Source organism: Urtica dioica, chromosome 6, assembly GCF_054948205.1.
Source record: "Urtica dioica subsp. dioica isolate 48M chromosome 6, U.dioica_male_clone48M_v1_H2, whole genome shotgun sequence".
NCBI classification, from domain to species: Eukaryota; Viridiplantae; Streptophyta; class Magnoliopsida; order Rosales; family Urticaceae; genus Urtica; species Urtica dioica.
The window spans coordinates 2,071,393-2,355,039 of NC_142761.1; the positions used below are offsets into that span (position 1 = coordinate 2,071,393).

Sequence of the window (283,647 nt, forward strand, 5' to 3'; positions counted from 1 at the left end):
AGAGAGAGAAATAGAGCGGTGGAGAGAGAGTAAAAGAAACGAAGAACAAAATCTCGATGGATGGACATGAAGAATACAAAAAGAAGAAGATGGCGAAAGAGAAAAAAAAAGGCCAAAAATAATAAGCAGCGTTTGTATAGGTAAAGTTTAAAAATGATTATTATTTTTCTTCAATTTTATAGAACAATTTATCCCGTTTTAGGATTTGGTAGTGATTCATTTTTGTTGAATGTTTTTCGATTTAAACTCCTGAAGAACTTTGGTTGTGTGTTTGATTTTTTCTCTCTGATTTGTATATATTACTTTCTTCGGATTTTTACGTTTACAAATTGGGGGTTTTGATGTGTTTAGAGTACGATTTTGCATAACTATAAAATCAGGGTTTCTTTTGTTTACCTTAGTTTAAAATCTATTTTTTTTTATTGTTAGAATTTTTCACTTCGGATATATGGTTAAAAATGAGCTTGTCTCCAATTTGAGAATGGATGGTAATTTTTTCATTCGATTTATTTCTATTACGTTCGTTAAGTATTTATGTCGGTGCGGTTAGGGAATTTTCTATATCCTTCGGTTTCCTATCCTTTTTTCAGATTACAATTCTGATTCCGAATGAATTTCTTCACTCTGAGCTTGTCTTTTTTTCGGTATCTTTTTTCAGGTTACAATATTGACTTAGAATGAATTTTTATCGGAAAAAAAAGAACAAAGCCAAAGAGGCTGAAAAATGAACAAAGGTAATTACACTTACCTTGATGTATAGAAGATGACTAAGTTCAATTTCTCTGGTTTTTGTATTTTCTGGTACACTTCGGTTGATCTTAAAAGCTATGATTCGACAAAAAACAAAGAACCTGTGAAAATAAATGTGAAAAGAGAGTCATAACTTTTTGTTTTTGTTTCTTTTGTCTGCCAACAGGGATGAAGCAAAAAAATAGGAACACAACTGAACATTCGAAAAAGAAAAAAAAAAGACAACTGGGGTTTAATAAACTTACCCAAATGAAGAGATTACTGGCGAAGTTATGAGTGTGTGTTGAAGGAAGGAAATTGATGAAAAGTGGGAGATAAACTGTGCAGATTTGTTGAACAATACTCATATTTATAGTTGTATTTTCCAGACATTCTATATGGCAATTATCCGGAATAGTCTAGATTAGAAGTTAGACCTGGAATAATCTAGGGAATAGTTTAGATTAGAAGATAGACCCGGAATAATCTAGATTAGAAGTTAGATCCGTTCAGTGATATTTTCGTAATTTCAGATAATTATAAGGGCATTTTCGTAATTTCATAAAACTGTGTAACAGTGTTTATACACTGAATGAACAGTAAAAGATGATTCCTCTTTATATATATATAATAATAATAATATGATATAAAACTATTAGAAAATATTAATTAAGTTCAAAAGAAGGAATCGCAAATAGATGCTAGAAGAAGAAGAATTTTGTTTTCAACTTTATTCTCGCAACCAAACTTCTCGTTACAGAAAAGCATGTCAACATATGGTAATTAGCCCTTAATTCAAACAAACACAACACTTTGGATAATTTACTTTGCAAAAAAAAAAAATGGTAAATTTGGAAGAAATAACACACAACTAAATAAACAAAGTACTTAATTAAGTTCAAACAACCTCGGCAACAACAACAATCCAACATGTATTTAATATTACTCCCACGCTTCTTCAGAAACCGACGACAGAGTTTGATCGTCTTGTTTAGGCAAACATGCACGACCATCCCTCCATTCCAATTCAGAAGCTTTCTTTAGGCAATACTTCATGTACTCCGATTTCTCAGACGACCCTTTGTATTCCTCGCACTTCTCCAACTTCCGCTCCAATTCTTCCTTTTTTCTTTGCAGCTCCGTCGGGATTTCGTTCTCCAGTCTGTGCACTTGAAAACCCAAGAAAACCTCCACAAGCCTCTCGAACTGCCTACGAGCAAACACTACCTTAGGACCACGATTCTTCAAGAACCTCATGTGATAATACCATTCTTGAAGAAGTTCTTTGGTTATGTCCTTCACCATAGTCTCGTTCATTCTTTTCAAGACTTGACATTGAATGAAAAGCACAATGGATTTGAACTCCTTAGACCGGTCCCCAGGAATTATATCGTCTCCGTAATGCTGCAACAACGTTTTGAGTACATCGGCCAGGGAGCGAGGTATGAAGTAGCCTTTCACTTTCACCAACTTTAACCCTAAATCTCTAGGTTTCAGTTCCAATTTTTCTGAAAAGAAATATTTCTTTAGCTTGCCAATGAAATGGGCGAATTCCTCACGTGTGAAGCGAGAGAGCCGTAGAGTGTCATTGATCTCTTCGTCACTCAAGAGCCTAGACGATTTGCCTTTGTCGTTAGATGATGTAGTGTTTTCCCATTTGTAATATAGTTGGAGGATCGATTTCTCCCGCCCTCCTAGTTTGTGTATTAGATCCTTCAATGTCAGCGTTGTCGATTCTTCATCCTCGCAAGTTTCTTTCCCGAGGGACTTAAGCTTAACACCTTCAAGCTCTCCCCACAATGCACTCAAAATCTAATAACATTAAAACACAATGGGTTTGGTAACGCTTTTCAAAATATAAACATTGTCATATCTAGGTAAATATATGAACTTAAAAATATATATTTTTCATTTCCTTCTACCCACTCAATTATAAATATACCTTATCTATAGAAAATTATATTTTATTTTCCTATCAAAGGTCTTTATTTAAATATTTTTAATAATGAATATTTATTTTATTTATTAAATAGAAAAAATTACATTTGAAATATAAACAATAATACCTAGAGGTTTGGTTAGTGGTCAGGTCCTTTGATTATCTTGATGGGTTCAAGTCCACTCTAAGAGACGTAGCAATTGCTAGTGTTTCTAATTCCCCAAATAATGTTATTATACCAAAAACAATTCACCAAACAGCTATCTAGCTTTGACATTCATGGAGGAAAGTGAATCACCTTGGGAATTAGGCAGTGAACATGAGCAAAATATTTGCACTCCTCGCAATAGTATACGCGAATCCTGGGATCTCTTTCAGTCTCGCAAACATCACAGTAAAATTCTCCAGAATCGTCTTCAATGAGCGAGTCATGAAGAGTGAGAGAGTGGATATGACACTCGTCCTTAACTGTGGACGGCAAGGGACCACAAAGCAAGTGGAATTTGAAACCGCAATCCATGCATTTCAGTTTCGACGATAAAATACCGCGTTTGAACTCCTTCAAAATATCAGCGTCCCCGATGAGATCAGGTCGATTACAATAAGCATCATAGCAGTCGCAGCGATCGATATCATCCTCTCCGCCTAGAGTTCTCTCGACGAAACAAAGCTTGTTGTGCTCATGCTCTTCACACGTAATGATATCCTTCACAGTGAGGTGGCATTTCCAGCACAACTCAAAATCACAGTGATTGCACTTCAGCTTGAAGTTGCACAAGCTTTTCTTTTTCATGTCGCAGATTCTGCAGCTGAAGCTCCTTCCGGTGACAATGAATGAAAGAGTGTGGTTGTCGCGAGGGTGAAGAAGATGCTGCGACGTTTCCAGCGGAGCCTCGGCGCAGTGTTTATGCAAGAAGTAGTCACAGTGAGCGCATCCATAAGCCTCGCCCGAAATCATGGACTCACAAGCCCGGCATTTCACTGCCTTACTTTCTGAGACAACAATAATTTGCTGAGACAGAGGATGTGGATGGCTCAAGTGTTGGAGGCCTTGTTCAGACCCTACCGATGATGTCATCATCATCATTGCGCATTCCACGTCCATTATGAGATCGCAAACATTGCAATCGTAAAACACGGAACGTTCTTTGAAGTCTTTGAGACAAATTGCACACGACCAATTGTACATGAGTATGAGCAAGTGGAGGGTGTGAGAAGGATGAAAAGAGTGGTTGATCGGAGTCGGCAAATCGCCGCATGATTTATGGATGAAACATTCGCATGATTCATTGCAGACGTAGAAAGGAGCCACCACAGGTTTTGAGCATAATTTGCATTCTCTATTTTCATTCAGCTTTTCATCTCTCAGGCACAGAGGATTCTTGTGCCGTGAGGATACTCTTGAAGCTGGAATATCAAACAACCAAAATCAGATTCATTCATTCATTTTGAACAAAAAGTGGACGTCCGGATTCAGGGCGAACCCAGAAATCTAAGTTAAGGGTGGCCGATGATAATATTATAAATGTATTTTGGTGTAATAGTTCCCAAAAATTTATGATTGTGACATTTATGTCCCTAATTTTTATAGCATTTTGATATCTGATCTATTGATTTTTTTTTATAGCATTATGATCCTTATGTAAAAAAAAGATATCATTTTTTTTTTATGATTTTCAATATCTTAACAGCTTAAAAGATACTTACAAGCTAAAATAACTTGTGTTTAAAATATATCATTTAAATAACATAATATTGTTAAACTCAAAAAAATTAGTTGAAATTTACGGTCAAAATTGAAATTAATTGGTTATTTTAGAATTAACAGTTTGTATATCTAGAAGTTGAATTTCATTAAATAAAAAAAAACCTAAAATGTAACAAATCTTATGATTCCAAAAAATATATCAACATAGAGGATGTCTTGTAAATTTTAAAGTTAAATGACAAAAATATCAGAACAGACAAAACAAATAGGTGAAACAATATATGGGAGTTTAAATATTATATGGAAAAAGGCACTATAACGTTTAAATATTCCACAGGTTTATAGCATAATTTGCATTCTCTATTTTCATTCAGCTTTTCATCTCTCAGGCACAAATGATCCTTGTGCCGTGATAAGGAGGATATCAATGAAACTGGAATATTGAACAACCAAAAGTGGATGTCCGATTTACAATAATGAGCACAAAATAATAAAGTAAAAAATAAAAAAATATTGAAGGGTCAAATATAGTTCTGCAATATTTCTTTTAATATTTGCATGACGAAACCTAGAAGACCTTCGTGAAAAGACCTATTTTTATTTGTAGTCTCTAATTCCGTTCTTCTTGAATTTGTAAAGAAAAACATTATCTAATTTTGCGACGTATAAGAGGACGTTATATTGATTATCTAGGGCAGTATAATAAGTCTACAATTAAGAGATAATATATGTGTTACCAAATGAATGCAATGAAACTAAACACTTACCATAGGTTTCCATAGCAGCACAACAACATATCAAACAAGAGAGAGCCAGATAAAGAGAGAACAAACGAAGCAAATAAAGAAAAAGAAGAGCTGAATGAAGTTGAAAAGAATTCTCGAATATATATGAAAATAAAGAATTATTCTCTGTTTTAAACTTTAGAATCACAGCCAGACTTCCCATTGGAGAAAACCATTCGTGCTAGATGTATCACTTTGTGTGATGTCTAAAACAATTAATCTTGAACAAGAATCCTAAGCTATAAGCTGTTGGAATACTTTAAAGTTTAAATCCAAGTAACAGATCAACCTGTTTCAATCAACAAAGCGATAGAACTTGTATCATAAATATGATTTATTATATTGAGCGTCATGAATTGATAAAGTTAATAACACGCATAGCTCACATTTTATTTAATAAAAATAATTTGATAAAAGATCAAGGTGATGAGGTTGAACCATGTTAGACTAAACTTAGTAGTGTGAATTGGTGACAATGAGAATTAAAAAAGAGAAAGAAGTGAAGATCAATTTGTAGGCCAAATTCGTACTAGATGCAATAGCGAAATATATTGAGCTGGAAATCAATCGAAAGAGTGATCTGAAAGCTATTCTCTCCAGCTCAATCTATTTTATGGTATTAGAGCGCAAGACGAGTGAACTCAAAAATCAACAATCTTGAAGTAGCATATTAAAAAATAATGGGCTCTATAGCTAATTAGCCATTAGCAAATTTGAATTTTGGTAAATAGCCAAAGTTTTATTAATTTTGCAAAATAGCCATTAACGATGATCAAATATCCAAAATAATCTTCATTAAATATTTTCACAACTAAAATAAAAAATTAGTTATTAAATGAGTTGACCATAACCACGCAACGAATATCCTTCACAAATCTTTGACGCGAAAAGCACCATTGATGAACCAGACCATAAATTTAGTAGTACTATTAATATATGTAACTTTTAGTAAATAATGGTTAATTTCAGTAAAACAAAATATTATGTGTCAAATTAACCAAAATAAACAAATGACAAGTTACGAAAAAAGGAGATCTGAATATAACAAAATTATGTGTCAAAATAACCAAAATAAATAAATGACAAATTTTGAAAAAAAATAAAGATCTCAACCACAACGAATCATCAATTCAAATTCTAAACTCAATAACGCATATTCAAACACCAATTTTAAGAAATTCAACAATCATCAAATCAATACACGGATCTAAACACCTATTTAAATAAAGTAATATTGTTAAACTCTAAAAAAAATTAGTTGAAATTTACGGTCAAAATTGAATTTAATTGGTTATTTTAGAATTAACAGTTTGTAGTTGAATTTCATTAAAAAAAAAAAAAAAAAAAAAAAAAAAACAGATCTCATGATTCCAAAATATATATATCAACATAGAGGATGTCTTGTAAATTTTAGAGTTAAATGACAAAAATATCATAACAGACAAAACAAATAGGAGAAACAAAATACGGGTTTAAATATTATATGGATAAAGGCACTATAACGTAGAAAGAAGCCACCACATGTTTATAGCATAATTTGCATTCTCTTATTTTCATTTAGCTTTACATCTCTCAGGCACAGAAGACCCTTGTGTTGTGAGATTGAGGATATCAATGAAACTGGAATATTAAACAGCCAAAATCAGATTCATTCATTCATTTCAAACAACCAAAAGTGGATGTTCGGATTATAATGAGCACATAAAATATTGAAGGGTCAAACAGTAACCACACCACAAGTTTAAAGACCACCGGTTCGTCCCTATGTACTGTAGCCGATACGAAAAAAATACTTCTGCAATATTTCTTTTAAAATTTGCACGACGAAATTTAGAAGACCTTCATGCAAAGACCTGTTTGTATTTGTAGTCACCAATTCCGTTCTTCTTGAATTTGTGAAGAAAAACATTATATAATTTTATGATGTATAAGAGGACGTTATATTGATTATCTACGGCAATATAATAAGTCTATAATTAAGAGATATGTACTCCATAAATAATATACATTACCAAATGAATGCAATGAAACTAAACACTTACCATAGGTGGCCATAGCAGCACAGCAAGATATCAAACCAGAGAGAGCCACACAAAGAGAGAACAAACGAAGCAACTAAAGAAAAGAAGAGTTGAATGAAGTTGAAAAGAGTTCTCGGATATATATGTTAATAAAGAATTATTCTCTGTTTTAAACTTTAGTATCGCAACCAGACTTCTCATGAGAGAGAGAGAGAGAGAGAGAGAGAGAGAGGAAAACAAACTAAGCACATAAATGAAATGAAGAGATGAGTTAAGTTGAATAGAAGCTTTGGTTCGACGTCTTGGAAAGAAGAAGTGTTCTCTCTTTTCAACTTTAGTATCGCTACCAGACGTCTCATGGGAGATAAGCACCGTGCCAGCTGTATCACTTTTCAAATCAACAAGAAACCATAAAGAAATAGAAGTTGTATTATAGCTGTATCACTTTGTTTGATGTGTAAAACAAGAAAATCATGAAGAATCCTAAGCCATAAAGCTATTGGTATACACTTTCTACCCAAGAAACATATAAACTTGTTTCAAATAAACAAGAAAACCATAAAGAAATAGAAGTTGTATTATAAAATGGTATTGTGTTAGTTTAGAAGTGCTTTTGATTTTTACCGTGTGAAAAGTTGTTACTACTGATAAACTGTTCTAAAATAATTTTACATGTGAATCTTATTCAATCATCTTGTTCTATATAGTTGGTCAAGCGTTTTGCTATTAATTTTTTAGGCATCCAAGTTATTACTTTCTATTCAAACTTCTCTTCTTTTCAAGCATGTAGGACATCTCATTGCTTTGTTCACCAAATCTTCATCTTGCTTGGAACCGAAGCAAAGTTGTTGATTTTCCTCTCTTGGTGACAAGTGCAGAAGGATTCTAAAAAACAAAATAATAAATTAAAAAAAAAATCACTTATCAGTATTATAAGTTATTCCATTCAAGCATCTATAAAGCTCCAATTTCTTCGATTTTGTTCACGAAGAAACCGAAATTTACTGCGATATGGTCATCGTGGACCAAAGTGAAAACATTACCAACTCAAACATATTAAAACATTAGAACTTCATGAACTTAAAAGGCTGAATATCTATATCCGCTTGTTTGCTGTATACAAAATGCACATTTGTTATATGCGTCGTGGTAAATCATATATCTCGTATTAAGCATCATGAATCATATATAGTTAATAACGAGTATAGTGCACATTTTATTTACTAAAAAAATTTTGGTAAAAGAAGACGGTGATGAGGTTAACCCATGTCAGACCAAACTGGTGGCAATGAAAATTAAAAAGAGAAAGATTTGGATGGTAGGCAATAGCTAAATATAGAAGTTGTATTATAGCTGTATCACTTTGTTTGACGTGTAAAACAAGAAAATCATGAAGAATCCTAAGCCATAAAGCTATTGGTATACACTTTCTACCCAAGAAACAATATAAACTTGTTTCAAATAAACAAGAAAACCATAAAGAAATAGAAGTTGTATTATAAAATGGTATTGTGTTAGTTTAGAAGTGCTTTTGATTTTTACCGTGTGAAAAGTTGTTACTACTGATAAACTGTTCTATAATGATTATATATGTGAATCTTATTCAATCATCTTGTTACTTCTATATAGTTGGTCAGGCATTTTGCTAATAATTTTTTAGGCATCTAAGTTGTTACTTTCTATTCAAACTTCTCTTCTTTTCAAGCATGTAGGACAACTCATAGCTTTTTATTTTATTTTATTTATCATTCTATGCTCATTCATATCATATAAAAAAATAAAATAAAAAAAGTTTATGTTCACCAAATCTTCATCTTGCTTGGAACCGAAGCAAACTTGTTGATTTTCCTCCCTTTGTGACAAGTGCAGAAGGATTCTCGAAAAAAAAAAAAAAATCACTTATCAGTACTATAAGTTATTTCATTCAAGCATCTCTGGAGCTCCAATTTCTCAGATTTTGTTCACGAAGAAACCGAAATTTGCTGCGATATGGTCATTGTGGCCAAAGTAAAAACATTAGAACTTCATGAACTTAAAAGGCTGAATATCTATATCCGCTTGTTTGCTTTATACAAAATGCACATTTGTTATATCCGTCGTGGTAAAGCATATATCTCATATTAAGCATCATGAATCATATATATAGTTAATAACGAGTATAGTGCACATTTTATTTACTAAAAAAAATTGGTAAAAGAAGACGGTGATGAGGTTAAACCATGTCAGACCAAACTGGTGGCCGAACCAACAGTCGTCGGGAAACAACAATCACAGGCCGTAGAAGTAGTGTGAATTAGTGACAATAAGAATTAAAAAAGAGAAAGAAGTGAAGACCAATTTGATGACAAAAAATTTGGACGGTAGGCAATAGCTAAATATATTGAGCTAGAAAGAAATCGAATGATTATTCTCTCTAGCTCAATCTCTTTCACTGTATTAGAGGCCGAAAAGAGTACATGAGATCGAGTCCTTGGTATTTGGTGAAAGACGAGTGAACTTAAACAGCCACAATCTTGAAGTAGCTCTGACTCAAAACTTAGTAAAAAAATGTTCACAAACTTCTTTTCCGAGTAAGAAGCCAATATCAACACGCAGACAATTTTTTTTAGCAAACCTTTCGACAAAAGAGAACGAAGATTAGACCACCTCAGCTTTAGCCAGCTGTTGGGGCTTTACACCCACTTCTGCCACGAAAAACTCCATACTCGCCGAGATCTTATCCAAAAACAAGAACATACAATGCGGGTCCGTTTTGAAGCCCGTCGAAAACTCTTCTTTGAACCAACTCCACTTCTCTGCATTGCGTCGGATGTCGAGTCTCTCCACACCCGTAATCCACGAGCTCTGCCTCTGAATTCAGATCCATCGAGAGAGAGAGAGAGAGAGAGAGAGAGAGAGAGAGAGAGAGAGAGATTTGAGCTTTACTAATATGATCAATCACCAACTTTGGTTGGAAAATATCATCTGTATTTGTGTCCATCTGATCTAAAAAAAGAAAGAAAAGAAAAAGCTTTAAGTTCTTTTTTTAGTTGATAATTCCGTTTCGGATTTTTTTTTTTCATTTTTTTAATACAATCCAGACCCAACTAAGGCTCTCGCGCAATTAATGCAAGCATAAAAATTTCTAAAGAAACAAAAATCTATAAAAATCCATCAACAAAGAAACACACTCATCATCAAGACAGTCTGTCTAAGGAATGGGAAAATCGCCTAACAGTTTTATGGCACAGTTTTGGCCTTACTCTTTCCTTCGTACAAATCCAACAGCTCCGGAGATTCCTTGACATAAGGCGTGACATACGTCTCAAGAAACTTGTTCTCCGAACACGAAACCAACTTCAATACCCAAAAATCATTTCTCTTCAGCAGACCTTTCGATAAAAGAGCACGATAAACAGACCACCTCAGCTTCGCTCTCTTCAAGGCGTAAGAGAATATTGTCGGACATTTCGCCAGCTGTCCAGGCTCCAAACCCATTTCGGCCACGAAAAAATCCATACTCGCCGAGATATTGTCCACAGACAAAAACATACAAGTCGGGTCCAATTTGAAGGCCGTCGAAAACTCTTCTTCGGACCAACCCCACTTCTTATACGCCTCGACTTTCCTCTCCCACCTCGACTCTCTCATCCCCAACAGTATCGCAACCGTGGCTTTCACGAACTTGGTCTTCGAAACGTCGAACCCCATTCCCACAACTTCCTCGACAGCCCTTCTGAACTCGACCGGGGATCGAGCGAGGACTCTCGGCCAATTCGCGACCATCGTGAATATGTGGGACCCAGAAACTCCATGTTCCCTCAGAGTCTCGACGTTGGGCGAGACTTGTTTCTCGAGGCTGTATCGGAGGATATCCGGGGATCGCTTCACGGCCGAGACAGCCTTCTCTTCGGACCCGAAAACTTTTCGCCAGAAATCGTACGATGGCACGATCCTGTTGGCTAAGCTGGCACCGATGAAAGTCGGGAACTTTGAGATCATCAACGCCGATTCAGGCCTCGATAAGCCCTTGGCTCTCAGAAACTCCAGTTTCGGGGAAATGGTTTGGTCTGTATCGGATAAAAGGATTCGAGGGTTGTTTCTAACGATGGCCGCGATTTGCGGGAGAGTGAAACCGTGTCCGTTGAAGAACTCTATGGTTTGGTCAGCTTTATCTCTTGACTCAAACTTCACGTACTTTGAAGCCAACAGAGCATTGTGTTTGGAAAATCCAAGCGAGTTGATCAAGTAAGAAACGGTGAAAGAGTGTTTCAGACTATCTTCTGAGCTTATTGAGAACCATCTCGTTCTCGTGAAACTAACATTGCTGATATGTCCTAAAGATCTAACACTCATATAACGATGGATGGTTTTGGGATGAAAACAAGACATAGGATATCGATGTATGTGGAAATAGAAGAACAATCAGACTGAGAACGAACTTACAAATCGATAAGAGCGAGTCAATGTTTTGCCTTCGAAGAGGGATTGCGAGTGAGAGAGACTCCCAAAACGCCCTAATTCTGATCTTAGTAAGGGTTTTAAGCTACAAGTTTCTTGCCCACAAGGCCACAATTTGTGGGCCACAAAGATAACTTCTGATTCTGAAAATGATTAGTTAATCAGATTAAAGTTTTTCATACTAAAACCACTACAGTATAAATTGGGTTTGCATTGTTATGACTCATTGACCAATATTTTTTTTTTAAAACGACTTCATATTAGTCTAATAAATGTAGCTTTAGACTGTTGCTGTGGAAGAGAAAACGACATATGCCAGAGGGTGTTGAAAAGAGTAAACGACGTGTAGCTTTATTCCCAAAACACTGTTTGAAATTGACTAGAAGCTTATAAAATAAAATAACTCAGAATTTATAAGGTTAAAGTTTTTTTTTTTATATAATTTACGATGATAAAACAATTACCTGAGTCCAGATGAGTTTTTTTTTTTTTTTTTTTTTTGCGGGAATTTAAATTTTTAGCAAAATAAATAAACAAATTTTAAGTACATAATAGTAACTAAAATTATATACATGAGCATATAATGAGTGTGTGTGTGTGTGTGTGTGTGTGTGTGTGTGTGTGTGTGTGTGTGTGTGTGTGTGTGTGTTCACCATCAGACACGGATATTCTTTATTTGTATTCAAGATGGGTTTTTTTTTTCGGAAGATAATATTGTTTTAGGCCGGAATTTAAATTTTAAACAAATATTAGTATATACTGTATTTACTCGTAACTAAAATTAAAAAATTTGAAATTAAGCAGATAGTAGTTGAAATACAAACTAATTCTTAGTTGCTAGAATTTTAGACACAATCTATACTCCGAAATTCGCAGTTTATTTTTGTAACTTCTGAAAGTGCATCTTCTACCATTTTATGTTTGCAATCAAATTATTACGAGTGTTTGTGTCACAAAGAGTCGTTAACCAAAATTCCGCTTCACAAAAACCTTCTCTTTATAGAGAAAACCTTGGAAGTTCTATCCTTCTTTCGACTAACGAGACGCCTTGGCTTTCAAGAAACTCAAGCTTGGGCGAATTCAGGCCCGCGATCTTGTTTTTGTACAAAACCCACAGCTTTCAAATTGGGTCATAGAAAAAGACTAGTGTTTCCTTTGTACACAAATCCATCGTCTTTTTTTCTTTTCTGAAACGAATTCCTCTGAATGAAAAAAAAAATCTATAAACGCCAAACTCTTCGCTTCAGAATTCGACCCACGAAATACCTTGGCTTTCAAGAAACCTCAAGCTTGGGTGACTTTGGGCCCACGATCTCCGTCGCTCATATCCAAAATCTCCGGAGCTTTCTCGGCGTAACGTGTGAGAATCATCCTCGCAAACTCCGCTTCGGTATAATTAGAAGCCAACCTCAGCACGGAAACATCATTTTTTAGGAGACCTTTCGACGAAAGGAAACCGAGGACCGAGTATCTCAGCTTGACTCTATTCAAGCTGTAACAAAGCGCTGACGGCGATTTGGCCAACTCTCCGAGCTTCAGACCCCACTTCTGTTACGCATCGGCTTTCGCGTCCCACGTCGATTTCTTCATCCCGAGCACGGCGAACAGAGCTTGGACGAACCTGATTTTCAGAGGGTCGAACCCCATCGCCGCGACTCTCTCGACGGCCTCTCGAAAACTCGTCCGGGCACCGAGCGATGAGCCACGGACAGCTCGAGACTATCGTGAGCACGTGGGGCCCGGCTCCGTTTCTCCGAAGACATTCGATGTTGCTCAGCATGTTGTTCTCGAGGCTGTTTCAGAGCCATAACGACTTTCGAGTCGGAGCCGAGAACGTTCCTCCAGAAATCGTATGACAGCACGATTTGTTTGGCTAAGCTGGATTTGATGCAGCGAGGGAATTTGGAGAGGATCGAAGCCCATTCGGGTCCCGATAAGCAAAAATACCTTCTCCGCATCGCATATGAGGACTCTAGGGAAGCCTCTAACGAGGTCTGCGATTTGCGGACCGGTGAGACCGTACGACTCGAAGAACTCTATGCATTTCTCGGGCTTTTCACTGCTCTCGAAACCCACACGCTCTTTGAAGCTAACAAAGCGTTGTTTTTGGAAAATCCAAGCGAGTTCATCAGGAAAGAGACCGAGAAGGAGTGTTTCCGAGACTCCTCTGAGTTTGAGCTGATTGATAACCATGTCGTTCTCGCGAAAACAACATTACTGGTTTGTCCTAAAGATCACACACACTGAGTGGTTTTGCGAAGAAAACAAGACATGGTGTTTCTACTGAGAAATCGAAGAGGTGTGAGACTGAAATGAACTTATGAGTGAAAGAGAGACAGAGATTCCTTTCGCGAGGGGGAAAAGGTTTTTCCTTTGAGAAGAGATTGAGTGTGAGAGAGACTCTGAAATAAAACCCCTCTTTATTTAAAGAGAAAATGGCGGCAAAACTACCTAAAGTTTTTCTCTGGATACACTTAAATACTCAATCTTTTTTTTTCGACGGGTAAAATACCTAATGTCAAAGTTTGGTATCGCCGTTACTACCTAATTAAAAAGAATGGCTAGATTTAACGACTGAAACAAAATGAATTATAATAAATACAAAAGTTCGAGCCCGCCGAGCCCTTACTGCTTCCGAAGAGCCTTCTCGGGGCCGACGAACTCCGAGGCGTCCAATCCGCCGCCCCAGGCGTCGCTGAAGCCCTCGAAAGTCTCGCCGAGAGTGGCTTTCTTGCCGCCGAATTCGATCCCGCCGTACTCTCCCTCGAACCTTCGATGGCGATTCGTGTCGACTGAGTCGCCTCGGCCGGCGGGAGAGTCGTGATCTCGAGCGTCGCGAGAGCCGTTGTCAAGTCCGTCGCAGAAGGGTCTCGGGTCTTCTTGAACCCCCCGACGAGCTCCGCAGGCTGGTTGAGCTTGTCGCTCGCGGAGAATGGGTCTTTCTCGGCCTCGATCTCCTCGATCTTCTCCTCCTTCTCCGCGGCGGAGGAAGAAGATTCTCCGTCCCCGGAAGAAGCCGGCGGAGCCACTGCGGCAGCGACCTCGTCGCCGGCGGCAATGGTCTCGGCAGGCAATTCGAACCCGGCGTTGGAGAAAACCTCGACGCACGCCAGGTGTTCGACGGAATTCCCCTCGGCGTTGGCGATCCAACTCTCAGAATTGAGAAGTCACAATATGAATTTACTCATTTGTATTTATTATAATTCATTTTGTTTCAGCCGTTAAATCTAGCCATTCTTTTTAATTAGGTAGTAACGGCGATACCAAACTTTGACATTGGGTATTTTACCCGTCGAAAAAAAAGATTGAGTATTTAAGTGTATCCAGAGAAAAACTTTAAGTAGTTTTGCCGCCATTTTCTCTTATTTAAAATTAGGGTTTACGTATATTCTGAATAAATAAATAAACGACACGTTAAAACGACGGCATAGTGTTTCCAAATTAATAAACGACACGTCGGTTGAAAATAGAGTTTTTTTTTTTTTTTTAATTTATCAAATTTACGTTTCATAAACAGTGAGAAACAAATCAAACCCAAAAATACGTCTCCATTTACTCTTCATCTTCTCAGATATATGCTATGAGCTCATGCGTGATACACAAGGAAGTAATTTATTTAAAAACCATTTATTGTAATTACCGGTTTGGTCTTGACTCTTATCAAATTTTTTATCTCTTCACCGTAGCTCTTATTTCTTGTTCTAGTTCATTGTATCTATTAGCAGTTGGGTTCAAGCTACTATACAGTGACTATGTGCTTGGTATTTTATGGCACACACTTAAAGTTGATAAACTTTACGATTAGAAGGTAAAAAATGTGTAAATTTAGGTTTTGTTTTTGGTTTTGTGCTCAAGCATGTTCTTTTATTTTTATTTTCGTTTTATTCTCTCTCTCTCTCTCTCTCTCTCTCTCTCTCTCTCTCTCTCTCTCTCTCTCTCTCTCTCTCTTAGGATTTCACTTTTTTCAGTGGTTTCATACTCAAGAACGATTCTTAGAATTCTAAAAAGTCTGTTAAAAAAATGTCTGAAAAATCTGAAAAATTGTTAAACATTTATCAACATTGTTGTCTTTTCATTGACATCGATGTCAATTAAAGGAAAAATGTCACTAAATCTTCAAAGAAGTCGCAGATTTTTCTTTTTCCCAATTTTTCCAGATTTAATTTTTTTTTTTTTTTTGCAATTTCGACAATGTCAATAAATCATATAGATTATTGACGATTATGTAAATAAACTAAACAATTTATTGACAACAATATTAATAAATCAATATCAATTTATCGTGGGTATAACTCATTCGAGAAAGTGAAACACAACAAATAAATTTGTGGTTTGACGGTCCATTTTAGCGACTGTTTTTTTATATATCATGCATTGATGACTATTCCTAACACCCATTGTTTTCTTCGTCGTCCTCATCGGCGAATCTCCGTCGCTGTCCATTTTTGCACCTCACTCGCATCGGAACCGTAGACGATGATTTCTTCTCCGGTGACGATGTTGATGACGTACGCTTTTCGGTAACAGCCATAGACTCGGCTCAATTTGACTGCGGTGTCGATCTCCGTCTCCGGATCGAAGCTCTCGGATTCTCTGATTTCGTCGTCAATAATTCATCGTCAAGGAACTAGAGCTCAGCCGAAAAGACGTGGCGATGTTGCTCTTTCTGGTGAGCTTTCTCTCTGCCGCATAGGGTTAGGTAATCCTAAGGTTTCTGATAACGTGAGTCAGTTTTTTTAAAAACAAAAATGAAAAAGAAAATGATAAAGGGTAAAAATATAATTACACAAAAAATGTAATAATATTTTTAGATTAAATTAGACATATTAGATTTTGGTCATGATTGGTGTGGATGTTATAGCTTAGAAATTATCTCATATAGCACAACTTTTAGAAATCGATAAAGTTATATACTAATGTCAAACCAGGGAAACATAATTTTGTGCAGTAGAATTTACAAGGCAAAGATAATGAGCCAGATTAGTGTTGTGTCGTTTTGTTTTTAAACAATGATGTAGTAACAAGTCGAGCAATATTAATAGTGTAGAGAGAGCAATATCATTTGAACGACATGTAGTTTGCTCAAAATGACTTTCATATCATGAACCCTGACATTTGGGGTTTTAGAGCTTGCGAGACCATTCTCAGGATTCGACCGCGAAAAACCTGCAAGTTCGTTACTTTTCGTTTCCGATGTAAAAAAAACCCACGTTTCAGCCCCTCCGCAAATCCCTTATTTTTCGTGCCAGCTCTCAGGTTTCTCTTCAAAACCCTAACTTTAGTTCTCCGAGGATTAGATGGTTTTCAGTTTGTCCAGAAGACGATAAAAGAAACTCCTTTGTCATTTATTACCTGAAAAACTCACTTGGGTTCTCTTCTGAAATGGCTTTATCAACTTCCAAGTATGGCCAGCATTCTTCTAAATTTTTGTTACCCTAACCGTTCGATTAGGGATCGAATTGTAGTGATCCAATGCTTTCAGCGTAAGTTGTTTCAATATTTTTAGATTTCGAAAACAATTTTGGTTTTCACTTTAGATCCCATTTTTACAGATTTTGTCCACTATTCACGAACATTCTGCCATCAAGGTTGCTTAATCCGTTTCGGTTTTTGATATTTTTAATTTTCTTTTCATTTCTTTATACGATTTATATGTATTAGTCTGTGATAACTATATAGTATATCTTAAAGAAGAAGAAAAAAAAATTAGATTTTGTAGAGTCAAATGACATCATTATGAATTTTCTCTTTTATTTTCAGATTTCGGTGACAAACGAGCTCAAGCACTGAAGCTGAAGCATTGTTCGTTCGTTCTTCAATTCCAAAGGAAAGACCATGTCTTTTTCTCTCCGAAAAGCCATTCTACTTGTTCGTCGTTCTAGTGTAAGAGATTTAGCAGAGACCGGCGATGTTTGTAGTCTCAGATGGTTCTCACTCTCAGTCGCTTCAGAGTCGAAGAACGATCAACAATCTCTTACGGTCTCTTATCTGATTAACTCGCTCGGGTTCACCGAAAAAGCTGCTTTATCAGCTTCCAGGCTGGTCAAATTCCGTGCTCCCGATAAACCAGACAAAGCCGTAAAGTTCTTAAGGAATTTCGGTTTCGAACTCGACCAGATCACCAGGCTCGTCAGGTCATTCCCTCGCGTACTCATCGCCGACCCCGAGAAAATAATTCTGCCCAAATTGGAGTTTTTCATGAGTAAGGGCATTTCGCGGCCCGATCTTATCGACCGATTATCTGTTTACCCGAACGTCTTGCAACGAAGCTTGTGTAACTCCATAATTCCTTCGTACGAGTACATAAAAACGTATCTCGGGTCCGACGAGAGGACCGCCGAGGCCGTCAAACAGCTTCCGGATATCCTCACGTACAGTGTCCATAAAAGCTTCGGTGCCAACATAGCGACTCTGCGAGAACACGGAGTTCCCGTGGCGAACATAATCTCGCTGATCAAGTGGGGCCCGCGAGTGCTCAAGAGATGCCCGGTCCAGTTCCGAGAGGGCGTGAAGGAAGCGATGCGGATGGGTTTCGATCCTTCGAACTCGAGGTTCTTCGTGGCGGTGAGTGCGATCTTGCTGGGCAATAGGGAGGTTAAGGTTGGTCTGTACAAGAAACTTGGCTGGTCCGACGGAGAAATCTCGGAAGCTTTTTTGAGGAATCCATGGTTTATGACGATATCGGAAGAGAAGATCACGGCGGTTATGGATTTCTTGACGGTGGAAATGGGATTCAAGCCCCGCGACGTTGCTAAATACCCCGGAGTCTTTTCGCACGACCTGAGGAAGAGAGTGATCCCGAGGCTTTCGTTTTATCGAGCTCTGTTGTCGACAGGTTTGGTGAAGAAACAACATTCTTTATGTTCGCTGTTGGTGATTACGGAGAAGAAATTCTTCGAGAAGTATGTGTCGCCTTATGTTGAAAAAGCTCCCGAGTTATTGAAGCTGTACGAGCAGAAAACTGGTCTTTCAGGGAGATCATCACTCAGTAACAAAGTTTCAGAGTAGCAACTTTTTTTTTTTATTTTTTTATTTTTTTATTTTTTTTAAGAGATAAGAATTGTTCTTATGGATTTGTTTCCTATTTCCTTATGGATTTGTTTCTTGTGAAGCTAAAAATAAGATGTGACTAGGGTATGAACACAAGAAAGTCAAAAAAGGCTTGTAAATATAATAAAACTAATAAATTAGTTGAGAAGCAGAAATACTTGAAGTTAGAGCATCTTCAGTAGAATGATGATAAGCCTTTTAAAAAAAAAAACAATAAGATGTAGAATTTTTAGCACTAATTGTCTAGTTTTTTAAGATTAAGCCAACATTAACTATTTAACAAATTGGCAAATTTCATTTGACAATTTAGAGATTTATAGTTATTTTGCCCAATTTGACAAACCTTTTGGCGAGTTAGTCGAGATTTGCCAAAACCCAAAATAAATTGTCATTATACAATTAATATTTCTTTTTTACCCTTAGCTTAAACTTCATGAACATTTTTATTAAGCTTGTATAACCAAATTGAGTTTTTTCTAATATAAAGTTTGACCGATTATTAATTCGAAGCTCGATTTTTTAAATCGAACAACGATAACCAAAAAGGATGCGACAACGACTCCACTGCGACTCCCGATTGGCCAATGAGCTTTTAATCGAGCATTTTTTAGATCTAAAAGTGGAGTGGTGCACTTTCAAATTTTAGGTCTAGAGCGTAACGAAATCCCGTTCGAAGAGTTTCTTCTTTTATATCATAAATTTTCACATTTTGATTGGCCGTTGAAATTGTCCATGTGTACAATAGATCCATAAAAGGTCTTTAATCGAGTTGGAATACTATCTGTTGAAATACGTTAGAGATTCCTAAAAACAAATGGTCATTAAGTATATAGTCATATTTACACTTTAAGATTGCAATTTAGCAAACTTTTAGTAAATATTTGGTAAATAGTCATGTCCACGTATTTACATCTATAAATTGACTAAAATACTCCATTTCAGTCCCCGCCTAGTATTATTATACATGGGGTATTTTAGTCAAATTTATAATACGTAAACGTGGTTATTTATCAAATATTTACTAAAAGTTGACTGAATAGCAATCTAAAAGTGTAAATATGACTAATTTGCTAATTATTTGAAGAAAAAATGCTCTAGAGATGATAATGAATATGGTGGCGGCAAACAGGAAGATCAAGAAAGAGAAAAAAAAAGGTCGTTGTGTTTAGATGTAGAAGGGTACCAGACACGATATATTATAATACTATGATAGGTAATTAATCGAGTAAATATGGAATCAGTGTTATATTTTGGTGACTAATTCGTTTTATATGATTAATTGGTTGGCTCAATTTGATTGCGGTGTCGATCTCCGCCTACGGATCGGAGCTCGGATTCTCTGATTTCGTCATCGATTATTCATCGTCAAGGAGCTAGAGGTCGTTCGAAAAGACAGGCGATGCTGTTCTTCTTGGTGAGCTTTCTCTCCGAAGCGTAGGGTTAGGTAATTCTAGAGTTTCTGATAACGTGGGTCAGTTTTTTTGAAGAGAAAAAAAAAAGAAAATGATAAAGGATAAAAACATAATTGTACAAAAAAATGTAAATCATAATTTTGGATTAAATTAAGAGATTAAATTAAACATAATAAATTTTGATCCTAAATTAGTGTGAATATTATAGTTTAGAACTAATCTCATATAGCACAACTTTTAGAAATCGATAAAGCTATATACTAATGTCAAACCAGGGAAACATAATTTTGTGCACTAGAATTTACAAGGCAAAGATAGTGAGCCAGATTAGTGTTGTGTCGTTTTTTTTTTTTTTTTTTTTGAGAGCAGCGTTGTGTCGTTTTGTTTTTAAACAATGATGTAATAATAAGTCGAGCAATATTAACAGTGTAGAGAGAGCAATATCATTTGAACGACATGTAGTTTGCTCAAAATGACTATAATATCTTGAACCCTGACATTTGGGGTTTTAGGGCTTGCGAGACCATTCTCAGGATTCGACCGCGAAAAACCTGCAAGTTCGTTACTTTTCGTTTCCGATGTAAAAAAAAACCCACGTTTCAGCTCCTCTGCAAATCCCTTATTTTTCGTGCCAGCTCTCAGGTTTCTCTTCAAAACCCTAACTTTAGTTCTCCGAGGATTAGATGGTTTTCAGTTTGTCCAGAAGACGATAAAAGAAACTCCTTTGTCGTTTATTACCTGAAAAACTCACTCGGGTTCTCTTCTGAAATGGCTTTATCAACTTCCAAGTATGTCAAATTTGATAATTCTGAAAAACCAGACAAAGCCGTAGAGTTTCTCAGGAGTTACGGTTTCAGCGAAACCCAAATATCGAAACTTGTTATAACATACCCACCAGTGCTCTTATCAGATGCCCAGATAACCATTTTGCCGAAACTGGAGTTTTTGATATCCAAAGGAGTCTCCGAGCCCGAAATGACCAAAATTCTGTCTCGGTTCCCGACTTTCTTGAAAAGCAGTTTAAGTGATAAGATTATACCCTCTTATGACTACTTTCGGAGTTTTTTAAAGTGCGATAAGAGAGCCATCAACGCCGTTAGACGGTACCCGGATATCCTCTGCTTTCACTTCAACTACGTCGTGTCTAACTGCGACATTTTGCGGGAACACGGAGTCTCCAATGCCAAAATAGCTTCGTGCCTCGAATACAACCCGAGAGCCATCGCTTCTCATCCGGATCGGTTTCGCGGGGCCGTCGAGAAAGTCGCGAAGATGGGGTTCAATTCTTCGAGAGGAAACTTTGCTGCTGCGGTGATCGTGTCTCTATCGTTGAGCGAGTCGACGTGGAAGAAAAAGGTTAAGGTGTTTCGGAGGTGTGGTTTCTCCGAAGATGAGGCTTCGAAGCTCTTTCGACGCTTTCCCTATTCCATGAAGTGTTCTGAGCAGAAGATCTCGACGACGATGAATTTTTTCGTGGGTGAGATGAATTGGAGGCCTTCCTTGGTTGCCAAGCAACCAGCGGTCCTTGGACTGAGCTTGAAGAAGCGGATAATCCCGAGGTGTATGGTTTATAATGCTCTTCTCGAGAAAGGTTTGGTGAGTGAGGACAGCGTCCAATTAACTACGTTGTTGATGGCCTCCGAAGAGAAATTCCTGGAGAAGTATGTCAATTCGTACGAGAACGACGAGTCGGAGCTGTTGGAACTGTACCAGGAAAAACTTAAAACTCTTTGATTAATTTTTTATTTTATTTCTTTCTAAATGTAGATCAGGATTTTTTTTATTTTTTTGTTCTTCCCTTTGCCATGTTGATCTGACTGAGAAATAGGTAAGTTAACAGAGAAGATTTCTTAGCAATAGTCATATTTATGTGGGAATTTTTTACATTCCTGCTGTTATTTATAGTTGGTCAACAAACTGTTCATACTATTTACACCGTCGAGTCGGGCTATGGATCGACTGAAGGTGACCGATTCGCGATTTCTTCTTTGCCGGAGGGTTATGAAGTTTTGGAGCCCCATTTCGAATCTCGATGCGCTACCAACATAAGTAATTTTTTTTTTTGGGCATCTCAGATCGATTTGTCTTAGACTCGACAGAGTAGCGAGAGAGTGTATTGCAGCGACTAGTTTTCTGATCCGTCTGTTCGAGTTCCGAAAGGCAAAGCAGCAACCTTTTCAGCGCAGAACGGACATTGATACGAACTGATATTCTAAAATTAAATGAAATACAAACAATACAAAATACAATGGTGATAACTTCTAGTTCCTCTACCATTTAGGTATTATTCTTCACACTCTAATTTCTCATACAATTTATATCCCTAATCTCTACCAATTATTCTTATTTATAGGCTAGTTAACTTCTAAGTATTCCATATCTAGATTTGAGGTATTCAGAATCCCATGACTTTGCTCTTGAATCGGTGGAAATCGATTGCCTTCTCGCATCAAGGCGGCTATAAGAAAGAATGTTGATAGTAGAGTTAACATTTGTTACGTTACTTCCTTCGAGGGTAATAGAGTAATAACCCATACGCTTCCTCGTGAGATCGTAGTACACATGCAGTATTTGAATTGAGAAATGGACCGGATTGCCCCCTTTTTTTTTTAGTGATATGCATCTATGCTCCATTTCAAATTTGTTTATAAATAAGTGCCTCTCTTTTGTGTAAAATTATATGCAAATGTGACGCATTTCTAAAAAGAAAACGTGAAAGGGGCATAAAAGCCGTAATCTCAAACTCTGGGCAAATAATGTTATTTTTTACATTTAAATTGTCTGTATAATAAAATAAAATAAAACTAATTGAGTTCTTCAATAATACCCAAATGAAATGATGGAAAAGTTAAAAGGCCATGAAATTGATATTTTTTACACGGAGTTGTTCACGTACAACATTTTTTTGCCCGTAAGTCCGATATTTTCCAGTAAACTGCACGTCAGCAACGGTAAGTTTATCAGCACATTTACCCTTACCTTCATTGGATGTCTCAGTAAACTAAGGGTATCTCCTGGTAACCAAGGAAAATCTGAGTCCCGGTACGGTACCGGTAGCGATATTTGAATCCTTGATATAGACCTCTCTCTCTCTCTCTCTCAATTTTGTCATTATGATTCTTCTTTTTTTTATGTACTTTTCTTCTATATACCGTTGGCATTACTTCTATTGTTTAATGGATGTTCCGGGATCTCCAACGCTTTAACTAGTTCATCATTCGTTCCTTTAGCTACAAACTCTTTCTTATCGGCTTGCTTAAGACATCCACATCTAATTCCTTAAAAATAAAATTTAAGCCAAAACATGGAGAACGTCTGGAAAAAAAAAACTGAATATGAACATTCAAAATTAAAATAGAATCGCAAACATTCGTCTATACTCGGACTTCAGTGAACCGAGAAGCAAAAAAAATACACAATTTAACAACTCGGACCTGAAATTAAAGAAAAGAGACCCAACAACTCTCTCGGCAAAAAAAAACGTTTCCTTTATATTCCGATTTCATTCATAAAGGAGCTGTCGTGGTAAGTTAAAAAAATTAGTTCTTTATTTGGATCCACATTCCATTAACACTGTAGGTGGTTCTCGAAAGCATGGGATAAAAATTCTATTATTGCAATAAGTTTGAAAAAAAACACATGCAGTTTCCACTAATATAAAAAGTCGGCTAATTTAGTAAGCAATTATTATCAAATGACCTATTAAGTTGAAAAAATGCAATAATAATCTATTATGTTATAATGAGATTTTTTATGTAGGTTTTTATGTTTCTCTCCTATTACACTAGGACAAAAATCGTCATCCGGTGCGACGATTATCGCACAAAATACGTCAAAAGTCGCACCTAATAGTTTATTAGGTGCGACATGTCGCACTTAATAGTCATACATTTAGGTGCGACACTTTCAGGTGCGACAATGTCGCACCTAATGCCCAAGCTATTTTCTTGCCAAATTTATTAAAATTGGCGGGAATATTCATATCAGATGCGACAATGTCGCACCGAATAAGTTATTTTAATTAAAAAAAATTTATATATATTTTTACTTTAAAAATAATTAGTCTTACGAAATTTTTTTTTTTTTATAAAATTAATTATTATATATTTGGCTATTTAATTAATTTTAGACAAATTTTTACTATTTTGAAAATATTTTACTTAAAACAGATATTTTGCAAAAAAGAGTGAATAAATTTTTTGAGATTTGTTAATATTTGGCCTTTTAATAGGGTAGCTACTAAACACAATGACCAAACTATGTATTTATTTAGTGAAATAACCAATTTTAGTCAAAGTGCCAAAAATACCCTCTTACTTGATACGTATCAGACCAAAATGAAAATGAGAGATCCAAGGAAATTGGATATGAAATCTAGCTTCGAGAATCAGAGACTTCTCTCTCAACCCCCGCCCTTCGGCCACACTCCAAGAGCTGCAACGGAGTCGTCGTTCTCCACCGGCCTGGACGGACGCGGATCGCACCACCACCAGAATCAGTCGGATTGCACCGTCGGTCCACCGGAGGCGATGAAGACGACGATTGCGACGCCGAAGATCTGATTTACAATTACTTCGAAAGCGAAAATTGCATAATCTGAACCCTAAGTCGAGAATTTCGTCGTTTTCATCTTCTTCTCTAGCGCCAAGAGGATCGTCGGCGGTCGGAGAACGGTAGTGTTTGAGCATCAGGCCGGTTCCTGCAATTCACTTTGTCATTCCGATGGCGGTCAAGCCGCCATCGCCGTCGGTGACCTCTGAGGTCCACGTAGGAAGAGACATACGATGATTAATATGATTAACTGTGATGAACCTCTTTCGAAAACAATTTCAGATATCGACGATGGAGATGAGAAAGCGCACGAGGGAAAATCTCAGAGGGGGAGAGAAACAGAGCGCGCGATAGTTAATTTGATTAACTGTGAAGGTTAATCTGATAAACTGTGAAGGTTAATCTGATTAACTGTGATGAAACTCTTCCGAAAATGATCTCAAACATCGGCGAGTCTAGCTGTTGCGCCGATCTGGTCGTTCGAATGTTGCAAGTCCAGTTTTGCGTATTAATTTGATAGTTAAACGGATTAACTGTGAAGGTTAATCCGATTGACGATCCTCTTCTAAAAACGATCTCGAACATCGGCGAGTCTCGCGGTTGCGTCAATCCGGCCGTTTGAATGTCGCAAGTCCAATTATGCGTATTAAATGTGATAGTTAATCCGATTAACTATGAATGCTAATCGGATTAGCTCTGCGTGTGTTAATCTGATCACTACTCCGTCCCGACGAAGATCACAAATTCGGGCTTCTCGACGGTGAAGGACTCGACTTCGCTCCGACGATGAAGCCTTTCGATGATCTATTAACGAGGAATGGTGGGGAATTGAAGTCTGTGGCAAAAAAATTGTTTGGAGGGATATAATAAAAATATGATATTGTTTGTTAATGAATTTGGCTAGTTAACCAATTAAACTCATTGTTGAGCTATAATTTTAAAAGAGGGGTTTAATTTTAGCTAGTTAACTAACCTGTTTTTTGTTTTTTTGTATTTTTTTTTTGTGTGATTTATTTTACTTATAGAAAGCACTATCAATTAAACGACATGTAGTTTATTCAAAATTACATGACGCTAAGGAAATTGAAAAGAAAAAAAAAAGAGAATAGTACACATTGTTTGTAATGTCTAAAACCCTAGTATTTGGGGCATTTGCGTTTGAAGCTTTTCGCGTCGCATCTGAATTTCGTCGTCATCAGAGTGGAATTCGACGGCGATAATCTGTACCTTTCGTCTCCAATGTCGAAACCTATGTCTCAGCTCCTCCGCAGAGCCATTCTCTTCCGTGCCGGCTCTCAGGTCTCTCATCAAAACCCTAACTTTAGTTCTCCGAGATCGAGATGGTTTTCTGTTTGTTTAGAGGATGAGAAAAGGAACTCCTTTGTCGTTTCTTACCTCAAAAACTCACTTGGGTTCTCTTCTGAAATGGCTTTATCAACTTCCAAGTATGTTAAATTTGATACTCCTGATAAACCAGACAAAGCCGTAGAGTTTCTCAGGAGTTACGGTTTCAGTAAAACCCAAATATCGAAACTTGTTAGAACATACCCAAGAGTGCTGTTATCAGATACCGAAAATACTCTTCTGCCCAAATTGGAGTTTTTGAAATCCAAAGAATTCTCGGAGCCCGATATCGCCAAAATGTTGCCGTTGTTCCCAAATTTCTTGAAAACCAGTTTAAGTGATAAGATCATACCATGTTATGACTACCTTCGGAGTATTTTAAAGTGCGATAAGAGAACCGTCAATGCCATTAGACAGTTCCCGGATATCCTCTGCTTTCACTTCAACTACGTCTTGTCTAACTGCGACATTTTGCGGGAACACGGAGTCTCCGATGCCAAAATAGCTTCGTGCCTCGAACGCGACCCGAGAACCCTTGCTTCTCATCCGGATCGGTTTCGCGGGGCCGTCGAGAAAGTCGCGAAGATGGGGTTCGATTCTTCGAGAGGAACCTTCGCTGCTGCGGTGATCGTGTCTCTGTCGTTGAGCGAGTCGACGTGGGAGAAAAAGGTTAAGGTGTTTCGGAATTGTGGTTTCTCCGAATACGAGGCTTCGAAGCTCTTTCGGCTCAACCCTAATTCTATGAAGCGTTCTGAGCAGAAGATCTCGACGACGATGAATTTTTTCGTGGGTGAGATGAATTGGAGGCCTTCCTTGGTTGCCAAGCAACCAGCGGTCTTTGGACTGAGCTTGAAGAAGAGGATAATCCCGAGGTGTATGGTTTATAACGCTCTTCTCGAGAAAGGTTTGGTGAGTGAGGACAGCGTCCAATTAACTACGTTGTTGATGGCCTCTGAAGAGAAATTCCTGGAGAAGTATGTCAATTCGTACGAGAACGACGAGTCGGAGCTGTTGGAACTGTATCAGGAAAAACTTAAAATTTGATTAATTTTTAATTTTATTTCTTTCTAAATGTAGATCAGGATTTTTTTTTATTTTTTTTGTTCTTCCCTTTGCCATGTTGATCTGACTGAGAAATAGGTAAGTTAACAGAGAAGATTTTCTTAGCAATAGTCATATTTATGTGGGAATTTTTTACATACCTGCTGTTATTTATACTTGGTCAACAAACTGTTCATACTATTTACACCCTGTCGAGTCGGGCTATGGATTGACTGACGGTGACCGATTCGCGATTTCTTCTTTGCCGGAGGGTTTCGGAGCCCTGTTTGGAATCTTGATGCGCTACCAAGATTTAAAGTAGTTTTTTTTTGGGCATCTCAGATCGATTTGTCTTAGACTCGACAGAGAAGCGAGAGAGTATATTGCAGCGACTAGTTTTCTGATCCGTCTGTTCGAGTTCCAAAAGGCAAAGCAGCAACCTTTTCAGCGCAGAACGGACACTGATACGAAATGGTATTCTAGGATTGAATGAAATATAAACAATACGAAATTTCAATGGTGGTAACTTCTAGTTTCTCTACCAATTAGGAATTATTCTTCACACTCTAATTTCTCATACAATTTATATCCCTAATCTCTACCAATAATTCTTATTTATAGGCTAGCTAACTTCTAAGTATTCCATATTTAACACTCTAGTTATCTAGATTTGAGGTATGCCAAATCCCATGACTTTGCTCATGAATCGGTGGAAATCGATTGCCTTCTCGCATCAAGGCGATTAAAAGGCGGCTATCAGAAAGAAAGTTGATAGTAGAGTCAACAGTTGTTACGTTACTTCCTTCGAGGGTAATAGAGTAATAACCCATACGCTTGCTCATGAGATCGTAGTACACATGCAGTATTTGAATTGAGAAATGGATTGGATTGCCCCATTTTTTTTAGTGATATGCATCTATGCTCCATTTCAAATTTGTTTATAAATAAGTGCCTCTTTTTTGTGTAAAATTATATGCAAATGCGACGCATTTCTAAAAAGAAAACGTGAAAGGGGCATAAAAGCCCCATTCTCAAACTCTGGGCAAATAATGTAATTTTTACATTTAAATTGTCTGTATAATAAAATAAAATAAATTAAAAACTAATTGAGTTCTTCAATAATACCCAAATGAAAAGATGGAAAAAGTTAAAAGGCCATGAAATTGATATTTTGATGTCCATAATATCTTTCATTTGATAAAAAAAATAATATTTAAAACGAAAGTAAAATCACTTGTAAATTATAGAGCTTTGAAATACCAAAAATTAAAATCCCCAGATTTGAAGGACCTCAATAGAAATATTTGAAAATCCATATACAGGCTTAATAAGCTCCGCCAAAAGGGTCCATTGAATACGGTACCGTTTTATATATATATATATACATATAATATTTGAATATTTTTCCTTTACGTTACAAATAAAACTATAATAAATAGGGTCTATTAGGTATATAACGATATTTCCAGTTTTATATTGCTATATAGTCAACGTTTTGTAAATTTTATGTAAATTGCCAAGTCCATGTATTTACACGTGTAAATTGACGTAAATACTCTACATTTCAATTTTAATGTAAGGGCAAAACAGGAATGTCACGTCATCTTTATGACTATTTACTTAAGATTTACGAAACATTGGTTATATAACAATTCCAAACGTTTTAATTGGCTAGTTACCTAATTTTTTGTAATAAATTACAACCGTGTTGTCTAGGGCTAGCTATTGAGATATTTTCTTCTATATACCATTGGCATTACTTCTATTGTTTAATGGATGTTCCGGGATCTCCAACGCTTTAGCTACAAACTCTTTCTTATCGGCTTGCTTAAATTTAACAAAAAATTAGAAAAATAGCCAACTTAAACGTTTGATATTGCTAAATAGCCAATGTTTGGTAAATATTAGGTAAATTAAACTCATTGTTGAGCTATAATTTTTAAAAAAGGGTCTAATTATAGCTAGATAGCTAGATAGCATCATACCGGTTCTTGCGATTCACTCTGTCATTCCGATGGCGGCTACCGTCATTCGACCGTTCGAATGTTGCAAGTCCAATTATGCGTATTAAATGTGATAGTTAATCCGATTAATCTGATCGGTACTCAGTCCCGACGAGGATCACGAATTTGGGCTTCTCGACGGCGAAGAGGGACTCGACTTCGCTCTGGTGATGAAGACCTTCGATGATCTGTCAGCGATGAGTGATGGGGAATTTAAGTCCGTGGCACAAAAATTGTTTGGAGAGGTATAATACAAATATGATATTGTTTGTTAGTGAATTGAGCTAATTAACCAATTAAACTCATTGTTGAGCTATAATTTTAAAAAATGGTCTAATTTTGGCTAGATAGCTAGCCCGTTTTTTTTTTTTTTTTTCACATGATTTATCTAACTAATAGAAAGCACTATCAATTAAACGACATGTAGTTTATTCAAAATTACATGACGCTAAGGAAATTGAAAATATTAAAAAAGAAGAGTATTTGGCGCATTTGCGTTTGAAGCTTTTCGTGTCGTATCTGCATTTCGTCGTCATCAGAGTGGAATTCGACGGCGATAATCTGTAACCTCGTTCCTTTCGTCTCCAATGTCGAAACCTTGGTCTCAGCTCCTCCGCAAAGCCATTCTCTTCCGTGCCGGGCTCTCAGGTCTCTCATCAAAACCCTAACTTTAGTTCTCCGAGATCGAGATGGTTTTCTGTTTGTTTAGAGGATGAGAAAAGGAACTCCTTTGTCGTCTCTTACCTCAAAAACTCACTTGGGTTCTCTTCTGAAACGGCTTTATCAACTTCCAAGTACGTTAAATTTGATACTCCTGATAAACCAGACAAAGCCAGAGAGTTTCTCAGGAGTTACGGTTTCAGTAAAACCCAAATAGCGAAACTTGTTAGAACACACCCAACAGTGCTGTTATCAGATACCGAAAAAACTCTTCTGCCCAAATTGGAGTTTTTGAAATCCAAAGGATTCTCAGAGCCCGAGATTGCCAAAATGTTGCCGGTGTTCCCAAATTTCTTGAAAAGCAGTTTAAGTGATAAGATTATACCCTCTTATGACTACCTACGGAGTATTTTAAAGTGCGATAAGAGAACCGTCAATGCCGTTAGACATTACCCGGGTATCCTCTGCTTTTACTTCAACTACGTTGTGTCTAATTGCGACATTTTGCGGGAACACGGAGTCTCCGATTCCAAAATAGCTTCGCGCCTTGAACACGACCCGAGAACCTTCGCTTGTCATCCAGATCGGTTTCGCAGGGGAGTCGAGAAAGTCACGAAGATTGGGTTCGATTCTTCGAGAGGAAGCTTCACTGCTGCGGTGCTCGTGTCTCTGTCGTTGAGCGAATCGACGTGGGAGAATAAGGTCTATACGCTTCGGAGGTGTGGTTTCTCCGAAGACGAGGCTTCGAAGCTCTTTCGGTTCAACCCTTATTCCATGCAGTGTTCCGAGCGGAAGATCTCGGCTGTCATGGAGTTTTTCGTGGGTGAGATGAGTGTAAAGAAGCGGATAATTCCGAGGTGTATGGTTTATAAGGCTCTTCTCGAGAAGGGTTTGGTGAGTGGGAAGAAAGTCAACTTAAATACATTGTTGATAGCCTCCGAAGAGAGATTCCTGAAGAAGTACGTCGAGCCGTACGAGAACGACGCTTCGGAGCTGTTGGAACTGTACCAGGAAAAACTTAAGGTTGTGTTTGGTAGTTAACTCAAAAAGTTTTTGTTTTCTATTTTCTAATTTTTGTAGTTGTATTGAAAAATTATTTTGCAGTTGTTTTCAAAAAGCTGTTTGGTACAGTTTTCATTTTTGTTTTTGAGAAAGTGAAAAAACTGAAAAAAGTGTTTGGTATAGTTTTCATTTTTGTTTTTGAAAGAATGAAAAGAGAAGATGAGGAGAAGGAGAAGAGAAGAGAAGAAATTTTTTTCCAAACTAATTAAGGAATTCCATTATTCAATTGTACTCAAATTTTATTTGTTTGTAATCTTTAGATTAAGATTTACACAAGAAAGGATTCAGGGTTCCAGAACTTCCGAGTATTCTTTACAGAGCTTGGTTTAATCTTTTTGTGCAGGACCAAGTAAATTATCAACTTACTTGGAGCTGAAGCAAACTTGTTTCCTTTCCTGCCTTGGTGACAAGTACGTAAGGACTCTTCGATTTAAAAAAAAAATAATCGCTTTGAAGGAAATGGCTTCACCGGAGTGTTCTTCCATTCTTTTTTGAAGTTAGACATGAATGACAATTTCAGGAACTTGAAAAGCCGAGAACTTTCCAACAATGATTCATCGTTGTCCTAGAACAATTGTTGGTTAAAACGTGATCATAAAGAAAACACCAAACTGATCTGCAAAAGAAAGTTGTACATAAATAGAGCAAAACCAAACATGTCATGTCAGTTTGAGCCCAATTTAGCTCCAGTTTCTCAAAGAATCCTTGCGGTTTCTTGTACCGGATTTTTGTGGCGTTTCGGACGTAAATCTGATTTGGTCTGAAACCAATCTTTTTTTAGAGGAATAGTGTGAGTTTGTTGGATTGGATAGCCAAACTCATAACTCTCTCACAGAAAGTGAATATCAGATGACTTGCATTTCCTAATCTCGTCACTATCCATGTTTTTTTATTTTTGCTCTTTGGCAAATGGCATGGTGAGCTTGAGAACAACATGTAGATATTAACTTTAATCTTAAACAAATTTAAGGAGAAAACAAAGCAGTGTTTCTTGATTGGTTTCCACGATATGAATATCTAAACAAGGGCCAATGCAAAGAAGACTAATTTAAGACAAGTTCTAATTTGGAAGCTCAAAACAACAAAATCCAAGCACAACAAAAATGGCCCAAAGACCTCAAGATATTACAACATGAACCGTTTTGTACACTATTATATATTATATTATATATATATAAAGTAGAGGAATCTATAAAGTAGCGTTAGTTGTTTTATTTTTGAGAAAAAAACGGAGTTAGTGGTTGGTTACCTTAAACTTATGTTCATATATAAAAAAAAGGCGGAGTTAGTGGTTTATTTCCCTCCTCATTAGCTTGCCTCTTCTTTATTTAATTTCCCTTTCAAATAGTCGTCGTAGCATTGGTAAATTGAAGATTTGGGAGATCACACGAGAAGATGCATAGAGATTGGTCAGATTACATTTATTTATTTGTTTACGTTTTTGCTTCATGTCTAACCAACACTTTCGTTTGGTTTCTAAGAGCACTGATTTGGTGGAAATGGCGGTCTGGGACATCTCTCTCCTCTCTCTCTCTCTCTCTCTCTCTCTCTCTCTCTACAGATCGAGCAGGTGACATCTATGAAGTTCATATATTGAAAATGCACAAAGGATTGTACTCTAGAGCGAAATAGCTTCGGTGTAAACATTTAATCCCTTACCACCTTGAACGATAGCAGTTCTCTACGGAAAGCAAGACCACATAGAGCGAAACTAAAATGAAAAAAAAAGCCGTCGGAAGTGCAGTACGAGGACGAAAAGGACAAATTAAATGATATTATTAAATTAATTAATTTTGAACAAAAAATAGTAAAATACAAAATTGAATCAAACAAATATGAATTCAATATTTATTAAAATTTAAATATATATATATATATATAAATATATAGTGGCGGTCATTTACTTATAATAGCGCTTAAATATCAACCGCCATCTAAAATTTTGACCGCCACTAAAACTTTATAAGTTTTAGTAGCATTCAAATATGTAGCACTTTTTTTAGTGTCATCTTTTGTGTTTAGTGGCATAAAAAAACCGCCACCAAACGTGATTTTCCTAGTAGTGCTCCCAGTAATCGGTATCTCAATAACATTAGACTATCTGTATCTGATTGGTAACAATATTTGAATCCTTGGTACAAACACAACGATACTTTTTATGAAAAAAATAAAAATAAGATTGAATCCGCAGTCTCCACTTTGAAAATGGTATGACTATACTTGGTACCACAACACAATGAGATTTGAAAACCAAATGGACTCTCATTTTGTTTTCAACTTTAGCCTCACAAATGGACTGTTGATCGGAGAAAACGATCATGCATTATTCCTTGTTTGGTGTGAATATGGATAAATGTTGAACAATCGTATCCTATAATTAAGCAGGTTTTGAAATACATATGCATGTAGTTATAAGAATATTCTAGTTATAATCAGGGACGAGCTACAGTTTTTACTAATTTAAAAAAAAATATAACTTTTTATCTTGAAAATTTACACTTTTGACCCATTTTTTTTATTTTTAAAAATTACTTTATTTACCTTATAAATTTACAAATTAGCCCACCATTAAAACGTTTTTTTTTTTCAAATTAGCTTCCCCGGTTAGTTCTCTTTCTCCGTCCATGGTTACAATGATTATATGATATAAAACTATTAGAAAATATTAATTAAGTTCAAAAGAAGGAATCGCAAATATATGCTAGAAGAAGAAGAATTTTGTTTTCAACTTTATTTTCGCAACCAAACTTCTCGTTACAGAAAAGCATGTCAACATATAGTAATTAACCCTTAATTCAAACACACAACACTTTGGATAATTTACTTTGCAAAAAAAAAATGGTAAATTTGCAAAAAATAACACACAACTAAATAAACAAAGTACTTAATTAAGTTCAAACAACCTCGGCAACAACAACAATCCAACATGTATAAAATATTACTCCCACCGTTCTTCAGAATCCGACGACTCTTCAGAATCCGACGACAGAGTTTGATCGTCTTGTTTAGGCAAACATGAATGGCCATCCCTCCATTCCAATTCAGAAGCTTTCTTTAGGCAGTGCTTCATGTACTCCGATTTCTCAGACGGCCCTTTGTGTTCCTCGCACTTCTCCAACTTCCGCTCCAATTCTTCCTTTTTTCTTTGCAGCTCCGTCGGGATTTCGTTCTCCAGTCTGTGCACTTGAAAACCCAAGAAAGCCTCCACAAGCCTCTCGAACTGCCTACGAGCAAACACTGCCTTAGAACCACATTTCTTCAAGAACATCAAGTGATAATACCATTCTTGAAGAAGTTCTTTGGTTATGTCCTTCACCATAGTCTCGTTCATTCTTTTCACCACTTGACACAGAATGAAAAGCACGAAGCCTTTGAACTCCTTAGACTCATCCCAGGGAATTATATCGTCTCCGTAACGCTGCAACAACGTTTTGAGTACATCGGCCAGGGAGCGAGGTATGAAGTAGCCTTTCACTTTGACCAACTTTAACCCCAAATCGCTAGGTTTCAGTTCCAGAGGCATTATTGATTCGAAATGATTCTTTAGCTTGCCAAAGAAATAGGCGAATTCCTCACGTGTGAAGCGAGAGAGCCGTAGAGTGTCATCGATCTCTTCGTCGCTCAAGAGTCTCGATGATTTCCCTTTGTCGTTAGATGATCTAGTGTTTTCCCATTTGTAAACTGTTTGGAGAGATTCTTTCTCCCACCCTTCTAGTTTGTGTATTAGATCCTTCAATGTCAGCGTTGTCGATTCTTCTTCCTCGCAAGTTTCTTTCCTGAGGGACTCAAGCTTAACACCTTCAAGCTCTCCCCACAATGCACTTAAAATCTAACAACATTGAAACACAGTGGGTTTGTAATGCTTTTCAAAATATAAACATTGTCAGATCTAGGTAAATATATGAACTTAAAAATATATATTTTTCATTTCCTTCTACCCACTCAATTATAAATATACCTGATCTAATATAAGATAGGTCACATAAAAACATAGTTTTTGAACATATCATGTTTCAAATATCTACAGAGAATTCTATTTTATTTTCCTATAAAAGGTCTTTATTAATATATTTTTAATAATGAATATTTATTTTATTTATTAAATTGAAAAAATTACATTTAAAATATAAACAATAATACCTAGAGGTTTGGTTAGTGGTCAGGTCCTTTGATTATCTTGATGGGTTCAAGTTCACTCTAAGAGACGTAGCAATTGCTAGTGTTTCTAATTCCCCAAATAATGTTATTATACCAAAAACAATTCACCAAACTGCTATCTAGCTTTGACATTCATGGAGGAAAGTGAATCACCTTGGGAATTAGGCAGTGAACATGAGCAAAATATTTGCACTCCTCGCAATAGTATACGCGAATCCTGGGATCTCTTTCAGTCTCGCAAACATCACAGTAAAACTCTACAGAGCCGTCTTCAATGAGAGAGTCGTGAAGAGTGAGAGAGTGGATATGACACTCGTCCTTAACTATGGACGGCAAGGGACCACAAAGCAGGTGGAATTTGAAACTGCAATCCAAGCATTTAAGTATCGATGACATAACACCGCGTTTGAACTCCTTCAAAATATCAGCGTCCCCGATGCGATCAGGTCGATTACAATAAGCATCATAGCCGTCGCAGCGATCGATATCATCCTCTCCGCCTAGAGTTCTCTCGACGAACCAAAGCTTGTTGTGCTCATGCTCTTCACACCTAATGATATTCTTCACAGTGAGGTGGCATTTCCAGCACAACTCAAAATCACAGTGATTGCACTTCAGCTTGAAGTTGCACAAGCTCTTCTTTTCCTTCTCGCAGATTCTGCAATTGAAGCTCCTTCGGGTGACAACGAATGAAAGAGTGTGGTTGCCGCGAGGGTGAAGAAGATGCTGCGACGTTTCCAGCGGAGCCTCGGCGCACTGTTTATGCAAGAAGTAGTCACAGTGAGCGCATCCATAAGCCTCGCCCGAAATCATGGACTCACAAGCCTGGCATTTCAGTGCCTTACTTTCTGAGACAACAACAATCTGCTGAGACAGAGGATGTGGATGGCTCAAGTGTTGGAGGCCTTTTTCAGACCCTACCGATGACGTCATCATCATCATTGCGCATTCCAAGTCCATTGTGAGATCGCAGTCGTAGCACTTGTAAAATAGGGAACGTTCTTTGAAGTCTTTGAGACAAATTGTACATGACTTGGACATGGAACGTTCCAAGTAGAGGGTGTGAGTAGGATGAAAAGAGTGGTTGATCTGAGTCGGCAAATCGCCGCATGATTTATGGATGTAACATTCGCATGATTCATTGCAGACGTAGAAAGGAGCCACCACAGGTTTTGAGCATAATTCGCATTCTCTATTTTCATTCAGCTTTTCATCTTTCAGGCACAGAGGATGCTCATGTTTTGAGGATACTCTTGAAGCTGGAATATTGAACAACCAAAATCAGATTCATTCATTCATTTTGAACAACCAAAAGTGGATGTTCGGATTCAGGGCGAACCCAGAAATTTAAGTTAAGGGTGGCCGATGATAATATTATAAATATATTTTGGCGTAATGACAAAAATTGAATTTAATTGGTTATTTTAGAATTAACAGTTTGTATATATAGAATTTGAATTTCATTAAAAAAAAAAAAATCAAAATGTAACAAATCTTATGATTCCAAAATATATATCATCATAGAAGATGTCTTGTAAATTTTAAAATTAAATGACAAACATAGCAGAACAAACAAAACAAATAAGAGAAACAAAATATGGGAGTTTAAATATTATATGGATAAAGGCACTCTAACATAAAAAGAAGTCACCACAGGTTTATAGCATAATTTGCATTCTCTATTTTCATTCAGCTTTTCATCTCTCAGGCACATAAGACCCTTGTGCCGTGATAATGAGGATATCAATGGAACTGGAATATTGAATGCCCAAAATCAGATTCATTCATTTGTTTTGAACAACCAAAAGTGGATGTCCGGATTATAATAATGAGCACATAAAATATTGAAGGGTCAAACAGTAACCACACCACAAGTTTAAAGACCACCGGTTCATCCCTATGTACTGTAGCCGATACGAAAAAAATACTTCTGCAATATTTCTTTTAAAATTTGCACGACGAAATTTAGAAGACCTTCATGCAAAGACCTGTTTGTATTTGTAGTCACCAATTCCGTTCTTCTTGAATTTGTGAAGAAAAACATTATATAATTTTATGATGTATAAGAGGACGTTATATTGATTATCTAGGGCAATATAATAAGTCTATAATTAAGAGATATGTACTCCATAAATAATATATGTTACCAAATGAATGTTCATCTTGCTTGGAACCGAAGCAAAGTTGTTGATTTTCCTCCCTTGGTGACAAGTGCAGAAGGATTCTCAAAAAAAAAAAAAATAATCACTTCTCAGTATTATATGTTATTCCATTCAAGCTTCTCCAGAGCTCCTATTTCTTCGATTTTATTAACGAAGAAACCCAAATTCGTTGCGTTATGGTCATTGTGGACCAAAGTGAAAACATTGCCAACTCAAATATATTAAAACATTAGAACTTCATGAACTTAAAAGGCTGAATATCTATATCCGCTTGTTTGCTTTATACAAAATGCACATTTGTTATATGCGTCGTGGTAAATTATATATCTCATATTAAGCATCATGAATCATATATAGTTAATAACGAGTATAGTGCACATTTTATTTACCAAAAAAAATTTGGACGGTAGGCAATAGCTCAATATATTGAGCTAGAAAGAAATCGAATGATTATTCTCTCTAGCTCAATCTATTTCACTGTATTAGAGGCCGCAAAGCCGAAAAGAGTACATGAGATCGAGTCCTTGGTATTTGGTGAAAGACGAGTGAACTTAAACAGCCACAATCTTGAAGTAGCTCTGACTCAAAACTTAGTAAAAAAATGTTCACAAACTTCTTTTCCGAGTAAGAAGCCAATATCAACACGCAGACAAATTTTTTTTTAGCAGACCTTTCGATCAGAACACCTCAGCTTTAGCCAGCTGTTGGGGCTTTACACCCACTTCTGCCACGAAAAATTCCATAGTCGCCGAGATCTTATCCAAAAACAAGAACATACAATGCGGGTCCGTTTTGAACGCCATCGAAAACTCTTCTTCGAACCAACTCCACTTCTCTGCATTGCGTCGGATGTCGAGTCTCTCCACACCCTTAATCCACGAGCTCTGCCTCTGAATTCAGATCCATCGAGAGAGAGAGAGAGAGAGAGAGAGAGAGAGAGAGAGAGAGAGAGAGAGAGATTTGAGCTTTACTAATATGATCAATAACCAACTTTCGTTGGAAAATATCATCTGTATTTGTGTCCATCTGATCTATAAAAAGAAAGAAAAGAAAAAGCTTTAAGTTCTTTTTTTAGTTGATAATTCCATTTCGGATTTTTTTTCATTTTTTTAAACAATCCAGCCCCAACTATGGGTCTCGTGCAATCAATGCAAGCATATAAATTTCTAAAGAAACAAACTCATCATCAAGACAGTCTGTCAAGGAATGGGAAAATCGCCTATCAGTTTTATGGCACAGTTTTGGCCTTACTCTTTCCTTCGTACAAATCCAACAGCTCCGGAGATTCCTTGACATAAGGCGTGACATACGTCTCAAGAAACTTGTTCTCCAAACACGAAACCAACTTCAATACCCAAAAGTCATTTCTCTTCAGCAGACCTTTCGATAAAAGAGCACGATAAACAGACCACCTCAGCTTCGCTCTCTTCAAAGCATAAGAGAATATCATCGGAGATTTGGCCAGCTGTCCCGGCTCCAAACCCATTTCGGCCACGAAAAAATCCATACTTGCCGAGATATTATCCACAGACAAAAACATACAAGTCGGGTCCAATTTGAAGGCCGTCGAAAACTCTTCTTCGGACCAACCCCACTTCTTATACGCCTCGACTTTCCTCTCCCACCTCGACTCTCTCATCCCCAACAGTATCGCAACCGTGGCTTTCACGAACTTGGTCTTCGAAACGTCGAACCCCATTGCCACAACTTCCTCGACAGCCCTTCTGAACTCGACCGGGGATCGAGCGAGGACTCTCGGCCAATTCGCGACCATCGTGAATATGTGGGACCCAGAAACTCCATGTTCCCTCAGAGTCTCGACGTTGGGCGAGACTTGTTTCTCGAGGCTGTATCGGAGGATATCCGGGGATCGCTTCACGGCCGAGACAGCCTTCTCTTCGGACTCGAAAACTTTTCGCCAGAAATCGTACGATGGCGCGATCCTGTTGGCTAAGCTGGCACCGATGAAAGTTGGGAACTTTGAGATCATCAATGCCGATTCAGGCCTCGATAAGCCCTTGGCTCTCAGAAACTCCAGTTTCGGGGAAATGGTTTGGTCTGTATCAGAAAAAGGCATTGCTGAAAATTCATTGTAAGAAAAAGGCATTGAGTGAGATTCTCTGAAAAGCCAAATTCTTGAGTGATTGTGAGTTTTCTTCGAGGTTGCTCTTGGTGAAGAGTTGTAATCGGATTAGTTTGTTTGTTGCTTGAAGATTAGTGCAAATCGAACGTCCTTGATCTGAAGGTGTTCGCGGGGATGTAGGCTTGTTAACGCCGAACCTCGATAAAATCCGGTGTTCTTCATTTCTTTTATTTTTCTTTTGATTTCCTGTTATTTTCGTGTGTCTTGATTAGTTGCGTGTTATTCAAGTAATCTCGATTTGTATCTGAGTTGTGGTCGATCGTTATAACAGTGGTATCAGAGCTTGGTTCTTCTCAGACAACTCGTCTTCTTGGTGATCTTCGTGGACTCGAAGATCCTCTTGAATCGCAACACTGGAAGACACGCAGGGCTCGAATCAAGAACAGGTAGATCGAGGCGTACCACTATCGCCATCTGATTCGAGAATCGATCTCACGAATCCCTTGGGGTCAACTGACACATCAAGAACCTCTGAAAACCCTGTGCAGTGGAATCCACTCGCAGCGATGAGGGTTGACATCGACAAATTCGACGGCACCGGCGATTTCCGCATCTGGAGGCGCAATATCTCTGCGCTGCTCGCGCAACAAAGATTGCTCCGAGTGACTACAGATCTGGTGACGTGGCCTTCTGATTTCCCTGAAGATCAGAAGAATGAGATGCTAGAGACGGCAACATGAACCATCATCTTCCATCTCTCAGACTCAGTCATTAGACTGGTAGACAAAGAAGACACTCCTCTCAAGATATGGAAGAAGCTGGACGAGCTGTTCCAGACAAAGTCCCTCTCAAACAAAATCTACCTGAAGGAAAGGCTCTTTGGGTTCAAGATGGACTCCACCAAGTCTCTTGAGCAGAATCTTGATGAGTTCTTGAAGATGAACATTGAGCTGGCCAACTCCGGGGAAAAAGAAGAGCTAAGTGATGAGAATCAAGCCATCATCATCCTGAACTCGCTACCAGACACCTACAGGGAAGTCAAGCTTGCTATCAAGTATGGGAGATCTGCCATTACCCTGGAAGAAGTCATCTCTGCACTCAAGTCCAGAGCCTTGGAGATCAAGTCAGACAAACAAGGTGAAGGTGAGAATCACCTTGCCAGAGGAAGAAGCCAAACCAGGTCTTCTACCAAGGAGAAGGGCAAGAACAAGTCCAGATCAAAGTCAGCCAACCCCAGCAAAGCTCCAAATCCTAATGCTGACAGGAAGTGCTATCACTGCAACAAGATTGGTCATATAAAGAAGGAATGTTATTCCTGGATAAAGAAGAATCAGAACTCCTCCAAGCCCAGCACATCCACTCAAGAGACCACTGATTCAGCAAATCTTGGAGAAGGTTACAGGAGTGATGGAGAAGTGCTGTCAATCACCAATGGTGATAGAGAATCAGGATGGACCACTGATTCAGCAAATCTGGGTGTACTTTCCACATGACCAACAATAAGGCATGGCTGGGAGAGTTCAAGAGCCTTGAGGGTGGCAAGGTGGTAATGGGAAACAATGAAACATGCCAAGTCACTGGCATGGGTACTGTCAGTTTCAAAATGCATGATGGTGCTATAAGGATCCTCAGAGATGTGAGGCTTGTGCCTAAGCTATCAAGAAACTTGATTTCTCTGGGTGTCCTTGATGACTTAGGTTACACCAACAGTATCAAGAATGGTTCTATGAAGATCTGCAAAGGCTCACTGGTGGCTATTAGAGGTCAGAAAATTACTGGCCTCTATCACATGATAGGTGAAACTCTCACTGGCCAGGCTGCTATGGCCACAAGCCCTGAAGATCAGAATGCCAAGCTGTGGCACAACAGACTTGGACATATTAGTGCCAGAGGTCTTCAAATCATGTGTGACCAACACCTGCTGGGCAAGGACAAGATCAGCAAAGTGGATTTTTGTGAGCACTGCATCCTGGGAAAGCAACACAGGGTCAAGTTCAGCACTGGCAAGCATCAGTCAAAGCATCCTCTTGATTACATCCACTCAAATCTATGGGGCCCAGCAAAGGTATCAACACATGGAGGTAACTTCTACTTTCTGTCTATCATTGATGATTTTTCAAGAAAAGTTTGGATTTATCTGTTGAAACATAAGAGTCAAGCCTTTTCTAAGTTTAGGGAGTGGCATACTCTCTTAGAAAACCAGCTAGACAGGAAAGTAAAACCCTTAGAACTGATAATGGTCTAGAGTTTTGTAGTGAGGAGTTCAATAGTTTCTGTGCCAAGTTAGGTATCCAAAGACATAGGACTGTTAGATTGACTCCTCAACAGAATGGGGTAGCTGAGAGGATGAATAGAACTCTTCTAGACAAAGCTAGGTGCATGTTGTTCAACTTTGGTCTTTCTAAAGCCTTTTGGGGAGAAGCCATAGTCACTGCAGCTTATCTAGTGAATAGGTGTCCCTCTAGTGCCTTGGAGTTCAAAACCCCAGAAGAAGTCTGATCCAACAAACCCCCTGACCTTAGTAACCTTAAAACTTTTGGTTGTGCTGCTTATGCACACCAAAGCATAGGTAAGCTTGAACCTAGATCCCTCAAGTGTATCTTCTTAGGTTACCCTCAAGGTGTCAAGGGTTATAGATTGTGGGTGAGAGATGGCTCAGGGTTTAAGACCATTATCAGTAGGGATGTGGTATTTAATGAACTTGAGTTTCCATGTTTCAGACACAATATTGAGACAGGTTCAGCAGCTTCAGATAGCAACACCACAAGAACCAGGGAAATTGTCATTGAGCTTCAAACAGGAACTGATGTCCCTAGCCAGGTGGAGCACAGTGAAGATGATGTGGATCAGGTGGAGCAACATGACAACTCAAGCACCCCAACTACACCTCTCAGTCAAGACCATCAAGACAGAGAATCTGAAGATCATGAACAAAGAAGCCAAGACCTGGGTTGTCAAACAGATGATCATGACTCGCCACACTCCTATCAGCTTGTTAGAGACAGAAGCAAGCGTGTTCCCAAGCCCACTCAGAGATATGGATATCATGTCTACTCAGAGCTCCTTGCCTATGCCTTCACCTCAGCTCTTGAAATTGAGTTGAAGGAACCTCTGTACTACAAAGAAGCTGTGAGTGGTACTGAGTCAAAGCTTTGGATCAAAGCCATGAAAGAGGAAATGGAGTCTCTATACAGGAATCACACCTGGATAACTGTTGACAGACCAAAGCATCATAAACCAGTTTCCTGCAGATGGCTCTATAAAATCAAGGAAGGAACCAGTCCTAGTGAACCTGTGAGATACAAGGCCAGGCTGGTTGCAAAGGGTTTCACTCAGGTGGAGGGCATTGATTACACATAGATTTTCTCTCCTGTAGTCAAGTACAAGACTATCAGGATCATGCTTGTAGTTGTTGCTCAGTTCAACCTAGAACTTCACCAGATGGATGTGAAGAAAGCTTTCTTGCATGGAGACTTGGAAGAGGTTATCTACATAGAGCAGCCAGAGGGGTTTGAAGTTCATAAAGACAAGGATCAGGTGTGTTTGCTGAAGAAATCCTTACATGGGCTCAAGCAGTCACCTAGACAGTGGTACAAGCGTTTTGATACCTTCATGCTGAAGCAAGAGTTCAGTCGTAGCTCTTATGATCCTTGCTTATATTTCAAGGGTCATGATGTCCTCAATTGTGCGTTTCTGCTGCTATATGTGGATGACATGTTGATCATCAGCAAGTCCATGAGTAAAATCTTAGCCTTGAAGCAACTCTTGAGTGTTGAGTTTGATATGAAGGATCTCGGTGAAGCCAAGAAGATCCTTGGAATTAGCATCATCCGAGATAGAGGTAATCAGAGCCTAGTGATGTCTCAGTAAGGCTACTTGGAAAAAATCATTGACAGGTTCTCCATGAGAGGCTCAAAACCTGTCAGACAGCCTCTTGGTTCTCATTTCCTGCTGTCAAGTGCTCAGTGTCCCAGTACCTTGTCAGACAAGGAATACATGAGCAAAGCGCCCTACTCAAGTGCAGTGGGATCAGTGATGTACTCCATGATCTGCACAAGACCTGACCTTGCTCATGCAATCAGCACCCTGAGCAGGTTCATGTCTAATCCAGGCAAAGAACATTGGCTGGCTATGAAGTGGCTGTTGAGATACATTGCAACCACAACCAATGTTGGCCTGAGGTACTTGAAGACAGGCACACAGTTGGAGGTTGAAGGCTACGTGGATTCAGACTATGCTGGTGACAGAGACACAAGAAAGTCTACAACTGCCTATTTCTTCTTGCTATGTGGAAATTGTATCAGCTGGAAGTCACAGTTACAACCCGTGGTGACTTTATCCACTGCTGAAGCTGAGTATATAGCTGCTACCGAGGCTGTAAAAGAGGGAATCTGGCTGAAGGGAGTGCTCCGGGAATTGAAGCTTTATGAGGGCTCTGTGAATATCTATTCAGACAGTTAGAGTGCCTTGCATCTGTGCAAAAATCATGTGTTCCATGACAGGACAAAGCATGTAGATATCAAATATCACTTCATCAGGGAAAAGATATCTGATGGAGAGGTTGTCATGAACAAGGTAGGCACAGATGACAACCCTGCTGATGTTGGCACCAAGGTGGTGACCCTTGGCAAGTTTAAGCATTGTCTTAAACTGCTAAGAGTTCTTGCCATGTGAGTCAGGGGTTGTACTCGAACAATGATTTCAGAAATGAAAGGAAAGAGGTTTGCACTAAGTGTTTTGAGCAAGACTGATGTCTGAAGCTGAAGGTGGAGATTGTTGAAAGTTCAGCTCCAGAGTTAGCTTGCAGTACACGTCATCAAGATCGACGGCATCTACAGGGTCCAGGTGCATCTCCAGGCTGAAGACCAAGATCAAGTCGCGTGCTGACGTGGTCCTTCGAGTGGCTAGGATTAAGAGATCATCAACGGCTGAGATTCTCTCTAGTAGATCTAGGCAGTTATTTCTGTTTTTCTGTATCTACCCGGGTTTTTAGTACTTGTGCTGATGTAGAAAATAGAGATAGCTATAGAGTGAGAGGGTGATCGGAAAATTCATTGTAAGAAAAAGGCATTGAGTGAGATTCTCTGAAAAGCCAAATTCTTGAGTGATTGTGAGTTTTCTTCGAGGTTGCTCTTGGTGAAGAGTTGTAATCGGATTGGTTTGTTTGTTGCTTGACGATTAGTGCAAATCGAACGTCCTTGATCTAAAGGAGTTCGCGGGGATGTAGGCTTGTTAACGCCGAACCTCGATAAAATCCGGTGTTCTTCGTTTCTTTTATTTTTCTTTTGATTTCCTGTTATTTTCGTGTGTGTTGATTAGTTGCGTGTTATTCAAGTAATCTCGATTTGTATCTGAGTTGTGGTCGATCGTTATAACACAATAGAACTTGTATCATAAATATGATTTCTTATATTGAGCGTCATGAATTTATATAGTTAATAACACGCATAGTTCACATTTTATTTAATAAAAATAATTCGATAAAAGATCAAGGTGATGAGGTTGAACCATTTTAAACCAAACTGGTGGCCATAGTAGTAGTTTGAATTGGTGACAATGAGAATTAAAAAAGAGAAAGAAGTGAAGATCAATTTGTAGGCGAAATTCGGACTAGATGCAATAGCGAAATATATTGAGCTAGAAATCAATCGAAAGAGTGATATGAAAGCTATTCTCTCCAGCTCAATCTATTTTATGGTATTAGAGCGCAGGACGAGTGAACTCAAAAATCGACAATCTTGAAGTAGCATATTAAAAAATGGGCTCTATAGCTAATTAGCCAATAGCAAATTTGAATTTTGGTAAATAGCCAAAGTTTTATTAATTTTGCAAAATAGCCATTAACGATGATCAAATTTCCAAAATAATCTTCATTAAATATTTTCATAAACTAAAATAAAAAATTAGTCATTAAATGAGTTGACCATTACCGCATTTAATGACTTTTTATATCTCTCTTCATCTCTCCCTCTCATAAGACCACATTGATGCGACCACGCAACCAATACCCTTCACAAATCTTCGACGCGAAAAGCACCATTGATGAACCAGACCATAAATTTAGTAGTACTATTAATATATGTAACTTTTAGTAAATAATGGTTAATTTCAGTAAAACAAAATATTATATATATATATATATCTCATATTAAGCATCATGAATCATACATATAGTTAATAACGAGTATGGTGCACATTTTATTTACCAAAAAAAATTGATTGGTAAAAGAAGACGGTGATGAGGCATGTCAGACCAAATTGGTGGTAGGCAATAGCTAAATATATTGAGCTAGAAAGAAATTGAATTATTATTCTCTAGCTCAATCTCTTTCACTGTATAAGAGGCCGCAAAGCCGAAAAGAGTATGAGATCGAGTCCTTGGTGAAAGACGAGTGAACTTAAACAGCCACAATCTTGAAGTAGCTCATTTTGGACTCAAAACTTAGTCAAACATATCCAAGAGCTTCGGAGCTTCCTTGACGTTCTTTTCCGAGTAAGAAGCCATTGTCAAACCTTTCGATGAGCTCCACACGCTTCTTCTTTTCTCCACACCCGTAATCAACGAGCTCTGCCTCTGAATTCAGATTCATCGAGAGAGAGAGAGAGAGAGAGAGAGAGAGAGAGAGAGAGAGAGAGAGAGAGAGAGATAGAGAGATAGAGAGAGAGAGGGAGAGAGAGAGAGAGAGAGAGAGAGAGAGAGAGAGAGAGATTTGAGCTTTACTAACATGATCAATCACCAACTTTCGTTGGAAAATATCATCTGTATTTGTGTCCATCTGATCTAAAAAAAGAAAGAAAAGAAAAAGCTCCAAGTTCTTTTTTTAGTTGATAATTCCATTTCGGATTTTTTTTCATTTTTTTTAAACAATCCAGACCCAACTAAGGGTCTCGTGCAATTAATGCAAGCATATAAATTTCTAAAGAAACAAAAATCTATAAAAATCCATCAACAAAGAAACACGGTCATCATCAAGACAGTCTGTCTAAGGACGTTATTTATTGATTATCTAGGGCAATGAATATATATGTTACCAAATGAATGCAATGAAACTAAACACTTACCAAAGGTGTCCATAGCAGCACAGCAAGATATCAAACCAGAGAGACCACACAAAGAGAGAACAAACGAAGCAACTAAAGAAAAGAAGAGTTGAATGAAGTTGAAAATAATTCTCGGATATATGTTAATAAATAATTATTCTCTGTTTTAAACTTTAAACTTTAGAATCACAACCAGACTTCCCATTGGAGAGAGAGAGAGAGAGGGAGAGAGAGAGAGAGAGAGAGAGAGAGAGAGAGAGAGAGAGAGAGAGGAAAACAAACTAAGCACACAAATGAAATGAAGAGATAAATAAGTTAAAAAGAAGATTTGGTTCCACGTCTTGGAAAGAAGAAGTGTTCTCTCTTTTCAACTTTAGTATCGCTACCAGACTTCTCAAGGGAGATAAGCACCGTGCCAGTTGTATCACTTTGTTTGATGTGTAAAACAAGAAAATCCTGAAGAATCCTAAGCCATAAAGCTGTTGATATACTTTAAACCCAAGAAACACATAAATTGTTTCAAATAAACAAGAAAACCATAAAGAAATAGAAGTTGTATTATAAAATGGTCTTTTGCTAGTTTAGAACTACTTTTGATTTTTACCGTGTGAAAAGTTGTTACTACTGATAAACTGTTTTATAATGATTATATATGTGAATCTTATTCAATCATCTTGTTACTTCTATATAGTTTATCAGGCATTTTGCTAATAATTTTTTAGGCATCTAAGTTGTTACTTTCTATTCAAACTTCTCTTCTTTTCAAGCATGTAGGACAACTCATAGCTTTTTTTTTTTTTTTTTTTTTTTTATCTTTCTATGCTCATTCATATCATATAAAAAAATAAAATAAAAAAAGTTTATGTTCACCAAATCTTCATCTTGCTTGGAACCGAAGCAAAGTTGTTGATTCTCGAAAAAAAAATTAAAAAAAAAATCAATTATCAGTATTATAAGTTATTCCATTCAAGCATCTCTGGAGCTCCAATTTCTCCGATTTTGTTCACGAAGAAACTGAAATTTGCTGCGATATGGTCATTGTGGCCAAAGTAAGAACATTAGAACTTCATGAACTTAAAAGGCTGAATATCTATATCCGCTTGTTTGCTTTATACAAAATGCACATTTGTTATATGCGTCGTGGTAAATCATATATCTCATATTAAGCATCATGAATCATATATAGTTAATAACGAGTATAGTGCACATTTTATTTACTAAAAAAAATTTGGTAAAAGAAGACGGTGATGAGGTGAACCCATGTCAGACCAAACTGGTGGCAATGAAAATTAAAAAGAGAAAGAAGTGAAGATCAATTTGATGATGAAAAATTTGGATGGTAGGCAATAGCTAAATATATTGAGCTAGAAAGAAATCGAATGATTATTCTCTCTAGCTAAATATACTCGCCGAGATCTTATCCAACTCCACTTCTTGTAGGCCGACCCTTTCAGATTCGTCGCTCTCTGCATTGCGTCGGATGTCGAGTTTCCTCAAAGTCTCGACGTTGGGCGAGACGTTGGACAGAGCATTGTGTTTGGAAAATCCAAGCGAGTTGATCAAGTAAGAAACGGTGAAAGAGTGTTTCAGACTATCTTCTGAGCTTATTGAGAATCGTCTCGTTCTCGTGAAACTAACATTGCTGATATGTCCTAAAGATCTAACACTCATATAACGACCAACATAATGAATGCCTCTTTTTTGTGCAAAATTGTATGCAAATGTGACGCATTTCTAAAAAGAAAACGTGAAAGGGGCATAAAAGCCCCATTCTCAAACTCTGGGCAAATAATGCAATTTTTACATTTAAATTGTCCGTGTAATAAAATAAAATAAAATAAAACTAATCGAGCTATTCAATAATACCCAAATGAAAAGATGGAAAAAGTTAAAAGGCCATGAAATTGATATTTTGATGTCCATAATACCTTTCATTTGATAAAAAATAATATTTAAAACGAAATTAAAATCACTTGTAAATTATAGATTATGTAATGAAATCGGCTTACTGTTCACGATAGTATTATGAACGACATTATCATTTTTGCTCTCCAATTTTGCATACCCTTTTCGGGATAAACGGTGGTCGTGTTCGTACAACTTTCTTTACTTTTGTTGTCTAGTTGAGAACTTTCTTTACTTTTTCTGAATTTATCTCCAGCACTAACAATCAGCAAGTTCTTCTTGTTGCTATCAACATTGTGTGCCTATGCATGAGAACAAAGAAAGCAAATGTGAAATATAGAGCTACTAACAAGCACGAAAGGATTTCCTGTTTTACTTCAACATACAAATCACATATAATATACAAAAGCTAGGTTAGATATAATATACACTTACTTCAAATAATAAGTTTCGCAATTAGTAACGAAGTAGTTAATCCAGATTGTTTACTGACATTACATTGTATTGATTCATGAATTTCAAATGGAATTTTGAAACGCATTAACCTTGTATTACCGCAACAATAAATTCTTTGACCATTTAAATTTGATCATCAACGCAAACATAAATAAGAACACACTAATTAACTACAACACGTCACTACTAATGCTAAATAAAATTGTGCATTTACATATTCCAAGTGTGTCTCTCGCTGTATTCAGTGTTCATCTCTGCTTTCCATTGGCCTGGCTAAAGCTTTTGACATCAACCAAAAAACCCCCAAAAGATGTTAATATGTCACCTTTGCTCTGACTATCACCAAAAGGAACCAATAATGAAAATCCAATGTGAAATTCAAACCACTCAACCAATTCAATCTCAGAAATTTGATGACTATCACCTTCCATGCTCTATAATAAGAAACCTCCACATTAAATCGGGACCTCATTATTTCAGCAACACCAGATGGGGTTATTTGATTGGCCAAAGGACCCCTAAAGTCATCTTTCACACATTGGCTAATAAGAACGGACGAGGCATGTTTATTCTTGTGAATAATTGACTGTCCATAGCACGTGTGTTCCTTAACAAATGACCTTATAACCCACAATCCAGAATTCTTGCACACCGATGCATTCATCTTCCAAGGACAATGAACATTCGCACATCCAATGCAATATCGAGTTTTATTTGATCTGAACACCTTAAACTCGAAATTATTGCGAACAACAATCATTCCAATAGCCGTCTGTAGAACATCTTTGCGTCTAAAAACATTGTTAACATTCATTTCTAAATTCATTGGAAAATTCCTCAAGTCGGAATCATCATACATAATAATGTCTGCAGTCGTCATATCCTCATTAGGATTAACCGACAATTCAGACTTCGATTGCTGACATTGTTGCTCATATAATTCAACTGAAAAAAAAACAAAAGATCAGTAAATATATCAGATGAAGAATAAATGGGCACCTGGTGATGAGAATATTACCAGACTTCATGAGCGAAAAAGAAGAGCCCCCCTCCATGCTGTATAATCAAATGTCCAGAGAATAAAGATCGTTCGATTCAGTTCATATCCATCTTCGCATCCAAATTTTAGAAATATTTTGGCGGACAAATTACAATATATTCGAATATAATGTTATAAATTTAGATAATAACTGCTATATAATGCGAAATAACTGTTAATCTAATCTGCCATGCACGAGTAGATACAACTGCTCTTAAAAACCGCTATACATAATCTATGAAATCTGGAAAGCAATAACTGCTAACCAAAAAAGCTAAACCTAACAGTACTTTCCATTTGCGTACATTTCAAATTTCGAATTAAACTGTCTAAATTAACAATTTAAAAGCGCCATTAATAAGGGCATTTCAGTACAAATATTCGTTAAAATTTTTGCCACGTAGGCTGATTGGCCATTAACCAAAAATTAACTAAATGTTTGCTAAAACACAATAACCAACGTTTAAGAGGCTTATATGGCCAAATTTTTGTATAATTAAACCAAAGACCCACAAAGAAAAATCTCAATTCTTGAAGTACAATAATACCAAAAAGTCTAGAATAAAATCCTTTAAATAATGAGCTATCTCTATCCCCTAAACTATAAAGATTGCAAGGTCAGCAGCCCAGGGCCGATGGCAAGAGTAAGAAAAAAAAAACTTCTAAATTATTAAAGTAGCTATGAGAGAGAGAGAGAGAAGTGTCAAGACATCCACAATCTAATTCCTTAAAAATAAAATTTAAGCCAAAACATGGAGAACGTCTGGAAAAAAAAAAAAAAACTGAAAATGAACATTCAAAATTAAAATAGAATCGCAAACATACTTCTATACTCGGACTTCAGTGAACCGAGAGGCAAAAAAAATACACAATTTAACAACTCGGACCTGAAATTAAAGAAAAGAGACCCAACAACTCTCTCGGCAAAAAAAAAAAAACGTTTCCTTTATATTCCGATTTCATTGATAAAGGAGCTGGCGTGGTAAGTTAAAAAAATTAGTTCTTTATTTTGGATCCACATTCCATTAACACTGTAGGTGATAAAAATTCTATTATTGCGATAAATTTGAAAAAAAACACATGCAGTTTCCACTAATATAAAAAGTCGGCTACTTTAGTAAGCAATTATTATCAAATGACCTATTAAGTTAAAAAATGCATTAATAATCTATTATGTTGTAATGATAGACTTTTTATGTAGGTTTTTATGTTTCCGCAAAGCCATTCTCTTCCGTGCCGGCTCTCAGGTCTCTCATCAAAACCCTAACTTTAGTTCTCCGAGATCGAGATGGTTTTCTGTTTGTTTAGAGGATGAGAAAAGGAACTCCTTTGTCGTTTCTTACCTCAAAAACTCACTTGGGTTCTCTTCTGAAATGGCTTTATCAACTTCCAAGTATGTTAAATTTGATACCCCTGATAAACCAGACAAAGCCGTAGAGTTTCTCAGGAGTTACGGTTTCAGTAAAACCCAAATATCGAAACTTGTTAGAACATACCCAAGAGTGCTGTTATCAGATACCGAAAAAACTCTTCTGCCCAAATTGGAGTTTTTGAAATCCAAAGGATTCTCGGAGCCCGATATCGCCAAAATGTTGCCGTTGTTCCCAAATTTCTTGAAAACCAGTTTAAGTGATAAGATCATACCATGTTATGACTACCTTCGGAGTATTTTAAAGTGCGATAAGAGAACCGTCAATGCCATTACACAGTTCCCGGATATCCTCTGCTTTCACTTCAACTACGTCTTGTCTAACTGCGACATTTTGCGGGAACACGGAGTCTCCGATGCCAAAATAGCTTCGTGCCTCGAACGCGACCCGAGAACCCTTGCTTCTCATCCGGATCGGTTTCGCGGGTCCGTCGAGAAAGTCGCGAAGATAGGGTTCGTTTCTTCGAGAGGAACCTTCGCTGCTGCGGTGATCGTGTCTCTGTCGTTGAGCGAGTCGACGTGGGAGAAAAAGGTTAAGGTGTTTCGGAATTGTGGTTTCTCCGAATACGAGGCTTCGAAGCTTTTTCGGCTCAACCCTAATTCTATGAACCTTCATTGGTTGCCAAGCAACCAGCGGTCTTTGGACTGAGCTTGAAGAAGAGGATAATCCCGAGGTGTATGGTTTATAATGCTCTTCTCGAGAAAGGTTTGGTGAGTGAGGAGAGCGTCCAATTAACTACGTTGTTGATGGCCTCCGAAGAGAAATTCCTAGAGAAGTATGTCAATTCGTACGAGAACAACGAGTCGGAGCTGTTGGAACTGTACCAGGAAAAACTTAAAACTCTTTGATTAATTTTTTTCTTTTATTTCTTTCTAAATGGAGATCAGGATTTTTTTTTCCCTTTGCCATGTTGATCTGACTGAGAAATAGGTAAGTTAACAGAGAAGATTTTCTTAGCAATAGTCATATTTATGTGGGAATTTTATTACATACCTGCTGTTATTTATATTTGGTCAACAAACTGTTCATACTATTTACACCGTCGAGTCGGGCTATGGATTGATAGACGGTGAACAATTCGCGATTTTTTCTTTGCCGGAGGGTTATGAAGTTTTGGAGCCCCATTTCGAATCTCAATGCGCTACCAAGATAAGTAATTTTTTTTTTTGGCATCTCAGATCGATTTGTCTTAGACTCGACAGAGTAGCGAGAGAGTGTATTGCAGCGACTAGTTTTCTGATCCGTCTGTTCGAGTTCCAAAAGGCAAAGCAGCAACCTTTTCAGCGCAGAACGGACAGTGATACGAACTGATATTCTAGGATTAAATGAAATATAAACAATACGAAATTTCAATGGTGGTAACTTCTAGTTTCTCTACCAATTAGGAATTATTCTTCACACTCTAATTTCTCATACAATTTATATCCCTAATCTCTACCAATTATTCTTATTTATAGGCTAGCTAACTTCTAAGTATTCCATATTTAACCCCCTAGTTATCTAGATTTGAGGTATGCCAAATCCCATGGCTTTGCTCATGAATCGGTGGAAATCGATTGCCTTCTCGCATCAAGGCGACTAAAAGGCGGCTATCAGAAAGAATGTTGATAGTAGAGTTAATAGTTGTTACGTTGCTTCCTTCGAGGGTAATAGGGTAATAACCTGATAAGTGAGATTCATTCACACTTATCTATGACTCTTAGATAAGAATCGGAAGCTTGTTCTTAATGTTTTTGATATTATTTTGTAGTTTTTATTGCATTTTCAGGTTTGAGAGAGTATGAGAAGGTTGTGGTGCGAAAACGGGCTGAATCGGAGCTAAATCGAGCAAGTTATGGTCATTTGAAGTCAAGTCAACAAAAGTCAACGACGGTCAACAAGAAGTCAGCGTTTCAAGGTTGGCGCGCCGCGCTATTTAAGGGCGCGTCGCGCCCTGGTGACTAAATTTACACGCGAGAGCTCGAGCGGGCAACGCGCAAGAGAGGAGCGGCGCACATTCATAAATTCAGGGGTGGCGCGGCGCGCCGTTATGTGGTGCACCGCGCCTTCAGAAAATTCAAGAGTGGCGCGCCGCGCCGTTATGTGGCGCACCGCGCCAGATGCATTTTCAGCATTTTTTGGAGCTCGTCTTTTAGATCATTTTTGGCCCTTGGATCCCATCCAAGGGTCCATATTTGCTCCGAAAACCTTTCCTAAACCCTCATATACACTTATTCAAAGAGGAAAGGAGGAAGTTTAGCATAGAACACTTTACCTTTGTTTTGAAACCTTGAGAGAGAAAGTGAGAGAGAGAAAGCTAGGGTTGACACTCATTTTTGTTCTTGAGCTTGGGAGTGAAGAAGAAGAAGGAGAAGTGACAACATCCATCATCCTCATCACCTCCATTTGTTCACCCTTAACTCTATCTCTTTTATTTATTGTCCATTTATTGCTTTGAACATCATTTATTGCTTGCAATCTATTTCTATTGAGTTTTGGTGATTACTTTAGTCTCTTGAACATTGAATATTTGTGTTTTGAATTTATTATTTTGGTTGAGTGGATTTTTTGGAGTTGGTGGTAGTATATTAATGAGAGCTTAAGTGTTTGTTTATTTTAGCACTCAATGTCTACTTATTTTATTGCTTTAATTCTTTTGTTAATTTCTATTTTGCTTTGTTTATTCATAATCATGAGTAGCTAAGTAGATTTAGGGGTGCGATGTAGTTAAGTAATTGAGTTGGTTGGTCAAACCTTTAGATTAGATTTTGTGCTTCACGGTTGGGTTGAGAGTGAAATATTATGGGTATGGGTTGTGTGTTAACGCTAATTAGAGTAGCTAACTAATTAGTGAACCTTAGACGAGTTTAGAAACCGAGAGGTAATAAACGAGTGAGCTCTACCCGTCCCATCATTAACCTTCCTAGAGCTATAGAAAGACTAGGGGGTAGATGTAGTTGATTGAAATCCCGGGCTAAATGCGGTTTTGTGTTTTAGTAGGACCCAAACCGAGAGGTGTAAGTTCGACACGTAGCTAGATTCCTAAAGACTCGAGAGAGATTAGTGAATGTTTTAAGAGGTATTGAGACTAAATTTTACAACTCTAAACCCGAGCTTAGAATCGTACCAAGACCGACCGACTCGATGAAACAACGAAATCGTACCCCTTCCTTTTAACTTGTGTTTAAGTATTGTTTTCACTTTTGTTTACATTTCATCTTGTTCTCAAACCAATCAAAACCCCCATTTTTCATTTCCATAACTCGAAAACGAAAGCTAGTGAGTTTGCTTCGGAAATAGTCTAGAGTCCTTGTGGGATCGATATCCGTGCTTTTGCACTCTATTACTTGACGACACGTTCGCTTGCGTCGTGTAGAATTTTTCTTTAGTTAAGAAAATTCCCATCAAGTTTTTGGCGCCGTTGCCGGGGACTACGGTTCTATTTTTGATTGAATTATCTAGTTTAATTTTTGAGTTTGCTTGTTATTATTGTGCTTATTGTGTGCTTCTTATGTTTTAAAGGTGCATGCGACGACGTAACCCTCCGCTCATTCCTATCAATCACGAGATCGAACGGACTTGCCGACGGAACCGAGCGGAGGCAAGACGAGCCGCCATGGAAGGAGGCAATGAAGCACAACATCGTACTCATCGAAACGGAGAACAAGTGGAAGAACGAAGGACTATACTCGATTATGGTCAACCCACTTTTGATGAGCATCAATCGGCAATACGAATTCCGGAGATGGAAAGGAACCCAAACTTCGAAATTAAAACTTCGATCATCCACATGGTGCAAAACAACCAATTTGCCGGTTCCCCCTCTGAAGATCCGCAAGACCACATCAACAACTTCTTGCGGATTTGCAACACGTTCAATCTCCCTCACTTATCCAAGGAGGCCGTGTGTCTACGACTCTTCCCGTTCTCAATCCGCGACCGCGCACAAGGGTGGTTGTCTTCGCTCGCTCCGGGTTCGATCACCACATGGGATGACTTATGCTTGAAGTTCATCTCGCGATTCTTCACTTTCGAGAAGATGACCCGGAGGAGGAATGAGATCCACAACTTCGGCCAATTTGACGGAGAGTCTCTCTACGAGGCATGGACCCGCTTCAAGGACATGATTCGGAAGTGTCCGGGCCACGGTATAGCGGAGTGGGTGCAACTACAAATCTTCTATAGCGGGCTTACGGCCTCGACTCAAGACCGAGTCAACACCGCATCGGGAGGCTCACTTCTCGACAACACCACCACCGACGCATTTGCACTACTCGAGAAGATGGTCCAAGTGAACGATCAATGCCCGGTCGGGAGGAGAATTGCCGCGAGAGAGCCGATAACTCCGGAGATGGAGCTCCTCAAATCGTTGACAATTGAGGTAGCCAAACTCGCGAAGACCGTCCACGGAAAAGAAGCGGCGAAGGCGGTGGGGACATCTCACCACAAGTGTGGTTTGTGTGCGGGTCCTCACCCGACGGACGAATGTGGCGAGATAGAGGAGTCTAAGTTTGTGGGAAACCACACCAATCGTCCCACTTACCAAAACTCGGGGAATTATTACACGGGAGCGAGGAACAATCATCCAAACTTCTCGTGGAGAAATCCTCAAGACCAAGTGGCAATGCAACCGGCTCCACCTCAACACCAACAACCATACCTTCCACCGCATCATCAACAACATCAACATCATCAACACCCACCGCCTCAACAACACCATGGGAGCTCGCAATACCGGAATAATCCTCCTCCTCAAGACAAGAGACCGAATCTTGAAGAATTAATTGCCCAAATGGCAATTGAAAACACCAAGTTCATGACGAACACCACGGCCGCACTCGAACGCCAAGAAGCGGCCCTCAAAAGCAACTCGGCTCAAATAAGAACTCTTGAAGTTCAAATGGGTCACTTCGCTAAAGCCATGAGCGAGAGACAGCAAGGGTCCCTTCCAAGCACCTCCGAAGTGAATCCAAGGGCGCACTGCAATGCCATTTCTCATCAACACGTTGCAGCCACCGAGAGCCAGAAGAAAGAAGAAGAAGAGGCTGCCCCGGTCACCAAAGCCCCTAAGCCGCACTCGTCGGTCCGCATCTATGAGACGCCACTCCCGTTCCCGCAACGGCTCACGGTGGCGCTTTCCACCGAGTGTAGCGCACTTCTAAAACAAGAGCTCCCGCCAAAGTTAGAAGACCCGGGCAAGTTCACATTGCCGTGCACTATTGGAGACGTCTTTATCGAGAACGCCTTGTGCGATCTAGGTTCGGGCATCAACCTCATGCCATCGGCCGTCTTCAACAAACTCGGGGTGGGTGAACTAAAGCCCACGCGCACCACTCTCCAACTGGCAGATCGGACCGTAAGACACCCGCGCGGCTTCGTGGAAGACCTCCTCGTTAAAGTCGGAAAATTCACTTTTCCGGCCGATTTCTACGTCATCGACATGGACGAGGATCGCGATATCCCCATTCTCTTTGGAAGGGCTTTCTTAGCCACTTGCGGTGTTCGCATAGACGTGCAAAGAGGTGAGCTGATGATGCGCATGAAGAACGAGGAGGAGACTTTCGGGATCTGTAAAACCCGAAAGCGCAAGAAGGAAAAAGAAGATGTCTACGTCCTCGAGACGTACGAAGTCGCCACTCCACCACCCACACCTCCGTCACGGGCTCCTAAAGAAGAATCAACAAAAAAGGTGATCAAAGATGCAAAGCCGAAGTCTCCTTTCAAGCCACGGCGAGGACATTGGCCAAAACCGTTCAAAGAGGTATGAATGAAGAAAGAGCGCGTGGAAGAAGATCCGCCGCTGCCCGAGCGCGGAGGCGACGAGTAGGGGAGTTCTACCACCCCCGCGAGGTAAGTTCTCTGTCTCCCGTGTTTTTATGGATCTACATTGAGGACAATGTAGAGATTGAGTTTGGGGGGGTGAACTACTTTGTGGGGGATTTCTGTTAGATTAGGCTGTCTTTATTTAATTTTTATTTTCTTAATTTTGTTTGGTGATTGCTTATAAGTGATAGTATTAAAGTGTTTTCTCTCGTTACTTGCCAAGGATACCATGTATTTTCGAAGAAATCCGAGTTTGAGTCAATTTTAAAATTTTGTGTGCTTCATTGTGATTGACTAGTGGTTTGAGTAACACAATTTCGGTTGATTTTTCCCACTTATGCACACACGTCGTCCCGGGGTTTGAGTAGTCCTTAGAGGTTCGATCACATCTTTAAATGTCTTTTAGCTCACGAACACTAAGAACCGCTCTAGCCCTCATCGAGGTGAAATGACATGACACAAACCTAGGAAAAATGACATAGGCCTTCATTTGGACCGATCAGAGCCAAAAAGCCAACCCGTAATACTTCCTTGAGCACCCTTTCAGAAAAAGCCGAACGATTAATCCTTTCTTGATACTTAGTCAGAAAAAGCCGAGCCAATAATATTTCAAATCCCACAAAGAACCCCGTTAACTTAGCGACTCTTGAGTGAATTCTTTCGATTTTGTGACAAGTTTTTCGACTAGTCTCTACGTGTTTTATAGTTCATTAGAGACCACGCCGGTGATTGTTCGTGTTTATTTTTATTGTTTTGTTTAAAAAAAAAAGAAAAAAAGAAGAAAAAAAAGGGAAAAAAAAAGAAAAAAAAAGAAGAAAAAAAAGGAAAAAAAAACTACAAAAAAGAAAAGAAAAAGAGGGTGTTTAATTTATGCGTTTTATTATTTATTTGTATTAATTTTTGGCGTGGTATCCTGTGACATTAGTTTTAGAGACTAGACGTTGCATAGTCAAAGTTTGGGGGAAAAACATTGGGAAGTAAAGGCTTAGGAAAGAAAACGTTCGCGAAAGGTGAAATGTTATACCATGAACGTGAGAATGGGTGAGTAAGTAATAACATGTGAAAGTTGGTGAGTTGGTGAGATTGAGTCGCTAGGTTGACGTTTTAGCCACATTTTGACCATATCCTACCGTTGACCCTAGCCTAACATTACAAGCCGACAAAGCCCTATTGATTTCCTCGGTAAGTGTCTTGCATTAGTGGAGATTGAGCGGCGAAAAACATTATGGTGTTCGATTCACATTCATATCATTATTATTTGAGCATTTGACATTAGAAGACGTGAACGAACATATTGAGTTGACCTCTCTCTCTTTCGGGACATATTTCACACACGGGGGATTTTGATCGGGAATGTGTTGCAAAAGGCCATTTAGTCAATCTAATTATTTTTTTGGCTTCATATGATGATTGACTTGGATTCGAAAATTTTTGTAGGTTGAGGCATGTAACTAACACTTGACATTGTTGCTAAACTTTGTGATCACCATTCGTTTTTAGTGTAACTTCTTTAGTGTGTTTATTTTATTGTCTAGTCTTTTGTGTTGCTTGAGGACAAGCAACGGTTTAAGTTTGGGGGTTTGATAAGTGAGATTCATTCACACTTATCTATGACTCTTAGATAAGAATCGGAAGCTTGTTCTTAATGTTTTTGATATTATTTTGTAGTTTTTATTGCATTTTCAAGTTTGAGAGAGTATGAGAAGGTTGTGGTGCGAAAACGGGCTGAATCGGAGCTAAATCGAGCAAGTTATGGTCATTTGAAGTCAAGTCAACAAAAGTCAACGACGGTCAACGACGGTCAACAAGAAGTCAGCGTTTCAAGGTTGGCGCGCCGCGCTATTTAAGGGCGCGTCGCGCCCTGGTGACTAAATTTACACGCGAGAGCTCGAGCGGGCAACGCGCAAGAGAGGAGCGGCGCACATTCATAAATTCACGGGTGGCGCGGCGCGCCGTTATGTGGCGCACCGCGCCTTCAGAAAATTCAAGAGTGGCGCGCCGCGCCGTTATGTGGCGCACCGCGCCAGATGCATTTTCAGCATTTTTTGGAGCTCGTCTTTTAGATCATTTTTGGCCCTTGGATCCCATCCAAGGGTCCATATTTGCTCCGAAAACCTTTCCTAAACCCTCATATACACTTATTCAAAGAGGAAAGGAGGAAGTTTAGCATAGAACACTTTACCTTTGTTTTGAAACCTTGAGAGAGAAAGTGAGAGAGAGAAAGCTAGGGTTGACACTCATTTTTGTTCTTGAGCTTGGGAGTGAAGAAGAAGAAGGAGAAGTGACAACCTCCATCATCCTCATCACCTCCATTTGTTCACCCTTAACTCTATCTCTTTTATTTATTGTCCATTTATTGCTTTGAACATCATTTATTGCTTGCAATCTATTTCTATTGAGTTTTGGTGATTACTTTAGTCTCTTGAACATTGAATATTTGTGTTTTGAATTTATTATTTTGGTTGAGTGGATTTTTTGGAGTTGGTGGTAGTATATTAATGAGAGCTTAAGTGTTTGTTTATTTTAGCACTCAATGTCTACTTATTTTATTGCTTTAATTCTTTTGTTAATTTCTATTTTGCTTTGTTTATTCATAATCATGAGTAGCTAAGTAGATTTAGGGGTGCGATGTAGTTAAGTAATTGAGTTGGTTGGTCAAACCTTTAGATTAGATTTTGTGCTTCACGGTTGGGTTGAGAGTGAAATATTATGGGTATGGGTTGTGTGTTAACGCTAATTAGAGTAGCTAACTAATTAGTGAACCTTAGACGAGTTTAGAAACCGAGAGGTAATAAACGAGTGAGCTCTACCCGTCCCATCATTAACCTTCCTAGAGCTATAGAAAGACTAGGGGGTAGATGTAGTTGATTGAAATCCCGGGCTAAATGCGGTTTTGTGTTTTAGTAGGACCCAAACCGAGAGGTGTAAGTTCGACACGTAGCTAGATTCCTAAAGACTCGAGAGAGATTAGTGAATGTTTTAAGAGGTATTGAGACTAAATTTTACAACTCTAAACCCGAGCTTAGAATCGTACCAAGACCGACCGACTCGATGAAACAACGAAATCGTGCCCCTTCCTTTTAACTTGTGTTTAAGTATTGTTTTCACTTTTGTTTACATTTCATCTTGTTCTCAAACCAATCAAAACCCCCATTTTTCATTTCCATAACTCGAAAAAGAAAGCTAGTGAGTTTGCTTCGGAAATAGTCTAGAGTCCTTGTGGGATCGATATCCGTGCTTTTGCACTCTATTACTTGACGACACGTTCGCTTGCGTCGTGTAGAATTTTTCTTTAGTTAAGAAAATTCCCATCATAACCCATACGCTTGCTCGTGAGATCGTAGTACACATGAAGTATTTGAATTGAGAAATGGACCGGATTGCCCCTTTTTTTTAGTGATATGCATCTGTGCTCCATTTCAAATTTGTTTATAAATAAGTGCCTCTTTTTTGTGTAAAATTATACGCAAATGTGACGCATTTCTAAAAAGAAAACGTGAAAGGGGCATAAAAGCCGCAATCTCAAACTCTGGGCAAATAATGTAATTTTTACATTTAAATTGTCTGTATAATAAAATAAAATAAAATAAAAACTAATTGAGTTCTTCAATAATACCCAAATGAAAAGATGGAAAAAGTTAAAAGGCCGTGAAATTGATATTTTGATGTCCATAATACCTTTCATTTGATAAAAAATAATATTTAAAACGAAATTAAAATCACTTGTAAATTATAGAGCTTTGAAATACCAGAAATTAAAATCCCCAGATTCGAAGGACCTCAATAGAAATATTTGAAAATCTCTCATGCATTCACTATTCCGTTGATTTTTCTTATTCTTCTTCTACTTACCTTGATCTTTGGATTTATTTATGGTATGAAAAATGTCTTCTATTAAGTGTTTTTACTGTCGGGCTGTTTTCTATTCTAATATGGAACTTCGATGGATAGATCATTCTACAAGCAAGACTAATTAAAAAGACTAAAAATTTGTTTATAGTTTATTTTTTTTTATTTTTTTAAAATGTTTGTTTGGAATAACGAAAACAATTTTCATCATAATTTGAGATAGCAGTTGAGACTCACCCATGTGGATTTTAAATGGAGTTGTTATTTATTTTGTGGAGTACGTTCTCCATAGAGTGTGAGATATTTATACATTTATATAGGCTTCAACGTAGATTTTATTGATGAAAATATATATTCTGTTATAGATATCTGTTAGAGAAATGTTAGCAGATACGTTAGGATTGAGACTCGGTATGTAATTCTGTTTGGTGGTAGATGCGAGTCCTAAGCAATGAAAATACGTGCTTTTTTAATTATATATTTTTAAATATGAATATTGTTAAATTCATGAGGGTAAATTAGTAATTGTATTTTTTTTTAAGAAAAACGTTTCTCAAAAGCTAAGAATTGTAGTTTTTCAGACTTGCGTTATGATTTTCAAGTGATTTTTTTTAAAAGCTGTTTTTATCAAACATGAAAAAACGGTTAAGCTTTTATAAAAAGCCATATACAGGCTTAATAAGCTCCGCCAAAAGGGCCCATTTAATACGGTACCGTTTTATTTATATATATATATATATACATATAATATTTGAATATTTTACCTTTACGTTACAAATAAAACTATAATAAATAGGGTCTATTAGGTATATAGCGATACTTACAGTTTTACATTGCTATATAGTCAACGTTTTGTAAATTTTATGTAAATTGCCAAGTCTATGTATTTACACGTGTAAATTGACGTAAATGCCTTACCATTCCATTTTAATGAAATGACAAAGCAGGAATGTCACTTCATCTTTATGAGAGAGAGAGAGAGAGAGAGAGAGAGAGAGAGAGAGAGAGAGAGAGAGAGAGAGAGAAGTGTCAAGACATCCACAATCTAATTCCTTAAAAATAAAATTTAGAGATTTGTAACTAAATAGGCCACTTTAAACATGTGATTTTGGATCTACCTATGTTTGACGATTTTTAGGGATATAGCCAAATGGCTTATGTGACAATAATTAAGGTCTGATCTATTTTTTTTCAAATAATTTTTTTTGCATCAAAACTTCAAAAATTTGTATCTTTCTCATACGAACTCGAAATTGAGTGATTTCAGATCCTACAAATTCGTGGCGCCGAGATCTTCAAAAATAGACGCATTGTATTTGATGAAAAATTATGTTTAATGCATCATAGTTACGCTTCCATTTATTTTTTGATAATTTAAAAAATTTCCAGTTACTTTCATATTTAAGGTAGTAACGTGATTTTTCTACATCTATGGTATTAAACATGATTTTTCATCAAACACAATGGATCTATTTTTGAAGATCTCGGCGTCACGAATCCGTGGGATTTTGAATCACTCAATTTCGAGTTCATATGAGATAGATATGGTTTTTTGAAGCTTTTATGTAAAAAAAAAAAGTGTAGGAAAAAAGTAGGAGAGAGAAAATGACGAATTTGTTAATAAATAAGAGCAAATCAGACCTTAATTATTGCCACATAAAACTGTTGACTATTTCCCTAAAAATTGTGAAACATAGGCTAAAAACAAAATTAGTTTCATTTGGCTATTTTGCTACACTAATTTAAACCAAAACATGGAGAACATCTGGAAAAAAAAAACCGAAAATGAACATTCAAAATTAAATAGAATCGCAAACATTCGTCTATACTCGAACTTCAGTGAACTGAGAGGCAAAAAAAATACACAATTTAACAACTCGGACCAGAAATTATAGAAAAGAGACCCAGCAACTCTCTCGGCAAAAAAAAAAACGTTTCCTTTATATTCCGATTTCATTCATAAAGGAGCTGTCTTGGTAAGTTAAAAAAATTAGTTCTTTATTTGGATCCACATTCCATTAACACTGTAACTCTCTTTGTGTAGGTGGTTCTCGAAAGTATGGGGTAAAAATTCTATTATTGCGATAAGTTAAAAAAAAATCACATGCAGTTTCCACTAATATAAAAAGTCGGTTAATTTAGGAATAAATTATTATCAAATGACCAATTAAGTTGAAAAAAGATATTTGTAACTAATTAGGCCACTTTAAACATGTGATTTTGGATCTAGTCTATGTTTGACAATTTTTAGAGATATAGCCAAATGGCTTATGTGGCAATAATTAAGGTCTTATTTGTCCTTATTTATTAATAAATTCGTCACTTTCTCTCTCTTATTTTTTTTCAAATAATCTTTTTTGCATCAAAACTTCAAAAATTTGTATCTTTCTCATACGAACTCGAAATTGAGTGATTTCAAATCCTACAAATTCGTGGCGTCGAGATCTTCAAAAATAGACCCATTATTTTTAATGCATCATATTTACATTTTCATTTATTTTTTTTTATAATTTCAAAAAATTTCAATTATTTCCATATTTAAGGTAGATTTTTCTACATCTATGGTATTAAACATTATTTTTCATCAAACACAATGGATCTATTTTTGAAGATCTCGGCGTCACGAATCCGTAGGATTTGGAATCACTCAATTTCGAGTTCATATGAGATAGATATGGTTTTTGAAGTTTTTAATTAAAAAAAGTGTAGGAAAAAAATAGGAGAGATAAAATGACGAATTTATTAATAAATAAGGGTAAATAAGACCTTAATTATTGCCACATAATCATGTTGGCTATTTCCCTAAAAGTTGCGAAACATAGGCTAAAAACAAATTTTATAGTTTCATTTTTGTTATTTCGCTACAATGCCCTTGAAAAAATGCATTTTTAATCTATTATGTTATAATGATAGACTTTTAATGTCGGTTTTTATGTTTCTCCCCTATTAATTCATCGCATTTACATATATATATATATATATATATATATATATATATATATATTTCAACATTAAAAATGAATATTAATTTCGAATTATACGTCATTTTTCACTTTAAAAATAATTAGTCTTGCGATAAAGTTTTGTTTCATAAAATTAATTATTGTACATTTGACTATTTCACTAATTTCAGACAAATTTTTACTATTTTGAAAAGATTTTACTTTAAATGGCTATTTTGCAAAAAAGAGTGGAATTTTTTATTTAGATTTGTTATTATCCAACCTTTTAGTAGGGGAGCTACTAAAATAATAGCCAAACTATGTCTTTATTTAGTGAAATAGCCAATTTTAGTCAAAGTGCCAAAAATACCCCTTACTTGATACGTACCATACCAAAATGAAAATGAGAGATCCAAGGAAATTGGATCTAAACCCTAGCTCCGAGAATCACAGACTTCTTTCTCAGCCCTTGCCCTTCGGCCACACTCCAGGAGCCGTAATGGCGTCGTCGTTCTCCACCGGCCCGGACGGATGCGGATCGCACCACCACCAGAATTAGTCGGATCGCACCGCCGGTCCGCTAGAGGCGACAAAGACGACGATTGCGATGCCAAAGATCTACTTTACAATTACTTCAAAAGCGAAAAAATTGCAGAAACTGAACCCTAGGTCGAGAACGCCGTCGTCTTCATCTTCTTCTTCGGCACCGAGAGAATCGTCAGCGATCGGAGGACGGTAGTGTTTGAACATCTTACCGGTTCTTGCGATTCACTCGGTCATTCCATGTGATTCACTCCGTCATTCCGATGGCGGCTACCGTCATTCCGATGGCGATGATTAATATGATTAACTGTGATGAACATCTTTCGAAAACAATTTTGAACATGACGATGGAGATGAGAAAGCGCGCGAGGGAAAATCTTAGAGAGAGAGAGAAACAGAGCACGCGATAGTTAATTTGATTAACTGTGATAACTTAATTTGATTAAATGTGAAGGTTAATCTGATTAATTGTGACGAACCTATTCCGAAAATGATCTCAAACATCAGCGAGTACCGCGGTTGCGCCGATCCGGCCGTTCGAAGGTCGCAAGTCCAGTTCTGCGTATTAACTTTGATAGTTAATCAAATTAACTGTGAAAGTTAATCCTATTGACAATCCTCTTCCAGAAACGATCTCGAACATCGGCGAGTCTCGCGGTTGCGCCGATTTGACCGTTCGAATGTTGCAAGTCCAATTATGCGTATTAAATGTGGATAGTTAATCCGATTAATTGTGAATGCTAATCGGATTAGCTTTGAGTGGGTTGATATGATCGGTACTCAATCCCGACGAGGATCACGAATTTGGGCTTCTCGACGGCGAAGAGGGACTCAGCTTCGCTCTGGCGATGAAGACCTTCGATGATCTGTCAACGAGGAGTGATGGGAAATTGAAATCTGTGGCACAAAAAATTGTTTGTTAGTGAATTGAGCTAATTAACCAATCAAACTCATTGTTGAGCTATAATTTTTAAAAAAGGGTCTAATTATAGCTAGATAGCTAGCCCGTCCTTTTTTTTTCCTTTCCGCGATTTATCTAACTAATAGAAAGCACTATCAATTAAACGACATGTAGTTTATTCAAAATTACATGACGCTAAGGAAATTGAAAAAAATAAAAAAAGAAGAGAATAGTAGACATTGTTTGTAATGTCTAAAACCCGAGTATTTGGGGCATTTACGTTTGAAGCTTTTCGTGTCGTATCTGAATTTCGTCGTCATCAGAGTGGAATTCGACGGTGATAATCTGTAACCTCGTTCCTTTTCGTCTCCAATGTCGAAACCTATGTCTCAGCTCCTCCGCAAAGCCATTCTCTTCCGTGCCGGCTCTCAGGTCTCTCATCAAAACCCTAACTTTAGTTCTCCGAGATCGAGATGGTTTTCTGTTTGTTTAGAGGATGAGAAAAGGAACTCCTTTGTCGTTTCTTACCTCAAAAACTCACTTGGGTTCTCTTCTGAAATGGCTTTATCAACTTCCAAGTATGTCAAATTTGATACTTCTGAAAAACCAGACAAAGCCGTAGAGTTTCTCAGGAGTTACGGTTTCAGTAAAACCCAAATATCGAAACTTGTTAGAACACACCCAACAGTGCTGTTATCAGATACTGAAAAAACTCTTCTGCCCAAATTGGAGTTTTTGAAATCCAAAGGACTCTCGGAGCCCGAGATTGCCAAAATGTTGGCGTTGTACCCAAATTTCTTGAGAACCAGTTTACGTGATAAGATTATACCCTCTTATGACTACCTACGGAGTATTTTAAAGTGCGATAAGAGAACCGTCAATGCCGTTAGACATTACCCTCTGCTTTTACTTCAACTACGTTGTGTCTAATTGCGACATTTTGCGGGAACACGGAGTCTCCGATTCCAAAATAGCTTCGCGCCTCGAACACGACCCGAGAACCTTCGCTTGTCATCCCGATCGGTTTCGCAGGGGAGTCGAGAAAGTCGCGAAGATTGGGTTCGATTCTTCGAGAGGAAGCTTCACTGCTGCGGTGCTCGTGTCTCTGTCGTTGAGCGAATCGACGTGGGAGAATAAGGTCTATACGCTTCGGAGGTGTGGTTTCTCCGAAGACGAGGCTTCGAAGCTCTTTCGGCTCAACCCTTATTCCATGCAGTGTTCCGAGCGGAAGATCTCGGCTGCCATGGAGTTTTTCGTGGGCGAGATGAGTTGGAGGCCTTCGCTCTTCATCAAGTTCCCTTTGGTGTTCGGACTGAGTGTAAAGAAGCGGATAATTCCGAGGTGTATGGTTTATAAGGCTCTTCTCGAGAAGGGTTTGGTGAGTGGGAAGAAAGTCAACTTAAATACATTGTTGATAGCCTCCGAAGAGAGATTCCTGAAGAAGTACGTCGAGCCGTACGAGAACGACGCTTCGGAGCTGATGGAACTGTACCAGGAAAAACTTAAAAAAGTCTCTGAATTTTTTTTTTCTTCGGAATAGTGAATTTTGTGGTCAGAATATTTTCCTGGTGTAGTATATAGCTCTTATGTTTTAACGTTATAAACGATGAGACAACGCTACTGTTTATTGCGAAAGTAAACTAATTAAGGAATTCCATTCTTCAATTGGATTCAGGGTTCCAAAACTTGCGAGTATTCTTTACGGAGCTTGGTTTAATCTTTTTGTGCAGGACCAAGTAAATTATCAACTTGCTTGGAGCTGAAGCAAACTTTGTTTCCTTTCCTGTCTTGGTGACAAGTACGAAAGGACTCTCGATTTAAAAAAAAAATACTTCTTCGTATCAGCTAAAAGCTCTTGCATTGAAGGAAATGGCTTTGCCGGAGTGTTCTTCCATTCTGTTTAGAAGTTAGACATGAATGACAACTTCGGGAACTTGAAAAGCCGAGAACTTTCCAACAATGATTCATCGTTGTCCAAGAACAATTGTTGGTTAAAATGCGATCATAAAGATACTAACTAGAAAACACCAAACTGATCTGCAAAAGAAAGTTGTACATAAATAGAGCAAAACCAAACATGTCATGTCAGTTTGAGCCCAATTTAGCTCCAGTTTCTCAAAGAATCCTTGCGGTTTCTTGTACCGGATTTTTGTGGCGTTTCGGACATAAATCTGATTTGGTCTGAAACCAATCTTTTTTTAGAGGAATAGTGTGAGTTTGTTGGATTGGATACCCAAACTCATAACTCTCTCACAGAAAGTGAATATCCATGTTTTTTTTTCTCTTTGGCAAATGGCATGGTGAGCTTGAGAACAACATTTAGATATTAACTTTAATCTTAAACAAATTTAAGGAGAAAACAAAGCAGTGTTTCTTGATTGGTTCCACGATATGAATATCTAAACAAGGGCCAATGCAAAGAATACTAATTTAAGACAAGTTCTAATAACTTGGAAGCTCAAAACAACAAAATCCAAGCACAACAAAAATGGCCCAAAGACCTCGAGATATTACAACATGAACCAAGCAATTGTATGAAAAACTTGTTCGAAAAACTGAATTAAACTTGTACTTCTTCGCACTGTTAATTTGCAAAGTCGGGAAGATTTTGGGAGAGAACAAAGAGATACGATGAAAGAAGGCTAAAGATTAAACTACCCTCACATAATATAGACATAAAAGAATAGAATGTATCTCGTTGAAACGATTAAATGTTGAGCGGAAATTTATTTACCATAGTAAAATCAAATAGTCCCAACAAAAAAAAAAAAAACCGATTGAAAACAATTGACTAGAATAAGTCAATAATCAAGGAGCTGTACATGTCAACTAGCTAGTTAACTAATTCATATTAATCTGGATTTTACAAGATGACCATCACAGGCGGAGCTAGCTAAGGACCGTGGGTGTCCCCCCTGAATTTTTTAAAATTAAAATTTTGCACCCCACCCTTTTCTATTTTTAGGATAAACTTTTTTAATCAAATTTATGCCCTGATAACCGTCAATAATATAAAACACGCACACACACATACATATCTACCTTAAGAATTTGCTGTTTATGCTGTTCAATGCCATGGACATGCCGGGAGTCAAATTACATAAACTTACTATTTCGATTTCTTGTATTTATTTGTAAGTATCATATTTGTTATTGCAAATTATTATTCTTACTTTTTGCATTTGAAATCGCGTTATACATTTTTCTCCTTTACAATTGCTTTCTATGCTATGATTTATAATTTTATCATACTAGAAATCAAAATTTGTAAAATTGATTTCTCAATAAACACGTGTGAAGCACGTTTTATACACTAGTATATATTATATTATATTTATAAAGTAGAGGAATCTCCTCTACTCACAAAAACACAGCTCAGTGAACAATGTTTTTTTTTTTAATTTAAAAAAAAAAAGAGATTGGAACCTAAACATGTTCATTCGTACCGATTTTTTATTTTTATTTTTTATCAGAAAGATAAAAATATCTCAAAAAATAGTCCACCAGACCTAAGTTAATTAAATTAATTGTCTTCGGCGTGGTGGACTATTTTCCTAATAAAATGAAAGTTGAGTTAGATCTTTAAAACGAGGTAGAGGATTGACTAGCTAGTTGCAATAAATATTTGTTCTTTTTATTATATATTTTATAAAATATATGGGGATATCTCTGTCGGTATTCGATATCTCGGTAAACTTGTTATCGGTAAGTCAGTAGCGATATTTCAAATAACTATAAAATTTCCGTCGATATCTCTCGGTAATCGGTATCTCAATAGCATTAGACTATCAGGATCCGATTGGTAACAATATTTGAATCTTTGGTACAAACAAAATGATATTTAAAAAAAAAAAAAAGGATTGAACCCATAATCTCCGCTTTGAAAATGGTATGACTATATTTGGTACCACAACACAATGAGATTTGAAAACCAAAGATATAAATACATCATTTCATCGAGTTTTATATACGTGTCATTTTATCTAGTTATAAGTACTCTTATTTTGTTTTCAACTTTAGCCTCACAAATGGACTGTTGGTTGGAGAAAACAATCATGCATTATTGCTTGCTTGGTGTGAATAGGAGAAATGTTGAACAATCGTATCCTATAATTAAGATGGTTTTGAAATACGTATGCATGAAGTTATAATCAGGGACGAGCTACATTTTTACCCATTTAAAAACTATATTTTTTTTACCCCGAAAATTTACACTTTTGACCCATTTTTTTTTTAAATTACATTATTTACCTTATAAATTTACAAATTAGCCCACCCTTAAAACGTTTTTATTTTTCAAATTAGCTTCCCCGGTTAGTTCTCTTTCTCCGTCCATGGTTATAATGATTATATATGATATAAAACTATTAGAAAATATTAATTAAGTTCAAAAGAAGGAATCGCAAATATATGCTAGAAGAAGAAGAATTTTGTTTTCAACTTTATTTTCGCAACCAAACTTCTCGTTACAGAAAAGCATGTCAACATATAGTAATTAGCCCTTAATTCAAACACACAACACTTTGGATAATTTACTTTGCAAAAAAAAAAATTGGTAAATTTGCAAGAAATAACACACAACTAAATAAACAAAGTACTTAATTAAGTTCAAACAACCTCGGCAACAACAACAATCCAACATGTATAAAATATTACTCCCACCGTTCTTCAGAATCCGACGACTCTTCAGAATCCGACGACAGAGTTTGATCGTCTTGTTTAGGCAAACATGAATGGCCATCCCTCCATTCCAATTCAGAAGCTTTCTTTAGGCAGTGCTTCATGTACTCCGATTTCTCAGACGACCCTTTGTATTCCTCGCACTTCTCCAACTTCCGCTCCAATTCTTCCTTTTTTCTTTGCAGCTCCATCGGGATTTCGTTCTCCAGTCTGTGCACTTGAAAACCCAAGAAAGCCTCCACAAGCCTCTCGAACTGCCTACGAGCAAACACTGCCTTAGAACCACATTTCTTCAAGAACATCAAGTGATAATACCATTCTTGAAGAAGTTCTTTGGTTATGTCCTTCACCATAGTCTCGTTCATTCTTTTCACCACTTGACACAGAATGAAAAGCACGAAGCCTTTGAACTCCTTAGACTCATCCCAGGGAATTATATCGTCTCCGTAACGCTGCAACAACGTTTTTAGTACATCGGCCAGGGAGCGAGGTATGAAGTAGCCTTTCACTTTGACCAACTTTAACCCCAAATCGCTAGGTTTCAGTTCCAGAGGCATTATTGATTCGAAATGATTCTTTAGCTTGCCAAAGAAATAGGCGAATTCCTCACGTGTGAAGCGAGAGAGCCGTAGAGTGTCATCGATCTCTTCATCGCTCAAGAGTCTCGATGATTTCCCTTTGTCGTTAGATGATCTAGTGTTTTCCCATTTGTAAACAATTTGGAGAGATTCTTTCTCCTCCTCTCCTAGTTTGTGTATTAGATCCTTCAATGTCAGCGTTGTCGATTCTTCTTCCTCGCAAGTTTCTTTCCTGAGGGACTCAAGCTTAACACCTTCAAGCTCTCCCAACAATGCACTTAAAATCTACCAACATTGAAACACAGTGGGTTTGTAATGCTTTTCAAAATATAAACATTGTCAGATCTAGGTAAATATATGAACTTAAAAATATATATTTTTCATTTCCTTCTACCCACTCAATTATAAATATACCTGATCTAATATAAGATAGGTCACATAAAAACATAGTTTTTGAACATATCATGTTTCAAATATCTACAGAGAATTCTATTTTATTTTCCTATAAAAGGTCTTTATTAATATATTTTTAATAATGAATATTTATTTTATTTATTAAATTGAAAAAATTACATTTAAAATATAAACAATAATACCTAGAGGTTTGGTTAGTGGTCAGGTCCTTTGATTATCTTGATGGGTTCAAGTTCACTCTAAGAGACGTAGCAATTGCTAGTGTTTCTAATTCCCCAAATAATGTTATTATACCAAAAACAATTCACCAAACTGCTATCTAGATTTGACATTCATGGAGGAAAGTGAATCACCTTGGGAATTAGGCAGTGAGCATGAGCAAAATATTTGCACTCCTCGCAATAGTATACGCGAATCCTGGGATCTCTTTCAGTCTCGCAAACATCACAGTAAAACTCTACAGAGCCGTCTTCAATGAGAGAGTCGTGAAGAGTGAGAGAGTGGATATGACACTCGTCCTTAACTATGGACGGCAAGGGACCACAAAGCAGGTGGAATTTGAAACTGCAATCCAAGCATTTAAGTATCGATGACATAACACCGCGTTTGAACTCCTTCAAAATATCAGCGTCCCCGATGAGATCAGGTCGATTACAATAAGCATCATAGCCGTCGCAGCGATCGATATCATCCTCTCCGCCTAGAGTTCTCTCGACGAACCAAAGCTTGTTGTGCTCAAGCTCTTCACACCTAATGATATTCTTCACAGTGAGGTGGCATTTCCAGCACAACTCAAAATCACAGTGATTGCACTTCAGCTTGAAGTTGCACAAGCTCTTCTTTTCCTTCTCGCAGATTCTGCAATTGAAGCTCCTTCGGGTGACAACGAATGAAAGAGTGTGGTTGCCGCGAGGGTGAAGAAGATGCTGCGACGTTTCCAGCGGAGCCTCGGCGCACTGTTTATGCAAGAAGTAGTCACAGTGAGCGCATCCATAAGCCTCGCCCGAAATCATGGACTCACAAGCCTGGCATTTCAGTGCCTTACTTTCTGAGACAACAACAATCTGCTGAGACAGAGGATGTGGATGGCTCAAGTGTTGGAGGCCTTTTTCAGACCCTACCGATGACGTCATCATCATCATTGCACATTCCAAGTCCATTGTGAGATCGCAGTCGTAGCACTTGTAAAATAGCGAACATTCTTTGAAGTCTTTGAGACAAATTGTACATGACTTGGACATGGAACGTTCCAAGTAGAGGGTGTGAGAAGGATGAAAAGAGTGGTTGATCTGAGTCGGCAAATCGCCGCATGATTTATGGATGTAACATTCGCATGATTCATTGCAGACGTAGAAAGGAGCCACCACAGGTTTTGAGCATAATTCGCATTCTCTATTTTCATTCAGCTTTTCATCTTTCAGGCACAGAGGATGCTCATGTTTTGAGGATACTCTTGAAGCTGGAATATTGAACAACCAAAATCAGATTCATTCATTCATTTTGAACAACCAAAAGTGGATGTCCGGATTCAGGGCGAACCCAGAAATTTAAGTTAAGGGTGGCCGATGATAATATTATAAATATATTTTGGCGTAATGACAAAAATTGAATTTAATTGGTTATTTTAGAATTAACAGTTTGTATATCTAGAATTTGAATTTCATTAAAAAAAAATCATCAAAATGTAACAAATCTTATGATTCCGAAATATATATCATCATAGAAGATGTCTTGTAAATTTTAAAATTAAATGACAAAAATAGCAGAACAGACTAAACAAATAGGGTAAACTAGCAACGTAGCCATTTTGAAACATGGTTTTTGTAATCTAGCCAGCGTTTAGTAAATTTTGCAATTTAGCCATTTACTGAAATTTACGGATATAAAATACCTAATTTACCCTTTTTCTTATACTTACTTGATCAAAACACTAGCCCACGTTTGACCGGTTTGAATTGTATACAGCCAATTAATTTCAAATTTTTTCGCAATTTAATTGGATATTTAGCTAATTTAATAGGAAATTCGGTGATGTAATTAAAAGAGAAAATTTAATGCAATAAATGCACAAAAAAATTTACCATAATTAACAGAAATTAACAAATTAGCGGAGATTAACAAAAATTTACAAACATTTACACTGTATTTGCTTACACGGCTATAATTTCAGCAATTTAATTTCAGCTTTTTGAATTCATAATAGGAGATTCGGTGATATAATTAAAAGGGAAAGGGAATATTTATTTGATTGAATAAAGTCAAAAAAGATAATGAATACACGTAATTATGATAAAATCCCGTTCAAAATTAGAAAATAAATTTGGAAAACAAAAATACCGTATTAAATGCGTATTAAAGGAAGTAAAGAAATCGGCTCTACCTGCACATATGTAAATTTACCATAATTAACAGAAATTAACAAAACTACGGAGATTAACAAAAATTTACGAACATTTACAATGTACTATAATGTTCATTAAAGAAAAAAACTCTCAATAACCAACTTTGCCAAATATAGAATTTTTTTAAAAATTCGAAATATAAACCGAATATAACAAATTCGGCTACAAAACCAAGATTCAAAACGTTGGCTAGTATTTTTGAAACCAAACCAAGGCTAATATAGTAAATATCATCTTACATAAATATGACACGTCATCAAATTTGGCTAGATTCGAAAATTAAACGAAACGTTGGCTAGATTACAATTGCAACGTTTTATGTGGCTTAGATCGACTAATTTTTCAAACAAATAAGAGAAACAAAATATGGGAGTTTTAAATAGGGAAAATATCAAGAGTATCCCTTGTGTTTAATCGAAATGCGAGATTTATCTCCTCCATTTCTAGAAATATCAGACATATTCCTCCAGTTTAATATAAATGACAAATACATCCCCTAAAAAAATGTTATATTACAAATATCACTATTTTTCGATTATTTTTTACAAAAAAATAATTTGAAATCCCCTAAATACCCTTAATGAAATAATTTTTTATCTTCTATTCTATATAAAAAAAATTAAATTAAAAAATTTCTTTATAAAAAGTTAAGGTTTTTTTTTTTTTATAAAGAGAGATTTTTTTTAATAAAATAGTAAATAAATATTTATTCTATTAAGGGTATTTTGAGGAGTTCAAATTATTTTTTCGTAAAAAATAAACGAAAAGGGTGATATTTGTAATATAAATTTTTTTTAGAGGATGTATATGTCATTTATATTAAACTGAGAGGATATGTCTGATATTTCTATAAATAGAGGGGATAAATCTCGCATTTCGATTAAACACGAGGGGTACTCTAGATATTTTCCCTTTTAAATATTATATGGATAAAGGCACTCTAACGTAAAAAGAAGCCACCACAGGTTTATAGCATAATTTACATTCTCTATTTTCATTCAGCTTTTCATCTCTCAGGCACATAAGACCGTGATAATGAGGATATCAATGAAATTGGAATATTGAACACCCAAAATCAGATTCATTCATTCGTTTTGAACAACCAAAAGTGGATGTCTGGATTATAATAATGAGCACATAAAATATTGAAGGGTCAAACAGTAACCAAACCACAAGTTTAAAGACCACCAGTTCGTCCCTATGTACTGCGACTATGTCGCACCTAATGTGAAATTCCAGAACCAAAAATATTCGGGGGGAATTTCTGACCGTTTTAAATTTTTAAACTCATTAGGTGCGACAAATGTCGCATCTAATGGTATTAGGTGCGACAAATGTCGCACCCAATAGTATCAGGTGCGACAGTATCATATTGGGTGCGACAAAGTCGCATCGGATAGCACTAATGATCAGCGAAATTTTTTGTCGCTTGGAGGATTATCTGGTGCGACATGTCGCACCTAATATGTGCTTAGGTGCGACATTTAGGTGCGACATGTCGCACCTAATACCCTTCCGCACCTAATATGTTAATTTGTAGTAGTGTCAGTTCGTCCCTATGTACTGTAGCCGATACGAAAAAAAAAAAAAATACTTCTGCAATATTTCTTTTAAAATTTACATGACGAAACTTAGAAGACCTTCGTGCAAAGACCTGTTTGTATTTGTAGACACCAATTCCGTTCTTCTTGAATTTGTAAAGAAAAACATTATCTAATTTTACAACGTATAAGAGGACGTTATTTATTGATTATCTAGGGAAGTATAATAAGTCTACAATTAAGAGATAATATATATGTTACCAAATGAATGCAATGAAACTAAACACTTACCATAGGTTTCCATAGCAGCACAGCAAGATATCAAACCAGAGAGAGCCGCACAAAGAGAGAACAAACGAAGCAAAATAAAGAAAAGAAGAGTTGAATGAAGTTGAAAAGAATTCTCGGATATATATGTTAATAAAGAATTATTCTTTGTTTTAAACTTTAGTATCCCAACTAGACTTCTCATGAGAGAGAGAGAGAGAGAGAGAGAGAGAGAGAGAGGGAGAGGAAAACAAACTAAGCACATAAATGAAATGAAGAGATGAATTAAGTTGAAAAGAAGCTTTGGTTCCATGTCTTGGAAAGAAGAAGTGTTCTCTCTTTTCAACTTTAGTATCGCTACCAGACTTCTCATGGGAGATAAGCACCGTGCCAGCTGTATCACTTTTCAAATCAACAAGAAACCATAAAGAAATAGAAGTTGTATTATAGCTGTATCACTTTGTTTGATGTGTAAAACCAGAAAATACTGAAGAATCCTAAGCCATAAAGGTGTTGGTCTACTTTAAACCCAAGAAACATATAAACTTGTTTCAAATTAACAAGAAAACCATAAAGAAATAGAAGTTGTATTATAAAATAATATTGTGCTAGTTTAGAAGTGCTTTTGATTTTTGCCGTGTGAAAGATTAACTGTTTTAAAATAATTTTATACGTGAATCTTATTCAATCATCTTGTTCTATATAGTTGATCAGGCGTTTTGCTTATAATTCTTTAGGCATCTAAGTTGGTACTTTCTATTCAAACTTCTCTTCTTTTCAAGCACGTAGGACAACTCATTGCTTTTTTTTCTTTTTTTCTTTTTTCTTTTTTTTTTCTTTTTTTTTTTTATCATTCTATGCTCATTCATATCATATAAAAAAATAAAATAAAAAAGTTTATGTTCACCAAATCTTCATCTTGCTTGGAACCGAAGCAAAGTTGTTGATTTTCCTCCCTTGGTGACAAGTGCAGAAGGAATCTCGAAAAATAAATAAATAATCACTTCTCAGTATTATAAGTTATTCCATTCAAGCTTCTCCAGAGCTCCTATTTCTTCGATTTTATTAACAAAGAAACCCAAATTCGCTGCGATATGGTCATCGTGGACCAAAGTGAAAACATTGCTATCTCAAATATTTTAAAACATTAGAACTTCATGAACTTAAAAGGCTGAATATCTATATCCGCTTGTTTTTCTGTATACAAAATGCACATTTGTTATATGCGTCGTTGTAAATCATATATCTCATATTAAGCATCATGAATCATATATTGTTGATAACGAGTATAGTGCACATTTTATTTACCAAAAAAAATTTGGTAAAAGAAGACGGTGATGAGGTTAACCCATGTCAGACCAAAACTGGTGGCACTGAAAATTAAAAAAGAGAAAGAAGTGAAGATCAATTTGATGACGAAAAATTTGGATGGTAGGCAATAGCTGTTATGCCGTCGTTTTAATAATGTAAAAACGACACCCCGAGAGCAAAAACGACAAGAATTGACAAAGTTCAAGACCTAACTATCGACGTGTTGAAACCATCGTCATGCAAACCATCGGCGTCCTAAAGCCTTTGGCAAAGCAAGACTATCGGCAAAGAGAAGAATCGTTGAACTATCGGCGGCCATACTATCGGCGAAGATTAAGACCAAACTATCGGCGTCCTAAAATCTTCGGCAAAGTAAGACCATCGGCGAACTTATGACCGAGACCATTGGCACAAAACCATCGGCGTTAGACCATCGGCGAACTTCATGGCCGAGACTATCGGCGAGCTTCATGGCCTAGACTATCGGCGTGAAACTATCGGCGAGCTTTATGGCCGAGACTATCGGCGTGAAACTATCGGCATGAGACTATCGGCGTGGAACTATCGGCGAGCCTCTAAACTTTCGGCAGACACCGACCATCGGCCATCCAAGGCACACCATCGGCCGAAACCGACCTCCAAGGCCCAATTGCCTCCAAAACCTACTCAAACTCCCAAATGAAAAACTATAAATACCCCCTCTCCATCTACAATCGAGGTAAGTCTTTCTCGACTTAGAAAATCTTTGTTTCACTCCCGACTCACTATATTTTTCTCTCTCGACACTCGAGACGAGAGATAAGCCCCCTACATCGACTAATGTTGAGCGTCGGAGCGCGCGCCAGGGGAAACCCCTCCGCGTCCCTGTAGTTCACGTTTCTTGTCTTTTCAGGCGAAGAACACGACGAACACGAAAAACGCGAAGAACCCGAAGATCGTGAAGAACCTGAAGAACACGACGGACTAGAAGGACTCGCTGAACCCGAAGAACGCGAAGAACCCGAAGATCGTGAAGAACCCGAAGAACACGACGGACTCGAAGGACTCGTCGAACACGAAGAACGCGAAGAACTCGACGAATCCGAAGATCGCGAAGAACCTGACGAACCCGACGAACACGAAGGTGAACTAATCACGGAGTAACGGGAAACCGAAAACCTCTTTCCGGTGAGGCAAAGACTACGAGACGAGAAGATTTCACCACACCCAACCTACGTGCGGTCATAGGGTCCGGTCCTAGACCGAACCACAGACGGTTCTAAGTGTTGACCCAAAAACGGCGTTAACAATAGCTAAATATATTGAGCTAGAAAGAAATCGAATTATTATTCTCTAGCTCAATCTCTTTCACTGTATTAAAGGCCGCAAAGCCGAAAAGAGTACATGAGATCGAGTCCTTGGTGAAAGACGAGTGAACTTAAACAGCCACAATCTTGAAGTAGCTCATTTTGGAATCAAAACTTAGTCAAACATATCCAAGAGCTTCGGAGCTTCCTTGACGTTCTTTTCTGAGTAAGAAGCCATTGTCAACAAGAAGACATTCTTTGTAGCAAACCTTTCGACAGAAGAGAACGAAGAACAGAACACCCAAATTTTGTTTTTTTCTTTCTTATTTTGTATCAGAACAAATCAACATTCTTTGGCCAATGTGATGAATAGATCTGTAATAAATTATTCTTAATTTTTTTTTTTTTGTTGAAGGCTGTCGGTAAGGTCTTGCCGGCTTTGAACGGAAAGCTCACCGGAATGGCTTATTATAAATTTAGCCAACTGTCGGGGCTTCACACCCATTTCTACCACGAAAAACTCCATACTCGCCGAGATCTTATCCAAAGACAAGAACATACAACGAGGGTCTGTTTTGAAGGCCATCGAAAGCTCTTTTTCGGACCAACCCCACTTCTTGTAGGCCTTTCAGATTCGTCGCTCTCTGCATTGCGCCGGATGTCGAGTTTCTCCACGAGCTCTGAGAGAGAGAGAGAGAGAGAGATTTGAGCTTTACTGAAATGATCAGTCACCAACTTTCATTGGAAAATATCATCTGTATTTGTGTCCATCTGATCTAAAAAAAGAAAGAAAAGAATAAGCTCCAAGTTCTGTTTTTAGTTGATAATTCCATTTCGGATTTTTTTTCATTTTTTTTAAACAATCCAGCCCCAACTAAGGGTCTCGTGCAATGAATGCAAGCATATAAATTTCTAAAGAAACGAAAATCTATAAAAATCCATCAACAAAGAAACACGGTCATCATCAAGACAGTCTGTCTAAGGAATGGGAAAATCGCCTAACAGTTTTATGGCACAGTTTTGGCCTTACTCTTTCCTTCGTACAAATCCAACAGCTCCGGAGATTCCTTGACATAAGGCGTGACATACGTCTCAAGAAACTTGTTCTCCGAACACGAAACCAACTTCAATACCCAAAAATCATTTCTCTTCAGCAGACCTTTCGATAAAAGAGCACGATAAACAGACCACCTCAGCTTCGCTCTCTTCAAGGCGTAAGAGAATATTGTCGGACATTTCGCCAGCTGTCCAGGCTCCAAACCCATTTCGGCCACGAAAAAATCCATACTCGCCGAGATATTATCTACAGACAAAAACATACAAGTCGGGTCCAATTTGAAGGCCGTCGAAAACTCTTCTTCGGACCAACCCCACTTCTTATACGCCTCGACTTTCCTCTCCCACCTCGACTCTCTCATCCCCAACAGTATTGCAACCGTGGCTTTCACGAACTTGGTCTTCGAAACGTCGAACCCCATTCCCACAACTTCCTCGACAGCCCTTCTGAACTCGACCGGGGATCGAGCGAGGACTCTCGGCCAATTCGCGACCATCGTGAATATGTGGGACCCAGAAACTCCATGTTCCCTCAGAGTCTCGACGTTGGGCGAGACTTGTTTCTCGAGGCTGTATCGGAGGATATCCGGGGATCGCTTCACGGCCGAGACAGCCTTCTCTTCGGACCCGAAAACTTTTCGCCAGAAATCGTACGATGGCGCGATCCTGTTGGCTAAGCTGGCACCGATGAAAGTCGGGAACTTTGAGATCATCAACGCCGATTCAGGCCTCGATAAGCCCTTGGCTCTCAGAAACTCCAGTTTCGGGGAAATCGTTTGGTCTGTATCGGATAAAAGGATTCGAGGGTTGTTTCTAACGATGGCCGCGATTTGCGGGAGAGTGAAACCGTGTCCGTTGATGAACTCTATGGTTTGGTCAGCTTTATCTCTTGACTCAAACTTCACGTACTTTGAAGCCAACAGAGCATCGTGTTTGGAAAATCCAAGCTAGTCTCGTCCTCGTGAAACTAATATTGCTGATATGTCTTAAAGATCTCACACTTATATAACGACCAACATAGTGAGTGGTTTTGGGATGAAAACAAGACATAGGATATCGATGCATGTGGAAATAGAAGAACAATCAGACTGCGAACGAACTTACAAATCGATAAGAGCGAGTAAATGTTTTGCCTTCGAAGAGGGATTGCGAGTGAGCGAGTAAATTTAATATACTAGTTTTTTAATTAAATTAAATTTGGGCTATTTTTCAAAAAACGGTGGCTCTTAAACTAATGAGCTAATTCACCCTTTTGGCGGACATAAAACAAATAATCTCAATAATTAATTTTAAATATTTGTACACGACAACATGCAAGCCAATTAGTATAAAGACTTGTATTGTTGCGAAGTTTTTTAGAATTTTGTTTTCTAGACAGGATGAATTATTTTTATGATAAAACAAAAAAAAATGGAAAAACTCTATAAATTAAATTAGCCCAAAAAATCTTACAGGTTAAGTTCTTTCCGATGTAGTAATTAAAATGATAGTTACAGAAATATCTTGTTTCGAGCCGTTAATTTTTCAAATATTTAAAGAGTTTCAAATCTCCCAGTAATAGCTCTTTATTTTCAATTTTCAGATAATTTTGCTCTTAGATAAATATTAAAGAAAATTATAAATGATACTGTAAAATAACAAAATCAAACAAATAAAGAACATGGAAAATATTTTTAAAAAAAGTGTAAGATTATTGTAAATGAGGCATTTGAAGGATTAAATTTGAAAAAAAAAAAAAAAGGTGCTGTAGAAGTTCCCTCTCTCAAAATTGTCACAAAGATGCTACAAATTTATCCCAGTGTTTATTTCATTGAAGCTCGGAAAATGAAAATACAAGGGGAAAAGCAAATTTAATGAAAAATAATAATAGGGGAAAATCCAAATTCTATGTTATTGTGTTTAAAGGTTTGATTCGAACTGAATATTTTCTTGTAGTGATTGGAATATGAATGAAAGAAATACAAAAAGTATCGGAAATTCGAGTAATGCTTGTTCTCCAAAATGAAAATTACTTCCTAACAAAGACTTTCAGTTTCTTCCTAACAAATATTTAAAAATTAACAAGTCCAGTCTCGCATAACCGGGTACAGGATTACTATTCTGTTACTTTTACCCGAACCCGTTAAAATTTTAACGGGGATTACCCGTTTACTCAAAAAGAACGTTTATTACCCAATCCGATAAAATCGGGTAACGGGCCGCAACACGGGTAACGGGTCAAATTGTCATCCCTATTATTACCTACTAATTCTAGTTATTTATAAGCTAACTAACTTCTAGATATTCTATATAAACCCCTAACTTCTATACTTACTATTCTAATATCCCAAATAACCGAGGTCCTAACATTACTGCCTCTCTAAAGTGCTTGTATTAGATTAATTTTACAAAAAATTGGCTGCTTAAGCCACGGAATGTGTAGCGATTTAAAATTGGCCAACGTTTTGTTAATAATCCGTAAATAGCCTAGATGATTACGTGGCAGCTCATTTAAGAAGGATTTTTTTTTACTTATTTGCCCTTATTTGACCGATTTTGTTAATTCTTTTTTAGGCAATTTTTTCGTTTGAAATTTGAAAAAAATTTCGGCAACTTTTAATTATTCAATATTCAAGTTGGCGAGATTTTAGAAAGTTCTGATTCAAAATTTTAAATTTGAATTCGTGCATGTAGTTATTTATTAACGCATATTTTTAGGAATTTAGTTTCTAATTTTGTTATAAAATATATTCTGGATATCTGTTAATAATAATTCTATTTACTGAAAATATTAATAGTTGATATTTGTTGAACGCTTATTCAAATTTATTGGCCGCCAATAGTTGTTCAACTTTTTTATTTTCCAGGTTTCAACGTTTGAAAAAAAAATTATCCCCTGAAAATAAATCGTCCCAAAGCATGGATGAATGGTCGTCCTTTTCTCTAATTGATTCAGGTATGTGTTTTTTGATCTTTTTATGTAGTTTTTATAAAAATTTCCTCATGCAATTTTACCCTTTTTCAGTGAATTTATTTGAGCAACAATGCCATGAATCGTCCAAAGCTTTATTGCCTCTTTCTAGTCATGAAGAACCCCCGCCAAAAATTGTTTTGTACGATGAACCGGTTTTATGTGTTGAAAATGAGCCAGTTTTTTGGGATATACATGGCCTTTTATGTGTTGAAGATGAGCAAATGGCCCACGACTGAACAACTCCTGTTGGTATTCTGTTTCTAGGAGTGATGTGAGGTTTTCAATGACGTTGAATGAGGAATGAACAATGATTCGTTGTTTTAAATCCCAGTTCTTCCTTTCTACAATCATGTCCCCTATCTACACACAAACAGAGTACTCAAATCATCAAAAAAAATTTAAACCTGATCTCATTTCATATATTAGAGCTATACATCATTTACACAACGCTATTAATTACAACCTTCTTTACATCCCCATAATTTACACTTTTTAACACTAATTTTGTGTATATAACTGCTTTACATAATTTATTTACAAATTAACAGATCATTATATGTAGGTATTTCGAACAACCACAAATTCCTAACCATTTTCATTCAGCCCAATACAACTTCGTTGTATTTCTCAAATTATAATCAAGCGATCAGTACCCTAAAATACTTTTATTATGATTTAAATCAAATATTTTCAATTCTTCAAGTTTATTAACATTATCGAGAATGAAAATAAAATCTCGGCACAAAAAACATACCCTTGGCACATTTGTTTTTTTCCGACTTGATTTATTCCCCTTTTCCTGGCTTTCTTCGGGTTGTTTTTTTAGAGGAATAGTGTGAGTTTGTTGGATTGGATACCCAAACTCATAACTCTCTCACAGAAAGTGAATATCAGATGACTTGCATTTCCTAATCTCGTCACTATCCATGTTTTTTTTTTTCTCTTTGGCAAATGGCATGGTGAGCTTGAGAACAACATTTAGATATTAACTTTAATCTTAAACAAATTTAAGGAGAGAACAAAGCAGTGTTTCTTGATTGGTTCCACGATATGAATATCTAAACAAGGGCCAATGCAAAGAAGACTAATTTAAGACAAGTTCTAATAACTTGGAAGCTCAAAACAACAAAATCCAAGCACAACAAAAATGGCCCAAAGACCTCAAGATATTACAACATGAACCGTTTTGTACACTAGTATATATTATATTATATATATAAAGCAGAGACTCCTCTACTCACAAAAACACTGCTCAATAAACAATGTTTTTTTAAAGAAAAAAAAAAGAGATTGGAACCTAAACATGTTCATTCATATCGATTTTTTTTTATCAGAAAGATAAAAATATCTCCAAAAATAGCCCATCAGACCGAAGTTAATTAAATTAATTAGACAGTTAATTTAATTAATTTCGGCGTGGTGGACTATTTCCCTAATAAAATGAAACTAGGGCTAGATCCTTAAAAGGAGGTGGAGGATTGGCTAGTTGCAACACATACTTGTTCTTTTCTATTATATATTTTATAAAATATCTGGGGATTTCTCCGTCGATATTCAGTATCTCGGTAAATTTATTATCGGTAAGTCGGTAGCGGTATTTCAAATAACTATAAAATTTCCTTCGATATCTCTTAGTAATCGGTATCTCAATAACATTAGACTATCAGTATCTGATTGGTAACAATATTTGAATCCTTGGTACAAACACAAAGATACTTTTTTTGAAAAAAAATAAAAATAAGATTGAATCCACAGTCTCCACTTTGAAAATGGTATGACTATACTCGGTACCACAACACAACGAGATTTGAAAACCAAAGATATAAATACATCACTTCATCGAGTTTTATATACATGTCATTTTATCTAGATATAAGTACTCTTATTTTTGTTTTCAACTTTAGCCTCACAAATGGACTGTTGATTGGAGAAAACGATCATGCATTATTCCTTGTTTGGTGTGAATATGGAGAAATGTTGAACAATCGTATCCTATAATTAAGCAGGTTTTGAAATACGTATGCATGTAGTTATAAGAATATTCTAGTTATAATCAGGGACGAGCTACATTTTTTACTCATTTAAAAAAATATAACTTTTTATCCTGAAAATTTACACTTTTGACTTATTTTTTTTAAAACAATTACTTTATTTACCTTATAAATTTACAAATTAACCCACATTAAAACGTTTTTTTTTTTCAAATTAGCTTCCCCGGTTAGTTCTCTTTCTTCGTCCCTGGTTATAATGATTATATGATATAAAACTATTAGAAAATATTAATTAAGTTCAAAAGAAGGAATCGCAAATAGATGCTAGAAGAAGAAGAATTTTGTTTTCAACTTTATTATCGCAACCAAACTTCTCGTTACAGAAAAGCATGTCAACATATAGTAATTAGCCCTTAATTCAAACACACAACACTTTGGATAATTTACTTAGCAAAAAAAAAAATGGTAAATTTGGAAGAAATAACACACAACTAAATAAACAAAGTACTTAATTAAGTTCAAACAACCTCGGCAACAACAACAATCCAACATGTATATAATATTACTCCCACCCTTCTTCAGAATCTGACGACAGAGTTTGATCGTCTTGTTTAGGCAAACATGCACGACCATCCCTCCATTCCAATTCAGAAGCTTTCTTTAGGCAGTGCTTCATGTACTTCGATTTCTCAGACGACCCTTTGTATTCCTCGCACTTCTTCAACTTCCGCTCCAACTCCACGATCTCTCTTTTCTTCCCCGCAATCTTTCTTTCCAGCTCTGTCGGGATCTCGTTCTCTAGTTTGTGCACCTGAAAACCCATGAAAGCCTCCACAAGCCTCTCAAACTGCCTTCCCGCAAACCCTGCCTTCACACCTCTCCATTTCAGGAACTCCAAATGATAATACCAGTCTTGAAGAAGCTCTTTGGTTATGTCCTTCACCATAGTCTCGTTCATTCTTTTCACCACTTGACACAGAATGAAAAGCACGAAGCCTTTGAACTCCTTAGACTCATCCCCAGGAATTATATCGTCTCCGTAATGCTGCAACAACGTTTTGAGTACATCGGCAAGGGAGCGAGGTATGAAGTAGCCTTTCACTTTGACCAACTTTAACCCCAAATCGCTAGGTTTCAGTTCAAGTATTACTGACCCGTAATGATTATGTAGCTTTTCAATGAAATGGGTGAATTCTTGACGTGTGAAGCGAGAGAGCCGTAGAGTGTCATCGATCTCTTCGTCACTCAATAGCTTAGACGATTTCCCTTTGTCGTTAGATGATGTAGTGTTTTCCCATTTGTAAACCATTTGGAGACCTTCTTTATCCTCCTCTCCTAGTTTGTCTATTAGATCCTTCAATGTCAGCGTTGTCGATTCTTCATCCTCGCAAGTTTCTTTCCCGAGGGACTTAAGCTTAACACCTTCAAGCTCTCCCCACAATGCACTTAAAATCTAACAACATTGAAACACAGTGGGTTTGTAATGCTTTTCAAAATATAAACACCGTCAGATCTAGGTAAATATATGAACTTAAAAATATATATTTTTCCTTTCCTTCTACCCACTCAATTATAAATATACCTTATCTAATATAAGATAAGTCACATAAAAAACATAGTTTTTGAACATATCAGGTTTCAAATATCTACAGAGAATTATATTTTATTTTCCTATAAATGGTCTTTATTAATATATTTTTAATAATGAATATTTATTTTATTTATTAAATAGAAAAAATTACATTTAAAATATAAACAATAATACCTAGAGGTTTGGTTAGTGGTCAGGTCCTTTGATTATCTTGATGGGTTCAAGTCCACTCTAAGAGACGTTATTATACCAAAAATAATTCACCAAACTGCTATCTAGTTTTGACATTCATGGACGAAAGTGAATCACCTTGGGAATTAGGCAGTGAACATGAGCAAAATATTTGCACTCCTCGCAATAGTATACGCGAATCCTGGGGTCTCTTTCAGTCTCGCAAACATCACAGTAATACTCTCCAGAATCGTCTTCAATGAGCGAGTCATGAAGAGTGAGAGAGTGGATATGACACTCGTCCTTAACTGTGGACGGCAAGGGACCACAAAGCAAGTGGAGTTTGAAACTGCAATCCAAGCATTTCAGTTTCGACGACACAATACCGCGTTTGAACTCCTTCAAAATATCAGCGTCTCCGATAAGATCAGCGATTACAATAAGCATCATAGCCGTCGCAGCGATCGATATCATCGTCTCCGCCTAGAGTTCTCTCGACGAACCAAAGCTTGTTGTGCTCATGCTCTTCACACTCAATATTCTTCACAGTGAGGTGGCATTTCCAGCACAACTCAAAATCGCAGTGATTGCACTTCAGCTTGAAGTTGCACAAGCTTTTCTTTTCCTTCTCGCAGATTCTGCAGCTGAAGCTCTCTACGGTGACAACGAATGAAAGAGTGTGGTTGTCGCGAGGGTGAAGAAGATGCTGCGACGTTTCCAGCGGAGACTCGGCGCACTGTTTATGCAAGAAGTAGTCACAGTGATCGCATCCATAAGCCTCGCCCGAAATCAAGGACTCGCAACCCACGCATTTCAGTGCCTTACTTTCTGAGACAGCAATAATTTGCTGAGACAGAGGATGTGGATGGCTCAAGTGTTGGAGGCCTTTTTCAGACCCTACCGATGACGTCATCATCATCGTTGTGCATTCCAAGTCCATATTGAGATCGCAGTCGTAGCACTTGTAAAATAGCGAACGTTCTTTGAAGTCTTTGAGGCAAATTGTACATGACTTGGACATGGAACGTTCCAAGTAGAGGGTGTGAGAAGGATGAAAAGGGTGGTTGATCTCCATAGGCAAATCGCCGCAAGATTTATGGATGTAACATTCGCATGATTCATTGCAGACATAGAAAGGAGCCACCACAGGTTTTGAGCATACATAGCATTCTCTATTTTCATTCAGCTTTTCATCTCTCAGGCACAGAGGATCCTTGTGGTATTCTGAGGACATAAATGAAACTGGAATATTGAACAACCAAAATCAGATTCATTCATTCATTTTGAAAAACCAAAAGTTGATGTCCGGATTCAGGGCGAACCCAGAAATCTAAGTTAAGGGTGGCCGATGATAATATTATAAATGTATTTTGGTGTAATAGTTCCCAAAAATTTATGATTGTGACATTTATGTTCCTAATTTTTATAACCATTTATGTTCCAAAGATACTTACAAGCTAAAATAACTTGTGTTTAAAATATATCATTTAAATTATGTAATATTGTTAAAACTCAAAAAAATTAGTTGAAATTTACGGTCAAAATTGAATTTAATTGGTTATTTTAGAATTAACAGTTTGTATATCTAGAAGTTGAATTTCATTAAATAAAAAAAAAACTAAAATGTAACAAATCTTATGATTCTAAAATATATATATCAACATAGAGGATGTCTTGTAAATTTTATAGTTAAATGACAAAAATATCAGAACAGACAAAACAAATAGGTGAAACAATATATGGGAGTTTAAATATTATATGGAAACATAGAAAGAAGTCACCACAGGTTTATAGCATAATTTGCATTCTCTATTTTCATTCAGCTTTTCATCTCTCAGGCACAGATGATCATTGTGCCGTGATAACGAGGATATCAATGAAATTGGAATATTGAACAACCAAAACTGATGTCCGAATTACAATAATGAGCACAAAAATAAAATTATAAAAATAAAAAAATATTGAAGGGTCAAATATAGTTCTGCAATATTTCTTTTAATATTTGCATGACGAAACCTAGAAGACCTTCGTGCAAAGACCTATTTTTATTTGTAGTCTCTAATTCCGTTCTTCTTGAATTTGTAAAGAAAAACATTATCTAATTTTGCGACGTATAAGAGGACGTTATATTGATTATCTAGGGCAGTATAATAAGTCTACAATTAAGAGATAATATATATGTTACCAAATGAATGCAATGAAACTAAACACTTACCATAGGTTTCCATAGCAGCACAATAAGATATCAAACCAGAGAGAGCCAGATAAAGAGAGAACAAACGAAGCAAATAAAGAAAAAGAAGAGCTGAATGAAGTTGAAAAGAATTCTCGAATATATATGAAAATAAAGAATTATTCTCTGTTTTAAACTTTAGAATCACAGCCAAACTTTAGTATCACTTTGTTTGATGTCTAAAACAATTAATCTTGAAGAAGAATCCTAAGCTATAAGCTGTTGGAATACTTTAAAGTTTAAATCCAAGTAACAGATCAACCTGTTTCAAAGAGACAACAAAGCGATAAAGCAATAGAACTTGTATCATAAATATGATTTCTTATATTGAGCGTCATGAATTGATATAGTTAATAACACGCATAGTTCACATTTTATTTAATAAAAATAATTCGATAAAAGATCAAGGTGATGAGGTTGAACCATTTTAAACCAAACTTAGTAGTGTGAATTGGTGACAATGAGAATTAAAAAAAAGAAAGAAGTGAAGATCAATTTGTAGGCGAAATTCGTACTAGATGCAATAGCAAAATATATTAAGCTAGAAATCAATGGAAAGAGTGATATGGAAGCTATTCTCTCCAGCTCAATCTATTTTATGGTATTAGAGCGCAAGCAAGACGAGTGAACTAAAAAATCAACAATCTTGAAGTAGCATATTAAAAAAATGGGCTCTATAGCTAATTAGTCAATAGCAAATTTGAATTTTGGTAAATAGCCAAAATTTTATTAATTTTGCAAAATAGCCATTAACGATGATCAAATTTCCAAAATAATCTTCATTAAATATTTTCATAACTAAAATAAAAAATTAGTCATTAAATGAGTTGACCATAACCAAATTTAATGACTTTTTATATCTCTCTCCATCTCTCCCTCTCATAAGACCACATTGACGCGACCATGCTACGAACCCATTGATGAACTAGACCATAAATTTAGTAGTACTATTAATATATGTAACTTTTAGTAAATAATGGTTAATTTCAGTAAAACAAAATATTATGTGTCGAATTAACCAAAATAAACAAATGACAAGTTACGAAAAAAGGAGATCTGAAATTTAACAAAATTATGTGTCAAAATAACCAAAATAAATAAATGACAAATTTTGAAAAAAAATAAAGATCTCAACCACAACGAATCATCAATTCAAATTCTAAACTCAATAACGCATATTCAAACACCAATTTTAAGAAATTCAACAATCATCAAATCAATACACGGATCTAAACACCTATTTAAATAAAGTAATATTGTTAAACTCTAAAAAAAATTAGTTGAAATTTACAGTCAAAATTGAATTTAATTGGTTATTTTAGAATTAACAGTTTGTAGTTGAATTTCATTAAAAAAAAAAAAAAAAAAAAAAAACCAAAATGTAACAGATCTTATGATTCCAAAATATATATCAACATAGAGGATTATGTCTCGTAAATTTTAGAGTTAAATGACAAAAATATCATAACCGACAAAACAAATAGGAGAAACAAAATACAGGAGTTTAAATATTATATGGATAAAGGCACTATAACGTAGAAAGAAGCCACCACAGGTTGTTGCATTTCACGATCTTGAGATTGGACAAGAACGAGAAAGGAGAAAGAAGAGAATGTTTGAAAAGAAATAATTCTCTGATAAAATGAATATTGATGATTGATGTTTAATTCAAACACAAACAACTAATACTTATACAAGTCAGCGAGTAAAGCTCGCAAACAAAAAACGACTTGTTGTAAACAAACAAAACCAAACGACAAGTGAAGAAAATAAGAACTACATACTAGCCAAATAACTGACTAGATTGACCCAGACTTAATACTCTCAATACTCCCCCTCAAGATGGCGCGCAAATGTTCTTAAGAGCCATCTTGCTCAGCATGTGATGAAGAAGAGGAGAAGCTAGTGGCTTGGTAAAAATGTCTGCCAGTTGCATGGCTGTTCGAACAGGAAGTAACTTCAAATCTCCACGCCTCAGGTGATCACGGATGAAATGACAGTCGACTTCGATGTGTTTAGTCCTCTCGTGAAAGGTTGGATTTGAAGCTATGTGCATGGCAGCATTGTTATCACAGTACAACACTGTAGGAACTTGTTGCGTGACTCCTAAATCTCGAAGGATCTGTTGAAGCCAAAGCAATTCACTTGCGGCAGACCCCATAGCTCGATACTCTGATTCAGCAGAGGAGCGCGAGACAGTAGCTTGCTTCTTTGATTTCCACGCCACTAACGAATCACCAAGGAACACGCAGAAGCCTGTGATCGATCGACGGGTGTCCGGACATGTGCCCCAATCAGCATCTGAAAAGGCACGCAACTGCATAGTCGATGTCGCTGAATAGAATAAACCCAATGCTGGTTGACTCTTCAGGTATCGAAGAAGATGGTGCGCAGCTTGTAGATGTGGCTCTCGTGGCGCTGAGATAAACCGACTGAGCTGGTGTACATCAAAAGTAATATCCGGTCTGGTAATTGTGAGATAAAGCAGTCTCCCTACCAGCCGTCTGTATGTGGTAACATCTTCGATCAAATCACCCTCAGTATCATTGAGAGTCACTCTCGGGTCCATAGGTGTCTTCGCTGGCTTGGACTCTAAGAATCCCATATCACTGAGGATGTTCAGAGCAAAATGGCGTTGACTAACCAATATCCCTGATTTGGACCTGGCAATCTCCAATCCGAGGAAGTACTTCAGCACACCAAGATCTTTGACTTTGAACTTGGTCTTCAAGTAGCTTTTAACTTCTTCAATCAAGGATTGACTTGGGCCAGCGATGACAATATCGTCCACATATAACACAATGGCCACGAAACTAGAGTCATGTCCACGTGTGAAAAGAGAATAATCTGCTTTGGACTGTGAAAATCCAAAAGCCAAAAGCACCTCAGTGAATTTGAGGTTCCACTGTCTAGACGCCTGCTTAAGTCCATAGATGGACTTGTGTAACCGACACACTAAGTCCTTGTTCGCTGACTCCCCCTGAGTAAGAACTCCTAGTGGCACTGTCATGTAAACCTCCTCATCCAAATCGCCGTTGAGGAATGCGTTATTGACGTCCATCTGAGCCAAACTCCACCCTTTTGCAGCTGCTACTGCTAACAGCATTTTCATAGTGACCAATTTGGCCACTGGTGAAAAGGTTTCTGTGTAGTCCAATCCCTCTTGCTGCGTATATCCCTTCGCAACGAGCCTTGCCTTTCGTCTTGCCAAAGTCCCATCGGAGTGAAATTTGTTTTTGTACAGCCATCGACATCCAATGGCCTTTTTTCCAGCCGGGAGTGGGACAATGGACCATGTCCTGTTGGCTTTCATAGCATCCAACTCCTCATCCATAGCTGCCCTCCACTCCTCATGTTTCACTGCTTGATGGTAGAACTCTGGTTCAAAAACAGAAGAAATAGCAAGAGTAAAGGCCTTATATGCAGGTGATAGGCGATCATAAGACAACACATGGTTAAGGCTATGTGGAGAATTAAAAGCAGGTTGAGGTTGTGTCTCTGCTTGGGCAAGATCACAATGATAATCCTGTAAATAGGTGGGGGATTTAGAAGTCCTTGATGACTTCCTGATAGGGTGAGCAGCAGCCTAAGCATCGTGGCTAGATTGGTTAAACTCTTCATCTGGCGCACTGGATGGGGCAGGTTCGTTAGTGTGCATGTTAAGCAATAACTCATCTTCATTTGAGTCGATTGGAATGATGGCTTGGTCACTGAGAACAGCTGTCTGATTAGTCCTGTCAACGTCAGTTCTAGCAGGTATTTCACCTGCATCAACACTACTAAGAGATTTTGGAAGCACTATGTCACTGAAAAAATCACTGCAGTGTGAAGGAGACTTAGAACCATTAACAGCATATGGGAAGACATTCTCATGAAAAACGACATTTCTCGAGACAAAAACTTCTCGAGTATCGATGTCAAGGAGTTTATAACCTTTCACACCATAAGGATACCCTATGAAAACGCATTTTCTCGCACGGGGCTCAAACTTGGTCCTTTTGCTGTGTAGGGTAGAGGCAAAAACCAGGCTGCCAAAGACTCTTAGATTAGAGTAATCAACCTCTTTGTCAAAAAGAACCGCATAATGAGTTTTTTCATTCAGAACATATGAAGGGGTGCGATTAATCAAATAAGCACTAGTGAGAATACATTCAGACCAGAATTCTATAGGCAAATGAGATTGGAACAGAAGAGCTCTTCCAACATTCAAGAGATGTTGGTGCTTTCTCTCCACAACTGCATTTTGTTGTGGAGTTTCAACACACGAGAAATGATGCATGATCCCTTTTGAAGCAAAAAAATCAGTAAAAGCAAGTTCTTTTGCATTATCGGATCTAAAACATTTTACAGGTTTTCCAAGTTGCTTCTCAATGAAGGTAATGAAATTAGGAACAACTTTGAGCACATCTGACTTGTTTCTAAGCAGATAAACCCATGTAAAACGACTGAAATCATCTACCAAGGTAAGAAAGAACCTGTAACCACTGTGTGAAACAGTGTGGAAAGGTCCCCACACATCTGCATGAATGAGATCCAAAACATGTTCGCTAGTATGAACAGAGTTAGTAAAAGGAAGTCTGTGTTGTTTTGCCATAGGGCAGATGATACAAGGATCAGGGTCCTGAGTAGAGGAGGTGAACTGTAAAACATTTTTGAGTGAAAGAATTTTCTTGTAGGAGGGGTGTCCCAATCGGTTGTGCCAAAGTCGTGCCGAGACTGCATTGATCGGATTTGTGTTGTCTTCAGTCAGCACGTATAGGTCATCCACTTGGTCACCCTTCCCAATCATCTTCTTGCTGAGCGAATCCTGTATAATAAATCCTGTATCAGTGAAGGCTATTCCGACCTTGTTGTTCTTAGTGATGGCACTAACAGACAACAAGTTATATTTGAAAACAGGAACATATAAGACTTCACGCAGAATAAGTTTAGAGTTTACTTTAACATCTCCAAAGTAATGTACTGAAATGACACTGTTGTTAGGCAAGGTGACAGTCGACCCATATGTAGGACTCAAGGATATAAACATGGATTTCTGATTACAAATGTGCTTTGAGGCACCAGAATCAAGAATCCATGCTTTGCCAAACCTACTTGTCGAATGTAAAACCTTTACTGAGCAACAAAAACCTGTTTGGAAGGATGCAAGATTTGCGTCAGCTTTGGTCTTGGCAGAGGAAGATGAGGTTGAGGTGAGCTTGTTGGAGAGCATCTCGATCAATTGGTGACACTGATCATCTGTGAGGGCGTTGATAGAGGCACTTCGATGATTCTCTTGTTGTCCTTCTGAGTTGCCGCTTGAAGCCTTGGATCTTGGTGTATACCCTGGTGGATAGCCATGAATTTTGAAGCATTTGTCCACCGTGTGGCCAGGGATCTTGCAGTGAGTGCAGTAGGGGCGATCCTTCTTGTTGGTCTTCTTGGAGGTGGAATCATCTTTGACCGCCATGGCATTGGTGTTTGACTGCTCCTGGGTAGAAGATTCTAATCCGACTGCTCTATGTTTTTCTTCTTGAGCAACAAGAGAAAACACCTTGTTAATTGGCGGTATTGGATCCAAGAGCAGAATTTGACCTCTAGAGCTAGCGTACGAGTCATTCAATCCCATGAGGAATATCATGACGTAGATGTTGTCGTTGAACGTAGCCAATTCCTTCGTCGCTCCACATTTACAGCCTCCACACGAACAATTGGGCTTGAATGACTGGAAATCTTCCCACAGAGACTTGATTCTTGTGAAGTGTGTGGATACGGTCCTGGAATCTTGAGTTAGGTTGACAAGATCTCTCAAGACTTGGAAGATTCTAGGACCATTGCTTTGCTGAAATCTCTCTCGAAGATCTTTCCACACCGCCTCAGCTGAATCGCCGAATTGAATGCTCGCCGCGATTTCCTTCGACACGGCGTTGAGGAGCCACGAGACAACGATATTGTTGTTTCTCTTCCAGGCGTTGAATCTTGGATTATTCTGTTCTGGTTTGGAGATTGTTCCATCGACGAATCCCAACTTGTTCTTCACAGAAAGAGCGATTAGCATAGATCGACTCCAAGAAGCGTAGTTATCACCATTGAGCAGCTGAGAGACGAGAATTGCTCATGGATTGTCGCTGTGATGGAGATAATAGGGATTCTCCATCGGATCATCGATCGGAAGCTTCTCTGTCACAACGATCGATTGCGAATCAGCGGATTCCTGTGTGCTCGGATTCATGGTGGCTTGAAGGCAGCGATGAGAACTAGGTCAAGAAAGCTTGAGAAGAGTGCACGATTTTGCGGATTTGCGCTCTGATACCATGTTGCATTTCACGATCTTGAGATTGGACAAGAACGAGAAAGGAGAAAGAAGAGAATGTTTGAAAAGAAATAATTCTCTGATAAAATGAATATTGATGATTGATGTTTAATTCAAACACAAACAGCTAATACTTATACAAGTCAGCGAGTAAAGCTCGCAAACAAAAAACGACTTGTCGTAAACAAACAAAACCAAACGACAAGTGAAGAAAATAAGAACTACATACTAGCCAAATAACTGACTAGATTGACCCAGACTTAATACTCTCAATACAGGTTTATAGCATAATTTGCATTCTCTTATTTTCATTTAGCTTTTCATCTCTCAAGCACAGAAGACCCTTGTGTCGTGAGAATGTGGATATCAATGAAACTGGAATATTGAACAGCCAATATCAGATTCATTCATTCATTTCAAACAACCAAAAGTGGATGTTCGGATTATAATGAGCACATAAAATATTGAAGGGTCAAACAGTAACCACACCACAAGTTTAAAGACCACCGGTTCGTCCCTATGTACTGTAGTTGATACGAAAAAATTACTTCTGCAATATTTCTTTTAAAATTTGCACGACGAAATTTAGAAGACCTTCATGCAAAGACCTGTTTGTATTTGTAGTCACCAATTCCGTTCTTCTTGAATTTGTGAAGAAAAACATTATATAATTTTATGATGTATAAGAGGACGTTATACTGATTATCTAGGGCAATATAATAAGTCTATAATTAAGAGATATGTACTCCATAGATAATATATGTTACCAAATGAATGCAATGAAACTAAACACTTACCAACGGTGGCCATAGCAGCACAGCAAGATATCAAACCAGAGAGAGCCACGCAAAGAGAGAAGAAACGAAGCAAATAAAGAAAAGACTAGTTGAATGAAGTTGAAAAGAGTTCTCGGATATATATGTTAATAAAGAATTATTCTCTGTTTTAAACTTTAGTATCGCAATCAGACTTCTCATTGGAGAGAGAGAGAGAGAGAGAGAGAGAAAGGAAAACAAACTAAGCACATAAATGAAATGAAGAGATAAATTAAGTTGAAAAGAAGCTTTGGTTCCATGTCTTGGAAAGAAGAAGTGTTCTCTCTTTTCAACTTTAGTATCGCTACCAGACTTCTCATGGGAGATAAGCACCGTGCCAGCTGTATCACTTTGTTTGATGCGTAAAACAAGAAATCCTGAAGAAGAATCCTAAGCCATAAAGCTGTTGGTATACTTTAAACCTAAGAAACATATAAACTTGTTTCAAATTAACAAGAAAACCATAAGGTAATAGAAGTTGTATTATAAAATGATATTGTGCTAGTTTAGAAGTGCTTTCGATTTTTACCATGTGAAAGATTAACTGTTTTAAAATAATTTTATACGTGAATCTTATTCAATCATCTTGTTACTTCTATATAGTTGGTCAGGAATTTTGCTAATAATTTTTTAGGCATCTAAGTTGTTACTTTCTATTCAAACTTCTCTTCTTTTCAAGCATGTAGGACAACTCATTGCTTTTTTTATAAAAAAAATAAAATAAAAAAGTTTATGTTCACCAAATCTTCATCTTGCTTGGAACCGAAGCAAAGTTGTTGATTTTCCTCCCTTGGTGACAAGTGCTGAAGGATTCTCAAAAAAAAAAAAAAAAAAAAAAATCACTTCTCAGTATAATAACTTATTCCATTCAAGCATCTGAGCTCAAATTTCTTCGATTTTGTTCACGAAGAAACCCAAATTCGCTGTGATATGGTCATCGTCGACCAAAGTGAAAACATTACCAACTCAAACATATTAAAACATTAGAACTTCATGACGTTAAAAGGCTGAATATCTATATCCGCTTGTTTGCTGTATACAAAATGCACATTTGTTATATGCGTCGTGGTAAGTTACATATCTCATATTAAGCATCATGAGTCATATATAGTTAATAACGAGTATAGTGCACATTTTATTTACTAAAAAAAAATTGGTAAAAGAAGACGGTGATGAGGTTAACCCATGTGATCAGACCAAACTGGTGGCAATGAAAATTAAAAAAGAGAAAGAAGTGAAGATCAATTTGATGACGAAAAATTTGGATGGTAGGCAATAGCTAAATATATATTGAGCTAGAAAGAAATCGAATTATTATTCTCTAGCTCAATCTCTTTCACTGTATTAGAGGCTGCAAAGCCGAAAAGAGTACATGAGATCGAGTCCTTGGTGAAAGAAGAGTGAACTTAAAGAGCCACAATCTTGAAGTAGCTCATTTTGGACTCAAAACTTAGTCAAACATATCCAAGAGCTTCGGAGCTTCCTTGGCGTTCTTTTCTGAGTAAGAAGCCATTGTCAACAAGAAGACATTCTTTTTAGCAAACCTTTCGACAGAAGAGAACGAAGAACAGAACACCCAAATTTTGTTTTTTTCTTGCTTGGTCGACTCCATCAATGGCCGCCGGAGAAACCCAAAATCGAAATCAAAGTCAATTGATGAATGAGCCCAAAACCTCTCGTCGGCGGTGAAGGAGCTCAAGGAGAACAACCTCGACGCCGAGCCACGTCGAGGTCTCACTCCGAGACCATGGCCGCGAGTCCTCTAGGTCTCCGACAATGGATCTTCTCGCCGATTTCCCCGATCTCCGGTCGGTGACTAATTTCGGGTTCCAAGGCGAGGCTCAGAGCTCGCTCTCGGAGACTTGGCGGTGGAGATGAGAACAAAAGATGCACTACAAGAAATACTACATTTAGAGACGAAACTATTAGCGACGACTTAATCGTCGCTAATAAATCGTCGCTAATCACCCTTTTAGCGACGATAAAATCGTTGCTAATTCTTTGGTGCGAAAAATATTGAAGTTTGGCGGCAAAGATAATTAGCGACGATTAAGTCGTCGCTAATTATCTTTTGTCGTCGCTAAGTTCGCGGGAAAATAATTAGCGACGATAAATTCGTCGCTAATTATTTCTGAATTCATTTAGCGACGACAATTTCGTCGCTAAAAATGTTGAATTAATTTCGAATTTTAAAGAGGGAAAAATCCCTCCAATTTAATTAAGACGAAAACATTTAGCGACGATAAAGTCGTCGCTAAAGATTGTTTTATCGTCGCTATACAATTAGCGACGAAATAATCGTCGCTAAAGGTCATCCAATTTATGACGAATTTTAAAGAGGGAATAATCTCTCCCATTAAATTTAAACGAAATGATTTAGCGACGAAATAATCGTCGCTAAACGTATGAAATTTACTAATAGCGACGATTTAATCGTCGCTAAATGTCTGGTGAACGTAAGTTCATTTAGCGACGAACCTAAATCATTTAGCGACGAAAAAATCGTCGGTAAAGGTCTTTAAATACCAGAAACGCGACCCAGCTCCTCATTCGCTCAGAAACCCTAAATTCTACTTTCTCTCTCTACTTTCTCCCTCCTCCGCTGTGAGAAACGACCGCCGTGTGTCGCCGACGCTCCTCCGCCGTGTGCCTCGCCGGTAAGTCTCTCTCATCACTACTTCTCTCTCTCTCCTCACATCTCTCTCCTAAAGTCCCTCTCTCTCCCATTACAGCTCATCCTCCGCCGCTCCTCCGCCGCTCCGCCGCCGACGCCGACGCCGACGCCGACGCCGCTCCACCACCGACGCCGACGCCGCTCCGCTTCTCTGGCCGCGCGCGCTCTCCCTCTTGATCTTGATCGGTAAGTTTTTTTTTTTACAAACTATATATATATATATATTAGTTAGTTAGTTATAGGATTAATATATATTAGTTATAAATTTATGTATATATTAGTTATATAGTTGTATATGATTAATATATATAGGATTATAAACTTTAGTTATAAATTTATTTTAATTAGTTATAGGATTATAAACTTTAGTTATATATTTGTTATAAATTAGTTATAAATGAATTATATAATTTTAGTTATAAATGTTTGTTATATATTTTTTAGTTATAATTTTAGTTATAAATGAATTATATAAGTATAAATTAGTTATAAACTTTAGTTATATATTTGTTATAAATTAGTTATAAATGAATTATATAATTTTAGTTATAAATGTTTGTTATATATTTTTTAGTTATAATTTTAGTTATAAATGAATTATATAAGTATAAATTAGTTATAAATGAATTATATATTTTTAGTTTATAAATTTGTTATAATTTATATTTTTAGAATTATATATTTGTTATACCAAATATAAATTTTATAAATTATAAATGAATTATAAATATTTGTTATAAATTTTATAAATTATAAATGAATTATATATTTGTTATAAATTTTATATTTGGTAAAATTATGTAAAAATAATTAGTTAGTTTATGTAAATTAAATGGAATTGTATTTAATTGTTGTTAGAAATGATTAAAAATGTGATGGATTATGAATTTTAATAATCGAACCACTGAGGTTGGATTTATTGTTAGTTTTAGGACGTTTCTATGCAGGTTTTAAAGTTAAAGGCTTGATGCCGGGTTGTTAAGTTTATATGGGAGGTTCTGTCGAAATTTCGGTAGGATCGATCGTGAAATTATAAAATAAAATCCGAAAACTACTAAATTTTGAAATGTTCAATCTATAGGTAAAATGAGTTATCCAAATAGGAATTGGATAATCGAGGACCAACGTTTAAGCGTTGAGTTTGCGGCTGGCATGACAGAGTTCATGGCAATGGCCCGACAACACGTAAATGTCGAAGGACGAGTTAAGTGTCCATGCAAGAGGTGTAACAATCTTCTGGGTACCTTGCTGAACATCGAGGGGAAGACGAAAGACACAGATAAGGCGCGGTTGACTTTGGCGGACTGGAACATAAGGCACGAGCTTCATTTATACCAAGAAGGAGATAGATGGATGAAACCGCCTTCGTCATACACTCTGACACCTTCAGAACGGAAGCGGTTTACTGAGTTCTTGAGATCTGTCAGATTTCCCGATGGTTTTGCGGGGAATTTGAAGAAGAATGTTACCGCGGATGGGAGGTTGACGGGTTTGAAGTCTCACGATTGTCACGTGATTATGCAGCGCCTATTGGCTCCTGCTATTCGTCCTTTTCTGGAGCGAACAATTCGAGATGCCATAATAGAGCTCTGCAACTTCTTCAGACTTATTTGCTCTAGAACGCTGGTAATTTCAGACATTGAGAAGGCGCAAGAGGATGTGAAGCTTATATTGTGTAAGTTGGAACGAATTTTCCCGCCTGATTTCTTCACAATCATGGTTCATTTGGTAATGCATCTACCGGAGGAGGCAATTAACGGAGGTCCAGTTCATATGCGGTGGATGTACCCATTTGAGAGATACCTTGGAACGCTCAAGAACTTTGTGCGTAATCGAGCTAGACCAGAGGGTTCAATTGCCGAAGCCTATGTTGTAGATGAAGCATTGACATTCTGCTCAAGGTATCTAGAAGGCGTTGAGAATCGTTTCAACATGCCCCAACGAACAGACGTCGCGTCTAACTTCGAAGGTGTCGAACGGGAGTTATCGGTGTTTCAGTCATCAAGTTGTCGGCCTTACGGGAAGATGACCACGATACGCTTAGATGAGAATATACGATTGCTCGCTGAGTGGTACATTTTACGAAATTGTCCCGAAATTGACGATTTCATGAGGTAAATGAGTGAAATAAATGAACTTGAATTATATTTATACGAAGTGATGTATTAAATGAACATGAATTTTATTTCAGTGAACACATAGATCTCATGGAATTAGAAGGTCGGCCAGATGTTGAAGAAGCGCATCGACTTGAGTTCCCAAAGTGGTTTTGGGAAAAGGTATTTCACTACCAAACTCAAAAAATATGAGATAATTACTAACCGACTCGTTAATGGTTGTATGTAGGTATTTCGCATGAGCCAAGACGGATTATCCGTTACCTCCGAATTTAGATTTAGATTCACTGTCAACGCGTCATCAGTCTGCGATACCAGAGCCCGTGAGCAACGACGCAGTGAACTTGTTGGAGAATATTGAAGAAGAAGAGTTTATCGATGATGAAGAAACTGAGGACGAAGATTTGATGGAAGAAGATGATTTGTCAGACGACGATGATTGATAGTATATAACGTTTTTCATTTACTTACTAAATTAATTGATTTAAATCATTAAGAATGCATAACCAAATATTTTTTTTTTTGAATTTCAGATGGCTGCGGCTACAGGAGCTGGAGGCAGCGGAGGCGGGGATGACTTCTTAGCCCGTCTCCCGAATTATTGCCAGTCGGCGCCCGTACGTGATGGCGTCGAAGAAGAAGACGAGGATATCGAACCGGCCGTGCGTGGGCCGACGGTCGGGCTTCGATCTGAGCGTGCACGGCGCCCCGGGGTGAAGGAAGTCGTTGTTTATAACGAGGAGTTTCAGTCGTTCTTGCAGCCAGAGCGCGAGATGGATCCGGATCTCGCGACGTTCGCGAACACGCTCGGGTTGGTCGTCCGAGACAAGATCTCGCCTACGGTCCCAAGGTGGACGAATGCGAACGTGGGGCCGGCGAAGGAGGCCGAGATCCGAGCAGCGATTCGAGACAAGTACGACATTCGAGTCGATGGTGATGCAACCGGGAAGAAGAAGGCGATTGTCGATGCGGCAATCATTCGAGACGCGAAGACTCGTCTTCGCGATTGGAGGCATACATTGCGGTCGTGGTTCGACATCGACTGCAAGAGCAGCGTACAGGTGGCGCGGTCGCTGAAACCGAAGACCGTTAAGCTCGACACCGAATGGGAGACGCTGATACAACGATATACGAGCGATGAATTTAAGGTAATATCGAATCATTTACGTTACTCGAATGTTTATTAAACGATTTGTTATTTACGTGTACGTTTACTTATATTGCAACAGGCTATACAAGCGAAGAATAAGGCGAATCGCGCGAAGAAGAAGACGAAGACTCGACAGGGGACGATTGGGTTCTCGACCCACCGCATGAAAAACGTAAGTTTTATGTTTATATGATACATCAAATCGTTAAAATTATCTAACACTTGAAGTTTTGTTTACATGCAGAAGAGCGTCGAGACAGGCGCATTCGAGAGCTTGTTTGCGAACTACAAGCGCCAACATCAGTCCGACAAGTCTGAATGGCTGACTCCTGAAGCCTCCGCACGTTATGTAAGTTTACATTTATTTTTCTTATTTTTCGATTAATATATACTAACTAGTTAATTATATCAGGATCGACTGGTCGCTAGGTTCAACACGTTGCGAGCGGAGGCTGAGCACCAAGGAGCGGACGTTGATATTTCCGTTCTAGAGCAGCAGGCGATCCATGATATTATGGGTTCGCGGACTGATCACTTGACCGGCGTCGGACGTTTGGTGCCACAGGGAGCACGGATGGCGGCTGAAGTCGCCGAAGTCTACGGTTCGGAGGCTGGGACGTCGCAACCAGGATATGTCTCGCAGGAGGTGTTGGCATCGACCCTCGCCGCGTTCGCCGAGACAATACAGAGTCAGGTGCCCGGCCTCAACCTTAGCTCGTTCATGTCCCAATTTCCGCAGAGTTCGCAGCAGGCTCCGTCATCCCACAGCCAGCAGACTCCGACGGCCGACGTCCACACTCCGACGCCCGACGTCCGCACTCCGACGGGCGGCCAGCAAAGGACTCCCGACGCCAGCCAGCAGACGACGCCCGGCGGACCAAGTCAGTCTACTCCGACGCCGCAGCCTGCAGAACTTCAGCGCCAGCAGAAGAGCGTTTCTCGTCGAGGAGGGGGAAAACGAGTGGCGGGACGACAAAGCAAACGTCGCGACTAGTGGTTTATTAGTTCTTTTGTGTATTTATTATTTACATATTTCTCGATAACCGAAAACGTACGTAACCGGATTTTATATAGTTGTTGATTTGGATAATATAATTTAGTTTTTATATGATTTTTCATTTTAGAATTTCACAACAAAAAAACCGTAAAAAAAAATAATTAACGACGAAAAAAAAAATAATAATAATAATTAGCGACGATTTTATCGTCGCTAATTATCATTCACACAACGTTTTAGCGACGACTTTGTCGTCGCTAATTGGCGCGGGAAAAATTCCCGCGTGAATTAGCGACGACAAAATCGTCGCTAAAACTCTGTTTCACAACGACAAAAACTTCTCGTCACAACATTTAGCGACGACTTTTTCGTCGCTAATTGACGCGGGATTTTTTCCCGCGGTAATTCGCGACGACAAATTCGTCGCTAATTGTCTGTTTCAAAATGAAAAAAAACTTCTGGTTACAACATTTACGGACGATTTTATCGTCGCTAATATCGTCGCTAAATATTTACCGACGATTAAATCGTCGCTAAATATATTTAGGCACGGCGAATTAGCGACGACTTTTATCGTCGCTAATATCGTCGCTAAATACATTTAGCGACGATTTCAGGGTTATTACCGACGAATAAAATCGTCGGTAAATGTTGTAAATGTTGTAGTGATGAGCCGGTCGCCACTATGCTGAGTTACAACCGCTCTGGTGCGTTAATGGCGGAGAAGAAGACGACAAAGCAAATAGGCACCACTGTCGCAGTGAAGAGTCTTTTCTCGAAATTTTCCGGTTCGGAGAAAAGAGTTCAGTCAAAACATTAGGAAGGAGTATTGCAAGCTTATTACATAACTAAATGTGAGTTAACTGTTTTATAGTTCCTAGATTTTTTTTCTTGCCTTTTTTTCTTGAATTAAGAATTAATTCCAAAATCCAGTTTATTATCGTGTAGTGTTGTACTGCTATTAAATCTGAGTGAACCGAAGACATTACTTTGAAGTTTAGAATGGAATAAATATCACTGTAAGACCGGCCAAAACAATCAAAATCTTGTCATCGTGAATACCATATAGAGAGAGTTAAAATTCACAATGATAACACGTGTAATCACAGAGAGATGACAGAAATCTTGAGAGGGAGAGAGAGTAATTTTTTTTTTGTAAAATTCACCAGATGATGACACGTGTACTCTCATCCATTTTAACAGCTTAAACTCTAACGGTGAACTTGACTGTAACAAAATCTTGACTTTGGGTATTTTTCCCACCAATTTTAAACATTGGGTACTTAAGTGTAATAACCCGTAAACATTGAGTCTTTTTACCGCCATTTCCTCATTTTATTATTATTATTAAACCCACCCTGTGCAGGTATAACTCCTCTCTGGAGTTCTGTTTTCAGTCCCAAACTCCAACATTTGACGGCACATTATCCAAAAAAAATAAGATTACGGAAATTGAACAATCAATTCATTTAAAAAAATAATCATAATTAAACCATAAAACGTAGAGTTGAAACTACAACATTAAGACAATGAAAAAAGTTTCTTTACAAATGATGGTTGCGAACTTGTAAAATAAATATTAGAATTAATTCTTTTTTTACCCCCTGGACTCGTACCTCGATTTCATTTCACCCACTGGACTCGGGATTGTTGCAGAACTAATCTCAGAACTTAGACACGTGTTACAACTTGCCACTTCCGTCAGTATTTGGACGTTAAGTGGTCACGTGTTTAACACATGAACTCGTCTGAAAGGGTATAAGTGTACTTTTGCATATACCGAATAATTTTATTGTTTAAATATTATCAGATATATTAATTATTAGAATAATTATTAAATATTACAATTGTTTCAAAAATATAAATACTTTTTTAAAAAATGAAAGAACAAATCCCGCGTACACAAATCTAGGGTTTGTTCTTGTCTCGTGAAAAATGGTGAAACCTTCGACATCCAAATCTCCGGCGAAATCGAACCCTAGCAGCACTGGAGGAGATTTCAGAATGAAGTCTCCGGCACAGAAAAAGAAAAAAACCGTGCCAGCGAAGTCTCCGATGGCGTACTCGAAGAAGAAATCACAGGGTCGGAGAAAAAAACCCAAGTCTCCGACAAAAAGATGAGTTGGTCGAGAGACAAGTTCATCAGAGAGCGCGTCGGTCAATAATAGACCAGTATATGGTGAGAAACCCTTTTTATATCTGTTTTTAGGGTTTAAAAAGTGTAGGGACCACATTGTCTGGTTTTGGTTGGAGTTATGTTTCGATTTCGTAAAGAATCTGAGTAAGGACCACCATTGTTTTGTTGCTTCCTTAGTTTTGAGCGTTAAAATCTTTAAAACATAATAATGGGGGGACCAGTGGTGGGTGGGTTTCTGTTATTGGTTTTTTGTCCTTTTGAATTTGTTTAGTAGTTGTATTTTAATACTGCTTTGGTTGATTTTAATTAAAAATTGGTTGATTATTGTTTAAGTTAAAGGGTCTGGTATGTTCACGTTCAAAGTTCACCACGGGGGTAGAGTGGAAGTGGTGAATGAGCGTTTGACCTATGTTGGTGGTCGGATTGACTACGTAGACCACGTAGACGTGGACAGATTGTCGTTGTTGGAGCTAGACAAGATTGTAGAGAAAACTCTTGGATACTCAGCGATTCCCGTGTACTATCTGGAACCTTATGGGGAGTTATGTTTCCTGGACTGTGATCTGAGCCTGTTTATAGCAGTGTCAAAGCTGTATGAGGAGTCTGAAGAACTGAATTTGTATCTTGATCACCCCGTACAAGATGCATCTGTTGTACAAGAGCCTGGACTATCGCCCCCAGTGCCTGGAGTTGAAGAGTTTGAAGTTGAAGAAGAAGAAGAAGTTCAAGACTTTGAAGTGGAAGAGCCTGAAGAAGTTGAAGAGGGAGAGCCTGGACAGAGTCAAGTCGTGGATGAGGCACCGAGTCAAGTTGAAGACCCTGAGCATGATGGAGACGTTGAAGTTCTTATTGAAGACCTGACTTACCCTGAACCAGAATTGACTGAAGTGGATTTGGGCCAGCCTGAAGCATGGAGTGAACAACATGAGTTGGGCCAGAGTCAAGCTGATGACTTGGGCCAGACTGAAGTGGATTTGGGCCAGAGTCAAGCAGGCAGTGAACAACATGAGTTGGGCCAGAGTCAAGCTGATGACTTGGGCCGGACTGAAGTGGATTTGGGCCAGAGTCAAGCAAGTAGTGAACAACATGAGTTGGGCCAGAGTCAAGTTGATGACTTGGGCCAGAGTCAAGTAGATGACTTGGGCCAGAGTGAAGCAGAGGAGTTGGGCCAGAGTCAAGCACATGACTTGGGCCGTAATCAAGAGTTTGAGGAGTGTCAAGACCATCTTGATGACATTGAGCAAGACAATGGGTTTGAGAACAGTGAAGACGAAGTTGAAGTCAATGGCGTTGCCGTGGACCGTGGTCTAGGATTAAAGGGCAAATGAAAGGTAGCTCTTACTGATGATGAAGCCGGTTCTGACGAAGACAGTGACTATAACGAGGAGGAGAACATTGTGCTGGAAGAGGAGTCGTCTACTGAAGATGAGCCTGAGCCTAAGCCTACTAAATTGTCCAGGAAAATTCTACCAAAGTTTCAAGAATTCCGTGAAGACACTGACATGGCAGACCCCAAGTTTAAGTTGGGCATGGTATTTTCAAGTGGGGCAATCTTCAAAAATGCCATAAGGGAGTATTCTATCAAGGTAGACAAAGAGCTGAAGTTCAAAGTGAATGATCGAAACCGAGTTCGAGCAGTTTGCAAGGACGAGTCATGCAAGTGGGTGTGCTATGCGTCTGAAATGAAAGATACCACATCATTCCAAATTAGGACCTATGTACCAGAGCATACATGTGCTCGAACAAGGTCATGGCCGCAGCCAAGCAGTATTCTGTGGAGAAGTTTCACAAAGAGATGAACTTAATCAAGGATGAGGATGAGGAAGCCTACAACTGGTTGTGTCAGAAGAATCCAGTGCATTGGGCAAGAGCCAACTTCAGAACTACCCCAAGATGTGATATACTCCTTAACAACCTCTGTGAGTGTTTCAATGGTAACAAGGCTATTTTACTAGCTCGACAGAGACCCATATTGTCTATGCTAGAGAGGATTATGATGTACTTAATGAAGAGGATGACCAAACAACGCCTCGCTGTGGAGAAGTGGCATGGGGACATAGGACCTAGAATCTTCAAAATCATAGAGAAGAACAAGACCTTGAGTGCTGAAAACATTGCAGAATGGTGTGGGGATTCAATGTATCAAGTTACAAATCTGCATGGTCGCATGTATAGAATTGACTTGCCATTGAAGACATGCTCTTGTGGTCGCTTTCAGTTGTCAGGTAATTGTCACGACCTTGAACTATTCATTGCACTGCTATTATTCATGTTATTAATCCTTAAATTTGTCAGGTATTCCTTGTGCTCATGCAATTCAGTGCATTTGGCAAAGGGACGAGCAACTAGAGAACTACATTAGTGAATGCTACAAGAAGTCAACATACATGAATATCTACAAGCACAAAATCTGTGCAATTAATCTCGTGGAGAATTGGCCCGAGACAGGAAAGACACCTATGCGAATGCCTCCCAACAGAGTAGGACCAGGAAGGCCAAAAAAACTAAGACGACTCGAGCACGATGAGGTTGTGCCACCACGTGGGACTAGAATGACCAGGAAACATGTCACAGTCAAATGTTCTGGTTGTGGAAAGTATGGCCACAACCTCACTACATGTTTTAGAAGACAACAAGAAATTTTGGTAAGATTGTACACATGTTGGTAACTCTATTGGCAGATTATAAATGTCTATAAATGTGGTTACATTTCTTGATATTGCAGAGACAAGAACAACGTCAAGCTAGGGAAGCACACCTACAGGCTAGAAAAGCTCAAGATGAAGGACGTGGAATTGGACGTGGCCGTGGAAGGGGACGTGGACGTGGTGGTGGATCAAGCCAATCAACTCAACAACCCACACAACAAGCAGCTAGTACGAGCCAATCAACTCAACAACCGGCACAACAAGCACTGTTAAGGGTAAACTCAACAACTCTTTAACCCAATTATGTGCTTTGTATGTGGTCATTACTCATAACCTTTCGTATTGCAGCGGAGTCCTCGAATGAACCGGGCCCCAGCCAGGCGTTTCGGCCTTCTACCAAGAACTTTATTTGGAGACGGGATGTAAAGACAATTAAATCCTTTTTTTTTTGGATGATGTACTGGCTTGGGTGAAAAAACTGAAGCACTTTTTTGGGGTGACAAGTTCACAAAACTCAGTACTTTTTTTGGGTGACGGGTTCACAAAACTCAATGAAAAAACAATGAATTACGTGCATGAATTATGTGTATGAATTATGTGTATCAAACCTAGTTCTTTTTGTATTGACAATGTATCAAATTTATGTCTTTTTATTGGCAATGTATTAGACCGAGCTGGAAAATACCACATTCCATTACAAAATACCAATTACAAAGTTTAGACCAAACTTCAATTATCATAATCCCCAATACATTATCATAATTTGACAATTACATCAGTCTCACTTAACAGACTTAGAATATTCACAGACTTAATAAACAACCACAATTAATTCATAACATATACTTATTTGAAACAGATGACATAAACAAGAGCAAGCATGACGAGAACCATATAAAACTTGATCTTTTGCGCTTCTGTAGTTATCTTCTCCCTCAGTCTATTCAGCTCGTCTTCGTCTCCGCCATAAACGTCATTCTTTGACACTTCAACTTGTTCAAAGCAGCTTCAAAATTGTTAATCCTTTTAAGTAAACTTGGAATTATTTGAACTGACCTTTTACACATCTCAGGATCAACCCAAATCAATATACCACAACCTCTATCGTCGGGACTCTGCTAACAAAATAAGGACACGAAATCAGTAACCCAAAACAACAACGAAGACGAGAATAGGTATCTTGAACACCCATAAAAACGCCGACCAGGATGATCACCTTTCCACGCCGTCCGCAGAACACACGCCATCTTGCATCGACACCGCGGCCTCTAGTTGTCATCGGAATGACCATCGTCGACTACGTCAGAGAAATTACTCGTGGAAGACGACGCCATTGACGAACATCAGAGAAATAAGCTTGGATTAGGGTTTTGTTTCGGGAATAAGGTTTTTTTTCGCGATCTAGGGTTCAGCCCAAATCGTGATTGAGTTTTGATTTGGGATTTTCGATTTAAGTTCTTTCTTCTATTTATTATTCAAACTTATTTAATTTAGATTTTAGTTTTCAATTTCTTTTTCACTTCAAATAAACTAAGTCAGGGGTAAAATCATAATTCCACCAATAAAGCCTTTAAAATCATGCCACATCATCAAACCGTTTTAATTTAACGTCCAAATACTGACGGAAGTGGCAAGTTGTAACACATGTCTAAGTTCTGAGATTAGTTCTGCAACAATCCCGAGTCCAGGGGGTGAAATGAAATCGAGGTACGAGTCCATGGGGTAAAAAAGGAATTAATTCTAAATATTAATGATAACAGTATTTGCGCCAAATACTCGGGGTGTAACAAATAAAATAAAAGTCTCCCAAAAAAGGAAAAAGAAAAAGCTTAAATATGGATGGATTATCTTTGGGCTTTTTTTGTTTCTTCAACCACCTATGGGAAAAGAAGTAAGCCTAAGTTTCAGAATTTAGTTTTGCAATTACATTGTGGTATTATTGTGTATATTAATCAAGCCACGTACCTCACGTGTATTGCCTCCGACCATGATTGTATAATCATCTAGAGAGAATTCCGTTCGGCATAAACATGAAAAACATCAAACATTTTGAAATTCTGTTTAGGGGAAAGATGTCGCACACAATATAAAACAAATGTGTTCAACATCTTGATCTGACATAGACAATAGATAATAAATAATAGTGCAATAAAGAAATGACACAAGCAAATGATAACCCAATTTAGTGCAACGTCACTTATTATGGGGACTCTCATCCCAGTTGAAAGGAATTCACTAAAACAATAAGTGGTAAATAGTACAATCAAGGACTTACATGAACAACACCAGACTCAAAGCCAATTTACTATTACTACCTGTGAATACCTAAACAAGGCTCCCCTGAATATGAGACCCATCTCAATTTCACTCTTCAAACACACTCACAATGTTTGGTCGCATTCAATGTCAACGCTCGTGAGGACTTCAATCACGCAATCACATACCCAAACTCTCTCAAACACTCAGATCTCTGAAAGAATGTTTATAGATTTACACCACACGAATCAAACAATTAGCTTCTCAGTCCACCAATCTTGCACGTCTAAGAACCCTAAAAGTTTGATGTGTGCGTCAAGAGCTCCTATGGGAGAAGCGCATGACTTTTATAGTACTCAAACAAGGTAAGAGAACGATCTAGGATTTCTTTACCCATACGCACGTGAAGATTCATCGAGTAAAGACTCCCGCAAAATATTGTGGTAAATCAAGAAACTTTCCAGAAATAAAAACTGCGCTCAGTGCACAAAATGTCTCAACATATCCTGGAGCATGTTGACCGACATCTTTCCGAAACAACTTGCAAAAAAATAATGTCAACACAAACATAACAACACATTTGATCTGCCATCTGCCGTTAAAAAAAAAAAAGACTTGCAACAAATTAATAATTACAACCAAAAAAACATGTATCACGATGAGAAAACATATGATCTGCCATCTCTCTGTTTGCACCAAATCATTACCTCAACTGATTAGCATATAATACAATTCAACACGCACATAAATAAGAGTCGAGAGTTAGATTTGTAATGAGAAAATAACATATATATATCATGTGTTTTAGTTAAATGTCGAGTTTAACCTTTGGTTTGAAAAATGTCGAGTTCATACCATCTGTTTAACTAAAATGACGAAATTATACCCTGAAATGGATAACAGTGTCACAAATCTCCCTTTCACCGATACTCCTTATATAAGAATGTGAGTTTCAGAGAATGAAAAAATCTCATTGATCATAGCCTTGAAGGCCGAATTATATAGATACAAAATAGGAAACTAACTAACCCTAGACTAATTCTAATCTCCGAGTATTTACAGCATTAATTACAGAATATTACATAACTAATTTCCTATTTTCTACATTCCCCCTCAAGTTGGCGCATAAATATCAAACATGCCCAACTTGCTTACAAGAAATTCAGAAACAGGTCTAAACAACCCTTTAGTCAAGATATCCGTAGTTTTCTCCTTAGTAGTAACAAACGGAGTGCAAATTATTCCATTGTCAAGCTTCTCTTTGATGAAATGTCTGTCAATCTCGACGTGCTTTGTTCGTTCGTGTTGTACCGGATTCTGAGAAATGCTAATAGCTGCCTTGTTGTCGCAAAACAGCTTTAGAGGCAGATTTGCCTCCTTCTTTAGGTCTTCTAGAACTCTCTTAATCCATAACAACTCACATATTCCATTCGCCATCGATCTGAACTCTGCTTCCGCACTACTCCTTGACACGACGCTCTGCTTCTTGCTCCTCCATATCACTAGATTCCCCCACACATAGGTACAGTAACCTGAAGTAGACTTTCTGTCACCTGGACCGGCCCAATTAGCATCTGTGAAAGCCTCAACTGTCCTGATGTCTGATTTCTTGAAGAACAATCCTTGCCAGGGCAGCTCTTCAAGTATCTAAGGATTCGGTATGCAGCCTCGAGATGTTCTTCATATGGATGGTGCATAAACTGACCCACAAGACTCACGGCAAAGGCAATATCGGGCCTAGTGTGTGCCAAGTAAATCAGCCTACCAACCAATCGCTGGTATTGCTCCACATTGACTGGAGTTCCTTCTACGATCATCCCAAGCTTTTTATTCGGATCAATAGGAGTATCGGCCGGTTTGCAAGCACTCATCCCGGTATCTGTAAGCAAATCCAAGACATATTTTCGTTGTGAAACTACGATACCTTGCTTGGATCTTGCAATTTCCATGCCGAGGAAATAGCGCAATTCTCCTAGATCCTTAACTTCAAACTCCATCACCATCTTCTCCTTCAAGTCTTCCAACTCCTCATGATGATCTTCGGTGAGTATGATATCGTCTACGTAGACGATGAGAATGGCAATCTTTCCTTCCTTCGAGAATTTGGTGAAGAGAGTGTGATCGGACTGAGCTTGGCAGTAGTCTTGTCCCTTGACGAACTGAGTGAACCGCTCAAACCATGCTCGAGGTGATTGCTTGAGTCCGTATAGTGCCTTCTCTAGCTTGCATATTCTTGACTCGAATCTGTCCTCAAACTCGGGAGGAGGCTTCATATACACCTCTTCTTCTAGTTTCCCGTTAAGGAAAGCATTCTTCACATCGAATTGCCTGAGAGTCCAATCAAGGTTAACAGCAATAGAAATCAAGATTCTCACAGTATTGAGTTTAGCCACTGGGGCAAATGTTTCGGTGTAATCAATCCCGAAAGTCTGTGTGAATCCCTTTGATACGAGCCTTGCTTTGTATCGTTCAAGAGTGCCGTCAGATTTGAACTTCGGAGTGAAAACCCATTTGCAACCGACAATAGATTTTCCTTTAGGCAATTCTTGAATTGACCACGTCTGATTCTTCTCAAGAGCTTCCATCTCCTCGTGCACAGCCTTCTTCCACTCAGGTTTAGACAGAGCTTCCTGAATACTACTTGGAACAACCACAGATGACATATTTGTGATAAAGGCAGTGTATGAAGTGGATAGGTTAGAATATGAAATGTAGGCAGAGGTCGGGTATTTTGCACAAGTTCTTTTTTCTTTTCTGAGTGCGATAGGAAGATCAGAGTCAGGAGTTTCCTTACCATTTTCAGGATCTGACGCCGGTTCTGAATCTTGACAGGTAGGTATTGTGATCAGCTCTACATCTTGGTTTGGAAACTTCCTCTTATAGGTCTTGTCAAATAGAGAACTTGCCCGATTATTATACATTTCTATTTGAGATTCATCATTTACAATAGGCTGATTTTCGGATGTTTCATCACATAGCTCAATATTTTCGAGATTTTCATTGATTTGCTCATTTATTTCCTGAATTTCATTCGGTTCATTAGACTCAAGAATATTTTCCAGATTTTCGCTTTGTTTGGTTTCTGAAAAAATTTCATTCTGTCTATTTTCCGAAAAATTCTTATCAAAGCATGATTCATCTTTAAAGCATGATTCATCTTCTAAGTTATTCTCCCCCTGAAGATGAGACGCAAAACATGGTTTTGACTCAAAAAATTCAGTATCCATCGTGACAAACATTTTTCGAGAAATTGGATCAAAACATTTATAGCCTCGTTGAGTAGGTGCAATTCCTACAAAAATGCATTTTTTTCCTTTCGGATCTAACTTACTAGCAGTTCTATCCGGATTTCTTATGAAAACAGTACACCCGAAGATTTTTAATGGCATAGAGTTAAACACACGAGATTTTGGAAATTCATTTTGAAGAATATCAATAGGTGTTTGAAATTTCAAAACTTTTGAAGGCATTCTATTTATTAAATAAGTAGCATGAAGAACACTATCACCCCAAAGATAATTTGGTATTTTTGTTGAAAACATTATTGCTCGGGTGACTTCAAGAATATGCCTATTTTTTCTTTCAGCTTTGCCATTTTGAGGAGGTGTATCAATGCGTGAACTTTGATGAATTATCCCATTTTTTTTTTTTCGAAAAACTCATTTAGAGACCGAGTAAAATATTCTCTTCCGTTGTCACTTCTTATCATTTGAATTTGAGAATCAAACTGAGTTCTAACCATATTGTAAAAAATTTTAAAAACGTTCTCAACTTCAGATTTGTCTTTTAGCAAGAAAACCCAACTTACTCGTGAATGATCATCAATTAAAGTGACGAACCACCTTTTTCCAGAATTTGTTGTTACCCTAGACGAACCCCAAATGTCGCTATGAATGAGCGCAAAGGGTTTTGTTGCCTTGTAGGGTCGTGACGGATAAGAATTTTTATGATGTTTTGCTAAAGCACATATTTCACATTGAAAAGAAGAGGGATTTTTATTCGAAAACAAATCAGGAAATAACTTGTTCATATAATGAAAACTCGGATGACCCAGACGAAAATGCAAAAGATAAATCTCCTTATTACTATAATTGTTAAAAATTTGTAGACAAAAACTCTCTTGACCTTCTTTATTCAAGTGTATCCCCTCTTCCAAGATGTAGAGCCCTTCACATTCCCTAGCACTACCAATCATCCTCCCCGAGTCCAGTTCCTGAAAATGACAATGTGAAGGATAGAAGATTATTTGGCAATTTAGGTCACGGGTTAACTTGCTGATAGAAATGAGGTTGCAAGCTAAATTAGGAACATGAAAGACTTTAGATAGGGTAAGGGTTGGTGAAACACTTATATCACCGAGTCCAGCAATAGCAGTGAAGGATCCATTTGCAATTCGGACCTTTCTGTTTCCTGCACTCGGTTTATAGGTTAGAAAGGAGCTAGAATTTCCTGTCATATGATCAGTAGCACCTGAATCGATGATCCATATATTATTGAATTTAGAACAAAGGTAAGAAGCAATGAACAATTTTCTACCGTCTTGTGCAAGAGAACAGGATGGAATGACTGGTTTGGAAAGATTTTGAGTGGCATGTATAGTAGATTCAGGAGTTGCTCAATCTGTTCCTTCGTGAAGGTTGGCTGACCCAAGACGACTGGTGACTCTTGTGAATCTTCAGCAGCGGCGTTGTAGGCTTTCTTCGGTTTTTCTTTGTCTCCGGGTGGCTTTCCATGAATCTTCCAGCACGTTTCCCTTGTATGCCATGGCTTCTTGCAGAAATCACACCATGGTTCTTCTTGTTTCCCTCCTGTCCTCCTCAAACAAACAGAGCCGATGTCTCACTCGCAGGCTCGGCCGACTCAGGTGTATTCATGATCTTCCGGGGGTTCTCCTCCAGCCTGATCTCGGAAAACACCTCTCGGATGGATGGCAGTGGTCTTCTTCCGAGAATCCTCCCTTTTACCTCGTCAAGTGCCTGATTGACCCCAGCGAGGAACATGAAGACTCGGTCATTCTCTTCACGTGTCTTGAACCGAGAGTAGTCAGTTGGGCTTTCCCACTCCTCGTCGTGACACTGATCGAGTTCCTGCCAAATTGCCACCATCTCATTGTAATAAACCGTCACGGACCTGCTTCCCTGCCTTGACTGCCAAAGTTTGGTCTTTAGCTCGAAGATCTGAGAGAAATTCTCCAAATCCGAGTAGGTTTCCTTCACAGATTCCCAGACCTCTTTGGTAGTTTTCATAAACAAGTGTGGTTTGGCGATTGCACTATCCATGGAATTGAGGAGCCACGCCATCACGAGTGAGTTCTCCGATCTCTAGTGGTTGTAGCCATCGTCGCTCTCCTTTGGTGCCTTCACTTCTCCGGTGAGATACCTAGTTTCCATCTTCCATCTATGGCGAGTTTTACTGACTGAGACCACTCAAGGTAATTGCTACCATTCAGCCGATGCACTGTGATGTGCATAGACGTGCGAGAGGACTGATAGGTGCGTTTATTACGCGTAAAACTCCTATTTCCCGGACTAAAAACTAACGAGTCCTCAAGTGTTTTTGATAGTTTTTGTGTGTTTATGAGTGATTTTCAGGTTTAAGAGGTCAATTGGGTCTTGAGGAGGTTATTAGCGCATCACGTGATGATTCCGAACAATTTCAAGGAGATTCATACACATTTGGACAACTTGGAGCGAAACAAGGAACGACGTCCTCTTCAGCAGGATTTTGGGATTTTTAAACGATGATTTTGGATGATCCACTTCCAGAATTGGATAGAGCTCCCTCTTAGCTTTCCAACGCATGATTATTTGCAGAAATCGGACGTCGGAGCTAGGAGTTACGACCGTTTAAAAAACGGTGTGCAGCGAACCGGAAGCGCGCGGCGCGAGAAGCCGAAAATCAAAAGTGCGCGCCGCGCAGACAAAAGGGCGCGCCGCGCGGTCCAAAAATCATATTTTTCCAATGTTGCGTTTCTGAGCGGATTTTGGCCATTGGATGCGATTGGAAGGCCTAGATTGCTCCGAAAACAAGTCCATTCAACCTTAAAAAGACCAATGCTTTCAGAAGAAATCATGCATGGAGGAGATAATTTAGAATCTATCAAGAACATCTTTTCTTTTCCTTAGTTTTCCATTATTTTCCAGAAAATTTCCAAACTTGTTCATACTTTGTAGCTCAAATTTGAAGACAAGGATTGAGTTGTTGAGTTCTACCATTGCTACAACTTTAAAACAGTGTTCTATTCTCTATCTCTATCTCTTACTTTTTCAATTCAAGTATGATGTCTTTTGTTTCATTGTTCTTGTGTTCATCTTTGTGTTTGTTTATTGTCATAGTGATTAATATGAACTAATCTCATGTAGGGCTATGGTGTAGCGGGTTCATTACGATGTAGGATTCAAGATATTAGAATTGTTAGGCTGTTGTTTTTCTCATCACTTTTTGCTTAATCCACAACTATGCTTAATGCTTGTATGAATGTCATGAACTCATGCTTATTTTATATTCAACTTTAATGCTTGAGAAAGATTAGGTTGTTGTGTTTTTGTGTGGGTTACTAGAATTCATTCCTAGGCTAGATATAGCTAGGTTGTTCTAGACTCGTGAGAATACTCTTGTTTTTATGCTAGCCGTGCTTGTTAGGAGTTGAGATCGAGAGATGATATTCCGGTATCGGTTTAGGTTGTTAAATGCTTGAGAGAGATCTATCAATTCTATTAAAGTGAGTATGAGTAGTGAAAAGTATGAATCTCAATAGCTTGTTTCTTTTCCTAATTCAGCGAATCTAAGTTGTTTTGTGAACCCGTGAACCATAGTCCTTCCCTTTAGCCATTAGAATTTTTTGTGAATCTATTTATTTAATTTTGTGACGTGTTAGTGAAATTTTGTGATAACAATCCAATCAACTATTTTTAGTTCTATATTAGCTTGTGAGTATCGAATTCCATATTTAGCTAATCCTCGAGGGATCGACTCGTTCTTACGATTTATTACTATTGCGACCACGTGCACTTGCGTGTGCGAGAAAATTCACAACAAGTTTTTGGCGCCGTTGCCGGGGATTAGTTTTAAATTGGGATTCATTTCATAAGTTTTTATTTGAACTTTCTTTTTTATTTTTGTCTAACGTGTGTTCGTTTTCTTATTTCATGGGCCATTCCAAAAACCAACGATGAATTACAATTGGCCAACGTACCAAATGCCGGAGAATGAGAACCACTACACGGAAGCATGGGATGAGCAATCGTGCAACGCGTGGGGAGCGTCACAATATCATCAACAATACTACGCCCCACCGCCACAACAACATGAGCTTCAACACCAACACTCGGAGTACCACTACATGGAGGAGTGGGATTGTCAATACAATTACTCATATGACTACCCTCGCTACTCCCCTCCTCCTCAAGACGAAAACTCCAAACTCAGATCCTTGTTGCAAGCCGGGATTGATAGGATGTCCGCGCTCTCAAATAGGCAAGAGGCTTTCATTGCAAGCCAAGAGGCCCTCATTTCTCAACAAGAGGAAGCTATATCAAGCTTCGTGGAGAAGAAATGCCTCATGGTATCCTTCGAGGAAGATGAGGAGGAGGAGATGGACGTTCTAGGTGAAGACGAAGAGAACAAGGCGGATCCTTCACCGAAAAATCCACTGCCCACTTCACCACCGCCAATCCTCTCTCTCCCAAAGAAGACATGCCCACAACGTCTCCTTGATGTTGTGACTCCATCACCGACGCTTGAGAAGCATGGTCTCTGCGTCCTTCATGCCACAAGCTTCAAGATCCCTCAAGGAGACCTTCCTTGGAAACTGCAAATTCCTTGGCGCTTGTCAATTTCGGTGGCAAGAAAACACGGAGAAACTACCATAAATGAGGGCTAACCCATGTGCCTCATTCTGCCAAGCATGAACAAATCCGTGGCGATCTCCATCGACCCCATTCGTCCACCTCCACCACCTCCTTGGAGACGAAGCAAGACACCGTCGTGGAGGAAAAAGAGGAGCCCATCACCGCCTCCATGGAGAAAGAAAAGGCGCGATCCGACGCCTCCACAGCCGCCGAGTTATCCATGCTCGGAGAACCATCATGCTATCTCGCTTATTCCTACATGGGTCAATCAATGGACGAGGCCTCCCGAGCGAAATTGGAAGATGAGGAAAAAGAAGATCCTCCATGTGAAGTAAAAAGGTCGTGAGTAGGGGCGGTCACCACCCCCGCAAGGTAAGTCTTTTCTCCCCGTTTTTCAAGTCTATATATATTGAGGACAATGTAGCATCCTAAGTTTGGGGGGAATTTTTTTTTTTCTTGACTTGCGGGAACTTTTGGTTGTTTGTTTTTAGATTTGTTTTGTGTGTTAGGTAGAACTAAGTGCTTGCTTGCTTTGATTGATTCATATATGTTTGCCATGGATGTTGATAATCTTAAGCCTTAGATTTTGGAGTCTAACCTATGAACTACCTTGTGTGAAAGAAATTGTTGAGCTCTATTGTTGCCATACTAGACCCAAATAATGCATGTCTCGAAGCTTAAGAAACCTTGAAGAGTAGTCTAGCCGATCGTTTGAAAGAGAACACCGAACACACTAGAACCCTATCCGATCCATAATCGAAGCGAAATTGAGTGCACATTGATCTAGCAAGGATGATTTAGGCATTAGGAATAGCCCGTAAGCCAAAAAGCCAACCCATAATTGTTTATCTTTTAGAACCCACTCACAAAAGGCCAAACACTATCCATTCTCGATACTTAGTCAGAAAAAGCCGAGCCGATTATTTGAAAATCCCACATAGAACCTCGTTGACTTTAGCGACTCTTGAGTGACATGGGTGAGTGAAATCTTCTCTATTTTATGACATGTTCTCCGACTAGTCTCTACATGTTTTATAGTCCATTAGACACCACGCCGGTGATTATTTATTTTTAATTTTATTGTTATGTACCGAAAAAAAATCTGAAAAAAATAAATAGAAGAAAAGAAAAGAAAAAAAAAATAAAAAAATAAAAAAGAAAAAAAAAAGTGTTTATTTATGTCATATATTTTTATTTTGGCGTGGTGTTCTATGTTTTTGTTTTAGAGACTTGTCGCTTGTTGTTGTTGAGTCGAAGTTTGGGGGGAAACACGGGAAATAAAAGACTAAGTAAAACGTTCTCGTTAGGCGAAATTTGATGCCAAGAACGTGGGGATGGGTGAGTGAGTGAACTTCATGTGAGGATTGTATTTTTGGTGAAATTTGAGTCGCTAAGGTTGATGTTTGAGCTACTATAAATTCCATTCCATACCTTTGACCTTACCTTGAACATTACAAGCCTTTTAAGACCTCATTGACGAGCTAGATATGATGTGTGCACATTAGTGGAGATCAAGGGAGAAGAGGGGGCATATGGGTGTGTCAAACATCAGCGAGTACCGCGGTTGCGCCGATCCGGCCGTTCGAAGGTCGCAAGTCCAGTTCTGCGTATTAACTTTGATAGTTAATCAAATTAACTGTGAAAGTTAATCCTATTGACAATCCTCTTCCAGAAACGATCTCGAACATCGGCGAGTCTCGCGGTTGCGCCGATTTGACCGTTCGAATGTTGCAAGTCCAATTATGCGTATTAAATGTGATAGTTAATCCGATTAATTGTGAATGCTAATCGGATTAGCTTTGAGTGGGTTGATATGATCGGTACTCAATCCCGACGAGGATCACGAATTTGGGCTTCTCGACGGCGAAGAGGGACTCAGCTTCGCTCTGGCGATGAAGACTTTCGATGATCTGTCAACGAGGAGTGATGGGGAATTGAAATCTGTGGCACAAAAAATTGTTTGGAAGGGTATAATAAAAATATGAAATTGTTTGTTAGTGAATTGAGCCAATTAACCAATTAAACTCATTGTTGAGCTATAATTTTTAAAAATGGTCTAATTATAGCTAGATAGCTAGCCCGTCCTTTTTTTTTTCCTTTCCGCGATTTATCTAACTAATAGAAAGCACTATCAATTAAACGACATGTAGTTTATTCAAAATTACATGACGCTAAGGAAATTGAAAAAAATAAAAAAGAAGAGAATAGTACACATTGTTTGTAATGTCTAAAACCCGAGTATTTGGGGCATTTACGTTTGAAGCTTTTCGTGTCGTATCTGAATTTCGTCGTCATCAGAGTGGAATTCGACGGCGATAATCTGTAACCTCGTTCCTTTTCGTCTCCAATGTCGAAACCTATGTCTCAGCTCCTCCGCAAAGCCATTCTCTTCCGTGCCGGCTCTCAGGTCTCTCATCAAAACCCTAACTTTAGTTCTCCGAGATCGAGATGGTTTTCTGTTTGTTTAGAGGATGAGAAAAGGAACTCCTTTGTCGTCTCTTACCTCAAAAACTCACTTGGGTTCTCTTCTGAAACGGCTTTATCAACTTCCAAGTATGTTAAATTTGATACTCCTGATAAACCAGACAAAGCCAGAGAGTTTCTCAGGAGTTACGGTTTCAGTAAAACCCAAATATCGAAACTTGTTAGAACACACCCAACAGTGCTGTTATCAGATACTGAAAAAACTCTTCTGCCCAAATTGGAGTTTTTGAAATCCAAAGGACTCTCGGAGCCCGAGATTGCCAAAATGTTGCCGGTGTTCCCAAATTTCTTGAAAAGCAGTTTAAGTGATAAGATCATACCGTGTTATGACTACCTACGGAGTTTTTTAGAGTGCGATAAGAGAACCAGCAATGTCGTTAGCCGGAGTCTCCGATTCCAAAATAGCTTCGTGCCTCGAACGCTACCCGAGAGCCTTGGCTAGGCATCCGGATCGGTTTCGCGGGGCCGTCGAGAAAGTCGCGAAGATGGGGTTCGATTCTTCAATAGGAAGCTTCACAGCTGCGGTGCTCGTGTCTCTGTCGTTGAGCGAATCGACGTGGGAGAATAAGGTCTATACGCTTCGGAGGTGTGGTTTCTCCGAAGACGAGGCTTTGAAGCTCTTTCGGCTCAACCCTTATTCCATGCAGTGTTCCGAGCGGAAGATCTCGGCTGCCATGGAGTTTTTCGTGGGTGAGATGAGTTGGAGGCCTTTTCGCTCTTCATCAAGTTCCCTTTGGTCTTTGGACTGCGTGTAAAGAAGCGGATAATTCCGAGGTGTATGGTTTATAAGGCTCTTCTCGAGAAGGGTTTGGTGAGTGGGAAGAAAGTCAACTTAAATACATTGTTGATAGCCTCCGAAGTGAGATTCCTGAAGAAGTACGTCGAGCCGTACGAGAACGACGCTTCGGAGCTGTTGGAACTGTACCAGGAAAAACTTAAAAGTCTCTGAAATATTTTTTCTTTCGGAATAGTGAATTTTGTGGTTGGAATATTTTCCTGGTGTAGTATATAGCTCTTATGTTTTAACGTTATAAACGATGAGACAACGTTATAAGGAATTCCATTCTTCAATTGGATTCAGGGTTCCAAAACTTGCGAGTATTCTTTACAGAGCTTGGTTTAATCTTTTTGTGCAGGACCAAGTAAATTATCAACTTGCTTGGAGCTGAAGCAAACTTGTTTCCTTTCCTGTCTTGGTGACAAGTACGAAAGGACTCTCGATTCAAAAAAAAAAAATCGCTTCTTGGTATCGGCTAAAAGCTCTTGCATTGAAGGAAATGGCTTCGCCGGAGCGTTCTTCCATTCTGTTTAGAAATTAGACATGAATGACAAGTTCGGGAACTTGAAAAGCCGAGAACTTTCCAACAATGATTCATCGTTGTCCAAGAACAATTGTTGGTTAAAATGCGATGATAAAGATACTAACTAGAAAACACCAAACTGATCTGCATAAGAAAGTTGTACATAAAGAGAGCAAACCAAACATGGCATGTCAGTTTGAGCCAAATCTAACTCCAGTTTCTCAAAGAATCCTTGCGGTTTCTTGTACTGGATTTTTGTGGCGTTTCGGACATAAATCTGATTTGGTCTGAAACCAATCTTTTTTTTTAAAGGAATAGTGTGAGTTTGTTGGATAGGATAGCCAAACTCATAACTCTCTCACAGAAAGTGAATATCAGATGACTTGCATTTCCTAATCGTCACTATCCATGTTTTTTTTTTCTCTTTGGCAAATGGCATGGTGAGCTTGAGAACAACATTTAGATATTAACTTTAATCTTAAACAAATTTAAGGAGAAAACAAAGCAGTGCTTCTTGATTGGTTCCACGATATGAATATCTAAACAAGGGCCAATGCAAAGAAGACTAATTTAAGACAAGTTCTAATAACTTGGAAGCTCAAAACAACAAAATCCAAGCACAACAAAAATGGCCCAAAGACCTCAAGATATTACAACATGAACCGTTTTGTACACTAGTATATATTATATTATATATATAAAGTAGAGGCTCCTCTACTCACAAAAACATTGCTCAATAAACAATGTTTTTTTTAAAGAAAAAAAAAGAGATTGGAACCTAAACATGTTCATTTATATCGATTTTTTTTTATCAGAAAGATAAAAATATCTCAAAAAATAGCCCATCAGACCGAAGTTAATTAAATTAATTAGACAGTTAATTTAATTAATTTCGGCGTGGTGGACTATTTCCCTAATAAAATGAAACTAGGGCTAGATCTTTAAAAGGAGGTGGAGGATTGGCTAGTTGCAACACATACTTGTTCTTTTCTATTATATATTTTATAAAATATCTGGGGATTTCTCCGTCGATATTCAGTATTTCGGTAAATTTATTATCGGTAAGTCGGTAGCGGTATTTCAAATAACTATAAAATTTCCGTCGATATCTCTTAGTAATCGGTATCTCAATAACATTAGACTATCAGATTGGTAACAATATTTGAATCCTTGGTACAAACACAACGATACTTTTTTTGAAAAAAAAATAAAAATAAGATTGAATCCACAGTCTCCACTTTGAAAATGGTATGACTATACTCGGTACCACAACACAATGAGATTTGAAAACCAAAGATATAAATACATCACTTCATCGAGTTTTATATACATGTCATTTTATCTTGATATAAGTACTCTTAGTTTTGTTTTCAACTTTAGCCTCACAAATGGACTGTTGATTGGAGAAAACGATCATGCATTATTCCTTGTTTGGTGTGAATATGGAGAAATGTTGAACAATCGTATCCTATAATTAAGCAGGTTTTGAAATACGTATGCATGTAGTTATAAGAATATTCTAGTTATAATCAGGGACGAGCTATAGTTTTTACTCATTTAAAAAAATATAACTTTTTATCCTGAAAATTTACACTTTTGACCTATTTTTTTTTAAAACAATTACTTTATTTACCTTATAAATTTACAAATTAACCCACCATTAAAACGTTTTTTTTTTCAAATTAGCTTCCCCGGTTAGTTCTCTTTCTTCGTCTCTGGTTATAATGATTATATGATATAAAACTATTAGAAAATATTAATTAAGTTCAAAAGAAGGAATCGCAAATAGATGCTATAAGAAGAAGAATTTTGTTTTCAACTTTATTATCGCAACCAAACTTCTCGTTACAGAAAAGCATGTCAACATATAGTAATTAACCCTTAATTCAAACACACAACACTTTGGATAATTTACTTTGCAAAAAAAAATGGTAAATTTGCAAAAAATAACACACAACTAAATAAACAAAGTACTTAATTAAGTTCAAACAACCTCGGCAACAACAACAATCCAACATGTATAAAATATTACTCCCACCGTTCTTCAAAATCCGACGACTCTTCAGAATCCGACGACTCTTCAGAATCCGACGACAGAGTTTGATCGTCTTGTTTAGGCAAACGTGAACGGCCATCCCTCCATTCCAATTCAAAAGCTTTCTTTAGGCAGTGCTTCATGTACTCCGATTTCTCAGACGACCCTTTGTATTCCTCGCACTTCTCCAACTTCCGCTCCAATTCTTCTTTTTTTCTTTGCAGCTCCGTCGGGATTTCGTTCGTCAGTCTGTGCACTTGAAAACCCAAGTAAGCCTCCACAAGCCTCTCGAACTGCCTACGAGCAAACACTGCCTTAGAACCACATTTCTTCAAGAACATCAAGTGATAATACCATTCTTGAAGAAGTTCTTTGGTTATGTCCTTCACCATAGTCTCGTTCATTCTTTTCACCACTTGACACAGAATGAAAAGCACGAAGCCTTTGAACTCCTCAGGCCAATGACGACGAATTATATTGTCTCCGTAATGCTGCAACAACATTTTGAGTACATCGGCCAGGGAGCGAGGTATGAAGTAGCCTTTCACTTTGACCAACTTTAACCCCAAATCGCTAGGTTTCAGTTCCAGAGGCCTTATTGATTCAAAATGATTCTTTAGCTTGCCAAAGAAATAGGCGAATTCCTCACGTGTGAAGCGAGAGAGCCGTAGAGTGTCATCGATCTCTTCATCGCTCAAGAGTCTCGATGATTTCCCTTTGTCGTTAGATGATCTAGTGTTTTCCCATTTGTAAACTATTTGGAGAGATTCTTTCTCCTCCTCTCCTAGTTTGTGTATTAGATCCTTCAATGTCAGCGTTGTCGATTCTTCTTCCTCGCAAGTTTCTTTCCTGAGGGACTCAAGCTTAACACCTTCAAGCTCTCCCCACAATGCACTTAAAATCTACCAACATTGAAACACAGTGGGTTTGTAATGCTTTTCAAAATATAAACATTGTCAGATCTAGGTAAATATATGAACTTAAAAATATATATTTTTCATTTCCTTCTACCCACTCAATTATAAATATACCTGATCTAATATAAGATAGGTCACATAAAAACATAGTTTTTGAACATATCATGTTTCAAATATCTACAGAGAATTCTATTTTATTTTCCTATAAAAGGTCTTTATTAATATATTTTTAATAATGAATATTTATTTTATTTATTAAATTGAAAAAATTACATTTAAAATATAAACAATAATACCTAGAGGTTTGGTTAGTGGTCAGGTCCTTTGATTATCTTGATGGGTTCAAGTTCACTCTAAGAGACGTAGCAATTGCTAGTGTTTCTAATTCCCCAAATAATGTTATTATACCAAAAACAATTCACCAAACTGCTATCTAGCTTTGACATTCATGGAGGAAAGTGAATCACCTTGGGAATTAGGCAGTGAACATGAGCAAAATATTTGCACTCCTCGCAATAGTATACGCGAATCCTGGGGTCTCTTTCAGTCTCGCAAACATCACAGTAAAACTCTCCAGAATCGTCTTCAATGAGCGAGTCATGAAGAGTGAGAGAGTGGATATGACACTCGTCCTTAACTGTGGACGGCAAGGGACCACAAAGCAAGTGGAGTTTGAATTTGCAATCCAAGCATTTCAGTTTCGATGACATAACACCGCGTTTGAACTCCTTCAAAATATCAGCGTCCCCGATGAGATCAGGTCGATTACAATAAGCATCATAGCCGTCGCAGGGATCGATATCATCCTTTCCGCCTAGAGTTCTCTCGACGAAGAAAAGAGCGTGCTGATCGTGATCTTCGCAAGTAATGATTTTCTTCACAGTGAGGTGGCATTTCCAGCACAACTCAAAATCACAGTGATTGCACTTCAGCTTGAAGTTGCACAAGCTTTTCTTTTCCTTCTCGCAGATTCTGCAATTGAAGCTCCTTCGGGTGACAACGAATGAAAGAGTGTGGTTGCCGCGAGGGTGAAGAAGATGTTGCGACGTTTCCAGCGGAGCCTCGGCGCACTGTTTATGCAAGAAGTAGTCACAGTGAGCGCATCCATAAGCCTCGCCCGAAATCATGGACTCACAAGCCCGGCATTTCAGTGCCTTACTTTCTGAGACAACAACAATCTGCTGAGACAGAGGATGTGGATGGCTCAAGTGTTGGAGGCCTTTTTCAGACCCTACCGATGACGTCATCATCATCATTGCACATTCCAAGTCCATTGTGAGATCGCAGTCGTAGCATTTGTAAAATAGCGAACGTTCTTTGAAGTCTTTGAGACAAATTGTACATGACTTGGACATGGAACGTTCCAAGTAGAGGGTGTGAAAAGGATGAAAAGAGTGGTTGATCTGAGTCGGCAAATCGCCGCATGATTTATGGATGTAACATTCGCATGATTCATTGCAGACGTAGAAAGGAGCCACCACAGGTTTTGAGCATAATTCGCATTCTCTATTTTCATTCAGCTTTTCATCTTTCAGGCACAGAGGATGCTCATGTTTTGAGGATACTCTTGAAGCTGGAATATTGAACAACCAAAATCAGATTCATTCATTCATTTTGAACAACCAAAAGTGGATGTTCGGATTCAGGGCGAACCCAGAAATTTAAGTTAAGGGTGGCCGATGATAATATTATAAATATATTTTGGCGTAATGACAAAAATTGAATTTTGTGAGCAGAGATAAAAATATGCGGAATGAATAATTCTCATTAACCGAATGAACATATTTATAGAGTACAAGGAAATAACTAAATCCCACAAAAATAGTAACCTAGCTACTAAACAGGAAAGAAAATAAAACTGAATATATCCTAGAATAATCGGCTCTAAATTAGTTCTATATGCCAGGAAATAATATCCTATACTAATTACATAATATATACAAGATAATTTAACACTCCCCCTCAAGTTGGTGCGAAGATGTCAATCATGCCCAACTTGTTTATGAAGTCTTCAAATTTCTGTCTGTAAAGTCCCTTGGTGAGAACATCGGCAAGCTGTTCTGATGTTGGAACAAAAGGCATGCAGATTTCTCCCTTTTCTAGCTTCTCCTTGATGAAGTGACGATCGATTTCCACGTGCTTGGTCCGGTCATGTTGGACTGGATTATTAGCAATGCTGATGGCTGACTTATTATCACAAAACAACTTCATAGGAGCTGTGAACTCGATCTGTAGCTCGTTCAAGATGCTTCTGATCCAAATGATTTCGCAAATACCCTGGGCCATGGCTCGGAATTCAGCCTCTGCACTACTTCGAGACACAACAGCCTGTTTCTTACTCCTCCACGTCACAAGATTGCCCCACACGAAGGTGCAATATGCTGATGTTGATCGTCGGTTGTCTGAGCATCCGGCATAGTCAGCATCTGTGAAGACCTCGATCTGCCTGCTGTCATTCTTCTGGAAAAAAACTCCTTTTCCTGGACTCCCTTTGAGATAGTGTAGAATGCGATACACTGCCTCTAGGTGACTTTTAGATGGGCTGTGCATGTGTTGACTCACGAGACTCACTGCATATGCAATATCTGGCCGCGTATGAGCTAAGTAAATTAGCTTTCCAACCAGTCTTTGATACCTCTCTTTATCAGCCAGATTTTCACCATTTGACTTGGTAAGCTTATGATTTGGATCGATCGGTGTAGAGACAGGTTTGCAGCCGAGTAAACCAGTCTCCATGAGCAAGTCAAGCACGTACTTTCTCTGTGAGATTGCAATTCCCTTTGATGACCTCGCAACTTCCATTCCCAAGAAGTACTTGAGGCTTCCGAGATCTTTCACCTCGAATTGTTGAGCTAGAAAATGCTTCAACCTATCGAGTTCGGCCTCATCATCCCCTGTCATTACAATGTCATCCACATAAACAATCAATATGGCTATTTTACCATTAAGAGAGTGTTTGTAGAACATGGTGTGATCACTATGGGCTTGTGTGTATTGTTGATCCTTCATTGCCTTTGAAAATCTTCCAAACCAGGCTCGTGGAGATTGCTTGAGCCCGTATAACGCCTTCTTCAAGAGACACACTTTCCCATTGGAATTTTGGTCAAATCCCGGGGGAGGTTGCATGAAGACTTCTTCTTCCAATTCTCCGTTGAGGAATGCATTCTTGACATCGAATTGTCGTAGTGGCCAATCAAGATTCACTGCAAGGGAGAGTAAAACTCGAACCGTATTAAGTTTAGCGACCGGGGCAAAGGTTTCCTCATAATCGAGCCCATAGGTTTGAGTAAATCCTCGAGCAACAAGCCTTGCCTTGTATCTCTCGACTATCCCCTCGGCATTGTACTTGATCGTGAAAATCCACTTGCAATCAACGGTCCGTTTTCCCTTAGGTAACTCTGTTATCTCCCAAGTCTCATTTTTCTTTAGAGCTCTCATTTCCTCTAAAACAGCCTCCTTCCATTTAGGACTACTTAAAGCTTCATGTATAGAACTAGGAACATCATCAGTTATAAGATTTGTGGTAAATGCTCTAAAGAGAGGAGAAAGACTTTGATATGAGACATAATTTGACATAGGATATAGAGGAAACTTAGTGCAATTTCTGGTACCTTTTCTTAGGGCTATAGGCTCATCTAGGTCTTCGGCTGACTCGTCACTAATTTCAGTGGCTATGGGTGAGTTAGACATGATAGAAGGTGAAGATGTGTTACCTTGACCCGAGCCCGGTTCCGATGATGACAATGCCGGGGTTTCAACTTCATTCTCCGATTGCACTCTTGAGTTAACACGGAAATCAGTGCTTTGTCCCTCAATAGAATCAGATTCTTTTTCATTATATGATGAAATATCATTATGCACACAATCGGATTTAGGCAAAGAAATAGGCAGAGTATTTAATTCCCAAAAACACTCTTCATTATCATTTTTCTCCCCCTGAAGAGGGTTTTTATCAAAAAAAAAGGTTTGTTTTCAAAAAATGTGACATCCATACTTACAAAGAATTTACCCGAGCTAGGATCATAACATTTAAAACCTTTTTTAGTAGGGGAAAAGCCAAGAAAGATGCATTTAGTTGCTCTTGGATCCAATTTTCCTCTATTATGATTATGAATGTGAACAAAGACAGTACAGCCAAAAATTTTCGGAGAAAGATGTGTGAAACATTTATTTTCAGGACAATTTTTTTTTAGTTTGAATAGGGGTTTTATAGCTAAGAACTTTGCTTGGCATTCTATTAATTAGATATGCAGCAGTTAGCAAAGCATCCCCCCAAAAACGTTTTGGGACATTCATTGAAAACATTAAGGCTCGAGTAACTTCAAGTAGGTGTCTATTTTTTCTTTCGGCAATTCCATTTTGTTGAGGTGTATCAACACAAGAACTTTGATGGATTATGCCTTTTTCAATTAAAAAATCACCCAGGATTTTATTAAAATACTCTCTACCATTATCAGTTCTTAAAATTTGTCTTTGGCTATTAAATTGAGTTTCAACCATTTTATAAAACATCTTAAATGTATTTTCAGCCTCTGATTTATCCTTTAGCAAATATATCCATGTGTTTCTAGTATGATCATCAATGAAAGTAATGAACCATCGTGTGTTAGTAATATTTTTTACACGTGATGGTCCCCAAATATCACTATGGATTTTAGCAAAAGGTTTAGATGGACTATATTTCAAAGTAGGAAAACTAGACCTTTTATGTTTTGCTAATTGACAAATTTCACTGTAAAAGATCAATATTCTTATTTTGAAACATAGAAGGAAACAAATGTTTTAGATAACCGAAACTTGGATGGCCTAAACGAAAGTGCCATAACATTATTTCATCAGATAATGAAAAGAAACTAGAACAATGAGGTTTCTGAATTTGTTTACTCAAGTTTGCCTCAGAGGTGAAGTAGTATAGCCCACGGTATTCTTTAGCACTGCCAATCATCTTCCCCGAGCATAGGTCCTGAAAATCATAACCAGTAGGTACAAATATGAGCTTACATTGTGAATCGGTTGTCAATTTATGGACAGATAACAAATTATAGGCAAGGTTAGGGACATGAAGAACATTGGAGAGGGTAATGGATGGGGATAAAATGATTGAACCTTTCCCAGCGATAGCAGAGAGAGATCCATCTGCAATTTTCACTTTTTCATGACCAGAACAAGGGTAATATGTGTGAAATAGATAGGAAGAACCAGTCATATGATTTGTGGCCCCTAAGTCTAGGATCCATGGATTGGAATTGTCTAAGGATATTTTTAGGGCTGTCATATGGATACCTTTCTGGGCTAAGGACGATGATGGAAGGGATGACTGATGAGAGTTCCATAGCTTAAACAATTGCTCTAAGTTGTCTTTGTTGAAGAAGGACTGTTCTGGAGTCGATGACTGAGCCCCGGGGCTGCTTGCTATCGGCTGAGAGACTTGGAGAGCGCTTTTGTTGTCGTTGAAGGATCGTTGTGAATCAGCCGGCTTGCCATGAAGTTTCCAACACTTAGCTTTAATGTGCCCCACCCTGTTGCAGTGCTCATAGATCGGCCGGTCAGATTTCTTTGAGAACCGGTTGCTGGAATCCGGTTTGGAAGTCACCATAGCACTCATCTCCGGCTGCGTTGGTGAGGCATCACTGGCACCGGTCTGAGCATGACCTGACGGCGGCTCTCCTCTCTGCGGACTTCTGAAAACACCTCGCGTGTGCTTGGGAGTGGGTCTCGACCAAGGATTCTGCCCCTGACTTCATCAAGATCTGCGTTCAAGCCAACCAGAAAATCAAAAACTCTCTCCTTCTCGACAGTTTTCTGATAAAAGGCACTGTCTTTCGAGCAGTTCCACTCGTAATCGCAGTAGAGATCCATCTCCTGCCAAAGCATCTTGAGATCGGTGTAGTACTGCGTCACGGATTTCTCGCCCTGCCTAGCCTTCCTCAATTGAGACTTGATCTCAAAAAGTTGGCCAGCGTTGCCGAGGTCTGAGTATGTCTCCCTTGCTGCCATCCAGATTGCACTTGCCGAGGGAAGGAAGAGATATGTTCTTCCTAGACTTGTTTCCATAGAATTCACAAGCCAGGACATTATCATCGAGTTTTCAGCCTCCCAAGTGTTGTAGCCGATGAGATCTTCCTTAGCGTCTGGTCTGATCGTGGTTCCTGAAAGATAACCAAATTTACTTCTCCCTTGAACGAATAGTTTGACAGATTGAGACCACTCCATGAAATTACTTCCATTCAGTTTATGAGAAGTGATGGAATGGGTTTGAAGGTGATCGGTGGTGGTGATAGAATTCAATCCACCAGACCGAGAGGAATTTCCGGTAGGACCGGTGCTATTTCCGGTAGAACCGGTACTGTTAATACTTGGATCAGTCATGAGAATTGGCTAAGATCCTATAGATGTGTTTGATGTGTTTGTGGCTCTGATACCATGTGAGCAGAGATAAAAATATGCGGAATGAATAATTCTCATTAACCGAATGAACATATTTATAGAGTACAAGGAAATAACTAAATCCCACAAAAATAGTAACCTAGCTACTAAACAGGAAAGAAAATAAAACTGAATATATCCTAGAATAATCGGCACTAAATTAGTTCTATATGCCAGGAAATAATATCCTATACTAATCACATAATATATACAAGATAATTTAACAAATTTAATTGGTTATTTTAGAATTAACAGTTTGTATATCTAGAATTTGAATTTCATTAAAAAAAAAATCAAAATGTAACAAATCTTATGATTCCAAAATATATATCATCATAGAAGATGTCTTGTAAATTTTAAAATTAATAAATGACAAAAATAGCATAACAGACAAAACAAATAAGAGAAACAAAATATGGGAGTTTAAATATTATATGGATAAAAGCACTCTAACGTAAAAAGAAGCCACCACAGGTTTATAGCATAATTTGCATTCTCTATTTTCATTCAGCTTTTCATCTCTCAGGCACATAAGACCCTTGTGCCGTGATAATGAGGATATCAATGGAACTGGAATATTGAACACCCAAAATCAGATTCATTCATTCGTTTTGAACAACCAAAAGTGGATGTCCGGATTATAATAATGAGCACAGAAAATATTGAAGTGTCAAACAGTAACCACACCACAAGTTTAAAGACCACCAGTTCGTCCCTATGTACTGTAGCGATACGGAAAAAAAAATACTTCTGTAATATTTCTTTTAAAATTTGCATGACGAAACTTAAAAATCCTTCGTGCAAAGACCTATTTGTATTTGTAGTCACCAATTCCGTTCTTCTTGAATTTGTAAAGAAAAACATTTATCTAATTTTACGACGTATAAGAGGACGTTATTTATTGATTATCTAGGGCAGTATAATAAGCCTATAATTAAGAGATATGTACTCCATAAATAATATATGTTGCCAAATGAATGCAATGAAACTAAACACTTACCATAGGTTCTCATAGCAGCACAGCAAGATATCAAACCAGAGAGAGCCACACAAAGACCGAACAAACGAAGCAACTAAAGAAAAGAAGAGTTGAATGAAGTTGAAAAGAATTCTCGGATATATGTGTTTGTTTTAAACTTTAGTATCGCAACTAGACTTCTCATGAGAGAAAGAGAGAGAGAGAGGAAAACAAACTAAGCACATAAATGAAAAGAAGAGATGAATTAAGTTGAAAAGAAGCTTTGGTTCCACGTCTTGGAAAGAAGAAGTGTTCTCTCTTTTCAACTTTAGTATCGCTACCAGACTTCTCATGGGAGATAAGCACCGTGCCAGCTGTATCACTTTGTTTGATGCGTAAAACAAGAAATCCTGAAGAAGAATCCTAAGCCATAAAGCTGTTGGTATACTTTAAACCTAAGAAACATATAAACTTGTTTCAAATTAACAAGAAAACCATAAGGTAATAGAAGTTGTATTATAAAATGATATTGTGATAGTTTAGAAGTGCTTTCGATTTTTACCATGTGAAAAGTTATATGTGAATCTTATTCAATCATCTTGTTACTTCTATATAGTTGGTCAGGCATTTTGCTAATAATTTTTTAGGCATCTAAATTGTTACTTTCTATTCAAACTTCTCTTCTTTTCAAGCATGTAGGACAACTCATAGCTTTTTTTATTTTATTTATCTTTCTATGCTCATTCAAATCATATAAAAAAATAAAATAAAAAAAGTTTATGTTCACCAAATCTTCATCTTGCTTGGAACCGAAGCAAAGGTGTTGATTTTCCTCCCTTTGTGACAAGTGCACAAGGATTCTCGAAAAAAAAAATTAAAAAAAAAAATCACTTCTCAATATTATAAGTTATTCCATTCAAGCATCTCTGGAGCTCCAATTTCTCCGATTTTGTTCACGAAGAAACCGAAATTTGCTGCGATATGGTCAGTGTTTGTGGCCAAAGTAAGAACATTAGAACTTCATGAACTTAAAAGGCTGAATATCTATATCCGCTTTGTTTGCTTTATACAAAATGCACATTTGTTATATGCGTCGTGGTAAATCATATATATGCATCATGCCACAACTACTACCAAAACAATAACTTTTTCCAATTTCCCACCAAAACCATAATTTGGCCAAAAATGCCACTAACTCAAATGTACAACTACCCTTTTACCCTCCACTTAAATTTTTCTTACAACCCACACCAACTCTCCCTCATATCCCATCTCACTCCTCATTTTCGCTCATATCCCGCTCATATCTCATCCCCAATCCCTGACTCTCTCTCTCTCTCTCTCTCTCTCTCTCTCTCTCTCTCTCTCTCTCTCTCTCTCTCTCTCTCCGTCGGTCTCTAAAACCCTCGGCGTCGCTACCCCCACGGTCACGCAGAGCCAAACGCCTACGAGACCCAAACGCCTAATAGACTCAAACGCCCACGAGCCAGCTGTATCACTTTTCAAATCAACAAGAACCATAAAGAAATAGAAGTTGTATTATAGCTGTATCACTTTGTTTGATGTGTAAAACAAGAAAATCATGAAGAATCCTAAGCCATAAAGCTATTGGTAATACACTTTCTACCCAAGAAATATATAAACTTGTTTCAAATAAACAAGAAAACCATAAAGAAATAGAAGTTGTATTATAATAAGGTATTGTGCTAGTTTAGAAGTGCTTTTGATTTTTACCGTGTGAAAAGTTGTTACTACTGATAAACTGTTTTAAAATAATTTTACATGTGAATCTTATTCAATCATCTTGTTCTATATTGGTCAAGCGTTTTGCTAATAATTTTTTAGGCATCTAAGTTATTACTTTCTATTCAAACTTCTCTTCTTTTCAAGCATGTAGGACAACTCATTGCTTTTTTTTTTTTATAAAATAAAAAAGTTTATGTTCACCAAATCTTCATCTTGCTTGGAACCGAAGCAAAGTTGTTGATTTTCCTCCCTTTGTGACAAGTGCAGAAGGATTCTCAAAAAATAAATAAATAATCACTTCTCAGTATTATATGTTATTCCATTCAAGCATCTCCAGAGCTCCTATTTCTTCGATTTTATTAACGAAGAAACCCAAATTCGTTGCGTATGGTCATTGTGGACCAAAGTGAAAACATTGCCAACTCAAATATATTAAAACATTAGAACTTCATGAACTTAAAAGGCTGAATATCTATATCCGCTTGTTTGCTGTATACAAAATGCACATTTGTTATATGCGTCGTGGTAAATCATATATCTCATATTGAGCATCGTGAATCATATATAGTTAATAACGAGTATAGTGCACATTTTATTTACTAAAAAAATTTTGGTAAAAGAATACGGTGATGAGGTTAAACCATGTCAGACCAAACTGGTGGCAATGAAAATTAAAAAAGAGAAAGAAGTGAAGATCAATTTGATGACGAAAAATTTGGATGGTAGGCAATAGCTAAATATATTGAGCTAGAAAGAAATCGAATGATTATTCTCTCTAGCTCAATCTCTTTCACTGTATTAGAGGCCGAAAAGAGTACATGAGATCGAGTCCTTGGTATTTGGTGAAAGACGAGTGACCTTAAACAGCCACAATCTTGAAGTAGCTCTGACTCAAAACTTAGTAAAAAAATGTTCACAAACTTCTTTTCCGAGTAAGAAGCCAATATCAACACGCAGACAATTTTTTTTAGCAAACCTTTCGACAAAAGAGAACGAAGATCAGACCACCTCAGCTTTAGCCAGCTGTTGGGGCTTTACACCCACTTCTGCCACGAAAAACTCCATACTCGCCGAGATCTTATCCAAAGACAAGAACATACAATGCGGGTCTGTTTTGAAGGCCATCGAAATCTCTTCTTCGAACCAACTCCACTTCTTGTAGGCCGAGCCTTTCAGATTCGTCGCTCTCTGCATTGCGTCGGATGTCGAGTTTCTCCACACCTGTAATCCACGAGCTCTGCCTCTGAATTCAGATCCAGAGAGAGAGAGAGAGAGAGAGAGAGAGAGAGAGATTTGAGCTTTACTAATATGACCAATCACCAACTTTCATTGGAAAATATCATCTGTATTTGTGTCCATCTGATCTAAAAAAAGAAAGGAAAGAAAAAGCTAAGTTCTTTTTTTAGTTGATAATTCCATTTCAGATTTTTTTTCATTTTTTCTAAACAATCCAGACCCAACTAAGGCTCTCGCACAATTAATGCAAGCATAAAAATTTCTAAAGAAACGAAAATCTATAAAAATCCATCAACAAAGAAACACGGTCATCATCAAGATAGTCTGTCTATAAGGAATGAGAAAATCGCCAAAACAGTTTTAAGGCATAGTTTTGGCCTTACTCTTTCCTTCGTACAAATCCAACAGCTCCGGAGATTCCTTGACATAAGGCGTGACATACGTCTCAAGAAACTTGTTCTCCGAACACGAAACCAACTTCAATACCCAAAAGTCATTTCTCTTCAGCAGACCTTTCGATAAAAGAGCACGATAAACACACCACCTCAGCTTCGCTCTCTTCAAGGCATAAGAGAATATTGTCGGACATTTCGCCAGCTGTCCCGGCTTCAAACCCATTTCGGCCACGAAAAAATCCATACTCGCCGAGATATTATCCACAGACAAAAACATACAAGTCGGGTCCAATTTGAAGGCTGTCGAAAACTCTTCTTCGGACCAACCCCACTTCTTATACGCCTCGACTTTCCTCTCCCACCTCGACTCTCTCATCCCCAACAGTATCGCAACCGTGGCTTTCACGAACTTGGTCTTCGAAACGTCGAACCCCATTCCCACAACTTCCTCGACAGCCCTTCTGAACTCGACCGGGGATCGAGCGAGGACTCTCGGCCAATTCGCGACCATCGTGAATATGTGGGACCCAGAAACTCCATGTTCCCTCAGAGTCTCGACGTTGGGCGAGACTTGTTTCTCGAGGCTGTATCGGAGGATATCCGGGGATCGCTTCACGGCCGAGACAGCCTTCTCTTCGGACCCGAAAACTTTTCGCCAGAAATCGTACGATGGCACGATCCTGTTGGCTAAGCTGGCACCGATGAAAGTCGGGAACTTTGAGATCATCAACGCCGATTCAGGCCTCGATAAGCCCTTGGCTCTCAGAAACTCCAGTTTCGGGGAAATGGTTTGGTCTGTATCGGATAAAAGGATTCGAGGGTTGTTTCTAACGATGGCCGCGATTTGCGGGAGAGTGAAACCGTGTCCGTTGAAGAACTCTATGGTTTGGTCAGCTTTATCTCTTGACTCAAACTTCACGTACTTTGAAGCCAACAGAGCATTGTGTTTGGAAAATCCAAGCGAGTTGATCAAGTAAGAAACGGTGAAAGAGTGTTTCAGACTATCTTCTGAGCTTATTGAGAACCATCTCGTTCTCGTGAAACTAACATTGCTGATATGTCCTAAAGATCTAACACTCATATAACGATGGATGGTTTTGGGATGAAAACAAGACATAGGATATCGATGTATGTGGAAATAGAAGAACAATCAGACTGAGAACGAACTTACAAATCGATAAGAGCGAGTAAATGCTTTGCATTCGAAGAGGGATTGCGAGTGAGAGAGACTCCCAAAAAGCCCTAATTCTGATCTTAGTAAGGGTTTTACGAAGCTTTAGACTGTTGTTGTGGAAGAGAAAACGACATATGCCAGAGGGTGTTGAAAAGAGTAAACGACGTGTAGCTTTATTCCCAAAACACTGTTTGAAATTGACTAGAAGCTTATAAAATAAAATAACTCGGAATTTATAAGGTTAAAGTTTTTTTTTATATATAATTTACGATGATAAAAAAAATTACCTGAGTCCAGATGAGTTTTTTTTTTCGGGGATTTAAATTTTTAGCAAAATAAATAAACAAATTTTAAGTACATAATAGTAACTAAAATTGTATACATGAGCATATTTTGTGTGTGTTCACCATCAGACACGGATATTTTTTTTATTTTTGTTCAAGAAGGGTTTTTTTTTTCGGAAGATACTATTGTTTTAGGCCGGAGTTTAAATTTTAAACAAATATTAAGTATATACTCGTAACTAAAATTAAAAAATTTGAAATTAAGCAGATAGAAGTTGAAATACAAACTAATACTTAGTTGCTAGAATAATAGAATTTTAGACACAATCAGTTTATTTTTGTAACTTCTGAAAGTGCATCTTCTACCATTTTATGTTTGCAATCAAATTATTACGAGTTTTTGTGTCACATAAGAGTCATTAACCAAAATTCCGCTTCACAAAAGCCTTCCCTTAATAGAGAAAACCTTGGAAGTTTTATCCTTCTTTCGACTAACGAGACGCCTTGGCTTTCAAGAAACTCAAGCTCGGGCGAATTCAGGCCCGCGATCTTGTTTTTGTACAAAACCCACAGCTTCAAATTGGGTCATAGAAAAAGATTAGCGTTTCCTTTGTACACAAATCCATCGTCTTTTTTTCTTTTCTAAAACGAATTCCTCTGAATGAAAAAAAAAATCTATAAACGCCAAACTCTTCGCTTCAGAATTCGACCCACGAAATACCTTGGCTTTCAAGAAACCTCAAGCTTGGGTGACTTTGGGCCCACGATCTCCGTCGCTCATATCCAAAATCTCCGGAGCTTTCTCGGCATAACGTGTGAGAAACATCCTCGCAAACTCCGCTTCGGTATAATTAGAAGCCAACCTCAGCACGGAAACATCATTTTTTAGGAGACCTTTCGACGAAAGGAAACCGAGGACCGAGTATCTCAGCTTGACTCTATTCAAGCTGTAACAAAGCGCTGACGGCGATTTGGCCAACTCTCCGAGCTTCAGACCCCACTTCTGTTACGCATCGGCTTTCGCGTCCCACGTCGATTTCTTCATCCCGAGCACGGCGAACAGAGCTTGGACGAACCTGATTTTCAGAGGGTCAAACCCCATCGCCGCGACGCTCTCGACGGCCTCTCGAAAACTCGTCCGGGCACCGAGCGATGAGCCACGGCCAGCTCGAGACTATCGTGAGCACGTGGGGCCCGGCTCCGTTTCTCCGAAGACATTCGATGTTGCTCAGCATGTTGTTCTCGAGGCTGTTTCAGAGCCATAACGACTTTCGATCGGAGCCGAGAACGTTCCTCCAGAAATCGTATGACGGCACGATTTGTTTGGCTAAGCTGGATTTGATGCAGTGAGGGAATTTGGAGAGGATCGAAGCTCATTCGGGTCCCGATAAGCAAAAATACCTTCTCCGCATCGCATATGAGGACTCTAGGGAAGCCTCTAACGAGGTCTGCGATTTGCGGACCGGTGAGACCATACGACTCGAAGAACTCTATGCATTTCTCGGGCTTTTCACTGCTCTCGAAGACCGTACGAACCGTAAGCCTCTGTCTGTGTGTGTATATATATATATATATATATATACACACACACACACACAGAGACTAGGCAATTACTGGACGGGCTAACAAGATACCAAAATAAACAGCTCAGATTGTATTAATGTCAAAACATGAGAATCAGTATAGAATTTCATGTCCTAACTTAACTTTCTCTACAAATAAAAAGAAGTCCGAACCCATCCAATCATTTGAAAGGTTTGAGCTTTACTAATATTTTCAATCACCAATTTTTCCTACGGGAAATATCATCTGTATTGTGTCCAGCTGATCTAGAAAAAAGAAAGAAAAAAGCTTCAATTTTTTTTAGTTAATAATTCCGTTTTTATTTTCTTTTTCTTTTCTTCTCAACAATCCGGACCCAAATAAAGCTCTAGCGTAGTTCATGCAAACAAATAATTTCTAAAGAAACAAAAGGCTATTAAATTTCACCAATAATGAAATATGCTAATCAAGACAGTCTGTCTACAATGAAAAGGAAAATTGCCAAACAGTTTCAAGGCATAGTTTTGGCATCACTCTTTCCTTTGTACAAATCCAAAATCTCCGGAGATTCGTTGACATAAGGCGTGACATACATCTTCAAAAATCTAATTTCCGTACACGAAACCAATTTCAATACGCAATAATCATTTCTATTCAGCAGACCTTTCGATAAAAGAGCACGATAAACAGAACACCTCAGCTTCGCTCTCTTCAAGCCGTAACAGAGTATAGTCGGCCGTTTCGCCAGCTGTCCCGGCTCCAAACCCATTTCGGCGACGAAAAACTCCATACTCGCCGTGATGTTATCCGAAGAGATACACATACAATTCGGGTCCAATTTGAAGGCCATCGAAAACTCTTCTTCGGACCAACCCCACTTCTTATACGCCTCGACTTTCCTCTCCCACCTCGACTCTCTCATCCCCAACAGTATCGCAATCGTGGCTTTCACGAACTTGGTCTTCGAAGCATCGAAACCCATTCCCACAACTTCCTCGACGGCCTTTCTGAACTCGGATGTGGATCGCACAAGGACTCTCGGCGATGTTACGACTAGCCTGAAGATATTAGAGACGGTCACTCCGTTTTCCCGTAGACATTCGATGTTCGGTGACACGAATTTCTCGAGGTTGTACCCGAGTATGTCCGGGGATTGCTTCATGGCCGAAGCAGTCTTCGAATCGGAGCCAAACACGCCGCGGAAGAACTCGTAAGAGGGCACGATTTTTTTGGTCAAACTGGATTTAAAAGTATTAGGGTTCCTCGAGAGAATCCACACCATATCTGGTCCCGATAAACCCTTGGCTCTCAAAAACTCCAATTTGGGCAAAATGGTTTTATCTGCATCGGATGAGAGTAAACTGGGGACGAGTCTAACCAGGTCTGCGATTTGTGGGAGATTGAAACCGTGTCCCTTGAAGAACTCAATATTCTGGTCTGCTTTCTCTTTCGAATCGAATCTCCAACGCTTTGAAGTCAACAAAGCATTGCTTTTGGAAAACCCAAGCGAGTTCATCAAGTAAGAAACAGTTAAAGAGTGTTTCAGACTATCTTCTGAACCGATTGAGAACCATCTCGTACTCGCTAAACTAGCATTGCTGGTTTGTAGTCCTAAATATCTTGTGCCACAACAATTAAGTGAAACACACAGCGTGGTTTTGCGAAGAAAACGAGACATTGTGTTGGATCGAAGATAAAAGTGAAATGAACTTACGATTCGTTGAGAGCCGAATAATCCTCACTGAGAGCTAACCAAAATGAACCTTGAGACGATGAGCGGAGAGACTCTCTGATCGAACCTCGACTATTTAGGGTTTAAGCTCAACGAAGGAAATATGGCTGACTGTAGAAGAGAAAGAAAACGACAGAGAATATGAAACAACTTTAAACGACATGATCCCTATATTATTCGACTTTGGACACAAATGACCTCGTTTTAATAATGACGGACCTTAGTTAAATTAAATTATTCTTTAAAGTTAATCGTTTTAACATTGGAAGGGCATTTGGTCTAGTGGTATGATTCTCGCTTTGGGTGCGAGAGGTCCCGAGTTCGATTCTCGGAATGCCCCTTTTTACAATCAGATAATTAACAATTTTTTTTTTTTTGCTTTTCGTAGTTTAATAAATGCAAAAAATGGAATAGATAAAGAACTTATCGATTTTCCCTCCAAAAATAATCAATGAAATGAAATTCAGGAACCCTACTCTGCTATTTTTCCCTCTCTCTCTCTTCTCGCGCTTTTAATCGGTTAGATAGTAGAATAATAATATGGCCGACGATGGCTCCAAAACGCCGATCGGAACGATATCAGATTCCGATGATGATGAGCGTCACTCGAATAGTAAGAGTCAAACTCAGCTTTTTATTACCCAGTCTCAGAGCCCTAGAATCTGTCGTAATGGCGTATTTTTAATTATTAAATCTAAACATGAATTATTATCACTCTTTATTCCATTAAAGTTTCGTTTTTAATTTTTTTTAGCTCTTATGTGAAAGCGAAGAAGTTTTTTTTTTTTTTTTTTTGGAATTATGATTAAGAATGCGAAATTTTGCTCCTTTTTCAATCGGCTTCGGAAAAAGAATTGTGCTTGTCAACTTATTCCCTGAATTACCTTACCTCGTCCTTGGGTTTTGAGGTCTGATTTATTTGATTAAAAAAAAAACTGGAAAGAACAAAATTTGAGGGTTTATATGAGACTTTTTGGTTTGGGTTTGTGGGTAGTGAGTATGTTTTTGATTAATTTTGGAATTTGAATCATTTTCATTGCTCGTAAATTTTAGTAGAGAAAGGCTGTTCCTTTGTCAATCGTCCTCGGAAAAAGGAATTATGCTTGTCAACTTAATCCCTGAATTACCTCAGTAACCGAAATTCGAAAGTATCTTTGTCCCTCTCGAGAGCCTTGCCTTCTGAGGTCTGATTTTGTTTAAAATTAATAATAACAATAAAGTGGAAAGAATAAATTTTTGAGGGATAGTGTAAAGACATTGAAGTGTTTTGTTTTTGTTGGAGAAGGTATATTTTTTGCGTAATTGTGGAATTTGAATCCATGTAGTTCCTTTACCTAGATATTGGCTCAATGAATCCATGTTGTCATTTCTTCACTATTTTATGGCATTTTGATTTGGTTCCCCTGATAATTATTATCAATCGTCTCGTAGATTAGAACGCCATGAAAATGTTGCTCTTTTCTAGTTATAATTAATATCGACGATTAACTTTATTCTGTGGTAAAATAGGTGGGGATGTTGACATTGGAGATGGAAATGATTCATCTCAGAGTACAGAGCCCATGAACGACACCTTAGTATTCGAAGAGGCATTTGAAACCCAAGTCATGGATTTTGATTGCGAAACCCAAGTCATGGATTTTGGTTGCGAAACCCAAGTCATGGATTTTGGTTGCGAAACCCAATTCATGGAAGTGGAGTTCGGCGGCGATACTCAAAAATTGGACGATGTCAAGTTCATTGAGGATATGGAAACCCAGTTATTAGATTCCTTCGAAAACGAGGAAGATGAATACATTAACGGCGAAGTGAGTGACAGCACCGAAGTTTTAAACGACGGCGATCACTTGGTCAGAGAAGGTGGATGTCTTTTCGGGGAAACCGAGGAGTTCGAAATCTCGTCTGTGAGCAAAGAGAGCGAGAAAGGTTTTGTGGAGCAACCTGAAAATCTAGGTAAAGTGCAGAAAAATTCTGGTTAGCTATTCTTCTAGCTACTCAAGAAGATTATAATTCTTTTTTTTCAATACATCAAAAAGTCATTTTATAGGGAACTATACGTTATCTCATAATATTGGGTATGTGCATTATCCGCCACATACATTAACTCTATAATTTGTATGGCCAAAAAAAAAAAAAATCAAAGATGGAAAACTTGAAGTTCACTAGTTTCTTTATTTCGTAACTTTTTGTTTTCCTTCAGGTATATACCATTCCGTGCTCAGACTTAAATTTTCACGAATTTCATAAGTTCGTCACTGACAAACAGATTTTTTTTTTTTTTTTTTTTTCTGCAGGTTTCCCTGTTATTACTACAACACCTTTTCAAGATCTTGTCAAACCAAAGCATGGTATGTTTATCTCTTCTATTTCAAGGGAACCAAGTACTCTAGCTATCATGTAATATTAGTTAGTCCTAGTTGTGCTCAAGTAGCCACGGAGATTGAGAAGAGTGGTTTTAGGTTGATTTTACAAATTTATTGTAATTTTTAGCTGACAAACTAAACAAAATTCTCTATTTGGATTTGGAAACTTATATTTCTGTGGTATCGATGGTCTTCCAGGGTCTCAACCAAAGAAGTTTACTTCAGTTCGTTCTGCATCTTTGCGGGCCTCTGGTTTAGCAGCCCAAAATGCAGCTCCGAAGGGTAGCCAAAGTGTATCATATTCTATTCCACCAAGAGATTTCGGGAGGATCGATATGACAAAGAGTGATTCGAGGAACAAGAGCGCGTGTAGAGAGAGCAATGTAGCAACGAGAAAACTTTGTTACGATAGCGAAATGGACGAACTTCTCAACGGCACTACCGAAGTCTGTGTTGGCGAAGTTTCGACTAAGTTTCCTGCTAGTGATCTAGCGGGGTTGAGCTATATCGGGTCTCAAGAGCCAGGAGATCTTTCGCAAGCAAATGCTCTCGATTTCGTGGATAATTTTGTTAAAGACAGCATGATGGAGTTTGATTACGAAATGGATCGCGGAAAAAGCACCGGCGGGAAATTGAAACGTCTCTCCAGTGTAAAAGGGGAACAAAAGTTGGCGAAGAAGGTTAGCGAAAAGAGCGTGGCCGATGGGCGTGGCGGGATATACGATTGGGACGACAGTCGAGAAGACGAAGGAGGAGGCGATATTCTCCGCCGAATAAATGGAGACCTTTCGGGCGGTGGAAGCCTAGGAAGAAGGAAACCCCCGAACCCCGGGATAGGGACACGGATGGGATTATTCAATTCCGATTCGAAGTTGTTGCCGCGGAATCCGAAAGCAGTCAATACGTCGGAAGTACGCGAATCCAAGAGGGTGTTTGGCAGAAATCTGATGAATGAATTGAACGCTGAGACCGATATCAAAGGTGGCGAGAAAGTGTCGGACGGTGATGCTCCTCCAATGGAAGCGCGTTTCGACACGCAGATGGCGGCTGAAGCGATGGAAGCCCTGTTCTTCGGCGAGGGAATCGGTAAAACCGATGAAGAAGAGTCTAATTCTGTAAAAGGGATAAAACGAACGCCCCGTGGCAAGAGACCGTTCCCTAACGATGAAAATCCAGCTACAATGCTTCAAACCAGGAAATCGAGACGGATTAATGACATCTTGAGCAGCAGATCTCCTATTGTAGCTGAGAAACAGGGCCGGAATGCGAGGACGAAGAGCGAACTCAATGATAATACTTTGAAATCACAGAAGGCGCGCCAAAACCTTGAGAAAATGCCGGGCGAAAATACCGGAAAAGGAAAGGGACGACCTCCAAAAACAAGCGTGAAAAGTTCGGGACCCATAACACGTCGTACTAGAAGCTCAGTGGAACCCGTTGCCCGAAAGACTAGACGTTCGGGAAATGTGAGTGATTGCGGAGATAATAAACACGGGTTGACCGGGAATCTTTCTGCTAGTGGAAAACGAAGTAGTGGCAGAGGTACTTGCAGGTCCGAAGTTTTGACTTCAAACGATGTTCAAGTGAGGGAAAACGAAACTGTCAAATCAGACCTCAGTAAGGAGTTCGATAAAATAGCAGCCCTTGCCAACAAGAAGGAAGCTGATACATTTAGCTTTCCCAGAAGAAGATCTACTCGAATCTCATCACGTCAGGGTGATAAATCTTACGAAATCGATGATCTGCCCGAGCCGCGTGTTAATCAAGAAATCTTTCAGCTTGGCACGAGGCGTAAAAGGTCTTTCAGGGAAAAACGGTCACTGCAAAGATCGGATGGAGTAGTTTCTGAGAATGAGAAAACCGTGCGAGGAAGTGCCGGGTTGGTCGAATCGCCGCCAAAAGAGAAATCGAAGCCATTGGATTCTCCATGTGCCACGCCAGTCAACTGCAAAATACCCGTCAGCGATGCGTCGCCCGTTTGTATGGGTGACGAATATTTAACGAAATCGCACTCGAGAACCGAAACTCAAATGGCCGTGTTAAGAGAGATCCAGAAGTTGAGCAACACCGAGCCTCAACCCGTTAGTGCGTCAAAAGATTTACGGAAAAGGAGAGACATAACTGATGTTCGAGTCTTGTACAGTCACCACTTGGACGACGATATAATCAAGCACCAGAAGAAGGTAATTCAGCTCTAACTCACTTTTTCACGCCTACAACTGACATGAAACAAGAAAAATTACAGGAGTCTTAATAATTAAATAGAAGTCCAGGTTTGAAAAAAAGAAAAAGAAAAAAACAAGTGCAATGTCTTTTTTATTAACCACGGTTAATATAAAGCACACCAGATATCTGAAATAGGCTTTCACCGATGTCGAAATAATAATATCGTCCAGACTTTTGCGTTGGTGCTAAATATTAAAAAAAATAACGGTCTGGCTCTCGAGTTATGCAGTTTTTTAGGTTCAGTGAAGAGAGAGACGAGATGTTTATTTAATTTACAGAAATTGTGGACACTAAATTGGATTCTTGATTCCATTATCGTTCAGATTTTGGCTCGCCTCGGGGTTTCGGTGGCATCTTCTATTGCAGATGCAACGCACTTCATAGCCGATCACTTTGTGCGCACGAAGAATATGTTAGAGGCAATTGCTTCTGGTAAACCAGTGGTGACACATTTGTGGGTTGATAGCTGTGGACAAGCCAGCTGTTTCATTGATGAGAAACGTTACATACTCAGAGACGTAAAAAAAGAAAGAGAATTCGGCTTTAATATGTCAAAATCATTGGCATTCGCGTCTCAACATCCTCTATTGCAGGTAAGTCAATACATACATACATTCATACATACATACGCAAATACAAAATTATCCCGATCGTATCGTTTTTTGGCTTTCGATGGAGCTTATCTGATGCAAAGTAGTATTTTTGTGATACAATTGAAAAGAAATCAATTGTGGTATCTGACTTTCGAGGAATCCGTGCTCTCCGATTTCTACCCACTATTTCCTCATACAATTTCCGTCTTTTTTCTGCTAATCGTTCTTATCAATAGGCTAATAAAAAAAAAAATTAAGCATTCGATGTTATTGCCTAACTTAAGTAATTATGATAATACCGTCTATACCTAGTTCCTAAAAAAAACCGTTTTCTGCAGGGTTTGAGAGTCTTGACCACACCAAATACAAAGCCTGGATTAGATATAATCTCAAATCTTGTTAAGGTGGTTGGCGGTCAGGTACAATGCGGGCTTTTCTAAATATTTTATTTTATTTTTTACAATTGCAATTTGAACTTATTTTGTATGTGAAATTTGAAGCGTAAATATTAAGGTTCTAATTTTTAGGCGGTTGAGAGAATCGGTAGATCGGCAATGAAGGATGGAGCGTTTCCCGATGATCTGTTGGTTCTATCTTGCGAAGAAGATTATGCAATATGTGTGCCCTTTCTCGAACAAGGTCTATATTAATCACCACTAAAATTTCCGTTGCGAAAAAAGAAAGAAAGAAAAGGAAAGCAAATAACAACCGACTCATAATTCTTTTGCTTTTCCTTCAATATATGCAGGAGCTACAATTTACAGCTCGGAGCTGCTGTTGAACGGGATAGTTTCGCAGAAGCTCGAGTATGACAGGTCTGGTTTTGTTTTGACGTACTTGTTAGTATTCAAGCTTGGTTTCTATTCCCCAACATATTTTTGTGGTCATAGGAAAATATACAAAATAGTCATTTGAAACTAACTTATTAGCAAAATATCTATGATTTTAAGCAAGTTTGTAGCAAAATAGCAAATGTTTTGAAGTTTTTTACCAGAATATCCAATGTTTGTCTCCGACGCTAAATTTTATGACACATATAAATTTTTTGACACTGTATACATAAATTTATTAATAAGGTAGAAAAATTGATTTGCGCATATTTTTAATTATTTAACTAGTTTTGGATGAAGTTTATTTATAAATTTTCAATTGGCTATTTAACAGAAGACCTGAAGTTTATTCTTTTTTTTTTTGACAAACTTGCGCTTTTTTTTTTTTTCTTGTTTACTATAATATAGGTATCGATTATTCACCGACCATGTTAGGAAAACCCGTTCTACGATATGGCTGAAGAAAGACGGCACCAAATTCCTTCCGGTCGTGAAAGGCAATCACGACTAGCTTTCTCTTGCTTTTGCCTCTCTTTTTTTTGTGTATATATCTGATAGCTCTCTGTGATAATGTTGATTCTCGTTGGGGAAAAAAAATGTATGTATATAAAATGATAACACAATAGTCCTTTTTGTCCTATTCTTAGCGTACCAAAAGAGTCTTTGGATTGAATTTTCAAATCACTCAACTGGGGCACCACGACTAATTAATTTCCAAGAAATTTCTCATTGATTATCGATTAGGTACAAACAATACAATACGACACAGCCTTGGACTTCAACATAATTTTTTACCAAAGACTTGCACATATATATCAGACAAAATTTTATCCACACGGATTAGCAAAAGGATGTTATATTCTCTTTAAGAGAGACCATCTTTTTGCTCTAAGCCGCTGAGCTGTTGTTTTCTCTGACCCGAACTCGCCACGAAAAATATTGAATGTAGAGCGAGTTGAGACCCATCGCCGTCCCAAAACCCAGCAACGAAGCAATTAACAGCGCAACTATTGCTTTCAAATGAAGCTGTCGAAAAAAGAAAAAAAAAATTTGAATTCGACTCCAAAAAGAACAAAGATTAATTTTTTTTTTTTCCCCTTAGAAGAGAGTTTGACTGACCAGTGTGTAGAGGAAGTGTACAATAATGGCGACAAGTGCAAACTCGAGAGCTGCATATGTCCATATATACTCTTTGATTGCTACAAAACCAATTTTAGCAAACATTGCAATGAGTGCAAAATTATAAGATTATTATGCAATTTTCTTTCTTTCTTCTTTTTACCTAAGATTATTGCGAAAAGGGATGACAAGAGGCCTAGAGTAAACGCAAACGGCCCCGCAATTATAATCGCTCGGCTTCTCATGTCATGAACCTACAAAACAGGGCAAAAAAAAAATATTGCGAAAAAACGACACACTACTCAAACGCGATTTTACTCGAACACGAAACGAGGTGTACCAAAAGCTGCTCGAGGAAGAAGAAATAGCAAATCGTGCTGATCAACATCAGAATCACGAAATCCTGCCACACACTGCGCATCACACAACAAAACCACCTGTAATTAGCTCCAAATCACCACCAAAACGAGGAAGAAGAAAAAAAAAAACCCTACATTTGCAATATAATCCCTAAACTATTACGCAAGTGACATTTTGGTCACCAACCGGATTTTATGAGCAAAATGGTCGTCAAACTAATGACACTTTGCTCATGAAATTAGCTTACGGACCAAAAAGTCGCGAATAGTCCCTGAATTATCATCACGCAAGCGACATTTTGGTCATTAAACCGAATTTCACAAGCAAAATGGCCATCAAACTATTAATTCGATTTCGTAGCATTTTAGTCATTTTCAAACTTTAAAAATTAGACAATGAACCCACCAAAAAAAAAAAAAAAAAAAAAACGCAACTCGCATAACAGTTCAAGGACTACTTTGACAAATAAAAATAAAAAAGAGTTTTATCCTTGCCTAACTGAGTCGGGCTGTCGATTCCGACGGGGATCGTTGTTGTTCCGTTGAGAAGACGGCGTGGGAGCGACTCGGAGCAATGTGACGGGTAGATTCCGGACGTCGGTCTGACAGACCTCGCATTTCTTGGTTCCCCTCATTCCGAACCACTTGAGGGCGCAGTCGTCGTGGACGAGCCTCAGAGCGCCTTTGCAGCTGCACTCCATCTTCAGAGTGTTCTCTTCCAAGCACGCCTCCATGCATATCCTGCACACCGCCTCCTCCTCCGGGATCTCCTCTTCCTCTTCCTCCGCCTCCTCCGCTTTCCCTCCCGGAGTTATTTCATCTGATGTACGTGTATACTATTCCTTAGATGATCGAGGGTTGAGAGTAATATAATGAATTTGCGAAACTAATAGGTCAAATTCTCGAAAAGTGGTACCCAGCATAGGCTAGTTGGTAATTCCACACCACCTCTCCAAAGCGGAGGTCGTGGGTTCAATCCCCACTAGAAGCAAAGTGGCTTTCAAAAAAAATATATATTTATTCTTGAAAAGTGCTAAACTGCTTTGTATAAATCGTCAAAAAATTTAATGACGGAGTCAAAAAAAAAAAAAAAATTGACAACGTAACTTGGGAATATTGCTAATCAATTAGTTTTTAATTGCTATTTTGTATAATTTTTCTCACACACACACATACACACGTTATAATTTTTTTTTCGTCATTACCGGCATTTCCATTAAAATGGAACCAGAAAAAAATAATAATAATAATAATAAAAACGTGGGATACCAGCAAAAAAAAATTTAAAAAAAAGCTAGTATCAGCCAACCATCGGATTATAGTCATTAGTTGTGATAACTTAAACAAAAAAAAAAACAAAAAACAAAAAAAAAAAAAAAAAAAAAAAACTATATTGACTTTTTTTTATGTACCATGGTTATTAGGATCAGCGGCTGATTGGTCGCTGCGAGCCGCAAATGACACGGATCTCACTATAACAACGTTTCTCCCGGGAATCGAGAGCAACCGCGAAACCGTGGCTTTATCCGCTGCTTTCTGGACCCCAAAAAAAAAACACACATCGGCACAACCATCATTACGCGTAGTTTTGAAGTTTACTTGCGTCCTAAGCAACCCAATAACCCATAAAAAAAAATGAATTCATATATAATCCATTTTATAAACATATCGCCCCTCGAAATTATACAATATGAACCTTGAATGAGAAGCGAATACCGATTTAGGGAGGTCGTTGGGCATTCTGGCGGAGAGAGGGGTCGGGACCGAAGGAGACGAAACATTGGTGTCCCGTCCCACGGGAAGCGATGCGCAGCGTTGCCACGCGAACACGGACCTAAGATTGGCCACGACGGGGCTCTCGGGGTTGCTCTTCCTCGCCACGTCAGCAGCTTCGAGGAGAGAGCTCTTCTCGGCTTCCGGGGCGGTCCTCTTCTTGAAGCTCAATCCCCGCAAGAAGCTTCCGGAAGAAGAGCCGACCTGCCGGGAAGAAGAAGAAGAGGCTTGTTGCGGGTGAAGCAAATTGGCTACGGAGTGAGGCCTCGGTGGAATCTGAAGACAAATTTCGGGGCGTCGATTGCTCGGTCCCGCCTCTGCCGATTTCCCGTCCTGTCAGACAATGCAAGCAAATAAAATACATGTATATATATTTTTTTTCAATTTTCAATCCAAGTAGGAATTCACTTACAAATTGACATTTTTCCTTCATTTTTGTCTTAAAGGTGTAAGCTTTTTTTTTCAGAGGCCTAAAAGGAGTAAACTTGTACTTTCAATACTAAATCTCTCTAAGCTATATAATTACATATATATAACTGGAAAAAGATCAGGGATTTTGTTTATGTTTAACATGAATGAAGTTTATATCTATAACCAAAATAAGAAAGATCGTCAAGAAAATCTACTAATTTACCAATAACGGAATAGACTTGAAATCAGAATCTGCAATTCCCTCGCCAACTAATTAATATATATAAAATAAATATATATATAAAATAAATATATATATATATATATATATATATATATATATATATATATATATATATATTCAATCAAACTAAAACTATCCATAAGAAGTAATAAGTATTGATAAATATAGATCTAATGATCAGCGAGCAACACAAGCAATCCCCTTCAGAATTAATTTATTCAGATATAATAAAATCAAAACCCAACAACCTCAAATAAATCAACGTGACACCCATAATTTTTATTTATTTATAAAATAAAATAAAATAAAAAATAAAACCAACTAAAAATCCTGAATAAACAAATTAATATACATCACCAATCCCCTCCACATACAATTATCAAAATAAATTATGGAAAAAGACATGAAAATTTAGTTGAAAATGGAAACCAACCTGGGTATTTTGGTATACATCACCATTAGTGACTGTCTGCGTTTGAGCTTCTTGCATTATATTATCACCGCCAAAGCACTTCGAAGGCTTACCCAGATACTCAAAAAATATAAATTAATATATTTTTTTCTGGAAAAAATACTCAAAACCCGACCAAGATCGTGAAACGAGAGAATCAAGGGAGGTATGAGATAAAAATGAAATAAATAATACAGATTAGTTTCAGCCTACAGGTGATATTATATCATATATGGTGTAAATAGGAAAGGTAAAAATCTTTATGGGGTTTTGGAAAGAAGAAGAAAAAAAAAGGAAAATACTTGGAAGCTGAGAGACGGAAAAAGTTCTTTTTTTTTTTGGGGGGCGGGGAAGTTATTAGTAAGAAGAGTTTGGCCGTATGTGATTGATGAGTGAGTGTTATTCTGCTGTGTGTGTGATTATTAGGATATAAAAATAATATAAATAATTAAATATAAAGACACCAACACAACAAGAATGTTACACAATTTTTTAGTACAATATTTTTTTTTCATTTTTTCTAATCTGAAATATTGCATTACTTGCACTTTTGTTCGGTTTTTCCACTACTCGCTCTTGCGAGTGGCCACGTGTCATTATCCTCCTCGTAATTGTTTTACTTTTTTTTTTCACACGTGTGTTTTTTAGTATTTTTTTTGTTTCAAGAAGATGTATTAGAGCATCTTTAATGGTTTAATGATGAAGTTAATATTATTTTGGCTTCACTTGCTACTTAAAATTTTCAAGTTACATTTATTAAATCAATAATTTTTCTTAATGATAAGTCAATATCTTTTTTTACATAATTAGGTCTCGCATATCAACATCATCCAATAACAATTCAACAAATTTTTATTGGATCCACTAATTTTTCAAGAGCTAATTAGTTCTATCGAACCAATTTGTTTTATGAAGCAAATAGCTAAAAAGTGAAACAATAATGAAACTACTTGTTTTAATTTTATAAAATTTACTAGCAAGTTCTTAAGAGTAACTATTAAATTAATTTTGTATTATTATTATTTTATATGTTTTCAAAGGTGACACCGTAGCATATACATTTGTTATTTTCTTATGAGGAGTAAGTTAGCTTAGAACTTATGATTTTTCTTAGTCTATTCAAAGGTGACACCGTAGCATATACATTTGTTATTTTCTTATGAGGAGTAAGTTAGCTTAGAACTTATGATTTTTCTTAGTCCATTTAAATTCTGGAGAGAGAGAGAGAGACAAAAATCAAATTGTAAAGTATGGTAATCATATCAAAAGAAAAAAAGAAAACCTTCGTGTATTTGCAAAGGTGTGTTTAAATGAACATAAATGATTTTCATAATCTCCGTAAAAGCAAAATTGTAGTGGACCCTACAATTTTGTGTACTGGGGTCCACACAATTTGCTTATATTCTGCCTTCGTTGATGGCGTTGTTGCGTGGAATTTTAGTCTCCAATTTGTATATTGTATTAACTTGATGTGGGACCTATTGTTTGAATTGGCGTATTGGTCATCAATTATTCCATTTTGCAAATTCTCTCAAAGTATACAATTCACTAACCAACTACCAAACAAATACATATTATATTATTTTCTTAGCATTTTCATAAATCTCATTGTTTATCCATAACATGGATAATAAGAGGCATGGCCTCTTCAACTTTTAACCACGTTCCACCACGTGGCGTCACCATATGGCGACACGTGGCGTCTCCATATGGCTACACATGGTAGTTTTTTTTTTTTTTTTGCCGGAGCCTTCAATTTTTTTTTTTTTTGCCGGAGCCTTCGGTTTTTTTTTTTTTTGCCGGAGCCTTCGGTTTTTTTTTTTTCAATTTTGATTTTTTTTTCCCTTCCAAATATCAATATATTTTGTATAATTTTTTTATGTATATTATAATCATAATTACTAATACTATATCAATAACATATATTATCATTTATTTTTTTCCCGATCTTTAATTTTTTTTCCCTCTCTCATCAATATATTTTGTATATATTTTTATTTCAACTTGAATCATGGTGCCGCCAGACAGCGACACGTGGAACCCATTTTTTTTCCTTCCGATTTTGATTTTTTTTTTTACTTCCGATTTTGATTTTTTTTTTCTTTCCAATTTGATTTTTTTATATTTTTTTTATGTATATTATAATCATAATTACTAATAATATATTATACTATATCAATAACATATATTATCATTTATTTTTTTTCCAACCTTTAATTTTTTTCCCTCTCTCATCAATATATTTTTTTTTCCAACTTGAATCCTGGTGCCGCCGGGCAGCGACACGTGGAAGCCATTTTTTTTCCTTCCGATTTTGATTTTTTTTTCTTCCGATTTTGATTTTTTTTTTGCTTTCCAATTTTGATTTTTTCTCTTCCAAACATCAATATATTTTGTATATTTTTTTATGTATATTATAATCATAATTACTAATACTATATTATACTATATCAATAACATATATTATCATTTATTTTTTTTCCCGACCTTTAATTTTTTTCCCCTCTCTCATCAATATTTTGTATATATTTTTATTTCAACTTGAATTCTGGTGCCGCCAGGCAGCGACACGTGGAGCCATTTTTTTTTCCCTTCCGGTTTTGATTTTTTTTTTTACTTCCGATTTTGATTTTTTTTCCTTCTTTCATAAATATATTTTGTATAATTTTTTTATGTATATTAATTTCTTTCCTCCCTTTCTTATCAATATATTTTGTATAGTTTTTTAATGTATATTATATTTAATACAATTAAAAGTCTAAACTTACTTTATTTTACTTATTTTTCTTTTTCACTTTTTTTTTTTTAAATATTGCTGACTCGCGCGTAGCGCGTTTTTTAAACTAATCTATCTATAAAAATTGGAATGTTGCAACTAAAATCGAAGAAAATGAAAAATTGAACAAAAGCCCATTATTCGAAAACGTGCGAGTTGGCGGAAGAGTTAAGGTACGAGACATAGGTGGTTGGAGGCACCATTGATGGTTCGTCAGATTAACTTGTATCAGTGCTTCTTGAAAATTACGATTGCGCGTCATTCGATTTGGAGCAGAGACTTTTAGAGATTGTGTGTTGTGACACTCAAATAATAGTATATGTACTTAGTATTCCTCTAGGGACTATATTATTCTCTTATAAGCATTGATTGTCTATCTTCGGCTATTTTTGCTTGAATTTGTATTTCGTATTGTTAGAATAATTTTGTATTTGTCAAAAATAGAGACGGACTAATCGTCATCCATTGTCTCGGTAATGGGATTTTGTTAGATGTTTCATGTTTGGATGTTGAAAGGTACTATTTATCTTGGTTGATTGACCATGGTTGTTTAAAATTGTGTACCAATTTTTTAGCCAAGGAAGAGTTTGATTTGTGGTATTCCTCCTTTTTTAAAACAAAAAATTAGAAAAATAGCCAACTTAAACGTTTGATATTGCTAAATAGCCAAGGTTTTGTAAATATTAGGTAAATAGCCATAAATGATGACGTGACTTAATATGGCAGTGGCTATTTACTTGATATTTACGTTTGTAAATATATAAAAATTGCTATTTACCTAATATTTACAAAACCTTGGCTATTTAGCAATTCTTAACGTTTAAGTTGGCTATTTTGCTAAATTTGGCGCAATATAGACATTGATGTCCCAAAAGACATTGAGAATATCTTAAGGAAAACATTAAAACTCAGACCTTATAAAAAAAAAGAATATACATAAAAAATTGTAACATATTACAGTAATACATTACATTGCATATATACATAAAAATTTATATCGATACATGATTTCTAATAAATATTACAAGAATACAGTGCCAGTCATATTTGCATAAAAATGTCTATCGATATATTTATCATTGTGTATAGTGTATACTTCTTTAAGTTATATATTTTTTTAATACATATACCTACAATTACAAATGCCTACAATGATTTTTGTCACTGTTTGGAGTGTTTTACCAATTTCTCAAATAAACTGACGTATGCTTTAAAAAAAATATAACTAACACGTCTATTAATTACCGATCGATGAATGTTCTAGCTAAATAGCCAATTAAAACTAATAAATTTATAAAAATAATTCAAGTTAAAATTAATAAAAAGTTGATAAAATAAAGACAATTTGTGAAAATTAAAATAAAATTATTTTTAGAAAAACTAAAAATAAAAAGAAGACGAAACAAAACAAAAACTGCATAAACCTCAAACCGGTAGGACAAGAACAGAGAAGAAAAGAAGTCAAGGTCCGTTGAACGATTTTTTTGAAGTTTTTTATCGTCCTCCCACAGGTGACGGATTACTTGAGAAGACTCCCAGGATACAACAACAGAACAAGATAAGCTATGCACCACAAGACTCGACTTCAGCGAACGTGAGCAACTCTGTCAAAAACTATCACCGGACTACTATAAAAAATAAAAATAAAAATAAAAACCTCGATTTCTGGAGGAGAGGAAAGAGATGAAAACTTGCTTCGGTGTGTTGAAATGAGAAACCAAGGTATCTTTTTAAAGGAGAGTCAAGAAATTCAGTTACAAACGTTTCAGCCAACGTTTATAACCTTTAAGGTTCCTTAATGCTCGTCCATTATGGCAGATTTAAACCCAAAACGCACAGCCCATTGAATGAACAGTTACAAGGTTGAAAACTTGATTGCTTGCTCGGTTACAAACCATGCAATAAAACTAATTAATATTTATTTATTAAATAAATAAATTATGAAGGAATACAAACGGCCAACTACAATTAGACCACGAGCCGAACCAGCTTGACATTTGAGTAAAAAGTATCCATTTGTATAGTTTGTATACAAATGGACACTTTTTTTATCGCGTTTAGAAAATATGATTAGAGAAATTATGTGTGGAGCAATTAGATATAAATTGATACCAATTCCCCAGAATTTAGTAACTTCAACTACATTAACAAGTACTTATGAATCGTTTTTTGGATTACATCCATTATCTCAACTTTTGGACCGAACTAATCTATTGACACAAATAGTCTCAAATGATTCTTTATTTTCATATTTCATTGGAAAATAAAAATACTATGATTCAATAATCGATACACCCTATTACAAAAGCCCTTGTGTTTTTATTCTTTGTGATCAAAACTCTATATTATATTGGGTTCTAAATTATATAGCCATATAAAAAAATCTTAAGTTTACATTATAGACAATGTTTGATTGATTATGATTAATTAGTCACCGATTCTATTAATTCCAACAATCAATTGATAATTTTGCCTATTAAATTAGTCCTATCAAGTTAGTAGACATGAACAAAATATAAGTTTCGGAATAGACTCGGAGATTTAAAATTTAAATATCTCGAGAGTAAAAATAAATTCCGGAATCCCTTAAATATATTAAAGATAACGGGAAATAATAGTAATTTTCTCAGTTATTTTTCAAGATTATTTTTAATTAATTAAGGACAAGATTGTGAGATTTTATTTTAAAAGGACTTATGTGCAACATTTTGAAGGACGAGATTGAAAGAAAAAGAGAAAAAGGGAAAAAAAAAAAAAAAAAAAAAAAAACTCGGTCAACTCCTTTAAGCTCCACCAAGCCTCATCATTACCGCCATCCTTTCTCTCACTTCTTCTCCCTTTCTCCTCTTCACGCGCCACCGAGCCACGTCGCCGCGCGTTCACGTCGAGGAAGCACTCCGCCGCGAGCTCGCTGTGACCACCGCCCGAGAAAGAGACCCCGGGAAAGAGAGATAACACGCCGAGGAGTCCAAATTCACGAGAATCTTGGTAAGGAAATCAAACCCGGAATGGATTTTATGATTCTAGGGTTTGTAGCTTGAATTTGGGGCTTTTGAATTCCTGCGATTTAATCGATGCTTCTGAGATTGTTTAGTGATTGGTTTTGGATCAAAATGGCTGGTTGGAATTTTGTTTGAATTTTTGGTTAATTAGTTGTTCTGGCCGTGTGAGTCTTTAAGGTTTGTTTTGAATTGTGTTGGTTGATGATAGTTGAGGCTGTGATGATAAATTGAGAACCTGGATGTTTTGGTTGTGTATTGCTTGACCGTGGGCTTGGTTTCTGGATGTGTAATTCATTTTGATGTTTGGCCGTGAGCTATAGTTTTGGCTGATTTGATCTATTTATGTGTGATGATATTCTGAGCCTCGGTTCGATGTTTTTGTGATCGTTTTCGTGTTAGGACATTTCTGGTTAGTTGGATTCGTGTTGAGTCGATTGAATTGGTTATGGGTTCGGGTTTTGAATCGTGATATCGGGATTTGGATTTTGAAACTGATAAGAGTTTGGAATTTAAGATGTTTAACTCGTTATCGGATTTCATTTTTCTTTCCACTGCAAAACGAAGTATTGCAAAACGAAGTATACCGGTGAAAGAGTTCATCAGATTTACATTCAAAGCAGAAAAAACATAATTAAGATAATTTTGTCGATACCAAGAGATCTGACAGCAGAACTAACCCCAAATTACACCCCATATTCTCACCCAAAAAGTGATAAATATTTCTCATAAACCCTAAAACCCCCAAAAAGAAAAAACTTATCTTTTTCATTGCAACAAACTTCTTATTTAGTAGTTCAATATTACAAAAATGAAATATTTGCAATACTTCGTTTTGCAGTGGAAAGAAAAATGAAATTTTTGGACTGGTATTTGAAGATTTCAGTTGGAGCTGCGCTGGTCGGAGCTTCAATGGAGTTTTTCATGATCAAGACCGGCTTTTGTATGTCATTCATTTATTTTTATCAATTTGTTCTTGGCTTTTTTCACTTATTCTGATATATTTAAGCTTCTGTTATATATATATATATATATATATATATATATATATATATATATATATATATATATATATATATTAGTTTGCAAGAACTTGTGTGATTGATCTTCTTCTTTGACTTCTTATTGTCTAAGACATTTATATGATATTGCAGATTGTTTTGCAATTCGCAATGTTTCGAAATTTCACTGTTCTCATTGCGCTATAATTTTGAATGATTTTTAACGTATATTTTTTTTTTAATGTTTACAGACGAGAAAGTAACAGAGTTGGAATCGGAGAAAAGGGCTCAAGAGAATTCCCCGGAAGCTCAGGCTCTCAGGGAAGCGTTGAATCCTTGGAGGAATCACGACGTCGAAGCAAGGAAGTAAGATTTGTATTGTTTCTCCAACATTAAGAATTCGATGCGATATTTTGAGTCAACACTTTCAATTTTTAATTTTTTTATTTCTTATATTGACTTGAAACTGATCGAATGTTAGGGGTTAGTTACACAGTTCTGATAAGATTTTAGTGACTGCACTGACATTAAATAATTTCTCCATTGGTTTCGAGTTCGATGGTGTATTACTACCAAAGTAATTTTCTTTTGATTATTAGTACTTTTTCTTTGTTCTACTTCTGTAGATCTATATAATCAGACTGGTTCAATATAGAGTACAATGTCTCAAGATCTTTAAAATCAATTCCTAGAAGCAAGAATATGTGATCTTTCTTTCAATATTGTCCCTTGGTGTTTGATAGCTGGAAATGATATTGAAGAACAATTCGTTGTTTTAAGATATTTTATTTATTTATTTTGTGAAAATTTTTACTGCCATTGGAAGTTTACTCGAGTGAGATAGGTTTTCTTGTGTAAATTAGATGTTTTACTTGAAATAACCTTTTTCCTTTTAAAGACGGGAAATTTTATAAAGAAAAAAAAGGAGAAAACATGGCAAGTTCAGAAACGACATGAACTTGGAAACGACTTTATTTCAAAACGACAATGTTAATATTAGAAGATGAACAGAATCATTCGTAAAGATTAGTCTATGTCTACCAAGATGTACAGGTTGTTTGTGTGTGTGTGGTTTTTTTTATCCAAGATGTATAGTTACAAACTAAAATAAAAAATGGTATATTTTTGTAATGATAAACCTCTATACGGCTTTTTTTTTTCTTCTCGTAATAATGAGCATTGATTTTATAACAAACATAAATTGGAGCACAGATCACTTCAAAGTTTCAAACAATGAGACAACTGTGTCCAAATTCATTGTTTCAGAAACAATTTTTCTAAAAGCATCATTTATTATTTAAGATCAAACAAATGACGACATCATTCTATAAACGACAATAACTTGTGAGTGTCAATGATTCTGATTGAACAACAAGAGGGACGAAAATGGAGAAAGAAATGTCACATTCTAATTAGGAGATGACTTATTTCTAGAAAAGTACGTGACATTCGCGAGCAAGTTTTATTAAATAAAAAAGGGAAAATAACATGCATATATCACTATCGAGTTTAACTTTTGATTTTCAAAGATGTCGAGTTCATACTCTATGTTTAATTAAAATGACGAAATTATACCCTGAAATAAATAGCAGTGATACGAAACTTCTTTTTATTGACGTTAACTATAATATAATATTTATATGTAAACACTAATTATCTTTATTCATTGGAGCCATATATCTAATTTATTTAAAAACTAAAAAATAAACAACAGTCTCTTAATCGTGAAAAAAACAGAAAGAAGCAAATGAGTAAAAATCGACAGTTGATATTAATCAAAATCACATATTCGAACAGAGAATCCAGGATTCAGAGTTGCAATTCGAACACGAAATGAAGTCATCTTTTGAGATATATGAATTTTATTATTTAATTTCAATTTAAGGCTATTTTTATTTCAAAATTGAGAATTTAGAAATTAGAGTACTGGTTTAGATTTGATTCGGTTTTTCTTATATATGAGTTAATATCAATGAAATGGAGATTTGTGACATTATTGTCCATTTCATGGTATAATTTTGTCATTTTAGTTAAACAGAGGGTATGAACTCGACATTTTTGAAAACCAAAGGTTGAACTCGACATTTGTGAAAACCAAAGGTTAAACTCAAGCTGGCTTGTCGGTACGGGACCACACGGAAGGACGAAATTCTGTGTGGTGCGTGTGACTCACGGTACTTCCGTGTACCGGGAGGATGGCAGGTGGAAGACTTCCTTCCGACACGCGGCGGAATCGGCACGGGACCACACGGAAATGATGGCAGGTGCGCGTATCATTGAGAGTCAGACTGTTGTGTGTGTGTGTGTGTGTGTGTGTGTGTGTGTGTGTGTGATACTACTATGATGTTTGTAATGTTAATATTAATGTTTTTTTAATTATTTTTATTATATTTCAACCGTTAGATCATCAACGGTTATGATCTGGACGGGTTAAAAAATTTGACCGTTGGCCCTCTGAATTTACACAATTCCTTAACTTTTAGCCCACTTTTTATTTCTCCTATAAATACATCTGAATTCTAACAATTTTAATCACAACTCAATCTCTCAAACTCTCCAAATCTCTCAAATTCTCCACAAATATATTATCTAAGTTTGTATTTTAATTTTATTTTATAGTTAAGTTTGAAAAAAATTAGTGTATACTTAGTTTTTTTCTACTTAATTTTATATACTTAAGTTACTAATTTAAATTTTTTTGGATAATTAAGTTTATAAAATATTTATTATATATTTAAGTTAGTATTATAATTTTTTTTAGATCATTAAGTTTATAAAATATTTAGTATATAATTAAGTTATTTTTCTAATTTTTTTTATATTTACGTTTATATAATTTTTAATATATCATATACCTAAGTTTGTTTTTTTAATTTTTTTATATAGTTCCGTTTTAATTATAGTTTATAATCAATGTTTCGAGAGTTATCATATCATTGAGGTTCTCGTTGAGGTTCACGTGAATCGCACCGAAGTTCTAGTCGCACTCTCACGCCTCGCAATCACAACAACAAGACGAGCAACACGACGAAGTTCAACAACACTCTCCACTTCACCAATTTCCACAAAATTTGTTAAACCTTTCTCAAAATCCCAATTACATCGAATTCCAACGACCACAATGACATCCACCAAATGTCCCTCTAGAATTAGTCTGATTCGCCTCGATCTCCCATTATCAACCTGAATATCTGACACAATTTCTTACACAACAACTTACACCTCATCCCCGTCCAATTCACGAACAATATCATATACAACTTCATCCTCCTCACGACCAACCTTCTAGCTCCCACCAAAATCCTCCTCTTCACAACCAACCTTCTAGCTCCCACCAAAATCTACACGAAGACCCTTACATCGTGTACCGAGAACAACTCCGTAGATTTGAACAACAACAACAACAACAAGAGGCACCTCCACCATCTCAACACGAGTCACATCATCCAACACCTCAAGACGAAGCTCCCGAAGCACAACAACCTCCATAAGAGAAAGAAAAGAAAATCATGTTCCGACATGTTGAAATACTTCATCGAGTTCAACGACGACGAAGGAAAGAAGGGTATATGTAACAAATGCGGGAAGCACGTCAAAGCCGACTCGACCTCTCATGGTACTTCTTCGTTGTGTCACCACTACAGGGTCTGCGTCTTGAAGGGGTCTACATCTATGGTAAGTACCCACGATCCCGTAGAATATAGAAATGAACTAGTTAAGAACATAGTTTCTATCGACCAATCTTTTTCTCACGTACTTAGTTCCTTGTATTAACATTATTTCAAGAAAAACTCTTCGAAGTGATATTATGAGAAATTTTTTGGAAGATAGAGACACACTTAGAGTCTGTTTCATGTCTGCTCGATTTAATGTGGCCCTCATTTCTGACATATGATTTGGAAATGCCAAAATGGACTACATGTCTGTCGGAGTTCATAACATAGACGAAGTTTGGAATCTCAACAAGAGGATCGTAGCCTTTAATAAAATAAAGGGTAGTCATACCGATGATGCCATACTAGGAATTCTTCTAGACGTTATAGAAGAGTGGAATCTTCAGGATAGAATAATCTCAATAATCCTAGATAACACCACAAACAATGACGCCATAATGAGAGCTTTACGTCTTAAGATCTCCAATCAAGAGTGTCTTTTACACCAAAGATGTGCAACCCACATCATAAATCTCATAGTGAAAGTCGGGTTTATGCATTTTGATGAGTGTATCCTTAAGATTAGAGATGTCATAGCTTGGTTAAACAGTTCGAACCAAAGGGTAGATAACCTTAAGAGACGTTATTTAATTAACGGTTTTGACGAGAGGCAATTCCACACCGTTAACAGGATTAAGTGGAATTCAACATTTTTAATGTTGCATCCTTTCTTGTCCGAAAGAGATGTAGAGATTACACATAAATTCGTGAACATAAACGAATGCCATGACATAACCAAAACAGACATCGCAATGGCTAAGGTCTTTACTCATTTTCTTCAAGTTTTTTACGATGAAATATGTGCATTGTCTGCTGTTTATACACCCACATCTTATTTAGCCATACATAGTGTAACAAAAATTGCCGAACATCTTCATGATTGCAACCATTTCGAAATTTTTCAACCATGCGTAGAATCTATGAGAGAAAAACTTTCAAAATATCGGGGAACTTCAAAAATTCATTACTTATATGGTTTTGCATGCATTGTAGACCCCCGAATGAAATTTGGGGGTTATTTGACATTTTTACAATATTTAAAACGTCATGCTGGACAAGATTACATTACACATGATCATGCTAGGGTCGTGGAAGAGTTTTACTCATTTTTCAGGTTTTACCAGCGACAAGCTTCAGTGTGTCCCGAGCCGAGTCCACCCCGACACTCATCGACAAGCAAATGAATGTTCAGAGAAATAGCTCATTTTGCCTTAGGTGGAACTTCATCTCCAAGATCATCACCGCATCCCCAACCCACTGAAGATACGGTCCAACGACGAGATCGCGTGGTGGCGTCAACACGAGAACATGTTTTCGATCTTCTCGAAGATGGCCCGAGACGTACATTTGATCCCTGTTTCAACAGTGTCGTCCGTGTCCGCATTTAGTAGCTCGGGTCGCATCCTTGACGATCGAAGCCAGAGTTTGAAACCCGAAATGATCGAGGCTCTCACTATTTACAAAGATTGGTGATAGGTGCGTTAATCACGCGTAAAACTCCTATTTCCCGAACCAAAAACCGACGAGTCCTCAAGTAATTTAATGGTTTTTAGTAGGTTTTTGAGTAGTTTCAGGTTCAAAAGAGCAATAGAGCGTCTACAATCAATTTCGTGGAAAAAGGACGGGATTAGGAGACAAAACGGTCGAAACAGAGTCAAAAAGAGATAAGCAAGAAGTTGGCGACCTCGCGCGCCGCGCACCCACCATCGCGCGCCGCGCCAAGGCAAAGAACGAGACCGCGCGCCGCGCGCCTCAAGTCGCGCGCCGCGCATACCGGGAAACGCAAACATGAAAATCACAGAGTCTTACACGCGCTCCGCGCATAACCTGAATTTGGAGCCGCGCGCCGCGCCCTTCTTCGGGTTTTGACGGACTTACTTTCCGTTTTTGATGTTTTTGAGCGAATTAACCCATTCCAAAGGCCCAATATGCTCCGAAAATAACCCCTTGACCTATATATTAGACTCTAAGCTCTGAAAACAAAAAGCTTCCCTTTTGTTTTTAGTTTCTATTTTATTGTTTGGTTGTTCTTGAGAGCTTTTTGAAAGAGGAAACGGCGTTCTTCAACGGAATTGACAACCCGACGAGTTCTCGTTCTCCGAATTCAATCGTTCTTCTTTCTTCCCTTTCTTTTATTTATTTTATTGCTTTGGATTATTGTTGAACATCAATTTTATTTAAATATGAATTCTGTGTTGGTTTCAATCGTTATTTTAGTGCTTTTAATTATTCTGTTATGCTTAGCGTTGATTATGAATTCCATTAGAGGCTAAGTTTCTTATGGGGTTGCGATGTAGTCGGGATTGATAATGGTTGGGGGGTTCGTTAGGGTTAGATAATCATTGTTTGCTTCATTATTATGGATTGCTTGATGTGAATCGTTCATTATGCTTTCTAGTGATTGATCACCATTAGAATTGTTATCTAGGATTGTTTAGCTACTCGAGAGAGAGTAAATAATCGTGCTTTTGTTCATGTCATCATAGTTGATCCTAGGTTATAAACTCTAGGCAATTTATGTAATCGTTTGAACTCTTGTTTCATTGCGTGTGATTGTCTTAATAGGATTAGATGCCGATAGGATAATAATCCGTCAATTGCATAGGTTTGTTAGAACACTCGAGAGAGGCTAGTGAATAATTTTGATAGAGTGAGATTAGCATCCATAGGAGTAGATTTTGTTGTTCGAGCCCGAGACCCCCGTCCTAGTTAGTTCCGGTGAAATCGTGACCCCTACTTTCTCTTCTTGCAAAACTCATATTTAACTTTCTGCTTTAGTTTTATTATTTCTTTTGTTACAACCATCTTCTCAACTTTACTTGGAATTAATTAGCATCAAGTTTTAGAAAATCGCTAGAGTGACTAGTCTCTGTGGGTACGATACTCGAATTTACATTCTATATTACTTGGGCGACACACGTACGCTTGCGTGCGCGAGAAATATCGCAACAATTGGCGTCAACACGAACAACGTTCGCAAGAAACATTTGTGAACATTGATCTTGTTGATAACTTTGATATGAATTTTCAAAACATGACTACTAATGAAATGTAGTCTTATTGTAATGTTTTATTCATAATATTGTTGTAATGTTTTTATTTTTTGTTATTTTTTTAAAAGTTATTAATAAAGATGAAATTCAGTTTACATATTAGTAATTTCTTTTAAAATTTTAACAGTTTAGTCCCTCTTATTTACCATTTAAATTTGATTTTTTAATTTTTTTAATTACTTAATGGAAGTTAACGGAAATCCATATTTCCATTAAGTTTAACGGAAATTCAATTTCCAATAAGCAATGGAAGACACAAATTTGCCTAATGGAAATGCCATTTCCAATAAGCAATGGAAGGTGACTTATTGTAAATGGAATTATCATTATCTTCTTATAGCCAAGGTGAGGACAAATTATATATGTGTTATTTTCTCAATAAAAAAGTATGACATTATAGTAGCAACTGCATTTTATCAACGAAGGCAAATATATATATATATATATATATATATATATATATATATCCATATACATATATTATATACACACACAAAATTAATATTAAAATAGGGTAGCGAATTAATTGAGAAAAAAAAAAAGCCATACGCCAAATTATCTCTTATTTTAGGACAAATTTGGGTAGAGGTAAATAAGAACCATTGCTTTTCTATAGGTAAGGTAGCAAATTACTTCCATTACTTAATCAAGGCGTAAATTCGTTCGAAGAAGAAAAAAATTATAAATAACAGTATTCTGACATTGAAGAATCAAACTGAGCGTAGGGAAACAAAAAAATTCCTTCCTAATTTTAACCACTAACCACGTTACTCTTGTTTTATATAAAACATTGACGACTTTTCTTGGGGGAGATGGACGACTTTTATATATATGAGTAATCTGGGTAATTTTCTGTTTTTGTTATAAAATAAAAAGAACACGTCTATAATAAATTTTGTCATAAAACGAGTATTTTGTAACCAAATGTTGTCACGAAATGTTGTCACGCCTATAATCATAGATGTGTTATTTTCTATGCATATAATAAATAAAATTGAAAATTCACTTGTAAATACGGCGACCAATCAAGACTTTACCAACCAAGTCCCTATCACGCGGACTCTCTCTCTAAAACCTTTTTTCTCCAAAAAAAACGCAGAAACTTTTTTTCTTTTTCTCTTCGCCGCTCCCCTCCTGGGAGGACGCCGGCACTTTGGTCGGCTCCGACTTGGGGGGGAGGCTGTTCTATCTTCTCATTAACCTCGGAAATAGCTTTTACTGATCCCGCCTCTATGGGTCTCCTTCGCAGACCCCGAGCCTCGCCGGATGCCCTTGTACTCGCCGGTGTTTCCTGCAACAACCGTGCTCTTCATCTTCCTCCGCCGGAGATGGCAGCCTCTGTTCTTTGGAGGGTCATTCGGTTTGATTCCCAGATCTGGAGCTTTCGGTCCCCGAAGTCAGCTCCTTTTTTGGGTCTTCCTTCCGGAGATGCCGTCCTGTCCGGCGCCGGCCCCGTCGTCCCGGTGTTTCAGATCCTTCTCGGCGAGGATGCCTCCGTTGCGGATCTTGAGGGGTGGGACTTCTTTGAGGGCTTTTTCTTTGGGCATGATGAAGACACCTTTAGTTTAGATTCAAGATTTTCTTTGCATCTTTTGGGGTCCTTGCTCCGACTTTTTTATTTTTCTGCTTGGTTTCTTTTGGTTTGTTTTGGACTCGGATTAGCCGTAGTCTCATATCCCGTAGTGGATTTCCTGTTAGGTTTTGATCTATGCAGGTTGAAGAGCCATCTTATTCGTGGCCATCGGACCGAGGTTGGTTGGATTTCTCCATCGCCAATCTTTGGGTTTTTGAACGAGTCTCTCGTGTGCTCTATTTGTGCTTGTAATTCTTCCCGTTGTCGGAAGTTTGCACATAACGTACTTTTACCGGAACTTAGTGTTAGATTCACTTGACTTAGGTCTTGGTGACTCATGTATTGAGGTGTCTTTCTCCTGTATTGATGGGTTTTTTTTACCCAATTTTAATGGAAAATCCGTTCTATTCAAAAAAAAAATACGGCGACCAATCGTCCCTTTCTTGGGAAATACATAGGATAGGTTAACAAATTTGTTGTTTCCTTAAATATTTTTAGCTTGGAATAAACTATTAGGATTTAGGTAGATAAAACTCTGTTTTGTCAATTTAATTTGATGTCGTTTGCAAAAGATGTATGACGTATTTCCCTCATGACTATGGAACTTAGGGTTGTGACATATTGGTCCATATTTTATATTTTATGCAATCTTATATTGTTTGCAAAAGATGTATGGTTAACTTCCGTTAATTTTAGATGGAATCTCAAGTGTATGACCCAACGAGACTTTATTTTTAGCTAAAAGTATGAGCTTAAATTAGTCAACGGTAGAGCTGCATATATATATATATATATATATATATATATATATATACACTGGAAAAGGATGATGGATTTGAGTATAAAATCACACGAGTTGACCATTTTACTTTAATTTTGTTCAAATATTGACGAAAATTAACAAACAAACAAAAAAAGGTCACGAATGATAAGTTTTTAAAATACATGAATTAATTATGTTACAAAGAACCAATGTATCGAAATTTTAAAAATTCAAGAAATAAGCCCAAATATATTGATTAAGATATGCATTGTTTTCTTGGTATTATTTTTTACAAGTTCTTACTTTGATGGCTACTCGAGTTCATTTTCTTATGTAGAGGGTGTTTTATCAACTGAGCTAGCCTCTCTTGTCGTTGTCTTTGTGATTCGGTTTCTCTATCGTTTCAAGTAACACGCATTAGTGCGTGACTAATATGTACTAAGTATTAAGTAAGCTCTAAATTTACTCCGACCACTATTGGTTCAAAGAAGGGCATCATTGCGAGTTTTATATTTATTTATTTCAAGTTAGAATTCTTTTAACAAAAGATATCAAATGCATCACCAACTATGCATTTGAGCTGATTGTTTGTACGATAATTCTTTTCAAAATTATTTATTTTTATTTTCAATCATGTATAACCAAGGTTTGAAATGTCATTTTCGATACCGTTTCAAGCTTCATGATTTACGGAAATTCGACAAGCCGACGGAAAACCGAACGGAAAAAATGTGAAAAAGGGCAAATGAAATGCCGTTTTCAAATGCCGTTTTCGATAGAAAATCGACATGCCGATAGAAAACAGAACGGAAATATTGTTGTTGAATATGTTAATATATATACACATGGTAATATATCTTTTAGTTCTTAAACTTAAGATTTATGTCAACTATATTTTATAATTTTCAATACGTAATTGTTTTTACATCAATCTAATATCCAATATTTCAATACCCATAACTTGTTAATTTCAATATCACATAACAATTTATACCTAATACACAAAATACATATATATATATATATATATATATGTGTGTGTGTGAATATATCTATGTATCATTTATATTTATATGTATATGTTGGAATTGATCTAGGGTTTAAGAAAAAGATTAAACGCTTCGGGAAGCGGCGGAATTTTAAAAAATTTCTTTTCAAGTAAAAACAGTTTTTACTAACCTAGACAAAGAAGCAAGTACATGTAATTAAAAACCAATATGAGCTAAGAGTTTACTAACCTTTCTTGAAGCTTGAACTTTGAAGAAGCTTTTGGAAAGTTTGCAACGCTCGTCTCCCCTCGCAGCACGTCTCTCTTCCTTTCCTCGGCACCTCGAGCAACCACAAAAGTTTCTATCACTAAATCACTCGAAATAAAGGAATTAGTGAGTGGGCACTTTTAAACACTACGACTTAAGAACAAGTCTTGAAGTCGCAGAGCTAAACACTAGGTCGAGTGAGGACCTAGGTGCCAAAACAAGAAAAATCAAAAATAAACTTAGAGAGAGAGAGAGAAGAGGGGCGGCAACCACAAGTTCTAGAGAGAGAAGCTCTCAATCTCTAACTTATGTGGAATGAGAAAACAATGAGAATGAGGGCCCTATTTATAGGAGAGGGGTTAGCCTTAGAAAATATGAGTTTCCTCTTTTTCCAAGCATTCATGAGCAATCTCTTATTGCCCATTCTCTCCATATGCGCCCAACACATTCATTCCCTTAAGGGATTTGTTTCCTAATTTGTTTCCTCTTCTTTGCTTGTCCTTGCCGCCCATATCCTTTCCTCTTAGAGGAAATTTGTTCTTCATACATTTATGCACAAAATATTCTCTCTTGTCTCTTGGGTATTTGGGCGCCTATAATGATACTAGAAAGGCCTTCTAGAAGCTTTTCCACTTGTTCATGACAACATGAAAAAGGCCCATTAAGAATTTTCAATAAAATTCTTATGAAATGAAATTAATTCACAAGGCCCAATGATCAAGTCATGGCCGAGTGACATTAAGTCATCAAATGAACTTGTCAAAAAATTTATTGACATTCATTTCATCATTTGTCTCAAAAGACAAAAATACCCTTTTGACTATTTTCGTTCTCGTTTTGACTTAGCTTCCAGTTTAACTATTCCTATCGAAGTGATTCGTGACAGTGACCTCATGGACCCAAATGAACAAAGCTTGAGCTAAACACTTGGACTCAAAAGTTCACAAACCTTTTCCAAGTTCAGCTTAATGCCAACTGACTCCACTAAAGAGCTGACACTGAAAATCTCTCGGTTCAAATGAATTTGTTTTCTACTCAAGAATTCGACCTAATTATAATGAGCGGATCCACTGAATATTATCTATGCTACCCTTCATGAATGTCATCAGCTAGTCGGGATTTACTAAATTACCATTTTACTCTTCTAGCTGTTATTTCCTCAACTCCTTTGTCGCTTGTGAATAAGTTAGAAACAATGTATTGACGAGGAGCTAACAAGTCACATTGTTTCATCCAAAAGAGTCAGGACTCAATTTGGACACTGGCCAGTTCATTTATTCACACTCCAAGGAACAAAGCATGAGGTGACATACATTGCATTTCAGCAATCTTGTACATGAATTCCATATCTATGAGAACTTCACAAAGTTACTCATGACATACTCACAACTTAGTACTTCACCAATAGGCCCTGTTCGGAATCACATAGTGAGTCCGAACTCTGACTTTCTCAAATGAGAATACTAAGGTGTGAAATGGCATGTCTCATTTCAGGATTAAGGTAAGCATGATGCAATTTATACATAGTGACTTCGAGACATAAGAGGTTAAATGGTTTGTTCTTATCTTGTCTCTAGAAGTGCACTGGTCAATTCAGTACCTTCGGAAGATACCTAGAAGAACTATAGAGTCTCCAACTCTCAATGCCTCATAACCAGACATCATAGATTCTTCTAACAATCATACTGAGGTCAATAGTCCTTTGACCCTAAGATTGCGAATATATCGTTTTAAGCAAACTACGAAGAGTTTGTTCATGCAAATCTACATTTGTCTCTTCGTAAGTTGTTAAGTTTGTTTATGGACTAAAAGACTAAGGTTTTATCATAAAGCTTCAAACAAAGAAAGAATGAATGAACGTTTCAACTTTATTAATGAATGAATAGGCAATTACAAGCAAGAGTCTTCATGAGACTTTATTACATCAAATGTACAAAATAAAGATTACAACTCTTCTTGTGGGCACCATTGACAACAGTATATATAATATTGTTGGGAATAATATTGCCCACTTGAAGATAATGAATAAATTATTACTAAATTCGATAATAAGATTACTTTATTAGCATTATATGATTAGTGGGTTGAGTTCTAAACAATTAGAATCAATAACAACTATCTTCCATAGCCTCCGTATTAAACTGAGTCACGTGCTGGGCACCTGAGTTTGGGCGGTGAGTTAAAACGAGGTCGATGACTGATATACGCCTGGAAAGCTATATCTAAAGTTATATATGTGGAACACATAGGTGAAGGCTGATCACTATGTGGGAGCATTCTACACTTGTGGTAAGTGTACGACTTGGACATGTCTTGGTGTAGATGTGTCGTTTAAGGACCGTTACGACACACTAACCGAGGCCACTATGATGGTCACAGTGAGACTTGATCTAAATCCTGAAGTGATCATGGACACTGGGTTATGTTACTGGGCTCTTTGACTCATTCTCTAAAAGGCTATTCATGCTAATCACAGCTTACGTCTTGGGAGTTTTCTCAGAGCATAATTCGAGTGGGAAGTGATTTACATATACGGAATCCAGCCTTCCTGAAAGAAGGTTAATGTTCTCTCACCTAAGGGTTGATTCCAGAACCGATAGATTGCTAGCACTTTCGAAGTAAGTAACGTTCGAAAGAATCTTTCGCTGGGGAAGCAACAATGCTTAGGGCTGATATGTATCAAGAGAAGTATAACGGAAAAATTGACTTCTCTTGACACGGGTTGAACCTGGAGGATCTTGATCACGAACTAACTATATCAGTGGACACTCGTCACGATGAGTAAATATAATTCTAGTATAAAGGAGAGTTCAATCTTGGCTTACAAGGTGGAGTATTTGACCAAGATTAAACGAATCGATGGAAAAAGAGAAAGGACTATTTCGTCTTTTTCATCGGATTTGTTAAGCTTCTATTACTAGGTCCATAGTCCCCGATTCGGCTCTGATAAAGGCGGATAAGAACTTTCGTATAATAATGTTTATCATTATTAATCTCACTTGATGTAATTGTGATTGACAACATTAATTCTGAAAAACGGGTATTCGCAGAATTAAATAAATATTTATGGTAGAATTGTTTATTTATTGTTTGATCAAGTAAATAAACAATTATTAATTATTTGTTTATTGTTGGACCAAGTAAATAAATGATTAATTGGGTTTTAAGCAATTGGGCCTTGCACAAAATATGAAAATCGAATTAGGGTTTTGGCACTAGGAAGTTGCGCAAATCTCCTTGGCCGTGTGCCTTCAAGTTCGAAATTTTCAATATTTTCTTTAGTTGTTTAAATAAAGGAGAGAGAATAATATAAGATATTGTCCTATATTTTCTCCTTATTTAAAGGAAAGTATTTAGGAGAATATATGAGAATATATTTAAAGCAAAATAATATATTCTCCTTTATTATCTCACTAAATAAAATATTCTCTATTTAAATAGAGAATAATATCCCATAGATATTGATCTGATGGATGAGAGAAAAAGTAGGATTCACTTGTTGAGATCCAATGACCTATATTTAATCCACTAGTATGAACACAATAAAAGGAAATAAAATATTCTGGAAGATTCCATAAATATCTCATTTTACTACTATAAATAGGGGTTCATGAGAAGGTAAAAATAAGCAATTATTTTGTGAAAATTTCGTGCATCACTAGCCTCCCTTGGCCGTGCATCTGCCTCTCCCTCCCCTCGGAAATTCATTTCCATTCTTATTAAAATAAGAGAGAGATCCCGAAACACCTAGTTTCGTGATCTAGTGAGATAAAGACTGTGCCCACTCATCTTTCTTATTCGTCTCGGAGATTACGTTTCGGAAGACTAAGGTGTCATCCTAGAGTCCTTCATCAAGACGACGCAAAGAGTACGCGATTGGTTTAGGAACGTTCTGTAGCTGAACCGAAAATCAATGTAAGTATTCGTTTTTCGCTCAAATCGGTTGCTTGATAAATATGCTCTCGTGAATTAAATTAATTAAACATAACTAGATCTTGTGGCGGTTTTCTAAACATGGTGGTCAGTTCCATTCGGAATGGCTTTTCTGATTCCAATACCAAGGTTGTGTCTCTGACGATAGGTGGGAGGGTTGATCTCTGCGTGTACTAGTTACGCTAGTGCGTATGAGCTAGATTTTTTTCACTAAAATGTTGGGTTGACTCATGCATGAACCAACCGGTGGTTGCTCATGTGGCCAAAGATTCCTATAAAATTGGTAGTTAGTGAGCATAGTTATGAAGGTGCATGTACTATGATTGCTCACTAATCTGAGATGGTTCTCATTTTCACTAAGTGCACTCCGTTACGTCACCAGAGTGAATAATTACATCTAGAAGTTCTAGTTCTAGAGCCACAATCACGTTGGAACATATATATATAAACTGATCAGCATACAATTAGATGAAGTTACAATGACAACTAATGTGTTAAATCTTTGTCACGGAGAAAATCTTGAAGAGACGAGATAAGACTCACACAAAAGGAAACTAAGAATGGAAAGACTTGCAAATAATCACGAAGGCACATATATGCCAATAATCGTAAGAATGGCAAGACTTTCACATTTTAAGATATTTGTAACACCACCTAATATTACAATAACTGTTCTATTTACTAAAACCAGATAAAATCTAAGAAAAAGAAAAATAAATAAATTGTGTATTATTCTTACTAATTACTTCAAATGAACATGCTCTTAATTAGTTAGTTCCATTAAATACGTTACTTACAAATGCTTGAACAAAATATCCCTTAAACATGTTGCCTTTATTTCTTAGTCATTTGTTGATCAAACAACACCTATATTCTTACGCAAGACAATCCAACCAACAATAATGAATTTATGGTTTAATCTGCAAGCATTACTATATATGTACATGGAATAAGCGCATGATCAATATATATATATGTACATTTATACATAACACTCACTAGAGCTAGTGCTATATATTTTGATAATTCATTAGTTTGCTAGAAGAATAAGAAGAGAGAAAAAAAAATGAGAGCCATTACTTTGATCAGAACCTTTATAGTATTATTAGTAATAGGGATTTCAAATGACCTTGGAGTTAGATCGCATGATTTGAAGAAGAACTTTTACAAGGACACGTGTCCTCATGTAGAGGAGATTGTGAGGGCAATAACTTGGGCGAAAGTGGCAATAAATCATACTTTGATTCCAAAGTTTCTAAGAATGCAATTCCATGATTGCTTCGTGAGGGTACGTAATTAACATGCATGCATGCCTTGACATTATTTGGACTACCTAATTTACATATTTACTAGCTATATGTGAATTCAATTTAATTATTTTAAACTTTTTAATTAGGGCTGCGACGGATCAATCTTGTTAGACTCGGATAAAAACACGGCTGAGAAAAATGCGGCCCCAAACCTATCGCTGGCGGGGTTTGATGTCATCGACGAGATCAAAGAAAAACTCGAGGAGATTTGCCCCGGAGTGGTTTCTTGCGCGGATATACTTGCTTTAGTCACTAGAGACGCGGTTTCTTTACAAGTAAATATGATTGATTTTTATTTTGTTTCATGAAAAACTTTATTTATAATTTTATAAGCTAGATGTGTGTATATAATTATGATTTAATTTTAGTTCAAGAATCCAATTTGGGAAGTGGAAACCGGAAGAAGGGACGGTAGGGTTTCGAAGGCTTCCGAGGTGGGACCCAACATTCCATCACCATCTTTCGACTTCAATGCTCTCAAGCGGTCTTTTGCCAAGAAAACCCTAGATGTTCATGACCTTGTCGTTTTATCAGGTAAGGATAAATCGGTTTAAGAATAAGTTTATGGTCCTAATTTGTAACGGTTATTATTGTTTTTTTTTTATTTACAAAAACTCTCAATTATTAGTCGTTTTTCTTTTACGAGCTCTCCATAAAAGGTGCCAAGTATAGATATGCTTTTTCCTGTAATAATTATTTAATATGCAGCGTATAATTAAATCTCCCAGCAGCTTTTCCTAGTTGTTTATGTCGTCTAGTATTTTGTTAATTCAATAAAAAAAAAAAAAAAGCATAATAAGTACTGTAACAATTATTTAACTATCGATCGTCCAAGAAAATTAAGCTATGAATTGAGAATCATACAGATTGTTTTAACTAGTTAGTTAAGGAGTTAAGGTACATATAGGATAGGGTATAGCAGCACTAATTTGTATCTTAATTCTTCTAATATACTTTTTTGTTTGGAATCTTAATTCAATGCCTAGTATTAGTAATTTATTTATTACAAGCATGAAAGGTCTATCTGTCTTTAAATTTTAGTCTTTTTGACATCTACTTAATTAAACCATCTAAAACAATCCGAGTTAATTTGGCTATAAAACCTATATGTTTCTTTTGTTATTATTAGTATTACTATTATTATTTTTTGCTGCAAATAATACACATTTAGATATTTTAACTAAAATTTCATGGTTGAATTTTAAATTTTGTGAGCGAATAATTTAAAATTTCGTCGACTGAAATATTTTAAGTTATTATCATTTTATAGGTGGTCATACAATTGGAGTAGGCCATTGCAACCTCTTTAGCAATAGGCTCTACAACTTCACCGGAAAAGGGGACGCGGACCCCGCCCTAGACCCAGTCTACACGGCCTTCCTCCGCACCAAATGTCGAGGCATTTCCGACAATGTAACCTTCGTATGGACTGACCCGGGAAGCCCGCTCGCCTTTGACACGGGCTACTACCACATGGTCCGGTCCCACCGAGGCCTCTTCGAATCCGACGCAGCCCTATTGACCGACATAGAGGCCCGAGGCCTTGTGGGCCGGTATCTCCAAAGCCCACTTGTGTTTCACAAGGAGTTTGGTGAGTCCATGAAGAGAATGTGTGCTATTGAGGTTCTCACGGGCACACGTGGCGAGATTAGGAAGAAGTGCAACGCGGTTAATTGATTAGTTTTAACCGCTATATTAATCTTTGTTTTTTATGTATCTTCTTATCAATGTATCCTTTATATATGCATCGGAGAATAAATGGTTTGTTTAATTAAATTGATCGGATCCAGCATTGCTTTTTTTTTTTTACGGATGTTCTCATATTTCGATAAATTGAAAAATTATGTAAAAGTGAATTTAATAAATATTTAAAGATGTTTGTGTAGTCTCTTTCTTTAACTTGGCAGGTACATGGAGGTAAACTTGTCCAAAAAAAAAAAAGTCAGGTCAAACCATATACTTGCCTTTTTATTTGGGCCTAAGAGAGGGTCGAGACCTCATGCTCATACCGAGATAGGCCTAAAGAGGGTTCGCTTCGACTCTCTATAAAAGGGACATTTCTTAAACTAGGACTAAATTAAGGCTCATTTCCAATTTCCTACTTTTTTCAAAAATTTACCAAAAACTAGGACTAGTAAAAAGAAATTTCTTTTACTCGATGGGCTGAGCGGGAAAAGAGAAAGAATGAGAAAAAAGAAGAGATTTTATTGGGAAAGATGGTAGGTTGGTAATTAGTATGAGGGTATAATAGGTAGAATTTTGTGTATCTCTTATTTGACTTTTTTTTACTAGTCCTAATTTGGTAAATTTTTTAAAATAGTAGGAAATTGGAAATGAACCTAAATTTAATCTTACTTTTGGCAATTTTTCTTTTGTATTAGAAGCGACTCGCTTCTAAAATAAAGTCGATTTCTTTAAAATAGATAAGAATGTTATTTTAAGCTAAAATTTTGGTAGATTGTATTTTCATACGTCTTCAAGCTAGGATACGGTTTTGTAATTTTAGATTAATATTTAATTTTTAAGAATAGTTTGAAATGAGTGTAGAGAGCTGTGTTAAGCCCAGAAACCACTATATTCATAGCTGAACAGTTTACTTTTTTTTTTTTTTTTTTTTGTATTATAAACTCTAAACAAATTCTAAATAATATAACTTATTCATAAAGAAGGCATGCAAGTTTGGCGGTATAATGGAAGGTTAGGAGTTTATATCACTGCATGCATGCATTATATATATATATATATATATATATATATATATATATATATATATAAAATTTCTACAAATACGATACCAAATTAAAGTGAATGTTGCGTGATCTTCTTCTTCTTCTGCTCACTCAAAAACTTTTAACACTACAATTACCACTAAAACATGAAGATATAAAGTTAGAGACACGAGCAATAAGAGATATAGGATACTTATAGAACTAGTTTTGGCATCTTCAACAAATTCCTTTCTATTTGCATCAAGCTCAAATATGGCATAGTTTCCTAACGGATAGTAATGTCTATGCTCTCGTCTAAATAGTAAAACTGTACATAATATAAAGTAGCCATCTTCATTAACACATGCATTAACACCATAACAAGTCTCAATTCAGCCGCGACATTACAATAAGAAGATAAAAGTGTGTTAGTGATCTCATCCGTTCTTAATCGTGTTATCTCATAACCAAATCGGATATCATAATTTGAAAACCTATTTTATGTGTAAGCATTAATTAATTTGCATTTCGAAAATAAATAAATAAATAAACCATAGATCTTTTAGAGCAATTAAGTCAGTAGTCTAATAACTCACCATTTTAAAAAATAGACAAAGTTTATTTTTATTAAAAAATCAGTCCGAAGTAATAAATTAATTAACAGATTTGATTAATTTAATTTACTTTGAAAAATAGTCTTTCACGCTAAACTAAATATTAATATTAATTAATCTGGTTAGGTCAATTAATTTACTTATGTTTATGTTTAGTCAACAGTTTTCTTAATAATATGAAACTTGCGTTAAATTTTTAAAATATAATAGAGAATAGGGTACTTGCACGCTGCACCAAATATGCTTGTTATTTTTTATAAATGTTATCCTTTTTTTTCTGTGCCCGTTCTCAGATAAAAGTCTTGCTTCGCCACTAGTATATATTATATTTATGGAAATTAGCAAGTATTATATGTAGATACATAGAAACTTTCTTTTTTCTTTTGCTAGAAAGACATGACAAGATTTATAACAACATGGCTTCCACGACATCTAATTGGTCCTTGCCTATGAAAAAAAAAAAAAAAAAAAAAAACTTAAGACACTAATAAAGCCTGTCTTCCTCGGCAATTAAATTAAAAGAAAAAATGTATGAATTAATTGGATCAATATGTAGAATTAATAATGCTCAACAACTACTTCATTATGATACATATACGTGTATATATATATATATATATATATATATATATATATATATATATATATTAACATAGTATAAAGCCGTATAGATAACCTTGTACTTGATATCATATATAATTGACAGCGTATTAAACTCCATTCAAGCTTATAAATTGATCATATGTATATAATTACTGAATGTGTACGTGGTGTTTATTTATTTTATTTTCCTTAATCACCTAAAGGACTATCTAATAATTCGTTTGTTATCAAATAATCATGTGAGAGGGTATCCTACATGTTTGATCATTATTAAGCTGATTAATTTGTCTATCTTATATTGTATTATTACATTAGGTTTAGGCGTGCAAATAATTGCTGTTTATTACTCAGTATATATAAAAAACAATTCGTTTATACTCCTACTTGAGTTTTTTTGTTTTGTGTTGTTTTGTTTTTCGTGGAATTCGAAATCATTAGATAATAAATAAATAAAAAAGAAGTGTGCCTGGAATACTCCTGTAGGGATATTTTGGAAGAAGACCATTGACTTTAGATTTGTTTTCCAAAGACAAAGAAAAAATTGAAAATTAGAAATCCAGCTATGAGCTAGCAGTTCATTTGACATTCAACCTTTGAAAGAATCAGCATAAGACAACGACACTTAATATTCTCTTTAAAATTATTATCCGTTAAAAAAAGCCCTTTACTTCCCAAAACATACTATCACTTACCAGCCAGTTTGGTTTGGTCAACTAGATTATAAAATTATAAATAATTAATATTTCTTCTTTTTGAATCAAGGAATAAAAAACCTAAACCTAAGGGAAAAAAAAGTACACTAAAATATACTTAACATAACGGAATATATATTTCATTAAATGGTTCCTCTGATTTTTTTTCCCATGTGTATAGTAACATATATATGAGCCACTAAAGAGGGCACTTGCCCCCTCTGAATTTTATAATATTTAAAATTTCTGTATAAAATTCTAATATTTAGAGACCAAATTAAGTGTTTTTCATCTCATCCCCTATAAAAAATTATAGATACGTTAATTATTTGTATGATGTATCTACATTATTTTGATGTTATGTCCCCTACTACCCAAAACTCTGGATGCATATATACATGCTATAGATATATGTATCTATAAATAAATATGAAAATAAAAGGACATTGACCTTAACTTCTCTTTAATCCAGGATCAAGTTATATATAGAATGCACATGCGCATATTCAGCCATTTGAACGTTGAATTGATTATGGATCTCAATATAGTACTTTTTTCGGTGAGTAAAATAATATTATATGAAGTGAAAACTAAACATGGCTTACATGATTAATATATATATATAAACAAAAGACTTTCGTGATTAGTTTGCTTATAGTTTCAGAATAGTAGCTGTTCCATTTTTTATTTTATTTTTTATATTTAAATAAAAGTTACACACAGGGTAACATGCAAATAATAACTCATGGTCATTTACGTCGTATGTGAAAGAGAAAATACCAATTACATACCCTAAAAAATTAATATTACGATAACTTGAGACCATGCCACAATCTTTTCCACATTAATAACTTATTTTATGAATATCTCTTGTGTTAACAAATTCATGATTATAATATCATTCCCCAACCATTTTTTTAGTTTTTTTTATTTGAATGATTTTAAACAAAGAAAATAAATTTGCTCATATAACAAATAAATTTAGTTTTTAACCTTGTCAATTAAGTTTAAGTGATTCGTTCTATTTTGTTTTAGAATATTATAGATGATAAAACCTTCAACTACCCATATAGCACGCGGATTTGTTAGTTTAATAGCCCTAACCAGTTTTTGAATATGAACAAAATAGCACGATTGAAAATTAATTAATGTAGTTTTTTTTTCTTCTTCTTTTTTGGTATGGAGAAAAAGAAAATAACTCAAATAAGAAAGGAAAAATGGCATGAACTAGCCAATTCAAACTATGGCTTTTGCAAAATAGCCATAGTTTCATTAGGTTAACCAAAATAGCCATTACTCTCATCTCTGGACTAAATTAATCCTGCCTGGATTAAATTTAATCCCGATATTTTGTGTGGATTAAATTTAATCCTGCCTGGATTAATAATCGCAGCTTGGCTATTTTGCTTATACTTGATAAACTTTGGCTATTTTGCAAATCCTTAAGTTCTATTTGGCCATTTAGCCGCTTGACCCAATAAGAAAATTAAAAGTGAATGCCTGCCCATGCCTGAGATATCAAATATCATTTACTAAAGTTCATGAAATAGGAAAATACGTACATGTCATTTCTGAATTTGTAGTTTTTTTTTTTTTATAGAAACAAATAGCAATTAGCAAATTTAATTAAATATTATTCGTTTATTTCAGCTGAATTCTTAGAAATGACATGAATTTTATTGTATTATCTAGCCGCGAAAATAGACAAATAAATTCGGTTATTTTGGAACTTTTTATGGAAAAATTTATATTATTAACTTGTAATTTGTTGATAATCACATGATTAACATTTGGGAGGATTTTAAGATGTAGTAACTTTGGTGGGGAAGTAGTTTTGGACTCATTTTGTGTTATTTTCCATTGAATTTATATAACAATTATTTGTCATTGTTTGTTTGCCTGACAAGCTAATAAATAGCAAAGGAATCTTGAGAGACTATTTGCTTTCTCATTATAGGGAAATTGACAACGATAATATCAATTACTGGTCACTTATCAAAAATCAATCAAAACTCAAATATTGACACATTTAGTACCTAATCTATCACGAACTTTGATTTCGTGACACATTAGTCACAAACTGGTTGCACTTCGTGACCGATTTGGTATTAAATATGTCAATATTTGAGTTTTTGTTGATTTTTGGTAAGTGACAAGAATTTCTCATGATTATATTTTAGACTCTTATTTTTATTTTTATTTCTATAATTAATTAATGATCAAATTCATGACTAGCTTGTTTCAGTAATTGACTTCCGTTAGTATGCATAAACAAATATTAAGGTCATTATTTAATTGTCAACTAAACTATTTTCTGAGTTTCTTATATTCCTTCTCATCCCTATATCTTTTATCTTTTCTCTCATTATACATCATTTAGCATACTATATAATATAATCCTTTTTTTTGTGGCTATTTCCACCATTTATATTTAGATATATTCTCGTGTATACTTCTTTCTGTCTCCTATCAAATATGGTATTTTAAATTAGCGTTTGGCTGCAAGTGAGTTTCATAAGAATATAAGTATTACTTAATTGTGGAATTTACAGCATAAATAACTAACATTTTCATGTTTATACACTTGTATACCTAAAGTTTAAAACGGATACAGAATGTATTTTTTTTCGTATTTATGACCGTACAAATTTCATTTCGTGCTCACATTTTTTTCATATATTTTTGTATTATTTTTTTGCAATTTAAATTTATACAACTGAAAAACAAAAGACATATATATATATATATATATATATATATATATATATATCAATTTCTTAGTAAGAATTTCTCATAAAAACGTGACTTGCTGTTTCTCAACTTTAAAATATATGTGGATTGTGGCTCCGCTATTGTGTTAACGATTAATTAAAAAGGAAATTTCTTTGATATTTTGCTTATTGTTAAGATACATAATTAAATTATTTGTAAAATCTTGGCAGTCTATTATCAAGTCAAGAATCGACATTGAAAGATACGAAACAATAACATTAGATATTTATGCCCACTAATTTAAACGTTGGATATGTATAAGTGTATAAACATGAAAATATAAAGGTAATTATAATTATGCTGCCTATTCGTCTAATAAATTTAATCATGTTACATTGGAGAAATGGCCATATACGTACACACACACACACACACATATAATATAAAGGTAATTATAATTATGCTGCCTATTCGTCTAATTAATTTAATCATGTTACATTGGAGAAATGGGGATATACGTACATACACACACACACACACACACACACACACACACACATATATATATATATATATATATATATATATATATATATATATATATATATGTGCGTACATATGGTCAGAAGTTCAATCCTTAAGATCTTATCTACATTGAAGTAATAATTAGTATATATTGTATTAGTAAATTTAGTCAAGGGTTTTATTTTGCGACTGGCTTCCCATAACTCTCCCATTTTCTTTCCTTGTTTTCTGATAATCTCAAAGACTAAATGAACCGTAGTACCAAATTGTATGATTAGTACCAATTATTTTTATATAAAAAAAAATAGTTGACTTCATAAAGACTTGATTTCATTCCACATGATATATTTACTAATGTAATTGTAACGTAAACCATAACTATGTTATTATAAATAGAAGATTCCGGCTTGCCGCGTGAAGACCCAAAATAAAGTATAATCACAAGAGACATACAAATAAATAATAATAAATTTCTTCATTTGTTAATACGCTATGCGTTTCTTCAATTTTCTCCAAAACGAAACTTAGTTTTATGATAAACAAAGATCACAAAATTATTTTAATGACAAGTTGTGTGCCAATTTTTGCTATAAATATTGTTTCAACTTCAAAGCTATTCACCACAACACACATTCACTCATAATACTATTTTCTCTTGTATGTTCTCTAAAAATCGGTCTTATTATTAAGAAGAAGAAAAAACATGGGAAGAAAAGTTTGCGTTTCCATTGTTCTTCTTGTTTGTATGGTTGGCATTGCTAATGCCAAGTTTAAACCACCCCCAAACGGAGGGCTTGATCTGAATTTCTATCAAAAAACTTGCCCTGATTTTTTGTCAACGGTCAAAAGAATTGTATTAAAAAAAGTTAAGGCGGACTTGACTGTTCAGCCCAAGCTTCTGAGGTTGCATTACCACGATTGCTTCGTCAGGGTAAGGGTTATTTCCGTCTTTTTATTTCAAAATTATTATAATGCATGGCGATGAGGTCATATTTACTACAGCCATCCTGGGGTAATTTTACTTCAAAGTTCAAAGTGTACAATCAAATCGTTGCATAATTTAACTTGTGATCACTATATAGCTTTCAATGCCAGGAAAAAAAATAAATTGATGCAAGATGTACATAATTTGATGTCTACGAAAAAAAAAATTACAATTAAGCAGACCTAGTTCGTACATAAGAACAATACATGCCTAAAAAGATAATTATTTACAGTTTTATTTATTAGGAAAATAATTATTTACATTTAGAAATAAAAAAAAATACTATACTTAAAAAGATTTTAAACATCCAGTATTTAAATGTTGCACACTTAAACTTTATTCCTTTAATTTTCCAATATTTATTCATGTTGTTAATAATATTTCTGTACATAAAATAATAAAAAATATATATTATATGAAATAGTCAAATGGCAACCTTCAATTAAAATTACAACTTAACTATTCAAATATTAAAAAAAAAAAAAATTAGCTCCATGTCTACTATTTTGGACGCATGTTTCTTACTTGAGTTTGAGCTATTTTTTTTTGAAACTTCAGCTAAAAAAATGTGCTTATTCGAATAAGTTGTTTTAATTTGATCAGGGATGCGACGCTTCGATAATGTTGGAATTGTCGCCCAGCGGAGACAATGCGACAGAGAAGAACGCGGGTCCAAACAGGTCAATCTCGGGCTACGAAATCATCGACGAGATCAAAGCTGAATTGGAGAAAAAATGCAAGGGTGTCGTGTCATGCGCTGATATCGCCGCGGTCGCAGCTAGAGATGCCGTCTCAGCCGTGCCGCCATTTGATCCCATGCACGAGGTATAACAATTTTTATAATTAATTATAAGATTAGTTAATTTATTTTTATCAATGTATTAATTAATTAATTAATCATGCAGCAAAGAGATTTATGGCCTGTTTACACTGGGAGGAGAGATGGGAAAGTATCAATTCTATCAGAAGCTACAAGAGACTTGCCATCTGGAGGATCAAACTTCACTACTCTCCTCAACCTTTTTAAATCCTTTAAGTTATCCAAAACTGACCTAGTTGCTTTGTCAGGTATTTATTAACACTACTTTTAATTTATCATTAACGAATCTTTCCAGCCTCTTAATTATGAGTGTCTGCAGACTAGAGAGTATATTTTGTGAAATATTGAAATTAAATTATAAACATAATGTACATAATAAGGACCCTGTATATTCTTATTTCTTATATAAAATGTCTCCAAAAAAATATGCAAAATTTCTAAGTAAATAAGCCACTAAAAGTTTACGAATTACTAAATAATCAACATTTTGTTAATTGTTATAGATGAAATAGTCCGTTCAGATTATGTGAACAATTTGAACATTGCATATATTATCTACTGTGCATTATGTAAAAAAAAAGTGATTATTTACTTACAATTAACAAAAAGTTGGCTATTTATCAAATTTCTAGGTAACTAAACGCCTAAGAGTTTGTGAATTACTAGATAGCCAATATTTCGCTAATTACAAGTAAATATAGTCAATTCGGATGATGTGAACAATTTGAACATTGCATATATAATCTTTTTGTGCATTAAGTAAATTTGGCCATGTTTATAAATAATAATAATAATAAAACCTGAATATTTATTACTTACAATTAACGAAAAATTGGTTATGTAACAATATTATTATGTTTATAAGGCTATATATCTAGAGAACCTCTAATATATTTACATAAAATGAACATAGGTGCACACACAATCGGGGTGGCGCGTTGCGTGGTGTTCCAAAGGAGGCTCAACTTCACCGGCAAAGGAGACACAGACCCGTCTCTGAGCCCAAAATACGCCGACAAGCTCAGAAAGACGTGTAAAGTATCTACCGCGGCGGGACTAGACAGTATTAGCCCAACGACGTTCAACAACGATTACTACAAGGCTTTGACCAAGAAAGAAGGCTTGTTGACCTCCGACGCGGCTCTCCTCAACGACCAAGAGGCCATGACACTCGTCAAGATATTTGCTTGGAGCAGCAGATTGTTCGAGAAGGCCTTTGCCAACTCAATGGTCAACATGGGAAAGATTGGGGTCATCACTGGGAAGAACAATAAAAATGGAGAGATCAGGACTAATTGCAGGCGTATCAATTAAAATTCTAATTTCATTCAGCTTATTTGTATGTTTTAATAAGTTTGTTTAATTGTTTTTTCTTTCTTTTCGTTGTTTGTCCAATAATGACAGTCTAGTAAACTAAGTGCTTGTCAATTGTCAGTGCCACTGTTGAATTTTAATGAAATTTATGTCTTGTCTTAACCTTCCTTTTTTTTTCTACCAATTTATTACACTTACCTTGTGATTTATTGATTTCGATTGAAATCGAGCTCGTCAGCTCGCCCTTCCGCGTCGAGCTCATAAGCTCGCCCTTCCGCGTCGAGTTTGCCTCGGAAGTCCTCTCTTTGGAACTCATTCCACATGGGAAATTGTCGCATTTATTTCTCATGTTATTTCCTATGTCTTGCTCTCTGTGTATATTTATTATTCTCTTTTTCCTAGAAGTAGTTATTACACATGTATATATTACACTCTCTCCTCTCCGATTCTCTCTTTCTTTATCTTCTCTCCAGATTCGACTCTCTCTCTCTCTAAACTTCAACATGGTATCAGAGCAGGGAAAACCAACCACCATGAACACCACTCAGACCACGCCCACTCAGTCGCAATCTGAATCCTTCTCCCAACATATCACGAGCCACAAACTCAATGGCCACAACTTCCTACAGTGGTCTCAATCTGTGCTCATGTTCATATCGGGACGAGGTAAAGATGACTACCTCACAGGCGTGGCCACATCTCCTGTGATCGAAGATCCGACGTTCAAGAGTTGGAAGGCCGAAAACAGCATGGTGATGTCCTGGCTCATAAACTCTATGCTCCCCGAAATCGGAGAAACCTTCCTCCTTTACCGAACGGCAGCAGAAATCTGGCAAGCAGCTAGAGAAATCTTCTCTAACTCAGAACATATGTCCGAGCTGTTTGAAACTGAGAACACTCTCCACGACCTACGTCAAGGAGAGATGTCTGTTATTCAGTTCTTCAGCTCGCTCACACATCTATGGCAGAAGATCGACCTCTACGAACAGCACCAGTGGACCAGCTCCGAAGACTCAAAAATCTACCGCAGGATAGTGGAGACCAAACATGTGTTTAAACTACTATCCGGCCTCAACCAAGACCTTGATGAGGTCAGAGGTCGGATACTTAGTACAAAACCACTACCATCTCTCCGTGAAGCCTTCTCCGCGGTCAGACACGAGGAAAGCAGGAGGAAACTCATGCTGGGAGTTATCAAATCGAGCTCACTTCCGGGCTCATCCTCAGACTCGTCCGCCCTCACCACACATGGAGACGAAGTTCTTGCAGCCCGCGTCTCAACAGAGAAACCTCGCAAACCTCGCCCCTACTGCGATCATTGCAGACGACCTGGACACCTCCGAGAAACCTGCTGGAAACTGCATGGGAAACCACCGAGCTCGAAGTCTACCCAAGATACTAAGGATCCTAACTCAGTCGGAAACTTAGTATCCACCTCGTCCGCTGCCTCGACCTCGACCTCAGACTCCTCTCCCTTCAGCAACGACCAGCTCGCTATTCTCCAGAAGCTTTTTCAACAAGTCCAACTCAGTGGAGAACACTCGGGCATTGGCCCTCTAGGTAACTCTCCTAGAGCCCTCAATATAAGCTCAGAGAATCCCACAGCATGGATTGTCGACTCCGGTGCCACTGATCACATGACTGGTAATCGAAATCTATTCACAACTTACTCCGCTTATAATAAAAGCATATCAGTCACCATCGCCAACGGAGCCAAAACTCAAGTCACTGGTATTGGCACCGTTGTCTTGACGAAGTCCATGAGGCTAGACTCGGTGTTCTTTGTGCCTCAACTACAATGCAATCTCTTATCTGTGCATAAGATCAACCAAGACTCTAAGTGCCGAACTGTTTTTGATGGAAGTTCATGTGTGTTTCAGGAACAGGCCACGGGGAGACAGATTGGTAATGCCGAGCTGAGTACCGGACTCTATGTCATCAAGCCAGATCAGCCCGCCATGTGTCAGCTCGCCCAACATTCACCCCAGTACAAAGAGATCATGCTCAATCACCTTAGACTAGGGCATCCAAATTTCATGTATCTCAAAAGAATGTTTCCTTCCTTGTTTATCAATAAAAATATCAATTTCATTCAGTGTGACATGTGTGAGTTTGCCAAACATTCTCGAAGCTCGTATCACCCCACCTCGTACAAACCATCTCGTCCTTTTGCCACAATTCACAGTGATATATGGGGGCCCTCAAAAGTTCCCAATATCACTGGAGTTCGATGGTTCCTTCTCTTTGTTGACGACCACACTAGACTCAGTTGGATATACATGATGAAACAAAAATCTGAAACATCCAATCTATTCAAAACCTTTCACAAAATGATCCAAACATAGTTCGACACATCCATTCAAATTGTCCACACTGACAACGCTCGAGATTACTTTAATTCTGAGCTCGGCGATTTCTTCAAAACACATGGCATAATTCACTCCAGCTCGTGCGTTCATACCCCGCAACAAAATGGGGTAGCCGAGCGGAAAAATCGACACATTCTCGAAGTCGCCCGAGCCATCATGTTCTCCTCAAACGTCCCATCTCATTTTTTGGGAGAAGCTGTCCTCACAGCCACCTACCTCATAAACAGAATGTCATCTCGTCTCCTTGGCTATAAAATCCCATCTCAAGTCCTTCTAGAGACATACCCTCACTGTTTACTCATCTCAACCCTACCTGCGAAAGTGTTCGGCTGTTCAGTCTTCACCCATTCTTATGGCCAAGGTAAACTTGAACCAAAATCGCTCAAATGCATCTTCCTTGGCTATTCAGCAACCCAAAAAGGCTACAAATGCTATGAACCCCGATCACGAAAATTCATAGTCTCAATGGATGCATCTTTTCATGAGTTCAGTCCTTACTTCGCCAATTCAGCTCGTCAGGGGGAAAATGACGAAAATGACTTCCCAAATTGGCTCATCATAAACCCATAATTCAGCTCGCTTCAAAATCCGACCTCACCTGTTCCAGAAATTCCCAGCTCGCCCAGCTCGCCTCAAAATCCGACCCCACCTGTTCCAGAAATTCCCAGCTCGCCGACCTCACCTGGTCAAGAAATTCCCAGCTCGCAAGCCTCTGAACCATCTCCATGCGAACTGAATATCACCCAGAGTCCGGTACAAGCTCGCGACCAAGATGTCTCTCCGAACTTGAACCACGACACTATTGAACAAGGTAACATCGAATCTCCAGACTTACCCATTGCATTGAGAAAACCTCCTCGGTCGTGTGCTCAATACAGGATGGCGGATTACGTGTACTATGGGAATTTATCTACGAGCTACCAAGCCTATGTGGCGAAGTTAGATGAAGAAAAAGTGCCGAACTTCATCGAGGAAGCCCTTCAAAGTTCCGAGTGGCGAGACGCAAGTCATGCTGAGATCCAAGCCCTCGAAAAGAATGATACGTGGGATATCGTCGAGCTACCACCGGGCAAGCGAACTGTTGGATGTAGATGGCTCTTCACCATCAAACACAATCCAGATGGGACAGTGGAGAGATACAAAGCCCGACTTGTCGCAAAAGGGTACACGCAGGCGTATGGCATTGACTATCAAGAAACATTCGCTCCAGTTGCAAAGTTCAATACCATCAGAATCCTCTTTTCACTAGCAGCCAACTTAGATTGGCCTCTCATCCAGCTCGATGTAAAGAATGTTTTTCTAAACGGCGAACTGGAAGAGGAAGTCTACATGCAACTCCCACCAGGATTTGACAAAGATCAAGGAGCCAATAAAGTTTGCAAACTCAAGAAGTCACTATATGGACTAAAACAGTCCCCTCGAGCATGGTTCGGAAAATTCACCAACGTGCTCAAACGTTGTGACTACGAGCAGAGTCCAGCAGATCCAACACTCTTCTCAAAAATCTCCACACAAGGCAAGCACACCGTTCTTAGTGTGTATGTGGACGATATAGTCATCACCGGAGACGACCTGGAAGAGATCAGGAGGCTGAAGCAAACTTTGTCATCTGAGTTCGAAGTCAAGGACCTCGGCAGCCTACGATACTTCCTCGGCATGGAGGTAGCTCGATCAGAAAAGGGCATCTTTGCTTCCCAGCGCAAGTACACGTTGGATCTCCTCAAAGAAACTGGCATGCTTGGCTGCAAACCAGTTGACACTCCGATGTATGCCAATGTGAAACTTCTAGCTCGCACCAACGAGGCCGCCACCGACAAAGAAAGATTTCAGCAGCTCGTAGGAAAACTCATCTACCTAACTCACACGAGACCAGATATTGGATTCGCAGTGAGTATGGTAAGTCGATTCATTAGTAATCCCTCAGAAACTCACATGGACGCAGTCATGAGGATTCTCCAATACCTCAAATCTGCCCCAGGGACTGGTCTCTCCTTCAAGAAAAGACGAAGTCGAGGTGTCGAAGTATTCACAGATGCAGACTGGGCCGGATATGTTCCAGACAGACGATCAACATCAGGCATGTGCACATACGTCTGGGGAAATCTTGTTACCTGGAGAAGCAAGAAGCAGTCTGTGGTCTCAAGAAGTAGTGCTGAAGCCGAGCTCAGGTCCTTAGCAAGTGGAGTATGTGAAGGCATCTGGCTGAAGAGAGTTCTCGACGACCTCAAGATCATCATCGAAGTCCAATCAAGCTCTTTTGCGATAATCAAGCTGCTCTCAGCATAGCCAAAAATCCAGTCCATCATGACAGAACAAAACATATCGAGATCGACCGATACTTCATCAGTGAAAAGATTGAAGAAAAATAATCGATATGGAATACATTCCGTCAGGTCATCAGCTCGCCGACATTCTCACCAAAGCCCTTCCGCGAGCAACCTTTTCCGAGCTATGTAGCAAGCTTGACCTCCTCAACATATACAGTCAAGCTTGAGGGGGAGTGTTGAAATCGAGCTCGTCAGCTCGCCCTTCCGCGTCGAGCTCATAAGCTCGCCCTTCCGCGTCGAGCTTGCCTCGGAAGTCCTCTCCTTGGAACTCATTCCACATGGGAAATTGTCGCATTTATTTCTCATGTTATTTCCTATGTCTTGCTCTCTGTGTATATTTATTATTCTCTTTTTCCTAGAAGTAGTTATTACACATGTATTTATTACACTCTCTCCTCTCTGATTCTCTCTTTCTTTATCTTCTCTCCAGATTCGACTCTCTCTCTCTAAACTTCAACAATTTCCTCTATGTTTCTAATTTATTTTACAGAGCCATGGAAAAGAAAGAACTTTTTGTGAGTAAATCATGATTGACAATGAACAAATAATATTGAATTTGATTTTCAGTACTCGATTCAGTTTTGAGGATATTACCTGCGCTGCAACGCATTTGGCAATTTTGATTTTTAAGAAGCACAGTACCAATTTGATTTTTAAATGTATTGACAACATATTTTTGTTAACAAACCTCAATCTATTATGCATAAATATTTTAACTTAATATTTTTTTTTCCAAGAAAAAAATATATCAAAGTTAAAATAATTATTTAGTTATACAAGTTTTAATTTGGTATCATGTCAAATAGAAAGAGCCTCCTGAATCCAGAACAGCCATCTTAAGTTAGACATAATCTCCATTTAGACATCTTGAATAAAACGAAGATGAGTAATTTTGTTAATGATACAACTAAACCAAGCTGAAAACCTTAAACTTCAATCCCGATGAGAGTCTAACCACCTTGTAGTCGTTGCAAGATTCGTCGAAACCAAAACCATACGCTAGAAGCTTAGATGAAGTGCGAGTTGGCGGTGAAACAGTGCCTCCAATCCATACAAACCCCCTTTAAACCCTGCTCAGGAATTCACACTACTACAAAAATGATTTTTTGGAAGCGACATTTGTCAATTATAAGAAGCGACAAGTCGCTTCTAAACTATTCCACGGAAATACCAACATTTTGCCTTAAAAAAGTCATATTGTTGAGATTAGAAGCGACAAGTCGCTTCTAAATTTTTATTGATCAATGGGCAATCTGGGCAATATTTCTTCAAACAAAACATCTCCGACTAACCAACAACAATCTTCGTCTCGTCTTTGTCTCTTTTTCTATATTCGCTACCGGCATAGGCCGCCACACAATCAGCGGCATCGAGGGCGACGCTGATGTCAGCGTCGCCCTCTTTTGGTTTCGGTTTCATCTGAAGCCGCGCCTGTCTCAAGATTAAGCCACTTGAAACGTTGAATTTGAAAATCTAACCAACGTTTTAAGCATGTTTAAAATCAGATAGCATTTTACATGATTGTCTCTAGCATTTATATACGTTAATTTTGTTAAATTTTGGTTCATGGGTAATTTACCAAAATAAACAAAACGTTCCTTAAGATTAAGTTTGAAATCCTTAGTCTTGCGATGAATTTTACGAGCAAATGGCGATCTGATTCAGCCCTATAAGGCTGAACAAAATAACCAAGCTCTTGCTCGCATCGACACTTGACCAAAGTGTTTCCGTTGAATGAGGAACGTGTCGGAGATAGGACCACCGAAAATTGCCCACACAACTACTTACAAACATAAGACTAATCACAATGAGAGCTTATAACAACAATCAATGCATGTATCGTCCGGTCCTACCACGCCGCGAACACCAAAAATTCTTCCGTAGAAGCAAACTCGTCAGCACTAGCCTTCTCTCCAACAAAACAAGACCGTATAAATCAGTAGCTGACTAGCCAATAGCAAACTCAAATTTTGCAAAATAATCAAAGTTTTCTTAATTTTGTATTTTTGCCATTAACCAAAATTAACGACTGTAAAATAACAAAAATAAAAAGTTATTTACGTAAAAGTCACGGGGTTATATTTGAATTTTTTTTTGAAACGTTGGCTAAATAGAGATCTTAACGTTTGAGGTGGCTTACTTTACCCCAAAAGCCTGTGAAAGCGGCCCCGAACAGCAAACACACTCATAAACGTCCTAAAACAGAAGAAGCAACATCAAAATTTTAAATTAAAAGGAAAAGAGGAGAGAATTAAAAGTGAAATATTTGAATTGGAGAAGATGATGGTATACCAAACCCTCTGGCATTGTTGATGATACAGAAGCTTCATTGGTGTGTGATCTGAACATCCGTTCTCACACTCTAAGCAGTAGTGATCAAACTCATATACAATTCAATTACAAACACTCTTTACTGAATTACACAATGTACCTTGGGGAACAAGAAAAGCCTAAAAATTTACGGAGATTTTCGCAATTCAAGATGGACTCTTTGTTTACAACGGTCTAGTGGAGTTTTCTGATGTGCACGAACTCAGTAACTCGCTGAGCGAATCGTTTCAGATGCCCGAGTCTCAGCTCTCCGACGACGGCGATAATTCTCTCTACGCAATGACTGTTCCTGTGAGTGAACTTTGGTCGATGTAAAGAGTCAAACGGCTTTGTTTTATATTTGTTGGAATTTTGTTGGATTTTAAATATTTTGGATTGTTATGAGGGAGGTCGTTTGTTTGGTTTTTTTGTAGTTTTAATAATTATAATGTTTTTTTTTATTTTTACTTTTTAGTAATAGTGTAACCACTCTTTACAATCTATTACTTTGGCTTAAAAAGTATATTAAATTTGTTTAGGTCTTTCAAGACCCTTCTAATGCTGTATTTTAGGCTTTTTAACAAATTAGAACTAAATATTAATGATTTCTCCTTCTATTTTAAATTGGAAGAGAATAGGGTCGTTTCAAGTTTGGTAATCAATAATAGTACAACAATTAAAGATATGTATGGGTCACCAATAAACATGGACTTTATAGCAAATATAGGGAATCATTTCAATATTGTTCAATCAATCTCCTGTGTTTTCAAATAAAAATAATAAAAACAAACAATAAATTAGTAAACTAGGATTGAAAATGAAACATAATATAATGTATTTTATGTTACATAGTAGAGATTGGTGCGGAGAAAAATATATATGGTTTGTTTTGTATTAATGAATTTTAAAAAAAGTTAAAAGGATTAATTTATATATTTCAAGAAGTTTACTATGTAGCTCGATAACGAAATGATCTCACTCGTATAATTTGAATCCCTTCAAATCCACACTTTTTTTTATTCATCCACCCTATCGAAGACACACATTCTAGCAAACCGTCCTAATTTTTATCATAAAATTTGGTCTAAAATGTAATATTATATGTATGGGCGGAGCCAATTCCAGGAGTGCCAAATTTCTCCCCTGAACTCTTAGAAATTGTAATTTTTACCCTACAAATTTTAGTATTCTTTTAATATTTTTGCCCAAATTTATATGATTTTTTCAAATTTGTCCCTTTTGAATTTTTTGTTTTTGCAAATTTGCCACACTGACTTGAATTTCTGACTCTTCCATTGTATATATGTATAGAAGATTTCAGAATTTCACCGAGGGATATGCCCTTTTAGCCCTTGAGTGTCTCTGCCCTTGTAACCATGTATACAAAGCATGAGAAAGAAAGCCTGAGACCACATATAAGGAAAATACTTGCAAATATGGATGATAAGGACCATTGATGACACTTTAGTCCATTTTCAAGAAAGTTCAAAACGAGCTTGTTGTCGCATTTAATCAAAAGATCGCATTCTCGATTTCAGCTTCCGTGACAAACCAACGAAGATTGGTTAGATTCACATCGAGCCAAACAAGGCCTTAGATTATACGTAAGGTCTATAAATTGAGTACCCTATATAAATCTAGTGAAGGTGTTAAGAATCACTCGTTTTTAGACTTGGACCACATAGAAAAAGACATCTTCTATGGATAAAATTTGGAAATGAGATCTCTTATTTGGTCTATATTTATGATTGCAAAAAAAGACCTATCACCAATAAGATACATAAAATTAAAAAGTAATTAGCTCAATAACTCATTTCTTTTAAAAAATTAGTCAAAATTTTGTTCTATTAAGAAAATAACTCACCAGCTCAAAATAAATTAATTAACTAATTAAGTTAATTTAATTTACTTTAAAAAATAGTCTTTCAAGCCAAAAATTAATTAATTAACCTAATTAAGTTAATTATTTTACTTCGGCATAATAGATTATTTTCTTAATAAAATAAAGTTTCGACTAGATCCTTAATAAGAAGTAGAAAATCGACTAGTTGCAACAAATACTTACACAATAAACCCCATTTTTCTCCATGAAAATTATATATATATCCTCTCGTATTACATCACCATATATATATATATATATATATATATATATATATATATATATATATATATGTGTGTGTGTTTTTTTTATACATAAACCCCATGAATTTGGAGGCTGAGAAGCAAAGTCAAGAAAGCCACATGTAAATATTGTCACAAAAAGTAGTTTTTAATAATCACCAAAGTACGGTGATAATAATTACTTTTAAGGCATGTATTGAAAAATATTTGGAAATAATGCAATAAGAAAATATTGATCTTTTTTTTTCTTTTCAAGAAAAAATAAACCCCGAAGCAAAAAAAAATCGATGTTTGGTCATTGCGGAAGAACCGGTGGAGCGATCATTCTCGTGTTGTACGATCTGCAGTGACCACATTTCTGCCCAATTATGTGGAAATACACTTCAGTTGTGTCGTTGCAATCGTTGCACAAAATCCAAACCTGCAACGTTTTAAAAATATTTGAGCGTTAAAATATAACCAATTTATGAATTATTGGTATGACGTGACGGAGCCAGAAATTATTTTTAAAGAAAAAAAATTATGACCTTTTTATCCAGGTAATCCTCGGGCATGAATGTCTCAGCGATCTGTTGACACAATTCAATAAATCGGAATCCGATTATTATACCGCGAATTACGATTCATATCTCTAAATGCAAAAAATTTACCTCATCGTCTATTCTCTTCCAAGTTTTGGACATGTCAATAATGGACTTGGAGCATATGGGACAACAATACCTGAGTGATATGTTTGTTACATTATTTTAAGCTAAACAAAACCAATGCGATCGCAGTTAATTAGTTAAATCACGTACTTGTCGCGCTTAACCATTTCGGCGTGGCATTCATAATGCATTGTGTGGCCACATTTCATCACCGTCGTATCCTTCAGCGAGTCGAAAAGGTACTGAACGAAAGGAAAAGCAATATATATATAATTCGTAGTGTGTTGTAGAATTTCTTTTTACTTGAATAGATAGGAAAAAAACGGTGAAAATATTTCGGACGAATAATACTTCATAACATATCGGGCAGTGGTGCCTCATGGAATTCTCGACGCACAAGTGATTGTCTTTCAGACCATTCGAATAGCAAGATCCTGCAAAAAAAATTAAATAAATAAATAAATTAAAATTTTGCTTAGAATTTAAGATCAATAACATCTAAATATTAAGAAAAATTGGTCTAGTCCATGATAGAGCAAAAGAAAAAAGGCACACCACATTTCTTGCAGTGGAAAAAATTTTCGCGGCCGCCAACTCTGTTTGCGAAACCAAAAGAAAAATTACAAAATTTGGCTACAATATCAAATCATATATAAATTGAGAAACATCAATTATTTATAGTTAAATTTTTTAATTTCCTTTACCTGCAGATTCCGCAATCGTCGCAGTGGAAATGCCCTTTCTTGGTCTGCAATCAATCCAGGAAAAGAAATAGACCGGAATTATGAGATCGATAACTATGAACACAATTTTTTATTTTTCATGAGATCATCCTATCTAAGATCTAAATCAGAAGATTACATCGTCGTCGAAGAATTTGCATATTTCACAGAAATACTCGCCCATGTTGACCCCACAATTATTACAAAGTTTAGCAACCTGAAAATTAATATACAATTATCACATAAGATCCATAAAGATCACAGCTTTATAGCTTAACAATGAAAAAAATAAGATAATTTTTCTTTAGGTAATTTTTTTATTTTTTTTTAGTGAGTAAATAACACAAACACATTGCATACCGGTTGTTCTGTGTCACAAACTGAGCAAACAACCTGAGAACGAATCAACAACGGTCATGACTAATTTTATTAATAAAGAAAAATCCACAAACAAACAAAGCGTGTGTAAATGGAGTGGATAAATATAACAAATAAATAAAATAGATATAAAGGAAAATTACTTGTTTGACATCATAGCGATCGAGCTCGTGGCGATCAAAGAAGTTCTTAAACAAGCTCTGACATATCAAATGCACAGAACTCAGCACAAACCCAGATGAGCAAAATAAAAAATGAATGTTTATATAGATAGATTATATATATTGATATAATATGTAATGAAGTTACCGTGGCTTCATTGTGACAATGGCGACAAGAATAGATCTCGTTGCAACATGGAGCTCTAATTTGACATCTCCTTCTATAATGTTGACATCTTTTAAACAAAAAAAAAAAAAAAAAAAACAGAACCAAAAAATTGTTACTAAAGAAAAGAAAAAAAAAAGTATCCAAAAATAACGGAAATGAAATAACGAAGTTCACTAACCCATAACCCATCTTCCCAAAATGAAGACGCTCATTGGCTGAGTCTTCCATTTCCATGAGAGAGAGAGAGAGAGAGAGAGAGAGAGAGAGAGAGAGAGGTCTTTTAATGGAAAGTCAAAGAAGAAGAGAAAGAAAGAAAGAAAAAAGAGTTCCCTAATTTGGGAAGGATGAGAGAATAATATAATGGGCTGTGAACTCTTCTTCTTCTTCCTTCTTCTTTTGTCTATATATTCAAAAGAAAAGAAAAAAAAAAAAAGAGAAGTGGAAGAGTGGCATTGAATCAAAGATTGATACTTTATAATATAATAGTAAATGTATTATATTATAAATAATGTAATAAATAGACCCACTTGGTTACAGGAGAGGATAAGGTGTGTCATGTGTGGCAGTGTAGTTGTGGCGTTTGGGTTTTGTGACTTTGTCTCTCTTGTTTTTATTAGACTTGGAATGAAAGCGACTTATATATTATTAATTATTATTGTTTTCATATTATCTATTACATAATAATCACTTAAGTAAAGTTAACATACTATAATTAGCTATGTAACTTTTTCCCACCTTAAATCACATGTATTTATACTCGTTTTTTTCCCTTCTTTTCCAGCATAAATTTGGTTGATCATAACGTTTATTATGGTCGATGATCGATTTTGGTTATTGTAATATATTTTTTTTCTTCTTCTTCTATTGACCATTTAATAGAGGCAACAACTTGATGAACAGAAATCTGTTAAATACACACCCAAATCTTTGAACCCATCAACCTGTTGCTTTTACGCAATACTAGGCCAGGCATATGTTTGGTAATTAATAGTAATACCATTATTTATATTAAAAAAATAGAATTTCAAAAATCAATAAATAAATTAAAAAAACAATGTTTTATTATATTGAATTACAAAATAAGTAGTGGGTTCAATTAAATGGAAATAGTTGTCTAAAAAGTAAAAACTAAAAACAATGTTTTATTGTAATAAAAAAAAATAGAATACCTACAAAATAAGTAGTTGTAGAGTAATGAATTTGATTAAATTTCTGACTTATTGGATACCCCAAATTACATATTGAATTAAATATAGGGCCATTGTTTCAACAAAAATGACCATGTTCAATTGCCCAAATTAACACACTTAAGTTTAACCTTTGCTGAATGTGGTCCTATATTAATATTACCTTAAAATATTCAGAATTTTTTTGTTTTCCGAAAATAAATTAGAGGTGAAAAACTAATTTGACCACGACTGTTCGAAGTTCTAAAGGAAAATCAATAAGAAGAAGTGACATCATTGGATCAGAAGGAGATGTGAATGGCTTGTTCATTTCCAACTTCCAGTTTCAGGCACACGATACATTGTCCAATAAGTATAAGCTTATATACAATTCATATTCTCTCCTAGAAATATGTGCAATGAATAACAAATAATTGTATATATAATTACAAAGCACGACGACCTTAAATTCTGAATTACTCCAATAGCGCAATCATAGGGATCCGCATATTTAAATACTTTAAATATATATATATATATATATATATATATATATATATATATATATATATATTTGGAACACTTCATCATTTTTTTCTACCATAAAAAATAGGGTAATATCCATAAATACAAACATCAAACGATCAAGTAGTGAGAGATTCAAAACTAAAATCTATTGATAATACATAGTAACTTCTCAACAATTAAAGACAAATGTCATATGAGTACTTATACGTTTAAATATATCGGGTAGAAAAATTCGAAAGATGGCGAATCCGTCTTCAAGACACAAAATCCACAACTAATTAAGATGTAGAATCACAAAACCAAACCAACTGCAGCAATGTAGAATATCAAAAAGGTCAAATACAAACAATTTATTTTAAATATAAAAAATAATAATCTATGCGAAAGTTATCCCCTTCGTAGTAAAGCACCATCTATCTCAATCCACTCTCCGATACAAACCCACATGTCTCTCGCTAACCCAAAAATAAATGGGATTTGGGGCAGAAAAAAAAAAAGCTCCGAATCACGTCATCGTAGATTTTTATTAAAAAAAAAAAATAGACCAAGAACACGAGATCAACAAGATTAGTGACCTAAAATGGTAGCCATCGTAAAAGGCATACACCTTCGTGGTCCTCCCAAAGTCTTCGACCAATGAATCCTCATTCCTCTTTGACAACGATAGCAACATTACCGAGAACTACCCACCTTAAAATAAACTCAAACATGGATTTTCGGGCGAGGCCAAGGTACACGAGGATGACGATCTACACATTGGACATGTTGAGACAGAGTCGTTGTTCCAGTACGTCAAGGTATAGGTGATGTCGGGGAAGCTCAGACTCTTTGAGAGAAAATACAGTAACCATCATAGACCGGTATAAGTGCGGAGAAATGAGAGTTACACGTGAGAGTTTTTTTTTTAAGGAGAGAAAAAAAAAAATTGTTGCTTGCGAAATTTTAAATTTAGAATATTTCATAAATAAACACCACTCAATTATTTAATTATTATTAAAGGCCCATTCTTTTAAAATAAATTATAAAAATACAAAATTTTCTTAGATGTATAATATGAAAATTAGTTCTATTCATGAATTTTTTTATCATAAAATAGTTTTACTAATAGTAATTTTATAGAAAAATAGCCTAGAAGTAATGTTTATAAACATTTGCATAAAGATTCGAATAAAAAATTACAATATAAATATGTAGTTTGCTATATAGTCATGGTATTATTATATTTTACTATATAGTTCTTTTTTGGACCGGTTAGGTATCTAGCCCAAATTGACCACCTCTTTTAAATTCTAGCCAAATTATTACTTAAATTAGGTAACTAGCTCAATCCACTACCAAACAATATTATATTCCTATCTTACCCCTCATCAAATACACACCAAAATTTTCGCATCCGACTCCAAATCCTTCAATCCTCCGATATTGCCTCTCCGTCGATTTCGAATCCTTCAATCCTTTGATGTTACGTCCGACCTTATTTTCGTCACCAATTTTCTGATTTCGCCACTTCCGAAGCCGACAAAGCGTCTCCGTTCTCAAACTTGGAAAAAATGGTAAGTAAATATGATTTCCAATTCGATTAACTCATAGAACATCATAATCGAAACCCTACCCCGCATCTCCGATCAATTCTCTGTTAGATTAACTATAATATATGGTAAATAATATTTCCAATTCGATTAACCCATAGAACACCATAACCGAAACTCTAGAACTTTAATGGTAAATAATATTTACAGTCGGGCCATTCGATAGTAAATATTATTTACCATTCGAAAAAGCAAAATACTTGTCTCCGATTTGGCGAACGATTCCATTATTCAAATTTCATGATGAATAACTTGAAAAAATTTGTAATTGACAAACAAATAAGAACGAAGTTTTAAGAAATCAAAGAACCTAAACACCTACACTAGACAAACATAAACTAAGAAAGATTAAATGACTAACCTAGACGAACAGATAATATAAGAACAATAGAAGAACATCTACGAAATCGACGATCCTAAGCATCTATTCCAAATGAGTCGTCGAATATCCTGGTTGCAAATCTAGGATAAGTTTAATGGTAAATAATATTTATTGTCGGACCATTCGATAGTAAATATTATTTACCATTCGAAAAAAAAATACATGTCTCCGGTTTGGCGAACGATTTCATGATTAAAATCCGATGATGAATAACTGGAAAAAATATGGAATTAACAAACACATAATAACGAAATTTTATGAAATCAATGGCAATTTTGAAAGTATGAGAAATATGAACTATTTTTCTAAATAAATAGATAGTTAGGTTCTAATTTAAAAATCTCCTCTATAAGTAGACTAGTTGTTTATAAATATTTCTGATACGTAGTTTTAAAATGGTATTTTTCACTCTCTTTTTTTTATTCTTTTGAGAATCATGTTCTTCCAACTTTTCAGCTATCTCTCGGTACATGTGACTGCGCATATCATATGTTAATTGTTGGTTATATAATAAAGTTTCCATGTGACCTTCCTTTACTCAAACAAGTGCGTCACTGAAATTAAAACATTATCTTGTATTTATCATCCATCAGACTCCAATACGTGTTTAAAACTTTATATATATATTTATGAGCATGCAACATTACATTTTAGATCTTCTATTTATTTATTCTCATTACCACTGAAATACTAACTAATGCAATGCATACACAATAATCTGTTTTTCCCAAATCGTAACTCATGGTCGTTAGTATACTTTAATTAAGTATCTACTGCCTAAAAATACACTTTTATTTTAACCTCCGAAATACAGCCAAAATACAGCAAAATTAAAAAAATTAAAAAAATTAAAAAAAAACTGTACTAATGCTTTAATTAGCCTATATGTCCGTACACAAACAGAATACCACAGAAATTCCAACATATAATGCCTTAACAAGAAACAAAAAAAATGTATCAAGCTCTCATTGCTGTTTTTTTATAAATAAAGAGAGCAGGGAAAAAAAGAAAAAAAATCAATTCAAATCCTCAACAATTTTTTTTTTACTATAATTATTATAAAAAAATATATATTAAATCATGGGCTGCGGAGAATCGAAATTCGACGTGGTGGCCGCCGGAAACACCATTCTCCGCCGCAGGCAATCTTCCAAGAAGAAGAAGGAAGATACGGCTATCGCCGATCAGACGGTGATCGATCAAGACGAGAAACCGACGGCCGAGATCGCTCCTCCCGAAACCGACGTCAAAGAAATCCATGCAAAGGACGTGGAAGAGCCCCCGAAAGAAATCGAGGAACAGAAACCGGACGACGCCAAAAACGACGTCGTTTCTAACAACGAGAACGTTGAGATCAACAAACAAGAAGAAGAAGAGAACGACGATTCGGTCGTGACGAAAGACTCGCCGAACGAGTTCTTCTCGGTAAGGAAAGAGAGCAACGAAGACGAGGCCCTCGAAGAAGAATCGGGGGTCGTGGCTTCCGAAGAAAAGCCGGAGAATGTTCCGGAGTTTCACACGCCTCCACGTGAATCTTCCGAGGCCATTGATCAGAGAAACAATGTCCTGGTTGATCAAGAACAAGAACAAGAACAGGAACAGAAACCGGAAAAGGAAGAAGATAAGCCGAAGAATGAGGATCAAGATCAAAACGGTTTGTCGAATCATCCTTTTTTTTTTTTTCCTTCTCCAATTGCACCATAATTACTAATCTATATACCATGGAAATGATGATTTGATATACTTTCACAGGAAAGAATGAAAATTTGGAGGAGAACATAGAGAAGGAAGAGGAAAAAACAGAAACCGCGACTAAAATCGAGGTCGAGATTGAACCTCAAGTTTCCGTTCCCACGGTGGTGGTGTCGGAGGAAGAGACTAACCTTGCCACCACTACCACCACAAATTCTGAGGAGGTACAAAGCAAGATATATAAATTAGGGACTAATTTGCAAAGAAAATTTTAGGAGAAGCTAATTTGTAAATTTTTAAGATAAATTAGTACCTATATACATGTATATAAGTATTGAGATTTAGTAGTACATGGAATTTTTTTTTTTTTTTTTTTTTTGTTGGGAAGGAGTTTCATGGACAAGAATGGTTTTTTTTTTTTTTTTTTTGTGCACAGAAACATGTGGTTGAATCGCCAACGAAGGAATTGGGGACAGTGTGAAGATCAACAAATCTACATGCGATTGCAAAAAAGGGTCTCCTATAATTATTTACTTCGTCTGATTTTCCATGTAGTGAATGTAATTTTCTTCTGATTCATTGTGTTCTGGGTTTGTTTGTATTTTTTTTTCTTTTTCTAATTAAGTGCTTGGAATAAAAGACTGTTGTTTGATTTTACTGATTGTTCTAATAAACCTTTACAGCCTCCTATTTTGAGCATGGTATTATAATGCCATAGAGATATTGATATTATAAGCCGAAAGTAAAATCCGATCGGTGATCTTTAGATTCCGGGTTTTTCATCAAGCTTCACTAGTAACAAGTTGTTCTAATTAAAAACCCTTGCGAGAAGATTAAAAAACGGTAAAGAAAAAAAAATGCGATATAATCTCAATAGCCTGCATGCCGGCCACCGCAGCCGGCAAGTTTTAAGTCACGGAAAGAGAAAAATCGTGTCGATAAATTTGCATATTGTCATTCAATTATAAAAATTTAGTTTTTATATTTACATGTTGAAGAGAACCTAAGACGTTTATTGGCACATACAATAGTAAGTTCTTAAGATTAGTGTGTGTGTGTGTGTGTTTTTTTTTTTTTTTTTCCTTTGTAATTTTCTAAGATTTTGAGGTTTAATGCAAGGATTGAGGTAAACCGTATCAGAGCATGAACCGTTAGCGCATAGGTAAACCGTAAAATGATTGGTAAGCCGAGATGTTTTTTAGAAGAATTTACGGTTCATCAAACTTAGTTCTCATTAAGTTAAACAATTTCAAATAGTAAAACAATAAAGAATTACGGTTTTTCAAACTTAGTGTTTCTTTTTTCACGCTATCATATCTATAATATCTTACAGTTTTATAAAATTTTGCAAATTCTGCAATGAATATATGAGACATCGCAGAAAGTTTCGTCAAGTATTTAAGAAAATTAAGCGTTTGAAAAACTAGAAATCGGTAAAAAAAAAAAAAAAAATCGTACTTTCTTTCTCTACTGGTCGCGCAGAATCAAAACTAGTGTCAAAACAAGACAGACATTTACTACTTGTCAAAGAATTTTCAGCCTTTTCTTTTATTTTTCCTCTACAGAATATGAACATTTACGATAAGTAACTTTTTAGCAGAGAATATTAATTTAAGGCTACTCGTATTATAAAAAAAAAACAGGCTGACTCCATAGAACTTCAAATACTCGAACTGAGAAATCTAAAGAACCCACAATAATGAGTATAAATATAAATAAATTTTTTTTTTTTCTCAAATGCCCATGTGCTTGTATTAAATTCATTGAGTATGCGTGTTATTCCAAGTTACTGTGATTTCTAAGTTAAATGGGCTGTCACTCAGATGTTGCAGTGACAATAAAAAGCTTTATAGTGATATCACCGTGAAATGCTTATAGTCCAATCTTCATTTATTTACATACACAGTCACACACTATAGGAGTCTAAGAATATATATATACACGTAAAACACGTATCGGGTCTTAATACCTTCGGCGATCCGGTGGTGATCTACGGGGTTTTTCACTGAACTTCAATCTTCTGCGTATTCAATTTTATTAAGGGCGTTCCCGGGTCCCTCGACAAGAAAATATTTCCGTCGATGTCCGTTTTTCCGTGTTCTAGCAAAGGAGGTTCCATCACGATCCTGCACGATTGCCAGTCCTTACACATCAGCTCGACCCCATAATAATTCAGGTGGTCCGCTATACTGGTCCCGCGCACCGACCTGCACAGAATCACAACAGAACGTAGCTCAAGCCTCGGATTATATTTCCCGGTCGAAAGCTTCTAATTTTCTTTTTTTTTTCCTTCTGCTCATAGCAGTTTCCGAAATAATATTTCTTAAACATTTTGTTTCATTTTAATTTGAAAAACCGACCTGCTACACGTTGGATCTTCCCCCGTTCTATCGCAGACTTTCTCAACACCGTACGAAAGAATTCCCATTCCGATGTCGTAAAGCCAAACCTAAAGGAATAAGTAAAGTGATGAATTTACCTCTGTTAAGCTGTGAGGAAAAAAAAAACATTGTATCGAACACATTTATTTACCTCTGTTGCAAAGTGGTGGTATGTTTTTTGGGGGAAAAAGGAATAGTACGGAGGCAAATGAGGAACGATATCACGTCTGTTTGTGACCCGTATCGTGTTTGGCAGCGTTTTCCCAAAGTACGTCGCAAAAGCTGCATTACCAATCCGAGGCTGTCCAAACGTTATAACCTGGACATTCTGAGATTTATTGCTGACCTGACGAACAAACGAGGAAAAACCGTCGTTATATCAGTATCGATTTTAAGAGAGAAAATTGACAAAGATAAGACACGATATTCTCGTATTTGAAATATCGATACTTTTAGATCAAGGCCACAAAATGAAGCCATAGCCCCGCCCATCGAATGCCCTGTCACGATGACATCCAAATCTCCGTAGAACTCTTGGGCTTTTGCAACGGCATTCAGAACTGAAGTGCGTATAGTTGTCATATGGTAAGCATTATAAAACCCATGGTGAACCTAAAAAAATAAAAATACTAGTCAGCTTATTAAGTATTAAAACAAAATCAAGAACGAAAAAAGAAGGCCTCTTTATATCACCCACCATTGTATCAGGCATGCCCGGGTAGCTTATATCGAGCTGTTTCCAGTACAAGTCCTCAATCCAATTCTGTATGCTGTGACATGAAAATACATAACAAGAAAAAAATTAACAAAAAAATTCTAGAAAAACATAAATGATATACGAAATAAAAATACAAAACTTCATTGCCATCATAAAACGCTTTACTCTAAAGAACCGTGAAAAATCAAACTGTCACCCAGCTGAACTCAGAGAAATAACAATTTCAGAATATGAATAAATCAATGATTTCTCAACTAATATCTTTTATATTCCTGATGTTCTTGCACCTATTTATATCAGAGAAGTCTTTAAAAAAATGTTATTTTTTAGTGAAAATATACATGCGTACTTTAATCTAAAGAAGATTCTATTTACCTGTGTTCTTGAGTTCCTCTGAACGCGATTACGATGGCATTAGGATCTTTTGCTACACCAACAAATGCCTGGGGATATATCATAGCAGGACAAATTAAGTAAAGAAGGCCATATCTAAGCATATGACTAACTAATTGAACTTCAAGACCAAGAAATCAGCTCTGTTAGTTTATAAAGTACCTGTAAGCAATGTTGGACGTCAACAATCAGTTCGATCATCTCAAATCCCTGTTTCAATTGAATGAAAATTACACCGATGTCAGAATATTGGTCAATGGGAAACTCTCTCCTTGACGTTAATTGTAATAGGTAAGCAAAAAGCTTCCTCTATCAACCTAATTACACAGTTAAAGATGAGTGAACAAAACAATTCCAAGTACCTCGGTCACTCCATTGCACTTTGTGCAAGTCCAAGTAAAAAGTTCCGTAAGATCCGATATATAAACCTGTCAGTGCCAAAAACGGGTTTCTCGGTCACAACTCAAAATACGAACTATATAGCACCCACATTTTCATTATCATGGCGATCTTAAATCCACTAAATAAACAAAATCAGCACAAAAAAATCCAAGTTGATGTATCTATTATGAAAAAAAATCCAAGTTAACGTATCTATTATGAAAAAAAAAAAATCCATACCGCAGAAGCATAATGGACCATTATAGTGGTGAGTGTATGATTATACACTTTGTCATGATTCTTAACCCTGTTGAGTGCTGTAATGTAAAACACAAAGACCACACACAATTATAAACTCAACCGATATATAAGCCAGTCTCGTTTATCCTTCTCAAAATTAAAATGAAAAGCCAATATAGTTCAAGAATCATAGAAAAATCAAAACATATATGTTTAAGAGAGCTTTACCTCTTCCATCGGAACAAAAAATAAGGCACGCAAGTAATGCTACTACGAGCCATCTATTTCTCTCCATTCTCTGCACCAAAAAAAAACCCAAATAAATCCCCGATGAAAAGATCGCTGCTTTTATTCACTATATAGCACAAGAATTCATACAAACAAATACAACAAACAAGCATACAGGAGAAAATTACGAAATCGATATTTCTAAAACCCTAATCGATCAAATTAGGGCCGAAAAAACAACGGGAAAAAAAAAATCTACCACGAAGGATAAAGATTGATCGGAAAATCCTTAGTAAGATCAGATTTCTTCTTCACCGCCGAGAGACCCTTCGCTTCGATCACAACGTGAAGAATTTATTTTATTGAGAGACCCAATCTTTTACTCTCTTCGGCGAAGTTATTATTAATTTTTTTTTTTCCTTCGGCGGAGTTTATTAATAATTAATGTGTTTGGTTGGTGAGAAAAAGCTTCCGATAAGTTTTTTTTTAATCGAAACGCCCATACGACGAATAATTGGTCCGAATGGCATGAATGATGGTAAGGAAGACGGAGGCAGAAGAAACGGTGTCGTTTAGATATGGAGTCAATGACGATATTACCCTTACTTCAGTTAAGTATTTACCGTTGTGCTGTAGTGGTTGCATTATCATTGTGTATTAGCGCGGGATATTTACGGGAATTCGACCATACTTGACGTGTTGGAATTTCGGATGTCAATTTACTGACGTGGCAGAGGCGTGCCATTCTTATTTAAAATTAGATAAGGTTGTGGGTCCCACACAAAGAGTAGACTTTAGTAATCAGTATTTATCTTCTTCTTTATTTAATTTTCGTCTGAAATTTATCTAACCGTAATATTAAATAAACATCTATTGAGAAAGTAAATCTTTATTGAAACATTGCAAACAAATTTCATCCTAAAATAAAAAATGGGTCAAAATAAATCTAAGCTTACAGACATGGAACAACTTTGGATAAATAAATAAAGTATGATTTCAAACTTTTTAGAGATGGAATACAATAATAAAAATTAGAGTCTTCCCTCTGAAGACTAATTATTCATCTCCAATCAAAATATATTGTAAACATTTGAATATACAAAAATGCGCAAATTAAACGAACAAGTAACTAATATTTAAAAATAAAACACTATTTATGAAAAGTGTGTAACCTTCTAGGGACGTGAGATCAGGACTCGAGTAAACGCCACGGTTGAACCACACTCGACCACTAGTGTTGACAATATACCACAAAAAAAAATACGGTTATAGTTAGGGGTGTACAAAAATTGACCGAAAATTGGTTAAACCGATAACCGAACCGATTCGGAATCGAAATTCGGTGCCACGTCATCAAACCGAAAATTTGGTTCGGTTAACCGAAACCGAATTTAAGAATCGGTTCGGTTATCGTTTTGAAAATTCAAAAATTCGATTATCGGTTATTTAACCGATTTTTTTTTATTCAGTTTTGAAACCGGATAACCAGTTTTAAAACCGGATAACCGATTTGGATAATTGTAACATCTTTAAATTTGGTCATCCAATTTTGAAATCGGTTAACCGGTTTCAAAACTGGTTAACCAGTTTTAAAGCGGTTATAAAACCGGTTATCGGTTTTACAAAACTTGTTAACCGAATTTCGATTTTGGACCAATTCGGTTCGGTCATTGGTCTGAAATTTTCAAAACCGAAAATTCGGTTTCGGTTTTCAAATTGGTCCAAAACCGAACCGAACCGAACCAATTTCACCCCTAGTTATAGTTTTGCGATATTAAATGAGTCATAAAATTACACCAAAGAGCAACAATTTTAATGGAGATTGCTCGTATAGTTCTCTCATGCTCACGCTTATGTGGAGATTAAATGAAAAGTACCTTAAGTCGTTTTTGCATTAGAAGTAATTGGGACTCACCGCAAATGTTGGCAAACGGTGAGAGCACCAAGGCTTGCCTTATTACTTTGTTTTAAAATATTCAATAAAATAATAGAATACACCACAATCCAATAAGCAAACACAATAATAAAGTGATAAAGTGGGACTCACTTTGGACAACTATAAGTGTTATTCACATTAAACTGTTTATTTTATAATTTGTTACAAAAAATGATGTGGATGAAAAAAAATGATGAATTTTTTTTAAATATTTTTAGTGACATGTCTAAATTTGACACCTCTATGGGTGGAGTTGCTCTAAGAAACTCATAGTTGTGACGAGCTACATCCTAAAATAGAAAAAACAAATTGTGAAAGTAAATAGCTAACTCATTTATAAAAACGTGGAAATTACATCTAGTAGCGTGTTTTTTTTTTGGTAAAAAACAACGAGTAAACGTGGAAATTACATCTAGTAGCGCTTTTTTTTGGTAAAAAAACAACGAGTAAACGTTTTACATTACGAAAACATAGGATTTTAGTGTGAATGGTTATTTTTACCCTTACTTTGTTTATTTCTCAGTTGCTCTTAGGTTTTGCTTCGGCCATGACTTATTGTCCAAGAAATTTAACGTATACAATATACGGTTAACATACCATATATATATATATATATATATATATATATAATTTCATAAGTAACCAAAATCGCTGTGTTTATGTAGTTTCCCAAAAAAAAAATCGAAAAATCCTCGTTTCTCGTTATAATTTATAATGAATTTTTTTTTTATTACGAGAATACCTCAAATATACAACAATTTTTTTTTTTTATATTGTTTTTGGACTTTATTTCACTTCTTACATTTTCATTTGAATGTTCATGTTCCTATTTGTTTAAAATTTCATTTTTTATAAGGACAAAGTCATTTGAAACTAAAGATTAGATACTGATGGAATAGTTTTAAAATTAGAGATATTCAGGAAATCACGATCTTTTAATGGTACATTTTTGAATGTTTTCCAATATGAGGCTGTTAAGGATAAAAAAAAAAACCCATACCTCTCTCAGCTCTCAGAAGTACTGGGCTCGAGCCCATTTATTCTCACAGGGCGGGAATTCAATATTTCCCTCTCATGGCGGGAAAGGAAAAAAAAAAGAGCTTAATCTCGCCCAAAACAATAAGTAAATAAATATATATAACCTATCTCACATCTCCGAATCCGACGGTTATAAATCTCCCAACGATTATACATTAAAATTTCTTTGCGAAATACAAAAAAGAAAGAGTGACAGAAAAAAAAAATAGAAATCCCTTTCTCTCTTTTGACGGAAACCCTCGATCCGAGAGAGAGAGAGAGAGAAGCTTCCCGTTTTCATGGCGAAACCGTCGAAACGCCCGGTCTCGTCCGACGACGGTGTCTCCGAGAGCTCGAGTCAGTCCGCATCGGAAGAGGAACAGATCAACGATCAGATCGGACCGGAAGACGAGGAGGAGCTCGAGGCCGTCGCTCGCTCCGGCGATGACGATAACTCGCCGGGTTCCGACGAAGAAGACGGTGTCGCCGCCGCGGAAGAGGACGACGACGAAGATGAGGTTAGTATTGTCTCGGATTTTGGCGGTGTAGGGTTAGGCATTTTTAAAAAACAGTTATTCTCGAATTGTTGATTTCTGACTGGTTTATATGATGGCCACAATCATTCACAGGAGACAGAGAACGTTAGTGGTGAAGTTAGCAAGCGTGAAAGAGCACGGCTTAAAGAAATGCAGATATTAAAGAAACAGAAGATTCAAGAGATTTTGGATTCCCAAAATGCTGCTATAGACGCTGATATGGTCTGTTGGATTTGGGTGTGATGTTTCATTTTCTACATTTACCCATTGATCACTTGAAATAAGCTCTTTTTGCGTTTGGTGTTTTTGTTTGTATTTTTCACAGAACAATAGAGGAAAAGGGCGATTGAACTACCTCCTGCAACAAACCGAGCTCTTCGCTCACTTTGCCAAAGGCGATTCCTCTTCTTCACAAAAGAAGGCAAAGGGAAGGTTTGTTTGGCACTCTTTTTTTTTCCATGAGTGTTTTGTTGTTTTCTTTAGACTTGAAAGTATCTATTTTTTTAACTATGTTCTCACATGTCTGTTTGATTCAGGGGTCGCCATGCATCGAAATTAACTGAAGAGGAAGAAGATGAAGAATGCCTTAAGGAAGAAGAAGACGGTTTATCTGGGACGGGAAACACGAGGCTTTTGACCCAACCTTCTTGTAAGCTTGGGAGTCACCCATATTTTTTGTATTTCTGTGAACCGAAAAGTCTGATTTTTCTTTGTTTTTGTGTAGGTATACAGGGAAAGATGAGAGACTACCAGTTGGCTGGACTGAATTGGCTTATTAGGCTGTACGAGAATGGTATTAATGGAATCCTAGCTGATGAAATGGTATGTAATTTAGAGTGATAATTTGATTATGCGTATGCTTTCTTTTTCTTTATTGGTTGTTCTTCTAGGTTAGTTCTGCAACATCTTGTTTTTCTTGTATTTACGATCAGTAAACAGTCACTCACGTAACGAAAGTAGGTTTCTAATATTCATATATATGTTTTTTTTTTCCTTCTGTATGTTTATAACTGGGTTTTTTTTTCTGAAATATCAGGGTCTTGGTAAAACGCTACAGACTATTTCACTGATGGGTTACCTACACGAGTTCAGGGGAATCACCGGTCCTCATATGGTGGTTGCTCCTAAGTCAACTCTTGGAAACTGGATGAATGAAATCAGACGGTTCTGCCCGACTCTCCGGGCTGTGAAGTTTCTTGGAAATCCTGATGAAAGGGTACCTTTACTTTGGCTCGTCTCTGATTTTGTATCATTGTGTTTAGACCCCCTATATGTAATGTTCCTTCATTTGTAATAATCTGCAGAAACATATACGAGAGGATTTGCTTGTTGCTGGGAAGTTTGATGTCTGTGTCACAAGTTTTGAAATGGCCATTAAAGAGAAGACAAGCTTGCGCCGATTCAGTTGGAGATACATCATCATCGATGAAGCCCATCGAATCAAGAATGAGAACTCTTTGCTTTCCAAAACAATGAGGCTGTATAGTACGAACTATCGCCTATTGATTACTGGAACACCACTTCAGGTATACTTTTCACTTTGGATATCCTCAAAGCTCAGCTGAAAATCTCTTTCAAGTTGGTATACAGTTTCTGATGGTAATCCTTGTATGCAGAACAATCTTCATGAGCTCTGGTCTCTGCTTAACTTTCTGCTGCCAGAAATATTTAGCTCAGCTGAGACGTTCGATGAATGGTTTCAAATTTCTGGTGAAAACGACCAGCAAGAGGTTGTGCAACAGCTTCACAAGGTGAGTCTTGACTTTTGCAACCCTCAAATTCTCTCTAAGTAATTCACCCCGCTTGTACGAACTTGAAAAATGAGGTGTTGGTATTATTTCCATTCTGATGCGATATGGTATCTTCTTGTTGTCAAGGTTCTTCGGCCATTTCTTCTTCGAAGACTGAAGTCTGATGTTGAGAAAGGATTACCCCCAAAAAAGGAAACCATCCTCAAAGTAGGAATGTCCCAGATGCAAAAATCGTACTATAAGGCTTTGCTGCAGAAAGACCTTGAAGTTGTTAATGCTGGTGGAGAACGTAAAAGGCTTTTGAATATCGCAATGCAGTTGCGAAAATGTTGTAACCATCCGTACCTTTTCCAAGGGGCTGAACCTGGCCCTCCTTACACTACGGGGACACATCTTGTAGAAAATGCTGGTATATATCGTTTCCCTTTTTATTAGTTTATGAGTATTTCCAATCGAGATTGTGCTTATCTTTATGTTGATATGTAGGTAAAATGGTTCTTTTGGACAAGCTGCTTCCGAAGCTGAAAGAGCGTGACTCAAGGGTGTTGATCTTTTCACAGGTCGGAACTTATTTTCTTATTACATACAAACACACTGATTTTCTAAATCATTCCAAACACGTGACCGATTTCTGGTTTCCAATGTACCGTGTTTACATGACTCAGATGACGAGGTTACTTGATATCCTCGAAGATTATTTGATGTTCCGTGGATATTTGTATTGCCGTATTGACGGAAATACTGGTGGCGATGATCGTGATGCTTCCATCGAGGCCTTCAATAAACCAGGAAGTGAGAAATTTGTGTTTCTCTTATCAACTAGGGCTGGAGGTCTTGGCATTAATCTTGCCACTGCTGATGTTGTCATTTTGTATGATAGTGACTGGTGAGGGTCCTTATATCATCTGATGTTCTTGTTTTAGTTCTGCAACAATCCTCAAGTTAACTCGTGTGTATTGATTGTAGGAATCCTCAAGTTGATCTACAAGCTCAGGATCGTGCTCATAGGATCGGTCAAAAGAAAGAGGTCCAAGTCTTCAGATTCTGCACAGAGGTATGGCTATCTTCATCAATGCCCTCTTGTTTAATAATTGTCAACGCACGAGGTCTGTCTTATATCATACAGTTGAGTTGAGCAATATTTGGCGTTTTTAAATTGTCTTTTTTTTTTTTAATGACCATTTGATACAGTATACCATTGAGGAGAAAGTCATAGAAAGAGCTTATAAGAAGCTCGCACTTGATGCATTGGTGATTCAACAGGGACGACTAGCAGAACAGAAAAGTAGGTTTTTAATATTGTTCACTTTGATTATGCAAGTTTTATAAAGAACTCTGCTCAGTAATCTGTTCACCACACTTTTAACGCAGCTGTTAACAAAGACGAGCTTCTTCAGATGGTTAGATTTGGGGCTGAAATGGTTTTCAGTTCCAAAGACAGCACAATCACAGATGAAGACATAGACAGGATTATAGCAAAGGGAGAAGAGGCGACAGCCGAGCTCGATGCAAAAATGAAGAAGTTTACTGAAGATGCCATCAAATTTAAAATGGACGATAGTACGTCAATGACCGTCTCAAAGCTCTTTCTGTTAGAGTTCATACCTTCATATTTTCATGATTGTTATATTCCTCAACCTTTTGTATCTTTTTGCAGCTGCTGAATTATATGATTTTGACGACGAAAAGGTATAATCCTTGTATATTATAAGAAATTCGCATTGATTATCATATTTTTTTTAATCTTTCTCTCTAATGTGTATTATGTTTTTATTATGTGGTAAAGGATGACAAGTTCGACTTCAAGAAAATTGTTAGTGACAACTGGATCGAGCCACCAAAAAGGGAGAGGAAGCGCAAGTAATAATATTACTCTATTATTAACTAGTGTGAAGTGTTTCGGTTATGCATGATATATTGACCTTTTGTTCATTTTTTTACTAGTTACTCGGAATCTGAATACTTTAAGCAAACCATGCGACAAGGTGGTCCTGCAAAACCTAGAGAGCCTAGAATTCCCCGCATGCCTCAACTGTAAGTACCTTTTAAATGATTCCATTCTGATTGGTTTGTAATGTTCCATACAAATTATTGAAAAATCCTTTTGCAAAGTAAATACTGATGTGTTATTACCACCTTTACATAGGCATGATTTCCAGTTTTTTAACACTCAGCGACTGAGTGAGCTTTATGAAAAAGAAGTTCGTTTTCTCATGGTGAGTCTAACTTAGTTTCTTTACTCTTCGACATCCTCTCGTTACAATACGATGATTAGTGGCGTTGTTAGTTATACTAATTGTTTGACACTACTTGCAGCAAACACACCAGAAGAATCAATTGAAGGATACAATAGAGGTTGAAGAACCTGAAGGTAATATGTTTCCATTTTACTAACTGTTATGGGTTTTTGTTCCTTGCTCTCTTTGGGATGGTTTCTCTTTTCTTCATCTCTCAATACCTTTTTTTATGAATTTATTAGAGGTTGGAGATCCTTTGACTGCTGAGGAGTTAGAGGAGAAAGAACGACTATTAGAGGATGTAAGTGGACTTTATCGATTTTTTAGTGATCTTTGTGTAGGCTTTTTATTTATTTACTCACTGAGAAAAAAAAAACTGAACTCTAAATGTGCAGGGTTTCTCATCATGGAGTCGAAGAGATTTCAATACATTCATTAGGGCCTGTGAGAAGTATGGCCGGAATGACATAAAAGGCATTGCATCTGAAATGGAAGGAAAAACAGAGGAAGAAGTTGAAAGATATGCCAAAGTGTTTAAAGAAAGATACAAGGAATTGAATGGTAAGTCATTGCAAGTCTCATCTTAATGTCAGTGTTATTTGAATGCGAACACTTTGCGTGGTCCCCAGTGTTATGTATAATGCTATACAAATGTGAAGTTAGATCGTAAAAATAACCTCTGCTTCGATTTACATTTTCTTTCTTCTAGAATTATATGTCATTGTGTGTTTCTCATGTTGCATAATAAATTAATGTCTCTTTATTCTAAACAACCCCATCAGATTATGATCGCATCATCAAAAACATCGAAAGAGGTGAAGCAAGGATATCTCGGAAAGATGAGATTATGAAAGCAATTGGAAAGAAGCTCGACCGCTACAAAAATCCTTGGCTGGAACTGAAAATCCAATATGGTCAGAACAAAGGAAAGTTGTACAACGAAGAATGTGATCGTTTCATGGTATGTTCGAGCTCCTGCAGGCTATTAATTTAATTTCTGCACTAATTGACCTTGACAAATCCTCTCATACCCTCTTATTAGACTTTGGTAATGGTATATTTTATAAATCTAACAAAGATTTTATCCTCAAAATCCAGATCTGCATGGTCCACAAACTGGGGTACGGAAACTGGGATGAGCTAAAGGCAGCATTTCGAACATCGCCTCTGTTCCGTTTCGATTGGTTTGTCAAGTCTCGCACCACTCAGGAACTCGCGAGGAGATGCGATACGCTGATCCGTCTAGTGGAGAAAGAGAACCAAGAATACGACGAACGGGAGAGACAGGCCCGCAAAGAGAAGAAGCTAGCCAAGGTCTGTTCTTTCTTTTCAATTCTGATGGGTTTCTTCTTAAAGAAATCAAATTCTTAGAGCATCTCCAATGTATTATAGTACCGTCTAATTTAGACAAGGAAATTCCACATTGGATTAGTTTTGTGCTATAATGTTTTATCCTTGAACTTTTCAGAGCATGACGACGCCATCGAAGCGCTCGATGCCTCGCCAAGCTAGCGAGAGCCCATCTCTGAAGAAGAGGAAGCAATTAACCATGGATGACTATTGCAACACCTCGGTAAGCTTTCGCACACGCAAAACTGGAAACCCCAAAACTATTAGATGACTAAATTCCGATCGGTGTCTATTTTTGTCAGGGAAAGAGAAGGAAGTGACAATACTCGAGTGAAGTTAGTTTTTGCCAGTCTCTCTCTGGGTATTTTCCCCTTCTAATGGTTCTAGAGAGATGATCTTTATTAGAGAGGTGATCTTATTAGGGTTCAGAACTTTTATGTTGGTCAGAATGGGAGTTTAGAAAGCTGTATAAATGAATGAATTGTAGCAAACATTAATTAGAGATGTGAAACTACTCACTTTTGCTTTGCTTTTTCAATGTATCAATAGGATATTAGCTTTTCAGCGTCGTTCTGGCTTTTTCTCACATCACCTAATAGCCAGATACAAATATATTATGTGTTATCATTAAATTTCCATAATCATTCCATGGTGGTTTGGTTGATGTTAAAGAGCAAAAGCTACCCTGACTTCTTATTTTATTTAATGGAAAAACTTGATTTTATGGTATATTTGGGGTAAAAAATTTGGCCGATGTAAAATAAAAATTAAAACATCTGATATTATATTTTTTTGAGCGAAAGAAGCTTTATTAGCACTCAAAAGAACTGGAGCCAAATCGGCTAACAAGGTATCAGTATTACAAGCAGGGGAATTATCAAACCAAGTAGGAAACAATGAGTTAAAACCCGGAAATGCATATTTCGAGTTTGCTTAACAAATGAGAAACAATTACGAGAACTTAGCTCTAAGATATCATTCAATTGAGCTCCTTTCGACAGGCTTGGAATGTGGAAGCTCAATGTCGACGCCGACTTTAGAGCTGATCACGCGAGAAGCGGATTAGGTGGTTGTATCTGAGGCTCGTCTGGTCACACTTTAAAATGGGCTTCAGCGAGCTCCGCGGCTAAAACAGAACATACCTGTGTCCAAAGGATCAATTGAAGCCTATTATAACGAGTATCTGATACAAACCTAATTCGCTTCTCACATGATCAAGTCGACGTTGAGCTTCCACGTTCCTAGCCTCGGCGGAGACCAGATCACCGGATAATTAGAATTGGACCGCCTTATCGAACAATTCCGGCTTTTTATTTTCGTGGACGAGTTTGTTGCGGCAATTCCAAATTCCCCAGAGCATAATTGCAAGTAAACCAAAGTTCAAGGAAGAGAGAGAGAGAGACACCTCGAATGCCCATAATGATATCCCAAAGCTCGCGGTTCTGATCGTTAAACGATCATAGATTGCCTTAAACGGAGAGTTTTCCCATGCCTCTTCTACCAACGGACATATAAAGAAATATTACAGTTTAGGCCAGTGACTTAAAGGCTTTGTAGACTAGGAATGGTTACTTATATCTATTTGCGAATGGAATGGTTTTTATTTTTGTTCTATATTAATCTAACTTAATTTCTAAAAAATTAAATCACGGCTTCATATTTTGTGAAATTAAGGTAATATGTAAATCAACATAAACTTTTATGTTTTAGAGCATGAGGAAGTCGATATTATAATTAAATCTTAATTATTTGTTTACTTTTCAATGACCTTAATTTAAGTACACCAAGTTTTAAAACTATAGTAAGCTATAGTGAACTAAAGCATCACGGCAACATCCATCAAAAGAAAAATACTGAGCATCACACATGTGGCACCTTTATAGCTTCCAATTTGAAAATCTAATAAGAGCATTATAGTACTTACTATGGTCCCATTAAGGTTTATGAATTGCCTAGGTTTTTATGTAAACGAAATTATGATGAACGTAGTCAAGTCATTGTCAAAAGTCAGGAAATGTCAAGACCATTGGAATAAATTTTGAATGCAATTTGCTATTACTGTTTTTTTTCTTCCAATTTTTTTTGTTTCTTTCCTATCCTCATGTAAACCCCCCCCAAAAAAAAACTCATTGTATGAATGGACAAACAAAAATCATAGCCATCAAACCAAATTTCCCATGAAAGAAACTAATATATGTGCGCAAAAATTACACATTGTCCTCATGATAAAACCCTCTGTAACATGAACTTCCCAAGGAAAAAAAAAGACCTAAATATATAATAAATGAACATGTTGCCAAAGCCGATTCCGATGACCTGGATCGATAGCCTGTAAATGTCCCAAGTCGGTTACCCCGAAAATCCCCTCCCTCTCTCTCTCTCTATCCTTTTACCATAATGGTACTGAAGAGCAATTCCATACTCAACTACAACAACAAAATAGTATTTAACAAGGAAGAAAAAAAAAAGTCAATGTCGAATAACACAAGCCCACTTATTAACCCTTACGCTGACCCGAAAAAAGAAAAAAAAAACCAAGCCAATAAACCAATGACTGACACGACGAACGACGGCGATGATGTATATTCACATTTCTCTTCGAATCTTCAAAGACGACCCTCTTCCTCCTCCGAAATATTTCTTTTGCCCCCAACCAAAAACATTGACTCGGCAACAAAGAAAAAAAAAAAGTAAAAAAAAAGTTCGAACCTTTCTCACTCCTCTCCTACTCGTTCGTAGCGTCGAAGCTCCCCATGGCCGTGGTGGTGGCCCGCTTCTTCTCCCTCCAATTCTCTCCCCACACCTTAGCCTCGGCCACGGCTCTCTCTCTGTCGAGGTCTCGGTTCCTCGCTCTCCCTCCGCCGCTCCCGGGGCTGTCCCTCTGCGACCCGCCCCGCTCCAAGTCCTCCAAGCCCCACCTCCGCCCCGACCCGGTCTCGATCCGGCCCAGCTCGGCCCCGGGCCCCGCGTCCCTCCGCCGGAAATCGGGAGAGTTTCTGAACGCCGAAGGAGACCCGTTGTTGTTGTTGTTGTTGCGGCGCGCCTCCGACGGGCTATCCAAGCCCTCTCGGCTCCTCGGAGTGGACGAGCCGACTCGGCTTGCGAGGGCGTTGGGGTCGTAGGTTTGGGACGCGAGATACGTCAGAGCCGTCACCACGTCTCCGATCAGAGGCCTCGTGGCCGCCTGCTCTTGGAGACACATCGCCGCCACCGCGAGGGCTTGGTAGAGGCCTCGCATCGGGTATCGCCCTTGGAGAAGCGGGTCCGCCATCTTCGGGAACTTCCGACGGTCCTTGAACAGCGGACGAGCCTGCAAAAAAAAAAAAAAAAAAAAACCCGAACTTTTTAAATTTGTGTATTTGAGGTGACTCGAACCGAGCTATAGCTTCCTCTTGTTAAATGGTCCCTGGATTATTAGGCGAGTGATATTTTGATCCCTAAACATAAAACATATTTACAAATTCAAATACTAGTTTGCACTAAAAAGCTGTTAAAAAAAAAAATTACAAATCTGACAAGTGACCTCAAAGTTTGGGCCTTTTTTCAACCCGGCCACAAAAGTAAAAAACTTTGTTTTTGTCGTAACTCGAACTGAGCTAACCCTTCTTTTCAAATGGTCATTGAATTATTAGGCGACTGATGATTCGGTCCCTAAACTATAAAATATATTTACACATTCAAAAACTAGTTTGCACCAAAAAGCCGTTAAAAAATATATATATAAGAAATGAGTCTCACGAGTGACCTCAAAGTTTGGATCTTTATTCAAGTTGGCCTCGGAAGTACAAAACTTTGTAAACTTCTGAGGGAAAATAAGTAACAAGTTTCTTATACATGAAGGGCCAGCTTGAATAAAAATAAATAAATAAAGTCGAATTTCAAGACTTACCCAGGCAACGAGGTTGTGCTCTCCGTGGGCTCGGGTGTTGTCGATGGCCTTGCGTCCGGTGATGAGTTCGAGGAAGACGACCCCGAAACTATAAACATCGGACTTGAGAGTGAGTTGACCGGTCATGGCGTACTCGGGCGCGCAGTACCCGTAGGTCCCCATGACACGTGTCGACACGTGGGTCTTGTCTCCGACCGGGCCGAGCTTGGCGAGCCCAAAGTCGGAGAGTTTCGGGTGAAATCCCTCGTCGAGGAGAATGTTGGAAGACTTCAAGTCTCTGTAAATGACCGGCGGGTTGGCTTTGTCGTGGAGATACTCCAAACCCTTTGCTGCGCCGGCCGCGATCTTCATCCTCGTGTTCCAATCCAGAGCCTCCTTGTCTCCCGGGAGATCTAATCCATCGTCAATACACAAAGCAATTGCAAGCATTTTTACTAATAGAAATTAGGATATATGGAATACAATTTCATTGCAATTCACATGCCCTTTCTTCTACCCGAATCACTCATATTTATAAATCTCCTAATTATCCACTCATTATTATAATTCATATTCCTTGAATCCTTACAGTTTAAGTTTGATGTTTTACAGACACTAGTTCAGAAAAATAAGACAAGTTCTCTTAAAAGCTAGAAATTTCAATTGAACAAGAGTTAAAGTATATGGCTTTTCAAGTCGTGATGTCGCTGATAAGACAAGTTCTGGTTAATAACTGAGATAGCAATAACCATTGCTGAAAGAATATCATATATGTTTAATTATTCCTCAGAACTAAATTATTACTTGATTTAGGTTTACTTGCTAACCATGCTTTGCTTCACTTTTCGACTTAACTTAACTCAACTTATAGAAAAATTCAATAATCCGTTTTAACAATTCTATAACTTCCTAGTAACTTCCCTTTCCTCGCAGTTTACTTTCTACCTTCTCTGGTCAATCATTCTTACCACATATATATTTTTTTACTTTTCCTAAATACAGCTCGACACGCGTGCGTGGATTTAACGGTACAAGAGACACGGATGTTTACATTCAATGGTACAAGTCGACACGACCGGCCTTACTCAACGTAACAAGCCGACATGAATGAGCGTATTTAATGGTAAAAAGCAGTCAAAAGTATGTTTATTCATAACGTACGTAATCTACGTTAAATGCATCTTAAAATAAAAATAAAATAAAATAAAAAACACCCCAAAAATTTGTCTTTTACCATATTTACAGGCTTTCCTCTAAAGAGTGGATAATTGGTCTTAGATTCGGATTAAGGTAATTTTATCTTTTTTTTTTCTTTCTTTCGTTCGGGATGGGACTTTAAATACGGTTTTGGGAAGAACACGTAATAAATGCATTTTGGTTCCGATTCAACTTCACATGTTATAATTAACCACCATAAGAAAAGTACGGTCTTAGATTCGGATCAAGCCTTACTTAGGTGGTTCTATCTAGAATAAAGTAATAAAAATTTCAACTGATTTTTTTTTTCCTAATGGGACATCAGATACGTTATTGCGAAGAACATGTAATAAATGCGTTATGATTTTCTGATTCCACTTTCTTAGAAAGACTAAATCGATACGCGGTAAGAAGAGATATTCGTGATCGTACCATGCAAGTGATCCTCCAAAGATCCCAAAGGCATGAACTCGTAGACGAGAAGACGTTGGTCTCCATCGGCGCAATACCCGATGAGGTTGACGAGGTTGGAATGGTGTAACAGGCTTAGCATAAGAACCTCCACCAAAAACTCCCGATTCCCTTGAAGCCCGTTACGATCGAGCTGTTTCACTGCAACTACCTGAGAGAGAGAGAGAGAGAGAGAGAGAGAGAGAAAAAAAGGATTTAATACACGTAATCCAAACACATAATTACGGTTCGAAAATGGAAAAATATTGATTTTTTTTTTTTTTTTAAACCTGGCCAGTGCTCTCCAATCGACCTTTGTAGACGCGGCCGAACCCTCCTTCGCCCAATAAAGACTCGGGTCTGAAATTCTTGGTCGCGGCAGCGAGTTCTCGGAATGTAAATGTCTGTGCAGCTATATGGGCCGTCGGTCCTTCTTTCGGCATCGAAGACTCCTTCTTGAGCTCCGAGCTACTTCTTGATCTCGATTTATCTGTAAAAAAAAATAAACAAGATTCTAAGAGTGGCCGGAATATCAGAATTGTTCTCATTTACCACATTACATCTCTTTATTAGATCATACAAGACATCATATAAAAAACCTAACTTCAAAAAGCGACCATCGGTACAAACGACCCAAAGTTTCATCAACAGAAGAGAAAAACGTAAGAAAAGAATCAGATTTTTCGATATCCAACAAACGGTTTCAGAACACAGCTTTTAACAGAATCAAAATCAAGACATTACAAACATAGATACCAAAATCCCAGTTCATCAGAGGCTAAACCCAAGAAGCAATAACAACACAGCCAAGCCAACCCTAGAGTTGAAGTACCAGATCAAACTCCTATCAAAGCCCAGTCACAAAAAAAAAAAAACACCCGCCCAAAAAAAAAAAACTCACAATTCAGCAGAAACCAATCGAACCCATGAACGGAACTACCTCGAACGGAAAATCCCAGAAACGATATCGAGTTCCGATACAAAGCAAAGTAAAAAAGATTGGATTTTTTTTATATGAAAACCTGAGGTGGTTCTGGTGACATGGTTAGACTGGCCAGTCGTGGCTTCTTTGACTGAATCCTTCTTTTTCAATTCCTTCGCACCATTCTCGTCTTTCTTGTTCTCATTATCAGACGATCCGAAGCAAGGAAAACACCCACCCATAATCTAATTTCTCAGCGAATCACTTGAACAAAGACGAAGATGAAAGAGGATAAATAAGGAAGTAAAAAGAAATCACAAGAAATTAGAAAAAGAACGCTTCTTTTTATTTATTTTTTCAGCTTTCTTATCGTCGTCATCATCATCATCACCATCGTCTCTGAGATAATCACAGTCACACCACTGTAAAATCCTCTCTCTCTTTCTTTCTCTCTCTCTCTCTCTCTCTTTCTCTCTCTAGAGGATCCTCAGTGACTATTAAAGAGAAAGATCGAGACCAACATGTTGGGGAAGCAGATCAACAAATCGAAGAAGAAACTTAATGTGGTTGAAGAGAAGGTAAAGAAAGAAAAAAAACGAAAAGAGAGAACTGAAGAGAAGAGAGGAAAAAATAAAATAATAATATGTGTGTGTATATATAATACACCATGATATCATTGTATTAACAAATCTAGAAACGTAAAAATGGGGCTTTAAATTGAATAAACGGAAAATAGTGGGGTCTTTTTAAAAGCTTTTATCTAAATTAGTCCCCAAATTAAAAAAGAGTTGGAACTTGGAAAATATTAAAGAATTAATTAATAATAAGAGAATATTTGTTAGTTTTCTTTGCTGTTGCTCATGAATTAAGTTTCAACTTTTTTTCTATTTAAAAACATCCTAATTTTTATAGGTTAATCTTTCAGTTTTGGTAAGTCGGAATATTACAGCCAAGATGCACTTCTTAATTTGTTTTTTTCTTTCCATTTTTCCTTTGTAATAATCTTTGCTTTTTTTTTTCTTCACTATTTTACCCCTAAGTTTTCACTAATTTACTGCCGACGGGTTAAAATTAAAATTGAAAAAAAAAAATAGTTAAAAGCTAAAAACAAGAGTAATGTGGGTCCCACTTTAAGGGATGTGCTTCCACACTTGTGATGGACATTCTTAACACATGTTTTTTTCTAAACTATTAAAATATTTAGAAGTGAGGCCGGCTTGGATTCACTGAGGGCAAGATCAGTGTAGCTCTGAACGATTGAGAAATTCTCAGCCGTCCGATCAAGAGAGATTCGTATGATCGAGCAGCCAAAAAAGTTTGACGTCATTGTTAGTGATCCAACCCTATGGGAAACTGAGAAGAAAAGAAAAGAAAATAATAATTTGTTTACTTCAAAACTTTCTTGTCAGAAAAAAAATAAAATAATAAATTAAATGATTAATGGAATAAATAACTATTTATTTTCCGAGTTTGTCCTCTTTTTCAAGGTATTGTACTTATAGCTGTACCAAAAAAAATCATATGGTAAAAAATTAGTTTTTCTTCACTTTGTTTTCTATCATAAAATTTTATGCAACAAATGATAAATAAATTAGGCATTAAATAGAAATTTAAATATATTTGAAAAAAGTCTATAACATCATCACGATCTTCTTCATTAAAAGATATTTCTCTTCTTCAGATCAGATCTATCATCTATGTGACATAATATCTTAGATGCTATGTCCATGTAAAAATGAAAATAATGTCATTAGATAATGAAAAAATAAATTCATGGCAAGTAAATATACCCTACATTTGTATGATAAACTTTTTCATTTTTTTCGTACAGATGCCATATCATATCAGATTTTACATGTATACAGTGGATCAAATACTTTGCACAATCTTTAAAAATTGCCATATTGGTTTTATACCAATTATTTGTAAATTCTCATGGAGAAGAGTCATTATCCTGTATTCGATAGCACCAAAAATCCTATTTTCATATTATATGTAAGTCTTGTTTATTCGGTGGCACAAAAAGGCATGTTGGGCATTATTTGAACAAGAGTTAAATCCGTGATTATATTATAAGAAGTTATTCCATTAATAACTAAATAATTTATGAGTAATTGGGTGTCCTTTCTTTTGTTCAAAAAGTAAATACATGTGTATGTATTTTGAATAAATTCCCACTTGAAACATCTGCATGATTTAGCCAAAATAGAGACCTAAAAAGGAACAATTCAAATTCAACTAGCTATGTATAGTCTAACACTCTAACCACGCCTTTTTAGCTTTTTAATCAAACTTTTAAAGCTTGAATTTCAAGTACAGATTCATCATCATAAAATAATAATATAAAAAATTGGTCATGATAATTTTTTTTTTCTTTTTGCTAGGAAATTGGTCATGATAATTATGTGTTGTTGTATTGCTGTAAACCAAAAATAAAAATAAAAAATTGATATAGAAATGACACGACTAAATGGTTTGGCAGCCAACCAAAGTGCTTTTTTTCCCCTCACTTGGATATGATTTAAACAACTCGAAATAATGGTATAGCTAGTTTCGATTTTTTTATTTTTTTAAGTTGAGAGTATGGTATCCATTTCATATATTGACATATTGTATAATTTAATGACATACTTAAACTTTCTTAACGTTCTTAACATATATATTATTGATTTTGTTGTATACTCGTGTGTAATTTAACTAAGACGTGTGTAATTTAACTAAGACGTGTGTAATTTAATCAAGCCACTTGAAATATTACAATTGCATTTAGTTTCAAGATTTTTTTATTTATTAAATAGTAAATTTGATGAAGTTAGTTTCCTAATTTTATTCCCAATAAAACCAGAAGCTTTAAAATTTTAATTCATATTTTGATTTATATTAAATACTTTCGTTCATTTGGTTTATATTATTTTTATACTTATAACCGTTATATCAAATTTCAAAAATGTACATTAAAAATACAAATGTATATATAATAAAAAATCGTAATGAATTTTATAATATATCCATGTCATGAATACACAACTTCAGGTATGATATATGGCTTCGGATCGTGCCTTGAGCTTTGGGTCGCTTCCGTTAGAACCAGTTTGATTAACCCTAATTGGAGAAAGACTCAAAATTCCAAAGTCACAATGAGTTCGTACGAAGGATGTGGGTAGAAGATCGTCTCCATAAGAACGGCTTGGACTAAAGCTAATTGAGGTAAAAATTTGGAACGTCAAAGTTATATCGAGTTCGTAGGAAACAAATATAAACTTCTAGTAGAAATCAATCTCGTTTATACTACAACAAAAGGAACTACACATATACACCAACACCAAGTTTTTGACATACTTCACAAAACCTAACATCATTATCGACTAAACTTTAAACATGCAAGCTTCAAAAACGTTTATAGAAAAGAAGGCCCAACCGGTCAAAATAGTCCATATGCGAAGTCTCGTCGATGTGGAGCCGCTAGCCAACCCGTTATTCTACGTATACTCCGCAACTCTATCACATAAAAACGAGTGTTCCTAACACCCAGTAAGCAGAAACAATGCACATGCAGTGATGCTCATACAACTGTTTAATCAATTACTCATTTCGATTTTCTTTGAAAGCTCTTACTTATTCGCGCGCGTGGTACGACTTTAGTGCAATATCACCAAGATTTGATGAAGTGAAAGAAGAGAGGTAATAGTGTCTACGCTCTCGCTCGTGTTCATCTAGTTTTGAGCTATTAGGTCCATAGTCCTCGAGTCGGCTCGGGTAAAATGAGTTAGAATACTCTTGTATTAAATATGTGTATTTGACTACACACTTACTAGTGCAACTAGGTTGCAAGATCTTTTGCATTCCTAATAATGTACTTTAAGAATAAGTTATTATTTATGAGAGTATCATGGAGATATTATCTAGTATTCTATATCTTATTGTGATAAATAAATAATATATTAATTATATTATTTATTGAGAATAGCATGGAAATATTCCATATTATTCAGTTACCTAAATAATATATTATAATATGATAAGTAAATAAATATTAGATATGACATGAATATTTTATTTACTTAAATATCTTGTAGATATTTGATTTATTCTTTTCTTAAATAAATATTTCATACTAAATAGAATAATATCAAATTAAACCAGGAAAATGCATATTCTATTTGGGTAAGTAAATAGGGGCCTAAGATTTGAGGGAAAAAGTGCAACATAATGCATTCCACACTTGGAATTCGCCCCCTCTCTCGCATTGGTGTGGTCAAATTTTCCTCTCTCCCGGAGTTGAGAAATTCGTCCATACCGCTTCCCGAAGAAAGAAAGAATTATTCTACACTTTTTTTGAATAATTAGTGAAGTAAATAGTTGGTCCACGCCTTGGTTATATCTCATTCGGAGAAACGGCTTGGAAGACTTGGTTTTGATTCAACCCAAAGAACATGAAGAACACAAGGAGCGTGAAGAAGACGAAGACTCTCAACCGACGTGGAAAATCAAATAGCTAGATACCATGTAAATTTACTAATCTCGGTATGTCTTATGGTTGTTTTGTTATCCACACATCCATCTAGATTAATTAGATTTTCTTGAGAGATAAAACAAAGTGATATACCAACACCTTAAACTCTTGAACTAATCTATTTTCCACCACAAAGTGATATTTATTTTCGTTTCTTGTTGCAAATGGGTCCTTTTATTTGAAAGACTTGTTGTCCTATCCATTGTAAAATGGACAATAAATACAAAATTAAAACGGATAATTTTCTCATTTGCTTTAAATTAGTCTGAATATATTTAAAGTGTCTTGGAATGTTGGTTCGCTTCGCGGGATGCTTAAAATAATTCCAAAACATTTCCTTACTTCAAATACATATTCCTAACTGTCATTCTCGTATGGAGGTTTTATTTTGACCAAACAATTCTTACAAAAGTTAATGTATTACAACATTCCTTCGTTTTTGAAGATTTTGACAGAATGATCCTTTGGTTTTGAGGATTCTGGCGAATGGATCCTCTATTTTTGTGGATTACTGGCAGAAGGATCCTCTAGTTTGAAGATTTTGGCAAAAAAATCATATGATTTTGGGATTTTCGCGGGAGTGTCATTTATCTTTGGAAATTTAGCGCAAGGATCTTTTAGTTTTGAGGTTGTTGACGGAAGAATCCTTTGATTTCGAGGTTAGAGTCTTCAAATTTTGAGATTATTGGTCAAAAAATATTTTTACCAATTTTATTTAGTTAATAATTTGAGTGATTATTTTTAACTAATGTTAAATAAAATATAATCAACGTTTCAAAAATACTATATAACTACAATGCCTTTACATTAAATACTTGCGTTCGTTTTTATTATACCATGTTTATACTTATAACCAGTATATCTAACTAGAGAATTATACATTAAAAATACAAAGTATAATTAATAAAAAGAATCTAATGGATTTTTATTTTATTTTTAAAGTTAGAATCTAATGTATTTTATGTGTAGACATGAATATATATATATATCACAAAATTCTCTAAAAAATGTAAGGAGAGTTAGTCATATAATCTATTTAAATCACTTACGTTAAATTTTAGTCGAGCTATCTAAAAATTAAAAAAAATAACTTTAACTAAAATAAGAGGCATGTGTTCGAAACATAGAAATGAGTATTATTATTTAATATTTAATATTTAAATAGTTGAGTTATAATTTTAATAGAATCTAATCAAATAGGTAATTAAAACAATGTGGAATGAATTCCTATGAACGTCAAAGCCCGTCACGATCCCACCCGTATAATTCTATAATAAAAGGCACTTTATTTTAAAATATCCCTGTCATGAATATACAATTTCAGGTCTGATATACAATCGTTGTTGTTGTGGTTTTTTTTTTTTTTTTTCGTAGGATATATAATGGCTGTTAAGTTTGTATGAGTTTACATTTATTTAGGGGGTAATACATCAGTACAATATATATATATTCCATATATATATTCCACTTTTTTTAAGTAGACATGTACTCACTTTCTTATAATTTAATTCCCTTAATATCAATTGATCAACCTAGCTATTACAAGCTTGCGTGAAATCAACTCAACATTTAACTAAGCCGGTAAAATTCATGTGAGAACTAGGAATCATGCTGTTTCAATGTCATGTTTTATTATATACTATATATATATAGTGTATATATTATATATATATATGAGAGATCCAATATATTTGATTTGTTGCACTTAAATTTCTAAACTTTAAAAGTTGCGGGTAAAATACTCAATGTCATGATTTTGTTCCCACGTTACACTGGTTGCAGTTAAATTGAATAGCAAGACACATGTCGAAATCTGATGAGTTTGACAAATTTAAATAATTAAAAAAATCTCTCTTTCTCTCTCTCTCTCTTTCTCTCTCTCTCTCTCTCTCTCTCTCTCTACGAAAACGGCTATTCCGTGAAATTCAGCTCATTCTACAAGAACCATTTTGCCGTCGCTACCGCCTAGAACTTCGGCATCCTCGACAGCAGCCGCCTCCACGTCCTCTCCCTCTCCTCCGGCGGCGGAATCTCCAAACTCGCCACCTTTGACACCGCCAACAACATCTACGACATCGCCTGGTTCGAATCCTATGACTCCCTCCCCGTCGCCGCCATAGTCGACAGCTCCGTCAAACTCTATGACACAGCTCTCCCGCCGCCGCCAACCCCACCCGATCCTTTCGAGAACACACTCGCGAGGTCCAGTCCGGTGAGACTCGTTCCTCTCCTCCGCCTGGGACAACTCCGTCAAGCTCTAGACCGTCAACCGCCCGGCCAGCGTACACACGTTCAAGGAGCACGCGTACTGCGTCTACTCTGCCGTCTGGAATCCACAACACGTCGACGTGTTCGCCTCTGCCTCCGGCGGCTTTACTCTCCGGATCTGGGACGTGAGGGAGCCTGGCTCGACGATGATCATTACGGCGCACGATTTCGAGGTCTTGTCTTGGAATTGGAGCAAGTACGACAATTGTCGTTTGGCTACAGCTTCGGTGGACAAGTCGATCAAGGTTTGGGATGTGAGGTTGTTTAGGGTTCTAATTTCGGTGCGGAATGGGCATTCCTATGCCGAGCGGAGGATCAGATTCTCATTGCATCGGCCGACTCTGATCGCGTCGTGTTCGTACGATATGTCAGTGTGTTTGAGAGAGAGAGAGAGTTTTTTTTTTATATAAATAAAAAACTTAAAAAAAAAAAAAATTTGTCAAACTCATCAAATTTTGACACGTGTTTTACCATCCAATTTAACTGCATATGGTTTAACGGACGGTGAAACAAAAACATGACATTGGGTATTTTGTCCACAACTTTTAAAGTTTGAGAATTTAAATACAACATATATATATAGTAATTATTATGTCACTTTGCTAGTCCTAAAGTTCGTACATCATGTAAATCACAAGAAAAGATGAATACTTTATGATCCATATATATGTAGAATGAAGACCACAGAGGGTTCACTGAGTCAAACAAAAGGGAATCTTGTTTTTGGATTTGGTCGCTTTGTTGGTTAGATTTCCTCTTTCTTGTTTATTATATTTTTTTTAGGGAGAGAGAGAAAGAGAGGGAAATGCATATTATATTCTGAGTTACGGTTAAGTTTATGTTTATCCATATTGAGCAATAATGCTCTGCTATCCTATTCTTTTCTTACCCTACAACTCTTTCTCTTAGAGCCCATATACAGTTAGGCCCATTTCACTTCTCATTGCTCAAGCCTAGTTATAAGTCCAAGTCCACTATATATAACATCCATCCTGACAAAATTACCTTCTGCACTTTTTTTTCAAACTTAATGCCTTAAATATATCAAATATCTTCATCACTCTATCGATCTATAATTTCTACAGTCAGTTTGATTTTTTTTTTTTTTACTGTTTATAATTTTCAATTAATTTTTCTTTGTTGTTTATCGATCCATTTAAAATCTGGGAAAAAACATTTGAAAATTGAAAATTGAAAATGAATAAATATTTGTGGAAGTTTAAAAATTTTAGAGTATTCAAAGAATTAATATTTTAGAATGAGATATTTGTGTAACTCCCCCGTCATATATACAATGCTCATTAAGGAAATGATGAAATTACCAATAGTACTAACTCTTCAACTTTAATATTCAATTTTATTTTTTCATTGTAGATAAACTCATTCACTCAGGTTGTGAGTCATAACTTTTCATTAAGCTGAACTTAATTAGTCGTTGCATCTCCATGTTGGGTCGACGTGTTCAAAATATCGATCGATATTCATGTAAACGATCATAGATAATGTAGTTCAAAATTGAAGACAAAAATGATATCTTTAGAATTTTGAGACATTAGAATTTTTTTTATATATAAAATGGTATGTCTGTGGCTTTTCCTGTATAAAGAAAGGGTTAAAAATATTGGAATACTTGTATTTATATGTTACTAGTATTTTAGTAATCACATTTTAAAGAGAATTCAATTATTTCAAGTGATTAATTTATTTGATAGGTGTGTGGCAATAAGACAACAAGAAAACAAAAGCGTCGGTGAAAGCTGCGTCTTATCTTTTATGAATATATATCATGAAATAATAAGAGATAAAAATAATATGCGTAACCCTCAATGTCAAAATGACATTTTTCGTTGTGATCATGGAAATCTTTTGTTGGTCACAATTTGGTTAGACAAACTTATAATATATTCACAGTCAATAAAGATTTTGGCAAAAAAGAAACTACATGCTATTGCTAGTTATATAGGTAGGTCCCAAATTAGGTACGAGTAGTCAATATATGCTACATGCAAATGTGCATACAAATTATAAATAATTATTGATCTCATAAATATATTATAGCGGGATTTCAAATGCATGGTCAAGTCAAAGTATAATTGTCTCATTGACCACCGTCTTAAATTTTTCTTTTTTGTTTAATAATACATGACGAGAGTCTGTTTGCTCGAGCGGCCATTGACCAAATAATTTATAAGAATTTACAAGAATCTGATTCTTCGTAAATTTATAGCTCAGATTTTATTTTATTTAAAAAATAGTTTAACAACTTGCAGTAATTTAATGTACTTTTTAGTTAATTTAATTTTCTGTGAGTTGATATATTATATTCTTTTAGTAAAATAAAATTGGAGTTATTTTAAAAAAAAAGATGAACTATTAAATTATTGGTCTAATTAACTCAATAATTTATTACTTTATTTTTTTTTGTTATTTTTATCAACTTTTCTTTTTTTGTCTATATCATTCGTCAACTTCCAAGGAGATACTAATTATAATAAAAAAAATTTTTTGAAGGAATCGCATTTTTCCCCCTTTCTTTGTAAAATAATAAATTAGTGAAGTAACCCAAGCGAATTATTTTGGTCTGATTTAAAATTAATAATATTTTACAAATGGAGAGAATAGTTTAGAACATGGGTCTAGATTCTTATGGACACTCTAACAAAGTAGTCGATTTTTTTTAAATACTGGCGGCACCACGCAAATTTTATTAATTAACCATCACTTGTGACGGAAGAAAATCGTAGTTACAATTGATTATATATATATATATATATATATAAAAAAGCGAAAAAAAGAAAGAGATTGTAAAAGGCATAGATTACACATTTTTTTTCCCTTGCGGTAGATGTGGACGAGATGACAATTTTTAGTAGCATGATCTATGAGGCTCCATCTTGTAGGAATAGTCCAAGAAAGAGTAACCTTACTTTTCATGGAGTTGGAGATCGTTTTGGAGTCTGTTTCAATGGTCTCTCTATCTTATACCAAACATCATTCAATTTCAAGATGCTAAAAATGAGGCTCTCGAGTTCTGATTCATGGCTAGAAGATGCAACAACCTGACCTGTTTAAACATCATTGCAGCCTCGTTAATGATTTTACAAATGGTTTTCCCGTTCATGGCATGATCATCAATAAAGAATAGAGCAAGAGTAATGGATTTTTTCCTAAACTTTTTTTTTTTTTTTTTTTTTTTTTATTTTTTATCTTGGTATTCCCATTAAACCAGTTTTTGAAGAGATGTGGAATGGTATATTTCCTTGACTCATTGACGTTTTCTTTGTAGCAGTGCCATTTAGATGCATAGGTGCACCAATATTTGAAATTTTATCATCAATAGGAATGATTTTATACCAAAGCTTCCAGATAAAGAAACATTTTTTTTTTTGGGAATTTTAGACTTCCAAAGCTTGGTATTCCAGTCAAAAGTATTATTTTCAGAAGCACCAAAGAACTTTTGGAAAATGTTGGTATTTAATACCAACTTAATGGCTGATTTGTGGCAACAATTTGAGTGAGATCCACTCATCGGATTTGAATAATTCGAAGTGCTACGTATTCCTTGTAACGAGGGTATAAGATTGAATATTTGCTTGCCAAAATCGGACCTAGGATGAATGAGAAATTGATGCTCAAAGTAGGCTTAAAAGAAACACACTCATGTTATGTTGTGGAAGTGGAATTGCAAGAGTCCCACATTGTTTTGGGATGCGTGTTGTGGTAGTGTATAAATATTATCCTCTATCGTTTAGTGGATAAGCAAGTGCGAGAGAGGAGAGTGTGGGTGGGTTAACTTAACCCCTCGCGCACACACACGCGCGCCGCCGAGCCGGGCCCGGATTTCGGTCTCGGTGTCGGGCTTGGGCTTGTTTCTTATCTTTTTTATTGCAATTTTCATTTCGTATTGGGCTTGGGCCTGCGCGCCACATGCATGCACGTGGATACCACTTTGCATCAGGAAGCAAAAAGTTTGTCCGTTGAGCTTCTTTCTTCAGGCTTGTAACACCTCTTTTATTCTGAGGTAAAGAGCCATTATTGATATTTATGGCATACGTTTTTGGGAGCTGTTGCTCAGGTCTCTACGCCTATAAAAGGCAGAGCATTTCTCTCATTCGAACACACCCAGAAGTGATATTCCTTCATATTCCCTACTGTTCCTTCTCTCTCTTGTTGTTCCCAGAAACTTTTCCTTTTTTTGTCCGACTTTGGTGATAGTTCTGCTTCGGTTCTAGTTCGTTGTGCGACGTACTTTGTGGTACCATTGTTCGTCGAGTTTGTCGTTGTATCCTGGGAAGCCTTGCTCAAGAGTTTCTGTACCGGTGGGAGAGCAACAAAGCTTCAAGGAAACTGTCCAACAGTCCTCGATATTTTCCTTTCTCTTTACCTTGCATCTGTGAAAGTTCTTTATTATTTTGTTGTTCATCGTTATTTTATCTTGTTGTAATTTTTCTTTTCCCTTAATTATAATCTGTCTTTATTCCCAAATATATTGTAATATTTCTAACAAGAACTTCCAGTTATAAAATTGAGAAGTGGAGAACATACCGGACTAACTTGGGGTCCAAAGAAACCGGTCGGTATCTTCATCGAGTCTAACGATGTGTGTGAGCCGTTGGATATGCGAAGGAAGCTGAGAGCAGAGACGAGTAGTAAGAGAAGTATTGCTTATTCCATTCTTGACAGTGAGATTAATATCATCGTCAATATCTACAAGAGGTTTCAAAATTGCACCACATCACCAATTGTCTGTCCAAAAGGAAAGATTCCCACACCCTACCTTCCACTGTGAGTGTTCAGGTAGCTCAGGAATAATATTTCTAATTTTTTTCCACAGGATTTGAGCCATTTCCTTTAGCATCAGTCAGACCCTAAGCATGGTTGAAGATGCCATATTTATTCCTTCATGAACTTAGTCCATAAGCTATCTTGCGTGAGCAATTTCCAGGCCACATTTGCCATTAAGGCCTCAGCCATGTTACATGTAAGCCTTATATTCAAGCCTCCGAATGCGTAAACCTTGTAAATCAACGGTGCAACACTTGAGAATTAATGCTCGACTACAGATTATGGACTCTTTTTTGCATTAATGCTCGACTACATATTATGCTGCAAGGACTAAGTGCACCAAAGAAATCATTGACGTTACTTTTCCATCAGATCCACGAGGTTTGTAACAAAGGACAGACCTGATGTGCCACGATTTGTATATAATCTTTAGAATGGGATCGGTCATCGGTCTTGATCTTATTTTTGTCAAAAAGTTTGTTTATCAATCTCCATTAACAGAGGAAGATACATAAAGTGAGCTAAGAAGGCGTATATGGATATCTCTCGTTGCATGCTCTGATGCTCAATACCGGTCTGATTGTTAGAGAGAGAGAGAGAGAGAGATAAAAAGGTTCTGGCATAATTTGCCTAAGTTAAAGTGAACTTACCACAACCTCTAAGTTAAAAGTAGGGGTGTAATTGGGTTGATAGCACATTAAAAAAAATGATTAATTGGGTTGATAGCACATAAAAAAAAGTTTTGGTTGTAAGCAGCCCAACCAAAATCAATTTGAAACACTTGCGGCTTGGGTTGGTTACAACCCAAACTTCTTTGGATTTAATGGGACGATTCAAAAAAGAGTGCGGTTCAGTTTGGATGATCGAGTTGTTTGATTTGACGGTTGTCGTCAACACCCCTAATTAAAAGAGGTATTTTTAGATAGTCACACAGCCTAAGGACCCTAGAATTTCGCCTTGATGAAGCCTTGTGAGAGAGGAAGTTCATTCGGTGAAAGTATATCCCCGAGCAAGTGAACGACCTTGGCCGAAGAGGCTTGGGCAAATGCTTGTCACAGACAAGTGGACGTTTCGGCGGGTGGGCAAGCTCCTTAGGCGAGGAAGCGGGTCTTATCCTTAGTAAGAGGCTTGAGAAAATGCTCGTCACAGGTTAGTCGTCATTCAACGGATGCTTGCTCGGTGAAGGGAGTTTGGTCGAATGCTCCTTTTGGAAAATGCTTGTTTGACAGAAGAAAAAAAAAATACCTCGCGAAGGCATGCTTGGGCAATGACAATGTTTTGGAAAATTGAGAGAGAGAGACCATAAGACACCAATGGCTTCTTCACTTGTGAGTTCTCCTTCTGAGCAAAGGGATGTCTTCGTGAGCGTTAGTTTGGTGAAGAGACGTTCACGCGGAGGATCTTTCGGGCAAGGCAAGGGCTCATGAAAATGTGGCTTGTCGAGGCAGACTGGCCAAGCAAGACCTCGCATGGCTGCGTCTTCGATCGACTCTACTCGATTCTCAAGTGGTTGCGGTGGTGTTTCATGTCTTGCTCTCATATTTTGGAATACTTTTGCAAGATTAGCGATCATGCTCTCTTGCCTGGCGCCGAGGGTGGCCACTTGTTTTTCCGTGCGCGCTAAAAATCGACGATCATCTATTATTGGCTTTGTTATCAAGTTGTTACTAGTGTGCAAAGTCCAACTGACAGAGACACCACAACCATGATTTTCCCGAGCCATGATGACTTTCAAGTGGGGATCTCCGGGAAAAATTAGGAAGTGATGAGGTTTGTGTTTAATTTTATTGGGCAAAATATCAAATATATAAGGTGTTTATGTCATAAACCGTTGCAATCAAATACATAATGACTAAAACACACATTCTAGAAGACACAATTAAACGATCAAATTATGAAATAGAAAAAATGACATAGTATCATGAGAATATAAAAAAAAAAAAAAAAAAAAAAAAAAAAAAAAAAACCCACGTAAAACAAAATCTATTTATTTGCTGAATTTTGCTTTGTAGCACATTATTACAACATTTTTGTTTTGTCTATTATTAACTCATTGCTAAAATTGGATTATTTGGGTAATTAATATAATAGGTATGCTTTACTTTCTAAGTGAATCATTGCGGACATGCGGTGCATATATCAAGCTCTCTAGCTACGTTTCATATAAACCACAAGTAATTGTATTAAACTCTCACCACCCTTTTGATATTTTGCCAACTTTCTTACGTTGATCATTTCAATTTGTAAAGCAACTTAGTGGCAAATTTAAAAATAATTTATGTTACCTTTATGGTGTAACTTTATTATTTGTTATAGCTTAAAATAAAATATCTGAAATTTATTAAGTAGATAATTAATTATTATTTAAGGTCACAAATTAAAGGTAAAGATCCACACATGCAGAATTCTATTAATAAATTGTATTAATCTTTTGCGGAAACCAATGGAGGGGGATAAAAGGGTATACCAAGAATATTGTATAACTACCCGTGTTTATAAATTAGGATAAATTTCATCTTTGCCCCCCTGAATTATAGCATCAGTAACAACTTCTATCGTACTTTTTTTTCTTATAACCGTTCCCCTCGAACTTTTTTGTTTGTTTCAAAATAAGTCATCAGTCAAATATTTAACATAATTTAAAGGTAAAATCGTATTTTCATTTTTTTTATCATTATTAATATTAAAAATAAATATTTAAATCATATTTTTATTTTTTTTTAATCATTTTTAACATTAAAATCAATATTTAACATAATTTAGTCTCTCTCTCTCTCTTTGTTTGTTTAAAACACAAACAGACGAACATTATAATTTTTAAAGATAATTAAACAAAAAAGAATAAAATAAAATGGAGTCATTAATTCGAAGTGTTAAGGCGTTTGATTTTTTTTTTATATATACAATTTTTTTTTCTTTGTATGTGAGAGAGAGAGAGAGAGAGAGAGAGAGAGAGAGAGGATGTTTTAAATTTTTATTAGTCAATATATTAATAGTAGTATTTTGATTTAAAAAGGTATTAATAGCATATATTAAGGGTAGATTGGTAAATTATATTTCAAACTCATTTATATCATTATATGCTGACACGTGTCTAACTTTATTAAAAAATAATAGACATAAGGAGCAAAGTTAAACCATTTGTAAAGTTCGAGGGAAACAGTTGAAATAAAAAAAAAAAGATAAGATAGAGGTTATATGTGATATAGTTTAAGGATCAAAAATAAAATTTATCCTATGAATTATAATGACAAATTCCAATGTGGAAAAAAACAAAAATAAAAGATGTTATTTTTAAATTAAAATAAAAGTAAAAAAAAATGATGATGCGATAGAACATGTACATTAAGATATATCATGTAGCTAAGCCCAGCTTTTTTTATATTACCCCGCATATATTTATTCGATAGACAAAACCAACCACTATATATGAGGTCATATAAATTAATGTTGAAATGCAATGTCTTTATAGAACAAAAGTTAATCCGTGCAATTGGAATATTACGGCATGGCGTCTCAAAAGAGATTGGATATATTATTGACCTCTACAGGCATTCCAAAGGCCAACATATATATATATATATATATATATATATGTATATATATATATGTATATATTAATGTGTATAAATTTGAACCACTTCTTAGGGGAAATCGATCGAGAATATATCCATTTAATTTATGTGTACTTGACGTGACTTTGATAAGGAAATAAAAATAGAATAGTTTGTAAAGTTTGCCATGATATATATATATATATATATATATATATATATATATATATATATATATATATATATGCAGTTGGGGAATTTTCAGATTTTTATTCAAAAGTTAGTTTATATATAAGACATTAATATATCCTCCAAAATGCTACTGATTAATATATGTAATGTTTAACGTACTTGTTAATCGTGTCACAACTTTTTGTTTCAAATAAATAACTTATTTGATGACAAAAAATTTATACTTGACCAAAATCTCTACATCTATACTGTATTTTAATTATGTGGAGGATTTGGCCTCTTGTAGTACTTAAGTTTGAGATAATTTTGAATTTTCTGTCATTCCAGCAATTATGCAATCAGTAAGAGCATAAAAATAATCCTGATACATAGTGGCCACATACGCAAACGTCATAAAGATAAACTATATAGTAGTATTAAATATAAAAAAAAGTACAAGTTGTACATTAAAAGTACGGAATACATGATATAATTTAAATTATCACATATTATTAAAATCAAAACTCCATATAGGAGAGTCTCTTACTAAACATTTCTCAATCGTACAATTTAATGTACTTTCTGAAGCCAGCCGCAGATGATCACTATAGTAAAAGTAGTAATAGTGGTAGAAAGATATTATATGGAAAACTTAACAAATTAATTAATATATATTTTATTTTATTTGATTATACGACGCAATCTGTTTGCCTGTCTGTCTGTCTGTCTGACTCTGAGTGGTAAATTCAATTTTTAGAGCCAGATAGCGCCGGCATCCTTGAGGAGGGTCTTGAGGTTGCCGTTGAGTTGGAGGGTCATGACTGAATTGGCTGAGCCGACGAAAGTGCCGCCGATGAAGACAGCTGGGACGGAGGAAGGAGAGCAGCCGAGGCGGAGGAGGGCCCGCTCCATTTCTTTGCCATGCGGGTCCTCGTCCAGCTCGTGCACCGCCGGACTCACTCCCTGCTCGTAGAACAACCTCTTTATCGCATGGCACATGCAACATGTGCTCTTGCTGAATATCACCACCGCCTTCTGCGACGCCAGTTTCGCTACTCTATCCATGATCAATTCGATGAAATATCGCTTGCTTTTAGTGAATTTATAGTAGAATATGCAATGTCGGATGCAAATATTGGAGGAATTAATGAAAGTTTGCCCTAGCTAGAAAGTCGTTGGTAAGTATTTTGTAGAGTTGAGAAGAGAAAAAAAAAGTAACGGTTTTTTTTTCTTCTTCTTTCTTAAAGTTGACGTAGAAGAAGTTTTTGAGGTTTGAGCTAGTAAGGAAATATAGAGCTTGTGTTAATGTTGAGAATAGAGATGTTGGTTTGTGATGGGAATGAGACCCTTGTGACGTTTCTATATATAGACAAATGGGATAGAATGATCGTACTTGATTAGATTTATTATTTTTTTATATATAACTTTTTTTTGTGTGCATATAATGGTTTAATGCACAAAGGAGAGTATTGGGTATGTGGAAAGCTCGAGGTTCGTCTAGATATCTTTGGATGGATTCTCCAAAACACCCTTTACTTTCGTGACACATTTTGATTTACATAAAGATCTCATATATGTATAGTTGTGCCAAGAATCTAAGAGACCTAAAAAAAGATAAGGACTGAAGCGTATTTAGCCGAAAGATGATTTTTAATACAGCAAATAGGAAAAGGGAAAATGAATGGAATAATTTTTTTTAAAAAATATATATATAACGTACGGTACACTAGGTTCCATTTTAGATGGACGAAAATACCCTTTGGTGAATATATATACATATATACATTTGTATATGTATCGCGAATGTCAACTTTAGAATTGGATAGCATGGAATGATAACGTGGGATGAGAAATGTGATAGATTTGGACGGGCATAAATAGTTGCGTCATATTATTTGGGCTTGGATTTTGTTGTTATGTCTAATATTTGTGCTTCTATTCCTCAGTATATATGTATTATGGATAGCTATTAGGCTTGTATATGATAAAATATCACTGTAACACAAAGTTCTTGATTCTTTTGTGAAAGCTTTGATGTGAACATAGTTTAGCCCAAATTCATGCAAACACCATGAATATGTACAGATAGCTGATCTTTTGGGAATATAATATATACAGGTGTATAGGTTTTATAATTTGTTCAAATAAAGATCTGGCCTCTATATCTGCCTCTTCCTTGGTGTAATAAATTTAATGAACTTATCATAAGTGTTGGTATAATTTTATATAGTTTTGGGGTATAAGTTTGCAACATATATTAGTTAATTAATTTTTATGTTTAATCATTAATAACAAGCAAGAAAGAATACACAAGTTTCTCATATTAAGTAGTTACAAACTTTTTGTTACCATGCATATATATAGTAGTTAAATATGATGCTAATCAAATAACTAGCGTTCCATTATTGTAACTTAATCGATTATAATAATAAAATGAGACATCCAAATAAGATCATTTCTGGACTTGTTAACTTTTGGCACATTATGACATATATGGAAATATTGGTCTATATAGTGTACACTAGTGAAAAAATTTATTTTAAATATGGAAATTGATTAATTAATGGTATATTTTCTTTCAAAAAATGATTGAGATTAGGAATCTTTAATTAAAAAAATTTATTTTGTTCTCCCTTTAGTACAACATAATATATATAAAACTCACTTTTAAGGGTCTGTATGGTTAAGCATGGGCAGAGATAAGGGAATCCTTGTACCAACAATCGGATCAAATTATAATTTATTTTAAAAGACAGATTATATCTTTTGTGCTAACTCTAATTTAATATGTGCAAGAGTGATTAGACGGCTATATTTATAGATTTTGTTGTCTTGCAATTATTTATTATTAATTTTTCATGTAGAAAATAAATATCACACCCCACTGTATTAGGTTCAGTGCGGACTTTAAGAGCTCAAACTCAGGCCCAATACTGGTCATCTTTGTAAATATGATGTTTATTATTTCTCTTCACTATTTTACTCAGACTTATAATAACTATCGTCTGTGTATGTGGGTGTGAGTTTTTTTAGTAGAGAAATTTCATTAAGTGGGCTTAAAAATTGATTAAATATCAAGATTAGACCTTAACCTTTTAAAATATCTAAAAATGGATTTTTGGACCCAAAACGGACAAATATACCCCTTTAACATTTGAATGAGCCTTTCCCTCTTCCCTCCTCCTATCTCACTCGACATCTCTCTCTCTCGTTCTCTCAACAAAAAAAATCAAAAAAATTCCGGTACGATTCAATACGACCTTGTACGATCGTGTACGACGTGATACCATCTGGTACGAGTGAATACGATGGCGTACAATGGACAAGGTTCGATCTCGGGCGGCGGTGGAGATCAGAAATCCCGATCTTCAAAACCAAGTAAAAAGGTAAGTTTTCATGTAATTTCTTGTTAAACTTCATTGAAAATAGTTAGAATAGGGTTTAGGACTTAGTTATTCTCTGATTTGAGTTGATTTGAGGTGATTTGGGTTGGATTTAGTATATTAGGGTTTGAAATTAGGGCCAGTGTACGATGAGGTTGATGCATCGTACGATGTCGTACGATGCTGTACGATGTCGTACGATGAAATTCATATAACTGTACGATGCGATACGATGGTGTACGATGAGTTTAAGATTTTGCTTTTCGTACGATGCTGTACGATGTCGTATGATGCTATACGATGCTATACGATGATTCTTTTAAAAATTAAATTTTTTGTTTTACGATGCTGTACGATGTCATACGATAGATTTTAAAAAAAAATTGAATTTTTGTTATACGATGTTATACGAGTCTGTACGATGCCATACGATGAATTGTGATTCTGACCTAATTTTGTTGTTTTTTTAGGACCATTTGAACTACATATACAACGTCTCATTCCCGGGGCGTATCACCTACGGTGGGACGGGGATATTGAAGCTGGTACGAAGTAGATTCGATGAGTTCGGGATAAAAGAACGAATCCTCGGGACTCCGTTCGAGCAATTTTTTACGGAGAGCGAGCTTGGTTTCTCACCGGTGCTCGTACATACTCTTCTTCAGAAGAAGATCGAGGCGACGATACGGGGGGAGATACATTTTGGTATCGGAGGCAAACGAGTACGATTTGGACACCTCGAGTACGCACTCGTCTCGGGGATGAGCTATGAAGACGGTCCGACCAAAGCCGAACAAGACGAGCGAAACAACGATCGATTGATCACAGATTACTTGAACGGCGTTGCCGGAAGCAAGTTGAGCGCGTTGATCAACGCGTTCACCATATGTCGAAGCCCTGACAATGCGTTCAAGCTCGGGCTGCTCGTATTCGTCTATGAGTATCTTCTGGGACAGCCGGCCAACAAAGCCATCGAAGAAAGGTGGCAGAAATTTCTATACATCGTTCAAGACCTCCCCTTCTTCTTCAAGATGCCTTGGGGAAATTTGAGTTGGGCAGAGACGTATTCCAGCCTCTCGGTGAACCTACGGCGTTATCACGAGACGCTGCAAAAGAAGTTGAAGGACAAGCCGGACGTGGCACAGAAAGAGGCCAAGTACACATTGACGAGTAATCTCCATACCCTTCATTACTGGGCGTACGAGGCTATCCCAAAAATCGGGATGAGGTTCGGGTCGAACCAGGGGATTCGTGCGCCCAGGATGCACTCGTGGTCTAGTAATGTGATCATCATGGGCAAAGACATCGAGGCCGTCCTGAATAAAAAAACGGTAACTTTTTATTATTTAACGTTTATTAATGTATTTTACATTATTTTGGAATATTGGTAACGTTTATTAATGTATTATAGGTGGGTGTTCTTCAAATGCTGAGACCAAGGGCACCAGAGAAAGAATTTTTCACTCTCCTTGAGACACATACGAGAAAATGTCTGTATCCCATAGACGTCGGGGGAGAAGATGCGACAGAGCCGCGAGATATCGAAGAAGAAATAGATCGAGTCGCGACTGTTACAGAAGATGTCATCGTCGGAGACTCCGACGACGAACACGTGTCAGACACTCCCGCAATGGGATCGAGGCCCACACCGACCACTCCCCCAATGGGATCGAGGCCTACACCGACCTCTCGCGCCGACATTCCCGAGCCCTTTGTCATAACACGGAAAATGTGGGAAGAAATGCGAGCTTCCCAAGAACAACTGCGAGCATCTCAAGAACAACTGCGAGCATCCCAAAAATAAATGATTCAGTCACAAGGGATAGTCTTACGTGCTCTTAGCACGACCGGCCGTAGAGTTGAGCGCATGAGTGTTAACCAGGTTAGATTTTGTGACAAGTTATATTTAAATCAATTTAACGTTTTAGAGTTGAGTTTAAATTTAATTTATCGTTTTAAAGTTGAGTTTAAATTTAATTTAACGTTTTAGAGTTAAGTTTAAATATAATTTAACGTTTTAGAGTTAAGTTTAAATATAATTTAACGTTTTAAAGTTGAGTTTAAATTTTATTTTAACGTTTTAGAGTTAAGTTTAAATTTTTGTGACAAGTTTAAATTTTGTGACATATTTTATTACTTTGACTTTCAGCTTTCTATGTGGAAGAGGCTGAACATTTTGTTCGAGGACGCAACGGGCTTGCCTGGGGGTGAAATTCCCACGACCCAAGCTGATGGTCGTAAACGTCGGACCCCTCATCCTCCTCCTCCTCCGGCGGCTAGTCAAAAGCCAGCGTCTCCATCGCATGAGGCAGAGCCGTCTTCTACGCATCGCGAGTCATTGAAGAAGTCAGAGCCGTCTTCTACGCATCGCGAGTCATCGAAGAAGTCGAAGAAGCCGTCTTCAACGCATCGCGAGTCGTCGAAGCGATCGGAGATCAGGCCGGTGACTTCTCCCAGGTTGTCGACGTCTTCGTCGAGTCCTCGTAGAGAAGACATTTTGGATAAGCTACGCCCGCTCACAACTCCTCTAAGGATAAGACAGAAGGCACAGCTTACTCCGGCACGTCCAGATCGGCAAGTGCGACAGAAGTCGTCGCGTTGGGCCGAATTCACTGATCCGACGATGCCCAAGTATTTGGAAAAGCCGATCCCCAAGTTCAAGCCGTTGAAGGACGCGAAGCAAAAAGAGTTTGATAATTTCGTTAAGTGGGTGCGGACAAAAAAGTGGGACGGCAAGTTCATGGAGTCTGCTCGACTGAAGACGTGCGACGGAGACACGGCTTTCTTCGACACGATATTGACAGAAACCAGATGGCTACATGATTCAGTACGTTATTATATAATTTCACTTTCCCTATCAATTTAAAATAACGCTATATGTTTGTAATGTCTCAGCATATTGATGCTATGATTCACATGATTCGGGCTCGCCAACGAGCTCTCGACGGATATCGGCAAGACGTCCGAATCATGGATTGTCGGTGGGTCCAGCACGTGTACGGCCGATTCAAAACGGAAGAAGCGAACATCAAGAAGGCCATCGAGCTGGGAGCAGAACCCGAACCCGTGGACTGGGACATGAGGGCAACTATTAGCCCGATGACTGGGTATAGGGACACCGATATTTTGCCTTGGGATGGTGCTCGCGAGATCCTGTTCGTTGTGAACTTCCAGAACCTTCATTGGTTCACATTTCGGATCGACATCGAGGGCTGGACCATTACCGTCCTCGACTGCCAAAAGGATCTCATTCAGTCGTCGAACAATCAAAAGGACTTCACTGAGTTGATGGAGGTACGTAAAATGTTATGTTATTCACAATTATTACCTTAGAGCAACAATTAATTAAATTATAAGGGTTACTTAACATTGTTAAAATGTTTATTATTCAGACTTGGAGTCGAGCATTTGCTAGGATTGTGGTCATAGGTGGTTTCTTCAAGAACCATCCCTACTCTTACCGTGAGAATGGGCAAGGTGAAATTAAGTTCGCTAACCTGACGTGGCTCGTCGAGGACAACGTCCCACAATGTGCATACATGTAAAAGTTTTTTTACTAGTTAATTGAACTTTTTTTTGACAAGTTTTAAACAATTATGTTTTTATTGACAAGTTATTTTAGAAGTTTGTTTTTTTTTTTTTACAAGTTTTTTGACAAGTTTATTGAACTTTTTTTTTACAATTATGTTTTTATTGACAAGTTTTAAACAATTATGTTTTTATTGACAATTTATGTTTTTAAACAATTAGTTAATTGAACTTTTTTTTTCAAGTTATGTTTCAACTTTTTTTGACAATTTCTTTTACTTATTCTTGTGTTGTAGCGGTGATTGCGGGATGTTCGCACTGAAGTATGTCGAACACCTAGTACTGAACGAATCATTTGACACTCTTCAAAGTGTCAATATGAGAACGTTCAGGAAGAAATGGTGCGTGGACTTATTCTACAACCACCTTATCCCGTGATTTTGTATTTTCGGATGTTTATTTTCTATCTTTTTGGTTTTCTATGTAATAGTACCTTATAAACATATTATCGAGATGGTTTGTTGACTATTGATTGAATATGTTTTTTATTGTACCTTATAAACATGTAATTCAATGAAAGAGAATCACCAAAAAACAAAAAACATAAAAAAATTCACACATTCACAAAGGGTTTAGAACTCGAGACATTTGTGGACGAAAACGAGTCTTGGGACAAAAGCGAGATGAGATCTTCTTCGTTCTCACAGACAAAAGAGAGATGACACTCCATTAAACAAAATAAAAAGGTCACTAAAATAAATGTTAAAGTTTTAAACTTAAAAATAAAAATAACACAAAGTCTAAAGTTTTAATCCCTCCAAGTGCATGTTTTTCTGTTATGTCCCCTACCACCACATTTCCCGCATTTTCGCTGGACGACAATCTTTTCGCCTTGAGATGGGTATCGATTAATTCTTCTTCTTCCTTGTTTACTTTTCTTCGGTCGACCGGCTTGCTTCTTTTCAACGGGTTCCGGAACTTTCATGTTTTTTTTTATCTCATCCGGGACATCCCATTGATCTTCATCGCCAACCGGATATATGGCTTCCTTGTACATCTCAATCCACGTCTCCTTCAAATAAAAGTCACTGCATAACGAGTACACGTCCACGCTTCGATGTTGGGCTGCTGCGATAGAATGCTCGCACAGGATATTCAATTGTTGTGGTAGTCCGCAAGTGCATGTCTTCGCCATAAGGTCTACATCGAAATCACCTCTTGCGTCTTTGACATGACATTCATATAGACCAAGCCCGTACGCATTGACAAACTGTGCCTTATTATTTAGTTGTGCGAGAACATTTTGCCACGTTGGTGTCAATTTTGTGTTCAACTTGTTCGCTATCTCTTCTCGTTCAAAAAACCAAGTTTGGAGTGTGAATCGAATAAACTCGAGCAACGTCGTAATGGGAAACGTCCTAGCATTCCTTGTTTTGTTGTTGAAGCTTTCTGCGTTGTTGCTCGTCATTAGGTCGTACCTATATAAAACATACTTCATTTATATAATCGACGACATAAAAAATTCAGTACAAAAGAAGTTCTAGACTCTTACCGTTTTCCAGGAAAGAAAGCTCTGGCCCACCGATCGACACCAACTTCTTCGAGATACTTTGCCATCTCGACATCCTTACGTCTCAACTGTCTAAAATTAGCTTCGAATGCTGTTTTACTGAAGGCGTAAGCCGCATCGTAAAGTTCAAAGCGACAATGGTCTGTCTTGAACTTGTGTTGGACATTCAGTTGTAAATGATGGTAACATGCTCCGTGAGGGATACCAGGAAACACAACCTCGACACCATGTATGATGCTAACGTGGCGATCGGATATGAACGCCAAATTAGGTACGTCTTCACCGATAGCTTCTCGCAATCTTCTCAAAAACCAAATCCAAGAAGCATGACACTCGCTATCTACAACTCCGAATGCAAATGGATATAATTGTGAATTCGCATCCATTGCAATTGCGCAAAGCAACTGTCCCCCGTATTTTGTCTTCATAAATGCACCGTCAAATGGAAAAGAAAGCATACTTGAATTTGCCACCATCTTGCACAAAGTCTGTTAACGTCCCAGGATTCTTTTGCTTCAACATGTACAGCCAAGACGGTAACTTCTGGTACGATTGTTCCGGCGTACCCCGCACGTACCCAATAGCTTTCTCCCTGGATCTCCAAGCTTTCAAATACGATATGTTCACACCCCATCTTGTCTTCACTTCTTCCCTGACGTTATGCGCCGAATACTCCGCCATAGAGTTAATTGAGTACTTGTCTTTAAATACGTGATCGATGACCCATGGTGCCGCTCCTCGATGGCCCTCTGTTCGAACAACACGCCCACATGAGTGTTTACCCTCGTACGACGTAATCTCCCACATCTCAGACCACTGCACGACACCCCTCAACCTCCACGTGCATCTATCGTCTTTGCATAGAACATACCATCTCTTTTTCGAAGAAGATTTCACTCTAAATTCGAAATTATGTTTCAACGCGTACAGGTGGATATGTTTCTTCAGTTCATGCTTATTTTCAAATTGCTGCCCAATATATATTTCTTCTGAGCTACCTGTTAGTTTCAAAGGTTAGTTAAACAATATGTGGTTTCATATTATACTTGAATATCATTTGAATCCACTTAAATTACCTGTAGAAGAATGACTTGGATAATGACTCGGGCTTTCCTTCACAACATCATCAACGGTGAACTCGGGTGCTTTCCATGAATAAGGAACGATAGGTGATCCGATCATTGGAGGCTCACGCTGACATTGACCCGATGCTTCACAATGACCCGTTGGTACTGTAAACGTTTCCACAAATTCTTCATATTCTTCGGGATTGGCGAATTCTTCAAATTCTTCACCTTCGCCACCGTCGTTTTCATCACTTTCGCCACCTTCGTTTTCATCACCTTCGCCATCTTCGTATTCATCACCATTGTGTCCATAATATTCGTCACTGTTGTGATTAGAATCTCTATCACGCCTGTATACTTCGTCACCGTTTCCGGCACCCTTGTACTCGTTAAACAAGTCATCGTCACAGCCACCGTCTTTGTTTTCAATTATAGGATCATTTTGTCGATCCTCGATAACAAGAGTATTCCGTCTCTTCTTCGGTTCATTGCGAGACACCATTCCAACTTCCACATCTTTCCCTTTACATAGTCCTCGATACGCAATAGGTGCAATGACCTCGATCTGTTTCGGTACCAAACTTACACAGAGTGGAAATCTATTACGATATTTGTGCTTCATAAAATGCGAAACATCACCATTGTCCTTCAATACGGCAGGACCTACTGGAATTGTACCGACTTCGTATGGGACTTCGAGTTTTAAGTCGAACGCGAATCTGTCTAACTCGAACTTCTCGTATAAGAAATCTACTAACTCCGTGTACGTTACCTCTTTCGGAATTACGAATGCACGAAATTCTGCATTGGTGAAAACCCATTGGTGTCCTTCCTTCTCCCAAGTGCCGTTAATCATGACAAAAACTGCAAAAAAAACAAGTCAAACTATGCAAAATAAGCTTCTATATCGTACATCATCGTACAGAATCGTATACCATCGTACACCATCGTACATCATCTTACAGAGAGGCATCGTACGGCATCGTACAACATCGTACAGCATCGTTCAACATCGTATACCATCGTACACAACGCAATTTTTATTCTAAATTTCATCGTACAAAAATTTAAATTTCATCGTACATCATCGTATACCATCGTACAAATAGGTTAAACCCAGATTTTTGACTTTGTTTTCAGATCTGATCGATTTTTTTGCTACATTCTATCATATACAATCATAAACTTTGTAAAAATGATTAAGTTAGCAATCTTACCCATGATTCTTTTGAAACCCGCTTAAGTAGAGAGGATTTGAGTGTGATTGAAATGATAAAAATGAAGTGTGAGAGATGTATAGGGTTCAGAGGGGTATTTTTGTCCGATTTTGGGTCAAAAGTCCATATTTAGATATTTTTAAACATTAAGGTCTAATCTTGATATTTAATGGCTTATTAAGCCCACTTAATGAAATTTCTCTTTTAGTACGTCTGATTCGTTTAGAGGTTAAGCAAAAGTTGGGCTCGTAATATATTTAAGATTACGTTAATGGTCTTTATGAAATATGAGGAAAATATAAAACCCTAGCTACATACGTAATATATTAAGCCTCTGCTCTAGTTTCGTAACTGTTCTATTCTGATTAAATTATTGTATATAACTACCTCAAGATCATATTTGATATATGATTTGTTTCAAAATTAAATTTGAATTGAACATGTAACCAAGTATGTTGAGAACTTGAGCTCACCAGATGATGGATTTTTTTTTCTTAAAAAAAAATCAAAATAGAAAGATTTTACATTTTAAAAAATAATTACAAAAATATGTAAGAATATAAAAAAAAAATTGCTTTCACCTTCTCTTCGTGAAATCTAATTATAAAGAGCTCGCAAATGAATATATATATATATATATATATATATATATATATATATATATCAACGACTACTTAGAAGTCATCATTTTAGTTTCATATATGTTAATAGAGAGAAAGATCTATAGTAAAGATTAAATATACCCCAAAACACAAGTTCAATTTTCCTAATCTATTTGTTGTAATACTTTAAATTTCGATTAACATTGTAATAAGATATGCATTGATGAGTTGTTATTTGTCCCTTTGCGAGAAACTATATATATTATATTCTCAAAATCATATATGCACTGATTCACATGTGACATGTGTTTGTCATAATCGTCTAAGATAGCTAGATAGAGATATTGTCCTCTATTAAAGTAAAATCTCGAAACCGGCCACAAATAGAGAGAGAGAGAGAGAGAGAGAGAGAGAGAGAGAGAGAGAGAGAGAGAGAGAGAGAGAGAGAGAGAGAGAGAGAGAGAGAGAGACTCGTGATTTTATTTGCAAATAGTGACGATGATCCTTGAATAATATATTCATTGCACAAGTTCAAATTGTGTATGCGTGTAAAAGACACATGCAAATAATCTCTGCTGATGTGAATCAAAATCCAATATCTTAAACAACATGGAATGACATATCAAATTTACATATCTCTCTCCTGTGTATAAAGAATAAAATAAATACCCATTTATTTTACACTTTTTAGATCCAAAAAATTTAAAACTATAACATATGTATCAATTAGTAATTTAGTATAGATATAACATATGCATCAATCTCATAATATCCGTGGTGGTGATTTTGTACCATTAATAGAAATGAAATTATTATATATATGATCACTGCGAGGATGTAGAGAATTTTATTTATTTTATGCTCGATCTTATTGTGTGGATATCTTATTTAGCTGTGTTTATGACTTTAAGATTTTGGATGAAGATCATCAAAAGCAATACTATTCGGTGTGTCTGTAACGCGTATCTACAAAAAGTAAGGCAATAAAGGAAAAGAGTATAATATATATATATATATATATATATATATATATATATATATATATATATATATATATATATGGTTCTCTCCTCTTGCACATATAGTTATTAGCATATATCAACCTCTCCTTTTTTTTAACATCTTTTCTCTTGCTACGTACCTACTTTTATTTATTTTTTGGCCTACGTATATCTAATCTTGAGAGGGACATACACATACATACACATACATATATACGCTCCGAATCTTAAGATGAAGTAATAAATAGTGATATAAATACATATAATATATATTAACAAATGGTATATAGTTGGCCATATATATATCGTGATGCTAGGATCCGCCATTGCATTCTTCTTTATCTAATAATATTTCTCTCTATTTTGTCATATATTTTTACGTTAAAGTTGACATTCTTTTCATACCTCACTGGTCCACTATTCAAACGACCCCACTGCAATTAAATGACCTTATCCTCATTTGTATATGCATGTATACGTTATTTTTTACTTTGTTTTTTATTCGTAGAAGTGATCCATCTATAATATATACCATGCACATGCATGCATGTCCTTAACCCTATTAGTTTACGTTGACAATAATTCATGGAAAAAAATAAATAAATAACAATCAACGAGGTGTTAACAAAACTGCGGACTTAGTTGTTCTGAATTAATAATTACCCAATTAAGGAATTTGTGGTAACGTGTTCAAAGATTGTGGTATTGGCTGAATTTGATTAAAATCTTCCTTCAGAGTGAACTATATTTTGCTTAAAATATTTGGTAAGTTTGTTTGAACTATTTTGCTTTAGATATTTGGTAAGTTTGTTTGAGATTTAACTAATTTGGGTGAGAATGAGTAATTTAGTTGACATCGAGATTGAACTAAAAGATTTCATATATGAATAATTTCTTATGTTTATTTTGTGGACGAGTGTTGATTTCAAGATTACGCATACAGGTGTCCGAGGGAACTGAAAAATGACAACATTTACATCTTCCAAGGACTGTCCGAAAAACAACCGAAAAATGTAAAGTGCAGCTAAAATACTTTACGTTATATGCGAGATAAAAATGATCATAAAAAAAATGCACAAGATGATAAAAATCATGTTGTAAAATTATGTTACTCCAATCATTGTAGTCCAATGGGAGGGTTGTGTAGCCTCGTTATACCTTTTGATTAGTAGTTTGTTGTTTTATTTTGTTGACTATATTGGATGGTTGAATATTTGTGCATCTTAAATAGAAATATCTCATTTTCCGGGAAGATATATACTCTAAAATTGAATGACCGGTCTTATATCTTTTGATCCATTGAGTAATTTGCACAACGGTCACAAAAACCAACATGCGAATGTGATATATAATTGAAGAAAACGCATTATATAGAGGCTAAAAATCATATTGTTGTGGCAATTTTTTTCAGATAAAAAACTCTCCGCCAATTTGCACGATAGTTTTGAAGACCGTCTACTGAATTAAAAATATGTACTTATTGAAATGTTGCACAAAGGTCATATGATTGTCATGCAAAACCTTTTGCATGATGATCTACATTTCAAGTAAATGATCTTCGTTGCGGCGAAATTTTAAAATTTTGAAGAAAAGTGTTTATGGATTATCGAAACACTTGAATTCAACAAATTCTATATAAAAAAAAAATACAAACACAAATTCATACATTTAACATATTTTATAGTGTTCTCTCGAAATTAAACACAGATCCATCAAAAATTAAGAAAATATAAGTGTATCCATATTCAAACAGATCCCATAATGATACTTATAGATAAGAACTCAAGTTTCTCCTAATTAGTGGAGTTGGTTTTTAATATGCTAGAATTAAAGAATTTGTAACATCCTCACAAAGTCACAATTAAAACACATACGTGTTGCATAAACTCACATATACTATATAAATTATTAATTATAGTATATTATATATATATATATATGTGCAGGCAAGATTTGATGCCTCAATAGGTACGAGAAAATTCGAGAAAAATAAAAAGTAAGTACGTACGAGAGACGAATATGTAAAGTACGGTCGTAGTATGAGAAAGTATAGTAACCCTAGAAAATATGGCCTTTGGAGTCCAATTGAGCCGGTTTATATGGTTACAAAAATATTTGGCCTATTGACCCTTCCTTTTGTTTTGTTTTTTTTTTTTTTTTGAAGCATATAATATCGTGTCCATACTTAGGGAGTTGGGACCCTGAAAATCACAGATACAAGTATAGATATATTGCTACAGTATATATGCGTATATATGTCGACGTATATTGCTTTTTGAGACCAAGATTCGAAATTTGAAAAAGAAAACAGAGAAAAAGTTACGTTGCTTTTGGTTTTCATCTCATTTTTTTCGAGAATGATCACGTATATATATACGATCACTCTCGACCTTCCCAGAAAATACGGTAATTTAATTGATTTTTATTTTCTTTCAATGAGCAAATAAATTGAGGAAATTTATACAAAATTATTAATTTATTTTGCATGTAATATATTAGTTATATCAATGAACACATTGTTTCGTCATGCAGGTTTTTTTTTTTTTTTTTTTTTTTTGGTCGCGTACATTACATGTAGTGCATAAAGTGAATGATAAAGAAAAAGTAAAGTACGCATGAACTGGAGAGATGATAAAAATGGGGACCTAAAAATCATCTAAATGCCTTCTATTTCCTGGCACGGCCACGATTTTTATCATGTGAGACTCTTGCCGTAAAAGTGAATATTTAAAAAAATAATATATTGGATCATGATTTGTATTAGCAAGTAGCAACACTAATAATAGTACAAAAGAGTAAAAGAGATCTCCTTTTGCAAAAAAGAAATATTTCTATATTCTAATGTGTACGTGCGGTGTAGTATAAACCTGATTTGAAGAAGTAATATAATTTTATTAACTTACTACTTTTTATTATATCATTTTATGTGGTTACGCACTATACTAGGTGTGAATATATACCATATACTAAACCATCTGCATCACAAAAATGGACTTCTCGTAATATGATGCCACGTGTAATAAAATACACAGCTTACTCGAGCAAAATTGGACTGTTTATCATATATATTTTAATTAAAATTTTATTATTCAATTGGTTTCTATTTTCCCTTTCATGAATTAGATGCGAATCTTAAAATGTGAAAAAGGAGGTCCCAAGTGGATAAATCCAACTGGTTTCTCCAACTCATCAAGATTCCTCTGGATATATAAAAATAGATATCCGAAAGAGAAAAAAAAAAAAGAACAAAAAAAAAAGAGAAGTATAATAAAAATAAACTCAAAATGGAAGTTTGGTCACATAAAATTACTATTTCAAGACATGTTTTTAGTTTGTAATATAGGCCTAGGTCAATAAGTATCGATGACATAAATAAATATGTGATAGTGAAAGATAATAGTTATTTCATAGTTAATTATCAACATTATTTCATATGTCATGCACTTATATAACTTGGTATATGTATATAGATATAATTGATTATATGGATATTTGAAGCCGTACCAGGGACACGTCTCTGTTAATCATTTCCGTATGCATGGAATCGGTGTTTTAAAGATTTTTTTTTCTTCTCATTATTGTTTATTTAAATAATAAGTTTGGTAGAAAGAACGATCACTATCAATAATGATATCGAAGTGTGATTTGGAAGCATTATACGTACAGAAATATCTTGTGGAACATTCTCTCTTTAACTTCTCTCTCAAACTTTTTGTGTGCATGTTGTAATAAGGCAAGATTAATTCCAATCCATATATATCGATTTATATATACTATACGCTGTCACACAACCCTTCTAGCAAAATCCTATATAAAGGCCTCAAAGGAAGCCAAGATTTCTCACAACAACTACAAATCTACTTCCATAGCAAACCAAAACAAAAAAAAAACACAAAAGCAAAGAAATACCTAGCTTTTCTCTCATTTCGCCATCCGAACTCAAATTTCAAGTCTTCAAAGCCTAGTAGAGAAAGAAACTACTAACCAAGTACTACTTCGAGCTTCGAAAGTCGAGAAAACAAAAAAATGGAGAGCGTGAAGAAGATGGTGTCAGAGAAGCCCGTGGTGATCTTCAGCCGGAGCACTTGTTGCATGTGTCACACCATCAAAACCCTATTTTGCGACTTCGGGGTCAACCCTGCAGTGTATGAGCTCGATGAGGTCCCCAGAGGCCGAGAGATCGAGCAAGCCCTAGTCATGCTCGGACGCAGTCCAACAGTGCCAGCTGTGTTCATAGGCGGCGAGTTGATTGGAGGAACCAATGAGATCATGAGTCTTCATCTCAAGAGGTTACTTATCCCAATGCTCCAACGCGTTGGAGCTCTATGGGTTTGAAGAATATATACCTAGTTCCGGTGTGCTTTTACACTATATAAATAATCTATAATAACTAATAATAATGATAATACGAGAGATGTTAATAAGAAAATGTGGCGTTTTGTTACTAAAAGAGAGACTATCTTATGAGAAGGTTGATTAAAGTGAATCTTATATGTATTTTATGTTTATGACGGATATATAGCCTAGAGAGCTTGTTAAAGTTTTCAGCGAGCAGGCTTGTATTACCAATAGCTAGTTTTACTTGTGATGTAGTAGCTAGCCTTTTATTTTACTTCCTTTTTTTTGTTACTTAATGTGTTTTGTTTTGACCTTTGAATGTAATAAAAATAAGTTGCATTTTCCTTTATAAGTTTATTTCTTCTTATTCAATATATTATATGTTATATCCTTCCTTTTCTTTTGTATCTCCAACTCCAATTACATCCATGCAATTTTGGTGTACTTTATTCTACCAAAAGCAACAATGTTACGTGCGCCGAATTATTTAATTGCTAGTTGACTGAAAGAAAAGCCGACATTAGCCAATCATATATTAAATAGCTTATAAATTAAGCCTTAAGTAAGGTTTGGTTTTGTGGGGCTTTAGTTATAGATGTATATAAATATATTCTAAAAGACGCGCACTGATCAATCGGGCATATATATAATAGAGAATAATAAATATATTTATTTAGTCATGTCAAAATTCACTTCTGCGGTATTGACTATTGAGTTTGTCATATTGATACAAATATTTTATTTTCTTCTCATTTGTCATCTTTTTAGCACCATATATTTAAGACATAGCAAAATATTATGACTAAACTAAGAAGTTTTGTACTTCAAAAAAAAAAAAACTAAGAAGTTTTGTTATGGTCATCCAATGTTAGATCCGATGTAAGTTAACGTATATTTTGCTTTATGGATATTTTCTTACTTGAAATGAAAAAAAAAAAACAACAACTCAGAGAATACCTTTTTAATCAAATAAATTCAAAATTATATACTTAATATTAAAAAAAAAATAGGAGAAGTTTTACCCAACTAAGAAAATATATTTTCTGAAAATAAGTATATTTGGTATGCATGAATGGCGCTTTATGGCCACGCGTGCATGGAATTTAATAAATCAATTTGGATTAAATTCTTCACTGACTAAATTGGGCAGGGCTTTCCGTGAAAAAATATAAAAGTTGGGCTTCCCACGTTATTATTTTGCTTCCGACCCAATATTTCATTCCATTTAATCGTTCACAAAATTACACTCTCCAATCCTTAAAAAAAAAAAAAGAGAGATATATATATATATATATATATATATATATATATATATATATATATATATATATAAGACACTCTTCGTGGTCTAATCTGTTTAAATAAACTCTTATGTAAAATAGTTATTTGAAATTAATATTATAGTACAATACTCGCCATTTAAAAAAAATTCATTAAAGTGGTAGCTAGCTTGGTCTAGCGGTAATCCCACACTCACCTCGACGGAGAGGTCATGGGTTCAAGCCCCCATGGGATGCAGAAATGCATGCCCCCTAAGATTTATTCTAATAAGTATGTAATCTTTGCCAATAGTGTCACCTAATATGTAATCTTGGCCGTTAGTGCCACATGCGCTTTGCACTGCTAATATATCATGTAATCCTGGCCGATAGTGCCCCTACTCAAAAAAAAAAAATTCATTAAAAATAATTGTTGATGGTGAAAAATTGTTAGAGTTTCGGTGGACATTTTGTTTTCGTTTATTTTAAATTTTCGAAGACCCGCACAAACTTTGTACGATGAAAGAGCTTGATTTGTTAGAAACTGATGTGCCGAAATATTTGATGCATATCAAATAGCCTTCGGCGGCCCTTTTCTTAATTTTTTTAGTTAAGAATAGCAGCTTAATTTTGAAAGCCACCGTTTCAAAATTTGAAGACTACTAGAATTTTAGTATGCTTATGATTTACCAAATTTTAGTAAATTATTTTTTGAATTCTAGTAACAATTTTAATAGTTTTCCATAATTCTAGTGTACGAATTCTAGTATACTTATGTTATACATAAATTATAGTATCAATTTTAATCATATACCGAAATTATAGTAGGAATTTTAGTTGCTTATTTAATCGTCTACCAAAATTATAGTTATACGAATTCTAGTATACTTATGGTTGATCAAATTTACTAGATCACGAATTCTAGATCTAATGGCCAAACATATTTGTCTAACGTTTTTCCAGCCAAATAGCCACGCAGTAACTCAGATCTAAGCTCGTACCTCCGCCGCGAACCAAATCTCGGCTCACTTTAGTCTTTTGTGCAGCATGGTGGCCTAGGTTCACCATAATACAATTTCAGCCTAATTTTACTCTAATATTTTTTTTCCTTTGCCATTATAAACTACGTTACCGCAACCCAAAACATCAACTCGAATTTCAGTTTCGTTAAAAAAAATAAAACATTAGATTATATTTCACTCACATGTTAAGATAACTAAAACATCTTTGATCAATATCGAAAACAATTTCAGCGATCAAACCTTAGCTCGTGCTAAATTTCGGTCAATACGACGTGCGATGTAATTTGTCTGTGGCGTATTATTGTTCTTTGCCGAGTCACCGTAGATGTCGCGCTTGGCAAGCTCGCATAAAAGCCGTGCAGTTCAGTTGGCACAATGGAGCAACTGAGCTAGCTTGTTGCGTCACATGGCAGCGATGGCGATAGTGCGAAACCACACGGTCTTGGAGTTCGGTTTGACTTCACAACGTGATGATAGAGAGATCGGCGTTGTTGGGAGAACATAGCAAAACTGACATTGAGATCGGCCATGTCGGACATTGAAGTCCTAAATAATTTGAAACCGTTCAATTTTGTTATGATTTAAAATCACCGTTATGATGGAGATATCCTGTACAAAAATGGCAATTTTTGTAATTCTCTCAATATTTTCCATCATCTGTACTTTTATTGATTCATATTCAAAATCACATGTAAGTTTTGCTATTTCAAATTATATGCAGTATTTATATTATATTTTTATCTTATATAATAAATATTGTATGTTTTTTGCATTCTTAGTGTCCTTTATTTATTTCAAATATTTGAGACTTTGTAAATAAGTAAAAAAAATTAATGTTGTAAATGAATCACTTATACTCAAAATTTAACTTTTTTACTTTAACAAATCTTGACTAGTTTATAACTTAGTTAGTTTATGATCATTATTGATCTAGATTATAATACCCTTGCAAAATTGCCTAAAACCATCGTTCCAAATAACATCTTATTATAAGCTTATCACTTACAGCCGAATCGTGACTTCAATTTTATTGGTTTACTGTTTACCTTATGTGGTATACCGTGATAAGTATTGAAAGTTTACCGCGAGGTATAATATAAATAAATAATTTAATATAAACAAAATATGCGGTATCTACAAAATTTGCGAAAAAATTACGGTATCTACAAAATTTGATAAAATATTTGCGGTATTTGTGAAATTTTTTACGGTATTTGCAGAATTTGCGGAATTTGCAAAAAATGAAAACATTTGCGAAATATACTTAAACCCCTACCGTAGACTTGCAGAATGCGAAAACCGTGTGATATCCGCAATATTTAAACCATGCTTGTTGTGCGCGTTTCGATTATGTTTGTCCCAATAATTACTAATGTTCTCAGACAAACCTAGTCAAAATGCTTTATTATTTCGTGGCAAAAATATCTAATGTTAGATTTGAGTTGCAGCTTAAAAAAATTAGTTAACTTTGACGGAAATCCACGTGGCAGTCATAGATTAAACATAATTTAGTATTTTTTTTCCTTTAAAAGTAATTAAGGATTATAAAAAATAATTAGTTAAAAATATCTTCAATACTATAATCAAGCAATAATAATATTATTAAAAAAAATTAAGCATTTTCTATATAAAAAAAAGAGAACATTATTCATGCTTGATTAATTTAAATAAATAAATGTGAAGTCGTTTTTAATAATATTATTAAGGTATAATTATATTATAAAAGTCGTTTATAATTAATTTTTTTTATTAAATTAATATTATTAAATTTTAGTTAATTTTAAGAAAAAAAGTTAAACCGTGTTTATCTAAGATTGCCACGTGGATTTCCGTTAAAGTTAATTGACTTTGTTTGACGTAGCAATGGAAATATATAACATTATGTATTTTTGTCGTAGAAAACGAAAAAATATTTAATTATATGTTTTCGAAAATATTAAATATTTATAAGCTATTTCTCTCAATTACAACCACAAAATAAATGGCATTTTTGCCATTATAATAAATAAGATATCCTTTGAGCATGTATGTGTACAGCTAAAGACTAGTCACTAGTTTACAAGAAGCCCATTTTATTTCCTTCTATGATTTATTTTGGATGTGACGTATCACAATAAAAAGACAGAAATATCCTTATGTTTTAATTTTTTTTTACAACCATCTTATGTATTTTGTAGAGAAGAGAACATAAGCGTATGTATCAAATCACATGGATCAATATATTTTGAGGATTGATATATAATAGTGGCCGCGACTTCTGATTGTCTAATACAAGTGGAATTTATTTGATATCTGAGTCCCACTCCCTCTCTCACACATCAACGTCACCGTCACCGTCACCGGTAAATACCATTTTTGGTATATTTTAGATAAACAATAATTTTTTTATTTATTTTGAATATATCAAGAACAATTGTGTGAACTGACTAAAATAAAATATAATCATTTGAAAATTGTTTTTACTCGTAATTTCTTCTGATCCATTCGTTGCAAAAAAATAATTAAATTAAATGAAAACTAAGATACAATTTGCATAATATTTTTGGATTATCTACAGCCAAAAGTATAAACCCTCAATTTTAAGACCAATATACTGGTTTTTTTGTTTTTTTATTTATTTTTGACGCACGTGCGGTAAACATTTTATACTTATATATTGCTCATTAAAGAAGGGGACAATCTTATTTTTTATTAAAAAAAAAAAAGAAGACAATCTTCCGATTGTTAATAATAAGATTAGAAAGAAAAAGCGAAACATTTTTGTCCAATTTTGAATGTAACGTTAACGAGATGCAGCTAGGCACGGCCGCACGAGAGCAATCACGATCGCAAATTAAATTCGAACACGTGGCAGTCCACATCGGCCACGATCCCCTGTGCGAGTCAGCTTTTGCGAAGCCCCAATTCCCAAGGAAGCCCCGAACACGCGGGTCCCACTTTGCCGCGCGAAATTAATGCCTCTGCCTCCAGACCAGTTTGCGAAAAGACCAAAACGCCCCACTTGCTCTCTCCCTCGTTTCGCTCACACTCTCACTCACTCTGTCTTGTGTGTCTACCTCTAACGTGCGCTCACACGGTCCACGTTAGCACCAACCACCCGAATCCCCCCAGAAGAACACTACGTAACGACAACGCCTGCTAACGTGCGCTTCCTCGCTCACGGTCACGGACGAGATTACTTGCTAACGTGCGCGCTCTCTCTCTCTCTCTCTCTCTCTCTCTCTCTACTCTAGCTCTTGTCTGAGTCTTTGAACTTTCTCTTTCTCTTTCTCTTTCTCGTATCGTCGTTCTCAAAATCGCTTGACTTTTCCTCAGCAACCAAAAAAAAAGCAAAAAAAAAAAAAAAAGAAAAGAAAAAAAGGTGATTGTTTTTGTTTCTACTCACTGCGCGCAAACTTTTGTTTATTTTTCTCTGTTTGTATCTATGGTTACGGGATTCGCTTTTTTGTTGTCTTTGCCATTTCTAGGGCTTGTCGATTTTTCCTTTTTCTCCTTTTCCGTTTGTTCTGACGATAATGCAGGGCTTTCTTTTCCGATAAAATGCAGATTTCTTTTAGTCGAAAAGCTCTTGTTCTTGGTTGTTCGTGATTCGAAAGCACCAAAGTATACATATTATATAGGATAAAAAAAAAGAAATGAAAATGTTCGGGTTTTCGCGTCGACGAATGAAGCTTGGAAGGTAATCAGAGAAACAGTACATAGCTTTATTTCATCAATTTTGACTTACTTTATTTTTTCAATCTCATGAAATTAAAGAGTAATCAATACCTACAGATTGAAGAAGGTACAATTAAACGATACCGCAAGTCAGGGAAATAGAAGTCCTGTTATACAGACGAAGAGAAATGGGAGTTCTAATGTAAGTTTTTTTTTCTTTCTTTTGGGACTCATTTTTGTTTAGTGAATATTGAAATGAGATCATATAAGCTCAGTTCATAATTGCAGAGCGAGAGTAGTGCTGGTCAAAGTAGTGGAAGCCAGTCAAACGTAGCCGATGCTCAGCGCCCGTCTGCGGCGGCGCCGGAGAGTGATAGCTCTCCGGCGGCTTCGGGGTCGGAGAATTGGATGCTCTTGTCGATTTCCGGCGATAAACCCGCTCCGCGATCCAACGTAAGCTCAAATTCAATGTGTTTGTCATTGTTTCTGCGAGTTCCGAGTTGAGAATTTTTTTTTCCCTATTTTGATTGGGGTTATTTTTTTTTTTAATAGCACGCCGCAGCAGTGATCGGGAACAAGATGATAGTGGTTGGCGGTGAATCCGGGAATGGTTTGCTTGACGATGTTCAGGTCAGTTCAAAGATAACTTTTTTTTTAATTTTTAATTTTTTTTTTATCATCAAAGTATCGTAATTTGAATTTTGTTTTGTTAGGTGCTTAATTTCGACAGGTTTAACTGGACAACTGCTTCATCAAAGCTCTATTTGTCTCCGAGTAGTTTGCCATTAAAGATTCCTGCTTGTAAAGGCCATAGTCTGGTAATGAGTTATTTGCAATGCATTTTTTCTATCCTTCTGTGTGCATTAATTAGTGCTATTATTCAATTCTTGATATTTGCTGTTATCAGTTATGGTTGATCTGGCTTAATGATTAGGATTAAGTGAACATGTGTCCACCTAAAAGTTCTCAAATAAAGACAAGGGACAACCAATTTCTGGAAAAGAAATAAAAGCTCGAAAACGTTTCTAAACGAATTAAAATCGGAAATAATGGTCCTTCTAGGATTTATATTTCTATTACATCAAGTTAGTTTGAATAAATTTTGTTAACTGAAAAACGGTGTCGTGTTTGTGTAGGTTTCGTGGGGAAAAAAGGTACTCTTAGTTGGAGGAAAAACTGAACCATGGAGCGACAAAATCTCAGGTTAATGTACATTTTTTTTTTATCTTCTTCATGGAATCTCCAATTTGCACTTATTACCTGTGAGTTTTAAATATAAATTAAATATTTTCTATGTATTTTTTAGTATGGGCATTCGATACAGAGTCAGAGTGCTGGTCGCTGATGGAATCAAAAGGAGATGTACCGGTAAGCTCTCTATCTTTGACGGGTTTTACATCAGAAATTTGAGCTTGAAATTCCTATTTTTCGCTGTTAATTTTTTTGAAGCCTGTGAATCTAAGTCAGATTCTCAAATATATGTAAATTATATATCGGAACTCAGGTAGCTCGAAGTGGTCATTCCGTCGTTCGGGCGAGCTCGGTTCTGATCCTCTTTGGAGGTGAAGATGCAAAGCGAAGGAAACTAAATGACCTTCACATGTTTGACCTAAAGTCTTTAACATGGTTACCACTTCATTTCACGTGAGCGAATTTCTCGTGTACTTGTAGAGCTTTTCACCAGTCAAATTCTTTTTACTTATTTTCCAAGTCCTCTCGGTTGTTTTGCAGAGGAACCGGACCTTCTGCGAGAGCGAATCACACGGCTGCTCTATACGACGATAAAACTCTCTATGTATTTGGAGGGGCGTCAAAGTCAAGGACGTTAAACGATTTGTATTCACTCGACTTCGAAACGGTGTGTATATTCGTACTCCATTTTAGTTGCGTCTTTAGACGGCTATGGTTTTCGGCTTTTATGAGATATATGACAAATGGATATATATTTTTTTCTCAGATGATATGGTCGCGGATTAAGATTCGGGGTTTTCATCCGTCGCCCAGAGCTGGTTGCTGTGGCGTTCTGTGTGGAACGAAATGGTATATCGTCGGTGGTGGCAGCAAAAAAAAGCGTAAGTCTTCCAAACCCGTGAGAGAAATAAATTATTATATTTGTTTGAAATTTAAATCACGCCTCTCACTGGCTTGCACTGATATTTTTTATGACATTCCAGGGCGTGGCGAGACTCTGGTGTTTGATATCTTGAAAGTCGAGTGGTCTGTGGCCGTTTCATCTACCCCGTCCTCCATCACCACCAACAAGGTTTCCTTTTTTTTTTTTTTTGCAAATTAGCCCTTTTATTTATCTATAGAATAAAATCAAAATTTGGCCTGTCTTATTTATTTTAGTGGTGTTTATTTGTAATTTATCCAATGAAATTTAAAAATTAATCCCTACAAATACCTTTATAATTAAGAAATATACTAAAGTTTTAGAACAAAAAAAAAATATGTATTTGATTTTGAAACTCTCCCCTAAATTTAATTTCTAGCTCCACCCCTGCTGGCTTTTATTTCTCGTTATCGTTATTGTTTTCGAGCAATATTGGGCTAACTTCAATTATTATTTTCAGGGTTTCAGCCTAGTGTATGTTCAGCACAAGGAGAAGGATTTTCTCGTAGCTTTTGGGGGGTCGAAAAAGGAGGCATCGGAACAGGTTAATATGCAACTCAAATGAAATCCTTTTTTTTCGGTGCTTTTTATTTGAGGAATAAATTATCATGTCAATTATGGTCATATCATCTATTAAAGAATTCGTTGTACAGGTTGAGGTATTGGCAATGGAGAAGAGTGAATCTCCTCCGAGTCGACGATCGATTCCCGCGAAAGGTCCGGGAAGTTTGCTCTTGGAAAAGTACTCGTCTTCCAATGGTTCTTCGCAGCGTACGGTCGATTCGGCTGCTAGACAGAATCTAGCGTCTACGATCGAACAACACGGATCCGGAAGATTGTCTTTGTCCGAGTCCTCTCTCTCTGACCCGAATCCCGGAACTACAGGCAATATCTCGCTTCGAAAGCAGTTCCACAACGAGGAAGAATACAATACGGCTCATAAGACGACAAAACACGATGAAGAAACTTCACTTTCTCACGTAAGTTACGGCTAATAGTACATATTTTTGGAAAATAGCTAATGTTCCCTTCGAGTTTCGGTCAAATTCTGTTTGAGGAAAAAAAAATGTAGTATGTTTGCATAAATTCTACAACTTTGCACATTTTTACCAAATTGCCCTTGAAGCTAATACAATGCTCTCATTTCACCAAAAGGCACGGTACTCTGCGGTCATCTACTTTGTTTCCAAAACTATGTTATAAGGGTAATTTGGTAAAAATTCACATTTTTTTTAGAATTTATGCAATTTTCGACATGAAAACCGAATTTGACCTATTATTATAAATAAGATGAAGCTGATTTTCACTTTTTGTCATCACCCTGTTCAATATCAAATATATAACTCTGCTTTTATGATATCGATACTCAATTTTCATTTAAAGAATATTTACTCGTAAGAAATTATGACTAATCTCATCCGTTAGATAAACTTGAGTACATCATAAATTTTAAAATCCCATAGACTAAGCCACATGAAACATTAGATTGCAATGTAATCAACGTTTTAAGCATGTTTAAAATCTAGCCACATTTGGTGACGTGGCCTCATTAATCATAGTATTTTACACGATTGTCTTTAACATTTTCATACGTTAATTTTGGTGAAAATAGATTAATTTTGGTAAATGATGGATTCATCAAAATAAACGAAACGTTTGTTAGTTTCTTAAAATCAAATTTGAAATTGACTAAATAGCTACGACGCCCTTGTAAATTTTGACCGAATCCGGTAATTTTTCAATAATATGTATGATAACATTTTTGTTTTATTCCAGGGCACCGAACAGAGAACGAGCCAGTCCGATACAGCCCCGCCTCACGAGCCCGAAAACTCGAACCCCCATAATCATCATCACCACCACCACCAAAGCCAAGGCGGCGATTCGGGTCCCTCGAGCATATCGCAGCTTTACGAGTCGAAGATCACGTCGCTGATCAGGCGCAACGCGATGCTGGAGGGCCAGCTGGCGGCCTCGCTGGCGGGGCGAGACGCGGCGGAGAAGAGCCTGAGCTCGGCCCTGAAGGGGAAGTCTGAGGCGGAGAGGAAGTTGGGAGAGGCGGTGAAGGGCGTGGAGATGATGAAAGAGAAGTTGGTGGCGGTCGAGATGGCCCACGAAGAGGCCAACAACCTCTCCAACATCGTCCACTCCGACAACGTCAGGCTCGAGCACGACGTCGCGTTCCTCAAGGCCGTCTTGGACGATACCCAGAAGGTTAAATTAAATATTCATTCTTTTATTCAAATTATTATTTGGGTTTTTATAATAAATAGCAATTAGATCAGTAATCTAATAGTCCACTCTCTTTTAAAAAAAAGTAGTCAAAGTTATATTTTATTAAAAAAATAGTCCATCGGAGCCGTGGTAAGTTAATTTATCGCAGGTCCGATGGGTTACTTTTTTTTTCTGTTTTTTTTACTAAAATAAAACTTTGGTTAGAATCTTAAAAGGAGGTAAGAAAATGGTTAGTTGCAATAAATTCTTGAAGATTTTATGATTGTGCTAGCTCTTTTGGCCCTTTTCGAAAAACATTAATTTTTCAAGATGAAATGCAACACCTAAACAAGTTAAAACGTTTTTAATTTTTAGAAGTATAGAGATAAAATAACGCTAAAAATCTTTAATTGTCTGAGCTTTTATTGTTTTAGGGTCAGAGTAATAGTTCGTTAATTTATTTTATAAAATTAACAAGATGTTTTAGATAGTCAATATGGTTCAAGTAGTTTAAGTGTTAAACTTTATTTTTAAAAAAATAATGATTTATTTAAAAAAAAAATGATTTATTTTCCGGAATGGCCAACATAGATGCTAAATCAGTAGGTTAGAGACTAAAATGCTCTGAAAAAAAGGGTTAGGGACTAAAATATCACCATCATAAAAAGTTCGGCAACTATTATTCGCCAAAAACCTAATTTTTTTAGGAAGGGGCTGTGAGTCGGACCAAAACTAACTTTGATGAGTTGTTCTTTAGGAGCTACATTCGACTAGAGGAGTGCTGGCAGGAGAAAGAGCTCGGGCGTTTCAGTTACAGGTAATTATGTGAAAATAGAAGATAAACGGATTTTCCGAGAGAACGAAATGATATGTCTATTTCTTGCCCCAAGATCGTCACATCGTTTTTGTTGCCTTGCAGGTCGAAGTCTTTCATCTCAAACAGAGATTGCAATCCTTGGAAAATCGAGCACCTACTCCTCGGAAACCCTTTTAAAAATAAAAGAAACTGAGGTTCGAACCACAAGGCGATTGGAGTTTTTCGAGGCTGCGACGACCAGGAATCTCAAATTTACTTTTGGGACTTGTAATTAAGACAATCCATATCAATCATTTTTTCTTTAGTAGCTTTTATCAGTCTTGTCTTATGATCCACCAACCTTGTGTATATTGTGAAACAAGTTGTTCTTGTCAATAGAGATATGGAAACATTACATCATGTTCAATAATAGTGCAATCGATTTGGTCTATAAACCCTACTTTGCACGCTCCCAAAAAGTTTATGAATTTACTGTACAAATACATTTTTAACTTGGCAGTGACCCTTTTCTTTAAATACCCATCTTCCTTTCTCTAGAAACGGAAATTAATCTCATATTAGGTCGTTATCTTCTTGATCCCCGTCAGCGTCTTCGACATCGTTTTCCTCGTCGTCTTCAAGTGCGTCTGGGTCCACACCCTGTATATAAAATTAAAATTAAGAACAAAACATTAGAGACACTTTAAAATTCTCAGCTTGAAGCATAGCTCTTACCTTCATCTGCTTCTCCAAGCGGTCGAGACCCTTTTTCGCTGCTTCGTTCTGCGGGTTTATCCTAAGAAGCAAGTTCAGGAGAAATATGTATTAACTAAGATGCACAACGAAATCAATATGGAGATTTCGAGTCGTAACGGAACCTACCTCAGCGCCGCTTGATAATGTGATAGAGCCTCTTGAAGCATGTTGGTCGCAGCAAACACTTGAGCCAGTTTTACGTGAAGTGAATCGTCCGCCCAATCTTTAAGATATCGCTCGAGAAGAGTTACGGCGTCTCCGTTACGGCCTTCAGTCACATGGAGCTCCGCCAAAGCCAATGCAGCGCCGAGGTATCCCGGTTCAAGCCTAAGAGCTGACTCGTAGAATTTCTTTGCCTGTTGCAAGATTCGAATCAGGACTCTTAAACTCGTTCTGTGTTTCTTTATTTTATTTTATTATAATTATTATTGTTTTTTTTTTATGATTACCTTTTCCCTTCCACCAAGATTACTGGCATGTACATCGCCAACTAGTTTTAGCGCCTTTGCAGATTGAGGCATGGCCTTCATCGCTTCCCGGGCAGCATAAAGAGCTTCCTTGATTTTGGAAAGAGCCAAATATGAATGTACCAAACCTGACATGTACAACGAGATCCAATTCATTTATACAATAATTTAATTTATTTTTTTTTTCTCGCAAAAAGTAAAGGGCAATGAGTGACGTAATGATTTCAAACCTTGGTAAGAACGAATGTCGGGTCTCAATTCCTGAGCTACCCTGAAAGCAACCACCGCTGCTTCCGGTCGCTTCATATTCAACAAGAGATTACCCTGAGAAAAAAAAATACTCAATTCATTTCTGTGAGTGCCAAACCTAGAAATAACCATGCTCTTAGTCTTATGTAGAATCTAAATAAGTACCTTCATAATATAGCCCGGGATATGTCTCTCGTCTATTCGTGTGCTCTGGAAGAAAAGCAAGAAAGATGATTATCAGCTATACGATAAAGAAGAGGCAAGTCAATCCTGCTAACTGGACAAACAAACCTTCTCAGCATTGGACAACGCTCCTCTCTCGTCTTTTCTTTCCCACATTACAGACAATGTAACAAAAACTTCTGGCCTCGTAGGATCAGTGACCAACAGATCATGGACCAACTTGTTAAGTTTCGAAAAATCAGACTTTATCTTGAGGAGCATTGCATATTCATCCATGTAGGTGATCAGGTATGGATCAATCGATCGAGCCTGTAAAGACCATCAAGTTAAAACAACGTTGGATAAACATATTATATTTGGTTAAAGAATGAAAAACTGAATAAGTATAACAATAATTTACTTACCTTCTCGAAATTCATTATGGCCTCATCATTCTTGCCTATAATTGCTTCGACCTTCAATTATTTAAAGTAGAGTAAATTAATAAACTACGGTCTGTCCTAACTATTAACTTGAAAAATAAAAAAAGAATGTATGTAATGCTACGTTATCACTGATTTCTAATAGTGATACCAATTACAGGGTGATTTTTCCATTACAATCCAAACAAAGTGAAAACAGAAAAGCCCCTTTTCTTCCAAGAAGAAAGGTAAAGTATTTAGTTAGTTATTACTCAACATAAATTGAAACAGAATGGAAGGAAACAAAAATAGTGTATAAAGACTGCCTTGCGAAACTTGAAAATTTCTAACCTTTGCAGTTTCAAGTAATACATGTACGTTATTTGGGAAACGTTGTAAGAGATCTGAAAATAAATCAAGACCGCCTGCAATTGGACCAGAAAATATAAGCCAGTTGCTTAGATGAGAAAGGAAGATTATATATCACTCTCTAACCTTCGAGTGGAAATTAAAAAAGAGGTTCAAAATAACCCAACAATTTATTTAGAGGTAACACCAACTTTACAAGTAACCGAAATGCAAGAATGATTAAGAATGTCTAAACCATTCCATTGTCTACCGGTCATGAGGTGTGTGATGCACATGGATCAAGTATTAGAGTTCAATTTATGATTAGATTTCTGATGCTTATGATTTGCTACAGTACAAGTCGTATGAACCCAACTACTGATAAATAGGATTCTTTTACCTTTGTAATCATTCGAAGCAATGCAACATTGTGCCTCAACATATCGCTACATGATATAAGGAAAATGTGTTAAAGATCTCGAGCGGCAGAACTTTTGAAAGCAATGCGTAACAAGACATAAAGATTTGTGCTGGTGTACAATATCTAAAGTAACTAATCTCGATGTTTTACCTTAATACATATTAAACACGATAACTGATGATGGTAAATGGTAATATCAGTAAACAAGTCCAAGGCATACCTGTAGCCAACGACTTGAGTCAAGACAATCAAACGGAGTTCTCCCACTTCTGTTTGGAGTCTAGACAATATTATATGAAACAAACAGAACATCTTAATTAGAGAAGATGAAAATTGCTATTGTGATTTAATAACTCGTCGATCAAATTGTATAAATAAATGGTAAACAAACCTGCGGAAATAGTGAAACAATGTCTTTGGACGTAACTCCTAGCTCTGCTAAAGCTATTATGGCCTCCATTACAAACGGGCATTGCCTAATAACAAGGGAAAGATTAAAAAAAAAAAATACAACAGTATTTAATAAAAAAATTACTGTTGCCGGCTCAATTTATAAGACGAACCTCAGACATTCCTTAAAACAAGCAATTGCAGAACGGTTATTTCTGGAGCTTCGATAAAGCTTTCCCATTAAAAGATTCATTGGCAAGGTTCTTCCTTTAGTAATTTGCTCCATCTGGAAGGAAATTTGACCCAAATGGATAAAGATACTATTAAACGAGAAATAAATAAAAGGAAAGGAAAGAATATTAAAAATTCGGTGCAACATTCAATATATGCAATCTGAATCTTGAAATTGTCACGTTATCCTGTTCTCACTCGGTAAGAATACGTAATTATATATATATATATATACACCTCTGCAATAGCTTGTCTGTTCTCATTTAATGCAGAATGACAGGATGCTACTTTGAATTTCACCTGTCGGTAACGCCACACCACACACACAAAGAAAACGGAAAAATTATCATGCTGAAATAATATTGATGAGGCGTTAAAAGAGTAACAAACGAAAGAAACTAAGAGAAAACTTTTACCTCGATCTCGTTAATAGCTGAGGCGTTATAAGAGTTTGGAGAAGAAGACCTGTTAGACACTAACGAGCTTCTAGAGGGGTTCAAATATTGTTTTGCAAGCTTGTGATATTGCAATGCTTGCTTGTAAGTGTGCTGTCCAAAAAACAACAAACCAAGTAACCAAACGTAACACCCAGTGGAAAAGAAAAGTCTTCATATATAATTTAAAGCAGCTTAAAGATAGACAACAACAGAATCAAAGATCAACGGCCCATAGTCACATGCCTGTACCTGTATCAAAATTTCATAAATCACAGTACTTTCACATTCATGTAATTAACTTTTAAAAACGACGGTTCTTAAGATAATAGCGTCCACAGCAAACATTATTACATTTGTGATCGCTAGTGTGTGTGTGTGTGTGTGTGTGTGTGTGAGAGAGAGAGATACACACTGATATTTTTGTATTGACTGAAATATATAATCGGAACAAATACAATAGGAGATATCTAACTTTCGAGAGGTCCGTGCTCTCCCAATCGGAATTTCTTCCTCAATCTTTATTTTCATCCCCTTTTTCATATCTATTCTCTACTAATCATTGTTATTTATAGATTAACTTAACTTCCAGATATTCCTAACTGTATTATATTATTATGCTACTCTTAGTATCTCAGGTCCTAACAGTGTGTGTGTGAATGATGTTTTTTTCCTTACAATTGCTCGGCGAAATTCTCTCTCGCGAAACAATGCATCACCGAGAAGAACCTGCGAAGGAAATATAAGCTCATTTCGAGAGACACATATTCATTCCGAGAATCAGAGAGAGAGAGAGAGAGAGATTACACACCAGACTCTCGATTTTGAGGTGTGGATTGGTCTCGCCATTGGCAGCCGGTGAAGATACGAGAAAACAGCTCTGTTTCCACGAAGACGACGACGAGAACGAAGACGAGGAATTAGGTTTATCCAACACGTGAAACGCATAAATTGAAAGGAAAATCAGTGTTGATACAGCGACGAAAAAGAAGATGTACCAGCATTTGAGCGGAGTTATAGAGACCGAGATCGATGAGATTGGAGATTTGATCTTTAGGAACCTCCATTTTTTTTTTTGCACGGCTTTGTCACTGAGCCTGAGTTCAGTGCTGATACCAAAGATCGTGTTTTTGAAATGAAATGAAATAAAAACGACGACAAGTTCATTTGAATGCAAAACATGAGCATAGTGAAACGACCGCGTTTGGGTGTTTTCACAAATATATTATCATTATTGCTTTTTTTTTTATTACTATTTTCATTCTTATAATATAACGTATTAAAGCACAATTACAAAGATATCAGGTAAACTTCAATGATAAATAAAGACATTTCGTCAATCGTCATTTAATCACACTAGATATGAGACCTCACACGAAATAAATATTGCCGATTTTACATTTTTCTTTACTGTCATTAGATTTAGATTTGGTAATGGACTTTGAATTCTTGTCTAGAATGATTGAATAACCCAATCGAGCATGAATACGAATTATAAATAAAGCTGCGGATAATTGATAAATTGCAAGAAATAATAAGAACAGAAGCTTATACATAGCAAACGAACAAGACACAAAATGCAATAAAAAGCTTTTGGCTTCAAATAATAATAATAATAATAGGACTTAATATAAAAGGATCGGTCAATTTTTATGAAGTCCTCGATTTGCAATTCGTTAAGTGGTTTATAAAGTCCATTTCATTGACCCTAGTCTTCTGCGAGATCCGGTCCTTCTTTGAGTAGTCCATGGTTCGCAACTCGGGAGTTGAAACGTTTTGACTCTAGCTCGGGTTGAACTCCCTCATATCTGTAGATAAACCCATTGTGCTTTTCTCGATTCTTGGGCCGAGGTCATCGCGACTTGAACTTAGAATTTGAGATTCGAGTCCCAATTATCTTTTAAAAAAATAAAGAAGAAGTTGTACAAAAAAAAAAAAGACTATTACATCTCCATTTCAAAAAGAAGGGAAATTTTTTTTTTTATACTTATCATTTGATCCATCAAAATTAGTGTTTTCCTTAAAAAAAAAAGTCATTTCATCCATCAAATAGATTAATTGCAAGGCTATTTGGTTATTTATTATTGTAGCAATAAAGTTATTTGGTATAATTATTAGTCATATAATACGTGTCTTGTATAATATGAAAGAACGTTAAATCAAACAGTGTTATGTTTCTATATAAAACATATGTATAGCGAGATTGAATACATTTATAGTATTGTATGCAAAAAAAATAAAAAATAAATAAATTGATACATCACTAAACACAACTATTTCGATATAAAACGATTACGCACGCTAAAATTTTACGAAAATAATTGGGCTTGTAAAGCCCAATAGATAATATATCATGGGCCTAAAAAGGTAGAGGCCCATTTTACAAATGCCGCCAAAATCTTCTGACCCATAAAATCCCATAAGCAACCTTTTCGGCACTGAGTCCACTCCGATTCTGAGGTCGCTTAACGACAAAAGCCAGCGGTGGAAATGTCATCCTCACCCTCGTCGTCTTCGAGGGGGAAGTTTTTCCGGAGGGTAATCTCGCCGGCGATCGAAGGGCAATCCTGTCCGATATGCCTCGATAGCCTTCACGGCCGAAACTCCGCCGTGCTCAGAGCCTGCATGCACGCTTACTGCGAGCTCTGCATCCGAAAGTGGAGCTTCATCGGACGAAAATGCCCTCTCTGCAACGCCGACTTCGATTCTTGGTTCTCTCGTATCAGCCTCTCTTCTCAAACATTTCGAACGCTTCGATTACCACCTCTCGAGACGAAACGAAGCTTCGAAGTATATCGTCCTCGAAGGTACGAGCTTTTTTCTCTTCTTCTTCTTTTCTCGTCCATGGTTTTTCCACTTCTGATCCTGATTTCTTAATTTTAATTTTTTTTTTCAGTTTCGCTGTTAATTCTTCGCTGCGACAGAGAACTACGGCGTTGCCGTGGCGGCGATCGTTTGGACGGCCGGAAATTGTCGGCGCCGAGGTCGTGAATCAGCGGAAACTTCAGTGGCGATCTAGGTTAGATTTTTGAGCTATGTTGATAGTAGAAACACCATGCTAAAGACTTGAGTTTTTGACGATTCTATTTTGCTGATTCGTTTATTGTCAGTATATACGAGCGACGTCTAAAAGCAGTTCCTTTGAGACCATTGGATCAAATTGAACAGGTCTGAATCCAGCAAAAATTCCAACATATTGTGTATATATATTTATAAATAAGTCTTTTGTAATTTGTTGAAAGAGTCTTCTACAGAATTTATCAGAAAACAGCGGTGCAAAAGAACGCTTATTGAGAAGAATAGAGCCGTGGATTCGAAGAGAGCTTGAGGCGATCCTCGCAGATCCGGATCCGACGGTGATTGTTCGCGTCGCAGCTTCGCTTTACGTTGCAATCTTCCTTGAAAAGAAGACTCGTTTCTCGTCGGGGATCAGAGATCAATGCCTTGCCGAGTTACGTCCCTTTCTGCTCGACAAAACCGACATGTTTTGGCACGAATTGAGGTAAATAATAGACTGTGTATGTATATATATGTTGCCCAAATGAGAAGCATGAGAGGAAAGCATCTAATGAATTCTGCAAACAAACACAGAAGAATGCAATAGGCAAATGTGACTAATTCTATAATATGCAGAAAACGTGATCACATCCTCACTAACATTTGTCACTCCGTAAGGTTATACATCTCTATGTCATAATCTCATAAATGACGAGACCAACTTCAGACTTCGAGCAGCAGTCTTTTGCTGACCTAATGGTTTTCGTTTTGTTTGGGATCCACTAGTGGTACCATTTTTATCATGACGTCATCGCATACTGAGCTCTGACGGCAATGAGCTCGCGAATCGTGACCTTCACCCATTCCGACATATGGTGTTGTATCAGCTACCGTCGAGTCTCCAGTCTCGCAACGGGCTCGCGAATCGCGACCTTCGCCCATTGCGTAACGAGTACTTAGCGCACGGACTTTTAAGTCCGCTAAATACAAGTCATTGACTTGTGGGTATCACTGACAACGTTTTTAATCTTTGGGTACTCTAACGTATAGAGGACACAACTAAGTATATACATGAGAGCGTCACGGGTTAAATCTTGAAAGAATTATTATTTCCATTTTATTGCTCGTTAAGTATATTAGGTTTAAGACTCGGGACGTGACTCCCGGTATTTTTACCCTCGGTTCGAACCCGAGAGTCCGTTTCTGCTCTCCTGACACCTCTGATCCAATAACTAATGGATTTTCAAATCCGGATGCTAGTTCTTTCGACGTTTCGACAAGTGCCAAGTGTCTCGAAGAACGTGTGAAGCAAGACATCTTCGAGAATCGTCGATCTTTCTGTTGAGGAGTTCCGGGTAAGTGAGGAGACATAAGTCAACTACTTACCAATGGGATAACCCTGTTTGTTTGTGCATTTGCTTGCTAGTAAACAAGAGTAGATGAAAGCCCTAAAATGAATAAACTTGGAAGGTAAGGCTTCGGCCACTCTTGCTTGAAAACTTAGTTCGGGTACGCTCGTTAGGTTCAAACGCTAACTTGAACCAGTCACGTTTGCTATGTGTATAGTTAGACTTCTCTTCTAACTCTAGGAAGTAAGTTAGAATCGAGAGAAAGGAAGAGCGATAAACTCTCAAATTCAATCGAGAGTAGAGAGTTCGAAAGTCACATTTCGAGCTTTCAGCATAAAACACTTAACGAGCTTCAAAGGGAAACAATAAGTTCTTTCGGGGTTTATCCGTTACGCTCTTCCGTATATAAGTTTAAGGTGTACACTGCTAGCTGTAGTGTACCTAAACTTTAATTAACTCGTGTCGGTGGTACTCACAAGTCAACGACTTGTGCTGAGCGGGCCATTCTGGTCCGTGCGCCGAGTACTCGAAGCAATGGGTGAATGTCACGCATCGCGAGCTCATTGCTAGCTGGAAGACTCACCGAAAGCTGCGTTGAGCACATAAGGGCGTAGTGGGTGAAGGTCGCGGTTCGCGAGCTCACTATGCCAGAGACCAGCGACGCTGACGTCATGATGAAGAAAGTACCACCAGTGGATCTCAGACAGATGTTAAAACTTAAATCAGCTGACGACTGCTGCTCGAAATCTGAAACTGGTCTAGTCGGACCGGAGGTTATAGCAGTGATGAGTGTATAACCTTGCGGGACGGCCAGTATTCTAGGATGCGCACTTATTAGTCACTTTTAGGTGATAGCTGCATCCTGCATTCTTGTTCGCTTGTTCGCACGTTATATGTTTTGTATTAGCTGTTTTTCTTTCTTAGGCTAGACTCTCGCTTACTGAGTCATTCGACTCATAGTTTGATGTCCCTTGATAATGTAGATAAGGGCAAGGCGGCAATGTAAGCAACATAGAAGGAAACTGAGACGGGACATGTATCTATTGACCTACGAGCTATGGGTTCTGGTTCGGGAAGTAATCTTATATATAATATTTTGTATAATATCGACTCTTCTTAAAATATCATTCCGTGTATATAAGTAAAGTCGGGAGCCCTATGTACACATGAATCTATGTATAAGGGTCGATATACGACTTCTAAGTTCTAAACTAAAAACGAAAAATTTCCCGAGATTTTTGATAACCACTTTTATATTAAACGTTTCCGCACTTTAAATAATATCGTATTTCGTTTATTATATGTTTAATAAATTTTATATTTACTTTAAGTGTTTTTATTTACATTTCATTATTCATATGGTGATATGCTCCCGCTACATGATGTTGGTTTCGTCGAGTCGCGGCTTGCGGGCGAGGTGATGACGCTCGCGGGTCGTGACATATTTTGTGGTATCAGAGCCCAGGTTTAGCCGTTTCTGTAGACCTGAAATACACGTTCTTGATATGGGAAAGTGTTGGAACTTGTGCTTATCGTTGGCCTATCATTTTGGCAGGTGGTATGGCGCAAGCGGCAATACTGACCTATCAGGAGGCACTTGCAGTCGTTCCTCCTACCGCACTGACGTTTAGCGGGATGAGAGGTACGCTCACTTGGGTACGTTGGATTGGTACCACAATTGAGTGGTTGGATGCACTTGCCATACCTGAGATCTTTCACACGAGTATTGCCACGACTCTTCTACAGGGACTAGCCCTGACCCGCTGGTCCAGGCATGTGGCGCTGGGTACTTTGTACAGATCTTGGGGGATGTTTCAGGCTATTATGGGGGCATCCTTCTCGGCCCAGGGACGGACTGACGAGTGGTCCGAGATCGCTAATGGGTTTTTCTAGCTTGAGTTTGAGTCGATTGCTCAGTGCTCAGTGCCCTGACCCACAGTGCTCAGTGCTCAGTGCTGAGCAATCGACTCAAACTCAAGCTGGAAAAACCCATGAGCGATCTCGGACCACTCGTCAGTTCGCCCCTGGGCCGAGAAGGATGCCCCCATAATAGCCTGAAACATCCCCCAAGATCTGTACAAAGTACCCAGCGCCACATGCCTGGACCAGCGGGTCAGGGCTGGTCCCTGTAGAAGAGTCGTGGCAATACTCGTGCGAAAGATCTCAGGTATGGCAAGTGCATCCATCCACTCAATCGTGGTACCAACCCAACGTACCCAAGTGAGCGTACCTCTCATCCCGCTAAATGTCGGTGCGGTAGGAGGAACGACTGCGCAAGTGCCTCTTGATAGGTTAGTATTGCCGCTTGCGCCATACCACCTGCCAAAATGACAGACCAACGATAAGCACAAGTTCCAACACTTTCTAATATCAAGAACGTGTATTTCAGGTCTACAGAAACGGCTAAACCTGGGCTCTGATACCACAAAATATGTCACGACCCGCGAGCGTCATCACCTCACCCGCAAGCCGCGACTCGACGGAACCAACATCATGTAGCGGGAGCATATCACCATATGAATAATGAAATGTAAATAAAAACACTTAAAGTAAATATAAAATTTATTATACATATAATAAATGAAATACAATATTATTTAAAGTGCGGAAACGTTTAATACAAAAGTGGTTATAAAAAATCTCGGGAAATTTTTTCGATTTTAGTTTAGAACTTAGAAGTCGTATATCGACCCTTATACATAGGTACATGTGTACATAGGAGTTCCCGACTTTACTTATCCACACGGGATGATATTTTAAGAAGAGTCGATATTCTACAAAATATTATATAGGAGATTACTTCCTGAGCCAGAACCCATAGCCCGTAGGTCAAGAGATACCCGTCTCGGTTTCCTTCTCTGTTGCTTACATTGCCGCCTTGCCCTTATCTACAGCTCCTCAAAAGACTTAGCATGTCTTGAAGTTCATTTAGAGAAATTAGAATCCTCGCTTGAGGTTCTAATTATTGTTGGGCTCGGAAAGAATGACGAATTGGTTTCAAGTTCGTTGACGAAATAGACGTGTTTTAATTTAGTGTTAAAAAAATTCAATTTATTATTTTTCGGCCCTCGGAAATTAATTCGTTATTTAAGACCCATAACCATTCAAATGTACCAAGAAAGGTAGGAAAAATAATTCATAACTTATAAGAGTCAAGCGATTATAAATTAACCGCGTAACCCTTAATTGGGTCTTATATAAAAATCTTACAAGTCGAGACCTTTAAATTTATCGTCTAATTAAATTTTTGAACGTTCTAAAAAATCATCGTAATTAATTTTATTGAAAATTAATTAATAGGTCTACCCTCGACGTCACACGAGAGAATTTAAACGGTTAATAAGCGAGTATACTCACGGTTATTCGAGACTAAAGCTTGTCTTTAATTCCTCGTCAATTCTCACGTGTCGTCCCCGTCCGTTCCCGTCACTCTATATTTCCAAACATAACCAATACAACATTAAATTTCTCAACCTCAAAACAAAATTCACGATTGATAATCGAGACTCAATAAATAAAATCGAATTAATCCCATGTTCGATTTTATTTTTCCGGGAATATCGTTTGACCGAGTGACTTACGAAACGTCACCGAAATTTAACGGTGACATTCACGAACAAAAGAAACTCGCGTCAAAAGAATATATGACATACACGACCATAAATAACAAGTAAAAAATTTAATAACTTGTCACAAAATTTACGGCTGAGAATAAAAAGTCCGAAATGTCTCATTAACCTTCAATTCGTCGTCGATAAAAATATCGACTCCACAACCCGACTTCAAATTCATATTATCACATAACAATGTCGGTTCATAAATCCCGTTCAAACCAACACGAGTTTATACTCGTCAAATCAGTCATAACGAGAGTCAAACCCGAGTAGCAGCTAAAAAACGTATCGTAACTTTAACTACACAAGACGAAAACCAATGATTCCAAAACCATAGCGGAAATAACATCCATAGCTTTCTAACGAGTTGTTATACGACCAATTTCAAGCATTATAGCTATCTGAAAAACTGCCCGAAATATCGGGTCGCTGTTCTGGAATTTCACCAGTTCACAGCTTTAAACTCACAACTTCAAAAATTCATAACTAAATCAATACTCGATGGATTTACATGGTCTTGGTCATTTTAGAAAGCCCATAAGATCTACTATCGATAAATAATATCAACATAACTCATCTCGCAACACAGAAGACCTGGTACGTCCGCTTAGTCTCAGATTTCGGCAAAAAATCAAACCACACAATAAAACCGAGATCAATCATCAAATTCATTATATAATCATCAACAATCGAGCTCAATGAACAACTAAAACCAGTTAATTTCACAGAAAACCTCTCAGATTTAAAAACCCTCAAAATAAACTAAGAACCCTAGATTTGAAAGCAAACCGAGAGGAAGAGAATCTCACCTAAATCCGTGAGATTTGGCGTCCTTGGTGAGCTCTCACACCTTCCATGACGTCTCTCTCTCGGTCCGGCGTCACGGTGGCTCACGGCGACGACGCTTCTTCCTCGGTTGGAGCGCGTGGTGGAGGGATTCGGTAACGACGCGCAAAGAGAAGAAAAGGAGTGAGAGAGACGGGGTATGGTGTTGATGGTGATGATCAGTGTTGACGGAGATTAAAGCAAACAATTTTTTTTTCTTTCTTCCTGATTGCGTGTTACAGGTTGGCCAAGTGATATAAATCACTTAAAGAAGACTCAAGCCCCTTGATGACGTGGCATGGATAAAACTTAGCCTCTTATTTACACTTTAACCCCTTTTTCTCATTTTTATTTTAAATGGGTCTCGAAAACATTACAATTAAGTCCTTAATCCTTGTAATATATAATTCTTTTTTGTATTTTTTCTCGAGAGATGGAAAATATAACGACAAAATTACTCCAATAATTTTCTTTCGAATTCCTTTAACGGAGAAATAAATTACGATCGTTAGAACTTATTTTCACTTCCACAATCCTTCTTAAATTCGTGAAAATATTCTAAAACCTTATCGACCTTAATATCCTTAATTTTCCATTCTCGATAGATTTCTCGTTCCTTCGAGAAATTCCTGAATATTATTCTCATTGATTCTCGAGCACTAATATTTTTCAACGCTCAAGTACTTTCAAAATCCTTTTGTCGACTTTATTTATTTATTCAAATTCACAAGTCGAGCGTTACAAAAGTTTGTATATTACAATCCCTACCCCATTAGAAGAGTTTCGTCCTCGAAACTTAGAACAAGGCAGAGTACTTCTTTTGCATTTGCTCTCGAGCTCCCAGGTAGCTTCTTCTACAGCGTGTCTCTTCCATAACATCTTAACCAAAGGGATGGTCTTGTTATACAAAACTTTATCCTTGCGATCAAGAATCGCAACGGCTGGCTCTTCACACCTAACTTCAGGAGAGATCTCAACCTCTTGCTCTTGTAGAATATGTGAAGGATCAGGCACATACTTTCGTAGCATGGATACATGGAACACATCGTGGAGGTTGGACATGGATGGCGGTAACGCCAAGCGATAAGCTGTCTTGCCTACACGCTCAAGGATCTCAAAAGGTCCGACATACCTTGGATTGAACTTTCATTTCTTTCCAAACCTCATTACTCCTCGCATAGGTGAGACTTTCAGAAAGACTTTCTCTCATGCCTCAAACTCTAGCGGCCTTCTACGCTTGGCTGCAAAGCTCTTTTGACGACTCTGAGACGTCTTCATTCGAGCTTGGATTCTCTTAATCGCTTTTGTGGTCGGCTCTAACATATCAGGTCCAATAAATTTGCTCTCACCAGTTTCATCCCAGTGAACTGGAGAGCGACACTTCCACCCATACAAAGCCTCATACGGCGCCATACCAATTGTTGCTTGGTAGCTGTTATTGTACGAGAACTCAACTAGCGGAAGGTAGCGACTCCACGAGCCCTGAAAGTCTAATACACAAGCTCGGAGTATATCTTCTAACACTTGAATCGTTCGTTCACTTTGACCATTGGTTTGTGGGTGAAAAGAAGTACGATTTTTTTTTTTTTTTTTTTTTTTAACTTTTCACGTAAGATCCATCCTCAAAAAGGTACGTCACATCTAAGTAAGTAACAACTACGGACTACGATACTCACGCTCTAAAGCCGTCCGGGGACCCATTTTCGGGAGGGTCCTCCGAATCCTCATCCTCGCCCTCGTTCTCGTCGTTGGGTATATCCACTACAGGCGGATCAGGCTGCAGCGGCGGCTGCTGTGGTACGAAGGGCGGAGGACCAGCAGGCTGGGGAGGAACCAGCGGAGCCGGAGGTCGGCATCCACGAAACGTCATCACCCTGAGGAAAGTCGCTCCCTAAGCACGGCCATGGAGGGGCAGTCATATACCAGCGCATAGTCGGAATACTCACGGCGTAACACGTGAAAGAAAATTAGCTGCTCCTGACTGTCCGCTAGAGGAAAAGGACATATGCATCAACGACCTCCTCTATAAATCGAGTCTCGTACTGCTGGATCGACTCGAAATCGAACTGGTGGAAGTTTCGCGTACCCTGTACCCACTCGTCCGTAAACCCCTGGACCGCATAGGATGCTCCCATAACATTCTGGAACACCTCCCACGAGCGATAGACCGCGCCGCCAGCGGCAACATGGGTGGTCCAACGGCTCCGGGCTACGAACCCCATGGAGACGAACAATCTCCTTCATGTAGAGTTCAACGAGCTTATCCACAATGTAAGTGGTCTTGATGGGCAAAAAATGAGCTGATTTGGTCAATCTGTCGACAATGACCCAGACTGAGTCGTGACCAGTTGTGGTTTTAGGTAAACCAGACATGAAATCCATTGTTATCTGCTCTCATTTCGACTGCGTAATCTCTAATGGTTGCAGCATTTCCGCTGGTTTTTGGTGTTTTGCCTTAATTTGTTGACAAGACATTTTTGAACAAATTCAGTTACATCTTTCTTCATTGCGAGCCACCAGTAGCCATTCATTCGACTGCACCGACCTTTAGCGGTGTCCGTGGCTCGATATCATGGGTCACCTGTTGGGTCTGACGATCGAGTGGATGGATGCAGTGATAATGCCCCACCTGTTTCGGTCGAGTGTCGCAACCACATTACTTCGGGGCCCTGCCCGGAGCCGTTGGACCACCCATGTTGCCGCTGGCGGCGCGATCTATCGCTCGTGGGAGGTGTTCCAGAATGTTATGGGAGCATCCTACGCGGTCCAGGGGTTTACGGGCGAGTGGGTACAGGGTACGCGATACTTCCACCAGTTCGATTTCGAGTCGATCCAGCAGTACGAGACTCGATTTATAGAGGAGGTCGTTGATGCATATGTCCTTTTCCTCTAGCGGACATTCAGGAGCAGCTAATTTTCTTTCACGTGTTACGCCGTGAGTATTCCGACTATGCGTTGGTATATGACTGCCCCTCCATGGCCGTGCTTAGGGAGCAACTTTCCTTCAGGGTGATGACGTTTCATGGATGCCGACCTCCGGCTCCGCTGGTTCCTCCCCAGCCTGCTGGTCCTCCGCCCTTCGTACCACAGCAGCCACCGCTGCAGCCTGATCCGCCTGTAGTGGATATATCCAACGACGAGAACGAGGGCGAGGATGAGGATTCGGAGGACCCTCCCGAAAATGGGTCCCCGAACGGCTTTAGAGCATGAGTATCGTAGTCCGTAGTTGTTACTTAGTTAGATGTGACGTACCTTTTTGAGGATGGATCTTACGTGAAAAGTTAAAAAAAAAAAAGACCGTACTTCTTTTCACCCACAAACCAATGGTCAAAGTGAACGAACGATTCAAGTGTTGGAAGATATACTCCGAGCTTGTGTATTAGACTTTCAGGGCTCGTGGAGTCGCTACCTTCCGCTAGTTGAGTTCTCGTACAATAACAGCTACCAAGCAACAATTGGTATGGCGCCGTATGAGGCTTTGTATGGGTGGAAGTGTCGCTCTCCAGTTCACTGGGATGAAACTGGTGAGAGCAAATTTATTGGACCTGATATGTTAGAGCATACCACAGAAGCGATTAAGAGAATCCAAGCTCGAATGAAGACGTCTCAGAGTCGTCAAAAGAGCTTTGCAGCCAAGCGTAGAAGGCCGCTAGAGTTTGAGGCATGAGAGAAAGTCTTTCTGAAAGTCTCACCTATGCGAGGAATAATGAGGTTTGGAAAGAAATGAAAGTTCAGTCCAAGGTATGTCGGACCTTTTGAGATCCTTGAGCGTGTAGGCAAGACAGCTTATCGCTTGGCGTTACCGCCATCCATGTCCAACCTCCACGATGTGTTCCATGTATCCATGCTACGAAAGTATGTGCCTGATCCTTCGCATGTTCTACAAGAGCAAGAGGTTGAGATCTCTCCTGAAGTTAGGTGTGAAGAGCTAGCCGTTGCGATTCTTGATCGCAAGGATAAAGTTTTGAAAAACAAGACCATCCCTTTGGTTAAGATGTTATGGAAGAGAGACGCTGTAGAAGAAGCTACCTGGGAGCTCGAGAGCAAATGCAAAAGAAGTACCCTGCCTTGTTCTAAGTTTCGAGGACGAAACTCTTCTAAGGGGGTAAGGATTGTAATATACAAACTTTTGTAACGTTCGACTTGTGAATTTGAATAAATATTTGAATAAAGTCGACAAAAAGATTTTGAAAGTACTTGAGCATTGAAATATTTTAGTGCTTGAGAATCACGAGAATAATATTCAGGAATTTCTCGAAGAGAAAACTATCGAGAATGGAAAATTAAGGATATTAAGGTTTTAGAATATTTTCACGAATTTAAGAAGGATTGTGGAAGTGAAAATAAATTCTAACGATCTTAATTTATTTCTACGTTAAAGGAATTCGAAAGAAAATTATTGGAGTAATTTTCTCGTTATATTTTCCATCTCTGGAGAAAAGAATTATGTGCTACAAGGATTAAGTAAGGACTTAATTGTAATGTTTTCGGGACCCATTTGAAATAAAAAGGGGTTAAAGTGTAAATAAGAGGATAAGTTTTATCCATGCCACGTCATCAAGGGGCTGGAGTCTTCTTCAAGTGATTTATATCACTTGGCCAACCTGTAACACGCAACCTGGAAGAAAGAAAAAAAAAATTGTTAGCTTGAATCTCCTTCAACACCGATCATCACCATCAACACCATACCCGTCTCTCTCACTCCTTTTAGTTGATTTTTGAATCCGAGAGGTTTTCAGTGAAATTGATTGGTTTTAGTTCATTGAGCTTGATTGTTGATTATATCATGAATTTGATGATTGATCTCGGTTTTATTGTGTGGTTTGATTTTTGGCCGAAATCTGAGAGTAAGCGGACGTACCCGGTCTTCTGTGTTGCGAGATGAGTTATGTTGATATTTTTCTTCGATAGTAGATCTTATGGGCTTTCTAAAATGACCAAGACCATGTAAATCCATCGAGTATTGATTTGTTATGAATTTTTGAAGTTGTGAGTTTAAAGCTGTGAACTGGTGAAATTCCAGAACAGCGACCCGATATTTCGGGCAGATTTTCAAATAGCTATAATGCTTGAAATTGGTCGTATAACAACTCGTTAGAAAGCTACGGATGTTAGTTCCGCTATGGTTTTGGAATCATTGGTTTTCGTCTTGTGTAGCTAAAGTCATGATACGTTTTTTAGCTGCTACTCGGGTTTGACTCGTTATGGCTGATTTAACTCGTGTTGGTTTGAACGGGATTTATGAACCGACATTGTTATGTGATAATATGAATTTGAAGTCGGGTTGTGGAGTCGATATTTTTATCGACGACGAATCGAAGGTTAACGAGACATTTCGGACATTTTATTCTCGGCCGTAAATTTTGTGACAAGTTATTAAATTTTTGACTTGTTATTTATGGTCGTGTATGTCATATATTCTTTTGATGCGAGTTTCTTTTGTTCGTGAATGTCACCGTTAAATATCGGTGACGTTTCGTAAGTCACTCGTTCAAACAATATTCCTGGAAAAATAAAATCGAACATGGGATTAATTCGATTTTATTTATTTGAGTCTCGATTATCGATCGTGAATTTGTTTTGAGGTTGAGAAATTTAATGTTGTATTGGTTATGTTTGGAAATGCTGAGTGACGGGAACGGACCGAGACGACACGTGAGAATTGACGAGGAATTAAAGACAAGCTTTAGTCTCGAATAACCGTGAGTATACTCGCTTATTAGCGTTTAAATTCTCTCGTGTGACGTCGAGGGTCGACGTGTTAATTAATTTTCAATAAAATTAATTATGATGATTTTTGAGAACGTTCAAAAATTTAATTAGTCGATAAATCTAAAGATCTCGACTTGTAAGATTTTTAGATTTTTATTTAAGACAGTTAAGGGTTACGCAGTTAATTTATAATCGCTTGACTCTTATAAGTTATTAATTATTTTTCTTACTTTTCTTGGTACATTTGAATGGTTATGGGTCTTAAATAACGAATTAATTTCCGAGGGCCGGAAATTAATAAATTAAACTTTTTTTAACACTAAATTAAAACACGTTTATTCCGTCAATGAACTTGAAACCAATTCGTCATTCTTCCCGAGCCCAACAGTTATTAGAACCTCAAGCGAGGATTTTAATTTCTCTAAACGAACTCGAGGATATGCTAAGTCTTTTAAGGAGCGCACGAGGACAAGTAGTGCGATTTGAAGCGTCGAGGCCATAAAGTCAAGCAGTTTGTCTATTCCAAGTAAGCGTGGAGACATAAGTCAACTACTTACCAATGGATTAATCCTGTTTACGTGCTAATAATAATAAAGAGTAGGAAAAGCCTTAAAAGACACAAACACCGAAGATTAAGGCTTCGCCGGTGATTGTTCGCGTTGCAGCTTCGCTTTATGTTGCGATCTTCCTTGAAAAGAAGACTCGTTTCTCGTCGGGGATCAGAGATCAATGCCTTGCCGAGTTACGTCCCTTTCTGCTCGACAAAACCGACATGTTTTTGGCACGAATTGAGGTAAATAATAAACTGTGTATGTATATATATGTTGCCCAAATGAGAAACATGAGAGTGCTGTGAAGTTAAATGTCGGAGCTTGATATTACCGGACTGTAATTTATGCCCTTCTTGGCTAGAAAAAATGATGTGTTTGTAGTTCTGTTCTTTCATAAGAACTGAATATGTTGAATTAAGATATGGGAAATTTGAGTTCTTGGTCGAGTCTCGTCACGGAACCTTTGCTTCTAGTCTTGAAAATATTCACTGGTTTTGTTAAACCCATGTATCTCATTTGGGAAATACTGTTGTGTTCAGATGTTTTGCAGCGAGCTCATACAACATTGAAATCTACGACACTTTAGTTGAGTATGTGCCGTAAGTGCAGAAAAGTCGTCATCAGAGAAATCGGCTAGTTGTGTTGCACTTGCAATGCCATAACTGAAGCGGGCTTCCGAGAAGTTGGAATTTTACCGAAAAACCTTTGACTTTATTCCACGCAAGTCTCTGCAATACAAGAGTTGCAATTGGATTGAAGCTGTATTCGAAGATTTCGCACCAGAAACAGTTAAGAAAATATATTAGACAAAGTTCCGGCGATGTTTCGATTCGCAGGTTACCAATTTCTTCTGAGTGTCCATAAAAAAGATTGACATGGAACGCATATGGGTCTACTTATGTAATTTGTAAATGTTATATAAATAGTATTAGTTGAATTCACATCAAGTATGATTTCAGCCTTGACCAAAAAAACATCAGCAATAATTTGAACTAAAAAAAATAACAACATGATATTTAACTTATATACCCACACATTTCATAGAATTAGATTTGGTAGTCACAAGTAAAAAATCAACATCAAGTAGAGGAACTACACTATAATTAATTAATTAATCAACATATGAAACATTCAAGGGACATCTATAGAGTAAAAACACACAGAATCCTTCTTTGAAACAGAAACTCTTTTCACGCACAGAGTCATAAATCAGTTACAAAATAAAAAAAGTTAGTAATGTAACACAACAAACAAGGGTCAGCGAGATCGAAAAAGTCTCATCCTTCTTCTTCGGGCTCTTCCTCCTCTTGAAGGAGATTCTCTCGGTTATCGTGGGCCCAGAAACCGCGCACGTCGATAAGCATGCTTGCGACGGTCCCACCCTGTTTGCAGCCCAAAAGATCGGCGAGTGTGATCTGAAGCGGATCGGCGGGCTTGACCATGTCCCATATCTCGTCCCTCACGTCCTCTATGCACAGCTCGTAGTTCCCACCTTCTATCCATTTCTGATGCACATCTCTGTTTCACAATCACACCCCCGCAAACATGTTCTTTGGTAAATTTTAAGTAAATAACCACGAGATTTTATTAACAAAGCAAAAAAGACAATAACAGTTGTAAATATTTGTTAATAACTATTAGACTCCAAACAATGGCACATCACCATAATCGTTATTTACTTGGTATTTACAAAAAAATTGGCTATTTAACAAATCCCCAAATTTTGGTGACTTAGTTACTCAATTTTATATATATATATATATATATATATATATATATATATATATATATATATATATATATATAATTAATTTAGGGTAGCATCGCAACTATCAGATGATCCCCTTCTTCGCTTCCATAGTATAAAACAATAAAATAAAATAAAATGTTTTCTTGTATCTGGCAGTTTGAGACTCGAAGAGCTTGCTTGAGCACTGAGCAGGAAAACATTGCAGATTTTTTTTTTTAATTTTTTAATTTAGGAAGGTCGTATCAGGTAGCATCGCAACTATCAGATGATCCCCTTCTTCGCTTCCATAATTTGTATCAGGAACTTAGATATTAGATAATAAAATATCATGAAAATGATATGAGAGATCAGTGTCAGAGCACGGACCTCTCGACTGTCTTCTATCCATCACTGTAATTCATTTCTTTTATATTTTCGTTGATATAAACACGCCACTTTGTATCAGTTTGGATTTAGAAAGATGGTCGAAGAAAATACGAAGAAGCATACCCAAACCCCAGTTTTAATGAAAACTATTTTTTTCCCTTCTTTTTATCATTTATATTGGGCCACGACTCTCAGAGCCGGGCCAGTCAAGAAATGTGATAAATTACAATGTTTACCTGAAAAGAGTGTGGATATCAGCGGTGGTAAGGAAGCCTCTTCCCTGAAGATCGAGGCACCGAAACAAGTAGGTCAACCCTTCTGGAGTATCTTTATTTTCCAAAGCGAGGACGAAATCCAAAAAACTCTCGAAATCCATCTCCCTCGCATTTGATCCTCCAGTCTTGCCACGCCGAACGTGCTCATCAAACACTGTTAGAAGCGCGTATCGAAATCAGAGAACGAATGAATAAAGAAAAGGCCCCGAAAAACAGCCTTGTCTTTGGGTTAAAAAGCAAATACCTCTCTCGATAAAGATGTCAGTCAACGTTCCATCAGCGTAATCGCGGAGCTCCTGCTTGCTCAACGTCCCGTTCATGTCTTTGTCGAGAGCAAGAAACATATCTACATGCAATCAATGGAAGAAAGTGGGAAAAAGAAGGCATATGACGAAAGATAAATAAATAAATATATGACTAAAATTCGAAGATGTACCCACCACAGATCCGTTGGGCAGACGTTAAAGAGAACCAGTTTTCAGCTTGTTCAGTATCGGTGACTTCTTCTTCGGTCTCCTATTGTGCAAAGGTGGTCAGAACAACTTGAAAAAACAATGTACATTTAAATACGCATCGCCTCAAAGAAATAAACCGAGGCCGTGTCAGCTTAGGTACAGTTTTCGCGATATACCTGGTGTAGCTCCATAAGTTCTTGTAGGCAGTTACTTAACAGCACTTTCTTTATG

At 36.8% G+C, this 283,647-nt stretch overlaps 33 protein-coding genes, 1 long non-coding RNA gene, 2 other non-coding genes and 3 pseudogenes across 45 annotated transcripts in view; 21 read left to right on the plus strand and 18 right to left on the minus strand.

The window, feature by feature from the left end:
- Positions 1-1,496: 1,496 nt before the first annotated feature.
- On the minus strand, positions 1,497-5,156 carry LOC149392826 (uncharacterized). The gene is made up of 3 exons (XM_089617057.1): positions 5,144-5,156; positions 2,967-4,075; positions 1,497-2,541 (listed from the first exon to the last, which is right to left on the minus strand). Exons 1-3 carry the CDS (start codon positions 5,154-5,156, stop codon positions 1,672-1,674), a joined length of 1,992 nt encoding a protein of 663 aa, XP_089473183.1. The 3' UTR covers positions 1,497-1,671.
- A 2,053-nt stretch (positions 5,157-7,209) lies between these two features.
- On the minus strand, positions 7,210-11,686 carry LOC149392827 (uncharacterized). Its single transcript, XR_016299806.1, has 3 exons — positions 11,608-11,686; positions 7,937-8,067; positions 7,210-7,570 (listed from the first exon to the last, which is right to left on the minus strand). It is a non-coding gene; the product is annotated as an uncharacterized LOC149392827 (long non-coding RNA).
- Positions 10,315-11,658, minus strand: LOC149392828 (uncharacterized). Its single transcript, XM_089617460.1, has one exon. The coding sequence runs from the start codon at positions 11,551-11,553 to the stop codon at positions 10,402-10,404; it is 1,152 nt and encodes a 383-aa protein (XP_089473586.1). The 5' UTR covers positions 11,554-11,658; the 3' UTR covers positions 10,315-10,401.
- Positions 11,687-16,753: 5,067 nt separating the features above from the next.
- Positions 16,754-18,814, plus strand: LOC149392829 (transcription termination factor MTERF15, mitochondrial-like). Of its 2 annotated transcripts, none has more exons than XM_089616589.1 (2): positions 16,754-17,105; positions 17,383-18,814. In XM_089616589.1, the coding sequence occupies exon 2, from the start codon at positions 17,458-17,460 to the stop codon at positions 18,628-18,630; it is 1,173 nt and encodes a 390-aa protein (XP_089472715.1). In that variant the 5' UTR covers positions 16,754-17,105; positions 17,383-17,457; the 3' UTR covers positions 18,631-18,814. The 2 variants fall into 2 exon arrangements, with proteins under 2 accessions (XP_089472715.1, XP_089472716.1); XM_089616590.1 differs by having other exon boundaries at positions 16,754-16,878.
- Positions 18,815-20,600: 1,786 nt separating this feature from the next.
- On the plus strand, positions 20,601-22,001 carry LOC149392830 (uncharacterized). The gene has a single exon (XM_089617568.1). It carries the CDS (start codon positions 20,853-20,855, stop codon positions 21,816-21,818), a length of 966 nt encoding a protein of 321 aa, XP_089473694.1. The 5' UTR covers positions 20,601-20,852; the 3' UTR covers positions 21,819-22,001.
- Positions 22,002-25,764: 3,763 nt separating this feature from the next.
- On the plus strand, positions 25,765-27,181 carry LOC149392831 (uncharacterized). Its single transcript, XM_089617575.1, has one exon. The coding sequence runs from the start codon at positions 25,875-25,877 to the stop codon at positions 27,021-27,023; it is 1,149 nt and encodes a 382-aa protein (XP_089473701.1). The 5' UTR covers positions 25,765-25,874; the 3' UTR covers positions 27,024-27,181.
- A 2,429-nt stretch (positions 27,182-29,610) lies between these two features.
- Positions 29,611-30,724, plus strand: LOC149392832 (uncharacterized). Its single transcript, XM_089617059.1, has 2 exons — positions 29,611-29,671; positions 29,733-30,724. Exons 1-2 carry the CDS (start codon positions 29,611-29,613, stop codon positions 30,722-30,724), a joined length of 1,053 nt encoding a protein of 350 aa, XP_089473185.1.
- Positions 30,725-37,567: 6,843 nt separating this feature from the next.
- Positions 37,568-135,208, minus strand: LOC149392833 (uncharacterized). 3 transcript variants are annotated; one of them, XR_016299804.1, is made up of 3 exons: positions 133,953-135,129; positions 133,310-133,576; positions 37,568-37,735 (listed from the first exon to the last, which is right to left on the minus strand). XR_016299804.1 is itself a non-coding variant. In XM_089617459.1 (2 exons), the coding sequence occupies exons 1-2, from the start codon at positions 135,079-135,081 to the stop codon at positions 133,506-133,508; spliced, it is 1,200 nt and encodes a 399-aa protein (XP_089473585.1). In that variant the 5' UTR covers positions 135,082-135,129; the 3' UTR covers positions 133,022-133,505. The 3 variants fall into 3 exon arrangements, 1 of the variants encoding a protein (XP_089473585.1); XR_016299805.1 differs by lacking the exons at positions 37,568-37,735; positions 133,953-135,129 and adding an exon at positions 135,136-135,208 and having other exon boundaries at positions 132,998-133,576; XM_089617459.1 differs by lacking the exon at positions 37,568-37,735 and having other exon boundaries at positions 133,022-133,576.
- LOC149392834 (transcription termination factor MTERF8, chloroplastic-like) lies at positions 38,294-39,903 on the minus strand. Its single transcript, XM_089617060.1, has 3 exons — positions 39,891-39,903; positions 39,611-39,847; positions 38,294-39,144 (listed from the first exon to the last, which is right to left on the minus strand). The coding sequence occupies exons 1-3, from the start codon at positions 39,901-39,903 to the stop codon at positions 38,294-38,296; spliced, it is 1,101 nt and encodes a 366-aa protein (XP_089473186.1).
- On the plus strand, positions 40,638-42,508 carry LOC149392835 (uncharacterized). Its single transcript, XM_089617062.1, has 2 exons — positions 40,638-41,229; positions 41,886-42,508. Exons 1-2 carry the CDS (start codon positions 40,638-40,640, stop codon positions 42,506-42,508), a joined length of 1,215 nt encoding a protein of 404 aa, XP_089473188.1.
- On the plus strand, positions 43,052-43,609 carry LOC149392836 (secreted RxLR effector protein 161 pseudogene; annotated as a pseudogene).
- LOC149392837 (uncharacterized) lies at positions 50,771-51,958 on the plus strand. Its single transcript, XM_089617063.1, has 2 exons — positions 50,771-51,556; positions 51,646-51,958. The coding sequence occupies exons 1-2, from the start codon at positions 50,771-50,773 to the stop codon at positions 51,865-51,867; spliced, it is 1,008 nt and encodes a 335-aa protein (XP_089473189.1). The 3' UTR covers positions 51,868-51,958.
- LOC149392838 (uncharacterized) lies at positions 54,615-56,765 on the plus strand. The gene has a single exon (XM_089617064.1). The coding sequence runs from the start codon at positions 54,615-54,617 to the stop codon at positions 56,763-56,765; it is 2,151 nt and encodes a 716-aa protein (XP_089473190.1).
- Positions 65,409-66,967, plus strand: LOC149392839 (uncharacterized; annotated as a pseudogene).
- Positions 78,445-79,641, minus strand: LOC149392840 (uncharacterized). Its single transcript, XM_089617065.1, has 2 exons — positions 79,591-79,641; positions 78,445-79,499 (listed from the first exon to the last, which is right to left on the minus strand). The coding sequence occupies exons 1-2, from the start codon at positions 79,639-79,641 to the stop codon at positions 78,543-78,545; spliced, it is 1,008 nt and encodes a 335-aa protein (XP_089473191.1). The 3' UTR covers positions 78,445-78,542.
- LOC149392841 (uncharacterized) lies at positions 83,888-86,531 on the minus strand. The gene is made up of 3 exons (XM_089617066.1): positions 85,845-86,531; positions 85,436-85,780; positions 83,888-84,988 (listed from the first exon to the last, which is right to left on the minus strand). Exons 1-3 carry the CDS (start codon positions 86,529-86,531, stop codon positions 84,098-84,100), a joined length of 1,923 nt encoding a protein of 640 aa, XP_089473192.1. The 3' UTR covers positions 83,888-84,097.
- On the minus strand, positions 113,434-113,916 carry LOC149392842 (uncharacterized). Its single transcript, XM_089617067.1, has one exon. It carries the CDS (start codon positions 113,914-113,916, stop codon positions 113,434-113,436), a length of 483 nt encoding a protein of 160 aa, XP_089473193.1.
- On the plus strand, positions 118,734-119,932 carry LOC149392843 (uncharacterized). The gene is made up of 2 exons (XM_089617068.1): positions 118,734-119,336; positions 119,646-119,932. The coding sequence occupies exons 1-2, from the start codon at positions 118,814-118,816 to the stop codon at positions 119,897-119,899; spliced, it is 777 nt and encodes a 258-aa protein (XP_089473194.1). The 5' UTR covers positions 118,734-118,813; the 3' UTR covers positions 119,900-119,932.
- On the minus strand, positions 128,805-129,572 carry LOC149392844 (uncharacterized). The gene has a single exon (XM_089617070.1). It carries the CDS (start codon positions 129,570-129,572, stop codon positions 128,805-128,807), a length of 768 nt encoding a protein of 255 aa, XP_089473196.1.
- A 2,075-nt stretch (positions 135,209-137,283) lies between the features above and the next one.
- LOC149392845 (uncharacterized) lies at positions 137,284-138,737 on the minus strand. Its single transcript, XM_089617430.1, has one exon. The coding sequence runs from the start codon at positions 138,640-138,642 to the stop codon at positions 137,476-137,478; it is 1,167 nt and encodes a 388-aa protein (XP_089473556.1). The 5' UTR covers positions 138,643-138,737; the 3' UTR covers positions 137,284-137,475.
- A 227-nt stretch (positions 138,738-138,964) lies between these two features.
- On the plus strand, positions 138,965-139,036 carry TRNAP-UGG (transfer RNA proline (anticodon UGG)). The gene has a single exon. It is a non-coding gene; the product is annotated as a tRNA-Pro (tRNA).
- Positions 139,037-139,141: 105 nt separating this feature from the next.
- Positions 139,142-145,391, plus strand: LOC149392847 (BRCT domain-containing DNA repair protein). Its single transcript, XM_089616841.1, has 9 exons — positions 139,142-139,309; positions 140,206-140,649; positions 140,991-141,044; positions 141,258-143,242; positions 143,609-143,878; positions 144,217-144,297; positions 144,406-144,517; positions 144,627-144,693; positions 145,117-145,391. The coding sequence occupies exons 1-9, from the start codon at positions 139,237-139,239 to the stop codon at positions 145,217-145,219; spliced, it is 3,189 nt and encodes a 1,062-aa protein (XP_089472967.1). The 5' UTR covers positions 139,142-139,236; the 3' UTR covers positions 145,220-145,391.
- A 13-nt stretch (positions 145,392-145,404) lies between these two features.
- LOC149392848 (uncharacterized) lies at positions 145,405-149,467 on the minus strand. The gene is made up of 8 exons (XM_089616842.1): positions 149,048-149,467; positions 147,903-148,292; positions 147,599-147,722; positions 146,682-147,006; positions 146,168-146,240; positions 145,991-146,081; positions 145,828-145,907; positions 145,405-145,734 (listed from the first exon to the last, which is right to left on the minus strand). The coding sequence occupies exons 1-8, from the start codon at positions 149,102-149,104 to the stop codon at positions 145,597-145,599; spliced, it is 1,278 nt and encodes a 425-aa protein (XP_089472968.1). The 5' UTR covers positions 149,105-149,467; the 3' UTR covers positions 145,405-145,596.
- A 5,185-nt stretch (positions 149,468-154,652) lies between these two features.
- LOC149392849 (DNA mismatch repair protein) lies at positions 154,653-156,443 on the plus strand. Its single transcript, XM_089617588.1, has 3 exons — positions 154,653-154,829; positions 155,682-155,783; positions 156,093-156,443. The coding sequence occupies exons 2-3, from the start codon at positions 155,693-155,695 to the stop codon at positions 156,209-156,211; spliced, it is 210 nt and encodes a 69-aa protein (XP_089473714.1). The 5' UTR covers positions 154,653-154,829; positions 155,682-155,692; the 3' UTR covers positions 156,212-156,443.
- A 14,697-nt stretch (positions 156,444-171,140) lies between these two features.
- Positions 171,141-173,327, plus strand: LOC149392850 (peroxidase 27-like). Its single transcript, XM_089617527.1, has 4 exons — positions 171,141-171,420; positions 171,529-171,717; positions 171,811-171,976; positions 172,713-173,327. The coding sequence occupies exons 1-4, from the start codon at positions 171,199-171,201 to the stop codon at positions 173,117-173,119; spliced, it is 984 nt and encodes a 327-aa protein (XP_089473653.1). The 5' UTR covers positions 171,141-171,198; the 3' UTR covers positions 173,120-173,327.
- A 6,594-nt stretch (positions 173,328-179,921) lies between these two features.
- On the plus strand, positions 179,922-182,567 carry LOC149392851 (peroxidase 24-like). The gene is made up of 4 exons (XM_089617526.1): positions 179,922-180,227; positions 180,885-181,106; positions 181,187-181,349; positions 182,015-182,567. The coding sequence occupies exons 1-4, from the start codon at positions 180,000-180,002 to the stop codon at positions 182,413-182,415; spliced, it is 1,014 nt and encodes a 337-aa protein (XP_089473652.1). The 5' UTR covers positions 179,922-179,999; the 3' UTR covers positions 182,416-182,567.
- Positions 182,568-191,677: 9,110 nt separating this feature from the next.
- LOC149392852 (CHY-type/CTCHY-type/RING-type Zinc finger protein) lies at positions 191,678-194,050 on the minus strand. Its single transcript, XM_089617409.1, has 12 exons — positions 193,801-194,050; positions 193,602-193,689; positions 193,436-193,492; positions 193,275-193,307; positions 193,054-193,131; positions 192,897-192,940; positions 192,748-192,788; positions 192,544-192,626; positions 192,343-192,434; positions 192,196-192,265; positions 192,073-192,114; positions 191,678-191,966 (listed from the first exon to the last, which is right to left on the minus strand). The coding sequence occupies exons 1-12, from the start codon at positions 193,854-193,856 to the stop codon at positions 191,841-191,843; spliced, it is 810 nt and encodes a 269-aa protein (XP_089473535.1). The 5' UTR covers positions 193,857-194,050; the 3' UTR covers positions 191,678-191,840.
- Positions 194,051-198,249: 4,199 nt separating this feature from the next.
- On the plus strand, positions 198,250-199,663 carry LOC149392853 (uncharacterized). The gene is made up of 2 exons (XM_089617622.1): positions 198,250-198,941; positions 199,040-199,663. Exons 1-2 carry the CDS (start codon positions 198,368-198,370, stop codon positions 199,252-199,254), a joined length of 789 nt encoding a protein of 262 aa, XP_089473748.1. The 5' UTR covers positions 198,250-198,367; the 3' UTR covers positions 199,255-199,663.
- Positions 199,664-200,811: 1,148 nt separating this feature from the next.
- Positions 200,812-203,833, minus strand: LOC149392854 (lipase-like). The gene is made up of 11 exons (XM_089617529.1): positions 203,580-203,833; positions 203,321-203,390; positions 203,093-203,169; positions 202,834-202,899; positions 202,634-202,681; positions 202,454-202,521; positions 202,058-202,130; positions 201,811-201,972; positions 201,512-201,706; positions 201,340-201,428; positions 200,812-201,186 (listed from the first exon to the last, which is right to left on the minus strand). Exons 2-11 carry the CDS (start codon positions 203,385-203,387, stop codon positions 200,982-200,984), a joined length of 1,050 nt encoding a protein of 349 aa, XP_089473655.1. The 5' UTR covers positions 203,388-203,390; positions 203,580-203,833; the 3' UTR covers positions 200,812-200,981.
- A 2,618-nt stretch (positions 203,834-206,451) lies between these two features.
- Positions 206,452-212,811, plus strand: CHR17 (chromatin remodeling factor17). The gene is made up of 25 exons (XM_089616651.1): positions 206,452-206,791; positions 206,903-207,031; positions 207,135-207,241; positions 207,346-207,458; positions 207,534-207,631; positions 207,846-208,025; positions 208,114-208,335; positions 208,426-208,560; positions 208,687-208,969; positions 209,047-209,120; positions 209,226-209,446; positions 209,527-209,614; positions 209,752-209,845; positions 209,932-210,120; positions 210,218-210,249; positions 210,347-210,420; positions 210,505-210,594; positions 210,707-210,776; positions 210,877-210,931; positions 211,040-211,098; positions 211,193-211,358; positions 211,580-211,758; positions 211,896-212,111; positions 212,266-212,370; positions 212,450-212,811. The coding sequence occupies exons 1-25, from the start codon at positions 206,573-206,575 to the stop codon at positions 212,465-212,467; spliced, it is 3,216 nt and encodes a 1,071-aa protein (XP_089472777.1). The 5' UTR covers positions 206,452-206,572; the 3' UTR covers positions 212,468-212,811.
- A 1,471-nt stretch (positions 212,812-214,282) lies between these two features.
- On the minus strand, positions 214,283-219,222 carry LOC149392856 (Protein kinase superfamily protein). Of its 2 annotated transcripts, XM_089617601.1 has the most exons (6): positions 218,685-219,222; positions 217,953-218,152; positions 217,645-217,834; positions 216,037-216,428; positions 214,857-215,457; positions 214,283-214,573 (listed from the first exon to the last, which is right to left on the minus strand). In XM_089617601.1, exons 1-5 carry the CDS (start codon positions 218,824-218,826, stop codon positions 214,873-214,875), a joined length of 1,509 nt encoding a protein of 502 aa, XP_089473727.1. In that variant the 5' UTR covers positions 218,827-219,222; the 3' UTR covers positions 214,283-214,573; positions 214,857-214,872. The 2 variants fall into 2 exon arrangements, with proteins under 2 accessions (XP_089473727.1, XP_089473725.1); XM_089617599.1 differs by lacking the exon at positions 214,283-214,573 and having other exon boundaries at positions 214,628-215,457.
- A 5,778-nt stretch (positions 219,223-225,000) lies between these two features.
- Positions 225,001-226,787, plus strand: LOC149392857 (peroxisomal targeting signal type 2 receptor-like; annotated as a pseudogene).
- Positions 226,788-234,317: 7,530 nt separating this feature from the next.
- On the minus strand, positions 234,318-235,205 carry LOC149392858 (Glutaredoxin family protein). The gene has a single exon (XM_089616972.1). It carries the CDS (start codon positions 234,938-234,940, stop codon positions 234,629-234,631), a length of 312 nt encoding a protein of 103 aa, XP_089473098.1. The 5' UTR covers positions 234,941-235,205; the 3' UTR covers positions 234,318-234,628.
- A 14,859-nt stretch (positions 235,206-250,064) lies between these two features.
- On the plus strand, positions 250,065-250,878 carry LOC149392859 (Thioredoxin superfamily protein). The gene has a single exon (XM_089616333.1). It carries the CDS (start codon positions 250,270-250,272, stop codon positions 250,576-250,578), a length of 309 nt encoding a protein of 102 aa, XP_089472459.1. The 5' UTR covers positions 250,065-250,269; the 3' UTR covers positions 250,579-250,878.
- Positions 250,879-255,998: 5,120 nt separating this feature from the next.
- On the plus strand, positions 255,999-262,062 carry LOC149392860 (Galactose oxidase/kelch repeat superfamily protein). 3 transcript variants are annotated; one of them, XM_089616733.1, is made up of 17 exons: positions 255,999-256,049; positions 256,409-256,541; positions 256,637-256,721; positions 256,808-256,972; positions 257,072-257,149; positions 257,233-257,337; positions 257,656-257,722; positions 257,826-257,887; positions 258,024-258,163; positions 258,251-258,377; positions 258,477-258,591; positions 258,694-258,782; positions 259,093-259,176; positions 259,286-259,612; positions 260,409-260,846; positions 261,604-261,663; positions 261,766-262,062. In XM_089616733.1, exons 2-17 carry the CDS (start codon positions 256,498-256,500, stop codon positions 261,838-261,840), a joined length of 2,061 nt encoding a protein of 686 aa, XP_089472859.1. In that variant the 5' UTR covers positions 255,999-256,049; positions 256,409-256,497; the 3' UTR covers positions 261,841-262,062. The 3 variants fall into 3 exon arrangements, with proteins under 3 accessions (XP_089472859.1, XP_089472858.1, XP_089472857.1); XM_089616732.1 differs by lacking the exon at positions 255,999-256,049 and adding an exon at positions 256,097-256,223; XM_089616731.1 differs by lacking the exon at positions 255,999-256,049 and having other exon boundaries at positions 256,240-256,541.
- Positions 262,005-266,658, minus strand: APC7 (tetratricopeptide repeat (TPR)-containing protein). Its single transcript, XM_089616734.1, has 18 exons — positions 266,521-266,658; positions 266,334-266,402; positions 266,201-266,251; positions 265,505-265,636; positions 265,326-265,388; positions 265,031-265,143; positions 264,859-264,943; positions 264,688-264,747; positions 264,447-264,492; positions 264,050-264,123; positions 263,702-263,752; positions 263,406-263,606; positions 263,280-263,324; positions 263,096-263,189; positions 262,848-262,993; positions 262,525-262,754; positions 262,378-262,438; positions 262,005-262,302 (listed from the first exon to the last, which is right to left on the minus strand). The coding sequence occupies exons 1-18, from the start codon at positions 266,587-266,589 to the stop codon at positions 262,216-262,218; spliced, it is 1,677 nt and encodes a 558-aa protein (XP_089472860.1). The 5' UTR covers positions 266,590-266,658; the 3' UTR covers positions 262,005-262,215.
- Positions 266,659-267,968: 1,310 nt separating this feature from the next.
- Positions 267,969-281,592, plus strand: LOC149392862 (RING/U-box superfamily protein). Of its 4 annotated transcripts, XR_016299734.1 has the most exons (6): positions 267,969-268,329; positions 268,419-268,541; positions 268,633-268,690; positions 268,765-269,024; positions 280,685-280,812; positions 281,110-281,592. XR_016299734.1 is itself a non-coding variant. In XM_089616782.1 (5 exons), the coding sequence occupies exons 1-5, from the start codon at positions 268,013-268,015 to the stop codon at positions 281,171-281,173; spliced, it is 822 nt and encodes a 273-aa protein (XP_089472908.1). In that variant the 5' UTR covers positions 267,969-268,012; the 3' UTR covers positions 281,174-281,592. The 4 variants fall into 4 exon arrangements, 3 of the variants coding, with proteins under 3 accessions (XP_089472908.1, XP_089472909.1, XP_089472911.1); XM_089616782.1 differs by lacking the exon at positions 280,685-280,812; XM_089616783.1 differs by lacking the exon at positions 280,685-280,812 and having other exon boundaries at positions 268,777-269,024.
- A 101-nt stretch (positions 281,593-281,693) lies between these two features.
- FASS (tonneau 2 (TON2)) overlaps positions 281,694-283,647 on the minus strand; it is a 4,478-nt gene continuing 2,524 nt past the window's right edge. Inside the window, exons 8-12 of the mRNA XM_089616781.1 lie at positions 283,593-283,647; positions 283,402-283,477; positions 283,206-283,307; positions 282,923-283,115; positions 281,694-282,088 (exon numbers count right to left, since the gene is read on the minus strand). The exon at positions 283,593-283,647 is cut by the window's right edge and continues 10 nt beyond it. Of these exons, the coding sequence (XP_089472907.1) occupies positions 281,848-282,088; positions 282,923-283,115; positions 283,206-283,307; positions 283,402-283,477; positions 283,593-283,647 (667 nt within the window). The 3' untranslated portion in view covers positions 281,694-281,847. The remainder of the gene's footprint in view (positions 282,089-282,922; positions 283,116-283,205; positions 283,308-283,401; positions 283,478-283,592) is intronic.
- LOC149392864 (small nucleolar RNA snoR104) lies at positions 282,462-282,594 on the minus strand. The gene has a single exon (XR_016299962.1). It is a non-coding gene; the product is annotated as a small nucleolar RNA snoR104 (small nucleolar RNA).

Bases quoted from the DNA above. Each gene is read 5' to 3' on its own strand.
- LOC149392826 (XM_089617057.1), bottom strand. The intron at 2,542-2,966 runs GTGATTCACTTT...TAATGTTATTAG, and splicing joins TTCACTGCCTAATTCCCAAG to ATTTTGAGTGCATTGTGGGG.
- LOC149392859 (XM_089616333.1), top strand. From the start codon at position 250,270: ATGGAGAGCGTGAAGAAGATGGTGTCAGAGAAGCCCGTGGTGATCTTC.
- LOC149392841 (XM_089617066.1), bottom strand. From the start codon at position 86,531: ATGTCCTCAGAATACCACAAGGATCCTCTGTGCCTGAGAGATGAAAAG. The intron at 85,781-85,844 runs GTGAAGAATATT...AGAGAACTCTAG, and splicing joins GCTGGAAATGCCACCTCACT to GCGGAGACGATGATATCGAT. The intron at 84,989-85,435 runs GTGATTCACTTT...CAATGTTGTTAG, and splicing joins TTCACTGCCTAATTCCCAAG to ATTTTAAGTGCATTGTGGGG.
- LOC149392860 (XM_089616733.1), top strand. From the start codon at position 256,498: ATGAAAATGTTCGGGTTTTCGCGTCGACGAATGAAGCTTGGAAG. The intron at 257,150-257,232 runs GTCAGTTCAAAG...TTGTTTTGTTAG, and splicing joins GTTTGCTTGACGATGTTCAG to GTGCTTAATTTCGACAGGTT. The intron at 258,783-259,092 runs GTTTCCTTTTTT...TATTATTTTCAG, and splicing joins CCTCCATCACCACCAACAAG to GGTTTCAGCCTAGTGTATGT.
- LOC149392854 (XM_089617529.1), bottom strand. From the start codon at position 203,387: ATGGAGAGAAATAGATGGCTCGTAGTAGCATTACTTGCGTGCCTTATT. The intron at 202,522-202,633 runs GTACTTTATAAA...ATATATCCCCAG, and splicing joins ACGTCCAACATTGCTTACAG to GCATTTGTTGGTGTAGCAAA. The intron at 201,707-201,810 runs GTATCGATATTT...TTTGTTCGTCAG, and splicing joins TTTGTGGCCTTGATCTAAAA to GTCAGCAATAAATCTCAGAA.
- LOC149392847 (XM_089616841.1), top strand. From the start codon at position 139,237: ATGGCCGACGATGGCTCCAAAACGCCGATCGGAACGATATCAGATTCC. The intron at 139,310-140,205 runs GTAAGAGTCAAA...GTGGTAAAATAG, and splicing joins TGATGAGCGTCACTCGAATA to GTGGGGATGTTGACATTGGA. The intron at 144,298-144,405 runs GTACAATGCGGG...TCTAATTTTTAG, and splicing joins TTAAGGTGGTTGGCGGTCAG to GCGGTTGAGAGAATCGGTAG.
- CHR17 (XM_089616651.1), top strand. From the start codon at position 206,573: ATGGCGAAACCGTCGAAACGCCCGGTCTCGTCCGACGACGGTGTCTCC. The intron at 208,026-208,113 runs GTACCTTTACTT...AATAATCTGCAG, and splicing joins TTGGAAATCCTGATGAAAGG to AAACATATACGAGAGGATTT. The intron at 211,759-211,895 runs GTATGTTCGAGC...CTCAAAATCCAG, and splicing joins AAGAATGTGATCGTTTCATG to ATCTGCATGGTCCACAAACT.
- LOC149392858 (XM_089616972.1), bottom strand. From the start codon at position 234,940: ATGGATAGAGTAGCGAAACTGGCGTCGCAGAAGGCGGTGGTGATATTC.
- LOC149392833 (XM_089617459.1), bottom strand. From the start codon at position 135,081: ATGTCTTGTTTTCATCCCAAAACCATCCATCGTTATATGAGTGTTAGA. The intron at 133,577-133,952 runs GTAAGGCCAAAA...ATCTGAATTCAG, and splicing joins GGATTTGTACGAAGGAAAGA to AGGCAGAGCTCGTGGATTAC.
- LOC149392830 (XM_089617568.1), top strand. From the start codon at position 20,853: ATGGCTTTATCAACTTCCAAGTATGTCAAATTTGATAATTCTGAAAAA.
- LOC149392844 (XM_089617070.1), bottom strand. From the start codon at position 129,572: ATGACTGATCCAAGTATTAACAGTACCGGTTCTACCGGAAATAGCACC.
- LOC149392831 (XM_089617575.1), top strand. From the start codon at position 25,875: ATGTCGAAACCTATGTCTCAGCTCCTCCGCAGAGCCATTCTCTTCCGT.
- LOC149392829 (XM_089616589.1), top strand. From the start codon at position 17,458: ATGTCTTTTTCTCTCCGAAAAGCCATTCTACTTGTTCGTCGTTCTAGT.
- LOC149392853 (XM_089617622.1), top strand. From the start codon at position 198,368: ATGGGCTGCGGAGAATCGAAATTCGACGTGGTGGCCGCCGGAAACACC. The intron at 198,942-199,039 runs GTTTGTCGAATC...ATACTTTCACAG, and splicing joins TGAGGATCAAGATCAAAACG to GAAAGAATGAAAATTTGGAG.
- LOC149392850 (XM_089617527.1), top strand. From the start codon at position 171,199: ATGAGAGCCATTACTTTGATCAGAACCTTTATAGTATTATTAGTAATA. The intron at 171,718-171,810 runs GTAAATATGATT...ATTTAATTTTAG, and splicing joins GAGACGCGGTTTCTTTACAA to TTCAAGAATCCAATTTGGGA. The intron at 171,977-172,712 runs GTAAGGATAAAT...ATCATTTTATAG, and splicing joins TGACCTTGTCGTTTTATCAG to GTGGTCATACAATTGGAGTA.
- LOC149392851 (XM_089617526.1), top strand. From the start codon at position 180,000: ATGGGAAGAAAAGTTTGCGTTTCCATTGTTCTTCTTGTTTGTATGGTT. The intron at 180,228-180,884 runs GTAAGGGTTATT...TAATTTGATCAG, and splicing joins ACCACGATTGCTTCGTCAGG to GGATGCGACGCTTCGATAAT. The intron at 181,107-181,186 runs GTATAACAATTT...TTAATCATGCAG, and splicing joins CATTTGATCCCATGCACGAG to CAAAGAGATTTATGGCCTGT.
- LOC149392856 (XM_089617601.1), bottom strand. From the start codon at position 218,826: ATGGGTGGGTGTTTTCCTTGCTTCGGATCGTCTGATAATGAGAACAAG. The intron at 216,429-217,644 runs GTACGATCACGA...ACGATGGATTAG, and splicing joins TTTGGAGGATCACTTGCATG to ATCTCCCGGGAGACAAGGAG. The intron at 215,458-216,036 runs GTAAGTCTTGAA...TTTTTTTTGCAG, and splicing joins AGCACAACCTCGTTGCCTGG to GCTCGTCCGCTGTTCAAGGA.
- LOC149392848 (XM_089616842.1), bottom strand. From the start codon at position 149,104: ATGCAAGAAGCTCAAACGCAGACAGTCACTAATGGTGATGTATACCAA. The intron at 146,241-146,681 runs GCAAGGATAAAA...TGTGATGCGCAG, and splicing joins CGACAGCCCGACTCAGTTAG to TGTGTGGCAGGATTTCGTGA. The intron at 146,082-146,167 runs GTACACCTCGTT...CCTGTTTTGTAG, and splicing joins TCTTCCTCGAGCAGCTTTTG to GTTCATGACATGAGAAGCCG.
- LOC149392828 (XM_089617460.1), bottom strand. From the start codon at position 11,553: ATGTCTTGTTTTCATCCCAAAACCATCCATCGTTATATGAGTGTTAGA.
- LOC149392834 (XM_089617060.1), bottom strand. The intron at 39,145-39,610 runs GTACGCCTCGAT...ATGAATTTTCAG, and splicing joins CGAATCAGATGGCGATAGTG to CAATGCCTTTTTCTGATACA.
- LOC149392852 (XM_089617409.1), bottom strand. From the start codon at position 193,856: ATGGAAATGGAAGACTCAGCCAATGAGCGTCTTCATTTTGGGAAGATG. The intron at 193,308-193,435 runs GTAATTTTCCTT...ATTCGTTCTCAG, and splicing joins ATCGCTATGATGTCAAACAA to GTTGTTTGCTCAGTTTGTGA. The intron at 192,789-192,896 runs GTAAAGGAAATT...TTTCGCAAACAG, and splicing joins GACGATTGCGGAATCTGCAG to AGTTGGCGGCCGCGAAAATT.
- LOC149392835 (XM_089617062.1), top strand. From the start codon at position 40,638: ATGACCAACAATAAGGCATGGCTGGGAGAGTTCAAGAGCCTTGAGGGT. The intron at 41,230-41,885 runs GTAACTTCTACT...ATATTGAGACAG, and splicing joins AAAGGTATCAACACATGGAG to GTTCAGCAGCTTCAGATAGC.
- APC7 (XM_089616734.1), bottom strand. From the start codon at position 266,589: ATGGAGGTTCCTAAAGATCAAATCTCCAATCTCATCGATCTCGGTCTC. The intron at 265,144-265,325 runs GTGTATATATAT...ATTTCCTTCCAG, and splicing joins ACAGACAAGCTATTGCAGAG to ATGGAGCAAATTACTAAAGG. The intron at 264,944-265,030 runs GTTCGTCTTATA...CCTTGTTATTAG, and splicing joins TGTTTTAAGGAATGTCTGAG to GCAATGCCCGTTTGTAATGG.
- LOC149392832 (XM_089617059.1), top strand. From the start codon at position 29,611: ATGTCGAAACCTTGGTCTCAGCTCCTCCGCAAAGCCATTCTCTTCCGT. The intron at 29,672-29,732 runs GTCTCTCATCAA...CTGTTTGTTTAG, and splicing joins CTTCCGTGCCGGGCTCTCAG to AGGATGAGAAAAGGAACTCC.
- LOC149392862 (XM_089616782.1), top strand. From the start codon at position 268,013: ATGTCATCCTCACCCTCGTCGTCTTCGAGGGGGAAGTTTTTCCGGAGG. The intron at 268,691-268,764 runs GTCTGAATCCAG...ATTTGTTGAAAG, and splicing joins CATTGGATCAAATTGAACAG to AGTCTTCTACAGAATTTATC. The intron at 269,025-281,109 runs GTAAATAATAGA...TGTTGTGTTCAG, and splicing joins ATGTTTTGGCACGAATTGAG to ATGTTTTGCAGCGAGCTCAT.
- LOC149392843 (XM_089617068.1), top strand. From the start codon at position 118,814: ATGTCGAAACCTATGTCTCAGCTCCTCCGCAAAGCCATTCTCTTCCGT. The intron at 119,337-119,645 runs GTCTCCGATTCC...TTCGTGGGTGAG, and splicing joins CAGCAATGTCGTTAGCCGGA to ATGAGTTGGAGGCCTTTTCG.
- LOC149392837 (XM_089617063.1), top strand. From the start codon at position 50,771: ATGATAGACTTTTTATGTAGGTTTTTATGTTTCCGCAAAGCCATTCTC. The intron at 51,557-51,645 runs GTGTTTCGGAAT...TTGGTTGCCAAG, and splicing joins CGTGGGAGAAAAAGGTTAAG to CAACCAGCGGTCTTTGGACT.
- LOC149392849 (XM_089617588.1), top strand. From the start codon at position 155,693: ATGAAATTTTTGGACTGGTATTTGAAGATTTCAGTTGGAGCTGCGCTG. The intron at 155,784-156,092 runs GTATGTCATTCA...TAATGTTTACAG, and splicing joins CATGATCAAGACCGGCTTTT to ACGAGAAAGTAACAGAGTTG.
- LOC149392840 (XM_089617065.1), bottom strand. From the start codon at position 79,641: ATGTCTTGTTTTCATCCCAAAACCACTCACTATGTTGGTCGTTATATA. The intron at 79,500-79,590 runs GTGAGATCTTTA...TTGGCTTCAAAG, and splicing joins ATGTTGGTCGTTATATAAGT to TACGTGAAGTTTGAGTCAAG.
- LOC149392845 (XM_089617430.1), bottom strand. From the start codon at position 138,642: ATGTCTCGTTTTCTTCGCAAAACCACGCTGTGTGTTTCACTTAATTGT.
- LOC149392842 (XM_089617067.1), bottom strand. From the start codon at position 113,916: ATGGCGTGGCTCCTCAATTCCATGGATAGTGCAATCGCCAAACCACAC.
- LOC149392838 (XM_089617064.1), top strand. From the start codon at position 54,615: ATGGAAGGAGGCAATGAAGCACAACATCGTACTCATCGAAACGGAGAA.